Genomic DNA, 257,805 nt, shown 5'->3' on the forward strand with positions numbered 1-257,805 from the left:
CCCACTGGGACTTTGATCTCCATATGCCAGAGTGCAGCAGCTGGAGGAACCCTATATGGAGTGAGCAGGGTGGTTCTTCCCCAGCACAGCCCCTGCATGAAGGAGGCACAGGGCAGGGCCTGGGGTGGGCCTCGGGCCCCTCCTGGAGACACAGCTGAGGAGACGAGAGAGTTTGTTGTGCTTTATTTAGTAAAGTGTTAAAATAAATAAATACAAATCGATCAGGTGCTTTGTACCCCCTCACCCCCCCCCTTCTCCCCCAGTTTAATTTGCTAAAATCTAAACACATTTGTACCAAAACTGAACCCAGCGAGGACCTGAAGGCGACAAAGAGCCTGCAGGTCACTGTCAGAGTCAGGATTTACAAATAAAAAGGTATCTAAAAATCACCATCCAGCTCCTGTGTGGGCGCTCTCATGTGAGAACAGCTGGGCGCTGCCTGGGGTGCTGTGCAGGAGGGCTGCAGTGACAGGAGCCTGACGGGGCTGTTCCCAGGCTGGGTGAGTGAGCGAAGGGCCGCAGAGCGGAGCTGGGTGTCCCAGCAGGGTTGTGCACCTGGGGCTGTGCCCTGAAGCTGGGGCTGAATGAAGCTCATGGTCCTGGGGCTGAGCCTGGGGCCGGCGTGGAGCAGAGCTCTTAGAGGAAGCCCTGTCTGCCATCACAGCAGTGACGCGGGCAGCGTGCCCAATGGAAGGAGGGCTGATGGGTGAGGCACTGCTCCCGGCTCTAGAGGCAGCCACTGCTTTGATACCAGCGGTAATTAAAGGAAAGAACTACACGAGACTATGATTAGAAGTTGCGCACCATCCTAGAACAAGCAGAAACACGCAGCCTGCTGCTGCTACCGCCCCTATTCAGCACTGCCTGCAGCCCAAGAGAAGTGGTGCTTGACATGGCCATCGGCTGCTGCACAGCAGGGAAAACGAGGCATGGATGGGTCCTTTCCTTCTTGTAAGTAAATGCTCCCCTTCCTCCCTCTTGGCGTGCCCTCACTTATAGCGGCACAGCCTCTTCCTCCTGGCAATGAGGGTCCAAACCTGAGGCTGGGTGGGAGCTGCCAATGCCCTGTTTTGTTCCCCAGTGGCACCCAGAAGGGCTCTCCCAAAGTTCAGGCATTTCTATCCCAGTGACAGAAGGGAGAAGGCAGGCAACACAAGGGTTGGATTCCGTGTGTCCTGGTGTAGGTGCAGGAACAAGAAAGAAGATGCAAACCACTACAGCCCTATAGCTCTTGCTGCTCCCTGCTGCCACCTTTCCCTGCCATCTCAAGGCCAGAGCTCAGCAAGCTTCTGAGCTAAGAGATCCTGTCACTGAGTAGAAAGGTCCTTTAGCCCTTCTTCCTCCTTATGCGTGGGCTGGACTGAGTTCTGGGTGTTTGACACGTGCCTGGGTATGACTGAAGAACAGCACCAGAGCCTGTAGCCCTCCTGCCACCTGCCTGCAAGCAGCTCTCCGGGCTCAGCCCTTGCAGTTATGTCACCACACTGCTCGACCGCCCCTCCACAGGGGGATATAAGGAAACTGGGTGCAGAACAGCAGCAGAGCTGAGGTGGTGTGGTGCCTGTTTCCTTCTTCTGCAGCCTAAAAAGCTTTTCTCCCACTGCACGCTGTCTTTTTACAGTACAGATCAACCCACGCCACACACCAAGGTAGGACAAAGAGCCCTTTTGTTCCAGTCCTTCTATTGAACTCACAAACCTTGTAGCTATGGGGACACCTGTCTCTCCTCTTTCCCTCCTGGATCTTTCCTGCCTTCACCTTCCCTGCTTCTCACGTGTTCCCGTGTCTTCCCTCTGCTCTCCCTTACCCCATGTACCCCTCCTCTCAGCTCCTCCTGCCTCCTCTCATCCTTCCCTGTCTCCACATCCTTTCTCTGATCTCTGCAGCACCCACCGCTGGCACAGGGTGACAAGAGACCCCAGAGACCCCATCCTCATGCTGTGATCTGCATGATAGCCACTGCCCCACACACAGGCCCTTGGCTGGGCCGTTCTCTGCTTGCTCCTCATGTAGCTGAGTCGCACTGTCAGGATGCTGGCAGGCCCTCACACAGGTAAGGTCTTGGTCTTCTGAAACAAGGCCACCTCTTAAATCAACAGCCAGCAGATGTTGGGTTTTCATGGCTCTGTAATTACCAAGCTTACCAGCGCATGGTATAAATAATTCTCTTTATTGGCAAGTTTCAACTATGTGCTCAGCCTATACAAGACACAACGATGCAGAAAGTTCTTGTCCCAGATGAAAGGTGAACATTGGGAAATGGGAGCTAAAGGTAAAGGATAATGAGAGTCATATTTTCAAGTATTACATTCCATTCTGTAGGTGTTACAAACAAGACTGAGGCTCAAAGAAGGATCTGAGTTAAGATGGCAATAACCTGGAGACAAGACGGCTGCAGCTCTTGTGTTTTCCTGATCCCACCTGATTTTTAGGGCATTCCCTGGCCCAGGTCTGATCAATGAAAGCAAATGTTTGATAATGCGCTGCTAATAAGGCTCGCTCGCACGCATTCAGAGGCCAGCACCCAGCCGGCTGCTTGCAAGGCTTCTTTGGAGACATTTTGCCTTCTGAATGACGGAAACTACAGAATCCACGTGGTGCTCGGGAATGGCCTTTGCTGAGGTAGTTTGTTGGCCAGGCAAGCCTCAGTGCCAAATGAATCAGCTGCACGACACAACGGCATCGTCTTTCTCCAGGTTCCTGACTCTTCAGCAGAGCTTCTACAAACGCGTCTGTCAGAAAACTCTGCAGTTACCCAGCAAGGCTAACCTTGCCCTGCATCTTCAGAATCCCGAAGGAGGACAAAATGGAGGCGGAGAAGGGTCAGAACAGTTCTGAAAAGACACGACAAAATCTGCCCAAAGGGGCACGGTCCACCAGGAAGCGTAACATCAGTATCGGAGTGGTTATCTGAGCAGCTGGCAGAGGGAAGCCCCCAGTGAAAGAGTGGATTTGGTTTGGCATCTGGATATGACCTTCTCAAAACACATTTCGTTAAAAAAACCCACATACTCGTCACCAGTGCTTCAGAAGCAAAGAGGGCAGGGGCTGCACCCAGCTGGGAAACAAAAGGAAAGAGAAATGTGCACTGCAAAGTCACAGGTATTTTCCACTGCATCCGCATGAGATGTCGGAGTTTACTCCCTCTATTGTGGGTTGCCACAGCACGGTGTGACCAAGAGGGAGACTTCACACTGGGTTGACTATATTGCTTTTTGGGACTGGCTCTGCATCCGTCCAAGGAAGAAGATGATTTTGAAGCCAGGGAGGCCAGAATTGGGGTGTATGCACCTAGACAGATTTGCTCTCTCAAGCCTGGTCAGTTGGGAAGGATAAAACACCAGGTCATTTTCTCCTGCCATCAAAACAACCAATGCTCTGCCCGTAAAATTATCACCTCTTTAATTTCTAGGCAGGCGCCTGCTAACTCGTGTCCCTGCTGACAGAAATTCACTTGTTCAAAGGACAAAGTCCTTGTTCTGTCCGCACAAACTGTTGGTTCATCCTACTGCCAAGGTGACTCCTGGCTAACAAAGACCCATCCGCACCGCTCACCCCTGGAAGGATTGCCTTCATCGCCTTTTGCACAGTGCTAAAAGCTCTGCTGGCACTAAACAAAGATAAAGAGGATCCTAATGGTAGCACTAATTCTTCTGGCCAGATCACACGCTCGTTTTCAGGCTTTGACCACACCGTCCTTTTCCAGCTGTTTAAAGAACAGATTGCGAGGAGAAGCGAGAAACTGCTTCTGCAATTCTTACTCTATTTCTGAGCAGTTAAAGCAGCAGGATGACTTCTGAAAGCCCTTAGCACTGGGCTGAGCGCCAGGAACATCTCTGAGAGGAGCTTCCTCTGTGGTCTCCTCTTCCTTTACCACCGAGATTTAAAAGCCACTTATTTCCCACTAATGACAAGCGATGACATAAGGATCAGTTGTTACCTTTATGGCGGTTTGGAAATACAGAAATGCCAGTCATTATGACAGCTCCTTGAAGGCGGGTTCTAATACCAACTGAGCCCGTCTCAAACGCTACATGAGAGAAGAAAAAATAACCCAAAAAAAACCAACCCACCCAACAAAGCCAAAAGAAAAGCTTGAAATTCAAAGTTGGCAATAAGTTTGAATCTCACCCTTCACTGGAAGCTCTGTCTTCTACCTGCTCTCAAAGCATTGCTCTCTGTATTTAGCAAACACCATTTCCCCTTCTACCTCACTGCTGCTAATTGGGCTGAAATTTACTCATGCCAATGTACCGACATCGTTGCCAGTGTCAGCACAGCCCTGGGAATGCTCTTTGCCTGTTGACTGATACTGCTGCAGAGCCAGGAGGGAAAGTGCTCAAACAGGATCAGGGAGCAGAAACTACCCAGCAGCACTGAAAAGTCTAAGGCAAGGTCATTTCTCTGCCAGGCAATGATTAACTAAAGGTGTCCTTTGACAGTCTGGAACACAACGCTGTAAGAAAAAAGGAGATATAAGACTGTACTTATCTACTCAGTTTCTAAAGACAAGCAGATGCCTTGAAAAAGCAGGAACAGCTGTTTTAACATCTCCTGGCTGGGTAACTGTGCTCAGATTTAAATGCAGCTACCAGTGAATTTCATTCCCATCCCTTCCTGAACCAGCAAAGCAAACAGAAGGGCTCTCAAGTCTTCCAGCAGCTTTCTGCATCCAAGGAGTGCAGCGCTCCCAGCAGAGCTCAGAAAATAACACCAGAAAGAAGAACATGAGAACATGAAGAGACAGTCTCTTACTGGGAACGCACTTCATGGTTCAGAAGAAAGGGAGTTCCACCCAAGCAACCAACTAGAGAAGAACCTGGCCAGGCTGCCCGATGGTAATGACTTCATTTGGTGATTGGGTTGATGCAAGTAGGACATTTTCAGTTTGATCGGTTTGATCCTACAGCTCTGCTAGCAAATATCCAAACCGTGAGTTGAGGTTATCACAGGTTTAGCTGGGAAGTGCACGTAAGAGTCATTTTCCCAAGCTACAGACAAATGTGAGAACTCAGGATATCAGTTCTGAGCTCAGTTCTGAAAATAGCACACAGTCCTAGGAGAAGTCCTTAAAGGTCAGGAGGGTGAGCAGAGGAAAGGGAAGACAGCAGTGCCAAGAATCCTGCAGAAGCATGCTTGGCTGTGGCAGCAAGGAGACTCTTTCAGGCTATGTAGTGGTTGGAGCGTTTGCTACTTCTTGCTCAGAAATGCAGCCCCGAAATGCAAGGCTTTCTCTGTTCCAGAAGGATCAGGGCTGCCCAGTGCACACTCTGGAGGGCACCACAGCGGGGACCTGGCCTCATGCCGTCTGGGGAGAGGCTCAGCTCTGCTCCCACTCGGAGCAATGGGAGTTTTGCCAGCAATTCCAGTGAAACCAGAGTTTGTGCAAGTATTTTGCTGCAGCAGTGAAACCGGGCAGCTCTGTGACATAACCCTAAGTGACGTGAGACAGTACTCTATGCTGAGACAGACCCCACCGTAACAGGAGCGCAAGGAAAGCTTTGCTACCTACAGCAAAAAGGTTATGCGCAAGAGATGAACTTCTAAAATAAAGGATTTAGTGAAAGGTGACTTCGGTCCAACAAACTCATTCTCAAGCTCTAATCAGTCCATATCACAAAAGCATTAAAGCCTTAAACGAGTGCACGGCCAGTGCTTTTCTCTGGGTTACACACACGTCAAGGAAGGAGGGAGATACGGTAACAGCAGAGACAAGCTAGGCAGATCCTCCACGTGGGGTGAGATCCAGCGCTGTGGATTTGATTCACTTTAGGGTTTAGCCAGTAGCATGTATGGTATAATCTAGGGAAACTGTCCCGTTGGATCTTAAAACACAAACACAGCAGAATGTCATCATAAATAAGCAAAGTCTGTGTTAAAAAATTCTAAGTACACAGCATTTTCTCCAGTTCTGACACCTTTTTAATAGAAATCACTTGTTTAGGAAACAAATAGCACTTTTGTAATTTTTTTTTTTGTTTTTTTTTTTATACAATGTTTCTTACCTTGATCTTATTTTAAGTAACACTAGGAAGACCTCAATAGCTTTTATTTTCCTTTTTAATTTAAAAAAGTTGTTTGTTTGTTTGTTTTTCCCCCAGATACAAAGATTTTGCCCTTGCATAAAAAAACAGTGCCCAAAACGATGACACAAGGACTCACAAAGACTCACTGTATCTCACTGACACTATTACTTCTAATCTATACCATGCAAGGTCCCATCTACCTCTTTAATTAGACTGTCAGCCTGAAAAACAGCTTTTCTATTCCTTATTTAGTTCTTGTTACCAAAAGAAGAGAAAAGAAGTGAAAGAAAAGGACATTTCTCTGTTCAGTTCACACATCTGGGTCATGTGCTACTTTGTTCAGGACAGTTTTGCTGTTTATAAATATAGAAAAGGGTTGGAATCTCATTTTCAAGTAATCGATGCACATTTTTCTCTTGGGACACCTCCATCCAACGCTCCAAGCTGACCCTGGATTCTGGCCCTCTATTCTCCCATTCCCAACATAGGCTTTCTGGATGAGTGTGAAGATTTGAATCGGTTCTGCAAAGCGTGTATTTCTCTGATGTGAAAAGGTACAATTTGACCCAAAGCTGTTGGGACAGTAGATCTTCAGACTGTACATGTGCTGGTTACTCAGTGAAAAGTCCATCTCCTTTCCTTTTGTACATCTCCTGTCTAAACAATAGTCAATACTGCTTATTTGATAGACTTGTCCCTTCTGGGCACTGGGATTTGATAATTTATATTTCTGGTTCTTTTTGGTTTAATAGTACTGAGAGTTTAGAAACAGGAAAAGCCCACAGGCTCTTTGGACTTGTTTTTGTTTTCCCCTAGCTAAACAAACTGTTCTGCAAATAAGGATTTGAAACCTGCTCTCCTCCCTTATCCCTGCTCCTCACCCCAAACAAAAATAAAACAAACCTATAGTGGCTGTGGAGGCTGCTGCAGGCACACACTGGTGTAAAATATAGAGAGAGTAAATATATTATTTCACTTGGCATGGTGCTGGCAAAGAACCCCCAGCTGGCACTATTCATGTAACGTGATCCAAACTTTGCATGTACACACAGAATAAGAAGGATCAATTGGCAAACTCCGGTGCCGCCTGGCACAAGCATCTTCACGCTCTCTCTGGAACCAAAGAACTAAAGAATTCTGCACTTTCCAGAAGAAATCCGGTTTTGCTTTTCTAGAGTTTTGTTATTTTGCTTCTCCTCCTCGCCGCCACCTCCCTTGGCTCCTTCTGAACTTCACTGTGTTATTTAGTCTCATCGCCCTTGTTACAGTTCACCATGCAGCTCTGGGAAGGGGAGGGGGCTAAGGTGGAGGTGGCAGCATTAGTATTGTTAGTGGAGTCCATGCCATTGGAGATGGCTACTGAATTGACCTCAGAGTTTATGGGTTTTGAAAGGTCGATGCCTTGGATGAGGCGGATCAGCTGTTTTACCTTCTCCAAGGAGCTGTGCATCTCCTTCTGTTTTGCAAGGATGGTATTCTTCATTTCCATGCATTTCTGCAGCAAAACAGAAAAGCAATACTAAGTAAGTTCAAGCTTTACCCTTGTATGGGTGGAAGAAGGTAAGAGAAGGAATTCAGCGTTAGCAGATCTAAATGTACGTGCTCAGAAAAGACTGCAGCTGTAACGTCACCTATAATTTCAGACTAGAAGAAAACACAGCTCAGAGATGCATTCACAGAATTCCTATTTGCAAGCTGAGCAACCTCACTGCCTGTACATAGCTGCCCCCCAGTAAGGTCCTTTCATCCCAAGGTGCCTGGCAAACCAACACGGACAGTTCCATCCTCTCGGGTTCCTTTTGAAAGGAAGCTTCCAAGTATGTGTTCTTATTATTTCCCTGTTAGCACCACATTGCTGAAATTCTGTAGCTCAGATATGCAAACTCAGGCATCCTATCACAGCTGACTGCATGTGTGCACGCCATCAATGGGATACAGTCCTTGCTTTCACATACACTTTAACAGGAACATCATTTCCTCTTCTTACTAAATAAAGGGACACTTGAAATGAAAAACAAGCCTTCCTTCACTTGAAAACCTTATTTTGTGGCCACTTCATTCTCTTGGAAGCAGTAGTAACCTAGGTAGCTCATAAGATAAGAGTCGGAGGAAGATAACTTAAATGAATGTCCACAAATGATGTTTCAAGAGTGAAAAACTGCTTATATCTATATTTGAAACCCTCAGAAAGAAGGAGATGGTAGCTATTTTGCACCTATAACTTTCAGGATCTTACACAGAGATGAGATAGCAACCTTGTTATATTTTTCAAGTCTTTTATTCACACTGATCTCTGGACAGTTATTTTCAGCTATACTGTTTTCACGTGCAGCTCTTGGCATCACAAGAACATTACAAAATTTAGATCTAATGTGTCTTTGATGGTTTGAATTAGAGCATAAACAATGGCTTCATCATGGAAAAGACACCATTCTCATTACCTACTTTCAATCCTTGTTAAGGCTTGCTTCTGCTTCTCTGTATATGACTGAGAAACAGCTCTAGTGCTGCTCAGTTTATGTGCAGCCACTGCTAACCAGAAGATGACAGACTCCAGAACTGCCAGCCAGCACCTCTTACCACTTGCTCACAATTGTTTTAATTGCATCATTAGCATTTAGAGGCCTTTAAACAAGGGATGTTTACTTTTTGTCTAAGAGGTAAAGGCACACAGACCAGACAGTGCATCTACATTGGAAAAAAAACAAGTCTGTGCTTACATACCCAGCCTTACACAAGCTGCCACATAGATGTTAGTTTTTTTCATTTTGTGGTACTGGCTTAGGCCATGCTAAGTGAGGGGCTGAAACTTTGCACTGGCAACTCAAGAGCCCAATTTGCATATTAAGAGCAAATTAATATGTATGGCTCAATTACTGACATAAATTAAGGAGAACACTAGTGCTACTGGTCAGAAGAATGACACTGTTCAATTAATAATGTGTGGAGGCTTGCTGACTGTCTAGCAAGCATGTCAAGAGCCCAAGTGACAGCTGCAAGAAAATAGTCACTTTTGTACTAGGAATGTCTGAAGAGAGCACCAAGTAACTCTTACTACACACAGAGGCCCAATCATTCAAACTTAAGTGAGGCACTAGAGAACTAGAATTTATCTGCTGCCCACAGACAATAGTGCCATAGGTCATGTTTGTCACCTGCTGATATTATAGGTCGCTGCATGTCTACAGTATATGGTCAGGAGGGATCATGTACGAGTGTCTCAAAGTATATGTCGCTTGTATTTCATTCCTGCTCCCAAAAGTCCTAAAAAAGCCCGTTCAATCCTCAGTAAAACCAGCGGAAGGTAAGTCTAGCACGTGGGCTCTGCAGTTTTCTATCTGCATTCTGACACCAGAACGCAGGTGCAGATTTATCTGAGAGGGTGATACTCACCGTTATAGAATTGCTGAGCTGTTTGACCTTCTGCTCTAGTTGTTCTCTTTCCTGTTTTAAATCTGAACTCCATTTAAGTAGTTTCTGTTTTTCTTCTTCTTTTGCTGCAAAACAGAATATTAATCACCTCCAGAAATAATATTTAAAGTCCTTCTGTTCCCGTTGCAAATAGAAGCTCTAAATTGTATCATTTAAAGAGTGTTACTGAAGTAAATTCAACCCCTTTTGCAATAAATCACAAACAGAATTTCCCCGGCACACACAAGCATCATAAAAAGTGTAAAAGTTTAGACTGCCATTATCACTTCACTAATGATTAAGTTCTTCCTCTTTAATTTCTACTTGTAAAGGAAGTATCATGCTGTCCCACTCCCTCAATAACATTTTCCAGTTTCCAAACCGATAAAAAAACATTGTTCCCCATTTTCCTACCTGCTTTATACGCAATATATGAATGAACAATTGCTAAAGTTCCTGGCCATGGGATTGCTTCTTCTTTCTTTAACATCTGAAAGAAAAATGTGTAGAGATTTAGATGGTAAACAATCTATCCCTAACAAAAGGAAAAGAAGAAGGGGAAACGCAATGGATTTTCTCCATGGCTATCATTAATCTGAGTCCTGTTAACATGAAGCCTTGCAGACCTGTTCTGAGATTTAACAGAGGGAATTATTCACAACTGTATTGTAGCTCCCACAAAGGAGGCCTGTTTCTTACAAATGTCAGCATATTCTCAGATTCCCTCCATAGCCACAAATAAACTCTACTAATGAAACAGAAAAACTTAAAAGAGGAATGAAAAGATAATGCGCCTGAACTGAAACTTGCCAGGAGACATAAACATTATTGCATGGTTTGGACAAACTGCTGATCTCAGTTGTTCCGAGGAAAAACTTTTCGTGTCACAGAGCAACTTTTACACCACACACTTAAACAATGCACTTCTGGGCTAATAACACATTACTGTCCTATGTGCCCTTTGCATCAGAATCATCTGAGTAGAATCGTCAAGCCCTCTTTATACGAGGATAAAAAGCATTTATGTATTTAAGTGCCTTCCTCACATATTCCTTCCTAAAGGGCTTTAATTTGAGAAGAAAAATGTATTGTGCCTTTTTAGTAAGTGAAGCAGAGGGATGTCTCAGGAGATAGAGGACCTGGTCACTTTTCAGCAAAATAACTCAGTTTTTTCTCAGAACTCTGTGGGAATGTATTACAGTAATACCAAGAGGAAGGATATGTGATGGTACACAGGAGCGGGAATAGAAATGCGGCAGTACTCCCTCCTCATTTGCAATTACTAAATCACTTGAATTTTGCATTGCTGTTCCTCTGAGCAGCACATAATAGGCCACGTTGTATTCTTACCTTACCATCTGCCCATGTGAGTGACTAAGCGATATGCTAAACCAAATAGAACACTAACAGCTTCAGGCTGCTGATTAACAGCAATCCTTTGCAACTTCTGAAGAACCACATAAGGGTTATGAATACCCCGGTTCACTTCTCTGTCTTGTCATTTCAATGCAATTATAAACAAAATATTAAAATATTATCTGTTCGCTTCACTTGTATACTTTTACAGAAGCATCTGGAAGAAGGAAGACCCAAGGTAATTGCCCATCCTCATTATGCTGATGCTTGACAGTATTATTAGAGAGATCATTGAAGACTAAGTCTCCGATGCTTGATTTATATAAGAAAAGAGAGGTTTATATTTTCTGTGTCTGTTGAGGCAGGTTTGTACAAACATTTTACTTATTTATCCAGAAGAACATACCAGTAACTTTTGAAGGAACAAGCTTAGATGAACAGGAACATTTCTATGGGAAATAAAGAACCTTTCCCAAGAGTCTGCATGCTTTGGCCCAGCAAAAGATGGAAAACACATAGATAACAAATAAGGATCCCAGGTCCAGGAGTAAGACATAGGTAATGAGATCAAATTCACACAACCCTTATTGCAGATCAGATAGATTGGTTCAGCATCAGGCTACCTTGATATAAGTAAACCAAGTGACATGGTCATGTTCTTTAACTTGGAAAAATCTTTACAGTGCACTGTGTATAGCCCTCTCTGTCTGTTAAACAGTACCTGGTCTTGACACTTGGGACAGATCCACATGCCCTTGGGAATGGTTTTCAGAGGCGGGTCCAGACAGTCCAAGTGATAAACACGTGAACATGTGTCACACATCAGCAACTGTCCACTTTTTCTGCAAACACTGCAAAAATCCTCATGGATATCGCCCTATAAAAATTGAGGGGGAGGGGTGAGGGTGAGAGAAAGAGACAGAGAAGGCAAAAAGTGAATTTTGACCTTTGACATCTACATCCTTGTTAAATGTAAAGCTTACAACACAACTATTTCCAAGGGGATTCCAAATGATCAAGCCCTTTTTAGGAAAATCAGGCAGGATATCAGAAATGCTAACATCAGTCATCCCAAACAGTACCGTCCCAAGGTAAGGTCATAGCAAACACTTATCACCATAGTTTCTCTTAATACCCAGTAAGCCATGGCCTGTCTTATTTTAGATTCTTCTGCCCCTTACCCTGCTTGTTTTTGCCTAAAATGATGAGCTACCCACTTTCTTAACCCTTCTCATTTCTGGATGTAAGCACAACCTCAGTTTGGGAATGCTGATGAGGCGGTCTCTTGCCAGTAATTGTATGTAAGAAACCCCAACGGAGTGACTTAAAAGAACACTGTCAAATATTCAGGTCACCTTTAAAAATGAAAGTAGAAGGAAAAGGTGCTCTGCTTGTAAATAAAAAAGAACAAAACAAATTACACTCTGGAGACAATTCTTTTTACTTCATAGAGGCTACCAACAAAAGCCATGACTCAAAATTTTCTCATTTTCTATGGGCAGTGGTTTATGTTTCATTGCTAACGTAGGCTGAGAGCCAAGATGAAGAAATACCAAGAGAGATTTTCCTGGAGTTTTCTTTTTCAGAAAGAGCTGAAAACATTACTGACAACATCTCTTGGCAAAATCTAGCCTGACTTACTACTGTATCACTATCAGAGATATTTTTTTTTCTACAGGCATCAACTCCCCAGAAAGAAAGGTCTAATTTTTGTCACTTTTTCCTCTCCCTCTCTCCTCCTGTTACTCCATCTTATGCTTGGGTTGGTAGTTGTGGTGGTGTTTGTTTTCACTTTGTTCTTTGGATAAAAATACAAAGAAACATGGAAGAAAAATGGGTTAGCATCCATAGAATAGGAAAGAGGCATCTGAACTCTCTTCTCTCTCACTGTGGCTTGTTCCAACAATGTGACATACTCTAGGCCCTGTCTGGAGTCTGAAATATGCATTTCTCACTGACTTTAGTCAAAACTTTCACACACACAACATCGTCAAGACTGTAATCTTAAAACGTGTGTGCTGAGTCTAACTGTGCACATTCTCTCCCTCTGTATATAGGCTTTATCAGTGCATGCAATGCTTCATTTTGAGCTGTACAGTCTTTTCAAGCGTGTAAGTTCCATTATCTTGGACTGATACTGGACTTGGCCATGCACTTACACATTAAGTTGCCAGACAAGAAAAATGATGCTAACCTCTACTATGGATAAAATATTAAACATACTAGAAGAATGAGACGCAGGCAATCTGCTAAGGCTCCTACTTCCTGACTCTGTTGCTGATGAGGCCTTTCTTTGAAGGGAATGCTATGCTTCTCTTAATTCCCAAGGTTAGCATTGATGCCGTGTTTTGTAAAAGAATGACCTTCAGTGAATTATCAGAGCCATTTTTTGGTTATGTAACTCGCAGGGATCACTGGCAGCTGGGTTATGGTATTATTTCATACTTTAACACCGCTGTGCTCTTCAGTGTTAACAGAAGAATGAAATGAGTGACATTTCATCCCTCCTCTGAAGCGATCTGCGTAACCAGGCTGGGAAGAGCTTCTTTTCCTACATTATTCATTCTGTGAACACAAGTCAGGAAAGGAAGGCAGGCAGCAGGTGCCAGAGAAGCTAAACCAAAATCCTCTGCAACCTAAGGAAAACTCGCACATTTTAGAAGAAAATGTTCATTCTAGAGAATTATATGTGTTGTTAAGTTGCCTCTGGCTGCCACTGATTACAAACGGCATTTGGTACCTGGCCTAGGTGTCTAACTAGTGCTGATAGAAACCCCAAACAGACACATCTAATATCTTGCAGAAAAGGACCTACACAACAAATGCGTATTGTTGCTTCTTGAAGAGGTGACATGAAGAAATTTAGACCCAAAGCCTTCTAAATTCAACAGAACATCATAAAACCAGATGTGATACACTGGTCGGTGTGTGGTGTTTCTGAATGCCTCACAACGGCAACACTCATGCACAAAATCCATAATCCTACTGTTGGTTCCTCAAAACAATAATGCAAATTTCCTGGTATTTCCTCAAAATTTATAAATGGACATAAAAAAAAATCCCAGCCAGTGCTTGAATCCAAAGAAACATCCCAGATTTTATGGACAGTTAATACTATATGCATGAAGGGAATTGGATTTGATGTGGTGACGTGCACCCCACTAATCTCAGCTTCTGGCCCTGCTCCCTGAAGGCTGTATGCAGCCAACTTATGTTAGAGCAGAGCTTGCTGACGATGCTCTAACATATGTTATAGGCAGAAGTGATCGAAGAATAATTTCAAAACAGTGTGAATGTAAAAGGTGATTTGAGGTCACTATTCGCTCTATTTCCTCTCTACCAAGAGAATGGGAAAGCAAATGTAGATGTGCTTTCTGCACATCTAACAATTTATTTTATTTTTATACAGTACGTACAGCAATAATACCTGGCTTTCGGCAATACAGCACAACAATACAATATTAAATCCACAGTATGTGTGTGTAGTTTATGTTTTCGAATGAGAAATATATATGTATATGTAAGTTTCACTTCAATAACACTGTAAAACTAAATATTTTGAAACAAGAATTGTGCAAGACCACATTAATAAAGATTAGCATAATAGGTATGTGTGCTGTAAGAGAATTTAGTTATCACAAGCAATACCAATCTAGGCATTTCCTAATGTTTATGAGCTTGACTTTGCAGCCTGAATGTTCTCCAACGCTCTGCTCAACTGTAACACTTATTAATTCACTAATAAAAAGGCATTTTGTGACCACAGACTTGAACCATCACTAGAATAGAGATTTTTAGACAGAGAACAGTTTTGCATTATTCTTGCTGCTGAGTAATTGACTATCAAGGGCAATTTCTATCTCCCAGGTGAATATGCTATTGCGTGAGGGAGAATCACCCATAACCAAGGGCTTCACAGCCAACTTCAAGACAGATTTGTTATTAATGAATATTGAAACAATCCATCAGCTAGGTCCGAATCCTATCCAAACTGAGAAAATTCAGGGCATTCAGAACTAGATTAGAATGCTTCAAGAATTCTCTGTTCTTGATTTAGCCTGCTGTCACCAGGCACTGCAAGAAAACAGGACAGCAACACAATATACTGTTTTGAGAGCTCTTATACAGTAGGAAATGACCACACAGAAGTCAGAGATGCAGAAGATCTAACACATTAACCAATCCTTCTCATGGGGCCATTATAAAAAAAAACAAAAAACAAAGCTCTCTCCAGCATGTTTTCTTGTCAATTTTACTGCTTTCTTTTAGAAGTCCCCAGAGATGGAGCTGGCACACCCTCCCTCTGGGGGGCTGTTCCACAGCCTCTTTCATCTGACTGTCAGGAAAGGGTTTTTATAGCTGAGTGCTATTCTGCTCTCAAAAGTGACTACATAAAAGTGCACCTTCTAATTTCACATACATATTCCCTGTGTATCAGAACTGCATCTATTTATTTCTATGACTCAGACACACTTCCACTATTTCTATTTCTGTTACCTCTACAGAACAAATACCATCCCTCAGTCTATGCTCTCTAAAGGCTGAAAATGCACAGGTGAAAATAAAGCCTCCCAACTCAACTCTCCCTTAAAATCCATTTCAAGTTGCTGGCTCTCAGTTATACATGATATTACATAAAAAAAGCAACACACAAGCATACAAACAAAGAAAGAAACCTAGATGAATAAATAAGCTGGTGCCTTTTCATTTGCAAACTGTTCCCATTAATTAGTAGCTACTAAAAGGCAAGCACTTTACTGGAAGTATGCTACAACTCCTGACAATTTTGTACAATGAATTGCTTCACTCTTACAGGACAGAGTCACTGTACACTTCTGGACAAACCATACTGTCCATTCATTACGCTGTGTCAGACCTACACAGTAACTCAGGTCAACTTTCCCTGTTATTTGTTTTCTGAAGCTTATGCACAGCCTTTAATTTTTTTCTTAATGCTATCAGCAAGAAATAGAAACAATGAAATAACGGGGTCGTCCTCAGCAACTTTAAAAGAGGCTGCGCATAGAGGGGCAAAACTTGGTTTTTAACTTAAAAAAAGGATACTGGCTTCTTCACAAATTGCAACAAAATGACCAGATTTCATTTGAGATTCTGTGATCTGATCACATGGCAACGTATTCAGCTACTAACATAGCTGAACTGCCACAGCCAGTGTTGGGAACACTGCTCCTGGCTGTCTAGGGTGATCCAAGATGTTTTCCTTCTCTCATTACTGAAACATCACAACTTTTTGTTATTATGGTCTGTAAGTAATATTTTCCATTCTCCCCTTTCCCCTTTATCATGGATGACAGATTCAATTCAGTCAGACAAGATCTCAAACATGGCACAAAGGAAATGAGCTCATCTAGCATGCCTAGTGCCTCCCAGTGTTTCAAGGTGCAGGAGGAAAAAGGAAGGGTGTTAAAAGGATACTAGCCGGTTTCACAGCACTGAACCAGGACAAAGGATGAGTGAGACTAAAGAAACAAAATCTGCAATGATTTTCCTTGTGACTGTGCTTCCGTGTATCATTCCAAAAGTCACCTCCCTCCCCAAGAATTACTTACGTCTGTGGAGCTGGGGCTAGGCAGGGACACAGGCTGAACAGCCGCGGGAAAAGTAAATGTGGTCTCTGTCTTTTCATTTTCAGGGGAGTCAGGATAACTGGACAGAGGGGACGTGGGCGTCAAAGCCCCAAGCCCCAGCACCGTGTTGTACTTAGGTGGACGACCTACATATTAACAAGAGGGAACAAACAAACAAACAAACAAACAAAATCTTACATACCTTTGGCCAGTGGTCCTCATTGGCTAGCATGAAAAAGGAAATGATGTAGCACAGAGAGGAAGTTAATATAAAAGTTACAAGTGGGAGGACAGAAGCAAAGATTTAAACAATTTTTTTAGAAATATTCAAGTAGAATTTTGCAAGGAAAGAACATTTATAAGATGTATTTCAGAAAGAAATAGAAATAAGTTCTGTGAGAAGGTCAAAGTACTGCTCCCTCAAAAGCAGTCTGGGGACTCCTTGAAACAAGGCTACTCTGTTTTTAGGGAAAATATGTTGGCACCAAGGCTAGACAGAAGCCACAATAACTACTACGAAATCCTTTCTACTGTTATCCCACACATTCCTATCTTTCTACTGCCAGCATAAATCTACTCAAAGGTTAAATCCTTTATCAAAGGCCAACACTCACCGTTCCAACCCCCTCCTTTTCTTCTCATTTTTTTAAACCCACTCACCCACAGATCAGCACTTTCTACTTTACTGGTACATCTTTTAAATTAGGGTGCCTCAAGAGCAGTCCTGTTGTGTGACTCATAACCCCAGCACTACCAGCTGTAATCTATCGCTAGTCTTAAAATGTAGCTCTCCTCAGATTCTGTGTGTTTTCTTAACCTTCCTCAGTCTAGTATGTTTGACTATGCACAGCTCCTATATGCTCCTTCAGATTAGCAGAAGTGCAAAATGTGTTTGTAACTATTTTTGCTAAATTACGTATGCAAAGTAAGACAGGAAAAAACAATATGTAACCATCATTTCCGCCTCCCTTCTCCACAGTAATTTATGGATATGTAAACATAAAAGACTTAGGATCTAGAAATAATTCCCCAGATCTTATGTTTACAGATCGTTAGTCCATATCTATTAACACGCTAAACCTTGCATTTAAGGTCTGGATATGTTCCAGAACTGAGTATGTCCTTGGAAATGGATTTCTGATAGCTATGTCCATGGCTGAAATTTCTGACATGCTCAGCACCAGCTAAAGCTCTCAAGGGCACACATGCTTGCATAAGCCTTACAACTAATATGTAGCTATCCTAAATCATAAAATAAAGGTATAAACCCAAATCTTCTATCAATTAAAAATGCATGCTACTAATTTGGTGCTAATGGAAGGTGCAGACACACAACAGTGTGTGAGAAAAAAAAAAGACAGTAAAACAGCAGTCAGCATGCATAAACAGGCTAAGAGAATATCAAGCACAAAAGCCCGCAATCCCTTTCATCGATGCAATAATTGTTCACAGTGACTTACAAAACAGAATCAAGGAATCACTATTAGAAGTAGGAACATTTATTTATCCACAGAGCAAATGCAAAACTCTCTCTCTGTAAAATTCATACCATATTATTAGAAAAAAAGTCTTTTTTTAATGTGACTAGAGGATAGCGGTGGATACCGATGTGCTTTACTCAAAACAGCACAAGGGTAGGCTCTGTCACATTGCCTTTATCGACTGATGAGATTTGTCAAAGAAAGTACACATCAAATGAATGTTTGACACTGCAGCAAAAAAAATAAATCATAATTGAACTGGTATATTCTGTACTGCACAAGTTCTTAAAAACTGCAGAAAATCATAAAAATCGGGAAAAATTGTTATATATGTGTGGTGGTCATTGCCTTGTATGAAAACCAGTATGAAGTTCTCTGCTATGTTGTGCTGACTCATGTCTTTCATCATAACATAAGTATTAAAATTTCAACTATTTTTACAGAAGAATTTGGACTGAAAAATACTGCATACCTATGCAAAAGATCCTATTCCACTCCTGGACAGAGTGGCACCCTGCTCACAATAAAGTGTTCAGAATGAGCAAGAAAGTCTTTCTCAAGACAAATTCTTTCCAAGGACCCATCCCTGCTCCCACTGGGGAACAAGGTTTCCTCACACTAAGTTTCCTCTCCTACTCAGGGCACAGACACTTCTTCCACAACCACCTTCTACTTCTTCCACAACCACCTTCTTCCCGACAGTGGCAATACAATTTAGTTATTAAAAAGAGAATCTCGACAGCAGCTTTATACCTCTAAATGATGTTCAGGCGTGTCACCTTTCACTTTGCTCTATTTTTGTGGGAGAAGGTGAAACTGAAATGAAACACTGAGCTGCTTAATAAAACCTGCTATGCTAATCCCTAGAAGTCAAGATCTGTGTCTACCATGGAAATTTACTAGACAAATGAAGTACTGTAAAGTCCTTCTTTGTTTTGTCCTTCAAATCAACAAGGGGAATGCAAACACAAGGTGGAGGAAGAGGCACAGAGCAGGAAGACATGTCTAAGTATACCTCACCTCTTTTACGCGTTCCAGGATGCATTGTGCTGTTCAGGTACGTGACTGCACTCTTCTTGCGCTGCAGGGGAAAACATGACCATTTTAGCTGGCTAACACTTTTGGTAGCAACTATATAAAATAGCTGATAAACAGCAAGGTAACATTACATATGATTACCAGCTGTTCTGTTTTCTGGAGCATAGCTTCAGAGAAGTTAGCTTTTTTTACACTAATTATGACCTCCAGACTGCTTCAGTCCAATATGCAAACTGACCTGATGGTTAAGACTAACACACACTGCCATTTAATTTCAGTTTTTCATGGGGGAAGGCAGAAAAGGACATAAATGTTATAAGAACACCCCAGTGTGCCTCCTGATTAAAAATCTAAGGCTCATATCATTGGAATATCATATCAACTGAATTACAAACAACGGCTTCCCTGTCTTTGTCAGAAACAAGATGGCTAAGGTAGCAATGTGGCAAAAAACCACACAAGCTCAGAATGAAAGGACCAGCTTCCCCCAGCAAGAGATCAATACCTCAGGCTCAAAAACAGCTCCACTGTATACCGGATTTGCTGTTGTTCTTCTTTTCCTCTCTTGTCGCTTACTTTGGATTTCTTGAAAAACAAAGCAGTCAGGTTAGAAAACAACAGGTCCTAGAAATTATGAGATCCTAAGAATGCAGTTTGCACATGAAGATTTCTACAGAACACCATTCATGCTCAACAGAGGAAACTTTACCATGCTTCTATTTTCTGTAGGTTTGGAACTAAGAGCCAACAAAGAATACAAGTATAGTGCTCAACTAATTCACAAAATGACCGTCATCTTCTGTCTAAATAAGAGTACTTCAGGACTAAGACTTTTTATACAGGCAGCCACTGTAATTGTGAGCTAAAACTAGAAGCCTCTGATAACCTTGTCAGTACCTAAAAATAAACACAGTACAGAAATACTCAAGCTGTTGCAATGTTAGGCTGTTCTTCAATGTATAAAATTAGGAAAACAAATTATAATCTATTAATTCATTTCCTTTACAGATTACAATCCAATGAAATCCTGAAATAAATAAGAAATCCAGATGTGGATTACTGTAAAATTATCCACGGTACAACTCCGCAGATACAGAAGCAGTTCAGAATGCAAAGGTATTGTCACAAATTTCTTTCCTATCATCAAAGCATATGCTTTCTTTCCAAACTCTGATCCTTCTGGTCTCAGCTGCATAAGCAACTGCTTTGCTTCCGTGTAATAAGGAGAGTAAAGGACGTGCAAGAGAGACCAGTTAGATCAAGAGTACAGACACCCAAAAGCACATTTGTGCAAGAAAATACTACACTGAATACAGAAATATGTTAGACTTGTAATTCCCATTCAGAATGACTATGAAACAAAGAGCTCAAGAACCAGCTTAAGACATTTTTTTACCTTCCAGATGGTCATGAGTAACTAGTCCTAGAGATACCATGAAGGCAAGTTTCTGTGAGAGGGAAGAAAGAGAAAAATATTGAGATCATGACAATTCCAATTGTTTGGATAAGCTATTTTATTTAGGCCCTTTAAAATCAGTTGACAGGTAACTAAGCACCAAAAATGTTACTAATAATGCTTTGCTTTTATAAATCACTTTTCATTTATATATGTTAATTTGGGAACCTAGGCTGAGACATAGGGAAATGTCAATTGCTTATGATCACCGAGTTGGCAGAGCTAGGAAGAAGAAAGCAGTTTCTTTACTTCCCATACACTGAGATAACTACGTGATTGGTTCTTAGTAAATGCCAACACAGCTTGCTTGCCAGTAAAATATTACTGGCTGCAGAACACCATCTTCATATTATTGCAGACTATACGAAGCAAGTCTGTTACGGTTTGATTAAGGCTATGGCTTTCTCAAGGGATTCTAATTTTAATGAAAGAAATGCGCAGACATCTAAAATCAGAATTTGTACTGACAATAGCTAATGCTCACATTACAAGTAGCCAGCTTGAATCTATTTAAAAAAACACATTTAGTTGCGATCAGTTCCAGATCTCAACATGGTAGAAAGGCTCTTAGAAATAGCCATTTTGGTTTTTCTATCCCCCCAAGACTAATGGGACCTAAACTGGAATAAAATCTAGGCAGAATGTTTACATAAATGGCTCTTTCCACCCTGCTAATCAGAACAGTAGTCTTTTATAAGGGAAAAAAAAAGAAATAAAGGCAGTTTTCCAACAGTCTAAAAGCTCAAAGGAATGGAAATCAACACTGTAATCTAAGCCTCCTGGCTGAAGGAAGTGTCAGGGAAATTACAAACTTCTAATTTAACAAAAGACCAGGATGAAAAATGCAAATGCATTATATCTATTTAGATTTCTTATTTTGTAGACCTGCAAGGTCTACAGTCATAGACTGACAGTTACTGCTACCCAATAGAATATACGGAATGTTAAACTTTAGGAATCTTAAGGGAAGAGGGCGGGAAAAAGTGTTTTCTGAAGGACAAAGAATTCCTTCCATCCAGAAAACTCTGGATGTGTTCTGATACCTGTGGATTTTCTTCTCGTTTTGGCTTCGGTGCAGCAGGTGGAGTAACTGTACGATTTTCTGTTTGCTTCTCTTCTGCTTCCACATGGGGTTTAATAGTCTGGGGAAAAAAAAAGCACTTCTCTCATTCTCTGATAAGGAGGCCTATTTTATTTTGACTAATAAAGCAAAACAAATACTTTAGCAGATACAAAGAAAAACACTTTAATGTTGGCAGTGTATTAACGAAGAATCGGACTGAGAGGAATGTTAAATACTGTTTTGCTTTAACAAAGGATGAAGCAGCCTCACAACCATTCCATTAACCCAAGCAGCCATGCAAGCAGTAAAAGTCATCACAAGAGTTAACTCCATTACAGAAGTCGCTACGCTGCACGGGATGGAAAACTTCAGGTAAAACCATTCTGCATGGCTACATGGATTTTATACTTCTGACTCCTTAATCTTCTTGAAGAATTATGAATGGCTCAAAAACTCTCGCTCTGACTCCTAAGACCTCATCTTTTTCTGCACTTTTTTTCTTAAGTTAGATTCTTCTTCAATGATACCACAAAACTCTGCATGACAATCCCCAACCCATAGCATAGCTGTTGATCCTACAAACAGAGGTAATCTCTACAAAGACACAAACTGTTCCCCTCTACCATATGGGGAAAACATACTGAAAAGTTAATATATTATTAAACCACCAACATTTTTCTGTATGTTTTTCAACAGTTCCTTGATTTTCCAGTAATTATTTGAAGAGCAAATGAATATTGCTGACATCAAAAGGAATAGGCATCAAAAGTATAGTATGGTAGAAGTACAACTTCAAATCATATGAAAAGTGTACGCACTGCTGAATAACTTGTAGAACTGCCTTGAGGTACACAAGAACCTACTCATGTGAATTCATAGGGAGAACAGAACACAAGCATATCTTTCATGCACTAGATTATCTCAGTCTCTATAGGTGACTTCAAACGTGGAAGATAACTTCAAGGCACTTTAGTCTACGAAAGATTTGTAAGTAAAATGTGTAGTAATATATGCATAATTACATGAATACGTGTTGTATGTTATAGACAATGCATTATATTTTGTATAATGGTATAATATTACTAATGTGTAATAAATAAAAGAACTAAAAGTGAAATAGAAGATTGCTTCATTTCAACCAAATGGCAAGGATGCAGCCGCTGCAAACCGTGCTTAAGTAAAAACTTAAAGAAAGTCTTCAGTGGAGAGAGACTTTAAAACTAATGATCTGGAATGCTGTTTCTGAGGGTCTCCCTTCTGCTCATTTAACCCTATGTAGACATAGTAAACTACAAGTCCTCTAAAGATGAGTGAGGCTATTTTTGTCTCCAGTTATAAGACAACGAGACTGCAAGAACAAGGAAGAAACTGCTGTACTGCTTGGATTAGATACTTCTGTGACTTTGCATCCTTTTACTTTTTTTTTTTTCCCCCCCCATTTCTCAGGTTGACACCACCTGAAAAACAAAAACACTGAAAATATTTTTCCAGTGCTTCTTAAGGGCTTCATGTGAACATGGATTTCAGTTCGAACACGGCCTCCAAGAAATTAGTACAGCCTTGGAATATAGCTTGCTTGTAAACAACTGAAGCTGAACAGTAGAGAGGAATAAAACTCCTAAAGTATGAAGAAAACAAGTTAAAGGAGAAAGGTTATTTCTACCCCAAGAGTCAAAAGTGATTTCATAATTTGTACTATTGTTGGAACTTGGATATTTCCAGCAACCAATGAAAGCTTCCCCATTTCTTATCCTCTCCAGAACAGACACCGTAAAGCAATAAATCCAGTATGTTAATCCAGTAGACATTTTCTTATCTATACCTGTTTTTCAACGTTTGGTTTGCTGATCTGTACAGTCTGAGGTCCAGCAAGCCTGGTACCCGGTGCTGCTATCACGATGCTGGTGAGCTGTGCCATAGGGAAAGTTTTGGCTATGGTTGCTGTCTGCCCGTTAACTACGCGAACTGGATGTATGGAGTTCTGAGAGTTGGGTAAAGAGGTGGGTGTGAACTTTGTTGTCAACATCACAGGCCTCTGAATAAGCTGAGGAGCTGCAAGCATTGGAGGAGGTGCTGGGGCAATAGGAATGTTATTTTGGGCAACTGGTTTAGGTCGAACCTATGGAAAAAGTAAAAAAGAAGAGAGATATTCATATATCAATACTGCAGAAAAACATATTTACTAAGTCTTAGAATTCAGACTGTATAATCCATGCAAGGTTGATTCCTTACAGAATCAATTTTTAGCATAGTGCCATAAGTATGATAGGAAAAAGAAAAAGCCACATTTTCAAACCTACTTGCATAAGATCCATCTATAAAACATTTGCATAAGCAGTCACAGTCCCTGAAATGGTATTTGGATGCATGGATATTTATATTACATGTATATTGCCAAGTGCCTCATATATGTCTAAATCAACATGCTGCTCTTGCAAGCCAAAAATTAATGCAATATTTACAGGCACTGCTGAGACTTTCATGTTAGAAGTGCGTCTCAGGGCTTCGTACTGAGTCTCCAACAATTTTTCAGAACATCCTTGTTATCACTGTTATCATATCACTCTGTACATGTCTAAGTAGACACCTGCACATCCACCTTGCTAAATACGTAACATTTTCACAATCATACACTAATCTCCCATCTGTAAATGCTGAAGGGTACAGGTAAAGGCAGTTAGTAACATTTTTTCTTCCATGAGCCATAAAAATTCTTCAATACTCCACTACAAATACTTGTTTTTTGTCTTGCCCATTGTTTTTACTTACCACTTGATTACAATGTGCAGAAACAGAATAAATTACTCTGAAAATGAAGTCTTCTTCACTATTTAATTTCTGTTGTCCTATCCACATTTAGTACTCCACACTGGATTTTATCATTGAAAACAAGGTGACGTTCCAACAGATTTCACCATCCCTCAGTTTTAATCAGATTCCAACCTATACTTTCCTTTTTTTCTTTTGAAACACATTAAGGCTTCTAGTCAGTGCCGAATGTACCTTGCAAACGAAATAGTTCCTCCAAGATTTTTTCTTTTAATGAGAAAAGAATCAGTGTCTTTTCCAACTTGTGAAAAAATTTGTTCTCTACAAGTTTTGCTGCTCAGCTGTGAACAGAAATCACTGTCTGTATTGTTCTCTGTTGCAATACAGAAATACTTGGGAACAACACAGAGACGTCTTGTTTTTCCTTCTTGCTCATGAGCAGCAAACAGTAATTACAGCAATATAAGGCCTTGGGTGATGCATCAATTTTTGCTGACACCAGTTCAGCAATAATTCACCATTCCTTTTGACGCAAATACATTCATAAATGATCACTATATGTTAATCTCATAATCATAGATGCACTGGGCAGGAGGAAGCTCAGGATAGTTCTATAATCCCATCTCCCTCTCAGAGCAAGGCCAACACTAAATGCAAACCAAGATGCTTCAGGGCTTTGTCCAGACGGGTCTTGCAAACCCCTAAGGCTGAAGATTCCACCACTCCTCTGGGCAGCCTATTCGACTCCTAAATATCCCCACAGTGCGAAATTCCTTCCTGACTGGATATTAGGAAAGCTTTTGTTACTGTGAAGGTGGTCAAACACTGAAACAGGCTTCCTATAGAGGTGGTTGTTGCCTTGTGCTTGTCAGTATTCTAAGAGGCATTTGGATAATGAACTGCTCAGGCAGCTGGACTGGATGATCTTTGAAGATTCTTTCCAACAGAACCACTCTGTTCTGTTCTATTGTACATCCAGTCCTTCCCATGAAGATGAACTGTCTCCTCAAGCAGGTCAGCAATAAAGACTGACAGGCATGATGTTCACAGAAAATTTCCCCTATTTATGCTATAATCAAGGTCCTTCTTCAATTGCTTGCTCTCTATACACTTACCTGTGGAAGAAAATTTGGACGAGGTGTGAGTCTGGGAGGAGGGATGAACTGCGGCACTTTTATGGGCTGGGGTGTAGCCTGAACCTGCTGTAAGAATATAAGAGATAGTTCAATCAGAGGAAAATAGCTTTGATGTTGTTCACAAAAATCAACACCCTGAATGTATTTTCAGACTTGATGTTCCCGGCTTTTCACTCCATAGTTTTTCACTGTGACAGCTTCTTCATTACAAATGTACTGAAAATTGAAGTACCCCTACTTTCCAGTGCCTGTATACCTTTGTTCACAAACAGAAGGTGCACCTATACTAACTAATGTGGTCTGTGATCCAAAATCACTTCATCTGGAGATAATGAAACTCTGATTTGTTTTAATAGTTCATAAATAGCATGATAACTGACAGAAAGTAACTTCAGGCTTTGATGTCCAGCTATACTATCCTATCATACTCAATGGCATCCAGGAGGACAAAAGATTATCTCACACAAATGAGAAAATTTGGAAAGTTAGAACTCTTCTATTTCTAGCAATATTAGTGACACTCTGAGGGGCTGTAAATACACAGCCTAAAATTCGAAAGTAAGCCAAATGAAGCAATTAAGCTCTGATTTTAAGGAGGATACTTCTCTTTCTACCTGAAATCAATTGGAGTTGCCAAATAATTAATCTGATTAGTGCTACTAACTACCTTACTTGAGTATTCAATGAGATTCTTTGAGATTAATGTCCATGTTAGTTTCCACCCTTCTCTACTTCTGTCCATACACATAAGATTGCGACTTACTTCCAAAAGGTGTCATACTGATTAATTAAAGCTTAGGAAAATATTCTGAGATTTTTTTTTATGAAATGTGCTACCAAAACCTAAATCACGTGTAAGTATAATAGCACTATCACCTGCACAGCCTAAGTAGGTAATTCAGCAAAGAGATTAAGCAGAAGCATGAAAGTCAGATGACAGGGGGGCAACAGATGACTCTGGAAAAGGGAATAGTAGAAAAACCTCCAAACTCTCTATCCTGCTTACAATGATCCTCTATTAGGAGGTAAAATTACTTTAATTTACATTATTAAAGTGTATTTTTAAATAAAGATAAATAAAGATTTGTATTTAATGAAGTTTTAATCTTTAATTCAAAAGTGGAATTTCCCTGTCATGATCCCATATAATTCCTAATTTCTAGTCCAAGGAGGTTATATAATCCAATTCTACAACATTTCTTCTTGTATCTCCAGGTGTCTGACTAATTGTTCAGCAAGTTAACTACTCTGGGGAAGACTGTATGGTAACATCAAAGCACTTTCCAAAATACATGGCTAAAGAAACAAGATCTGTGTATGAAAAAGTGGTGAGTGAAGACGCAGTAGTGAGCAGAATTAAGTGCTATGTCTAACATGAGAGACTTTATCACACAAAGTGAACAGGAAAGATTGAATCAGAAAATGAAAGACAAAACCCCAAAATGATCAAACCATGAAATTCTGACAGCACCTTCACCAAACAAAAGAGCTGAAATTTTGCAGAACACAGCCCATAGACTACGCAGGAGCAAAACAACTGCTGCTTCCCCATGACTAACAGCTACTACACAGAGGTGATGAAAGCACTGATTTAGTAGAAAGTAAATATTTTTCTCCTGGTCTTTTAGTTTAGCAGTGTCAACCTACGAAGTCTCATAACAAGTCCCTACTTTTCTCTTTTCTGGTAGAAAAATCTGATTTTTTTTTTTCCCCCTATAGCTCTCTTGCAAACTAAACCACACATACTTGCAGGGCAAACACATGAAATGCTTACCAAAGTGACTGTGTTTTTCGCCACTATTTGGACTGTCTCAGCTCCTGGCCCAGTGACCTTATTTGTTGTCTGGAGGTTGACCGGTGCATTCTGTGCATCAGTGCTGAGGACTGCTTTCTGGTTGTTGTTGATAGCAGTAACCATGGCAATGGTAGGTCTCTGACCCACAACGGAGGCAGGCATGGTCGCAGTTGCTGCTTTCAAGACGAGAGGTAGTGTCTTAGTGGTGATCATAGAAGCTGTAGTTACCGTTTTCTAGAGGAAACAGAAAAAACACTGTAAGAGACAGAGACACTTGGTATCAGACAGGATGTGGGCTGGTTTGTCAGAAACAATAGACAGCAGAAGAAAAGGCAGCACTAAGTCTACCTGCCTACTGTTCAGACATGCATATGATTTTACGCTTCTGAAAACTGGGTAGCTAGAAAGAAACCTCATTTGGGGCACCTGTTGGGAACATTTTCATCACTTGCAGAATTACAGATCGATTCAAAAACAGTTTCTGAGAATATGACAAGCAAGCGTTAGCGGAGGCATATATGTTTTTTGATCTTTTAGTTTCATACTACTTCCAAATGTGTACTGTCAACATCAAACCTATATGCTGGAAGTTTATGAAACAAACCAGCAAACGAGCTTCTCATCAATTAACATACAAAATTTCAAATGGAAACTTTACTTACAGAGATCGTAATCAGAGAAAGAGGGAAAAAAGCAACCCCTCATAACCTCATTTGTTTCTTTAAGAACAAAAAATAGATTTTGATTCCGGCTAGTCCGAATTTCAGTTTTAGACATACATACAGCAATTTAGCCCTTCACGTTCTTCCCTAAGAATACCAGCAGGGCTATCCTGGAGTTATGAGCTGGCTGTGAGCCTGTCCAGCTGCAGGCAATTAATTTTAACTTCACTGGAATGGGGGAGTGGGGGTGGTTTTGGTGCATGCACATGATTCCAGATTGCTCTCAGCCTGTTTTAAAGAGAGTGGTTCTGAATCACTTAATGTCAGCATTTATTTGAAATGCATTGATGCACTATGCTCCCAAATTAAGTGTATTCCAAAATTAAACAATTACAATTCCCTAATTTTGTTTTAAAATGTCCCGTCTCCTAAGATACCGAGGAAAACAGAAAAGATCAATCTCATTCAAAAATTAACAAGGCAGGAAAATCTCCATAAAAAAATCAGAACACAATGTGCACAGAAAGAATGGTGATGAATGGCACTCAACAGAATGGCAAGTGAACTTATTCCTTCTCTCTTTGGTGTAAAAAATCTGGTGTATTAATGACCCTGCATCTTCAAAACAGTTACTGGCTTCATTAAATGCTTTTAGAATGAAGTAAGAGCCATTCCCTCTCAACAATGGTGCTAGACTTTAGAACAGGAAAAAATGGATAACCAGGGGTCAAGGCAGCCTTTGTCATGTTCCGAACATGACTGATTCAGATTTCTCCATTATGATCACAGAAGACCTTTCTTTTCATTATAATAAAGTAATATATTTCCAGTTGGTTTCTTCAGTATTTTCTCTGATATTATTTCCTTAAGCTAAAATGCATTTTGCTTTCACACCACCATTTTTTTACGGCTTAAACTATACCTCCTAACTGTTAATTACACTGAAGTGTAAAAAAAAAATATATAAAAAAAATCACTGTATAATGCCAAATCAAAGAATAATTCGTGCTACATTTTAGTACATTTATATATATAATCCAGTCATAATCATTTTTTCATTGTCTCAACATGAACAATTCCCTTAACTTTCTATTTTAGGTTTAAGAGCTTCTCATTGACCCCTCCTGCGCTGTCTCCAAAGCAAGAGGCTCCTTTCCCCTGAAGCAGTAATACTATTCAAGCTTTTCCAATAAGATGTAACACCGTATCATGTTCACAAGAATACATTCATCTATAAACATGTTAAAGAAAAGTGTAATCCATCGTGTAGTACAAGACTGGGAGACTTTCAAGGGTTTCTGGTAAGTGTGAAAGTACTGAGAGCAGAGTTTCAGGCAGCAGATCACAGAGCCTGAATTTCTCTGTTACTCTACTGAGTGTTAATTGCTTCAGTTATTCTAAAAAGTTTTCAATGCATGAATTCATACTGAAGTACCATTCACAGCAAGTTTGCTTTATTTCACATAATAACATTGTAGTAATACTATCTTTTTGAAAAAATATCCCTCTGACTGGATTACGCTAAGTATGTTACGGTGTCACTATTAGGGCAGTATATATAACTTTATTCCTACGTTGAATTACTCTGAAAATAACAATTGAAAACATTCTCTTTACTAGAAAATGTGTTGTTACAAAAGTTGGCAGCAATAACCTTTACACAGAGACAAAATATTTGACTTTCCTTTATGTGTTTCTTATATCTTTGTTGAAAGAGAAGACACAGTTTTATTGAGGGGCAAGAGGATAGAGAATCTGTACGTAGATTCCACCTACAGAAGCAAGAGCTGATACTTTAGGGTTCTAACAGCATAAATAATAACAGATAACTAAAGGGTATGAGCTGGCTTTTTTTATTCAGATGAGAGGAAGACCTGCCTTTCAGTTCCTGATTACTTTCTGAGTGCAACAGCATCAATGAGTCTGAAGGGTGTAGCAGTTTTGTGGCTGTTTCACTAGAGGGCTCTTTAACTTTAAACAAAACCTCAGTTTTTGCAACCCAGAAGATGACCTGGAAGTTAATGCACGAATGCAAAGTGTGGAACAAGGAGAAAAATCTAAGACTGCTTTTGCAGTTGTGTTTCCTGACTGAAAAGCAGAAACCAATGATACAGCAAAGGGAGATTCACCATTTTACCACACATCAGTACACACTTCTTTGTTCTGTCTTAGATTCAGTGTAGACGTTTGTGCTCAAGACCATCTTTTTCTTAGTTAAGTCTGCTCCAGTTCTTCAATATTTTTTTAGAAGTACCTAAGCCTCACAAAGGTATTTTTAGAGAGCATTCAAAACAACTTGTTCAGTTAATGAGTTAACTAAGATCTCAACCATTTCTTCCTCCTCTATTTTCAGGTAAAGAGAAGACAAGAATCATTACCAGTCAAAGTTACGGATGCAACTCCATGCAATATCCATGAAGCAAATGGTGAATTCTGCCATCAGCCTATCCAAGTACATGTGAGCTGCTGAGATGGCAACAATGGGTAAAAAAAGTCACACGCACCCCCCTTACTACAAAATACGCCCCTGCCTTTCTAGCTGTTTTATTAGCAGACTTTTGAGATTCTAAATATTTGAACAGTAGAGACTTGGAATTAGCTTGCAGTTTCCTTCTCAGCAAAGTGGTCTGCTTTCCCTGGTGAGTTCAGGGATTACATCCCTAATCCTGCATTGTAATGAAATTCAGTGTGCCTTCCCAATAAATACACTACTTTCTAAAATTTAAACTTCGTAACTACCATTGTGTCCTTTTAAATTAATGTGTGCAGACTCAGGTAAGAATTATTAGATATGAGTTATGACTGTTTAGAAAGAGCCAGGCAGAAGGATAAGGGAACTGCTTCCTTACATTTTGCTCACAAAGACCGTGAGTCTTTTAAAAATAAATGACTTTAATCATACACTACATACAGTACAAGCAAAGTCTTTACTGTTTCTTGAGACCTGTTGGCTATGGGTAATCATTACCTGTGATCCAATCACATTTGGAGAGGGTGCAGTAGACTGCTGCTGCTGTTGATGGTGGTGTTGCTGTAGCTGTTGTAGTGGTTGTGGCTGTGGCGTCTGTAGTTTGTTTTCTGACTGTGCCAATGGCTGTATTTGAAACTTACTGTCCGGCTGTTCCTGCTTCACTATCAAATTCTTTCGAAGCTGTTCCACCACTCTTTTCTACCAGATAAACAAAAACATAAATAGATACATTTACAGTTATTTTGTTGCATAAGTTAGAGAAGATAATAATACCTAAAGCATTTAATGTCAATAAAGAACTATACAAAAGTGTAATAGTTCCTTTTCAGAAATTTAAACACTGGTGTTAACTAGCAGACTGAATTCCAGAATAGTTATATGCTGTCCAGTAGGATGACCTTGTCGTCCTCGTGGAAACTCACCCCGCTCCAGGCTATTCACAAACCACTGCAAGACCTTATTAGCATATATTCACTTGAGACTTGTTGGCATTTCGATTCCAAAGTCTCCGTCTCCTTCTGACATGCACTCTTGGGCACAGAAAATGACCGTCAAGAGAGCCACACTGTGTGCAAAGTGGGGAATAGGAAGGGCAGTCATTCAGTCCAATATTACTGGCAACTGAATGAAAATCAGATAAGGCTACCTACAGCAGGAAGGAAAGACATAGACTTATTTCTCCAAGCTTAAATGCTTCCTGTTATATTACAGCTTTCATGAAAATTTGAGATTATTTCAAAGAGAAGTTTCTTTTCCTGGTAGCTACTGGGTATCCTTAGATGATAAAAGATCTAACACCAGACCAGGTGACTTATGGGATAAGATGCCATGCCGCTGCATGGGTAATAAGGGCTCGCATTTTATGTATGTTAATGTGCTTTAGCACAGGGGGTGCATACACCACAATACTTTTGTTGTGCACACGATAGGAAACAAGCATCTTTTCCAATACTCTAGCCACCACCAATCGAGGGTGGCTTTAAAAAGATTCAGATGTGTACTCCAGCATTGTTACACTGCATGGCTGGATGTGGAGGAGTACACTGAAATGTGACTGGACATGCCAGGGCCCAGCCTGAGGAAACTTTACCAAAACCCCTCATGGTCAGACCAGCTCAGTCAGAGCTTGGCACTAGCAAAAGGGGCTGCCTGAAGCAGTTCCACTTACATGAAAAGAAAAAAACTTTCTGCCAATATCAAGAGTTTTGATTTTTCTTTTGAAGCATTTCTTTTAGGGTATAGTACAAAAGAGAGAAAGAATGGGGAAAAAAAGATAGTCTGGGTACACGCAACCAACTGAAACAATATTTCCCTCTTTTTTATCTTTATTTATTTATTTATTTTTCCCATGCAGGATTATGGAACTCTGAAATAGTGAAGTATCTGTTCTTTATGTAGTTCCCACTTGCGTACTTCAAGCTTACTTCTGAATGTGTTGCTTATCATGGGTTAAGGCTGTACCATGCCTAACATGCTAACCTTGCACCTAGAAAACAGAAAAGTTGCAGGGTTCCAAACAGGCACTTTTTGAGAACCAGAACTTTAAAAAGCAAAAGAGAACATGCAATCAACCTGAACAAGCAAACAAACAAACAAATGAATAATCCTGTTTCATGGGGTTGAAAAGTATGAATTCAAAGCACTGATGTTTTTGCAAAAGGCTGAATTCAGCAGCTACAAAGTGTACATGAGGAAGACCACCCAGCTTCTAAAACCTGCCCGGAGTTGTGGTGATGGTCCTGCCAGGGATACACATCAGACTCCAAAGGCAACAGAAACACTGGCTCGATCTAACCGAAAATTCAAGGAGCTTGTAGTAGGCAGGAATGCAAAGTAAGTATCCCACACTGCACCTAGAAGAATGCTAAAAGATGTCAAAACCTAAACTGGAAACTGTTCCCACCTAGGACAAAGAGAACATACTAAGGGTATAGAAAGCATTTTTCAAATTCAGATGTTTTACATAGTTTTGAGTGGCCTGTGTCTATCAGTTCATTCAAACACAGAATAGCTGAACAATCATTTAAAACTGCTTTCTGAGAAGATCAACCATGCTAACCCACAAACTGAAGTGCTGCATCAGCAAGCAGAAGAGCTGAAAAACATTTCCAAAGAGCAACCCAAGGGGGAGGAGAGGAGAAAGGAGCAGAGCAGGAGATGAAATACTGCAACATGTCTATGTAAAACATGCCAAAAATATACTGTACAGGAGTCTGAAGAATTACAGTACCAACTCAGGACAAGAGGCAATAGGACAACCTTGCCCTGCTTTGCCAACAGGATAGAATGACGGTGCTGATGGGGAGAGAGCTGCTGCGAGCCACCTGGCAGCAGCATATCCTGCCATCCACATCCATTATGCAGATATTAAATTGGAAGAAACATCTAATGCTTTTAAGATTCAAAGCGGTACAAGTGAAGTTTGCAGAGAATGCCAATTGCTGACGCAGTTTATTAAGCTTCCTCTACCAACTGTCAGTAAAAATACCACAGTGCCACAGAAATCGTTATACTATCTGGAAGGCTGCAGGGATTACGTGCTTGCTAGAAGTTATCAAGAGCAGCTCTGAACAATGTATTCTGAAATTACTTAGCTTAATTACTCAAACCAGCTTGGGCTGCCCCGACACAGGCACCAAGCCCAGGCCATGCCCGCTCATAGCACCTCAGTGCTGCATCCTCCCAGCACCAATGCCAGCTCGGGCCAGGATAACAAGAATGTCTTGTCTACTGTGAAGCTTCATACTATTAAAGCAGTGTTTTAAAATGGTTCTTGTGGGTTATTTGGCTGTTCTTAATCAATCCTGAATGCAGTTTGTAACTCAGAACGCACAGTCTGAATAACTGAAATTTGCCAGTGTTGGTGTAAAGTCCCGGCTGCACACCTGGTAAAGCCAGGGAGACTGAGGTGATCTAGAAGGACCACAGAATTCTTAACAAGTATTCCCAATATTTGCCATTTCCCCAACTCCGTTTTTATTTGAAGAATATTTAAATACTGCATTCTTACCAACAACTTCAGAATTTTCAGCTGAGAATAACTCAGTTGTAAACACATAAATGTAACAGAGCAGCTTTCTGAGTGTCAGAAAGCCCTCAAACCCACCTATATTTCTAAGGTAGTTTCTTTTTCCTCAGTACTACAAACGTGTGAAAAGCGTTTGTCTTTCAAGTTAACTGAATTTTCCTCAAAGCCTCTGTTTACATCCAGAATGTGAAAGAAGTTAATAATCACATCCTTTCATCCGAGCTGTATCCTACCCAAAAAATAATTGCTTGTGCTCTGCAATGGTTATGGTCAGGCTGCTACAAAATCTATTTGCCGAGCTGTGCCCCGTAAGCATACTGCATAATTTAATAGCTCTTGCTGTCTTGACATCTTCATTGCTAACTTCATCAAGAACTCTTCACACCACTGAGTTCACAGAGCCCTACACACCTTGTATGACCCCTTCTTACAAGTAATAAATGTAATCAATACTGTGACATTTAGTGATAGCACTTTCCCGTTCATGCCACAGGCCAGATCAAACAGAGCATCAGATTATTTTGGTTTGATTAAGCAGAAAATCCACCTCTTCATCTCACTGTGCCTCAGTGAGACAAGAAAAGATGTCTTCTCTGTGCTCTTATCAAACTTTCTTTTGCAGCAAGATTATTGTGATAAAGTCCTTGATAACACTTTAAGCACAACATTATTAGCCAAGAATTATTTCCACTAAATCACTCAATCAATGAAATAGTGGTACTGTGTGTACAGCATGTTTTAAAATACTAGATCCCCCATTACAGTTGGTGTCACATTTTCTCTTTTATCCAAGCAACGTTCCAAAAAAAACAAAACAACCCCACACTTATCTAAAGTGGGTCTGCTTTTAAACTTCAAAAATCTATAAAAGAGTTAAACATTAAAATCTCCTTAAAAAAGAGAGAAAGACGTAAAGTACCAAGCAGCCTCACAGTGCATACCTTCAGTATCACAAAACCAGAGCTGTTGTGCTTTGAATTTACCAAGTGCGTGCCAGTGACCTGTTTTCCTGCTCCACCGACTCCAGTAGTAAACTATTAAGTATACCCTGTTCTCTGCTCCCTGCAACGAGCAAGAAATGTTCTCTGGGATTTAGAAGTCGCCAGCTGCTGAGAATGAAATGGTAAGAGAGGATTGGGAGTGGGAAGGCTGGAGGGAATTTCCCTGCCCTGCAATCTCCTTTTCCTGCCTCCTTCCCTCGCATTGCCACTACCCAATGAGAAATCAAAGACCTCTGCTTCTACACAGAATTTAAAGTTATTCTTTAAACTGGCAGGGGTGTGCGTTTTGAGAGTGGAATTTGGGAGTGGAAACATTGCCAGCAAGGACAGTAATTGGATACTCATCTGCTGATGGTATCAGAAAGTTAAAATATGAGAATCCAATGATAGAAATCCATGATGCCGTATTTCACAACTGTGAGGAAAGAAATCTATTGTATAATAAAACTGGATTTTAATTCTATTGACAGATTGCAGAGAGGGCTACAGAAATATGTTCATATCTTTAACAGTGACCCTGTATTTGTATGGAACTTTGCACCCCATTTGTGCTTGACTCACATTCAAGATTGTTTTATGAACAAAACAATCTAAATGGGCTACATTAGAAAAAAAATTATTCCCCCCCCCCAAAAAAAAAACACGGTCAACTTTTCTGCTTCTTAAAGTTGTCCAATTGTACATTTGAGTTGAAACAGCCTCCCCTGGGAGAGTGGGGAATGGATCTCCTGTGCTCTGTATGGGCACACAGCCACCATCACCAGCAGTGGGACTGAGACTGCCAATGCCCTATTGCTGGGCACAAGTATTGAAATGTGCAGTATTTCTTTCTACACTTTACTAACCTAACTCATTTTTTCCCAAGGGTTTTTTGTTTGTTTCTTTGTATGCTCAATTAAGCACAGACAGCTTAACCCTACCTACCCCAGTGAATGGCTGCACCACCAACACACCAGTAAGCATCCCAAAGAGTATGTGCTCCACACAGCCCATGTAAAACATGTCTAAAAGCACTACAAAGACATAAAGATGTATTCTGCATGTCTACGTGCCTACCTATTTTGAATGTGAGATTTTTCCATTAGGATAGAAAAACACTTCTCAAAGTTGCTAGAAATAATCCAGAAATGGCTTATGTATGTTCTGAAAATAATGTTAGCTCCTTCATTCCTAATGGGGGAGAATGCTTATCAACTTTTCTATTTTATTTAAAATTATAGCTAGATTTATAAATGAAAATGACTGAAAATAGCTGCTGTGCCATTCCGTTTTACGCGAGTTCTTGATTGCTTTATTTTCGGTACTGTGTCTTTTACCATTTGCAGCAACACAAGACCAATTAATTTTTGGAAGGGAATGCTGTACCGTGAAATGCCTTATGCATCACTGTCTTCTCATTTTAGAATCTCTCCTACTTGCCGCACAAAGTAGGCAACAGACACTGAACTAGCAGGAGCGCTACATACGCTACGCTTTCCTTCAGTTTATACTTTAAATAAATACAATATCTCTGCTTCCTTGCCCCAATACATTTGTTAACTGAAAGAAACCTGCAAGAACAGCTACAATATTTAAACAGAGAAGCAATTAATGAACGAAGAATTAAATATATGACAACAGGCAAAACAGAACAAGAAAAACAGTTAAGTGCAGTATTTGTAATGTAATTAAGGAGAAATGAAATGCAAGGACAAAGCTTGACAAGGTTTTTTTTTTACTTTGCTTTAGGTTGTTTTACTTCTCAGAAATACTTCTGAGCACAAACACAGACTGGTAAAAGGATGTGGGGATCACCTCCACATGAAGTGGTCAGGGAATTGAAACAATTACACTGCTGACTACCACATTAAAGGTGATAATTTTTATTCCATCTTGCCCATCTCCATACTGACTTCCCCAATTCATCTATTTCAAGACAAAAGATTCTCCTTAGGAAAAAAACTAAAACAAGCTAGATGGGGAAGGAATGCAACAAAGGTTCTTTTGAACTTTAATGTAAAGTATGTTTCTCTATCTGACCAAACTGGTCTTCTAGAAGTCTGTAATTTGGACTCATAAGATGTCATGGACTAAAACTTGTTGTATAAAACCACAGCACAAAAACTACTGTAGGAAAACACATGAGAATGATCTCCTTGGGCAAGTGGCTCACAGCTCTGCCTGGCAGCCAGCAGTTTCAACAAAGCACCTCTAACAGGGAAATACCGCTGCCTCTCTCCTCTTACCTATCTCCTAATGTGACATCATCTTCTAAAGCTTAAATTCATCTTTCCAATCTGCTACCTCCTAATATTTTTTAATAGCCCAAACAGAAAGGAGAGACGCCAAATAGTTTTACAGCATGCTCCTGCACAGGAAAACAGTCCCTAGAAGGAAAAATGAATCAGTTTCAGCAGGATTCATGTGCATCCCACTGCTGTTCCCGTGACTGCATCAAACCTCCTCTCCTCCTCGTGACAGTAAACACATTCGGACCAGGCTCACACACCATCAGAAGTACCAAGCAAGATGACTAACTTTAGGTAAGAACAGAATGTAAACCTCTCTTCTACGAAGAGGAACGAACATTTGCATGCGGAGACTATACTGCAGGAGAACCTGTTGATTACCTTGATGTTGTCAACAGCATCCAATATTTCATTTCCACAGTTTCTTTACAGAGATCATAAACTAACTGCAGAACTTAGAAACACTAAAAGAAGGAATAAATACAGAGAGAATTGATACAGAATGAAGTAGATGCTTGTACTAATCCTTTCCAGTACTAGAAAATACAGAAAATATTCAGCAAATATGAATGTTAACAATATGAAACATGTAGACGTAGTTTTATTCACTTCACTTTGCATGTAGCATAATCAACCAGATCACCTAGCTAAGGGTGAATCTTAAGGCAGTCCTTAATAGGTAGAATGAGCTACCAGAGCAAAAAGCTGTAGTTTCACCTCACTCGAGTGAGAGGTTTTTTTTTCTATTTCCTACACTTAAACAGCATGTCAAACAGAGGTGTTCTGCCCAGCCAAACACACCTGCTGTACTCTTCTCTTTAGTTAACCAAGCATGATCAAAATGAAGAAAAATGCCTGCTTCACAGAAAATACATGAAATTAAATTAGCACTGCAGACCCAAATCGTTGGCCTTTCATTGTATAAAGGTTTGCGGATCAGTCAACAGTGACTCTACTCTCTGTGGGGCGGGAGGGGAACAAGAAAAAAAGGAAAGGTTCTTGCTTAGCTGCCCAATTTAAATGGAAAAGGGAAGGAGAACTTTGCCCCTGTGTTTATCTCAGTGCAAATAATATCTCCCTAAGTATGGCTAAAAGTACTCAAAAACTGCAGATGTAGTGAACTACTATCTCTTTTAGAAACATCCAGAACTTCAGTTTTTGCAGAGCTTCTGGTGAGAGTCCAAAGGAAAATCACAGATGCAGCTGAGGACCCAACAAACAACACTGCGCAACACGAGGCTTCCTGTGGCTCAGCACATCCTGCCCATGACATAGAAGGCTGAGAGGAGACTTCTGACTGGGTTGAGATTCTTATATACCAAGAAGACTTCTGAGGATTGGGGATGGGGGGCAGGCTTTGAATTTCTCTGAGAAATGTAAAGTGGTAATTCCATGACTGAAGGTAGACAAATTCAACCTTGAAGTAAGATGCAAAGATGGGTCAGTGCTGGAAGAGCCTGCTATGAGATACGATGGCGCATCATGGTTTGACATTTTCAGGACAGGATTTTACAGCTTTCCAAAGGAAATGCTTAATTTAACTCTTAGAGATTATGTAGTACGTGTGTGAGTCTCTGAATCCTGGGAAGCCTTTGCTCATGCCCTGACTTGATGGGCCACAGGGACAGCACAAGTGCCAGCATTGTTCTCAGTCTGGCAGTGGCCTCACCTCCCTGGAACTGAGAAGTCACATATACACAGTCTTCCCCTTTAGAGTACAAATGTCTCCAGATATACTCAGGGCTGATTTTCCACCCTCTTCTATAAGAAGCTGGTCAGAAATGGAGAAAAGATGTTGAGCAACACAAGCTAACCATCTTCCTTTGATGCCTTTCATTGTATGCCTTGCTTACACATTCATGTTCTTATTGATTCCAGTCTTAAAATGGGAAAAAAAAAATCCAGGTGAGAATTGCTGGGATGTTATTTTTCCCCTCCACTGCAAAGTAGAGTGCGGACTGCCTACTAGGATTAACTGGGCAAATTTCCCCACATCAACCTGCTGACATTGCAACAGCCTTCAGAATAACTGGCAGCCCAATCTATCACCTGCTCTCTGGCCGTGGAACACAAAAACTTTGTATCCTGATAACGAAACCATCCTAGCTACGCTGAAGTCAGGAGATGTCACACAGGAGTGCTGAGGTAAAATATAATGGCTTCTAATCACAGGAAGTTGAAGTCGTTCATCCCTTTTGGTTTTATGTGTGGCATCTCTTCTCTACTCCCTACCTAAGAAAGAAGTCTTTCTTAAAAAGTCTGCCTGCTAGATGAAAGACAAAAAAGTGCCTGACAGGCACAGTTGTTTTTAACAGATGTGCATAGTATCTAACTTAACTAACAGGAATCTAAATACATATATAATTTGGTATTAATCTAAAATTTTGGTCAGTTTCTACAGCATAAATCTCAGTAACTGCTCTTGCTGCCCTCAGAACTCTTTTCTATAAAAGTTTTATCCTCTGGGATCGAAATGCCTTAGGAAGGTGCCATTACTCCATCAAGCAGTGTAACGGTACTGTGAGGAGCATAAACAAAGAAGCCACGTGTGGAACACAAAGATCTTTCTGGCTTTGATGGACACCTCACAGGAAGATGCATTTGAGATATGATATATCAATATGGACAATAAACAGCAAGAAAGAAAGTACTAACAGAGACCACAGAAGGGAACATAAACATTTCTGTCTGTAAGTTCACACCACTTCGTCACAGTGTGCTTGCTTGTTTGACAGTTATACTGTCATCATTTTAGACGGTTAAACCTCTGCTCTAGGGTTTATAAAAGATCAGAGCACTTGTCACTCTCAGTGCAGGTAGAGGGAGATAGAGTGGTTGAGCAGTTCATTTTTCTTTATAATTACACTCCATTAACCTTCCACATGAGAGCTCCCCCGCGCTTTCATACCAGCAGCACCAACTGGCTGTGTTTGATAAGGCTCAACAGAGTCTGCAAGACCAGCATGTGGAACAAAAGGAAGACTTCAGCACTGCAGACTTAGCAGAAGCTGGGCTGAAGCCCTGCTAGTGACACAAAAACATTCAGCTACATGACACACAGGTGGATGGACACCAGCTTCACCCCACCTGCTTCCCTACTACCGCACTCCAGAACTCCATAGGTGCATGAGCTAGTATTTGAATGCCAAATGCAAAGCCAGGGAATTATTCACGATAGAGAACTGAATATTTACCATGCTTTCACCTCACTGCAGAGATCTGCCAAGAGAAACGCATTTGGAGTATTAAAGCATGCAGGGCAATATAAAAGAAGTTGTCATTACATTATAATTAGATCATGTTGGAGTAAGCAAGCAGAGTACAGGGAAGGAAAATTACTTTTGAAATTTATTTTTTTTATACACTTCCAGTATCTAGGGTTGCTTGTTGTAAGCTTTGAAGACCACACCGGTTAACGAACAGCATTACATTCATCTGTAACCCTCTCGATGGTGACCACATAAATGATAGGCTCTTCTAAAAAGAGAGACTTCGATTAATAATGTATTCCATGAGAGTTTTAGATTCAGTGCCAGGAAAGCTATTTTCCATGTGCATTAAGGTAGATTAGCATTTGTGTATACTGAGCAATGGTCTCAGCACATGCTTACGCAGATAAAAGGGAAACAAATTTGGAAGGAGGGATTGTAAACAATCTGGAACGGGATCCAAATTAGTTAAAAAATAAATGGAACCTTATAAAATCCGCACTTTCAAATGCCATTCTATATTATCTACTGGAATTTTTAACCATTTCAAATGTCTTTATAACATAAAGCTGCATACAGAACTGGCCTGTAGAAGTGAGTGATTATGATATTCTTTTTGCTATTTAGCTTCATTATCCTTTCACAACCCTTTTCTGGTGTTAAACACACTGTGATACTGGCATCTGCATGCACCTCCATAAATAAATATAACTTACTTCTTTCCCACCGTACGTTTCCCAACCTTCAGCTAATATTTTGAAACAATGTGTCATTTTCCGTGTCTTGGTAACTTTGAAGTGTCTGAAACAAAATCTGTTTACGCTGCAAACCAAACCAAGCTTTGAATCCAGCACTGTCCTTGTTCAGAACAGGACAGGAATTTTATCTCTGAGCTCTGGTGAATGTTGCCACAGATCCCCATCAGTACAAAGGAAACAGAAGTGATACTTCTCTTAGGAATTTTAACACTCTTACTGACAGCTCTTAACATAAATCCTACTTTCAACCTCATAGTAAGTTTTGTTTGTTTGTTTAAGATTTTGGGCCTCCTTCCCCAAATTTTCTTTACCCAAAGACACCTATTTGATCCGTAATGAAATTTAACTTGTGCCACCTAACATCACTTAATACATGATGTTAATTCAGAATTAATGGACGTGACTGAGCACAGTGATTCCAATACTGGCAAGCTGCTGTGGCTGCCTCAGGAAAACAGACGAGTCAGAGGACAGTTACTTCTCTCCAAGACAGACTCATTCAAAGTGGGAACCAAAGTACTTTTGTAATATTTATTTCTTGGATGAACAATGAAAGCTGTGTCTCAGATGCATTTGGTATCAACTAAGAGGCAAGATTAATTTTGTCAGATGTAATTTCTCTACTAAAGGTGATGCTTCCTCTCCAACTTAATAGATCTGAAATAACGTAATTAGGACATTAAATAAAATTCTATAAAGCATCCATACCTCTTGTTTCTTCTGGTGTATGTTTTGGAAGCACTGAGGACCGAGACTGTTCTTAGAACAAAGCACTGTGGAGGTGCTTCTGCTCTGCTCAGCCTGTCAGCCATCAGAGCTACCACCATTTGGAATATTCTCCTTGGATAAGTGGACCAACCTCACCACCAAAGAACACAATATTGCAGCTCATGGGACCTCTTCTTCTCAGTAATCGAAAAACCAAATCAACACAACTCTTGACCTGCAAAATGTGCCTCTTCAGAACTTTTCAGCAATATTTGATATTTTCCCCAATGCCTTTTAGACCACATTTCAGTAGGAAATATTTTGCTCTACAGTGACTCATCCTTCTCTTTTCACAGGAAACCTGCCAAAAACAATGGAAGTTTTGTTGTTTTGTTATGTCAGTGAAGGAGAACTTGAGGGCTTTGAGGAGGACAGATCATTTATCTGCACATACACAGAAATATGCAGGCCAGTGTAGGACTCCTAGAAAAGAATTACTGAGGCTTGTGGTACTGTTCATGTAATAATCTTTGGAAGACTTAAGGACTGATGTGATCATAAATGTAAATGTGAGAAATCCTTGTTAAACTTTGGAAGAGAATCTCAGTCCGGGAGGCTCAAATTCTGCAGGTTGGTGGGGGTTGGAGTATTTCTGTTATTGTGTTCAAACTTTACAAAGAGCCCACGAGCACTACAGATTTAAAACGAACACTAACTAAGCCTTTGATGAATTTCTCTCAAAATTCCCCAAGGAGTTTTCTGTCAAAGAACGGTAAGAAATAGCAAGTAAGCCCTCTTATAATTCTTCTTTATGTGATACAAATATATAATAAGTGTGTATTTAGGGAGAGAACAAGACTACTTCTTTGCCTCTGCAGGCCCATAGTACATTTAAAAGGCAAATTAACTTTTTTTTCCTTTTAATGTTGATGGCAAGGATTAAACAAATACTATGTATATTTGCACACGATGAAGAGTAAGTGTATTTTGAGAGCCTATGCCTGACGTGATATTTATTGCAGAGAGCACGCAATGTACTGCTGGATGAAGACAGCCTTTACTCCAAACCAGTCTGACCAGCTGAACCTGCACTCAGAGGTACCAGAGAGCTGCAGCAAAACTCAGAAATATTACCTCATCAGCCCTAACTCAGCGTTTCTTGCAAGGCAGTATTTCTGAATGCATTTGCCAGCACTAGCTCACAACACAGGCCCTCCAAAAGCAGCCTTAGCAGGTCTCTCCTGGGTATTTCCACAGATACCTCACACATTGGTCTGGAGGAGCTGTAAATCACAGAACAGGAGTTTTCCTCCCCGTGGTTTTGCACTGATGGATTTTTTTTCCTCTTGCTTTTTTTTCCTTTTTCTTTCTTTTTTTTCTTTAAAAGAAACACATGTTGCACTGTTGAGAAAGGCTGAAAGATTACAGCAACCTAGCAACTAAAAGACAGGCAGTTGGGGTGAGCCATCTTGCTTTGTGTTCTCAGCACTGAAAGCTTACCTTGTAACGGGGTCTCAGGCTTCGTTATTAACCCAGCGAACAAACCTGAAGCAGCACTGGCTTTGGCATCAGAGCCTAATTAAAGTTTCATACACATAACGGGTACTCCTCTTAAACTAAATAAAACTAAGCCCTCACAAAACCCACTTTCTCAGATAACCTTTGTAATATGTGGGGCAGGAGGGGAGCTTCAGCATTAGACTGAAACCTAATGCTTCTGGTGAGGTGGGCTACGGGGTAGGGGGCCACTGAAGAGAAGAAGCTGAGCACACATTTTCCTTCACCTTACTTCTCAATATAGCAAACCAGTGCTGAAATGCAGGGATGTTGTGGGGAAAAAGAGCCTCTGGGTTTTTTCTGTTTTCTAACAAATGCTACTGGGCACCTGTGTGAGAAAATACAGCAACTTTACTTGCTCGTTTTGATAAAACTATCCTCAGCTGTATTTCATCTCGAGTTGGGGCAGGATGAGAGTAGAGGAAAGAGGCTTTAAAAATATCTATCTCACACACCCCCACACATAGAGCAGTAAATACATACAAGGGCATGTGAGGAACTAGTGATCTAACGTTACTTTAAAAAGAGAAACACCAAGAGCAAAGTCTGAGAAAAACATTAAGCAGTGGTAATAAGGATGTCAGTAAGTGATAGGTGTTGGAGAAACACAAAAAATAAAGATGTAAAAATGAAATGTGCAAATGGCATTACTTGACTTGGCACCATGCAGGCAGTGGAGTAGGATTTTCACGATAACTGCTTGGAGGACCATATATACATACACTCATATCAAAAACATGTTCAATGCAAACCACATGTGTCAGCCTGCCCTGGAAGATAGTCACACTGCTGCTGATTGCTGGGAAACTCGGATGCAAAAAAAAATAATAATAAAACAAGTTCCAAAAAAAATCAGGAAACACAGAACAGGGTAAGAAAAAACAGGTTGTCACAAGCAAAACACAAAGCTGAGCTGAAAAGCGGTGAAGTCTAGCAAGCAAAAATGACTCTTTTTGCACTGACAGGCAAAGCTTGCAGGGGAAGCACTACACCTTGTCAGGTTGCCTTGAACAAAGGGCACACAAACCCCTTGTAAGGTCCCTTCTCACTGCAGGCCTACATCCTCTGGGATGTCTGAGGCAGCACAAGGAGTGCTGAGAATACTCATTCAAGATTTTTAGCAAAGTCTCAGACAGAAAGAACTACTCAATGAAAAAAGAAAGTCTGTACTTCATATACACATATGCAAAAACTGATCAAGAACACTTGTGAATTAACCCTGCAAACCCTCCACAATTTGATCATATGCTATGCAGGGCAAAAAAGCTGTCTGCAAAAATCTTCTGAAATATTTAACACGTGATAGTGCTATGCAAATAGCAACAATAACTCAACGGCTTTATCCTGTTCTGTATATTTATTATGAGCTGCATTCTGCCTCCACATCCCTTGTCTTTCTCTTGCAGTTCACCCGAGCTATGATGCAATGAGAGTTTTTGCTCTGAGCCTTTAAGGCATTCAGCACAGACCCTCACACCAAGCAGCTCCCTGAACCGCAACATCCATCTTCACCATGAGCCAGCAACTGACTTCCCCCACCAATTTACAGCGGCTCGGAAGCTTGCCCAGAGACCCGCATTGGTTGAGAAGCTGCATAAGCAGCGGAGGCACGGAGGCAGCTGCTTTTAGGCCTGCAGCAGCACGCTCAGTATGAACAGCCTGTACGAAGGTTTCTCTCCCACACATAAAATCAAACTGTTCTGTGCCCCTTTGTGCTGACTGAGCCTATCTCTCAGCTGATGAGCAAGTTGCAATTTACAAAATGCTTTCTCCAGCCCTTTTTGGGAACTCGCAGTCATTGATAACTGGCTGGGCTGGTTGGCACCCAGTGGCCCTGCACAGCTGCTGAGAACACAGCTGGAGTGCCCGGGGATGGGCACCGTGTGCTATCGCTAAACCCATTCCATTCATTCAGTTGGAATGATTGCTTGGCAATGCTGCCGTTCTGCTAGTGACAACTTCTAGCATGTTTGCCAGAATTATTTCACCATTTTTTTCTTTAAGAGGCCAGAGGATCAGCGAAGAGAAATGGCCAGCCCCGTACACATGCTCCACAATTGGTTCTTTCAGCCACTTGCAGCACAAACGATTTGCAGCAACACACTCCACACCTCCTCATGAGTTACCAGCCCAATCCAAGACAAACGCATCAAGAAAAGAAAAAGCCGGGGACAAGATTAACCGTGCAAGCTTGTCTTTTTCACGACACTCACATTTTTTCTATTACCCTGTCGCCAGATATTCAAGAAAAAACAAGAGTGTACTCTAACTACTGCTCTGACAAGTCATGAGAACAAACCCAGTAAGAAACCTTTCTGTTTGGCTCTTCACAGGCCTCTCTTGCACTCAGAAAACAACACTTTGATGCCCTGTTTGCATGCCATTTCCAACAACAAGGAGGAGGATGGAGGTCTCCGGTTTCTATGACTACCCAGATGGGCCACAATACAAGATATTTACCAGCGTTGGACTGCAGGGATGCCAGAGAAAATTAAGATAGAGTTTACATTACTTCACAGAAACTAAAAAGAAAGAAGAAACCCAAACAAAATGGGACCATCAAAGAAGGATGATATTTCCTCAGCGCACTCCAAAAGATTTCTGAAAGTAGATGATGAAGAAAGGAGAGATATTTCTCTACAAAAATAAAGAATAACATCAACACAAAGAAACTGAAACCCTAATTTACATGAGTAAATGTTTTCATTAAAACTAGACTACTGGAAAATTACCATCATAACATCAAAAGCAAAAAATAGGTCCCCAAAAATAACATGATTTTATTAATTTACTGAACTCGTGAATGGGTACATTAGTCATCCCAGCATTTTGCAGTGCCTGTTGAGCTCCATGAGCTGCACTTCATAATACAACTTGGTTTTCTGCTGCTTACCTCTGCTTTGGCTTTGTACCAAACTTTGTCAAAGGCAAAATACGCTGTATTCTAATAAGAGAAGGTAGTAACAGCAATATACTTCACCAACACTAGCAAAACTGCAGAAGAATGTAATGCATGTTCTTCGTAACTTCCTTGGTCAGCTAGTAGAAAGGTGGACTTAGCATGTTTCTCAAAGGCAGCAGCTTCCCAAGTGCACACCCCCTCAGTAGTCTCAGAAGGCAAGTGACTGCGATGGGTCTAGACAGCGTGAGTAAAATGCTTTCTGGAGAAATAGCCTGTTAAAGCTATTAGTAAGCTTTTGGGGTATGACATACGTAGATGTGGCCTCCTGTAACAAGCCAAGCTAAAGAATTTCTTAAATATGTATTTCAAGGCTTGCTATTTTGAAAATGTGTGTATTTTAATCCTCTGACACAAGCTAGGTATTAGTCACTGTCCTCTTTCAAGTTACTTTCTTTCTTTCAATCTAACCACAAGGCAGCTAATAGCCTTCATTAAATATGTGATATGTGCAAGGCTCATTGTAAGATGTCTCACTGTGGACTTCTAGAGGCTTATGTTCTTTGGGTGAGGCAAACGAGGACAGAAAGGCTTAGCAGCTGTACCTCGTCAAAATAATCCAAAATTAGAGGGACTGTAACATCTCAAATTGGAACAGGGAGCTTTAAAAGCTTTATTGAAAACTGCGGGTACTTGCTCTTCACAAATCACTGTCCTTTTCTGCACCACTAACCAGGACCTTTCACACAGGGCTGGTCAGCCTGCTCTGAACCACAGGCTGATCACCCAGAACAGCCAGTGCTCCATACCCGGACACTGTGCCTCTGTCTGGGCAACTGAGCCTCTTGTCATACCCAGCATCAGAGCCAGCATCTCTCACCAGCACCTTGGTGACAGAATGAATACCAGACACTGAAGTGTCTAGAGCTCCTGCAGAACTTGGAGCAGAAGCACTGAGGTAGCTTAGTGCAGCTGAGGAGCAAAGGATCAAAATTACGTATTGGTAATAAAAAGATTTGGCAACTCTGCTCAGCTAGTGGGAATTAGCTGGAAGTAACTAATTAGCATGGAGGAGGGCAGGTAAGGGATACGGCTGGGCATAACTTCCTTTAAGCCTGAACTACATGGAGGAGACTGTGGTCACATCTTGCAACTGCTCCTTGTGCTTATCACATAAAGACAGGGGATGGCACAATGAAAAAGAAAGCTTCCAACATGCTAATGCATCCTGGAACTGCATCAGTTTAATGGGAAGAACAGAGCAAACTGGGAGTAAAGGCAAGGAGGAGCTTCGCTTCACTGCAAGGATGGGAGTACAGCAGCAAAGGCAGTACTTGGTGTCATGTGGTTAAAGCTACTGTAGTTGTAATTTGGTATAAGTATCAGGAGACTGGGACAGACATCTAGGCCAGTGGGTTGCTCTCTCAGACCCTACTGCCAATTGCATACCCTGGACAAAAGCAAAGCACAAGCTTCCACTCTGTAGTGATACTATGTGGAAGTTGTGCTTGGAAATTGCAAGGCACCTGCTATTCCACAGGGTCTTTCAGCTGTCAGTTACAAACAGTTACAACAATGGAACTGATTGCTGACCCCTGCAAGGAAATAGCTCTTAATAAAAACTGAAAAGAACATGGATAAACACAGAAGTTCTACAGAAACTCAGCAATAAGAATCTGTATTAATGTGGAGTGAAACTGCCTGGTGAAACTTTGTGCTCTTCCCTACTGCCAAATTTAGTGAAATTCAAGTATATGAAATGAAGAAAGTGCTTAGGGCACACATCCCACCTGCAATATTTTGTGCTCTTGGAACGATGCTCCAAATACCATCAACACTAAATTCATGGTGTGGTGTTATTTTAGAGGTAGGAGGGAATGTACCTGCAGTCTTTCAGTACCTGAGCTAACCATAGCACAGGTATTTTCACAAAAAGCCATTCACCTACATCATTATTCATCTCTTCCAGTAATGCAATTTAAAAATAAATCATCGCTTGCCTCCACATACAGTCAACAGAAACAGTCAGATAGATGCCTGAATCAGTGATGCTCGGCATGCACCCTATCTTCACAAATCCCAGGCAGGCTTCAGATGACTTTTCTGCAAAGTCAGAATTAGAAACCCCTGGGTGACTGCCGAGACAGAACATCTCACCTTTCTCAGACCTACAGACCCCTCTTTTTCTGCCCCATTGGTTGGATGTATATACCACTGCTGGATCCGATAACTTCATTTGTCCATCATTAAAACAGCAACTACGCCCATCTTCCATGCTGCCGCTGACAGCAGCAATCTGTCACAGACATGTACCTGATGCTAACACAGGCAATACAAAGCAGCACCTCTCCCCTCGCTGACATTCACTCTGCTCACAACCACCACTCACCTTTTCCTCTCTTTTCAATTAAAATCAGAGAGACTGTTCTCTTCTTGGTTTAATCTTGTTTCCGTTTTGCAGCTACAAAAGGCTCACGTTCCCGACTGGATGCCATTTCTTTGAATCAAAGATATCACCACTACTTACATACTTGGCCACGGTGAAATGATTTGCAACCCATCTGCTTGGATATTTATGCATCCCCACTAGTTGGTCATTGACTTCCAGGGGGAAAAGCTTTCAAGAAAGCAGGTAATCTCTCCTTTATTGTAAGACTGAAAATCACCTACAAGGAGCACTGTACTTGCAGCTTTTCTTCACTTCATGACAGCACTGAAATACAACAAAAATCAGCCGCATGAGAAATTAAAGGAGAATCCTATCAGTCCTGAAAAGTGGGTCAGTTCTATCTGTCTTGAAGATGCACAAACAATAAGGTAAATAAGAAGATCTCTGCTAAATTAACACCCAGTAAAAAACGCATCAAATACATCAGTATGCTGAATAGGATGAAGCTGATGAAAAACAGATAACTTTCTCAGTGCTAACAGACTGCTTACAAAAGCAGAGAAAGCAAAGGCATCCACATCTATAAAACCAAAAGCAGTTAAAAGCAAGCTTTTCCACATCCAAACATTTAAGTGACTGTATCTGCAAAATGTCTTTTGGACTTAACGCGTTTCAGAGGTCTCAAATTGATGCTCACGTTCTACTTATGTGAAGTATTGGTAATGTGAAGCGTGCAAACCTTCCTGTTCACACAGCTAAGTGCCGCTGCCGGATTTGCTCCAAACCCAGCTGTAGTAGTAGCAAACTCTTGCCTAGCTTCTCTGCTTCCTTGCTGCTCCCCAGCACCACTGCATGCCGCTGTGCAAACGGGAGGTTTGGCGAGCGGTCGCCACCTAGCGGAGCCCGCTCGAGTCCGGCGCAGCTCTGCTGCTGCTCTTCACGGCTTTGCTCACTTCTAATTCAACCCGTAAGGGTCATAAAGCAGATTGCACAGAGCTATTTATGAAAACAAACAAACAACAACAAAAAAAAAACAACACAGACACGAAACCCGGTTCTAGTACAACAGAAAAAAGACCCGCCCATTCCATCCCTTCAGACGACGTGACAAATCCACACGTTTGATGTGAAGCCCTCAAGACAGGATGTGATTCCAAGAAATCCAAAGCACATGCCAATACTCCTTAAAAATAGCCACGTTTGGGGGAAAAATACCCAGTTTCTTTTGTTACTTCTCCCACTGTCCCATTAACTCAGTCAAGAGAGAGCTGTGCTGAGCACTGAGCTGAGATCCTTGCTTCAAACCCTTGTAGTCCCCTGGCATTACAACTGAAAGTAACGCCCTTAACACTGCAGACAAGAGCAGAATCTTTTCTTTTCCTCACGTTCTTTCATAAATACCCGATTTAATTCATCCGAATACTTTCATCCAAAAGGCATCATTGAAAAAAATATATAGCATAACCGATTAAGGACACACAGCAGAAGACAGGTGCTGGGTATTGCAGTCCCTTCCCACGTGTTGTGATTGCGTCCCACACACCGTATGCTGCGCAGTGTGGAGGCTGACGTTGCCCCGCGCTGTACCCGCAGCTCTCTGGGAGCAGAAGCCCGAGGGGCTGCTGGGTCAGCAGGAATTCCCACCATAGGGAACACACATTAACTTCACCGCTCTGAGACGAATCTGTGCTCCCCAAACTTTACAGAAGAGTGGTTAAACGCACCCCCTCTCTTTGAGAAATGCTCCAGGACTTCATTTTAAGCAGGTGTTCTGGCTGCTCACGTTGATAAGCAAAAATAAGCTTTTACAGGCTGGAAGAGCTGAGCTACACTGAAATCAGAGCACACCAAGTTTAATAATCTTTTCAGTCTTTTTGCATACGCCAGTTTGGCTTTGAACCCTTGAGGAGGAATCTGCTACTAAAACACCTCGACAAAATCAGAGTCACGTGAAGAGGAAATTTAAATAAGGAAAGCGCAAGGAGGAACTTAACTAAAAATAATACTGTAGTAATTAAAGAAAGACGTACCAGAGCACGTGGAATCAAAGGGAAATGTAACAACTTCTCTGTCTCATCTTCAGTCAAGGACATCTCTCTGCTTAGAAGCACTTTATTTTTTTTTCTTTAAAAGAAAGGATGGGGAATCAGAAAGAACAGTGCTTTAAAAATGGGACAGCCGGATGTCACACGTAATGTTCTGCTCTATTGTTTTCCTGGATACTGTCAGAAATCACTGATTGAGGAACCACGTCCCATCTTGTTTCAGGAAGCCATTGGTTTCGTTCCAGTGCATTACTGGCTGTCTGAGGAGTTATTAATAATTAAACTTAAAAAATTCTTCATTAGTGTTAACTTTACCTGAAATCTTCCTGGTGACGCATAATGTTAAAGGAAATTAAACAGCAGCAATCCGCTAACGACAACCATTACATCAAAGAAAGCGTTTCATTTGAAAAGGAAGTTACTTCTTGTAAATTCACTTCCTTCGATTCCTGCTCTGTAGGAATGACACTACACAAAAAAAAGGATTTCAGCTGTCACTTTTTACACCTACGAGAAGCTGAAAAGCAATGGCACTTTACCTACTCCATCTCCCTTCTTTGTGCTTCTTTAGATTCCTCTGAGCTAATAAAATACAAAGAAAAGCAAATAACGTCTCGCAGGTGAAATCACCATATATAAGCATCAGAAACTTAGCAGGTTGGCTACGTCTGACAGCTCCGCAGCTCCCAGCACCTCATCCTGGACCAGTGACCAGACCGGGACATCTCTATTCCTTATGCAGAGCTTAGCAATAGCTAATGCAATGGAGATTTACATCACCTAGAGTAAAGGGACAGACCAATTACGCCTAAGAAAGCTCTTATGAGGAAGAATGCCTGAAACGCCACTTGTTTTGCAGGCGTATGCATCTACCCACATTACTGCAGCAGTGCTCGGCTGCACATGTCCTTGTAGTTGGAGTACTTGCCCAAAAAGTGACAGCTGACATCCATTTCCCTTCTCAGCTGGAGGTAATACAGAAGTATGTCTCCTTTTCCCAAGGCCTGGTTATACAGGAAGCTGGGCCAAAGACACTTTGTATCTCCCCTTCTTAGCAGCAACACAGAAAAGAAGCCAAGCTGTACCAGGATGGAGTGAGAAAGCAAGAGGCAGCTGGAAGATGAGGCAGTCCCCTTGAGAGACAACTGGTCTCTGCACCAGCAGCTGCTTATTCCAACTTGGCTGATGCTGCCAGCAGATTTCCTACACACAAAGCACTACCATACAGGTTGCCTCCACTCCTCCTCACACAAACAGCCACATTCCTACTCCTGGCATCATTTGGTCAACACATCTTCTCCCTGGGAGCAGCAGAGCCCACACGACACCCCAGGACATGCTGACATCCCAGTGCCAGACAGCTGCACACCAGGAATGCACCTTTATGGGAGGGCTGCACCCTGAGCCTCTGCCTGCAGGAGATAGATGTTAGCTACAGGTTCTGTCTGCTTCGTTAGAAGAACTGATTAAGTCAATATTATTCCTAGCTCTTGTTTGGATTCATTTATTAACTTCTGCATCAAATATTTCTGGCATGTTTATTTTACTTTCCTCCTGAAACACTGTATACAAAGTAATGAAAAAAAACAAGTGTACAGAGTGTACCGAAAAGAACTGGGTTCTTCTCTAACATCCTAACCCCCTAATTCTGTACCCACTCTCTGTGAACTACAGGCAGAGAATGACTTTGTAGCAATACATGCAGCATTACATCATTTAAAGCTGCTCAAATCAGTCTCAGCCTTTCTTCTTAAAATCATCTCCTACTCTCAGTTGCCTCAGAAAAACGATAGGGAGATTGTTGTTTGGGTATAGCTATATCCTACTTCTTCAAAACCTTTTTTTTACCATTTTTTAAGAAGAGGAAATAATGCTTCTAGACACTGTCACTTGAGGCAAGAGGGGGTAAATCATGCATCATGGCCTTCAGTTGCAGCAGAGATGGCTACAGCTCCCTGAACAATGGCAATGAATGCACATTGACGCAGATGTTCTGTGTAACTTCGTGCAGACAACATGGAAGCAACACAGAAGGATATCATCCACAACGGCATGATAATGTACCACTTTCCTTTTCTCCTTCTCAAATAACTTGCAGGAATCCAAGCCAGCTTCTCACACATATGACAGATCCCAGTAACGGAGCTCAGCAAAAGTCACTGGCAGAAGTTACAAGACTTTTAGTGACATCAGCAAAACTGGCGTGTATCACCTGTACCTATAGCAAAAGCTCACCTTCACCATACGGGAAGCACAGTTAAAGCTACACAAGCATGGGGAGAATATGGAGTATTTCCAGAAGAAAGTGGGATCCCTATTTGAAAGTTTGCTCCTAGAGGAGCATAGAGATGCTTTGAAAGTTAGCAAGGTATTGTGACGGTTCCTGAAGTTTCACCTGGGTACAATCACCCCATATATTAAAGTACCAGTTCTCAAAATTCTTCACAAAGTAGTAACTATGTCCTTAATGATTAAAAAGTAATACATTTGCATGGAATGAAGACTACGAGATACAGATCATACTGTCAGGGGGTATGTAATTTCTCATTTTAAATAGCTGGCTTTTCCTTTAACTTCCTGTTTATAATAAGAAAAGCTACTTTTCATGTTTTCTATAGTGCTGTAAAGCATTTCTAGTGTCAGCATTCTCATTTACCATGAGAAGCTCTTTCTGATGAGCTCAGGACTTCAGCTTAAAATCAAGTTACATCAAAATGAGCTCAACTGAATGCTAATTAGGGTACCATACACAAACAGGTGTGACAAAAGCACGTTGTGACTAAAATGCAAAATTCTAATTCACATCAAGCCCCCACAAGTGTCTTCATTAAAGTCCGTCCATTAAAAAAAAAGAAGACACACACAAAAACCTGCCAAACATACTGTAATGACAGATTCGTTCACTAGAAAAAAAATCACAAGCTGCACAATTATCCTCTTGAAAAATCAAACAACAAAACGTCAACTATCAGGTCAATTTAATTCACATATGGAGTAACACATCTGGATGCTGATGGCAAGGCTATGCTTACACGCTGCTATTATACACTATTACGCTACTGATGACTTTAACCTTTCTGAAGGCTACTCTTTTCTTCAGCCTGCTGATTCAACTGCGCCTTGAATAAAACACACGTGGTGCGGGGCAGGAGAGGAGGGAATCTAACAACCAACTGAATAGTAGCAAGAAACCGCTACCTACGATGCTGCAGCAGAAGTGTGATGCTGTTGACCTTTGCTTCTAACATACCTCTCTCTCCAGGTATGCACACAAGAAAGCGAACATCCACTAGTGACATTATAAACAAAACAGGGTGTACGGACACAAAGACGACGACTCAACACATTGCTAATGTACTCTGTGAGTCCAAACACAAAGATCCGTAGGCACCCTACATTATCAAGAGCGTTGAACGCATTAAAATCTAAGGGTTCGTTTCATCTGTCAGGGCTCACAGGGAAATGAGCTGTTTAAAATCCCCCAAACTATTTGTTAGTTACATCACCAAACAGGAAAATCTTCATTTAAACAGCCACGGTTTAAGCTTTTTGTAAATTTTTACTTCTTTTTAACTTTTTAGAAAAAATAATAGTAATAAAAGCTGTTCTCACTGGCAGTGAAGCTATGAAACGATATAAAAGAATAGTCTCTAAAAGTAAGTAGCTCTGATCAATATAATTTTAAAGTAAAAATATGCCTAAGCACCTAAGCATACATTCATTCAAATTATTCACATATAAATTACTACGTTAGAAAAATCATTATTTCATTTTGCTCAATTTCATTCTTTTACTCTCTTAACAATAATTTGTGAGGAGATAAACTTAAATACTACACCAGAACACAGCGTACATATTTTAAGAAAAACCAGTACATTTAATGAAGGAAAGATCAGTGTATTTAATGTGCTGTGTATCTGAGGGGGAAGGGTGTCTACGCATGATTTGCATTTAAAACAGACAAATTAAATAGAGAAGGGCCACCCGATAAGACAGAATTGAACTGTTTTTAGCAAATATGCCCTTCAATATTTTAGAACTAGTAGATGTTGTCCTTCCTCATCTGTGTTTTACTTATAGATTACAACAGAAAACAGTTTCTCTGTTGTTTTTCAGTTCTTTACGAAGTAATTATACAACTGAATTAACTGAATAAGCATAAATGAGGAAATATGCTCCTTACCTGCAGAAGGGACTACCACTATCATAATTCAACTTAACACATATGCACTAATTCCAGCAGCATACTAAGTGAATTCTACGAGGTTGTTCATTCGAGCTCCTTTAAAATGTCAGAAACAACCTTGTGTTGCTTAACACTATTAAAATTAGAATTATTCAAATTGAAACAGGGCATGACATTGATTTGCAATAATTTTAAGTGTGTACTTCTTAAAAAAGAAGAAGCAATCAAAATTAACAATACTTTTTTTTCACGTTTAAACTAACAACTACTCGTCTCTGAATATCACACCTATATTTACCTATAGGATGAATCATGGAAATACCTAATAAAACACAGCAACGCTGCTAGCAATATTTGGGCCTTTATATAATGTTTACGAGCATAATTAATCTTCACAATAACCTTGCAATGTTGGTGGAGAGTAAAGTATTCATTTATTCTTTAACTTCACATATGGGAAAACGGAAACAGAGAGACTAATTTAAAAAAAAATAAAAATCAAAAGCCAAACAAATGTAGATCTCCCAAATGCAAAGGCGGGTCCTAAGAGGGGAAAAAAAAAAAGACTAATTCTAAAGGCACTAAAATCAATAAAAGCAGATGGAGCTCTGCTCCTGTGAAAACCAGTTTTCCTCAGGATTATAACATTAGACTTTTGACAGTCTGGGCTAGCATTCTAATTGTATATTATTAAAAAAAAACACAAACACAACAACTTGTAGCATTATTTTCCACAATTAATGAAACAAGAGTCCAGTTCTGCAGCAAGATTGGCCCATTCTCGTTTCTCAGTTTTCCTGTTGCAGCTTCTAGCACGTGATCTTACCTTTTTGTGATTACAGCTTTCAACTACGAGCACCTGACAGTGCTCCGAATACACTGATACTCTGAGGCCTTTATTCAGTACAAGGCAGGATGAAGAACGATATGCTCAGTCAGTGCCACTTCTGTGGCATTGGGGCAGCCAGGTGCTAACCCAGGCATACTTTTGCTCTGACTGCAAGCTGATCAGGACAAAGGTGGCTCCAAACACGCACTGAATGAACACCTCCACGCATGCTTTATGTCATACAGAAGGCTGCTGGTGTTGTGTATTCTGGTTATTCACAGCAGGACATTTATGCTATGTTATATCTGTTCAGGCTAGTTGACTTCTTAGCAGTACACTGTTGCTCTTACTTTGCCTTCAGTTCCACTGAGGGCATGTATTCCCCCCCAACCCCACTATAATTCTTAACCCATGAACAGAATTTCTCTCAGCTGACATCTGACACAATTGGCTTTTTGGAACAAAGCCTCGTGATATCCCTTCAGGTCAGCACTTTTGCTGAGATAGACTACTTAGCTCCCCCTCCCTCCCTTAAACAAAGAGTTCATGAAAACACTGACAAAAGAAGCACTTCACCATAGGTGCTAATTGCAGAGTGGTGAGAGGAAATCTATTCCTACATGCCTTTGGCATGTGTGAGCATGTGTGAATGAAAAATACTTGCACACTTCTGGAGCTGGTCTGGCCTTTGTTCCTAGGCTGGAAGAGATCCATTCCAGCATCACAAAACCCAACCAGAAAGCTCCTGCAGTAGCAGAAAGAGGACACAGGGTGGTGATCAGTGAAGCACGAAGGAGGAGGCAGCGCAGGAAGCCTGACTGGAGGAGGCCACAGAATGGGGGTGCTGGCTCACACTGCCGTGCCGGGGAGGCTCTAATGGAACTCGTCCCTTTGAATCTCAGCCAAATACTTAAAAGTGTTACCACAGCTGCCTGCACTGTACTACCTTGAGTCTGAGCAGGAGAAGAAAAAAATCCGGAGCTACACCCCTGGCTCAGCTCACAGGCTCCGCCAGTTCCCCTGCTTAGGCCCAGGAGCTCCTGCAAACCGCCAGCACATCTCACTAGGCTCATACACACACACAATGTGTGCAAATACAACCCACGAAGCAGCAAAGGAACCAGGAACAAAGCAGGAAAACATCTGGGAGAAGGCACACCTGCAGTTCTGAACACTCGCCGCTAATGTAATACTTCAGAGAAATGATGTGGGTTGGAAGGCTTTACAAATAAAGCAGGGAAACTAAAACCTCTGTGCTTACCAAAAAGCCTTTTACTAAATGGAAGAGACTCACAGACAGCATAAAAAAACCTTGAAAAAGCACACAGAATAGGAAGGAAAAAAAAAAAGGGGGGGGGGGGGGGGAAGGGGAGGAGAAATAACCCAATGTCATTAATGGTGTGATTTAAGATGTTATTAGTGGCAAACATGTATCCTTCAAAAGATGGAAATTCACCCCTAGCAAACTGCTATCAGGAAGTATCAATTATGACAGGTGAAACGAAAGATGGAAATAAGGAGACATGAGAGGAAATCTGAACAGCAAACAGAGCTCTGACACCAGCACCGAGGCAGACCTAAGATGCAGCAATGCAGGAAGCCACCCAGCTGCTGGAGGACAGGCGGGCAAGGAAGGTCACTCAATCGCAGAGGAAACAAAAGGACTTCTTTGTAGCAGGCCTTCATCATAGGAGATGGACGCATGCCTACAACTTTACTTTTCATATAAATGATATGATAACCGAAATGCCAAGATGATGTTGGGATCAGATAGAATTGCAGGATAAACAAAACAGTCACTGGGAAAAATAGATCAAATATCAGTAATTATGAAAGAATTTTAAAATGTAGTATTATAGCAACCAACAGAAATAGGTGCTTTATATTCATCAGATTAAACTGTTAGCATTGTAACTACCTTAAAGACACAAAAAGCAATCCTAGACAATACAGCTGAACCAGCCTTACTTTGCTACCAGGCACTTTGAATGCTTACCACAGACAACGCGGTCAGCAATGACAGAGCAAAACCAATCAATAAATGTACCTGAAAGTAAAAATCTTGGATGTTTCCCTCAGAAGCTCAGATTTACATGAGGTGAAAAAATCATTTTTAGAAAGGTAAATCAAAGAAGATGTAACATTATATAAATTAACAGTGGGCCCAGGAGCCTGAATATGTATTTTCCTTAAGTGTGTCCCCAGAAACAACCAAGGTATTATTAATTCAGGAACAGGCAACACAGATAAATCAAAGGCTTAGAAAGATTTCCATGTGAGAGGAAAACAAATATATATATAGGATTATATAATTGATTCAGACAAAGGGAGTGAAGAAATGCTACAGAGAAAGCAAACTCCTTACTCCTCTTAAAAACCTAAGAAAAAAGCATTACAAAAATGAGAAGTTAAAAAAAAAATGGAGAAAAATGAGTTTTGTTTAATAAATAACTTCTAGAACTCACAACCATAGGACACCACAGTGAAGACTTTATGTTCACTTTTACTTTGGTAAGACATACTTATGTATAATACAGAAAATCTAGTTTTTCTCCAGGTTTGAGGTACGACATCACTTACGGTCTCACAGCGCATGTTAAAAACGAAGGAAAGCTAACTACATAATCTTAATACTTAAAAAAATATTTTAGCTATCTCCTTGCCAGGAGTTTGACAAGCAGCAGATCAAATCAAGATGCAGTTCTATACCAGCCCACTTATAAAACCATCGCTAATGCAAAAATTAAACATTTCTTTAAGAATGCTAAAGTTTGCCAGACGCGTGGAATAAAGGAGCAGTGGAGGGTTCCCATAAGGGTGAGAGGTGTCAGGGAGCTGAACCTTACTGCTGTACCTTACAAACCAACCACCTGGTGCAAGTATTGCAGCAGAATTCAAATGGAGAACCCAACCACGTGGACCCCAGTGCCCTTGGGTGTAACTTGGACTTCCAGCCAGAAATGTCCACAGATGGAACAGGTGCCTGCCCTACTCCTTTCACCTGTGTCTCACCAATGGAACTGCCCTAATGGTTCAGAAGTTGAAATAAAGCTTAAGGTAATACCACAGCATGTGCTTAAATATCCATTAAAAAAGAAAAACAAAAACCAAACCCCACAAAAAACAGGCTACACAAAATTTGTGCAACGTTCCATCTCACATGGTACTCTCATTAGAAATGGTACTCAGTACATACAAACAAGCACTACTACCTTACCATGCTTGATACGTGTAAAAAATCTATAATGAACCCCTAAGTATAGTGGATTCCTGATCCACTACATAGTTCAAAACTACTCAAAAACCTGAAGATTAGGTTTGGTCCATTTATTTATTTTCTTTTTTGTGCGTGAAAAATCTTGCATGGCTTTAAATCAGAAATGCTCAGCATCTATGTACAAAGCATCACCACTAGTATCTGATGTGTCACAGCCCAGCACAGAAATCCAGCTTCCAGCCTGTCCGATTATAAATAGGCTGCCAATCCGGGCAGCAGCAGCAGCTGCCTCTCATCACTTTGCTTTCCCCCTCCCTTCCTATTAGATTTCTAACATGATACGGTGATTTCCGCATGTTTGCTCCACGCTCTGTAATAGGTGTGACAGGCACAAGCACAAATACGTTTGTTTTTAAGATTAGTCACAACGCACGCAATTCTGTATTAGCCTGTGATGTTTACTTGATTTATATATACGTACAGGCTAACTGCCCTGCACACTTGTATGCCTGTTATAAATTAAACGGTTTGTCTTATAATTAATCTGTCTATAGAAAATCAGCTAAGCTGCCTTTCCCACCAGACTCTGGGAAATCACACGTGCACCTGAGCACTAGAGCCTGCAGCACCAGCAAGCAAGACACAGCCCAGCACAGCCCATCCAGCTCACTGAGGTGCTTACTCATACACCGACGTAATGAAAAGCGTGCCCAGAAGTATGCCAGCTCATTTTTGGACTACATACAGTCCTAAGCTCAAAATTACAATCAAAACCACTTTACTTCTCATGTTATTCACAGAAGCACCACAAAAATACTTCGCCATCATTAGTATTTTGAAATGACTATTATAAAGGATGACTCCCAGAGCATAATTCTTCTTATTAAAATTACAGCAAGTGACCTCTGCATTTATATTTACAATGCTTTAAGTTTTGATTCTGGTCCTGCTTGAACACTTTTGCTTCCTATAACTTTTCTTGGAATGGAGAAATCATTGGGTCAGATGAGCATTAGATTTATCTCATCCTGTCAGCAGAGCTGTGTGTTGAGATACCATTATACCAACAAGATCATTACAACTGGTAGTGGTGTTTTTAAGACAAAGTACGTAAGTGAAAATGTTCTCAAAGGGCTGTTAATGGGTACAGCACTCCAAGAAATTAGGAATGCATTCGTGGTTCTTCTACGTTCTCACTGGCCATAAAGTTCCAAGTCCACTCAGTTTAGAGGCTATTTCCAGCAAAGGCACATCATCTCATCTCAATACACACATATTTTAGTACACAATCCGTATTTGAGAATTTTCAGAGGGATCAATTAAAGATGACCTTTCCTTCTGCATGGAATATCCACACCTACAACGCACATACTGGTGCCCAGCGTCAAGTTCAAGAAAGCTGAAGCAAAGGCTCTCAGTAAAACACAGCAAGTTACAGAACGCTGCCACTGATCAAGGTTAATCTTAAGCTTCCTTCTTTTCAAAGCAATACAAATCCAATCTGTTTGCTTCCAGTTTTTCTAGACAGGATACTACACCTACAGCCAAAACAGTGTACTGATGGAAATAAGTTAAGAAGCCAAGATTGGTGATCTGACCGCGTGCTTTTAGCACAGTGCTGACAAGATCGTGCTCAGCTAAAATTCTCAAGAGATGCCTACATTTTACTGAATGCACTGTCAATACAAGTGCCACACACACATAAAAACCAAACAAACAAAACAACCAACAACAAACCTAACAACAAAAAAATAAACAGCTTTTCATTTATCCTTCTAGTTTTGACAATTTTGGCTTGTAAAGATTCCCACTGCCCAGGCATTTACTAACATAGTAACTAGTGAGTAACCTTTGCAAGAGCAGCTTAAGCCCTGAAGTTATCCTTGCTGAAACCCATTGGATAGCACTGACACAAACACACCAGCTGCTTCCACGTAGCTTGGGCTCCATAAGATATCATCTTGCAAGTCTGTCCAAGACCATTATAGAAGTTACTGTTCTCCACACTTAGTTTTATGCTCTCCTCTGCAGTGGAAACTTGAGGCTGCTTTGCTCCAAGCTTTGTCACCATCAGCTTGTAAAACATCTGAAGCATTTGATTAGCTGAGGTGCAAAACACATAACCGCAGCTGCAGCATCTTAAATTATTCTAGATATTTTTGCAAAAGGGTATCTATCTAGGCACTTAAATGGAGCTGGTAATATGAGCAGTGTACAGTTCATAGATACAGCACCAGGAGTTACAGAAAGAGGAATAATAAACAGGAAAGATTATGTTTTAAAAATACGGCCCAACTCGGCTCCATAAAAGCAATGAAGAAATGTTCTTTTGAATGAGACTTATATATGGACAAGTTCAGCACCACCACAGAAAAGTCCTGGGAGGTCAAACGCTGCATAGATGGCAACATGGAAGATGACACGGAAGCAACTGCTTGAGAAGTGACAGATGGATGTGTGGGAACATTAAAGAAGTGGAGCGGGTGGGGGAGAGACAGGAAACTCTGTGAGGGAACATAAGTAAGGAAGGGCAGAATTATGTGGAACTCTGACAGTACCGAAAGGAGCTCAAATCTGATGCAAATATGAATGGTGAACAGTAGGGGGAATACAAAAATAAGAGCGACAAATCAGCAAGCAGGAAGGATTATTTTAACAGCTACATGTTAGGAAGTGAAATAAGCCTCTATTCCTTCTGTCATAATAGACATGTCTAGAACAGAGCTGAAGAACCTGCAGTGGTTGTGGTAGGGTACGGAACAAGGATTGCCTGTAGGGATACAAAACAAAAGACCCATATCTTAGGATGCTAAGAATGTAAGCACCAGATTTGTTACTGACCTAGATGACTGCAACCAGTGGAGTGAACAAACTAAAAAAAACTAAAAATTGCACACCTGCATAAAGCAGATTGCAATGTCTGTAGTAAAAAAGACAGAAAACAAAGAAGCTGGGCCAGAAAGATGGCACGAGATGAAACTTTGGCCCCACTGAAATAAATAGCAAAGTGTACACCAGCTTCAGTGGCATCGGGATTTTACAAAAGGGGTGATTTTTCACCATTTTAAAACAGATGACGTGGTATCTGACAAACATCTTATGAAAGACTGCCTCATACTGGAAAATGGATCTGGAGATAATATGGAGAAGCAGAATAAAATGTCGCTTCTGAAGGGGGAGATTCGAGAGGTAATGGAAAGAGCTAAAAAAATCTTCCACTTTCCATTAGCTGAGTATCAAACCTCAGACAACCTTCACCATTCACATCCTGATTTAAAGCACAGTTCTTAAGCCTTAATCAACCAGTTTTAACAATGTTTGGGAGCAAACAGAACTGCTTTTATATAAACCTCAAAAAAGACCCAAGTATTTTGCAAACAGTCTGCACTATATTCTGCTCCAAAAAAACTCTGGCGATTTGCTATAATTTCACATATCACACCATTCCGCCCGCCGCAATCTTTAAAAATTAGAAGTTAAAGAAGACAAATTTTACACAATGGTCCAAATGACTACAAAGTCTGTTCTCCGTTTGCAGAAGGTGAGTAGGCACTTTGAAGTCTGTACCTTCACCAAAGTCAGCCAATCCTAATTTTGGATATTCATTCCATGTCTCCTCATATATAATAAACGGACAAAGTCAAGCTGACTACAAATAAAATGAATGTTACAGAGAACTGAGATGTACAAAAAACAAGAGTAGCAACTGTTCCCACAATTGAAAAACAAAACCCCTCTATTGCAAGCAGTTTGTTTTGGGGAGCAAGTCCTATGCTTTCAACACACACGATGTAGATAAGGATGAGGAGCTACAAGTTGTGGTTTAGTAGCTTGCAGTAGCAACAGTAATGGGAGGACAGTTGGACTGGATGATCTTGTAGGTCCTTTCCAACCTTATGATTCTATAATTCTATGATTCTGTGATAACTGAATCAGTAAGGTTGATCAGAAGTAAAAATTATCTTCACACAACTAGGATGTAATAAAGAACTTGGGGAAAAAAAATACAACAAGTTATGTCATTTTATAACTTATCTGGTTTAACTGCTTCTAGGGCTGTTGTTAACGGTGTGCTTCAAGGATTTTTCTTTCTCCATTTTTCCTATGGGTTAAGCCCCTGAGTTACTTTCTTGTTTTCAATTCACAATATTCTAAGACAATTTCGCACCAACTGCAGCAGATATTTGGCCTAACAAGCACTTCAAGCATTTTCTATATTTCCTGACATTTTTCCAAACACACTTTCAAATAGGTGAAAATTGAGAGCAGGCCCAATGAAACAGCTGAAGACTACCCCTTCTTCCTTTATGAGTCCGTATGTTTGTATTAACAAAAGAACCACGCTATGCAGTTACTCATGCCTTTGAATTGTAATTCAAAACTATTTGTAACATTCTCTGGTTAGCACAGCGATTAGGAGAGTTGTGAGCCCTGCCATCTTCCTACCAGTCAGTGTCTTGGCGAGCCAGCTGTCCACACAGCTCTCTATATGGGCACAAGCCTGCCTAGGGCTGCAGCACCTTCCTGATTTCTCACCTCTGCCCAGTTTCCATTCCAAGGGCTACTCCTTCATTTTCCATGACAATAGAGGTAAACTTGCTATTTAAAACACGAAGGGAGACCTGGGGTCCAATTATTCTTTGACTTAGAGATAGCACGTATTGATATTCAGAAAATACAAGAATTTTCCTTGAGAGGCTTGATTCTGTACCAGCTCAAGTGAACAGAAAGAAACATTCATTTTAACTGATGAGAATCAAGTCTAAAAAGGGGTTTGAGTATGCTGCACATTGTACAGCAATATCCATGCATAGACGCTTTGCAAGATTGATAGACACATTAGCTACAGACGACTACAACATGTAATATTCTGGCCCACTCTGCAGATGTGACTTCTGCTGCAAGTTTTGTTAACTCTTATAATTAACTGCTACTGAACATATCCATGCAGAAGCTATCTGATCAAAATTATGCATTTCAGCTTCATTTCAAGTAAAATTCAAACAAACATCGAAAGACATTGTTCAATAATTTTGATCTATTTTTTTTTTACCTTCTGTCATTTTACATGTCCTGCTTTTAAAAGCAGGACAACATTTGCCCTGACAACATTTTACCTTTTTGGCCCTGCACTTGTCCCAAACTGAAATTAAGACAGCTGCTTCTAAACAACCAGAAAAAATAGTGTCTGTCCTTTTGCAAAATGAGCTGAGCTCAGTTTGTGCAGTGGTTGTACGGAAAGCCACCCTCACAGCTGATTGGAAGGAAATGTTCAATAGCTACCAATGACACAAGGCCAGTAGATGGAGCGTACTACAATGGTGCTTGTGGCAACTAGCCTTTTTTTCCCCTGTATATATTGTGACACATGTATAATATACTTAGCCTGCTTGTCAGATACAGCACCATGTAAACAAGTCACTTTTAATTAAAAAAAAGAAAAAGCAAACATTGTTTTCCATGGCATTTTTATTGTGATGTCCACTAGTAGTCTGAAATGCACTGATATTTCCTGAATGAAAAATGTAAACCGATGTGCAAGTTACTATTCTACGCACAGCCCTTACATACCTATTATTTATCCTAATTTCATGCCACTCTTCTTCCTGATTCTGTCCTTCCAGCATACAAAATGATGAGAATACACTCTCACTACCAAATAATTGAAATCTATAATTAAATTTCCATCATCTTCTAATTTCTAAAAGCAAATAAGAACAATCACTAAAGGGAAATGGAGAAATAAAAAAATCAAGAGCCACTGGAAAATATCACAATCTGTTGCTTTCTAAATTGTTGAAGCCCCTCCCCAAAGAAGCTCAAAACTTTTAAACTAAGATTAAGAAAACATCAGTGGGAGGATTACCTTCAGCAGATCTGACTCTATTTTCTTCCCTTCTGCATTCATTTCCAGAGTGTGGAAGTTTGTTGCAGGTTCACGTATGAAATACTAAACACTGAGACCTTGTCCAAAACAGGCACTTACATTTGTAGGCTCTCCTAAGCAGCCAGTTCTCCCACCTACACACATCTAGGTGATGTCCAGCCACCGAACAGTCACCTTGGCATTATACTACGACTACATTAAAGCAGATCTTGCCCTTGCTCACGTATGACAACCAAAGAAGGTTATAGCACTATTATATCCCTATTGCTTATGAGGCAATTTAACACTTCAAAACACCACACAAACATTAACAAATTAATCTGTACGGTCTTTTATAAGGTATTCTACAGAAGTAAATTCTACAAAGTAGAAATTCTACATTCTGCAGCTCTACACCTTGGAACAATTTTTGTGCTTTCATTTCATGCACTGGGGAATAGAATCTTCATTTACGTGACTTCCAGCATAATTACTTCTGAATTAATTAAAGTGAATAAGAAAACAGCAGAACAAGGTGAATGATGTCCATATCACAATACTTCCTTTTTTCCCCATTTGCATCCTTCCTCAACTGGGCTTTTAGAGAAATCCCGCTCTTTAATGCCAAAAAGATTTTAGAATTTCTGAAGAGGCGTAATAATCTCTGTGGTTATACATTCTAACTCCTGGATACCTATCTCATCCCACTTTATTACCATTGGGAAATACAATGAGAATTTAAACGTCTTAAAATTCAAAGAGAGTATGAGCTCCAATGTAGATGGATCCCTGCAACGAAAACACTGCTAGTCCTTTACCTCCTGAACTCTTGTTGAGTACTGGGTAAGCCCTGTTACAGCCACTGATTTTATGACACCGCAAAAGATGCGGTCCTTCAGATAAACCAGACCCAGAGCTCCACATCCTCACAGTACCATATGGAATTCTCTTTCCAGGCTCTTCTCTCCTGACATACTTGCTGACGGAACAGAACAAGGCCAGACCCACAGCAGTTCTCCACTTGCATGTAAAAGAGAACGGAGAAGTATAAAGCAGAAGGTTTCATGTACTCCTGTTCCAGACTGAAGTCTCTACTTAGTTCAAAAGGAGTCAGTCCGGTTCCATATTTGAAAGCTTTTTATAAATCACTGTTACACTGCTGAAATTCTGAAAACAAGTCCTCTCCTCTCTGCGTGAGGACTGTCAAAGTATCTGAGGTTCAGCTGAATACATCGACAGACAAACGGTACCGTATAACTCCCCAGTTTTGATGTAGCATTAGATGCTCACAATGAAAACTGCCAAAAGGTTCATACTTAAGGAAAGCGACCCAGTTTCAAAAACCAGCAGTTTTTGTTCCGGGTGGAATGTGAATATTTATATTTTAAAATGATGACACCAGAAGCAAACTTTCTGGACAGGAGTACTGATGTGAACAGTTCACTCAGGCACCCTGAAGAACAATCCTCTATTAATTTTACCAGTCTTCAGAATACAACTTGTAGGTGGAGCGGCTATTTGAGAGGAAAAGAATGAAAAATTCATCTCTTCTAGAACCTTAAAATATACATTGAATGATTTATATCAGACCATTTAAAAATTTAATTTACAGTAAATTATGGGAACTGGGGAAGTTTGGGTTTGTGGTTAACAGTTTTAAACCCGTATCCACTCTTGCCTTACATTCCTAAAGCTTTCTCACTGAGCAGTATGTCTCAGGCTGGCACAGACTTATCACAACAAGGCTGAAATCCACCTGAGATCAGGTGCATAAAGACAGAGTGATCATAACAACTCTCAATACAGCTGTATTTTCAGAAAATAAACTGAGAAGCATTACATCCAACCCTGTCCAAATCTGCACCAAAACACCATCCTATATCAAGTAATTTTATCTAGACTGTGCCTTCCTTAAATTCAGAAGAAAATAAGACTACTTGCCTGCTTGTAGTCTTTGATCAGCCTTCTTTGAACTGATCATCCTATTGTAACTAGCTTCACCTGAGCTCAAAAACCTTAGCAAAATACTAAGGCGTGCTTGTTTGGGAAATATGTACTGTTAAACTGCTACATCCTACAGAGTTTAGGTTTACAATTAGCTGAGAATTGATTCTAACTGTTTTTGTGGGGAGAGGAGTAGGTGCCCTTTAGAAGCTCTCTTTCTTCCTTTCCTTAAATATGCTATTTAAGAGACGCTACTCCTCAGCACTTGAACAAACATTACTGGCTAATGAAAAAGCTTTTATTGCCTTGCCTGTATTTTCCCCTGTAAGACTGAAAACAACAAAACATATCCAAAAGTTTTTTCAACATATGGGATGGATTTAAAGAATGCCATCTTTAAAAGAAATCTTTGTGAAAGATTAGAAAAGGTTTTGGGGCAATGTCCCTACATAGCTGTATGGGCAGCAGGGGGATTCTGTATCCATTCCAATGTGCGTTAGATCAGATTTCTTATATTTAATAGTAATGTAGTTCTCCCCATCATCTTGGTAGTCTGCAAACAAGAATGAATGTATCTGAGTGACTCAATCACTTGAAACACTCTGAACCATGCTTAATTGATCAGGAACCCATCACAGAGAAGCAAAAAGCTTTTGTAAGTTTATCCAGTGAATGGCAGGAAAGTACAAATTAGAATTCAGAGCAGTTTCTAACTAGCAGACTATGACTTTTTTTGCTTGCTTACTGAGCAGAACATGCTGCAAAAGTGTTTTGTGAAGAGAGAATATGGTGAAATAGTAAGGGGAAACTCAGGCAGTAAACATCTTTTGTTTTCCTGTTCTAATGCATTTCACAATGTAGACTATCAAAGCTGTAGTTCCCTCTTCCCCCCTTGCTCTCAGCAGCACCCTCTCAGCTCTTCCCTCCTCCCAAGAAGCTGCAAATCACCCTGAGAGCAGCTGAGCTGCTTTAGGGCAAACAGTAGAGATCAGTGTATTGTAAGTGCTATTAAATTTTAAACCAGCCTTTTGAGGACCCCAGTTAAACAGAAAACTCACTATTTCCCCCTCTATATTTATCATTTCAACAGCTGCAGAAGCCAGATTTTTGCATGCAAGGCTCTCAGTTGTGGAGGCTGCCTGCATTTCAGAGCAGGTGCCCACTCTGCACTGCTGCTGGTACTCCGATCACAACACCAGTGGATACACCCCAGCTCTTTGTTCCAAAACTCTTTTGAGTCAGTCAGCTATGTGAAATGTGGAAGAATCTGAAGATGGGCTAAAGAAGCACGTAAGTTGCATGAAAATACTGCTGCTTATCGTGCATGGAGAATACAAGCGGGCATCTGCCAGTTAAATGCAATTCACCTTTTAATCTGCATCCACAGCGAGTAACCTAGTGTGGAATTAAATAATGTCACATAAGATATATATACGTAGATGTAATGGGACTCAGACTACACTTCTAAGTCCAAGGGGCAATACACCCCAAGTCACAGCAGGATGGTGCTTCAGTCAAAGGCACACACAGAGGAGCTTAGCAAAAAAAATGATCACACAAGTCCCTCTATTGACACAACGGGAACCAGAGGGGAGGCTTCTGGTGGGAGCCTGACGGAATGCCAAACCTGCAGCTAGACATAAGGAGGGCTTCCGTTTCCATGCCACCTTGGAGCTGTGATAAAGTACTTCCCTATCTCACTTTAAAGCATCTTTCTAGAACTGGCAGCCAGATTCAGGACAGTACACAAGCAGGGACACTACAACTAGATCCCAGTAGCCTCTCTTCTCAGACTTAATAAACTACATCAAGGCTGCTTTTGTACTGCATAAATTAAATGGTTTAAAACTTACCTACTCTGCTGAATACATGAAGGACACTATAAAAAGTCATTAGAAAACTACCACAGTGATAGAATTATTACTCAGAAGTGGACTGATTACAAGGATAAGTGTAAAAGGATCCCAGCCATGCAGTGGCAAAAGTGAGCTTCAAGCCACACTAACTGCAGTGGCAAATGTGGTGTGTGCTCTTGTCTTTATAGAGAAAGAAGAGCACAATGAATGAGAACAAGACAGTTTAATTCTGTAATAAAAATACACATTAAAGCACCATTTTTTCTTTCTCTTTCATTAAATTTTAGAGGCAGTCTTGCCATTGTGAAGTTTGATTCCCCTTGTCTTTTTTTTTGGACCACATGCACCTACGTGCGAGGAGCACAAGCTGTTTAGCAGTTATTTGTATAATGTTACACAGCTGAGTAGGGATTTTGAAATGCTTCAGATTCCAAGGAATCATATTTCTAACTTATTGATCCTTCGAATCATGGAATAGAATCACCAAGGTTGGAAATGCCCCCCAAGATCATGTAGTCCAACCATTTACCTACCACCAGTATTTCCCCACTAAGCCACGACCTTCAGTACCACCACATCATCTATTGTGCTTAGTTTGTCAAGGTAAACTTTTTCTCTTTAAGAACTATCGAATTGCTATGGGACAGTGGTAAGCTCTGCCTTCCAGTAGTTATCTGTTGTAAACAAAAATCTCCGGTTTCTACAAGCTTTATCCAGCATTCATCAAGACAGATTATAAAGCTGCATGCTACTCTATAGCATTTTTCTGTGCTTCTTGGAGGCTTTTTCTCCCTCTGCACACGCCTGCATAGGAGTGTGCGTTCTTCAGTCAATTCTCACACATCATTGAGCAGCAAGAACAAACGTCCATGCCCGCAGCAGGGGGGTTAATTAACTGTACAAGCAGCAAAGCCAGCTCTAGAACTCTCTTTTACAATGGATACAGAGAATCCACAGAGCTAACGTTTAAGAGAGAATACAGTAAATTTTGTACATCTCAGTCATTCATAAAACATTAATTAAAACAAAACAAAAAAAACCCCATGCTTAGCAGCAGCTCAGGACTAAACTTGTTGAAGACAGACCTCATGGCAAGCACCACCACTGGCACACTCAGTTTAAGTCTCCTTTTTAGACTGGAATAAGACCTTGCAGATGGACAAATGAAAACATTCATCTCCTTGTCATAGGGTCCGCTCACATATCCTGCAGTTAACTGTGGTTGGATGCACAGGAGAATGGCTTTCTTTCACATTAAGTCAACACAGTAACAAAGACTGTTTGCATACAGCACTATTTCTCCTGCAGGTAATGCCAACAGAGCTACAGCAGTGCTAACACACAAGTTTCAGACAAACAACAGCACAGCATTTAGGAAGATGCTTTGAAAACAATGGATGGAGTTTTCCAGCCCAGGAAAATAAATTGTCAAGTACATGAGCAAAGATATTAAGACTGATGGCACGTGCACCGAGTTCAGACAGGGATACTAAGTAATACAAATGGGAATACAACCGTTACTCTTTTATTCAAATAACGCAAGCCCAGGCCATCAATCCCTTTTGGGAGAGCAGGATCACTCTGTATTCATGAAGTACATATGCGCTTTGAGCAGGAGGTTGGACTGGATGACCCCTGGAGGTCCCTTTGTACCTTAAGTTTTCCATTTACCATACTCCATCAAAACACCAATTATGGAATCAACCCTGAATGCACAAAAATAAAACTTGCATTATATGCTCTTGAGGGTACCCCTAAGCCTGAACTTCTCAATCTTTTCTACTTTCCTATGTCATAATCTTATTTCTCATCACTGGGGCATAACTCACTCCTGAGAAGCATCCTGCACTAGTAGGTTCAGTTCCAGAGATCCAGACTATCTGCTCTATTAACAGTGCACTTCATGGGGGAAGTAATATAATAAATATAAGCTAGGGTCAAAGGGTGTTCCCCGCTTCCTCCTTGTGAAGGCATGAGCATCTCAGAGCTTCATTCTTTGGACTCCAAAGATCTTGGACAAAGACAGGAGGAGACTTTTCCTAGGATTTCTTTTTTCATTCTATTGGTTTTAGTAGCTTGGTGGGGGAGGGGGGAGGTTTTTGTTTGCTTTTAAGCTCTGTTGTGTTAGTCTTTGTCATTTACAATTCCTTTCTGGCTGACCTGGCTGCTGGTTTGTCTAGAAAGAACCTGACTGCATCAGCACACCAGTGAAAAATTACTGAGCACCATCTTAGTTTCACAGATGTCTTTCCTCCCAGACACACTAACCCATCACCCTACTACCAAGCAAAACGGTGCTGATAGCAAACCGGGAAGGGGGAGGGAAAGCAGAAAAAAAATAGAGGCTGGCCTGCTTGAAAAAGGCAGAGAGAGTAAAAAATAATAATAAAAAATCCTCATAGAAGTGCCTGCCACAATTGGTAATGTGCATATAGGTAAATATTTATATGCCATGTTTAAATATTTTTATGCTTTCTGTTTTTTAGTAACCAACTAAATCTGAATTTCCATATTATTTTCACTTGCTGCTATGAAAAGTACTAAAAACTCAACTATATCATTTATCGCTTGATAATTCCTATGTACTTATCCAAAACATAGCTACCTTACAGCATTAGACTAAAGGCACCCTCTAGAGTCTCTGATTCCAAAAATGTCTTACTGCTAGTTTCTGCTAAAGTTTCAGCGACGCTTTGAAACATGAGTACAAAGTCACCTTCATTAATACCTTGATCCTGTACACATTTTGAGTCTAAGACCAAACAAAAAAACATCTTTTCAAATAAATACAAGAGCTACTATATATTTTTGTTGAATCGACTCTACAGGACCCAGGTTTTCTTCCTTGCTGCCATTCAGGTACATTTACCATAGATGCACCCCTGCAAGAGGAGACTCTAAAACCACAGATGGTTCAAAGCTGCGGTCGTGCAGCTCTTTTTGCCACGAATAAATTCTGACAGCTGTCAAAGCAAACTTGTTTCACCCTTTATTTCAGTCCTTCTTTTCCACCACTTCCTGTATGCCAGAAGCAACACTGATTCAGCTGCACACAAGCAAAGGGAGCAAACTGGACTGTGCACAAAAACCAGAACATCTGAGTAAGTTTTCAGGCAGACAATCTGTTGATTCCACTTACAGCGAAGCAACAGAGACATCGGCTCTGGCACAAGAGCAGGGCAGCAATAAGCAGTTAGACCAAGCAAGAAGGCAGGACACTATATTCAGCAGTAGTTTTAATGTGATGCTTAATCAAAGCAGCCATATAATCACAACCCATGAAAGCACAAAGTAAGGGACTCTAGCTCAGTTTCGGCTATGAAACGTGGTAAATTTGACATCTTGGAAGCACAGCAAACATTCCAGAAGAAGATAAAATACATCAGTGCAGCCCAACTTCTCCAGCTCCTGTGCAGGGCCTCTGTAATTCCAGAGAATGATACTATGAAGAGTCATCGTGAGCACAACCACAGGATACTCCTAAGGAGATATTTCTGCAATAACTTGCTTATGGTCTAACAAGGACTAGTAGGAAAAGACATAGAAAATAGCTTTAAATAGGCAGGTTTTAGGGGCAAGGAGTCTGAGCAAGGGTAAAGTGCAGGTAACAGGCACAGCACAGACAAGCTGCTCTCTCTTCTCACAGGCAGGTATGGAAGAAGTGAATGCTGGACACTGAGCAAATCCGGATGAGGTGAGCAACATCCATCTTGCTATGAGAATCCCCTCAAGACCGGCTGCTAACAAGATCTCCCCTGGGTCCACTTGCTTACTTTCGGTTCAAGATGAACTATCCCTGGTCTGGTCAAAGTTAATTGCATTCACCTTTCAGTCTGACACAGCAGCAATAATCCCCAGTCTTAGTAGAGTTTTCATCAAAGGAGCATAAGATTACTACAGCACCCAGCATTTCCATCTGGCCTTAGAATTTGCTGCCGTTATTAGATACTGGTAGAGGAAAAAATAACTTTATTAGGGAAATGTGCATAACTAATTTCCAAAATATTAGTGGGGGATGGATGAGAACAGGGCTCTGTTTTCACAGATGGTCTGGCTGCCCCACCAAGTCCAAGAGAGCACAGATATTGCTCTATCCTGTGGGTTGTAGAACAGCAGTAAGAAATAAAACATCAACAAAAACACCTCCATCTTTTGCATGCCTCAGCTTGGGGTTAAATGCAAGTCCACAACCCATTTCTCCTGTCATGCAGAAACTGAGGAGAGATTATGTCATCAATTAGTCAAACCTTGTCCTTTCAAAGAACAGACTTCTGCTTGGGAGGTCTCAGAATATTTAATGTGCCATGAGACATGTAACTAAACAGAGAGAAACCCCAAGTACCAGGAGCGGCAAAACAAACTTTTTGTCTCAGCATTTTTGAGTCTTAATCAGCATATTGCAACAGCAAATCATTAATATTTCAGAGGCAAATAAAGGATGTAATGAAATTTTGGAGACATCTGACCCACTAAGATATTTTTGAAAGCTAAGGTTCAGAATGACTATTATATGTGTCAGTTAAGTGGGTCTCCTGCTAACTGAAGCCAGAAGGGAAGCTCACTATTAAACCACGTTCCTGAAAAGAGAAGTTGCATATGCTTTTAATGCTGGCAGAACAGCCACCTTTTAAAGATGTAAACAAGCCTACGAAGCTGAAGAAAGATTTTTATCATTATCAAGGCTTTGAATAATTGGCAATATTCACTGAAGCAACTTTTGAATAACATGGAACCCACAGAACAGTTCTGACAAGAATTACATCACAATTAATCCCATGCATCTGAGTATGTCCGATGTAAAACCTACTAGGAAATTATGGGATAAAAAGCATTTGCATCAGCGTTAATAAAACAAAAGGATAAGCAATAGCATAAACAACTTACCCTTTACCTACTAGAAGTACTACACAGGTTACTAAATTCATACTGTACATTAGTGCCAATGCTTTGATATCATGCTCAATTATTTTAGAACAGGTACAAGCTTAATAAATAATACTTTTTATGAACGGGTTATGCTTTTAAAATAGTATTTATATTCCAACTACAATAAAAATGGTGAAATATTTCAAGTTCTAAGCTCTTTTTGAAAAAAATAAATAAATATAAAAGGATGGTAACTTCCTTACTAATCAAATATAAAAACCTTTGTGTTCTACATGGAGCAGTGCTGCCACACTGCAGACAATCAGCTGTTACCACAGAAAAGCAAGCAGGTACAATCCACTGGCGTCCCATGCAGTTCTACTCTCCTGCTTCTTTGGGGCCATCCTTAGTAAACACTGACTACTGCCCACGTTCTCACCAGAGGAAACAAGTTTTACGGATATTGAAATTGACATTTACATCACCACAATGCATCTTCCTAATGCAAAAGATGGAAGCAGTGCTTTTGGATTTACTGGCCAAAAAACATGCCTGCATGTTTTGTTTTTGTCTGGGTGATTGAGGAAAAACACATTCTAAACCATCAATCTGTACACTACACCCAGCTAGTACAGCCAAATATTTTTAGAAACATCCATTTATTTCCTCCCTTTTAAGCACTCACTTTTGTGATTGACATTACATCTAGCAATTCTTGGTGACATCAGGAAAACACTTTTGCCTGGCAGACCCTCCTGCCTTTCTGCTGTGGGTGCCATCTTCACTTCTTGCAGCACCCGGAGACGTTTGCGTTCCAGGCATCGATTTTTATGGGTTCATGAATTTTTATTTATTTATTTTTTAATCTGACATGATACACATTCATAACAAATCCTAATGAGGCAACTTCAGTTCATAACATGCTCAAAACGATCTCTCCATCAAGAGATCAAGATTCGATTTGTAGTATCTCTATTTCCCATGCGAGATTTTTTTTTGGCTTAAAAATTAAGATCTTTGCAGAAACTTCATTCTTCACTACTGAAACAACATCAGACAAAAGATACGCAGCTACTTGAATGCATTTAAAAGTAATTTGGGAGGAATTATCAAGTCTCTCACCAGTCTTCCTTAAAGAAAACCATCATAAACTCCAAAACTGTTTTGTAATAATTAAATCTAAGGGAATATTTAAAGGAAATTAATATACACATAGTCACAGTTACAGACAAAATCTTTCAAATCATTTTTACCTGTATATATAAACACAAATTAGTCTCATTTGCTTCTGATATCAGCTCAATATCTGATCAAAATGAATCTTCTTCACTGTGTACTGTACACCAAAATGCTTTACACGGAAACTAGTGAAGTCCTTAATGCTATGGTAAAAGCAGAACTACAGCTAATGTTTGTGCACAGTTTGAATGCACTAAAGAATCCCAACAGCTCATTCCTGAAGTCTTACTGTATGGAAGAAGCCTCTATCAAACCAGCTTCCAGCTGCAGGACTCCAGCATCTTACAGAAGACAGTAAGCTGAGAAATTGGTTCTCTGTATGGCAGATAGAACAGAATCTTCACCACAGAACCATTTTCATCTGAAAAACCTAATGTAACTGAAAAGCCTCTTCTATTTTCAAGTTTGAGAGAACACTGTACCTTTAAGCCACACAATTTTAACAGCCCAGCAGATAGACATTAGGAGCTTAGCATCCTGGGTTCCCCCAAATGATTCACTCTGATAACAGGACTGTTTCTGTCTCTTGAGATTGATGACAAAACTTGGAGTGAGATGGAGAACCTATAAATGCAGAGTTATATGAGCTGATTGCTAAGGCATTTGCTACAAGCCCCAAGGTGTGCATGGAACTTCCAAGGCCAGAAAGCTGCTAACAATAGCCAGGCACATCCCCACTGCCCTTGGCTGGCTGCAGATCTCAAGCGCAAAGCACTGAAAATCTGCCATACCTAAATGAAATGATCCGCGGACAGTGTGGAACTGGAACAAGGCTCTTTAGGCCCAAGGACTGCTAAGTACTCACATTTCTAAAAACCTACAATAAAAAGATTTTATAACATATTTGAAAAGTTCATATCACATATTAGAGCTTATTTTTCTCTACGTATTTTTTCTCTATGTATTTTTCAAAGAAAACAAATAAGGTAAATGTGTTCTGCCCACTATAACAAGCATGACACACTTCTTTCCCCTTAGCAAATGCCATTACTAAGGTTTTTACTTACAAGGCAAATTAAAAGCTAGTTCATTTCTTCTTGCAGCCCAGCTCCAACCATTTTACATACCAGTGACCACTAACGTGGACACCCTGTCAACATTTTATCAGTGCAAACTTAAGAAGAAAAATCGTAAGCACTTCACTATTCCTAACAAAGGCAACAGAAAAGGAAGAATTAGGTTCTCTTGTCTGAACTGGCTACTGGGAAGTTCTCCCTGACTCACTATTCATCCCCTGGCATCCCCTGATATCAGGTTTAGCCTTTGTCAGCACCTTTCTCTACCTCCTGACACAACTTAATTCAAGATCAGTTCCACCAAAACATCCAGAGTTTTACACCTGCCTTTACCTGAAATTTACCTGTAATATCGCAATTAGGGGAAATCTGAGAAAGATGAAGCACCTTGTACACCAACATTAGCTTTCACTGACTTAGGAGGAAACAAACAGTAAAATTCACACTGGCTTGACTCATCTTTGAAGAAAATAAAATATCCTCATTATTTCTACTGACAGAAAATAAGCACTGGTCCAGCATCCACCACAACAAACATCCTGTGTGCTTATAAACTGATTGCAAACCAACAATATGAAAGCAATGCAAGACATCACATTTATATCAGAGCATTTCAAAAAGAAGCACGAGAGTTTAACTGAATGTTTCCACAATGCGCTGAGAGGTTGTAATACATAACTGGTATGTTGAAAAATACTGCCTGAGGCTAACTACCCTTGTCAGTTTTGTTTTGTCCTTGGCATAATACCATTAAATAAGCTGATTTTTGCTAATAAAAATATTTTAGCCTGTAACTACAGTGTTTTCTCTGACTTACTGTGCAACAATAAAAAGCACAGTTTCAGGAAGTGGCTTCTTTTCAAATCAACTAACTTGGTGTAGCAATTGGACAGATCAGTACAATGGGAAAGGTGTTACAACAAAGGTGTTATAAAGGAAGAGGACTGCTCACCCATATCAGAAGATTTGAGGTTCACAGCTGAAAGCTTCACCAAGGAGGGATCTCCAGAAAGAGATCCTTTCACAGCAGCAGCCCTTAAATGAGGTCTAAGAGAGGCACAGCCAGGCTCTACCCCTTCTGGTCACACAGCTTAATTGCCTACATCTGTGCTCCCAGGGTCTGTGCTGACCAGACCCTTTCCCCAGGCACTCAACCAGTGGTTCAGGCCATGACTCAGCAGTTACCATACACTTGGGCAGCAGAGAACAAATAGCAAACAATTTCTTGCATCAATTCTAAATGTTTGACACGCTGTCTCTCTTATCCATTCCAAAATTCAACCTAGATGGGGAGCAAACAGCTGCAATAAAAGCCAAAAATACATAAGGTTTCTGAGAAGCAGATCCCTGGATTTGATTCCCCTTCTAACACTTAGACTCAGTCAAAATACTGTTTCTTCAGCCATGGAGTTCCTTTGCTAAGGCATGTAGAACAAAACATGGTAAGTCAAATCCACAGGTCCTAACAGCTGGTCTGGCAAGTTATGCTGTCTATTCAAAAGTAAATCCAATTATTTTCACAGATCAACACACTCAAGTGATTTATTGTACTCTTCAATGACTGAAGGCGTTAGTATGAGAATTACGAGAATGCAGTTAAGTTTCCAGTTTTGTGGCTGACTGACATAGTCACACTTCTGTCTTGCATCCTTCTCCCACTCTAAACATCAGCCATGTTTAAGAAAGACATTTCAGCATAAAACAAAAAGAGACTGCTGCTCATCCAGCCACGCTCCATTACTTGCATTTGCACCAGACTCATTTCTCCTGTAGGGTTGGCCATCTCTCTGGACATCACACCTCTCTTACACAGCGGATCCAAGACACATCTTTAACTACTGTAAGGTGGAATGATACAAAGATGATAACAGATATTCAAAAGGTTATTTATAACTCACCGCCATGGATGCCTTCGCTGGGAAATGCTGAGGCAATCTCCACCAGGGAGCAATCTCCAAGAGAGATGCTGCCTTAGTGGTGGTCAGCTCTTAAATGAGGTCTAGAGGAGGTGGAGTCAAGCTCCACCCCTTCCAGGAGCACAGCTAAATTACTCTCACCTGTGCTCCCACAGGTGACCCAACACTTGCCTCAGCTGATTAATCAGAGGTTCAGGCTGTGATTACCAATTTCCTACATACAACTACTATCAAGTATTCCCATTAAAAAAAATTAATTTATCTGGAGCCGAGGGTTCCCACAAAAGGGTTGCATCCTAGCACAGTGAGATTTTGATTTTACTTGGAATGTCTACTACAACAATATTATCTTCCAATTTCCTTTTCTAAATTGTGCATTTTGCTTAACAGAATGGGTTACTTTAACTGTTCCTGCTTACAAAAAGAAATCTTTAGATTTAATCCCTTTCCCTGAGCACCCAATGAAGACACTTTAAAAGATGTTATATAAAACATCCTAAATCCCAGTCATCACAGCCTTTCTCCCATTCTTCTTTCAGGTATAAACAGGCATTAAAATAACTACCCATGTGTGAGGTTACTCAGCAAGGCAAAATATACAGGAGCAACTAATAAGCAGCTCTCACCATCAGTAGGGGATTTTCAACAAAATACTGTAGTTTAACTGCTTATTTTCTATCCACAAGGTCGCTTTCCAAACAAAGCAGGCATTTTTGGAGATATAAGCCAAGGCAAGTAAAGATTAAAAAGATGCATCCAACGAGTCTCAATTCAAGAAGTTCTGCAGCTGCATCCAAATCTGACTTAAATAATGTATGAATTCAAGAACTAAAAGTTGAGTAAAAAAATTATTGCTAAAGCATGGGTGGCAGATGGAGGGCGTGGAGGTCTTCAGTTTGTTTCTTCCCCCCCCCCCTTTTCTTTTTAATGATATACTGAAGTGGTTGTTTGTGATTCCTAAATTAAGTTATTAGATATTCAAAAATGAATTTCAGAAACTATCAGCAAGAAACCTAAATGGACTTATTTTAGGAGAATGGGAAATCCACACTTGGATGCTAGCGTGGGTTTAATAAAGATTTAGCGTTACAAGAGGCCTGACAAAGCATAGCAATATTTCAGTCAGCCTATGAAAACGATTACAACATCAATTTTGCAAAAGAGTTTGGGGCAAAAGATGCATCGGGGAGAGCTGCATGCACTTTGCCTATCTAAAGTCATATGTACAACATTCATGATTTGTTTCAGGCAGTACATCTTGAGAATATGAAGATGGTAACTTGATAAGAAATCATTATATTCACATTTTCACAATATTTGGATACAAATTAAATGTCAAAGATTAAAATAGTAAGCTCACACAGATCTCTCAGACAGTCTAAACAAGTGCTGCTCACCCTGATCAGAAGGTTCTAAAGGTTCCTATGACTCACAGAGGCTGTCAGCTGGACATAAGGAAGAGCATGCTTTGATGAGAAAAACTGAGCGACTACTTCAAACTACCTGAGAAGGAAATCTACAAATACTCAACTCCGGAAAGGCACAAAATTGCTTTCGTATATTTTAAGACTGCTTTATAAACAGTTGGCATAAATGGATGCTACAGTTACATGGAAATTAGAATATCTATCATTCATGCCATTTACTTAAAAATAGATAGGTGTTCAGTAATGTGGATAGGTCAGATAAACAACTGGAACCAAAATTAAGCATCACTTGCCTCAAGTTATTAGTTACTATACATTCAGATAGCGTATTTGCACAGTGCCTCCATTACTGACAGAACTGGCATTTTAATGTGCCCTTGATGGAGCTTGGGGAAAGGAGAGATTAGGAACTCCAGGCAAAACTGACAGAATTGAGCAACTTCATTGTTTATTTATTTCCATAGTTTACATACTAATACCCTCAAAGCCTTCTCTGGGTATACCTAAAACAAAGGCATATCTCACCCACCTTTTTATGAACAATGCAAATACATTTTTAAGCGCTCTTCCCTCCCTGCTAACTGTATTGCTTCCCTCCCACTCCCTCGTCGTCTTACACTTACTTTCCACTCACCAAAGCACAGCAGCATTTCACACTTACAGAATATGACTGAACATGTTTTGGGTACAATTTGCTGATAATGTGTTCAAAAAGGCTCCATGAAAATTCACCTTTTCTATGAATAACAAGCACGCAAGAAGAGCAGGCTCATAGGAGGCATTTGTGCACATTACCAATCCTTTTAGTTCTCGGTTATGGAATGTGGAATAAATAGAGCAATGTTAATCCCATTCCTGACCATTTTTAAAGAACAACTTTCCTCATCCAGTCTAAACCTCATGTTTACATTTATACAAGCATATAAAACCAAAGGCTAGATTACAGTACCGTTCCTAAAATCCCTCCAAAACCTCCTTTCCTTTCACTTGTTACTTAGTGACAAGGTTAAAAGGAGTCTTACCCAGAACACACGGGATTTGAAGTAATCTAAACTACTTCAATTTGCTCTAAAGCTTTAAACACAAGCAGAAGTTAGTAGATTCATGCATAACATCTATTGATAATGAGAATCTTGTTTTCCAATGTGCACTTTACCTGGTGAGATTCTAGTTTCAAACGTTCTCCTCAGTAAAGTATGCTAAACTTCATCCAGTACCCTGCTCCAAAAAATATAAACAAGTATCCCCATGCTAAAACTATTTAAAAATACTTTTCCACATCACTTCAATTTCAAAGAACTGTATACACTTACAAAGATATCTATGATTCTATGATAGTTTATTTTTTCAGCATCAGAGGAAATGCATTAGAATATGAGTCTGGTTTTCACAAGATTGTTTTCTTGAAGATTAAATTAATTGCTCTGCAACTAACTATAGCAAGGCACTTCCAATTTATTTTCAGAAAGAGAGAAAGGAGTACGGCATTTCTTTAGCATATAGTAAAAAAGGTGATGGTGATAGGCATAAGGTCAGAAGATTGCGGTGTCTGGCTGGAGGCCTGTGACTAGTGGTGTCCCCCAGGGGTCTGTGCTGGGTCCAGTCTTGTTCAACATCTTCATCAACGACCTTGATGAGGGGATAGTGGCCACCCTCAGCAAGTTTGCTGATGACACGAAGCTGGGAGGATTGGCTGACACGCCTGAAGGCTGTGCAGCCATTCAGAGAGACCTGGACAGACTGGAGAGCTGGGCAGTAAGAAACCGGATGAGGTTTAACATAAGCAAGTGTAGAGTCTTGCATCTCGGTAGAAATAATTGCATACACCAGTACAGGTTGGGGGAAGACCTGCTGGAGAGGAGCTCTGCTGAGAGGGACCTGGGCGTCCTGGTGGACGACAGGTTGGCCATGAGCCAGCAGTGTGCCCTTGTAGCCAAAAAGGCCAATGGCATTCTGGGGTGCATTAAAAAGAGCGTAGCCAGCAGGTCAAGGGAGGTGATCCTCCCCCTCTACTCTGCCCTGGTGAGGCCTCATCTGGAATACTGTGTCCAGTTCTGGGCTCCCCAGTACAAAAAAGACAGGGATCTCTTGGAAAGAGTCCAGCGGAGGGCCACAAAGATGGTGAAGGGCCTGGACCATCTCCCCTACGAGGAGAGACTTAGGGAACTGGGTCTGTTTAGCCTTGAGAAAAGAAGGCTGAGAGGGGACTTGATCCAGGTTTATAAATACCTGAGGTGTGGGAGCTATAGTGGCGAGGCTGGTCTCTTTTCAGTAGTGCGTGGGGACAGGACTAGGGGCAATGGGCTGAAACTCCAGCATAGGAAGTTCCGCACGAATGTGCGCAAGAACTTCTTTACAGTGAGGGTGACGGAGCACTGGAACAGGCTGCCCAGGGAGGTGGTGGAGTCTCCTTCTCTGGAGATATTCAAGACTCGCCTGGACGCCTACCTGTGCGACGTGGTGTAGGGAGCCTGCTTTGGCAGGGGGGTTGGACTCGATGATCTCTAGAGGTCCCTTCCAACCCCTATAATTCTGTGATTCTGTGATTCTGTGATTCTATTCCTGTAAGCTTTCTTTCACACTTCAGACAGAATGTTGCTACAACTTTTCTTAGAAAGTATGACAAGCAGATGTAGAAACTGCTCCATATTTGACATGATGCTGGTAAAAAGCATTTGTTTCCTGCCCTCTTCTTCCTATACATTTCCTCAGTCAAATAAGTCTGACCTTTTTCATGCCACTGGAAAGTACTGTGGTGATATGAATCAAGTGATGCCACATGTGAAAATGCATCTTATTTCTTAATTAACAATATAAGAAAAGCAGCAGGAAAAAAGGTGCTACTTAACAGGTGAACTTGGGATGTAACCTTACATCAGTCCTGTTCCATAACAACTTTTCACTGATGTCACAGATAGTAATTCCAACTCAAATTCCCAGAAGGAAGAAAAAAAAAGTACGTGTTACTAAACATCCTCCTGGAAAAATTCAAGAACACATTCTTTATGTTTTTACTGTAAAGGACACATTTAACACAAACAAAAGCTGAGCGGTGTACAGGCAATCATAGGTAAACCCCTACTAAACAATGCCAAGGAAAGGCACTATTCAAGAACACAAAGGGAAGAGCACTGAAGATTCTATTACTTTCTTACATGTGAAAATAACGTTGTTTTTAAAAGCATAATAAAAAAAGAACTATGCAGCAGTAGAACTAGCTCCAATTTAAAACCCACGCTTAGATTTGGGAATTAAAACTTCTGATAGAAGTCACTCCTGATTTTGCTTTATTAAAAGAGATGGGTAAGGGTAGGTTAGGGGAGCAAGAAGGAAATCAGTTTTAAGAGCAATGCAGTCTCAACTGTAACACTGACATTAATAGCTGAGGAGCAAGACTATTAAACTGAATTCACCTTAATGCCCCAAGTTTAGAAAAGCAAGGTAAACCCAGCTTAGAACGCCATGATAATAACGGAGAGACTAGGAGGAGAAAATAAGTGTCAGTATCATTCATTTTTACTGCCCTCTAAATGCAAATTATGTTCAAGAAAGTTGTTTTTTTGTGTGTGTTGTTGTTTTGTTTTTCTTTAAGTCTGTCTTCCATATAATAACACAATCAGCAGACATTGCTCCATCATCTTCTAGATGAAATCAAAGCACTTATTTTCACCATCTCCAAACTTTCAATGACCATATGTGTACTTGCCACACCTTGTGCTGGAAAAGTTTCAACCTGTATCAAGTAACATATTTCTGTAGGTTTAAGCCTAAACACAACATAGCCTACTTGCTTTCTTTTCCCACTTTGCCAGAACTCTTCCGTGTCACAAACTTCTGAACAGAACTATCATCATTAAATCTCAGTAAGAGATATAAGCCACTACGAATCACTGCAATGACTGCGCCAATGTCAGCACTACTCTCACAGTGCTTCAGAAATTGAAAGGGATCCTAAAGCAACTGAAAGCTTTTAGCTCCACAACTACTGACTTGCTTCTTGCGCTACGCGTCCTCATACAACTTCATTAGATGAAAGTGCAAAGAGAAAAGGCACATTAAGTTTGCATAACATTTCACAAGCCAGAAAAAAGTCAGTATTCCACTTGTATAGCTTCATGGTCTCAACTCCACTCCATAGCCTCAGAGCAGGGACATCACACTGGCTGGAGCTTTAATATTTCACACTTCATTAGAAGCTGATCAAATAGTGACAATTAGGCCTCCCATAACTGTCCATAGAGCAAGCGTTAGGCCCTCAGAGCTTATTCATTGGATATTATATATCAAGAGTACTTGGCTCTAAACAACATTACAGATAACAAATCTACTTTACCATCTTCCTCATGCACTGGACAACATAAAGAAATTATTTATTACACAAAACTGCACATCTCTCCATCCTGTGAAAATTAAACTATTGGATAATATTCTCCCCATAAAACAACTGATAACAATTCATTTCTTATTCTGAGAGAAACAAAGTGAAAACAGAGATAAAGGCTTTGTTGCAGCCTGTAAAATGCTATTTTAACTCCTCATATTTACTGCATTCTCTGGTGTAAGTACAATCAGAAACCTGCTTTTCAGAATCTTTTGGAAACATATCCCATGTTAATCTCCATGAACAAATGTGCTTCAGCACTCTGAGCTGCAATTTTCAGCTGTGTATGAAAGTACATATAGCTGTAGTTTTGGAGGTAAATAATTTAAAGCATTGTATATACTAATACGTATTTGACAATGCGAGTTTAAAAGTTATAAAGCAGTTTAAAAGTTTCAATAAGATGTGCATCTTACTTATCTTCCACTGTCTCACTGCCCAGCCCTGCTGATCATGTGAACTGGTAGTCAATATAAGTTGCTTCGTGGCATCAAGGCAAGCTAATTTTGAAATTATCACGGGCTCCCAGAGCTTCCTAGAGAATTCTGAAGCTGCTGTGAAACACAGCCACATGCAGAGGCTCATGCTGGTTTTAGAGAATAAATCATCTTCAAGAGAGGCAATGCCATCACAACAGCAAAACCTCAGTTTTTGTTGAATTAGAATTCTCATTAAAAAATCATTTGCTTTATTATCCTTACATGTTCTTTGCTAGACTTATTGTTCCAGTACCAAAACATACAATGTTTTTTAGTAAACAATGTTTCTAGACAAATGTTTATCACTATCTACTCCTTTTCTTAGGAGAGGCAGTTATTGAAGACTGAAAAACAGGGATTCTTAAAGCAGGCCAGATAATGACGGATGTATGTAGGTATCTAGATGTGACACTGACATAACTATATATATATATATAACTATGTATATATATATATATTAACCTATTTACACATTTTAAAATGCCTCTCATCTTCAAAAGGTGTAAGCTATTGACCCCAGCAGCCAACCTAATTCAGTTTAGTTACTCACACAATAGCAATAAGAGTCAGGGACCGCTAAGTCAATTTAATTTGGGGGCAACTTCTGTACATGAATGTTTTTCTGTTGTTAAACACAAAAGAGAACAAATTTCCAGAGGTATCAGTGTTATTTACTTTTCTTCTAGTTACCCACAAGACGCATCTTCCAGTTCTAAAGTGTTGCTATAAAGTATACAGTCGTAATTATTACTAATACATAAAACCTGTAGAGAACTACTAAATGGCAAATATAAGACAATCATGACGCAATTTATCATGGTAAAAGGAAGCAACAAGTCTCCAAGTTGTCTATTAGGTATCTATAACTGACACACATTTACTTGGTCTTGACACAAGGAAATACTCCAGAATACTCATTTAAGTGCACAGTCTAATCCAAGGAAAACAGAACCTGAAGATTTGCCTAAAGCAGGATGTTTTGGTTTTGTTAAAGTTTCAAAATAACTATATAATAAGTGACAAAATTATTTCATTTTCCCAGCTCCCTTAACGACAAAGCAATAGTTTCAACATTAAGAAAAAATTCATAGCTTTCACTGATTACACTAATTGCTTTCGTGATGGACTTGTAATACTCATCGTGTCTTTCACTGAGAGAAATCAAATACAATCCAAAGCACCTGTTTCCCTATTCTTATTTTCTCCACTTCAGCAACTTCAGCAGTTATCACAGAAGCTGGGAGAAGATGCATCTTTAGAAGAGAGTGTTAAAAATACATCTCCCTACCTGTTTCTCACTCAGAGCTGTGATTTTGGCTTGAAGTTCATGAAGCTGTTTCTTCAAATCAGCATTCTGATTAGAAAGAAAAAATATCTGTGAGAAAGATATTCCATTTGTTAACACAGAGTAGTAGCAGGAAGGCTTTTTTTTTTTTTTCATATTATTCTACAAATGCAGCACCACTGGATGTACAGCCAATTAAATTCAAGAGGCTCAACAAAGCCTTACTTAAGTTACTGAGTGCAAAAAAACATCAGCAGACCTTTGTAGCACTCAAAGAGAGACAGTTCAGTTTGGAACTCAGATTTCATTAAAACATCCATTAGTGCTCACCACAACATAAAGCACATTTTCACATTCCATCAAGTTTACAAATTAAACAAGAAAAGTTTGTCAGTATATAATATGACAGTGTCATATTGTATGCAATAGTACATCATCTACAGCATGCTCATCTATGCTATTTATGCAAAGACATACATTTGACTACGTTGAACAACAGTAACCATATCTATTAAATCTTAACTGCCACACATGCCAAATGAAGGCTAACATACCTAAGTCTTCATTTCCATATATTTTTATGCCTTAGGCTATATTTAAGAGAATTACATCTGCCTTAACACATCATTCATATCGGCACTTTGCTTACAATAGCATTTTAAGATTTGAAAGCAATAAACACCACTATAAAAATGCAGTCAGAAAACAATTTTTACCAGGACTGTTTCTTTTCTACTAAAATAATTTTTAAAACCCCAAACAATAATGCACTCAGTGTAAAACCTGTGAAGCTCTGAAGAAGTGTGACAAGGAAGCAAACCTCCCTGCAATTTTATTCCCCCCCTCCCCTAATTTATGTTGTAAACTCTTTACACTAGATTATGTGGGCTTGCTGTACTACACAACACTAAAACCTAAGACTAATATTGTTACAGCAACTTCATGCTCAAGACAACTTCCCTGTTTTTATATTCACCTACAATTTTGAAATGCATTACAATCCCAACTCAGTTATTTGTAGATAGCTTTGTCTAACATAAACACAGCCTCAGCAAAACAGGATATTGACTAATCATTCTCCCTTTCTCTAGATTCTACTTTATACATTTTTATCCTGGAATATTAAGAACTCTGAAGCAGTGAACATATTTACTCTTAATGATTCCATGAACTTTGCATAGCTGTTTGCAGCCCTGACATCTCTCACTAGACATGAAAAGAAAACCAACTACTCTGTAGGCTAATCACTAGCAGACTTGTCTAGAAAGGAGGAGCAGCAAATTGCTAGCAAGTAGATTTTCCAATAATATTTTACTATGGGGACGGAAACTCTTACCAGCAAGCCTGAAGTAACTCCCCATTTAGCAAACATGAGTGCTCAATTGCTGTGCAGGATAAACCAAGTCTCTTAACATAGACACTGAGAAAGAGGCAGCTTTTGCTGTCTATACAATGATCCTAATTATCCAGCTTTGGTAGCTCTGAAACACCACAAGACCAAATGACCACGCTTCAGAGAATACATTGCCGAAGCTGGATAATTAAGATAGGCAATCTGAATGCAGTCTTAAGCAATGTTCTTCATTCGGACAGTTTCTTAGAAGGAGGATCCTCTTTCTGCTTGTATAATAGTGTTTTTCTTGTCTGAACTATATCTAGAACTTGCAGATTTGGTGAAGAGACGTTTCCAGAAGAACCAGAAACTTAATACTTGAGTTGCATTATTGCCCACAATGGTCCCATGATTTAAAATACTAAGAATGAGACAAAAGGCTCCAAAAAGTTTTGTTGGATTTTCCTTTGTTTGTTGGTGTGTACTTTAAAAGAACAATGAAGTCATTTGTTTAAAGATTCATTCTTAATGGTTTTCTTCTAAAAAATGTGTTAACGTGGATCAGCATGATGAAATATCTAAAATTCTCAAGCTTCACGCACTGTTGTTCTCTCTGTTTTAAAGATAAATATAACAACACAAGATAGATAGTTACCTGCGGATCTTGCTTCATTTGGGCAACCAGTTTCTAGAAAGAAAGAGATGCAAAGAAAAAATAAAGACTTATTAAACATGCCACTGAGCAATTCAAAACCAACATTTTTGGAGAATCTTCATAAGAAAGAAACCAAAATACACATTTTATAATATTCAGTTGCTAGACCTAATCCATAAGGAATCCAAAATATATGGTTTCTAAACCCATTCTTATTACCATAGTAAGATTATTGCATTAAGTCATCACTTCTCCTCCAAAACAGTTCTTGAAAAAGCAATGCCTTTTTAGGACACTTTAAGCCATCTGAAGAAACTAATCTTACAGCCACATCTTCTCTAGAACTTCAGCCGCCTTTGCTTGCAGTCACAAGAAACATGAATCACAGAGAATCACTGCAAACACAAAAGCTGGTTGTACACTCAGACACAGAACATTTCAAATACCAAGGGACCGCCTGTGTGTTGGCTTGGTTGGCACTACATGGAAGATCCGTGTTCAGAAGTATCTTTGCCACTTTTCTCCCTCAGTCAAAGAGATTGATATCACTACAGAAAAGATGCCCTCTGCATCCAAGGGAAAGTGAATAGATTACCATTCACTATTCTTTCTCCTTTGCTTCCTTCAAGCAGCTGCAGGAGGATGTTGCCTGTTGATAAGCAGGGAAGCTATCAGGCTGTCACTGAAGACACCTAGAGCCCAGAATGAATAGGCAATGAACCACCCTCACCCCTACTCCCAGAACAGATCTTCTTGGTTACAGATACATTTCATCACATTACGTTGTTCCTAGACAGTAAAAGAGGAACACAGCAAAAGCTGTACTACTTCTCCAGTACCAGGAAAAGGAGCGAGGAAGAGAAAGCAAACAAGAAAAATGTTTATTTCCACCTGCATTAATATTACTCAGACAACTCAGACTTGGCCAGTGCATTTTTTTTGAAGTGTATTCCATTTCACAGCCTAGATGTGATGTTAATCAGAAAAAGCATAATGCACACATCTGCCCCAATAGTAGCCAAGAACAAACATGGTCATTAATTGAAGTACTGCACAAGCATAATGTTCACTCCCAACTTTCAGAAATTTACAGCTTGGATGACCTCAGTGAAAGATATCTTAGGCTCAACAGATAGTAATAAACTTTTCTTCTGTTAATCTGTTCTAATTACTTTCTGAATTAAAGAAAACACTCCAAATTCTTTAACAAGATGTTTCAAAGTTAAACTAGAATATTCCAATGTAAAAGGACCTCCTTCTTTTGAACCTGCTTCCAGTTAATGAACACATGAGAGTAACTGAAATTATGGAAAGCCAGTCTCGACTGTTTCTCTACTCATTTTCATACCACATCTATTCACACCTTTCATATTTCAGATTGAGAGTCTCCCCATGCCCCAATCATCCTACTGCTTTGCTCATTTTTAGCACTGTTCCCTGTACTTCTTTCATTCTTCTACATCACTTATAAAGAAAGGGATTAGAACTCCATACAACATTCAAGCACTCTGTACTGCAAGAACTGCCTGCTAATAGCTAATTCAGTCAGTTATTGCAGATGTAAGACAAACGGCTTTTCCTAGATGCATCACTTTGGCATTTATCTACACTCAACATTATTGTTTCATCACTCAGTGTTATGGGAAGTTGAGGTGCTACACTAGCCTTGCACTCACATACTTAACTCAGTTTTCCTCAGCGCGTTCCATATTATAGTCCATTCCATAATAGAGTTTGACAAACAAAACTGTTAGTTTTTTGTTGTTTGTTTGTTTATACACACAAAGTTACTGTACAGTCTCAATCAAGACATTACACTCAGAGGCTGTAAACAGTTTTTAAACATATTCATGGACCATGTAGTACTGCATTATCCCAACTGCAAGAAAAACATGTTAAAATCAAGTATTTTAAAAACACACAAATCTTTTTGCTAAGAAATGAAAAGGGAAAGGATGCTTTTGCTTCTTTTTGCTCATCAGCTCAAAGACCCATCCATGAAGCCCATCCCATCTGTGAGAATAGCTAAATATAGCTCCTCTAACACCTCTTGTGATCAAAACTACAAAGAGCAGAGTGTTTCAAAATAACCTTAATTAAGTCAACGCAGTAGCAGAATGAACTACTTAGAGTTGATGCATCTTCTCAGGACAAGTAGCACAGCTGGTCATGGAAGGCATCTTAATATTAAAGTTATACCCTGATATAGCAAGTGACCTGGACAGACTACCCTTAAGGACCTTCTGCTAAAGAACTAAACACCTAATTTGGTAGCTTAAGATGCGCTCTGCCAAATAGGGAGCATCAAAGTATCAGAGTTCTGAAGGTGAACTGGAATAGGCAGGAAATAAGAAGCAATTCTACAAACAAAAATGCAGTCATACCAAGCATCACTTTCTACAGCTGCGTAAGCAGTCATGACAAGTGACATGCTGCATCAAGGAGAAAAAGCTGGGAGGCTTTGTTCACACAGTGAAGAGCTGAGCTCCATCACAGACGCCTGCCCACCACGTACAAGAGGAGGACAAAAATGTGACTACATTTGTCTTCCAAGCGCCCTTGGAAAAAAAAATTAGATAAGTAAAAGAAGACAAGGAAGACAATTGTGCAGAACTTCTGTAGCACTGCCAAAAGAAAGGATATATTGTACTTCTAAATTAAAGAATTGAAATGTATACAACACATTAAAACATTTCATTTTGAGATTTTTTTTTTGTTTGTGCCAAAAGGGAGTTAACATTTATGTTGGTGGCCATTTGAGCAGCAGAGCTGCAACCACTTGTACGCAGTTCAAAAAGAGTTTATGAAGCACCGACATGTTGCTGTAAGCGTTATTTCTCATTGTAAATGCTTAGACTTGTTTAACCCTAGTAACTGGAATCTACACAGTCGTTAAGAGATAAACAATCTTCAGTCTCACCTTCTGAAAGAAAATTTAACTGAAGTTGATTTAAGTGAAGATCTCACTTTTCATGAGGGCTGGGCACAGCAAAAGCAAGTGACACCAAAATATCCTTCATGTCATCCAAAAAAAAAAAAGTAGCCTTCAACTTTTTCTGACCTTCATTCCTTTTCATCATTATTATGAAATAATAAGATATGAAATCTTATTAAAATTGTGTGCTCTTTTTTTTCATTAACTTAGGAGTAAAGGGAAATAAAGATAACATGTGAGTGGTAAATGCTGTTATAACAACACAAGCATGACTACCATTCTGCTCGCCATACAGCAGACAACATCCAAAGGTTACTTATTGGCCTTAACTATTTTAATGCCTGCATCAATGCCATGAGTAATTTCTGAATTCTATTACCTCCATAAGAGGTTGTTTTTGAAGCTTTGAAGGCCTTGGAGTTTAAGGAGAGCAAAACACTTGTCCTTAGTTCGGAAGTTAACCTATAGTTATTTTGAACGTTTTTCTCCTCAGCTGCAAGTTTTATCTTCGTTAAAGCAGACATAACTTCATTTAACTAACTCATCCACCCACTCAAGTTCTTGCTCTATGCTCATCACCGCAACAATTAGTGAACAAGTCATCTGATGACTTGTCCAAACAAGTGTTCTCGGTAACCTGGAAATATTTTCCAAAATTTGTACAACTGTAACTTCCTTTTATCCATTGTGTAACAGCTGCGAGTTTCACAGGTCTGAAAGAAATACTTGAGAAACAACTAGAGAACTGTCTTTAGAAAAAGATTCACTGATAAATCTAATGTTACCCTGGGTTTACAGGGTATAACAATTCCGCTTCAATCATTTTTGAATTATTTAAAATGCTCATGCCTTCTTACATTTGCTTGAAAAGTTCCCTTCGCAACATAACATTGGAACTGGCTTTAGAACATCAGAAAATCCTTCCAGACAGAAGTAACTGAACAAGGAATGTTTTTTTTTTAATCACTGCTAAGATATATCCCAAAAAATCCCCACCCACAGCCTGACATGTACATTTTTCTACATCTGCTAACAACAACAGGTGGTGGGTCAAAAAACAGAAAACTACGAAATCCTAAAGCAATTTCAAGCTTACAAAACAATTACTATCATAGCTGTCATGGTATTACCTATTAATGCCATTAGTTGTAGAGCTATCAGAGATACTGATGTTGCTATTACTTAAAAATATAAAGCAAGAAAGAATACAAATTACCTGGTGAACCTGAATTTCCACTTTCAGAGCCTCCTGTAGAGTCTGCAGCTCCATTCTCTACCTTCTCCACTTTCTCTAGATATGTCTTTGCTGATTCCAGTGCCTTTAGTTCCTGGTTTCCTCTCCTCACCAGTGCTATAGAAACAAAAAAAAAAAAGTTTTGCTTTAGTTAGTAAAAGACAGAAGTCAACTTGAAAAACAGGAAAGAAAAAAAACAGGAATTCAGTGAACTATATTAAACTACAGCTTCCTACCCTAAACACATGGAATCTTCCAAACACAAGAAGTTTAACTAAGAGTTGTATAGAGCACCTTCCTTGGTGTAGTTTAGCCAGATGCACTGCTTCTCACATACCCCAGAGTTGACATCCTTGTCCTTTATTTTAGTTTGCAGACAACTGTTTCCTTCCAACATTTCACTGCAGTTGCATATTAAATTAGAAAACTACTAAGAATATTTTTAAAAAATAAAGATCTGCATAAACAAGACAATACATTTGTAATCCAAATGACAATAAAATGTTAAATGGTATGTATAGCATTAACATACTTCCACAATACTTTAGAGCTGTTTAGATGGGATGGTCTGCGTGCTATCTGACACAACAACATAACATATTAATAAGGCAGTGCATAAAGTTTGTGCTGAGTTAGTCACCTTCTATTTTGAAGGAACAGAAGATAGAAAACACATTGTATTGAAAAACATTAAGCATTAAATCCTCTGCTGTTTCTAGGTAGAATTCCAGTAAGTATAAGTTTACCATCTTTATTTGTACTTCAAAAAAAAAAATGATTCCCCCCAACCTCTGAGGTGGAAGAACACTATAATCAGTACTTCTAAAAGCCTCTAAAGCTGGACAAGAGATTTCTGTCCAGAAATACATTTAAAGTAGGAGATTCTAAAGCAGGATCAAGATTCCCATCTTTATCCAATATGCTCAAAACTCAATGGAACTTGTATAAAAATTGGACTAAAGATACCTGTATTGCAATGTATTCATATACATAAGCATAAAATGCATCAGAAAATACCACACAGTAATCTTTCCATACAGACATCGCACATGAAAGAACTGTTGGAGTGTTAAAGTACTTCTAAATTTTCATCTTTGGAAAACTGCTCACAATTACCACACAGGTACTGTCAGCTCAGATCTTGATAATGGGACTTCAAACTGTCAAAAGTCTACTGACAACTTAGATTAGGCACTTAGACTACGAGAAGAGAGTAATTCTTTAAGTTAAGAATTTTCTTTTGATGTTGCCCATGCACAGTGAATACCAAAGTGTTGGAAGAGTCCAAGTACCTGAAAATAAAGTCGGAGTTTTTTTCCTGTTTGGGCAGTTTTTAAGCCAGCCTTGCTTCTCTTTGCAAACAGCATCGTATTACTAAGGAAGACTACTGAGGGTTTTACAAAAGCATTATATTCCAACTCATTCTTTCTCCACGCCACTTGCTGGCACCTTAAATTTACTTACTTAAAGGCCTGATCAGACTTTCAAGACAACACTTGGAATGACCTTCGGCAAGGATCTCTCCCACGTGTGGCCCAGAAGAGCTAAAACGGCTGCCTTCGCAGCACCGCTCTCCATAAAATTGTAATTTGTACCAAGGGATACATGCAAACTACATATAGTTCCCCATTCTATTACCACAAACCTTAATGAGAAAACAGAATCCTGGATTAGTACCTCCAGTCACAGGCAAGAACTATACAGCATGCATTAAGTCCCCATCACTGCAGTTTCAAAAGAAATAACGCTAAAGAAAACCACGTGGGAGAGTGACTAATGAAAACTGGAGCCCACTGCTGAGGCAAAAAGTATTTCATAAGCCCTGGAAATTCCATTTTGAGGTAAAGGTTCAGGCAGGCATGAACAAAGTCTCTCTCAGTGTGTCTCCCATGCATGAGATAGCACTCGTGATAAACAGTGAGTATCATTCTACAGCTACATGCTAACTCTAAACAGAGGAAAAAGTCATCTCAGGGAACATCAGAAACGTACGTTATTTTAACACACGCTTGTATAGCCCAGTACAATTACGTGGTACTTCCTCCACAGCACACGAAGCTTGAGCAACTACCATTAATTCATAAATAATAATGCAACTTCATTTCATAGACACCTTGAGCAGCTGGAAACATTTTTCACGTCTAATTTGTAAGAAGTTTGAGCAAAAAGCAGCAGTGCTTTGCAGAAGCAGGAGGCTGCTCAGCCCATCCTTGTTCACACAGTGAAGCCAGGAATAAGTGTCATTCACTGCAGTACTGAGGAACAAGCAATCAAAAACCAAAGCAATGCCAATAAAACATCCATTGGTGACTAGCTCCATCCCAAACTTTCTGTTACAATTTCAGATATTTCTTTTATTATATTATTCTTTTTATACGTTTAAAGTTAACAGATTTTAAGATTCCTCAGCCGCAACATTTTCTAAAAGTATATAAACTGGAAATACTCGTTACGCTACCAAAAAATGCTGCGCAATTCCAGTAAATATGACTGAAGCCTCTAATAAAAGGCAAGATTAAAAACAGACACGTGACTTTTTTTTCTAATTAAAGTTTTTGTTGTTGTTCTTTAAAACACTCTTGGCTCTCTGTCTACTTCCCGGAGAAGTTGTGGTTTGTTCCTCCCTGGAGGTGTTCAAGACCAGGTTGGATGGGGCTTTGAGCAACCTGGTCTAGTGGAAGGTGTCATAGAATCATAGAACAGCAAGGCTGGAAAGGACCTATTAAGGTCATCTAGTCCAACCATCCACCCATTACCATAGCTACAGCAAACCACTAAGCCATATCTCATAGCTCCTCATCCAGACGCCTCTTGAACACTGACAAGGACAGCAACTCCACCACCTCCCTGGGCAGCCACTCCAGCACCTGACCACTCTCTGAGAAAAAAAGTTCCTTCTTATGTCCAGTCTAAACCTCTTCTGGTATAACTTGCATCCATTTTCTCGGGTCCTGTTTGTTGCCTGGGAGAAGAGGCCAAGACCCTCCTCATCACAACCTCCCTTCAAGAAGTTGTAGAGTGCAACGAGGTCTCCCCTGAGCCTCCTCTTCTCCAGGCTAAACAATCCCAGCTCCCTGAGCCGCTCCTCATAAGAACTGTGCTCCAGACCCCTCACCAGTTTCCTTGCCCTTCTCTGGACACATTCCAGGGCCTCATTGTCTTTCTTGTAGTGAGGGACCCAAAACTGCACACAATACTCGAGGTGCAGCCTCACCAGAGCCAAGTACAGAGGGATGATCACCTCTCTGCTCCTGCTGGCCATACTGTTTCTTATACAGGCCAGAATACCATTGGCTTTCTTGGCCACCTGAACACTCTGTCAGCTCATGTTCAGCTAAGCATCGACCAACACCCCCAGGTCCCTTTCCTCTTCACAGTCATCCAGACACTCAGCCCCAAACCTATAGCGCTGCATGGGGTTATTTTGGCCAAAGTGCAGGACCTGGCACTTGGCCTTGCTGAACCTTGTTTCCTTGCCCATAGCAGGAGGTTGGAACTACATGACCTCTAAGGTCCCTTTCAACCCAAACCATTTTATGAATCCCCTCATCCAGTGCTCTCATTACAGACTCAAAGCAACTCGTTTTTGCAGTATCATTTACTTCCAGTTACCTTCTGCAGGCAAGGTTGCGCTGAAGGACATATTAAGCATAGGGAACAACCTTCTCTCTTCAAAAACCAGGTGCTCCATATGGAAAGAGGAGAAACTAACAGTGCTTCATCAGCAAAGGCTGCGCAGTAAGGAATGGTCTGGTGCCATCACCTTCTCTGCCAGCTGCTGCAGTTGTCACCAGCAGCACCACTGTCCTCCTTTGTAAAAAAAGGCCCAGGATTGGCAATTACTGGGAACTGCGCTCAATCACAGACAAGATACCACATATTTGGAACGGCATCCAAGCTGAGGCACGCATCACCATCACCTCAAATGTGAGGAAACAGGCAAAGGGTAATGAAGAATTTATTAGGAGGTTCTGAAGCATCCTGAGCATCCAAACCATTACAGGTGGGAGGGAGTGTGGAGAACACATTAAATAAGATATAAGATGATCATTTCTAAAAATCGGTCTAGTTGCCAATTTATAAAAAGGAAGTGTATGCAGTTGCATAAAGCACTGTAAAACACACACTTGCAGCCTTCCCCTAACTAACAACCAAGTTATCCCTGGCTGAAATTCCCCTGAAGCACCTGAACATTTTGTCAGTGTTAATTTAAAACAAACAAACAAACAAAAAAAAAAACAACAAAACAGTGATCATTCTTTATATTTGGCAAATCCTAGATAGCTTTTTTTGTTGTTGTTTATGTAGAATAACATCTAGAGGGCAGCTGGCTAACTACTACCTGCGCTTCTTTCAAAAGCAGGTGCAGATCTACCCAGACAAGTGGTCACATATTCCTAAGAGCAAAGATCCTCAATATCCTTGAGCTTTTATTCCTTCAGACTCAGCTTCCAGGGGAGATGTAATAGCTCATGACCAGCAGCATTATGAACTACCTACAATATCACTTTCTAAAATGTATAAAATTATCCCTGGATTAATGATAAAATGTATTCCATTTTCCACTTTACTCTTCTGATGGCAAAATTATTATTTTAATTAAAATTCTTGTCGGTGATTGAAATTGCATGGACTGGTTGGTCTGCAAACAGCCTTCATCCCGTTCATTTCTAAAACATGCAAATGCCTCGTTAGTGCTAGAAGCAGGGAGTTCCAAAGGGAAAACAGAGGACTGAGGAGTACTTGCATCTCTTACACATCCAGACACACTTTCAAGCCTCAACCAGGAAGAACACTGACAGCAAGACATAAATTTGACACTCCTTGGATTAATTTCAACTTTGGAGACAGCGGTCCTCCAGTCAGTTTCTCGCTGGCACAAATTTGTCATAAACCTGTATTTCAGATGTGATCACCTCAATTTCATACAGATAAAGTGCCACTGTTCACCTCAGTTAAAGCAGCTTGGAGGTTGCATGTTTATACAGAAACATTCAGAAATTGAATGAATCTTGAGTCATGTAAGTGTATTAGCGCCTCTCTATTATTATCTCAATTAAAAAAGAAAAATAGAACCCGCTGCAAAAACCCTAAAATATCATCAAGATATTTAAACTATGGCTATTTTGGAAAGTACAATGTGACTTATGTGCATATGTGTATATGTTAAAATATAAAAGACACGCACAAAAGCTATTAATTACTGCCCTGCATATGGAGGGAAACTAAATAATTCAGGATTTTAAGCAAAAGTCTTTCTGCACTCAAAATCCCTTCAGATAAATTTATTTTTCACATTGCACAGAAAAAATATATATTTTTGGATAGCTAAAGTTAAATGTCTATTGTACTTACAGACTCTCAGGTCCAAATCTCAGCCCTGCAGTGAATTTATTTATAGGACTGAGGCTTCCATCAGTAACATTTACTTTTTAAGATCTAATTTCTCAATATAAGAATAGATAGGATTTCAGTTTCAGTAAGCATCAAACTTTTCCATGCCAGGAATGGATGCCAGCTCTTTATATCGGCTATTCTTAGGTAAACCATCCCAGCTCAGGAAAGAAGTACTTACCAGTTTTGAGGAAGTTATTCCCTTCAGCTTTCTACCCCGTCCTACAAAAGAGGAAAAAGAAAATAAAAAATGATATGACCAACACGTTTGAAACTGAAAAAGAAAATTCAAAGACTTGGAAAATTTGGGGTCTTTGGGGTTTTTTTCTGTTTTTATTGATGCAGAAAATAAGTATAAAATAACTCTTGGAAAGACAATTTCTTTCTCATAGTGGGGAAAGCCAAGGAGACCTCTGGTTCTAATACGGATTAAAATATGACTGATCACTATCATTAGGCAAATAAAAGATCACAGGTACAATCTTCCCTAGTTCTGTGCAAGGTCTGTGTGCCTTCCCTGCAGGAAACAACTCTTCTCCATCACTGGAAGATCCAAGCCACAAGCCCTGCCAGCTGTCGTAGCTCACTGTGATAAGGTTGCCAACCTCAGGCACGTGCCCACCTCCTGATCAAGGTTCCAGTAGCATGAACACAGCAAACCAGGTGGTGTGACAGCCCAGCCACCAGAGCTCAAAGCCCAGAGCATGAGCTTAAACCAAAATCAATGACAGTTTAAGCTAACACGCTGGGTCATGAACTGCAGAGGCCGAGAAGACGCACTACCCGATATGCTGCCTGTGGATGGGAAGAGCATTTAGCAGCACAGAGAGGTTGGGTACTACTTAAATCATCCTCATATGAATCATAAAAACTTGAGTCAGACTCCTAAAAAGATAGCTAAAATATAAACGATACCTCATTTGCTCAATTTCTTTGCCTGATGCTAAAAAAGCCCTCCAAAATACTCCCATTTTTTAGTAAAATACTAGAATATCTGTCTATTTTAAGCTCTGACCCCACAGTCAGCAAGATCTTTATAGCAAGGTCTCCATCCGCACACATCACCGCAGTGCTGGGCTGAAACCCCAGCCACGTAAAAAGCAACAGCCACAGCCCATGCTCTGAAAATACAAAACCTTCTAATTCCGCCCTCATGCAAGTACTGGGTTTTTCCTGGCACCTCTGCTTCATTTAGAAGAGAGGATCAACTTAAAGAATAAAGTATCTGTTGAACAAATTCAGTCTCAGTTTGCATGGGTTTCTCATTTAACATCTAAGCTCTACAGCAAATTAAAAATGGGTTTCCTCATAAGTAGTACACTAATGGGAGCTGTATAAAAGCTTATGCTGATACCAGTGAGTTTTCCTAAACAGAGAAACGAAGAGCAAATATTCCTGCCTGCTAATCCTAAGCATCTTGAACAGACTTTCCATTGCTCTTCATATTTTTATAGCATCCTATGCACTAGCCCTTACAATAACCTGTTAAGTGGTTCAATCTCTATCACCTCCCATGTAGAGACATGGAGACTTCTCAAAAGTGAGGTGGGATGCCACCTTCTTTGGTTTTGATCCTAGGTCCTCAATAGCATAAATATCTCTGCACGGTAGTTGAACCCCTATAAGTCCTGCATTGAAACAACTCTACCATCCATGCCAGTTAAACTTCTTTTTCTTGAAAAGGAAGAACAAGAAAAGGGTAAATTAATTAGAAAACCCCTAATTTCTCACATTTGCCTGTCTGATACAAACAATCTCCAGATAACAAAGTTTAGTAATTTTTAAGGCAGCAGATGTAGCGATAATGCCACTTTTGTCTATTCAAAAGTGACAGCAAGTAGAGATGAAAATATGGTCAAGACAAATGTTCTCTACAGGGCATCATTATCTACCTTGAAGGCACAACTGTCTCTAGCAATAGTAAGCGCTGAGCATAACCTTTAATTTCCTCTTAATAAATACATTCATGTATCCTTAAGTCTGCCACACGGCTCAGGAAGGCTCTAACTCAATACAGCTGAGGGCTATTCCACAAAGAGATTCCAGCCCTCAGGGGATAGAGCTTCCATAGCTAACAGACTTGCACTTGGCAACAGAGAACCCAAGTAGCAATACCAAAGGTGTCAAGCACAGCTTGCACGTTCCTAATAGCAGTCACTGCTTTGAAATAAAGGACCTGTCAGTCCAATGGCTTATTTCAAAAGTAGAATTCAACTGTGTCTCACAAAGCCCTAATGAGTCAGTGGAGCATGAAAATTCAAAACCCAAAATCAAAAACTTGCCAAAAAACAGTTTGTGACCAACTAAATCCATATAGCCTCGGTTCTCAACAAGACTATCTGCAGCAACTGGAAGCCAACCCAGAAGAGCATTAATGGAAAAGGTACCAGATAGAATCTGCTTCTATTGAGCAAATTAGATTATTTCTCATTCACAGCAAGAAGACATACACAAGTTGGCACCGTCTCTTAACTCTCACTACAAAACACACTAGAGAATTAAAATTAAACAGCTCGCAATCACTCGTATTAATAAAGAAGATGGTTTTCTAGCTGTTACTTTAATTAAACTGCACCCAACTGGTCCAAATATCTTAATAAAAAGTAGCAAGTCACATTTTTAAGTCAGTAAACGAGATTTTTGAGACTTGATTGCATGTGACCCTCAGCAATCCGAGGTAACTATGAGCCTGGCCCTGCTCTGAGCTACAGGGTACAACCAAGTAACCTCCGAGGTCCCTTCCAACCTGAATTATTCTGAGTTTGTAATCTAATACAAAAAGATGCATAATTTTTGCAGCTCCTTTTCCTACACGATGGCTCTGGTATGATTTCCAGAAAACGCTTCACTTGTAGCCAAACAAATTTTGATACGCATATATACACACGCTTGAAGTAATCAAAAGATTAAAATAAAGGCTTTTAACCTTTTCAACATTTCTAGACAACATATGTAAGGGAAAATACACTACTGTTACCAAAACAAACATATTCTGCAGATCAGCTTTAATCTGTTTGAAACCTGTGAATAAAGAGAGAAGTTAAAACACAAAACTCCTGCGTTCAAGGCTTGGTAGCCCCTGAGGATTTCAAAAGAGCTACACATGATGGTTAAATGCTTTTGTAAACAGCACCTGTAGATCTAAGAATAGTTAAATGCTAAGTATCTGTACATTAAAATGTTTGGTCACATCAGTCAGACACTGGTCTTTAAGTTATACAATAATGCTTATGCTACTGTAACCAGAGACTCATTTGGGAAAAAGAAATAAGACATGAACAAATACTTCTAGCCCTTTCCAGTTAGAATCTTTCCTAACTCTGAAAACCAGCACAGGGTACTGTTATACCATGGATACATAAAGTTCCTGATCAAAGTTACATACCACACTGATATTTAATCCCATCATTTCTTTTTTCTTTGCCAACAGGACCTCTGACTTGTTCAGAGCACAGGACGGACTCTGATGTAAAAGGACTGGCTGCTGTACAAAGGAAATTGTGACATCTTCTCACGATTCAGAGCATTGCTTCATAATATTAAGCTTAAATCTTCCCACCCTTCCCAAAAAACACACTGCATAGAGAATGTTTCATCTTCTCTGACCCTCCTCTGTCTTTAGATGCAAACTCTTCCAAGCAACTGTATATTTTTTTACTTTAGTAGAAAGGATTCCCATATACAGAGAATGCTATCAGTATATTCTAGAGTAACAAGTCATAAATGATACTTCACAGTGATTTTCAAGTTAAAAACAGAAAAACTTCATGTTCCTTAAAAGGACAGGATCTCAACAGCCTCAAGGAAAAGACAGACCAAGTGCAGCACAGATGGGGTACACAAGCTCTTTTAAATGACTTAATAATTGAGTGTTCACATTTCAAATATCCCAGTAGTTACATAGGTGCTGCCACTTCCATGACAAAAACCAAACCTCCTGCCCCAGCAGCATGGACCAGGCAGGCAGGCGGCACGGCCCTAAATCCAAGCTCTCTGTCCATACCATGGAACAGGCACAACTTGGAGTTTAAGACACCAAAAGCCTATTTTGTTGGGGGATAGATTGACTTGCTTTCTCTAAAACAGTTTGGAAAACCACTGAGTGGAGCAGATCCATAAACTACGTGGCTTTGCAACATTTAACCCTCACACAAATACACAACACCCTCTTCTTCAAACACTTGGTGTATTTCTCAAATCAGAGATGCATCTTCTAAAGCCACTTGAAAGAGAACAAAGCATAGATTCATTCATCAAGGATCAACCATTTAACCTACCTTTAAAATAAAACACTCAGCCTCCCACTTTTTGCTCACATCTACATTCCCCCTTTACAGGTAAAATGTTACCATCTAAAAAACAAAACAAATCCAAAAGCACTGAATCTCCTGCATTAGTACATCCTTCCATACAATAAATAAGGCTTCCGTGATTTTGATTTTAAGAGGAAAAAAAAAAAACAAACTACATAAAACTAAACTAGAGAATTACAGAAAGTCCTCCTGACCTATGACAACAGGTAAGCATGGTAAAAGTTCTTCCTGAACAGCTACCAAGGGCCCCATGTATTTCCCATATAATACTTCCTAACATTCAAGAAGTTATCACGAGTACAGTTCTTGTTTTTGTGCCCACGGCAATACTACCAAGAACATGAAGCCTCCCTCTGCTCAGTGAATCACTGCTTCCAGCTGAACACAAAACCACCTTCAGTGCAGCACGGCTGAATTCCTGCTCACATAAAGTTGCATTACCCCAACTTCTATGTTGGTAAACTTCTTTGCTGCTCAAGAGGCATCGTTTATCTACATACACATCAAAAGGAGGCCACACTTCTAATTAAGACTAAATTTCTGGTTATCAGCAGTGAAAAACCAACGTTCTCATTGATTAAGCCAGTAGTTATGGAATTTTACTTTACTTTCCCAAAAATGAAGATGCAAATCTTAAAGACGACTTTGGGGTCAGATTCTAGGTATTTTTGCTTCACTCTACAAAATCCCATCAAGTTGGAATCAGGCATTTTTGCTCATTTTAAATACAGCTTATCAATTAAACTGTCTTCACCCTTAAAATAACATTTTCTGTAGTCTCAGAACTTGATTTATTTATTTTATTTTTTAATTTTCAAACCTTTGCTGAGTATCCATCTTTTTCCTCCTTCAGATGTATGGAAGGTAAACCCAAATTAGAAGGATCTACCTTCCTGGCTGTACAGCCCACAGTTTTGTTTCAACGTTTAAGAACAATTCCAGAGGGACCTTATTTGGAGTCATCTTGTTTGACTGGTTTTGTAGATAACATGTCTAGAAAAATCAGTTCGCTATCATCTGATTTTCTCAAGGTGTGTTATAAAATTATCATTCCCCTGGTGGAGAGGTTTCTGTCTTCCTTTAATAGTCCTGTGTCTGAAGCCTGCTTGGGAAAAGGATATGAATAGGCAAAGGTATTGTGAAGAGGAGAGAAAACTATTCTCTTGGAAGAACAGAGTTTGATACCGGTTAAACAGAAAGGAAATCCAAGTAATTGCTTTAATAACTGAAGATACAGCAAGGAGAAAAATTAAGAAAACTGCTCCAGTTCTTATTGTAGTGTTTTTCTCTCCAATTCCATTAAGAATGGAGGGATCTCCAACTTCCCATTTTATTCACTGAAACATGACGGAAAAATTTCACACTGAGTGCCAGCCTTTTTCCTTTTCTAGCAACCCACTTTATCTTGGAGAGAACTGGCTTGCAGGAATTACATATTAGTGAGGCAGAAGAGTTTTGGGAGAGGTCCAGAGTACAACGGGAGCTGATCCAGGGAGCGCTTGCAGGGCTGCGGGCAGGAAACAAAACTGGCAGCATCTCAGCTACCGCTGGCAGCGCTGAGCGCTTCTCAGGGGGCAGCTGGGGGTGCGTGTAGCCCCTGCCTGGGGGAGCTGCTCCTTGAGTCCTGTTGGCCTCCTGGGGGTCATCAGGGGAAAAAGCAGAATCAAGCAATAACAACAACCACCAGAAAAACAGCTCGCAGCTCAACCACAAAAAAGGGCTGTTCAAGGACTCCGGTCTGCCATTTCCACGGCACACAGTGCTGTTAGCTCCATCTGCCACCAGGGGGAAATGCCAAACAAGTGAAAAAAGTTAGAGCAGAATAATAATGATGAGGAATAAAATTGGAGGGGGGGGGGGGGGGAGTTGGGGGGGGGGAAAAAAGACAAGAAGAAGAAATAATCCTCCCTCTACCCTCTTCCCCCTCACACTACATGTTCCCACAGCAGTTCAGGGGAGGAAAAAACTCTGCTCAGCAGCACAGCTTTTAGGGAAGCAGCGGCGAAAGTGCTAAAACATAAAACAAGCATTAACCAGCAGTACCAGCTAACTTTCAGTTTCAGTGTCAGCACAGTGACTGCAAATCAATTAAAGTTTTCTTAGAGCTGGCATTCTGATGAAGAGCAAAGTTTCGAGATTACAAAACTTAGAGAACAGAGATAAAAGAACATGAATTTTTAAAGGACCATTCAACAGGAACATGTGAATTAATTTATTTAAAGTGAATACATATTTTATAGAAAAAATCACTCCGCTTTTCAGAAGACTTATTACATTTATACGGAATCCCAGGAGCCTGGACTTTTTTTGTTGCCGTCAAAGAGATTTCAGAACAGCAGGGGTCCCATTAGACACCCTGTTTTTCTTCTACCTTATAAATATCTCCTGTACACCATTTCCATGGTTACAAAGTATAGTGAAAACTACTTACAGGGGATATCAGTTATAGGAATAGATCGGTATTAAGCATATTTTGATAAACGGCAACTTGCATGCGACAGGAAACAGGCAATTATACGTGGCATTTTAAAATTAAGGAACAGCGAATTGGAATGGGAAAACGTGCTCAACAAAGAAGTTTAGCACACATTTACAGGGTAAGAAAGAGATGAGCTCTGCTATCACAAGGATTTGGAGTTTAAAGCATCACAGGGTGAGAATCACAAGGAGCAACAGGGAGACACTCAGCGGCAGATGGATGGAGATTAGCTACACAAGCTTCCACTGATGTTACCCTACCACAAATATCAGACAGTAGCTAGGTACATAAGTTATAAGAAGCAAACAGTCAAAATTCAGATGCATTGTGATTAGTGATTATATGGCAGGGTACCTCACAGCAACAGATAATCTCTTATACTTCTATATTTATGGAACGGTTTCAAAAATCAGATACTGTACTTTCAGTAAAGCTCCTCTCAGTGTGCCCCTGAAGCCTGCTAACAGACTGATTCTTCAAGCATGCATGAAGAAAGATTAAACCTCTTGATGTACTGTTAGTCTAAGTAAATCCCAGCCCTACTTAGAGTTTATGGGCCGTCCTTCAGTTTCTCCACTTTCATTTCGCTTACCCTGCAGCTGGCACACTCCCCCACGCAACTGATCTATCTGCCCGGCTCTCCCTCCCTCACACTGTTCCAGTGGCAAAATTCGGGGCAGGGAGGGCGTCACACTGCAGGAAGCAGAACAAGTCACCGACAGGTCTGGGGAGCACCAGCACAAGCTGAAGCACTGAGTGAGAGGCAGAAATGAGCCCACCTCCTTCCTTCAGCAGTCGCAACTCCAATCCTGTGTACACCAAGAAGCCACACCCTGTTGCTTTTGCTTTTGTTTTAAACTGCTGCAATCAGAAGTCATCTTTCACTTTCACCACCTTGTCACAAGTATGGCTGGCAAGTTCATTTTTGATCATCCAGTGACATAAACCTGTTCTTTTCACTTTGAGCCCAGATGATCTACAGGATGACTCAGAAAAGAGGTATCTGAATCTTGCTATGTCACTGAGCCATCATCGCTATCATCACTAGAGCACTAAAGACAACAGTTCTGTCGTTGTTTACTTTCTGCTAACAGACTGGGTAAGAGGGTCATTGAGAAAACAAATCATTTTAGATACATTTGCATGCAACCTGTAAAGTTTTTGCCATGGGTCAACTTTCAAATCAATATGCTGGAGCGAGTATATGTCCAGACATCCTGTCTGCCACAGTTCTTAAGAGAAGTTGACCTCTTCAGCTTAACTGTTAGCTTATTTTTAATGCATATACTGAAACAATTTCACATACATATAGAATAAATTTGAAATTTTGCTCCTAATGTACATTTGCATGATCTATATTTAATGACATTGCAAAGTACTTAAAAGAATACAGAAGCTCTCTTTCTCTTTTGTAGAACTTGTGCCTTAACAGCTCAAACTAAGAAGCTACACACGAACTCTTACCTTAAGCCACAGATCACTCTGGATCTAGAATGTCACAGGCATCTGAATAATTATCACAAGACAATATGAAAATGATTTGTTAGCGAACAGATGTTCGCATGACAAAAATATCTGTTTGAGGGGACTGTTAACAGGGAACTGTTTGTTCCCTGTTCTCAAAGTCTGAAGACAGATCAAGATGAGAAAAGGTAATGCTTCTCACCTTCTAGATTTTTTTTTTCCCCTAGAAGGGGTATCACAAATTCACTTTCACACAGTTCTCCACTAAAAGCCTCAGACTTCTGTTGGGCGCTCCAAGCTCTGTGAAAGGCAGCAAGGACCCCCTGCTGTTATCAGAAAGTTCTATTTCCCCTATTTTTGAATAAATAAAACACCTGTTCTAAGCACAGCCAACTAATATTTACTAAAACCCATTCTCATTCTGCATCTCATTTTGATGTGCTTTTTAATTCAGGCTCGTTTTATTTCAGCAGCCGTTCTTTCATTATAACATGTTATCATGCTGATATTCCTGATGTCTTGAGCACAGAGACTCGCTGTGAAAAAAACTAGCTAAAGACCCTCCCACAACAAATGAGATACGCTCTGTGTACATATTAGAGGAAGAAAATAAACAGTATTAAGCTTTTCATAAGTTTCTGGTTTTGCGCACTGAGAAATTATTACCGAGCACTTAAAGACATCACCTTTCAGAAAACAAAGAGCAGCACGTCTTATAAGCCTAAATAAAACAACAGTAAACAGAACCAGGCCAAACAAGCTTGTTTCTGGCTCTGAGCTGAAGGCAATATGGAAAGCTCCTTTCTCTCCCCTTCCATCCCAAAATAATAGCGTGAGTGAGAAGGGCAGTTACTGCATTCTTGGAGCTGCTGCTTGGACTCGGCACACAGGGAGAAAACAAGCACTGCCTTCCTGTGGCCTCCAACACAGCTGTCACTGGGCCTACAGCCACTGGGCCTGCACTGCTACCTGCAGGCCCCAGGCTGCCCCTTTGCCCTGCTATCCTCCCAGGCTATTCCAGCATCAGTGCTTCTGTTCCAGTTCCTTGAACTATAGTGCCCACAGTGGAAATAAATAAATAAAAAGAGGGAATTAGCTGTTTACTGTGCGAGGCTTGGCCCTCACTCTTGCTCTTTACCACAGCTGCTTCCCGCAGCTCGTGAGCCACCGATGGCTGCTGCTGTTTGATCCCTGAGCGCACCAGGACCACCTGATGGGCTGCCTTGCTGCTCCTGCAGCACTCCTCTGCGGGGAGAAATCCCCTCTGCCAGCTCCATTCCTGCCCGCCTCCCAGCGCTCACATTTCCCCATTCTCTACAGATGCCCAACACAGGCTCAGGGCCGCTTTAATATCCACAGACTTCTCTCTCCTCCAACACCAATTCCTCACCCTCCTGTTTATTTTCCTACAAAGCGATTAAATGAAAAGTGCAATTAAGTGGTGGCCCGAGTACCTCAAGTGTTCTCTTACAGAGAACTCAATTTCTCTGTCAGGTTAATCCCATTCTGACAACTACTTTAAGCCTTTTACTTCCCCTAATTCATCATTTTTCTTCTCCTAGGATTCCTTATCTATCTTTAGCTCGGCAAAGCCCAGGTTTGGGTGGGGAGAGTTTTGTCTCTACACTATGCGAACTTTTCTCATCCAGGAAAGACTGAGATTAGAAAAGCATTTTCCTAATATCTCTACCCCGAATGACATTTTGGGTAAAGCACCGGATTCAGCAGTCTCACAAGACTCACACAAGGCTACTGAGGAAACACAGCAGCATAAGCCAAGGCACAGATCAAGCCTTATGATTCAGCTTCAACAGGTAACATCCTGGAGGTTAGGCAGACACTGGCATCAATGGAAAAACCTTCAGCACAATTGAAGAACACTGAGATTTGGAGGTAAATGCAGAAATATACGTTTCATCTGAGTACTGGAGATTTAAACAAAAATGGTTTCTCACTGCACTTTTTCTTCCCCCAAAAAACCAAACAAGCAAAACAAAGCAGACCAGAAAATAAACATACAATCACACACCAACTTGTCTCTTCCAGGGAACAACCCACAACAGTCCAAAAAGAAGTAACAAAAACCCAAAGGTTTCCCAGGCAGTCCAGAGTACACACAACTTTTTTATATATAAAATTATTTGAACAGTGATTTACTCACTCAGCGCAACAGAAACCTTGACATATTTAACGCACAGAACATTTATATTAGTCCTCCTAAAGAGCTCATAAGTAAACAGAGCGTAACACAAAAAAAGATGGAGAAGCAAAAACAAGTTATCTACACACCTTGGGAAAGCCTATTCTTTCTTTCTCCTTGGAAGTTTGTCATCTGACCTCAAAGTCCAGGCAGCTCTTTCCTCCCTCAGTCTTGCACAATATACCTGGACTGTACTATAAGGTCTGCTTCATCCCTCTTCTTCCAAGAAACACCTGTCCTAGAAGGAAGGAGAGCACGAAGACATCACTTTCCATGCCCTTTTTTCTGCCCCTTATGTTGCATGAAAAATATGCATCCTTGTAGCAGGCAGGAGGTGTGTAAGTTCCCACAACAAACACAGCATTTTTAAGAACTCTAAAACAAGAAGCAATTAACGTCTTGGAAGTCGCTCCTGGAGAGTAATAGTCCCTATTGCCATTTTAACCTGTGCTAAATGGCATATTTTTGTATCATCTACAGGAGAAACATTAAGAATTCCAATTATTTCAGCCCTTTCTATTTCCTCTAGTTGCATTAAGCAGCACAGAATATCTGGCACTGGTTCTGTGGGGGAAGTGGCTTGTATGTCATCCTTTCATACACACTTCAGGCTCCAGCCCTGGAAGAAGGCAAGAAGTACTTCTTTTTCCCTTCCCCTTAAAGAGACTAGGATGTTTTTTTTTCAGTGAACAGACTCTGTCTCAGCAGTAGCACGTGTTGCTAGTTTCAGTACCCAGTTCATTAAAACAACCTCTGTGGAGATGCTTACAGCATTTCATCTTCCAAATAGAAACACTCTATTAATAATAATACCTGGTTTACAATAACAGAAGGATTAATTCCCGGTGCCGTATGTTTCTAGCAGCGTCTAAATAAAGTTCACTAGTACAACAAATAATAGTTCGCTGAGGCAGAAACTCAAGCAAGCTTCAGCTGCTTAGATTGCATGCGCTACAAAAACAACAGGAAAACATCACTTAGGTTTCCCATTCACAAACACCTAAAATCACAAGTTCTGCTATTTCAGAACTTGCATACAAGTTCTTGCACAAGCAGGCAAGATACCAACCAATTTTACGAACTGAACTTTCTGCAGCTATTAGCTTCCCACTGCAGTCACACAGCACTCTACAGACTGTTCAGATTCCACAGCAGATTAATACTAACCTACCAAAAAAATAAATAAATCTTCCCCCAAGTTGCCAAGCATTGCAAGTATGCATCCACACAACAGCACAAACTGCTACGAGCTTCTGACTATAACAACCTAAAATTGCAATTCAAATTACTAAATGCACAAACTGAAAGGAGTTGAGAGAGGGTTGACTCCCCCAGCAATAATCTAATAAACCACTTGGATGTCTACAAACGTGTACAGTGCTGTGGGACTGTAAGCTAGGCTGAAGGATGCAATTTTCCTGCAGCGGAGAAAGTGTTACAGTGTGGATGTCGCATCTGCATGTTCATACACGAAGCATCAGTCATCTTGCCCTCCAGGCTAACAGTCTTCTGGACAGAAGTGTCTGTCGCAGCCCTTCTTCCTGCTCTCCAGACGCGGTAAGAAAGGACACACATCCTACACTGTCAACCTAACTACTTCATCCCCAGCCAATTCCTACAGCAGCAGGAGGAAAGTACATTCACATTTAGAAACACAGTAATCAAAGAAGCATTACTTTCCAGCAATATTTCTTCTCTAAAAATGTCTGCTCACGCACTTCACAAACATTTGACTCCTTAACACAAAAACACTCCCAGAAATTAAACTGGGGGGTTTTAGTTAAACAAGGATTGAACCTATGAGATTTCACCTGACAGCCAAACTGCTTTAAATCCAATGATATTATTCCCTATTTGAGATCAGTGTTGAGCAAGAGAGAAGTTTTGGCTTTAAAAAAAATAATCAGAGTTTCAGATAAAGTTACAAAAACCCTACTGAGATAACAATAGGAGAGACAGGCAGTGGATTCTTGATGCTTATTCAAAAACTAAACTTACAGCTGGTCATAACAGAAACGTGACAGACTGAGTTAAAAATATAAGATAATGAAGTGTCAGAAGAGGAAAGGACTGAAAAAGAGATGCAGGGATGATGCTACCTACAGGAAGTGATGCAAGTCATAATACTAAGCTTACAAAGCAATGGCCATTAAAACTATGATGCAAAGAAATCTCATCTCTAATGAATGCTGTCTCCTAGGTGTTGGTTGGAGAATATAGCAGGCTACAGACTTAATGATACAAAGCTCCTGGATATCCAACATCAAAGCAAAGGAAAAGGGGCACTGCAATACATAGATCTGGACCAGTGGAAAGTTCATACACCGCATGATGCATCTAAAAGAGAAAGGTGAACCAATCTGTACATTCCACATCACCTTAAAGCAAAATCCATGAGGGTACCTTCTCCTCCTAAAGAATATACTAGAAGACCGAAAATGGAACACTGAACAGTCATACAGTAGGGAAGGTACCATAGCAAGGATCGCACTAAGCCTGCAAGCATATTTGTGACTAATCTGGCAAAAGCAGAGGGTGAGGGCATTATGACAATACCCATTACTGCACAAAGTGAGAATGAAAGAAGAACTTCAGAGTTACAGTGGATCTGATGATACCAAACAATTTATTTTGTCATTTTATTATCTTGCATTGACAAGTACAGAGTAACAGAGGGAAAAAATAACCTTAGCTATAAATACGCAAGGAGCCTAAACTACACACTACTACTCAGGAGAAAGATCTTGAGATTATTGCAAGCAAAAGTTCAACTCCCAGCAGCAGAAAGTCATGGAAAAAAAATAAAAATCTCAGCAGTTATGAGAAAAACAGCTAAGAACAAAAAGGGGAACAATTCACTGCGATGCCTGCTATCTGTTGCTCTGGACACTCCCCCTCAAAAAGGAGTTACAATAGCATGGAGAAGAAAGACAACTGGAGAGCACGATGGCGAGCGGGGCTGGTTCGCTCACATCAACCAATGCCACACACAGGAAACGTGGTAAAACTGCCTGGAGCTTGCTGCTGTGGAGTACTGGGAGCAACAAATAGAAATGAGTTCAAAAAGCCATCAAGTTCACCTATAATTAGTTTGAAGTTGCTGTTCTCACTGTAGCAGCCCAAGCACAGTTTCCATCTCAGGCAGTGGCTGAACAAGTGTCTGTCACAAATTTACTCCGTTAATATTTCAGCAGCTGACAGCCTTCCCCCGTTTCCTATGCTGTTCAGTCAGCTGCTGCTGCTGGCCGCTGATAAAGGCAAGATGCTGGATGAGATGGACATTTGGTCCTCTGCAGCGTGTTAGTTCTTACATATAATCACATTGAGCAGCCTTACCAGCATGTCTTGGGTAGCTTTGGAGGTTGGTTCTTTTGGTAAATAAACCAGGCTATAATTCAAGCACGTAACATTAAAAACAGAAATTGCAACCTCTGAAGCAGAAACCAAACTGTTTTATGCCTAGTGCGTGATATAATGCATCAGTAAAAGACATAAAAAAGCCACATCCTTGAATATATATATATATATTATTATTTTTTATTACACAGTCCATTTTACTGATAAATCTCCTAGAAATCCCTCACCAACCAGGATGTCAGCCCAAGGAGATTCAGGCAGTTAGTCCCTTAACGAAGGAAGGCCCAGAAAGCCAGAACACAGCACTAAACAAACCATAGACGCTTGCTGGAAAAATTGCCAGGACCCATTTAAGGCTGGCAGCGATTTGGCCTCTTCCCAGCTGACTGAAGATCTCCTGAACCAATGGATTCCAAGGGAACATGTAGATGAATGCCTGACTCCTCTCCAAGAAAACGAAAGTTGCCGAAGTCATCAGTCCTGCCTGACCCTGGAACAGGACTGGATGCTCTCTTTCTTAATACGGAAATCCAGCTAAAGGAAATGCATCACCCCAAGCTGAGGCCCGGAACTAATACTGAATAGAATTCTGTTAGAAAGTACTGCAAATTCTGCTAGAAAGCACTGCCTAAACAATTTGGGGAACGTCTGCCTTCTCATCACTGTCAGCCTCCTCCTCTTCCGACAGATGAGCTTTAGAAGATAGCCAAGCTGAGAGCCGTGCAGGATAAACAAGCAGGTCTCAGTCTGCAAATCTTGCCACAGAACTTCCATTTTCTAGAGCCCAAATTACTAAGGGTCTGGAAAACAAAGCAAGTGTCCCATATATGCCACCTCTGAGTATTGCTGCAGGCAGCAAGATGAAGATGGATGTGCCCAATAAGCTTATCATCTTTATCCGGAACAAGCAAGTATCACATAAGAAAAAAGCACATCAGAAAAAACAGAAGCTTTGCAATCAGTTTCACAAAGACACAAACAATGCCTCAATAACATTACTGCTCAGCTACGCCAGGGAGAAAGCTGATCATGATCCAGTTTACGTGAAAGATTTCTTTAGGTCATACAAAGCGATAAAATAAAAGCTGCTCTACGTTGTGCTTTTGTTTTACGTGGTGGGTAGTACCATTTTATTTAAATAACCTTCTGCTAATGGACCACAAGTTGGTGGGGGTTTTTTGTTTGTTTCCATTTGGTTTTGCTTTTTGTTTGTTTTCTTCTGAGAGCGAGGGTTGTTACCTCAGCCAGTAATGGCACCGGAGCTGGTCCTGCTGTGAAGGAGGAACCATCAAAATAATGCCCTTGTCATCCCAAAGATCATTTGCGCCAACTACACAGGCAACAAGCAGCACTACAAACCAACAACTCAAAGAAATTGCCTCTCTTATTTGTAGTTGGGAACCTCAGATTTACTAGATGTTCTTGTACTTTGCATTGTCATAGGCTGAACATTTCAAGTCGAATTTCTGGCATTCCCCAAGAGAACTGAAGGGGGATTTAATCATAGAACGTGTTTGTACTGAATTTATTCACATTTTGGTACTTTTGCAGATAATTCACGAGACAAAATCTTTCTTCTCCAACCCACCAGTAATGCCTGTCACAGGTGCATGATCTGTCTTCCAGATGCAGAACTGGGATGAGTAACTTTTCTTCTGAATTACCCCATCCCTCACTGAGCACTGAGAAAGGTGTAAGAGTTCCCAGTAGCATCGAGCAAACTCCCAAATGCCCTGAATAATAAAAACAAACACTTATCCTCTAGCTCTCCTCCTAAGTTCAAGGTCAGGTGATACTACTTCAACTGAGATTTAGGAATATCCAGCTGATTCTGATCCACTCCAAAATACAGGTGGTGATTTTAAGGCATCTTGTCTTCCCACATTAGGCTGTTTGGAGACATAGGTAGAAGTGCACAACTGTACAGATGCCGCCAGATTTACGTCCATGTGCTGCTATTCCAAGCAATTGGTCCTAGCCATGATGCAAACTGACCTTCCCACCATTACACTGTTCTCATATTCTACTTCACGTTTCTCTGAGGCACGCACACAAAGCGGGCTGCTTTCTTGGGCAACACTGAGAATAAGAATTCAAAGCTTTCTCTCCGTAAAAATGCAGTACCAGCTAACACAAACCCTTCAGATCTCAGGCCTTTAATGTCAAGGCAATATCACTGAAGATTATTTTAGAAACATTATTTCATTAAGCGGTGCTGATGTCAATGGGATTAACTGCACATAAATTAACTGAAGCAGCGTGCCAGTCACTAAACTGTTAACGTAAGAAGATACTCTGAGAAGTTTCAATCTACAACTCAAGAGATCAGCAAAAACAAAGAATTTACTTCACAGAATTCACACTGTACAGTAATGAATGAGATGCAGCAGTTACTCAAGTTGCCTTGTATTTGGCCTTGAAACTGTCTCCACAGTTACAGAGTTGAGATGTCACAACATAAAAACACTTCAGTAAGAGACTACTAGAACAGTTTACGGCTGAACGTCAACCCAAGGCTTACGCAGAACCAGTGCCTCAAAATACAAACTACTAACAAAGCATTAGAAGAGCACACATCAGAGTTCCTATGCTCTAGAAATACCATAAGACGCTGACACATACCACAAGCAATACGGTTTATATGAAATTTCAATGCTTCAGAATAAGAGACACACATTTGAATGATCATTACTCAACACCACACCAGGACCTAATGCTACGGATGGTCACTGAATCAATCCCATGAAGTTTGAAACACCAGACTCGCACCTTCCAGTGGGCTGTTTTACACCAGGCACTCAGGTATATAGCAATAAGGAAGCCAGATCTCTCAAGTTTGCATTGGAATATGATTTCTCTGAGCAGTACCAGAAGAGTCAGTGGAAGCAGTGCTGCACCCAGCAGCTGGGATAAATGCTGAAATCTGAGCATTGACGATGCTGCTGATTCTCCACTTGGAAAACGGGGTTGTCCGGATTCACAGAGCAAGATACCTGACCCCGAGCAGCACTCACATGGGACAGCTGGAGAATTCTGTTCACATCAGCTGCATACAGAATAGTTTTAACAAGTGTTAACATTTCAATACTGATGAAACTGGTTATTTTTGCTGCGCATTGAACTGCTTCATGCAACTGACTACATGAAGTTCTTTGTCGCAGACTCATAAAATATGATACAGAAACATAGTGATATTATTATGCACCAGAGATACGGGAAGCATTCACGCACTGATCATAGACAAAGTGCATTCTGGAGATGTTTCAGTTCAGTAAATGTAAGCACTAACCTTAACTCTGACCCTCTGGGCACATTAAGAATATGTAACAGTATCTGTAAAAACATAACCATACTTGCATGGTAATTTGCATGTTTTTTGTACTAATTCTACTATCGCATAAAGGAGACAGAAAGGGGGACCAACAAGTAAATAAATGAAAACCCAAGAGAAACAGCCACCACCACCTTTTGGCACTTTTTCAAGCCCTGCACAACTTAACTCTGGTCTCTTTCTGGGCAGCGGACCTCATCTATGCAACTCCACACTCCCATGGGATTTCAAATTCTCATCTATTAATCATAATCACCCCTATGTACCATAAGGTCTCCAGTTCTTACTCAAACAACTACTTTTCCTTCAATCCAAGATAACCTAATAATATATCCCAAACTTCAAAAACAAAAGTACCTTCCACATGCTGTATGATCTGTTTTATGAGAGTCTCACCTCCTCTGGGGCAAGCACTGCTTATTTGTACACCACCCATACACGATCAGTAAACCGCTTTTAAGCTTGCTTCTCTTTATACTGCAGCAACAGCCAGGACTTGAAGGAAGTGGGCAGTTTCCTGAATTAAACACAAGAAGGAAGGCCTTTGCTTCTGGGCTAAAGCCTTCAACAAACTCATAGCAAAGCGGAATAAATGAACTTATTACTGCCTCAATTTCTAATCTGAAATGGTAATATTCACCAGATTGACCCATTATCTGTTAAGTGAAGCAGATTCTCAACTAGCGACAGGCACACCTATACTCCAGTGAATAAACTGCGCTGATTCACAACAGTGGATTGCCTGGGCCAAATTCCATGCAGTATTAACAAGTCAACAGGAAGCACTCCAAAATTATTACACTGATGTGCTCTCAACTTCCTTCCCCTACATTCCAGTCAGCTGACACTCTTGCTGCTCCCTGTAGATATACAGGCACAGGTATCAGTCTCAAATCTTGCCTCCCCTTACCCTTTGACGTTCTCCATTCTCACCCCCTTAAAAGCCTTCTGTTTTTATTTCCCCTCATAAGCTCACAAATGGGAACTGTAGCATTTGGAGAATGGTATTTGTAACTGGGGTAGTCACACTCAGTGTGGGAGTACTGATGGTAGTCACTAATCTGAAAGGAAGAATTCAAGTCACCATACACTTAATAGAAGTTCTTTTCTTCTCAAAACCATGATTACTCAATACAAGTAAAAAGATTTACACATTAGATCACGTAAACATGGCACAGACTCACTGCCAATCTCACATGGGATCACTTAAGTACAAAATTAGTGTTTAATGCAAGAAAAGCTGAGTACAAGACTCCCATAGAGTGAAAGTAGACTTCTGCTACACAAAAAACAGTGTCCAAGATACAGCTTTCCTCTTAATCACATTGACTGCCACAGATTCTTAACTGATTGTTTCCTTGGAGTAGGAATGCTATAATGCAGTTATATCCATTTTTATAGATAAATCCCAATGCTGATAGAGAGTGAAAGCGTTTCACAGCACATGGCATGATTCCACCTTCTCAGCAAAAGGATCAGCAGTCTGAAGCAGTCCATCAGCCGTCTTCTCCCTCATGTGACTTTTGCTCCCATGGAGCTAGGACCCATCCCCGCAGGGTTTCACCCAGGGCAGAAGGCAGTAACGCCCTGCTGAGGGACATCCCTCTTTCAGATCCCTTCATATCAGTACCTCTACAACCCTAACCCCCTCTCCTGGCACCTTCCAGTTCCACAGACACGAGAGCCCACTGCAACGCTGTCCTAGAAGACGGGAGACAGCAGCCACATGGCAAGAGGGCAGGCAGCCAGATGAGGCTGAACAGCACAGGGTACTGAGCTAATGCTGCATGTACCACAGCAGCACCAAGAGCCTACAACTGTGCTGTCAGTGCGGTGACCATTCTTTCTGCAACTTGTTTGAACTAATTCTTTTCTATAAAATTTAATGCCCAAGTTTTTAATGGTCCTATTGCTGCGCTAGAAAAGATGTTTAAACACACTTGTCTCCACACACAAAAATTCTTATGTGCTCTATTCATTACCTCATCCTCATCTAGTCCTCTTCCTGCTGTTCTAAGGACTTTTCTTGTTAAATCCCATGGGGAAAAAAAACAAAAACCCTCAGAAGCTCAGCTTCTCTCTATTTAGGCTCTGGTCATTACACGATGTGGGGGGGAGTGTGGAAGCCATATGAGGACCAGAAACATATGTGAAAGCTTATAACGTGACATCAAGCCCCTTTTAACACAATCTCTGAACCTCAAGAAGACCATATCAGTCCAGACAACCAAAGCATCAAAAGCAACACAGAAAAAGGAATGAAATACAACACAAGGGAGGTTTCATAGCTTAAAACATATTTCACGTGCAAAGCAGCAAAAATGTAGGGAAAAGTGCATATTTTACCACCTTCCCCATATTATGGGAGAATTCCTGAGGACGTCACAGGAGTCTGACAGACCTGCGAGAAAATAAAGCCCTGCCTCATATGTAATACTTTTCACACACACAAAGCAGGGATTTAACAGATACCTGTCAACTTCCTTAGCAAAAGTTTTCGAAAGCTTTTCAGCAAGTCAGCTTACAGGAACAATGCTGTAATCACACATTATATCAAAAATTTACTCAGCATACAGAAAACCAATAGTTTGGGACAAAACCAAGAGGCAAAGGAGGCAGATTAAGTTAGAAAAGAGAAAACAGAAAGGAGGTCCGAAGTTCTAAGGAATCAGACATGCTGATCTTACACCAGGGAGGAGCAAATCTAAGATCAATCTTCCCACTCAGGCAGCTCTGTAGCAATGACAACAGCAATCCAAAACAGCAACTTGCGGTGCTTGCATTAATTAGCGCAGGTACTGAACTAATCAACACCTCAGCTGAGGGTATACTGCTTTTCTAGTCAGGGACCAGCCCAGAGCATGCATTTAGATGCAACAGACCAACAGCATCACATTTTGACTGGCTGCAAAATTTGCAGCTCATCATCACAGGAACAGACACGTGATTCAGTTAAACACAGCACAACCTATTAGAGCTCTGCACCAACAGCCAGGCAGCCAAGTATCATTCCCACAAGCAGTAAGCTGGAAGAAAACACCGCAAGTACATTGCAAGCTTGAAGTCTAGAAGAAATTGCCATCCGGTGTTAAGAATTCACAATAATTATGAGAAGGGGGAGATTTCCACGTGTACTTAAAGCCCAAAGTTCAAAGGAAAAGCAAAGCTGGTGAAACATATCAAAGCAGGCAGGCAATGGAAACAGACTGATTCTGAAATAAGTCTCGTGGTGATAAATCCAGCCATTTCAGCAGGATTTTCTGATAATGCAGAGTAAGAGGTATGATGGGATTCACCTTTGGGAGAGGGAAAAGAATTGCAGCTGGCTCAAGGAGAGCTATCGCGTGCCCAGAAACAGCAAAAACCATTCTAGTCCTTCCCAGAGTATCCCTGACCAGAACAGAATCAGAAAGGGTAGAGAAGGAAGCTCAGGTTGCCACATCCTTTCCACTCAGAGTCACTGACAAGAGCATCCTTAACACAGCAAATTCCTAGTGCACACACAACAAGATTTACATGATAGAGAGTTTATCAGAGGCAATTACTGCAAGCTAAGCCCTGATCCAAACTAGCAAAAGTTTCACCATTAGCACAGGCCATCTTAGTCCTTCTACAAAGTTATGAAACAGGTTTCTTAGAGGTGTGGGGTTTTATTGTGAGTGCCTTTTGTTGTTCAGTTTTTACTTTTAAAATCCATCGCACATTAGGTGATGCAAATTTTAGACCAGTCACCTCAACTGGAGCAGTTTTTGTCATACTGGCAAAAAAAGAAGAGACAGAGACAAATCCTTGGATGTGTCAAGGACTAATTTCTGGCTTTCATGTAAAATTTGTTGTGTTAGCACATTAAGCAAAAGCCCTGAATAAATACATCCCGCGTTCTTACAAAGCTTTACAGGAGCTCAGTATTGGCCACTTTTTTTTTTTTTAAAGGAACAGCAAAGACACAGGCATGCAAAGTAACTGGTGTGAGATCCAAGGGCCAGCAGCACCATCAGAAACAGAAGCCAGTTTCTTCAAACCCTGTTAAGTGCTACAGCCCTTTAAAACTACCTGCAGGGGAGAAGGGGGGGGTGGAAAGAAGTCACCCGTGGCACTCCTGATCCAAAAGCAGACTTCCCATCAACTTCATCAGGGCCTGAATTTCCTCCCAGACCAGGACCATGTTTGCTCATATGAGATAAGAGATACTTACAGACGAGTTATTCTGTACAGCTATGCACCAAATCCTTTTGTACATCCCTATTACCCACATTCCTTATCTCAAATACCCTGATACAGCAGTGTTACAAGGGGCACTGACACAGGCTCTGCACAGAGGGTACAACGTCCTTGAAGGACAAGATACATCATCGTTCCGCTACATGGGGATTTATCTGTTTCTTCTTCTGCCGGTTGTGTGGTTCCAATTGGTGAAGGGATTTTCATCCTTGCACTGCAACAATAACAACATTCTAATTATGTCAATACACCAATAGTGACTATCTAGCTAACTGCGTGACCTGCCAGCAGCTTGCTCTCCATGGGCTGTGAATCCTTAAAGAAAACTACATTGCCATTAGCAAACACTATTAACTGTCACAGCACACGCAAGGCTTTAGCTATGTATTTCACTTATTTCTATCTGTTTTAAACAGAGGTGTCAGCAAAGTACAGCCCATACAACCCATCAGTGCTGACAAAATAGATCCCCAGCCTCAAGCACCGAAATATGTCACATTTTAAATCTGTACAGGTGAAGGAGAAAACAGCTTTTTTGTTTTTTAAAGTCAACTTCCTTTTTTCGCACTACTACGAAGTAAATATACACTCTAAATTTATACTGCATGGAACTTCATGAGTCTCACAGAACAATTCTGCCACACAGACCTACATATTAGCTAGTTATGGCAGATGCACAGGAGCTACATTCCAGTCGCAGATGTTTGGGGGTCCTGATTGCACTACTACTGATTTAAGCTGTGCATAAGTCTGAATGTCAAAAAGTAAAACATACACAAACTTTTACAGGACTGGAGCTCTTATTAAACTCTTCAAAAACATCAAAAAGGCTCACCTGGTATTGCTTGGCACCTAATGATAAGGCTTTTCTGGTTATTATTTCCCACAAACTTCAGAACTAATAAATTGACCTGATAAACTGGGAACAAGACTTAAAGCGAAGCACTTGTTTACTTAAAAATTAAGACAACTGCAGTATCCAAGACTTGGCACACAAGACTATAGCAAATACTAAACTTGCTACAGGCCTAGCAATTCGAAATCACGTTAACATCCACATTAACTGCAGCAAGTTCCACTCAACATAAGTCAATGTGAAAACAAGTCATTCTTGTGGATACAAAACTACAAGAAAAACAAACAAACCACCTTTCTGAAAGCTCCTGTTCCTCTATCTCCTTTCCAGAAATGGTTTGCTTTCTTTGATGTAAGTTCTACGTGAATCCAGGCACAACGGCCAGAGCTGAAGCACAGTGAGACATGAGCACTGGCCGCTGCTTCTGGCCTCATCTGCCAACACAGGAACCAGGGATTCCGTGTGTCCGTGGTGACAGTAGTGATGTCACTAACCGCCACGGCAGGGAAGTAGCACGCCTCCCTGTGCCCTCATGGTTTCAGTTGAAGCAGCCACACAGTGAAGTCAGGTCTTGGCAGGCAAAGAGCTGCTCACATGCCCTCTCCCCATGGCAGAATTCACTGTAAGCACCAGACAGCACTTCAGGAGGAACAAGGCACCAGTTGCACCACGGGAAGACTCCCCCTGCCACGTTTCCATCCACAACATCACCTTGAAAGATGCAAAATTTCCAGAAGATCAAACACTGTACTTGCAATCACAGATGAGACTCGTGTAATTACTTATATACTCTTCCTATAAAAACACACGTGCAGCTGGAGGACTGATTTCATCACTTGCTTTTCCCTAAAGATACCACTTGACTAGAAGCCGACTCATGGATAAATGTATGTGCTGCTGCACAGCAGTAGCAGCCAGCTGTACTGATAGGGATTGCTCACAACAGCAACGATTCAGTTTCTAGGATTTATAGCATATTTCACCTGTCACCCTAAGCCTCAAGCTCCTGTGTGTGCAAACTACAAGTCCCAGGATGCAACAGTGCAGCACTACACAGACAAGCTTGCAGATAACACTGGAGCATGCCACACTGGGGCCTGTAGTTTGCACAAGCAGTGCTCAGCAGAGAGCCCAGCTGTAGGCCATATTGCACGCCTCTGCGGGCCAGAATGCACGCACTGCACAGGGATGGGAAGCCAGTAGGTAAGCAGGGCAAGCAGCTATTGCTCACAGGCTGGAGCTGTTAAAGAGACAAAGACTTCACTATAAATACATGTCAGCTATCCAACAATTGAGAAATCAGCAGTTTAGCTACTCTCAAGGATGCAGAACAGAGTACGGCTTTTTAATCTCACTGCACGTAAAGATGTTACATTTTTTCCAGGACTGCTATGTTTTTAACACTAAGGCCTGTTTTCAAAGAGTGCTCTTCTGAATATCAATAGGAAAAGTACATTCGGTGAGGGGCACATTCTCCCTGTCCAGAATTTAGTGAGCTGGAAAGAGATGCTCTCTTCCTCCATTTCTGAGCCGTGCTGAAGCAGAAGCTCACGTCTCTTCCAAGAAGCAGCCGAGCTTAGCTGAACGCTAAATAGCTGCATCTCAGCGTAGGCCTCAGAGAAGAATACGCTGTACTTCAGCAAAGGGAAGGGCAGCTCCCCCTACCAGTCTGCTCTAAGAAGGTTTTAGTGAGGAAGGAAACAACCAGTGATCAAAATGAATAAGTCTCCCTTGTTGTTTTCTTCCTCCTTCTCCTCCCAAGCTCAGGATTTTTCTTACTGTTAAAAAACAGGAACATGCCCATGTAATTCCACCTCTAAGGACCAGCACATTTCACCAGCCTTTGTGGAAGAGCAGTCCGTGCGGCGCTGCCAGCTACTGAACGACAGCACAGCACCCAGGGAAACACGCAGAGGGCCTTGTGCTGCAGAGAGGGCAAGGCGTCATCCCCATCACCTGACGGACGTCCTACCGCATCGCCCCCATAGGCAAAAGGCCTCAGAAGTATCTGAGGGTTTTGTCAATACGGTGATACTGTCCATAGGCCAAAGACAGCTGTTGCCATAGTTACTATCAGTCAGCTTAACAGAAAATAATTATTGCGATTACTCAGAAGTTTTGCTAAAACAATCTGAATCTTCACTCGGATACCACTGGATCTCTCCTGCTAACTACCTGCAGCCTCCGGGACACGCACAGTTACCTGTGGTAGGACGGCAGGCTTGGAGGAGAATGTGGGAAGGGAGGGACATTCCCTTGCACTGACAGTGAGCATCACACAGGCACAGATGCAGCCAGCAGACCAACCACAGCCCCCTGCTAGGTGCGAGTCCCCCTCCTGCAGGCCCAAGGCCAGCCGGGCTCAGGCCACCTCAGAGGCCCCAACCTGCCCTCGAGTGCACTCCCCTCCACTTCTCCATGCTCCCATTCAAAAAAAAAAACCAAAAAGCAAAAAACCTGACGCTGGCTGTGTTTCAAAACATATTTCTAATTACACACACAACAGTACAGCCCGTCATTTTAAGAGGCAACCGGCACAATTTCTGCAGCAAGTGAACTTGCTAACACCGCCTTTTGTCCTAGGAGCACGGTGCTGTCAGGGAAGGGCAGCAGCCGGAAGACGCGCGTTTTAAGGCATCAGACATTAAAATAGAAGCGGCGTGAACACGGCCTACGAGACAGCTCACGCTAAGCAGAGCCTCACTCCTTATGTACCACATAGAAATGCATTCCGCCGCTAACAACAAGCATCAGACTGGGGGGCTCTTTGCTTTCTGGTGGGGTTTTTTTGGTTTTTTTCATCTTTTTTTTTTCTTTTTTTTTGCAGGATGCTCTGAGCACACAATCTGTAATCAAAGAGCGAGCGTTTGCAGCGACAATGAATAAGAAACCTCAGGTAAGGAGGAGCGTTCAATAGGTCAAACCACCTCGGCACAGAGCTTTTAAGGCACAGGGTACTTGATAATTCCTATGGAGATATTAAAGTGATGTAAACAGCACAATACCAAATAAATTCTGCAGAGAAAACCATACCAAGGAGCGCATTTTCTTCCCCCTCAAAAGCTTGGGACGATCAAAGTGTTAAAACAAAAGGGTCGGCGGCAAAGTTGTGGCTTTGTTAGGGAGCCGGCACAGCGCTCAGCCCAGTCCAAAGGAAGGGATCTTTCTGAGCTCTCTACAGATTTAAAGATTATTTGGAAAACAGGTGAATGCAACTATAAAGCCTGATTGTTACACAAGCGCGCCTTTCCGCAGCGCTAAATACGCTTCTAAAAATAACTGACTTCTTTGTACATTTTGCGGCCATCTATATCTACACTTGGCACTTCACTTCTGGGAGGCTTTAACATAAAAGTAGAGTCAAGCAACTTAAAAAACGTACTCGACCAATTTTAAGAGTAAGGAAGGTGCAGGAGCCATACATTATTTGCAACTCAGAAACATACAGGTTTAGTGCTTCTTTTGGGGTTTTTTTCCCCCCTTTTGCAATGAGACTGTATTTGTTATAAGAAAAGAAAAACACAAAGTTTCCTCCCAGCTGTAAATAAACTTCTTTTCTTTTGCCCGCATAACACATCTCTCTATCACCAGCACAAGCCAGACATTGGCGCTGTGCTGAACATGAAATATTAATGTAGGATACCTATAAAAACTACCCTTCAGCTCACCCTCTACTTGCAGGGTATATCCCTTACCCCTTTCACCAGCAGCACCCCACACCCCCTGCTCACTGCCCCACCTTCCCAGTACACAGCTTGCTCCCAAGTAACCTTTGTGTAGTTAAAATACATCAGAAGCAGGATGTGAGCTGCTTTCTGGCACAGAGTAATTGAACAAGGGCAATTCACGAACATGCAGAAGCCAGGCCTTTGTGGAGCCTTACACTTCCAGCACACAGCCACGCATGTGACCGCACAGTTGTGAGCATAAAGGGTGAAGGGGACAGTAAAGAAATACTGTTACAAGCTTGATAATAGGTTTCTAGCACTGCCCTTCTGGATGAGGAGCCTCTTTTACAGGCCAGGCTGTAGAACAGCTTGCATAGCCCACACAGTGCCCCTTCAAAAAGCAAAGCCCAGCCAGGCCGTGAAGGCCTTTCTGGATGATTTTAAACAAAACCAAGAAGCAACAAAAGCGAAACAACAGTAAAAAGGTTAAGGCACCAACATATGTTCCTCACGTGATGCTCATCTTGAGTTTCTGCACCACACGCCAAGTGCCCCTAAAGTAAGAAACAAGATAGTCCTTCAAGGTCCGTACAGACGGTGTGGAGCTGAAAGAGAAATCTCCCTTATAAGCAAATCCCAACAGGATTGGTCCACTTCACTGCCTAAGCTTCACCCTGCCTCTACAAAGTGCTAAGGAACTGAGAGGCTATGTCACGTTCACATGCAATTATGACCATTACAAACACACTGAACCAACAGCCTTGGCCATAGCCGCACTCACTATTCCAGCCACACTCCCAATTTCTGAAGCACTACTAAAATAACTTACTTTCCCAGGAGAGAAAGAAAATCACAAAAAATTCTTATCAGCTGCACAGATCCAGTCAGAGGATTTTTTTTTATTAGAATTCCTACAGCAAAGTTGAACAGGCGCACACGCAAAAGCTCATCTCTAAAAACAGAGCCAAGTTGAAGTAAGAACTCTCTAGGCCCAATGAGTTAAAGCACAGCTGAAGCTGAGCGGCCTCGGGTGAAGAGAGCTTCACAAAACCTAAACCAAAGGCAGAGATCTTACTGCTGGAGCCGGAAAACACATCCGTATTTTACTTTGAACTGCAGAAAATTCACAGCTCCCTTCTTCTCCTCTATTTAAGTTCTCTGAAGGGAAGTTTTCTATTTTCATTCCCTAAAGGAAGAAAACAACCCTCCCCCTCTGATGCCTCCTCCCACCTCACAACAAATCCAGACCACGACGCACAAAAAGAGCAGAGATTAAAAGCTTTCAGATAGAAATCTTCAGATGAATAATAGCAACATAATCCCAAAGAAAAATAATACATATATTCCTTGATGCAGCACTCTGAATTACAGCCCACGGGCACTGCTGAGCCCCCTCCCCAACCTGACCCCGGTTCCAAGCTGCCTGGCTCAGCACAGCCAGACACCAGGGGCAGGGTGGACAGCACGGGCAGCAGGTGCTGAGTGAGCACCTTCCTGCTGCTGGGCAAGCAGCTCTCCAGGCTCCAAGGGACGTCCCATACACATCACAGCACAGCAGCCAGGCATCACTTAATGCTCACTCTATACCAGCCCAAACTTCTGGATGACAAGAACTAACAGACTCCAATCTAATCTCTCTACCACAGTTAGGCTGAAAGGTTTAGAAACATATAGAAGCACCATCTATTTTTCCCCCCTAAACACAGATTTAAAGGTTCATTTACTGAGCGACAGAATTCCTTATTAAAAACAGTAACTTTAAAAAAAAAAAAGCCCTCAAAAAAACCAGTTCCATTGAACTATCATGCAACATGCCAGATGTAAACAGAGTCCCCAAACCCTGTGATCTTTACACTAACACACCGTAACTAACTTCTTCAACTAACATGGGTGGTTCTAAGTATTTCTTGATTGTTTGGAGAGCCTGTTCTTACTAGTAACTTAGTGTCAATGTTTGAATACAAACTATGAAGTTATATACACGGCCATCAACAAATTTAACATAGAAGTTTCAGTGTTACATGTTAACTGGGTAGAAGGCATCGGAGTCCTAGTTTTCCATGGCTTTCGGAACGCTACTACCCTCACCAATTAAGTTTCAACCAAGCGTCTTTCTATCAAAGCCCAGCACTTCCCTGCTCCATAGCACACCCAGCCTCACCGGGCAGGAACAGAGGAACCCAATGACAGAAGCGAGATTACTCAGGCGTCCTCCTTGTTACAGGCAAGCACAGCCACGAGAGAGAAACAAAAAGTAAACAGAGAGCTCCGGCCCTTATTTCTGACACCTGAGGACGCACAGCTAAGGATGACAAGCCCCAGTAATCTCCAGCGGTGCACGCTGGTGTCCGCCCCCTGCCCTGACGGCAGCAGCAGGTTTAGCAAAGAGAACACCACGGGCCCAGGTGGGTGCCTGTCCCTGTCTGGCATCCTGTGAGGCCCCCCGGCATTCAGGTGCTGTGCCAGGGGCCTGTCCACGCAGCCCCCCCCCACAGCAAAGAAAAGTTGATGGCAGAGCTGGCACTCGGGCCCAAACAGCACACAGAGGACAGGAGGGGAGCAGGGAGGAACGCACGCCTCTCCGCAGGTCTGCAGGCAGTCACCGTTACATGCAATTAAAAAGTGGGAACAGGTGTAGCAGATACCATACTTTGATAGCCGAACAAAGAATATTACAGCACGTGACCGAAATGTGATGACATTTGTTCACCAATCGAAAACAAAAGCCACTCTCCAATGGCACTCTTTCCTCCACCCCCAAGAATTAGGAACTTGGAAACCTCTCCATATTGAAGCTCATCTTCTCCCGGCCTCGTTTTTTGACACTCGAGAAGAAGTTGAAGGGAGAGCCACACGCACCCGGCCACCCCAAACCCACCCAGAGCCCAGGTGCGCCGTCCCGCCCCAGCACCACGAAACTGCAGCCGCGAAGCGGCTCGCACGACAGCAGAGCTCCGAATAATAGAGAGAAAGGGAGGAAAAACAACAGCAAGGAAAAAGGAAAACACCACCACGGAGACGAGCGAAGAAAGGAGCATGCACACGAGCAGCACACCAAATGGCAGAGTCCCACACAGGGCCGCTCCACCTACGCACGGAGGAGGGCAGGGACGGCGGCGAGGAGGACGGGGGCACGGACGGGCCGGGAGCGGAGTGCCGCTGCGGGCGGCCCGGGGCGGGGGCAGCGGCCGGCGGAGCACAACTTGCAGAAGAAGCGGAATTTTCCCGGCGCTGCTCGGGCCACAAAGACGAATGAAAGGAAGGAGGAGGAAGGAAGGAATAAAAATTAAAAAAAAAAAAATAAAAAAAAAATAAAAAAATTAAAAACCTGCGGCAGCGGATTTACTACTAATGATCAATCACCGAGAGCGAGCGGCATCGTCCCCCAGCCCGGCACACAAACTTCCCCGGCAGCATCGCGGCGCTGGGCCCGGCCGGAGGGAGCGGGCCCGCAGCCCCCGTCCCCGCGGGGGCCCGGCGCGGTGTCATCCCGGCCCGCTCCTCCCCCCGCCCGGCCGCCACCTCCCTCGGCCCCGCGTCCCCCTCCTCCTCCTCGCCCCGCCCGCAAACTTCTGGCGGGGCCCCGGGGGCCGCGGCGCCCCGGGACGCTACAACCCCCCCCATCCCCCCCACAGCACACACGTACACATACACACATAAGCGCACACACACACCGACACACACACACACACCTCCCCGGGGAGGGGCCGGGGGCGGCGGCGAAGTTGCGGCGCAAGTTGGGCGCGGGGCGGGGGGCGGCGGGGTCGGGGAGGGGGGGGGGCAGGGAGGAGGAGGAGGAGGAGAGGAGGAAGGCGGGATACTACACCCTGCTGGCGGCGGTGCGGCGGCGGCGGGCCCCCTGGCAGGACCTGGCTGCGAGGGGGAGGACTCTTCTTCATAGGGGGAGGGTGCTGGGGCCGCCGCTCCTCCGGGCCTCCCTGTGCCCCTCTTCCGGGCGCCTCTCTCTCTCTCCTCCTCTCACTTTCTTTAAGCTAAGCGGGGAGTGGAAGATGGTAGGTTGCTCCCTTCTCCTCCTCCTCCTCCTCTTCGCTCGCTCTCGCCTCCGTGGGGTCCTGTTCCTTCCCCCTGTCCGCGGGGGGCTCCTCCTGCGGCGGGGAGGAGGGGGCGGGCGGGGCGGGAGGCACGAAGCCGGCGAGGCGCAGGAGGAGAGAAACTGTGACACAAAAACAAGCCGCGAAGCTGAACTCTTCTTCAATCCCATTCACCCGGCCCGGCCGCAGCACCGCGCCGACGGATCCCTCCGCCGACGGCCTCCCTGCCTGCCTGACGCGCGCTCCCGACGCGCCGCCGAGCGCGCCCCCGCCCGCCCCCGCCCCGCGGCGGGGGGGGTCCGGCCCGCCGCCCTCGGATCCCCCCCGCCGCTCCCGGAGCGCCCCCGCCGCCCTCTCGCCTCCATGCCGGCGGGGGAGGCCGCGCCGCCTCCTCCCGAGGGGGACTACTTGACGCGTCGGTGCGGCGAATTTATTTCCCTTTGCCTAAGGAACGGGCTGTGCTGCGGCACCCATTGCCTAGGGAAAAAGCCCGGATGTGAAGTGAGTGAAACTAAAGTAGAGTGAAGTAGGGCACCAAACTCTGCCGGAGCCGCGCAGCCCGCGCGCCGCCTCCCTCGGCCGCCCCCCGATCGACGGCGGCCGCCGCCACCGCTTGGGGGGCGGCCGAGGGAGGCGGCGCGGCGCGGGGCCGTTACCCGTCTCCCCCTCCCCCCCTCCCGGCCGGCCGGCGCGCGGGGCTCGGCGCGGGGGCGCGCACGGCGGGGCCGCGCGCAGGAAGCTGGGTCGCGGGCGGGAGGAGCCGCGCGCGCGGGGCCCCGCCGCGAGGGGCTCCTCACAGGAAGTTGATGCAACAGGGCCGCGTCCGAGCCGCCGCCGTCACGCCGAAATAGCCAAATAATATTCAACGGCGAAACACGGCGCGCCGAGCCGCGCTTGCTTTTAATTACCGCTTTCCCGTCAAAGTTCTTGGGGGGGGCCGCCGCGTAACTTTACGGCTTTCTTAAAGAGGCAGTTCCTGGGCTCCCGTATTTACGTAAGGAACTTAAGCTGCCCCCCCACCCCACCTCCAGAATGAAATTAAGTTGTTAGTTTGTAGACACGAGCTTGAAAACACAAACCTTAAAGGTATAGAACCAAAATGGAGTCACCCAATTGGACCTCTCCTCACATCGCTCACCTTTCTCTGGGCCAGTCGCTCCCCTCACCCTTTTCCCCCATAGCGTGGCTCCACGACACCATTCTGCTGTACTGCTCCTGATGCTGTCACCCATTTTTAACCTGCCCTCTGCTCTGTGCTGGTTAGACCTCACCTGGAGTACCACATTCAGATGTGGAGTCCTCAGCACAGAAATGGGCACGGATCAGATGGAGCATCGTGTCCAGAGGAAGGCCACAAAAATGATCCAAGGCACGGACCACCTCCTTCGTGAGCTGACAGAGCTGAGGCTGTTCAGCCTGGAGAAGAGAAGGTTCCAGGAGACTTGAGAGTGGCCTTTCCGTGTCTAAAAGGTGCTGTAAGAAAGGACAGGTCCTTAGCAGGATTTATTGCGATAGGACAGCAAGAAATTGTTCCAGACTAGAGGAGAGTAGATTTAGATTGGATATAAGGAGTAAGTTTTTTTACGACAAGGGTGGTGAGGCACTGAAACAGGCTACCCAGAGAGGTGGTAGATGCCGCATCCCTGGGGTCATTCAAGGTCAGGCTGGACTGGGCTCTGAGCATTCTCATCCAACTGTAGGTGTCCCTGTTCATTGCAGAGAAGTTGGACTGGATGGCTTTTAAAGGTCCCTTCCAGCTCATATAATTGCACAAATCAATGACTCTATGAAAGAGCCCAACATCTCAGGTGTCCTCCACATCACTGCTCACTGGGGGTCAAATGTTGCAACCTAGTCACCAATCCAGGGTTTGGTTTTCCCTTCTGCGATAGTTGGAGGCGTTTGGCTACAGTCAGCTGCCCACAGCACAATCCGGAGCTGAGTTTGTCCTTCAGAGTGTTCGACAGACGCACCACAAATGTAAATACTGAGCCCATTTATTTCACTGTTTTCTATCTTTCTCATTAAGGAACTAGTTAAAAGAAGTTAGAACCAGTGATTGAGCGTTACAGATTCAGTGTGTTTATTCTGTTGAGGAGTCAATATGTGCAGTTTGACTAAAGTTTGTTTTAGAGATGAACTTTGTCCAAAGTTCAAAGCAAAAAAATATCACCCACTATTACAGCAGATGCACAAAGAAATTGTACGTCATTCCTCCCAGAATTCAGGCCGTGGTAAGTGCTGCACCACACTGCCCTTATTAGGTGCACACTGCCCACAGAGATCTGTGGGTCACAGATGGGCGGCTCAGCCTGTCTCACACCGACCTCAGCAATTTAACCCATAGGTTCTGATCAGACATGCTGGAAGTGCGTTAATAACAGCATACATACTCTGCTCCTTTTCTTCAGGCTCACAATGACAAAGAAGCGCAGTCCCAGCCTCTGCACTACTTCTGGCTTCATTACCACATCAGCAAAAAGGGCTTCCACAGGTATGTGTGTAACATATGGCTTCTGGTAGCATTAGAAGTGAACTCATATATGAGATTGGAAGCAACAGCACTATCAAACACACAGCTAACTGCTTGAATAAACTGGCTGTCATTGTTTGTTGGCTTCATACGGATATCCAGCATGCTTCCATTGCAGGAAAAGCAAAGCCTTGCTAGAAGCAAATTTCCTTCTTTGCCTTCAGAGTGTTTGCCCACAAAGTTGCCCTCCACATCTCCGCCTCCTAACGTGGCATTCTTGCTTTTCACTAGAAGTCAGCCTTCAGCTTGCACAAATTTTCCACTGTCTGCTTGATCACATCACCCCATCCCCTTCTCCAAGTTTATTTCCAAAAGCACAATTCCAAGCCAACTCCAAAGCTTTTCCAAAGTTAGTGGAAAACTTGCAAAAATCAACAGGCTTTCAATGAGGATTTGCAGGTGTCTGCTTAGTGATGCTGTTTCTTACTGAGTGAAATGTGGGAGCATTTCAAGAGCCTTTGCTTATAATTTTCATAAGAAATGTTCAGAATAACAACTTCTGTTTCTACATGCCAGTTCTGTTACGTCCAGCCCATTTTACAGTGCCATTTGCTGAGAATGCTTAAAGCAAAATCCAAGACTATGTTCTTTATCATGCAGAAGCATTTTCATGGCAAGCAGCAAGTGCGAAAGCTCATAACCTCCAGGTCAAAGATGGAGCCAATAGAGCCAGGTAGCCACATGGTATTTTCCCTTTCCTGTTTCCAGCAGCAAAACTACCTCAAAAATAAACTAAAAGTTTGTTTCTTGCCTATTACTGTTTTCTGCCGTGCTGACACCATGAATGCTAGATGACTGCATATAGGAGGGGGGTAGCCTGTGTAGTTGTGCTTGAAAGAGAAAGTCACAGACCACTTCAGGCAAGACAGGCCCCTGCCTGACAGAACAGCTGGGTATTGAGCATGGGTCTCTCTCTCCAGTAGAGAGCTCCCTGCAAGCACATATCTTCCTCCTTCCAGGCTTAGGGAAGAGTAGGGCATAGCTGACTTCTAGATGATACGGAAAATCAAGCAAATACTTTAGGCTACTGGCTGGAGCTAGAGCCTGAGAACACAACACACACAAGGGGCTTACCATTAATAACAACAACCTAACTGCAAACCGCACTGCTTAGCAGAATGACTCTGACTTCAGCCATAGCTTATTGCCTTACATAGGGCCCATTGAGTACAGCAGCTGATGAAGCAGACCCCCGCTTGCTCTGGCCCATCCAAAAGACCTGCTTACTCAGCAGTTGCCAGCTGGTCTCAGCTGGGGGTGGTGCAGCTTCAGATTTGCTCTTCTGATGTTCTACTGGCACAGTTCAGGCTGGGGGAGTTTCTTGGTGCAGTGGGCTGCAAGTGGGTGAGGAGTGCATTGCTTGGGAACTGTATTCTGGGAACAGTGATTCAACCTTTGCCCCTTTCCCAGTGCAAAGCTCATGTTCCCCACATTGTCCCAGTGGCACAGGCAGCATAACACCAAGTTACCTGTGTCTCTAGTGGCTTTGCACTGGGGATAGATGTGATTTCACAGTTAACCATGGGAGCACAATTTTATCTTACTGTCTGTTCCCCCATCATAGAACATTTCACTTGCAGGAGATACCTTTCATTAAGTACAGAAGTCATAGGATCATCAAATACACTGGGCTGGGAGGCACCTCTAAAGATCATCTAGTCTACCATGCCACAGAGCACACAGGAGAAAGCATAAGGCTGTTTGGCCAAAGAGAGTAAGTCTGCAGCTGGTCGATCACACAGGGAACAGGGGAACCTGTGAGGACCACCATGGTCTCTGACCTCCCAACAGCTCCCAGACATGCTCGTCCTTGGCTCTTGCACAAGCTTGCGCAGGTTTTGGCTATGTTAAGGTTTTAATATGTCAAGTCAGGAAGGCTGGCTGCTTCTTATCTAATCTGACTTTCAGCACAATGCAGGCTATTTAACCAGTAAATCCATCTCAGATCTTCAATTTAGGTAGGCCAGCACATACCTTACCCTTCACAAGCTTTTGTTCTCAGCTTCTGGGGATGCATTAGCCCTCAGAGAGATGAGTGGCACTGGATGCTTCCAGACAGAACGAAAATCTGAGCAGTGATACTGTCTCCAGCAATCGAGAGGAATGGGTTTCCTTACTTTTTTCTTTTTTTTCTTTTTTCTTTTCTTTTTTTTGTATCTTTTCTCTTTAAGTAGATGTGAGCAGTCATAAAGGGGACATTGCTTACGGCTCTCAGGTGGCTGGCCAGGCTGACTAAGCACGCTTACCAATCCCGCACACTGTTTAGAATCACAATGAGCTGGAAACTGCGTGCCAAGATGTGAGTGGTCCAGGGAGCAGTTACTCATTTTTAAGCCAGCAGTATGAACTATCCCATGAGCAATTGCAGCTCCATTATCAGGTAAAAGAAGCTCTTTTTGGCTCACTGCCCTTTTTGTTAGGCAACATCATGCCCCCTCATTCAGGCTGATTTGTTGTAATATTGTCACCCCATAAAATTTTTCAGCTGTAGCTTGTTGGCCCACTAGTGGTTTCATCCATTTCCAAATCCATATGCCCTTTTCCAGATACCTTCAGCAGAACCATCTCACTTTTATTTCCTAAGAGCTCAGAGAGAACACTCAGAGTCAGAAAACTGTGGATGGAAATGAAACCATTAAGTATTCAGGGACTCAAAGAAAGGAAATGGCAACCTATACCAGAGCATTTCCATGTGTCACTAGCCTGATAAGCAAATAGAAGTCCACTTGGAGCAGTAAACCAAGGGTGCAAGCCACAGGCAATGACAGCAGCCACCAGGTTTTAACACAGGCACATGGACATATCAGCTGGTAGGTTGCACAGAAATCAGACACCATGGGCTAACAGCGTCTACAGAAAAATGCCCATTCCAATAAACAATACAACCAGTAGACAGAACACCATTAACACTTAAAGTGTTAATGATCATTTTGGCACCTAGTTTAGGGGAGACCTGATACAAAAGAGCCTATCCTGAGGAACACATGATGTAAAAGGTCATTATGTGGGAGGGGAAGGGGGAACAAAGATACACCAGGAAAAGTAAGTGGTGATAATAATTTCAGGATGCTAGCTACTTCAAATGTAGATACTGATTGCAGTTCTCAAAAATCTTTGCATAAAATTGGTCCCTGAATCTTATATATGTAAAGATCCTGGGTTTTAAGGGGATGGAGAACCTAAAAAGCAATTCTATTTCCTTCAAGTGTTTAACTACACATATATTTGAGCTCAGATTACCAGCTGAGCACTAAGTTCGCACTGTTAATTTCAATTTTAATCTCAGTATCGTCTTTTGTTGAATGATGTAGTACGAATAACATCAGTGTTTCAAGCAGTGCAGAAGTAGTGAACTTTGGGAAGTATTAAATCACTGAAACCCCTGTATTTATCTCATGTTGCCCTGGCTGATCATTGTGCTGACAAGTAGGCCAGCTGTGAAACAACAGTTATTAAGGAGCAGTTGGGAAAGGCAGTGCCAGAGCAGAGCTGTGCATGGCTTTGCATGCAAGAATAGGAGTTAACTATGACTCAGTAGACAGAGGTGGGTGACAGTGCAAGGATTCAGAGTGGGCTTTCATGGCCTAACAATAAGCAGTGTTAGTTAATGGCAGATTATCAGGAATTAAGTATGCTGTGGGTGCTGCTACCCCCAGGCTTGGTTTTTGTTGGGTTTCTGCACTGGCCTCCTAGTCTCATCCTGCCTCTTTCTCAAGTCAAGGAGCTGCACTTGGAACTGAGTGAGAAGGGGCAAAGGGAAGGTCAAAAAGAGTCCATAAGTTCAGGTTCTATGGAATGCAGCTGTAAAGCATCCCCTTTACTTAATTTTGGCTTACATTAGAGGTACAGCATAATATATTTCCATCATACAGTTGCAGTTGGGTTGGAAGAGACCTTAAAGCTCATCCAGTTCCAGCCCCCCTACCATGAACAGGAATGCCTACACAATAGATCAGTTTGCCCACAGCCAGATCCAACCTGGCCTTGAACATCTCCACATGTTGCTTCTCTGAGCAACACGGTCCAGAGCCTCATTGCCCTTGCAATGAAAAATTCCTTCCTAATATCTAATCTAAATCTATGTACTCATCCTACAACTACACTATTTGATAAAGTCCCTCACCCACCTTCCTGTAGGCACCCTTTACTCCCTGAAGTCCACGACAAGGCCTACCCAGAGCCTTCTCTTCTCCAACTCGAACAAGCCCAGCTCCCTCAGTCTGTCTCCACAGGAGAAGTGCTCCAGCCCTCCAGTCATCTTTGTGTGGCCCTTCTCCAGACCTGCTCCAACTGCTTCACAACCTTCTTATGCTGCAGGCCCCACTGCTGAGCACAATACTCCATGTAAAAAGAAGCCTACAGTGCTACTTTTATTTATAATTGATTTTAATTTCTTCCCCTCAAGCCTTCCAGTTCCTGTGTGACAAGCAAGTTGTGAAATATATCACTCAAAAGTTAGGGAATTCAACAATAAAGCCTGTTTGTTACATTCTTTGATTTAAAATTGATTAATAACAATAAGATGCACCAATGTTATACTTTGCAGATAAAAGACAGATAGTATCAGTACATTCACAAACCTCATTGGCATAGCTCCACTATTGGAATAGTACATGTAAACACAAACTGGGAATGACTGCATAAAGAAACAGTTTCTTTCTGAATTCTGTTAGGCAACTGAGCGGACACACGACATAATTTAGTTAGTTGCTCTTGCAGTGCACTTGGATAAACACAAGTGAATTAGAATGAAAGTCTCAGGTAGTTTCAAAACACCGCGAAGTTCCTGCTTATCTCAGTTGCTGAAAGCATTAATACATTGCTTGCCATTGGCCAAGGAAGAATTGAATGAGAAGCTGCAAGCTCCCTGAAGAAGGTGAAGTGAAATGGGAGCTTGTGTTGTTCCCCTTCATGGGGACATTTTGTGCCCACCCCTTGAGGCAGCTGGAGGACTCACTGCCTGTCTCAAGAGAGTTGCATTGGAATTGGAAAGGCAGCTCCTGGGATATGAGATCATTTGCATAAAAATGCATGTGTTGGGGCTTTTCAGCTTAAAAAAAAATAAGTAAAGCAGAGAGGGAGCATGAAAGACCTGCTAGGTGAGGAACAACATGAGGAAGGGGGTGAGGGAGCAATCAGTCACCACTTTTCATTATGCAAGAAAAAACAGCAATAAGTGATGTGATCAGACAGTGCTTAGAACAAACAAAAAGCAATACCTTCTCACCCAGCTCATAATCACATTTGGAACTCCTTGCTGCATGATGTGGAGCCTGACAGGATAGACGTGCTCAGAAGGTCATGAAACAAACCTGCGGAAGGATGCACTGCCAGACTTTCACCACTGACTGCCAGCAGCCTTCAGGCCCCATTTCATACAGCCCTCCCAAAGCACTTGAGGTGGGACATTATCAGGGAAAGGGTAGGCTACATGAGGCCTTTGGTCTCTTCAGTATTGTTTGTAATAATCCAAAAACACAATGTTCTGGAACAGCAACACAGCAGAGGTAATAACAAAAAGACTAGTGCAAATGGAAAGGTGTTACAAAGAGAAAGGAAAAGCGCTCACCTGTATCTGAACATCTAGGCTCACAGGGAAAACTCGAGGCAGATGGGAAGATGGGGAGGGAAGATGAGGAGGGAGGAGGGGGAAGGATCTCCAACCAGAAATCCCACCCCTGTGACAGTCAGCCCTTAAATGAGGTCTAAGAGAGGCGGAGACAGGTTCCACCCCTTCTGGTTCCACGGCGTAACTGCCTTCACCTGTGCTCCTAGGGCTGACTGGGTCCTTTTCCCCAGCACTCAATCACTGGTTCAGGCCATGACTCAACAGTTACCATAGATTGTCACAGGTACAAGTTCAGGAACAAAAGATGTTAGTTTTTTTGTTTGTTCGTTTGTTTGTTATTTTAAGAGAGGAAATCATTGCAAGAGACCTCTCTCTTCACATGTGCCCATGGTACGCAGACTTGGTGTGCCTTCTGCTCTGTTTCAGTAGAACGAAACTTCTCGTACTGTGGTTTGTTTTGTTTTTATTTCACAAACCTCTGAGAATGAAAATGGTCCTTAAATCGCCACTCGTATTTATTGGAATAGGAAACAATTTATCTTTTAATAAAGAATAGATTGTTTTAACAGGACTTGTGCAAGGGGGCTGCTTGAGGGCCAGGGAGGCAATGTATCACTCCTCCTTACTCACCAAAATAGCATCCTGACGCTCGTCTGCTCAAAGGACCATTTGGGCATTTGCATGGAAAGAACGTGGCAAATTCGTATGAAGTATGAACCAAGGTATTCCTGTTGGTGCACGCAATAGAAAAGGGAGAGCCACTGGGAGCAACAGGGCCTGGTTTAATTCTACCTCAGAGAGACTGAGAAGTCCACCCTCTATGGAAAATATGTTCTCTGCAACATATAAATCTATATTTAACACAAAGTTTGCTTCTTCCACTTTGGACCTGAAGAAAGGCTTGTGTACCTAAAAGTCCACTTGTGTTTCCCAGTGATAACAGTATATACTACCTTCATGATTTGCTCTTCTACAACCTCAGTCTACAACAACTACAGCACTGCTAAATATATTGAGGCTCAGAAAATGAATTTTTATCTCCCTAGTTTCACACGAACCATGTCTTTCCTTACTTGCACGGGGTGCTTGCTTCCTTCTAGCAAAACTGAACTTACAGTGTCTGGGAATAATTATATCAATGGATATTTCTGGGGAATTCATTCAAAAGTTTTAAATTCCTCAAGGAATCCTTTCTGGCAGAGATGAGAAGACTGTATTAGGAACATTAACCTTAATGGATAAAACGAGAGACCTCAAACAGTGCCTGTCCTCGTGGAGAAGAAATGCCTCCTGTACAGATTTAGTGAGGAATTCAAGGAAAAATGTCCGAAGGTGCTAAAGCACTATTTTCAGCCTACCCTGGCCTTCAGCAATTCTTCTTTTGCCCCAGACTGAAATAAATTAATTATCTCCCAGAAACAAACGTTTCTCTGCTATTTGTGAAGAGCTGAGGGATGGGAAGTTACACCCCTTCTACCGTGGTGTCCTTGGAGGGGATCAAATAGCTGCTGTTTATTTATCTTTACTAGCATAACCGGCTGTCAGCGGATTATCTCCTTCTGGCATCGAGATGGCTCCTTTTCACCATCAGGCAGCTGCAGAAGCAGCAGAGATTTTTTTGCTGATTTTTGGCTTCCCAATTCATTGTGCCCCTTCCTTTGGCTGTCGGCATGAACTGCGTGGTGGGAAATCTGCCTGCCAGGCCAGCCTGTCCTGATCCTCTGATACACACTGGAAAAGTTTAGAGGCTCCTTCTTTGTTTTGGTATTGAGAATAAAGCTCAAGGTCCAGCTGCCCCCCAAATGTGCTTTGTGATGATGGAGGCACACACACTCATGATGGGAAGCAGGGGATCCTCACCTTTGCAGAATTGTTCCAGACATAGGATGTTTGCCATGGGACAGCAGCACCAGCATCTGATTGAAATAAGAGCCACATTTACGGGCACTGTGCAAACAGACTGAGTATTTTCATTCCTAAAATCATAATATACAGCACTGGCATTAACAAACTTCATCTCTTATCCCCATGAGAATACAACCCCTTTGCCAGTACCTGTCTCACCCCTATTGCCACTCCTAACCCTGGGCTCCACAATGTGCAAAGGGGTTACACCAGTGACAGAAGAAAGCATGCAGCGCTAGGATTATTCAGATATGGTCCTTATCTTCATCTGGAAGAAAAATCTGAATGCAGTAATGAAGACTCCTCTACAAGTGCCATCTGCTTTCTCCCATGTTATTATTTCACAGCACACAAAAAAAACTCTTTACTGCTGACTTCAGCTAGGGGCATTTCAAGATGAGTCACTTGAGGGACACTCCAGGTGGTGTGGGTTTAGGAGGGTCCCTGTGACTCCTTTACCTATGGGATCAAGGATATCTTAAGAGTGTATGGGCTAGGACAGACTGGTAGCTGGGTGGGTGCCAACATCTGCAGTCCAGGGTGCTGCCTGTTCTGAGGAATTGAGAAATTTGAAGGCTCTTTATGGTGAGGATTGGTCACACTGATTACAAGGCCACCAAGACGCCTCCTCAGTCCCACGGCTGTGGATGAGACCTCAGACTGCCACAGATCGAAAGTATCCTTTAAGCCTTCATTTGGTCTATGTGAGACATATCAGTTTGGCATGGACAGGACACCTCATGGTTGTCCTGCAGTGCACTGATTTTCTGAGTGGCATGCAGGGTAGGCATGGCATTCAGGGAGATCTCCAGACCTCAGTCCATTGGCCTCAATAACATCGTAGAATCATTAAGGTCGGAAAAGACCACTAAGATCATCTAGTCCAACCTGCACTTTCTTTTTTTTTAAACTTCAGATCAAATACCTGGATCAGAAGAGAAGGTCAAATAAACAAAGCAAAGAAGAAGAGAGACCATGAGATCAAATGAAAGTAAATAGAAAATAGACATGTAATAGGTGTGTTTGTGATAGAGGTGGATATTCCTTCCTACTGGTGCTCAAAGGCAAACTACACAGTTCGCCTTTTATGAAAAGGAACGTGACATTGGAGCTACCCTGGGAAGTTATGCACCCAGTCCTGGTGATACAGGCAGTTCACATGCTCTGGTCAAGGCAGGTCAGGGATGGCATATAGAGGTTATCACCTGGAATGCAAAGGGGCGGCACAGACAATGAAGGAACCCCTGGAGGGCATCAGTAGAGGGTGGGTGACAGGTAGCAAGGAAAATATAACCAGAAACTGAGTAAGTTGCTTGAGAACAGCAGGCAGAAAGTGAAATTGGGCTGAAAAACGTGAAAGGGGAAGATAAAAGGAAAACAACAGAACCAGGGAGAAAGAGAGAACAAAGAGAGAAAACCAGACTGTGAAATCCACCTGAAAAGATAAGTGAGTTCCTCGCTCTGTATCTCTCACTGCAGCGAATATTTGGAGGATTCGACTTGCTGCCTAAGGCAAATTATGTTAAGTAATGGGGAGGATAATGGGGTTTACACATGGAGGGATCTTCTTTCCTCCCTGCTGCTGGTTCAGTAACAAGTGTGTGGCTTTACATGATGTCCTTTTTATAGAGAAGGGCTCCACAGTACATCAGGGATTTTATAGAGAATGTTAAGGGCCACAAGGGCTTGGTCCAGAAAAGGTAGCTGAATGCATTCAAAAACATTTCAATGTTTAAAAAAGTTGTGTGTTCCTACTGTTGTTTGAATTTTTATTTTTTAAATAAAGATTCTGTTTGGATCTGTTTTAGAGATGAATTCTGATATATTCCAAGGCTACTCTCCCCCCTCCTTTAATTCTTTCTTTCCATCACAATTCATACAGTCATCCCTTTTCCTCATGCTGTATTTCAGATTAGTGCTCTCTTTTGTTGATTTCTCTCCTACTTTCTAGCTCATAGGATTTTCTTTTCTTTTTCCCCTTCCTTCCTTTACTCTCTTCTTTTCACTTTGCTTATCTATTTCCCTTCCTCTCTGCTCCTTTGTTTCTTCTTTTTCTCATGAAATCTCCCTGATCCACACGAGGATTTGATTTTTTACCTTTATCCCTCCTTCTCCCTCTTTCTTTCTCTTCATCCCTAAGTGCTTTCCTCAATGCCAAGCACAATTCCACCTTTAATTATTACCCTCTATAAAATCTTCTCTCCTGCCTCCTAATGCATAACATCTCAAATCATCCTACTTCCCCTCATAATCTTGTGTTCACCCCTCTCTAAGTTGCCTTCTTTCCCCTTTGTCTTTTCTTGGCATTTTCTTTCCTCTCTTTGTCCCTGCCTGTGTCCCTGTGAGTGTCCCTCCTGCCTTCACCTGCCTCCATTCTCTTCCCTGTTTACTTCCAGCTTTGCTCTCAGCTTTCCCTTTCTCCAGTGCCCCCCTCCAGCCAGTATGTCTCTGCCTGTTTTCCCTCCCTTGCTTCTCCCCTTTCCCCTGCCCTGCTAGCTGGTTCTCCCCTGCTTCTTCCTCCCATGCAGTCCCAATAAACCATGATCTCCCTCCCCTCTGGTGGGAATAAGGAGTGATGGAAGGCTTGGGACCAGGAGGATGGCAAGAGCCACTTGGAGGGTGTTGTAGGGGAAGAGAGAGACAACAACCAGAAAACAGCTGAAAAATGCACTAGAAAAAGTAAGGATGTTCCTAGCCACCCATTGCTGTGATAATGAGCCAGAATCACTGCATTGCTGGTCTTCTATTCAAATGTAAACCAACATTTATTCATCTGTCCTGCAGAGGTGCCCAAAGGGTGCCAATCAACCCACAACATGGCAGCATTATTCTCACACTAGAGGACTTGCAACACTGGCAGCTTTTTCTTTTGCTTGAAGGCAAAGACCAGGGGGAAGAGTACAGCATGTGTACAAAGTTGTCAGGCAAGCATTAGGCAGGGGGATTCACAGCTGCATGATATTTCTTCATTTTCCACCAACCCTGAAACACACCGAGATGCTTGCTCACGGGAGAGCCAGGTTGACATCTCTGCCATGAAGTCATGCTCAGCAGCTAGATATTCTCCTCCTCCCTCCACTGCTTCCCGTAACTGAATGCCACACACTCAGTAACAATCACCCCACATATTCAGGAAAGTCTAACCCCTGGTTTAGATACATGAACTGGGCAGAAGGGAAGTAAGGCCAGATAGACCTTAATTAGAGACTATCATATTCTCACACAGTGAAGTCTTAAGATATGCCCATTTTGCCATTCCCTTTGAGCCTAGAGCCACAGAAAAACAAATAACTAGAATAAAGAGTGACTGACTGCCTTTTCTAGGTACACCTCCTGGCCACGTATCAATGTGAGCCTGCTGTACCCTTTGCTGTATGTTTGTCAGGAGAAGCTAAGTAAAGGTTGTATTCACTGCTATTTGCCCTGGTCCTGTGATATGCAGCTAGTGTGAAATTCAAAGACAACTTAGAACGCTACTGCCAATCCTACTAATGACATTTTCCCCTCCCTTCATTTAGTACAAAGCAAATCATACCTCAGGTGCTTAATTTTCTTCTAAAAAAATTAATAAATTAAGACATTAAACATATTTGCTTTTTGGCTCCCGAATTATCCATCTCTGATGTGGTGGTTCTGACTTCCTAGCGACTGCCTGTCTAGAAATATTTGAGAAAGCAGCCCTCCGCACAGACATACCTTTAGGATCCAGTTTTAGTGAGTACTTCCTGTGCTGCAAATTGGTCGTGAAGCAGAAGGATCGCTGAGTAGACTTTGGTCCTTACAATTGCAATTGCTTTCTAAAGAGCAGGAAGTTTCCTCAGGCGGCAAAAATATGTTAGCTTCATCAGCAAGACAGCACAGATTGAGGCTGCTGGCACTTAATACATGTTCATTGACAGGAATCCCAAGTTATCCATCCAAACTAGCTCTTCTGAAAGCAACACTCTGTATACCCTGCCTCTCTCAAACCTTCCACAAGTCTTGACCAACTCCTGTAGCACCAGGCTACTTGTGGAACAAACTGGTGAAGCAATGACAGAGGCTTTTGCGATGCTGTATTTCAAAGACATAGTAAAGAAAAGGAAAACAACACGAAGTAAAGCGACCTATGCTGTCTTTTCTAGTGCCTTGCTTGAGTGATAGCCGAATCACTGGATTTCTCTGCCTACTCTTCCTTATGCAAACAAGGGGAAGTGATACTTAGTCATTATTATAATATCTAGGGATGCAAATTACTGTGTCAATGATTACTGTTTGTTCTCAAAATACATTCCATTTCCCTTTATCCCATTTACAACACGGGATTAGTCACTTCCAGTGTTACAGAATCATAACCATTCATTCCTTGAGATGATGTATTAGTTTCCCTAAAAAGAAAAGCATCTCTTAGAGGTAGGCCATTGTTCAATGGTAGGGCATACAGGATCAAGTTGCTTAGATACTAGGGTGATGCAGCCTGTTAAGGACAGAGGTGACCAATAAACAGCACTAAAAACTGCATAATATATTGAGGATACAGCAAATGCTTGTCTAACGTAACATCTGATGGCTAATGAGGATTCATAACTCATTTGTAAGAACAGCTTTATTTTTTGCAATGATACTGATTGCATCAGAAATTTCATACTACTACAGAATAGTACATAAATTAAAATCATACACAACTATTAGCACACATTAGTGTGCTTCCTTGAATGGGAATTCTACAAAGTGAGGAAACATCTTCAAGAATCAACCTACATTGACGTGTTTTTGCAAAGGAGTTTATCACAGCTATATGGGTATTAGACAGTGCCAACATCTCCCTCGCTGAATCTGGGATGGTAAAAAGTCTTTGATTTCTGTCTACACGCTGCCTTAGCAAGGAAAGAAACTGTTTTCTTAAAATTTGGCTGAATATCGAATGAGCTTTAATTACTGAGATACAGAAGACAGTTACTGAGGTTTTGGTTACACACGAAATTGCAGAGATTGAAATGAAGACTGAAAACTGATAGAATTGTTCAACCCTATATTTGTCTTAGACCAGGTTCCATCTGCACTTCTTCCTAGGTAAGAGGTAAACAGTGGCTATATGTCTTGACTCTTACATGGTTTTCACACCATTCCACATGATGTTCTCCTTAGCAAACAAAGACAAGGCAGTTAAGATGAAATCCTGAAAAAGTAGGTGCATGACTCATTATGAACATACCTTTAGAAACATTTATCAATTGCTCCTTGTCATGCCGAGAGGAATTTTCAAACGGGGTCCTCCCAACGTCTGTGTAGAATCCATTTTATGCAGTATTTTCATTAACAACCTGTGACGAGAGAATAAAGAGTAGTCATCAAATCTGCAGACATCATCTAGCTGGGAGAGGATGCAAACAGTTTGGTGGATGGGCTGAGAATTCAAAACCATCTCGCTAAATTGGAGAAAATCAGAGACTCGGTAAAGAAAAGTACAAAGTGCTACACTTAAGAGAAGGAAATCAAAAGCACAAAGAGAAAATGGGGAATAAATGGCCAGACAGCAGAAAGGCAGATCAGGGTGTGAGCCATGGACTGAATAGGAATCAACAGTACGATGGTGTTCCAAAAAAAAAGGCAAAGCTAATGCTGGTTGTTGGGTGTGCGACACATCAGGTAACTGTTTTGCTCCTCCTTGCATGGGAGGGCTGTACACAGATCAAAGATTTCACAGCTGAGCATCAAATCTGAGAAGAGGTTTTGAAAGCATGTCCTGTGAAGAAAGATTCAGAATGGTTTAAGAAAGGCGAGGCTATAGAATAGCACGGTCATTGTTGGCTTATCAAAGTGAAATGCTTACGCTGACCACTGGGAGCAGGAGAAGAAAACATTTCTGCTTAAGGTCAAAAATATAGTTATGCATGAAAACTGCTGCTGTTTCGAATCATAGAATCACAAGGTTGGAAAGGACCTGCAAGATCATCTAGTCCAACCGTCCTCCCATCACCGTAGCTACAACAAAACACTTTAGTTTAGTTACAGTGTCGCTCAACATGTTGCGATAAACTTCATCAGGGATACTGCAGGTTTGCTCAGGCCTGCCAGTCGGCAGCTAATGTAGCATGAAGATGGAAACAAGCCCAAGGCATATGTCCAGGGTGGCCACAATTGAATTGCGCCACCCCAGGAATGAAAACAAGATGATTTATTTTGTTACAAAGCCTGAAGATGGCAATATTTAGTTTGACAGGGAGGGCAGAGCAACTTCCTTCTATCTACCAAATTAGAGAGAAACCCTGTGGCAGCTGGTGCAAAAAGGCCATGAATTAAGTCCCCAGCCTCTTCTGAAGCTGTTTCTGAACATCTTGGTGAGGAGATCCCAGGAGGTTTCCAGGGAACAATAAAAAGTGCCTAAGCTCTCACCAGTGCAGAGAGTCTCTGCTTTTATTCTCTTGTGCCTTGCCTACATCCATGTGGACATATTGTGTTTCCGTAGCCACCAGTCTGTTGTGATTTAACTGGAAATAAAAATTGACAAATTTTTCCTCCACTTTTTCAGTTCTCCCTAGAGCTGTCTGCAGTTTCTTTGAATACTGGAGCTTTGAATTTCATTAAGGAAACAAAAACAATCAAAAACACAGAACAGTTTTGGAACCCACTGAGTGTTTTACCATATCTCAACTTGGAGAAGGAAAGTATAGTCAATGCTGAGTGGTAAACAAGGTTCTGCTATCCTCCATTGGCCACATTTAGATAGTAATGTGCCCTTTCTTCTAGATGACGTGGGAGTAGAAGATATATATTTGTCTTTTAAAACAATCAAGAAACATAAGGTGCTAGTAAAAGTTGTCAATCTGGGATGCTTTACAGAACTCCATTATCGCTTAGGAAGCAGCATCCTCTGTAACAGACCTGTAGCTGGAAGGATGCAACAAGCCTGAATTATGCTCTTTGCTGTGGAATAAGGAAGACAAGTGAAATACTGCAGCAGAGGAGTGAATGGTTCAGTGGGCCAGGGACTTCACTGGGCATGTAGCAGGAACTGGAACTTATTGCACGTGCCATGTAAAATCATAATGATTGGAAAAGACATCGGGAATCATCTAGTTCAACTATCAGCCCATCCCCACCGTGCCCACTGACCACATCCCTCAGTGCCACGACTGCACATTTCTGAGGCCTCCAGGGACGATGACTCCACCACCCCCCTGGGCAGCCTGTGCCAACACCTCACCACTCTTCCTAAGAAACTTCTCCTAATATCCAACCTGAACCTCCCCTGGCACAACTTACAGCCTGACACTGTGGGGAAATCATTCCACCTGGCCCTGTGTCACAGCATCTCCAGCTATAAAATGAGATCACAATCCTGGCTTTTCCTTATGAATAACTTTAACTTTCCTTATAAATAACATAGAGATCTAAAAGATGATAACTACCTGATGGGAGGTAAAACATGCTCTGTGGCCCTTTTCTGTTTTTGTAACGAACACATTTCAGAACTCCAATAGTTAGGTAAAACAGTTACAGGTGCTATTATTCCTAAGGGAATAAGCGCTTCAAAGTGTGCTGCTAGAGCAAAAAAAGAAGCAATTCATTCCATTGACTTAACCACATTAATTAGCATCTAACCTGTAGTAATTTAATTGCAAAAATTGCAAAATTAAAAGTTAGCAAAGCAGCCATCGGTGTTCATGACACTGCATCTCTTTCATACAGAAAATGATCGGATCTGAAGCACCCCTCAGAATTAACAAAGCACTCGCTAACTGGAAACAGGTTTTTTTCAGACCGTGTGGATTAGAGTTAACTTCATCCATTAGCAGCAGTGTGACTGCTTGCTAAGGCCACAAACCAGTCCACACCAGCACTCACTAGACTGAAAGGATTTGCTATAGCCCAACAAAGCAGAGATCCCCTAAGTGACAGTGACTGACGCGTCCAAGAGGTGTCTCATGATCACAGTTCAAGGGAGTGCACCTTCCAACAGTTGAGCACTTTGATACATAAGCAGAGAAGCAATGCAAGACCATAGATGGAGCTGTTTCATGCAGGGACCTGATTCTCAGTGCACACAGCACTTTTGAGATTCCCCTGCAATTAATTGGCTTCTCATATTGTGACGCTGCCCTTCCACTCGCAGGCTCATTCACCAGCCCCGACATGCTGCCACGTGTTGAAGAAGATAACAAATATTGATCTGTTTTACTCTCTTTCTGCAAATGCCCACACGATTGTGTTTAGCCAAAGGAACATTTGAATTGCGGTGGAGATCCAGTACCTTTGTGGCTGGGTTGCTTTTTTTGTTTTCCTGAGATTGGCTGGAGCCTAAGAAACAATGTTCCTTTTCTAGCTCTGGGCCTTTGTTCCCATCATCTTCCAAGAATCGTTTTTCCATTCTAAGAATTATCGAGTGCTGAGCTGGTTTCTGGTAGAGATGGCAGAGTAGATGAACTTGACCTGGAACATACTGATCCTGTTGAATATTTCTGATGAAGTATCCAGTTGTTTTATTTCAGTTAGGAACAAGAAACTTCATCTCTTCAAGGTGAAAATGTCTCATTTAAATCATCCTAAGAATACAACCGCGAAGCTCTGCTCTTTAGATTTGTCAGAATAAGCCCACACCGGCCTGCTGGCACTACCCTCCCTAATAACACCATTTCTCTGTGCAGGCAGTTGTTTGCGAAACTCAGCTTAGTCCTTTCACAGCACCCTCTTAGCACTTTCCAAAAGCCATTTAGCACTTAGCACAGTAAGCAATATGTGGCCAAGAAGATGGGAATATAAGAGGGATGTATTAGGGACTACTGCTGTTTGAGGGAATTTGTGTGTTAAAGCAGATGATAATATCAGAAACAGTAATTAGGTACTGTGGCAGACAGCAAAGAATAGGGCTAAGTATCTCCAGACTCCAGTTTTGACACCTTTCTAACCAAATCAAAATCAGCAGTCACCAGAGCTCAGTGGGATCTTTGTATTTATTCTGAGCACAATTGGTTTGAGCTTAGTATCTTCCAAAGAACCGGTTGGTCATCCAGTTATTTCCCCCTTAAAATAAGTACGAGCTACACGGCAGTAAAAAAGTGCCCGTGAAACAAATATCTGTTAAAAGGGATATCATGTAACCCACCCATTAAAAGCTTCCTGGTTCATTCTATAACACAGTGATTTTGCATGCCCATGATAAGGACTTCAGCCCGTGTTGTCCTTAACAATCCCGTGTATTTCTGTCCTTCATATTTCAGTTCACAGACTGTTTTCTGTTTAGCTTCCACCAAATGCAATACACAAACTTAGCCCACTCAGCTCTGCTGGCACATTTTGAACCCCTTCTCCTCATGATCTTTCACAACTTAGCTCTAGCATACCACTGATCTTCTCTGCTCCTGTTTCTGTAGTACTTGCTCCCTCTCTATGATCCGGAGACAAATTGTCAGCCCAAGGCACCCTAAAGGGCGCCTTCAGTGTAGAAACAGCAAATCCAAGCAGGTGGTGAGCCCACATCAAAGACAAAACATTAAAGATACAGACAATACATTGGCACTGGTGACCAGCTCTCGTGCAGATGAAGAACCTGTGCGGACATCCTTGTGCACCTCCTTCTTCCCTCCGTACAACTCAAATGATCTCCTACTGCACACAAGGCCTTGCCAGCTGTGTATGTGTTAGCCAGTTCAGTCTGCCTCCACCAAGAACATTAATGTCTGCAAAAGCTTCCTACTTACCTATACAAGGTTGATCACTTCTGGAATATAGAGATTTCCTCTTGCTCAGGTCCTACAACCCTCCTATAAATCCTGCTTTTCACAACGGTGGGGAACAAACCTGCGGAAACTGGATTAACTCCACGCTTATCTTTTATTTCCAAGCCCTGCTTAGATTTCGGTTTAAAAGAGTAGGTGGTATTGCAAAAGATAGCTGTTCGATACGATTCAGAACATGACTCAAAAGACTACAGAAGTGGAAAGAATGAATTCGTCGCTTATCCCATCCTCCAGCACTGCAGCCCTAGGCTCCTGCAGGGAACAGATGACATGACACCATCAACATAATGGTGCACAGTGAGCAGGAGTGCTTCTCACTGCATGGCCACGTTGCTGTTGGAGCATTGGAGATGTACCAGAGCCAGCTGCCAGCGAGGAGCTCCTACTGGTACGGCCATGGCTACTGGGGCTCAGCGCCCGGGCCTTTCCCCAGTCCCTTGGCAAATCTGTAGCTGCTCTTTCTACACCTGCTAGTATCCAAGCTGCCAACTAAAGCTAGCTCTGCACTGTGAACCTCTGCTACAGCTGGTGAAACCAGTGTGCGGACTGGGGTTACCAGCTTTCCCAGGTAACAAATTAAAACCTCATGGAGAGCTAATTGGGATCCTCAGTTATCTGTTCCTTCAAGCTTTTCTTCCACGTTTACATCTGCTTCTGTATCCAGCAGGGTTTGGGTACTACCTGGGGCAGCTCTACTCAGCTGGCTTTTGTTGGCATTGATCTTTAAGTACAAGGGTAAGGTTCATAGTCACAGAACCACAGGCCGGCTTGGGTTGGAGGGACCTTAAATCCCACATAGTCCCACCCCATGCTGCAGGCTGAGCTGACCCCAACCAGCTCAGCTGCCCAGGGCCCCAGCCAACCCAGCCACGAGAACCTGCAGGGATGGAGCACCCACAGCTCTCTGGGCAGCTGCGCCAGCGCCTCACCGCCCTCTGGAGAAGAACCTTTTCCTAACACCCAGCCTGGCCCTTCCCAGGCGCATCTCCACGCCATACTCTCGGGTCCTGCTGCTGCCACCAGAGAGCACGGACCCCCGCCCAGACCCGAGCCGCGATGATGGCGGCGCACCCAGCCCCGCCTTCCGCCCGGTCGCCATCTCCATGGCCGGGCCGGTGGCGCCTCCTGGCGGCGGCGAGGCGGAGCCGTCCCGCACGAGGCCCAGAGCGATGCAGTAGCGACCTCCGGCCGCCAGGGGGCGCCGCCTCCCCGGGCTGTGCCTTCGCTCGACTGCGTCTCGTCCGCGTCACCGCCCCACGGCGAGTGGAGCGCTCCAAGATGGCTGCTGCTGTGACCCGTGGTGCGTGGGAGTGCTGCTCTGCGCGCTCGCTGTTTTCGCTACGACGGAGAGCACGGGGACAGGTTTCAAAGCAGAGCAGCCTGTCAGCCCTGCACAGCGAGCTCTGTGGTTTTGATGAAGAGATGCCGTTTTGCTGTGAAAATACAAAGGAGGAAGAGAAGCAGCCCTTCAGTGGATAAAGGCTAAGGTGCCATCCTGATTTCTGAGCAGGCTTTACCTCCACGGCTCAAATTAATCACGAAGGCGAGATGAAAACCTGAGTGCTGAGGCAGCCAGGCCGTGTGGCAGAGCCCCATGCTGCTCTGCTTCCGTAGAGCCAGAGGAAGACACAGTAGGATGGGGAGCTGAATGCCTCGTCCTCCTCTCACCTCTCACAAGCCTTTAGAGCTGACAGATGTTTCCTCCGGGCCTGTTATTTCAGACACCTCCACCATTTATATATCCAGGCGAGCCGCGTGGGTGGAATCGGATGTCACAGACAGGCTGAAAATAACTCAGGCTGTGATACCTACTGGCCTGTGTGGAAACTCTCGGAGATGAGATTGAATCACGTTCCACGCGGCTGGCAAATGCACCGAGATGCACAGATGGAGCAATGGTGGGTTAAAGCGAGGTTGAGACGTTCCGTGGCGAGTGCCAGCAAGGACTCTGCGGCAACGCCGCGCTCAGCAGAACCAGCCTGGCTCAGCTTTGCGTGGCTGCTTTGTCAACACCCAAAGTAGCACGTGGAGGAACAACACTATTTAGAAGGATGTGTCGTTTCCTATACGATCATCATTAGAACCGGACAGAGCGGGCCAAGATGTGTACTCAGGTGAACTCAGAGTTCTCTGCTTTGTTCCAAATACAGAGCCCAGAGGGTTTCACCCCATTGCTTGGTCATTTCCCTGAGCGCCAGCTGGTTTCCTTTGGGCACATCTTAGAACCTGCGCTCACTGTGAGATGTTAATATTTTCCAAGGCTGTCCTGTTTGTCCATGCCAGCCTCTAGAGGATAGGGAGAAGCAATGGGACAAGGGCCCGGGCACGCTCAGCCCCACCCTGTGTCTACCAGCACGACATCCATAGCTGCCAATGTAAACGGCGTGAGCAGGCGCCTCGATTCACAGTCCTGGAGCAGCAGCCATCAGTGAAGAGCAGCAGAGCTTTAGTGGCTTGCAATGAGCTAAAAACAAGGCTTTGATGGAAGACTCAAACTCCTGGAGCATATTCCTATGTTGAGGGAGAAGATATCCACGATTCCTGTCAGATCCTGTAGCACAGCTTTGGCACATCATATCTGCTTTAAAAGCCTTTTGTTTTTCCTAAAAGTTACCCTCTAGGGTTTGTTTTCTCTTACCTTAGTTCCTTCCAAACATTGGTCTCAACTTCACCGCTCTCTTAAAACACTTACAAAGGCTTCAGCCAAAGGTTTTCATTTTAGGACGTTGAACAAATAATTTAGCCAGGACTCAAAACCTTTGTGCTGGTAATGGTGCCGTGTCCTAAGGGAATTCATTTGCCTACCTCACACTGTGGGACTTCCCTGCTCCCAGATGCCTCAGTCCAGACTTCCCATGTCTCAGCCTCCTCCTCTCGCAGGACTAAAATGCTGCTGCTCTGAAAAACATGGGTGAAATTGTAAGCAGCACAGCAAGAATAAAACCCAAAGCCTTGAGCTGGTTTGCTCTCAGGCAGCTCATTCCAAACTTGACCGTCCAGAAGTTTGAATTAGGTTAGTGCAATAATGCACCCTCCATTTGCTCTGGGAAGGTGTTAGGTCCATTGGTTCTCACAATGTCCTGATGTGCTTGTGCAGCTCCTCTGATCCTGGACGAGCCTTTTTGCTGTAGTGGAAAAAATAACACGTGATGTAACTGTTGTTTGGTGGTGCATTCGGTAGGTTTTCTGTCTTGCTTTAAAAACAGGCCTCCCTATTGCCCCGCCACCGCTTTCCAGGAAACTTGGTGTTTATTAAGCACTCTGTAAATTTGCAACTCTCTCTAAATGAATAATCAATAGCAATGATAACAGCAGCAAAGTGCTTAGCCCAGCTCTGCTAATAACTCATGGCTGCTAACTTCTTGATAAGGTCACTTGCATACACACGTGCCTCTTCTCCATACGAGAGCATGGGGAGCAGAACAGAAGATATTTGTCTTACCAGCAAGAAATGAAACACCGAGAACATATTCCTTCCAGCAGGTAACAATGCTGGACAACAACCTGAAGAGCTCTCAAAAATCTATCATGGAGCCTTAACCCCAACACTGAGCTCTGCAAAGCACTTCTAAGAAGTTAGAATCTTTGCAAGCATCTCCTTGATAAGAGTATCCTTTTGTTCATCTCTTCTCACAAACACACGAGAAAGGGGGAATTCCCAGTGGGTTAAAGCACAGAGAGAGGAGCTGGTGCAGCTGTGACTGGTGATAGTGCCATCATTGAGCTGCAGTTAACAGGGCACAGCCTGGGTTGCACAGCACTCCAGGCTGTGTTAGGACCCCACTTACTGCAGCTCTCCTACTTAGAATGCCCCACAGCTCTTCAGGCAGGTAGGTAGAAGGGCTTTAGGATTTTTACAGTGATGCCACTGGCAGTAACCAAACCTATGCCATTTAAAAATAGCTCGTGTGCAACCAATGGCTAAATATCAGCTCACCACCCCCCACCTTCCAGCAAAGCGGTTCCCTTCGTGGTGGAGCTGTGGCAGACAGCTGAGGTTGGCTCCATGCAGTCTGCTTCTCTTCCACCGCGTCCCTTTAATCCTGGTTTAGGGTTCGCAAATGGTTTATGCCATCCGCCTGGCCTCCACTGTGACCTCTCCAAGGAGTTCACTGAGAGACGGGAGGCTGAAGACATCATCTCTTCCCTACCCTTCTCCATCAGGAAGCCCCACTTTACGGTCACCTTTGGGCTTTTTCTTTGCCTCACTTCTGCAGTAAATCAAGTCCATCTGCACATCAGTTCCTTCCTGTCAGCTTCTTCCCCCACCTCTGCCCACTACCTATCCTTAGATCCAGCAATCTTCAGCACGAGTGTCCCACCGTTAAATAATAATCACGCAGAACTAATCACTGGGGGCTGGCAGGGACTTGAAGTCTTTAAAGCCATCTTCCCTCCCATCCCGAGGTGGAGTCACCCAGACAGAGCAAAGCTGTGCTGCTCCGGACCGGGATGCTCAGCCTCCCCAGCAGCCCCCTGCGACCCAGCAGACCTTCCCGGGAAGAAAGCGCTTCCCTGAGTGCACCCTTTTCTCCTGCAGATTAGGGCAATTACTGCTTGTCCTTCTCCTAGAGGACCTGGAGAACAATCGATCATATTCTGCTTTGTAGCAACCTTTTATATAATAACAAGCAAGACAGCTTTTAGAGTAACTGAAAAAGAGGCGTTTGCTCACTTGCAAAGTCAGGACATTCCCTGCCAATGAACATTCTTTGTTGAAGATCCTTTGCCAGCATAGGCTGAGCACTAAGCCCCACAATCTGCATTTTCCTTTTGAATGACTCCCGCAAAATAAACCAAATATCACATCCAAAGAGATTTATTACATCCCTTCCGAGGGCGAAACATTCCTCAGCTACATTCCACTTCTGTCTTTTGTGCTTAGGAAAGGGGAAAAAAAAAAGAAAAAGTCTCTCTGTGATGCCTCTGGATCCCACCCCTCCAGGGCTTCTGTCATTAATAAAGGCGTGCAGCCGGAGCCAGATTTCAGGCTACTTCTGAATGGCTGGCGCGGGGCTCCCGGGGAGAAATCCTGCCTCTGCGAGAGGGAGAAGGAATCGTGGCACCGCGCTTCTCACTGCCGACACCTTTTGTTGCTCTGAGTGACGCCCTGTCCCTGTGGCACAGCTGCCAGAATGGATCTTCTCACTTCCCAGCTGCTCCGGCTTCCCCTGCTTCTGCATGATGCAAGAGTTTGCAATGGTTTTTGGGAGCTCGGACGTGCTCTCAGGGACGCAGCTTGAAGCGATGGCTCTCCCAGCTTTGCAATGAAGCTTTTACCCAGATGTGTAAAGGAGGATACACACAGACAGAGGGCAAGGGGGGGGTGAAACCTCTGTTATGTTATCTGAGCTTAATTAAGCTTCTCCCTGGGCAGTCACTAATTGACTGACCCCAGGACTACAAAAGGGAGCAAATTTGCCAGAGCTCATTATAAGAGCAAAGACAGGAATTGTATTTCTTTTTCATTTCAGAGATGAATATATCTCTGGCTGCTGCCTTGCAGTAAGTAACCAGCAAAACCAAGACCTCTCAACAAATGCTGGTAGGTGGATTTGGCTGCTTAAAGCCAAATGAGAGAAGAGTTGCATCCTCACATGCCCTTTTACCATCACTGTGTGCCACCATTCAAAGGTATTGCCAACTTAAAGCCCTGATACTCCTTTCTGCTCCAGTCTAGGCTGTGCTAACTGACCTGTAAGCAGCCCCAGTGGGCACCAAACCCCTTTTGATTTCACGTTTCTTAAAAATGACTAAAAACAAACAAACAAAAAAACCCAAAGCAAAAATCTGTTACCTGCTGTGAGCTGTGGCCATTGCAGCTGGTAGATCTACAGCAACACTGGGGATCACACACCATGTTATTCAAAAAGCAAAAGATACCGTGCCTGCAGGAAGCAGCAGATGAAAGGAGCAACTCTTCATGAAGCATCCCCCCGTCCTAAGCCTCCTACCTTACAAAAGACCTCTGAGATCGTTCCAGTTCAACAGCATCCAAATCCACCTTCTGCCACTCAGCCTCACCCAGAACCTCAACAGCACAAAGCAGAACTTGCCCTGAGCAGCAGGTCCCATTATAAACACCTGCAGCTCAGGGCACTGCTTGCAGGCTTCCTCCACGAGCACTGACTTCAGCTCCTTGTTGGTGACGTGTGACCCTAATGAGCTGCTGGCTAGGTGACAGAACGTAGCTGAAGGCCAACCTTCTAAACCAGCCTGGCCAAAGTCTTTCGTGCTCCTTATCTTTCACAGTGGTTCTAATGAGACTTAAGCCAGTTCAGCTGGGCATTTAAGGTGTGGAGGGAAAGCCCCGGCACACAGCAACCTGTGGGAGCTGCACAGGTGTTCTGGTTGTGAGGAACTGTCACAACCAGAAACTCCTGTCAGCTGCTTCCCCTTTTTCTTCCATCACTGCAGCAGGCTGTTGTCTTATTCCCTCATGCTCTCCACACCTGAACAAGATGCTCCTGTCTCCCTCCTGAAGATGTTTCTGTGCATTCTGAGAAGCTTTGCAGACAGTTTAGTAGAACATTCAGCTATGGGTGACTGACATCAGTCCTGCATGGTGAGCACCGCTTTGCAGTCGTGGCTGCCTCTCCCCATCTGTGTTTGTCTTCAGGACCCTGAGTGCTTTGGAGTTGCTGGCCTATTCCATTATGTTCAACACCAGTCTACAGACTAACGCCGCATCCAAAGGATGCTGCTTTGATTATCTGGGGTTATGCCACAGCTGCAAGGGTGAGTCTCAAGGTGTACCTATGAGGAATAGAGACCACTATGAGATGGTGTTGGTCATCGAGGAAACCTGACCCTGCAGATGTTACTGAGGGAGGAGGTGAAGCCTTGTGTCTCCTCTCTGGAGCGTGTGGGCTTCTCCATGCTAAGACCCTCACGGCCCTCCCCCTCCTGCCTGCTCTGGAAGCTTTCTGTTCTCTGTCCTCAACCACACCCACTATTTAACCATTTAGACATAAAAATACAAAATAAAAAACCACCCAACCCACTAGACAGAGGGTTTGCTCCAGAGGGGTAATTTTAAAAGTAAGTGTTTGAGGTCAGCGGGTAATTGTAACATTGGGACTACGTGAGCCAAGACAAAAATAATCTGCTGGGTATCTGGTCAAGGAGCAGCGGATGGCAGCCTGCTGTGAGGGAGGGACGACTCCCATGGGTGGGTACCCGTATTTCCTCTGGTGCCATGTAAGGGCAGAAATGAGTCTCCTAAGTGCCCGGCTCTGCTGTGTGCTGCGCCTGAGGGAGCAATGCAGGGGGTAGGGGGGACCTTTGTCCTGTTTGCTTGGTTTGTCATTCTGGCATCCCCATCACCTGGAACTAACGATGCTAACCATAAGGTGAGGCAAAGCACCAGAAGCCCACAGAAAACTGTGATTTTCCTGGCTCTGGAGGTGGCATGGATAGAACACTAGGCACTTTCCCATCTCTGCAATTCCAAGGACTGAGTTGCTCTCACATTTGCTCTCAGATAAATGTATTGTAAAAACCAGGCTTGTTTTACTGTGAAAAAGTTGTATATAAAAGGAGGGAGCACACCTGTACATGTGTGCTGGTGACCAGAGCTATAGAGCTGTACCCGAATCAATGCCACTCGTGCTTGCCTTGCAGGACACCCAGCCAAAAAATTCTCTTAAGTTTTCACTGCCGCTCAGTATTTCCCCTTCCCAAACCACTGTCTGGCCATGAAAGGGATTTATTTTTAATCGGAGTCCAGCGGTGGCTGCAGGGGTCTTTACTTTGTGACCTTCAATTCTGCTTCTAGGAGGAGACAGTGGGTTTCGGTACCTTCTTGCTGTGGCCACCCTGGGTCAGCCCTTCCCAGAACAAATACCACTGCTGCAGGAGGGCTCGCTGCCTCCCCTTTATTTAAGTGCTGGTTACGCAGCTCCTCCAGAATCTGTTGCAGTCGTAAACCGTGCTCTAGGGATGAACAATTTAGGGTTTGGAGTCATCACGGGCCAGCCCTGGAGACCTCATGCAATTGTTTTTCATCTTACACCCACAGTTTTCCTAGACAAGAGCTGCAGCAGAACCCAAAGAGTTTCTGACTTGAATTTGAGTTGGGAAAGACACACAAAAGAAAGGAATTTGTGTCGTAAATTAGATTGCTCAAATTTCAGTGATTTGTCATGGAAATGTGGTTCAATCTTTGCAGTCATAAAAAGTCTCACATGTTCCAACCCTTCTCACGTTATTAGCTTCCCCGATGTGACACGGTGCAGTGACTGCAGGAGGCGAGGTTACTTTCAAACCAGCTGTGGCAGCAAACAAACCCAGCACCCCAGCCGGAGAAGTGTTAAACCTGCACAACGAGGATTAACCTAACAAATGTTCTCTGATCCTACTGATCTGTGTTAGGAGATGGGATGCTTGGCTTGAGGTGTATTCTGTCCCTTCTGAAGGCTCCAGTGGAACGTGAGCCTTTGCTGCTTCCATCTGCCACAGGCTGCTCTCCCTGCGATTGCTGCTCTGCCAGCTGGAAGCTGAAACACTGGTGTGACCATACCTCAATGTGGGGGCTGAATGCTTCCCTGCAGTGTGCCCCCAAAGGGAAACCTGTCATCCATGGCTCAGGCGCTGGGGGTGGTCTAAAAATAACAGGGTTGAAATCAGCGAGCAGTGGTTTCTTGTGCCTGCATCGTGGCCAGCAGAACGCTGCCAGCCTGTCCTCTGCCACCACCAGAAGTCACCCAAGGAGAGCACAGGGAAGGCGAGGATCCCCCACATTCCCAGCATCCCAGGACACTGCAACGTAGGAAATATCCTGGATGTCCCGTGATGCCTGGAGAAGGAAATGGATCTGGGGATGCTGTTATCCCTATCTGCCATTCAACCCCGAAGCTCCCATTCCTGGAGATGCTGGAGGTGTGGGCAGCGTGCACCTGACCCCCTGAGGAGGCTCTCCCCAGCAGGCACACTCTGCTCCTGTATGGGCCCTTCAGGGCAGGCAGAAGCGGGGCAGGGGAGCTGGCTGCGTAGAGACGTTTCTGCATCTGTTGCTATGGCAATGCGTGCTTGAGGCTGAGCAGCACAGCATCTCCCCAAAGTTGTGAGCCGAGCTTGGCTTTATTTATTTAAAGCCGACCATAACAAGCGATAGAGAGAGAGAGGCACGTTCCAGGTCCCCGCGCAGGCCGTCGCCAAATGAGTCAGAGGCACCGCAGGCTGTAATCAGCCCACCTGACGTCAAAGCGCTCCATCAGAGAAAACTGCCGCCTGGAAATGTCAACATGCCCAAGTGGAAAGGCCGGGAGGTAAATCTCTTCCTGTGCTCGCTCACCGAGAGGGAAGGAACAATTAACATTCGGTCCCCAGATGCATCCTAACAGCAATCAGACCGAAGGCTTTCCGTCTCCTCTCCCTCTCATCCTGCAGTTAACTATGTGGGGGCAGAGCCTTGCAGCCTAAAGGACCTTCCTGATGCAAGCCCCAGGTCCCGTGGAAACGAGGTGCCACCTCCAGCAGCAGGAGCAGGCTCTGGGTTCCCTGCTGGGACCCGCTCCACGTGCGCACCCTTGTGCCACCACCTGTGGCCATGAGACTTGCCTGAGGAGGATGGGAGGAAGGAAGGAGAGAAGGAAGGAAGGGATGTAAACCACAGCACTTCAAACCAGGGCAGCTTGCCAGCTCCTCCAGAGCGCTCCCCAAGCCTGGCAGCCAGTGCTGTGAGGTTCTGATCTTCCCAAATCGCTTAACACTTCTCCCCCTTTTATTTTTGTGCTAAATGGAAGCATTTTGCTTTGGTGGTCGATCCTGGCGGCGTGCCCCAGACATTACGCCGGGCGCACTTTTGCTCCGGGAGATAAGCCTGTAATGAAGGCTTCCTCCACCGTATCCCTCATTCCCCATTTGTGAAAGTCTGTAATTACCACTGAGGGGCGAGGCAGACAGGACTGAAACAATGTCATTTGAACTGGAGTGAGATGTGCCTGAATTGCTGGGTTGTGCTTTTCTCCTCTGTGGGCTGCTCCCGGATCTGGAGCTCGCTGTTAACCTCTGGTGGGGTGGAGATGCTTTCCCTGCTCCCAGCACAGCCCCACTGCTGATTGTGATTGGGGCCGATCCTGTTCCACACGGCCATGGTGTGAGCACCCACAGCCATCCATGTGACCCAACTGTCTCCTGTTGCCTGTCCCCTGGCCCTGACCTTCCAGTCCCCACCTGGCTCAGTTGGCAGGCTGGGATCTCTCTGAGGGCCTCAAGTTCACCCCTGGAAGGATAACTGCAGCACCAAGGTTTGCAGCATCCCTGTCATTCCCTGTGTAGCGCCAGGGTGCTCACAGAGACCACAGCAGTCATGGATTCCCTACCATATGCAGACACAGCATTAGTAAGCTCTTCATCTTCCCCTGCACTTCCTCGCAACAGGGTCATGGACACCCTTTCCCTGTTGCAGATGACTGTGCTGGGTGTGATTCCTATCAGCAGCAGCAGCAGTGTGCGGGTGCCTGGCTAGGGCTCTGAGCAGCTGCAGGATGCTGTGCTGGGACCCACTGCTGGAAAGGAACCCAAATAGAGCTGGATCTCCCGGCTGAGGTGGGGCTGTGAGGTGGAGATCAAGGAGAGGCTCCAGCACCCACAAATCCTTCCTCAGCTGTTACCTCCTGCTAGAAGGGGACTTTTCCAGACTCCACGTCCTGCCATCGCTTCTTCACAGGTTTTAAATTGTTCCCACTGAAACTAAATGAAGAAATCACAGCCTGAGCGCTGGGTCTGGAGCTGCCGTGTCCTGCAGGGCTGCCTGTGACTGCTGTGCCTCATCTTGGATGGGATCAGGTCCTGTTCCCAACCTCACCACTCACTCTGTGAGAACACCAGCCAGAACCCCTCCTGCAGCAAAGCTCTGTGCATGCAGCAAAGCAAAAACCACTGACGTATACAGTTAGCCCCATATTCCACAAGAAACTCAAATCTGTGAATTTGTGAAACCTCCTGGCTTGCTCTAGGGGAAGCAACAGCTTTGGCTTTGCAGGCTGAGCAGTGCCCAGGCCGCAGCAAGGCAAGGAGCACAGGAGAGTGGATGCTTTTGTTTTGGGAACTGGGTTGATCGCTCTCTTATCAGCAATGATAAGGCTATCTTGGTCATTCACGTGCATCTGCAGCACCAAATGCCTTACAGCCAGGAAGGCTTATCTGCTGTTGGTTTGAGACTCTATCAGTCAAAGCGCACCCAGTTGCTGCTTCAGTTTCCTGCTGAAATCAGATTGCAACTAAATCTAAGTATAAAATCAGAGGCAATGGGGCTGAAAAGGAGCCTGAGTCACTGCATGGTGAGACCTCTACCCTGGGCTGCCTCTGGATCAGCTCCACCTATGGGCAAGAGGCAGATGCAAGATGTGCTCATAAAGGGTACCCTGACAAGGGATGCGTTGCTGCATCCCACCACATCATCCCTCCTCGGGAGTGTTTTCCTGTGACCTGAAGTTTTCTTGCTGAGGAGCAAGCCTGCTACCATTTTTCCCCACCGTATGGCAATGGAGAGATGATGGTGGTCATCCTGCAGCTGCCTGAACGGCCCAGAGATGCTGGTACATGCTCTTCTCCTTAGACCACAGCAGCCTGATCCCTCTGTCATTTGAAGAGAGCCTTCCCATCTTTGCTCAGTTGAGAAACAGTGGTGACAGAGGTGATACCTATGTTTAGTTCAGGACAGGAGGTGGGAGCATCAACCTCAAAGCCACAATGACTGCAGCAAATAGCCCTCATGGGAGAGCTCCCGGTGTCTGTTCTGTGTAGATGGGTTCCAAACATCATTCCTCCTTCATATACAAAAGAATATGTATTGTGGGAAGAGCAGCACAGCCCCATCCTGGCTGAATTTATGTATTTGATCCCTTTCACCCAGAGGCTCTTCACACTTGACTGAAACATAAGGTAAAAGTAAATGCAACTGAAAGAACCCATTGTGTGTGTGGGCATAAAGGCCTTTGTGTGCAGGAGCAGCATGTGGCCAACGCTACAAGGAGCAGCCAAGATGTGCCCAGGGCTGCGCATGGGGACACAGAGCCTGTGATGGTTGTGTGTGAGGAACACTGGGGCCTGGCCAGGCCTGCGTGTGTGCACTGTGACATTTCCCAATGGGTCTCTACCAGCAGCACAGCACGGCTGCCTGACTTCTCCCTCCACACACCACAGCTAAGAAGCAGCGGGACCCAACGTGTGGAGCCACAGAAGCAGGGGAAGATCAACGAAACACCAAGGCTTCTGCACGATCATTCTAAGTGGTTTTCCTGAGTATTGGTTGGAGTAAGGATCAGAGAGAATGGGGATCCATAATCCCATTTATCCGAAGCCACATAATCTTCCCGAAGCTCCTTAATGGTGCCCAGCTCCTTAGTTACTGAGCGGCCGGCACAGCCGGGCCCACCGGGGGCACCGCACCGCACCGAACCGCGCCGCCCCAGGGACTCTCGGACCCCTCTCTGCGGGTCTGCCCGGACCGAAGGAAGGAGCGCGCTGCCCGCCGCCGCCGCGCTGCCTTAAGGGGTGTGGGCCCGCGAAGTCCCGCCCGCGGTTCCCCAGCACGGGGCGGGGGCGTGCCGCTACCGGCCGCCGGCGCTGCCCGCCCGGCCCCAGCGCAGCGGGGCACTGACAGCTGCCCCGAGCGGGCACCGGCGCGGCGCTCCCCGGCGCTCCCCTGCCCGCGGGCGGCCCGCTCCCACCCCGGCCCCGCCGCCCCATCCATGGACCGCCGCCGACGGCCGTTGGGCGGCGGGACAGTGCCGCCGCTGTGAGCCCGGCCGGGGAGCGGCGGAGCCCCGAGCCGCGGGCACCATGGACAGTATCCTGGAGCCCTTCGCCGCCGAGCGGCTCTTCCCCGCCGCCGGCCCCGGCTTCCTCGACCTGGGCGACTTCAGCGAGGCGGATTTCCTCAGCAATGTGGTAAGGGGCGCTGCCCGACGGCGGCCAGCCCGGGATGCCCGTCCCGATTGCCCGCCGCCAGCCCGCGGCTCTCGTTCGGCTTGTTTTTTTTTCCGCCTTATTTGCCCTGGCTGCGCGCTCAGGCCTCGGGAAGAAGCGTGCGGGGCGGGGCGGTGGGAGCGCGGCCGGGGGGGGCTCCGCTCGGGCAGCGCTGGAGCACGGCCGGTCAACGGGGCGCGGGGCTGCGAGCCCTCACTACCGGACAGCGGGACGCGGGGTGCCCCCTCCTGTCTGTTTCCCACTTCTTGGGCAGAGCAGAGTCGGGGAGACAAGGCATACCCGTCCGGCGTTAGGGCTGGGATGGTTTGCTTTAGAGTGCAGGGCGAGAGGAAGAGTGACTTAGGAGGAAGAACTGCTGCCAGTTCCAAGGAACCAGAGAAGCACTGTTCACCTCTAAGGAAGCTGCCTGGCCGCCCCGAGGAGCCCTGCGAGCTCCGAACCCCCCAGCTCCCTCCATCACTGACCTGCCTGAGCTACGGGAGCAGGAGAGGAAGAGCCCCAGTGCTCGGGTGGTCAGGATGAGATGGGGAGCACCCTCCCTTATTCCTGTACACATCTGAGCATCCCTGAGGACATCCCGATAAGGGACGCCAGCACCACTGCAGGAGGCAGGGAGGGGAGGGCTGTAGCCCTTGGGTAACTCTGCTTCTGCTCTGCTGCACATAAGATAGCCAAAGACTTTTGCTCTGGCTCCGACGTGGAGAAGAAAGTAGAGGTGCAGAATTTGCATAGATGTGAAGTGCAGCACACTCGGGGTGTGGAGATGCGTTGGGTCTGGGAAAGAGATTACACGGGCAGCCTCGTCTCCCAGGGGCCTCACCAGCTCCTACTGCAAGGCAGTGCCGTGCCTGGGAGTGGCAGCAGTGGAGCTGTGCAAGGCCCTGTCTGCTCCAAGCAGGTCAGAACTTCATGCTTCCCCTATTCACTGTACACCCCTTGTGGGCGCAGCTGTGCTGAGCCTGGAGTGCTTTGTGCTGGGACTGCTTATTCTCTTACCTCCTTGATAATACTCTGTCTTGGCACCAGTCCTTTGACCTCTGTGCAACACAGACTGCAAGCAGAAGGCAGGAAAACCCTTACCCGTGTAGACGGTCCCTCCTTGTAGTTCAAACACAACTTGTGCCTGCAAACAGAGCATGAGAAAAAGAAGCCTTTTGTAAGAGTGCCATCTGGTGCCACCTGCCAGGACAGTGTGCTTACCGTGTGCCGTGACCACGGGCAGGCAGCAGCCAGTGTGGCAGCTCTGCCGCTGCTGTCCTCAGCTCACAGTTAGAAAAAGGAACGCTGTGTGGATCTCTCGCCTGCTGCCAGCACCACTAACTTCTGCCGCAGTGTCCAGCAGATGCCTTCCCTTCCCAGATAAGCAGGGGAGATTCCTTAGCTGCTACCCACCTAATGAATCTGTAGCTGATACGTGCACCAGAACATAGTGCATCAGCCTCCTTGTTCCCCTGCTGCATGACAACATGGGAGGGACAAATACACTGACATTTTTCTGTTAAGTCCAGCAAGCTTCCCAGGATCTGGAGATGTGCTGAGTTCTTTTCACACTGAGCTGTGCAGAGCATCACCGTGCACAATAGCTCTCAGAGTTGCCAGTGCCTTTGCTTCATAGATGGGCAAATCTTCCACATATTGTTCAGCAAGTATTTTTCTTAGAAGAGCCAGGAATTTTGGCCATAAAATGCCTGTATGAGGCTTGTTCTAGGGCTGATTCCTTCTGTTCAGAACAGAAGCAGAAAGTAAGGATGAGTGATGCACAGTGCAGAGGTTGTGCTCCTTGGCACATGGATTACATGGCCTTGAGCCACTCACCTCTGTTGAGCCCTCTCTCTCCTAATAAGTCACCTCATTTCTTTAGAAATGGTTCTCTGCATCGTTCATCTGAAATCGTGACTGTAATAAGGATGGAAGTAAGGAAGGAGTAAGGACAGTACCTCCGTACATCTGTACCTCAAAGATTGCTGTGTGCTTGAAACAGAGAACTAAGTCTAAACTAAGGGGGTTGGCATTCAGAGGAAGCAGGCAGGTTGTAGGGATGGCTCGGCAGGAGCTTCGGGACAGGTAGCAAAGCAATACCAACTGCTGCTCCTAGGATGGACCTGATCCTGCAGTGAGACAGGCTGGCACACACAGGCTGAGAGGAGGGAAGAAGTGCTGAGGGTCCTGGGCGGCCCTGAGCCAGCAGAGTGCATAGGGGGCTGCTAGCTACAGTAGGAGTGTGATGGAGCTCAGACACAGATGTGGGGCTGCAGTGGGACCCAGCAGTAGCCTGCTGGCCCTGTGAGGAGCTTGCTGAGAAGCTGGAGCCAGGTTCTTTACATAAGTGCATGGCAGTGCTCGTAAATCAGAACAGGGAAGGTTTAGACTGAGTATAAGGAAACAATGTATCACTGTGAGGACACAGGAGAGGAAGAGGCTGCCCAGAGGTGTGGTGGAATCTCCAGCCCTGGAGGTTTCCGAGACCCATCTGGACAAAGCAAACCGCTCTACATATAGTGTTGGCCCCGTTCCGAGGAGGGGGTTGAATTAGAATTGTCCTGAGCTCCCTCCCAACCTGTGTGAGGCTGTGATTATGTGATGGTTTGGTTTGGTCTGGTTTGGAAAATCCTAAGGAGAGTGGTGTCTGCTTCATATGTGGAGGGGACATCTCCAAAGGACAAGCAATGTGTTTATTTTCACTTCACCTAGCTAACCAGACCCACATACAATGACTGCTGCCTGCACTATCAGCCTCTGCTTGCTCAAAAGGCTGCCACCTGCTCTTGGACTGAAAGAACTTTATTCATTCTTTTCCACCAGACGGGACCTGCCATAAAGGAAGCTCATCTGTCATGCAGTGTTTGCTTATCAATTCCACCTGCCTGTCCCCTGTCCAGTCCAGCATTTCTGGTTGTTCCTGCTGGGACCCATCCATTCATTTACAGTCTTATGGCCACACTCAAAGAGCTCTTACTATTCCAGATCTTACCGAGGTTGTGAAACTCTTCAAAAGGTTATCTTTGAGTCAGATCCACCGCTGTGTTCCACTGGGCTTGGGACACCGGTGGCACAATGAAGCCATAATAAACCAACAGAATGGGAGGCACTTGTTTCTTTTAACCTAGTACCGCAGAGGGTTTGTTTCTTCCTTCTGCTGCTGAGTTTTATGGTTTGAAAGATACCCTCAAAGATGACTTTGGAGGTTGGATGTTCATGTAAACAAAGCTCCATTTCGACTCCGTGCTTTTCAGATTATATTCTGTGTCTTTCCAAAAGGGAGGCATCAAGGCAAAAATGTCACCTACCTAGTTGAGGTCTCACAGTTGTTAGAAGCTGCAAAATGGCAATTCACCCAGCTGCTCTGGGCAATTGCAGTAATGTGCTCCTTCGTAGTGTGATCTGAGCTTGCTGGGCAAGCTGACAGACGTACCTGCTGGGAGAAGAGCCACTTGTCCCTCTGAGTTGCTCCTTGAGCACACACTGTGTTTTGTGCCTACTGTCTACTCTTTTCTGCAGTATTGCCATGGCCCCAGAAAGGAGGGAAGCAGAAGGACTGTGAGGAGTGAGCAGGACGAGAGCAGTGCTGTGCAACTCAAAGTGGAGCATAATTTGGAAATAAACCCAGGCTGTTCACCAGGGATGACTGTCACTCTTGTGAGGACTCTTCTGTTCCTCTTATGCCTGCTACAGGCACTTAAATAGCACTTAAGTGGTGCTTAGTGTTGGACTGATCTTTGTCCTGAGTGAGTTTCATGCTGGGTGAGCTCCCTCCCACCACCTCAGCACACAGCAAGGACAGAGAGCTCAGCAGATGCGGTCATCCATCTCACACTCCTTCCCGTTGCTAGTGAAGGGACCTTGCTGTAACAGAGGCTGGGCCTCTGGGACCGATGTAGTCCTACATAGGAACACACGCAGAATGAATGTTGGCCCCTTGTCCCCTGCGCATGGTAAGATTTGGTCAAGATTTGGCTGACAAGCCAAGTACTGGGCAAGGCAGGGCTTTTTAAAGTTTTGCTTGGAACATGCTGGTCAGAGTTTCCTGTGGGATCTGGAGCACAGATACAGAGAGGCCTGGCGGGGGCTATCAGACCTGGCCTGATGGAAATGAATCTCAAAGTAATTGTTCCCAGATTTTCCTTATTTCATTAGTTTCTTTGGATCTATCTCACAGTTCCCCCACTTCATGCCCATGCTGCTCCTTGCTGTCATGCAGTTGGATTTACACCTGCAGGAGTACTTGCAGCAGGGTGAAACCACAATTGGACACAACCATTCACAGGCTTCTGAACCTGCAGCATCATCACTGCAGTCATCACCAGCAAATCTAGTGACAAAGAGAGGAAGAGATTTGAACTTCCTTTGGAAGACCAGGTGAATACTTCCTCCACAGAGACTGCGGGAATTATCTGTGTGTCCTTCCATGCCAGAAAGAAACAGAGACATCTGAGATGCTCTTCCAGAAGAAAACATGTTTATCTGTAGGACAGCTGGCAGCACATGCTGGGGATCCGCGGGCCAGAACATTCATCTCTGCCAAAATGGGAGAAGCCTTTAACTGAACAGCCAGGCCAGAGCTAGGAGAGACCTAGCTCAGAGTGCGGGAGGTGTGTATCCACAACAGGGCTAATCCATGGGGACAGAGCTGTTGTCCTGGTGGAGAAAAGCAGAAAGGACTATGGAGAAGTGCTTGCAGAGCAAACAAAGGGAGTGCTGGCAGGGAGTGGGAGCACATCTGTGCTTACTATGCTTCCACTTAGGGTTGTTGTCAGTGACACCAGCTGGGAGGTGCTGAGCCAGTCACAGCTCCAACCATGTCTCCCCAGTGATCCTAGTCCCCACAGGCATTAGGCAGTCATTCAGATTCCACTTTTGGAGATGAGGAAATTGAGACTCAGTCTGTATGGACCAGACTCTAGCAAGCCTCTGAGATGATCTTCTGGCTCGTTGGATCTCCCACTGGAACCAGTACAAGTGTCTAAGCATGGCTGGATTTAACTGGGGTGACTGGAGTACACCTTTCAGTGATGCCTGCCCCTACCACTCTTCAAGAGCACAGCAAAGTGGAGAGGGGCCAGGCTTGTGGCCACATAAGAGTAAAGAAGAGATTTTTCTGAAGCAGCTCCTTAAAGGGCAATACTGGAAAGAGTGACTTCATAGCTACCAGTGCAGTGCAGTCCCACTACTCAAAATGCAGAGTTGACACCTCTCTGGTGTTCTCCACTGTTGCTTCAGAGGAAGTCCCAGCCCTGAGCTCACTCTGTTTTTTCTCAGCACTTCCCTGTAAGTTTTAAGACTGTAGCATTTAGTCAACATTTAGTACATTACTTATTTTAACAAATTATCAGTGTTAAAGGAAGGGAACGGAAGCATTCCACTCTCTGAAGCTGACTCTATGGTGGCCACATGGTAGGCTCTCTTCTCATAGCCACAGGGTTAGGACTGTGTTTGGTATGAGGATGTGATTCCCGAGACAGACTCGTACTGCTCATGTCAGGGAAGGGATGAGTCAACCTGCTGAGGTTCTCGTGCTCCTTCTCCTCTTGTGGACACTGCACTGCAGCAAACCAAATAGGACACAGAAGCCAGTTGGTGATCTCCTTGCTACAGTTAGAGGGGAATGGAAAGAAGTGAGGGATCAAGTGGACCAGTACAGCTCAACTAAGAAATGGCCAGCAGCTTGGCAGTGGGTGCTTGCGTGGAGCTCTTCCCTTCCTCTTTCCTTCCTTTGAGCCCAATTTGTGCTGTGAGTAGCTCCCTGTTTCCTTGGGTTGGTGTCTGCAGGTTAGCATTGCTCCTCAGAAGAAACAGTGGGAAGTGTGTGAAGAGCCAAGGGGAAGGCTGGAGCAGCAGGGAGCTGTGGCTAGCATGCTGAAAGGCAGGCTCTATCTGTCCACATCAGCTGTGCAATGTTTACACCTGTTTGACTCTCAGCTGCTCAGGAGAACAATTTTTTTCTTCTGTTTTCCTGAAGGGTCACATATTTTAAGGTTTTCCTTTTCAGAAGTCCCCTCAGCATACTCAAACACCCCAGCCCTTCCCCTCTAACCCATCCCTTTTTGGCTCCTTTATCCACCTTTTCTTCTGTATCTCTGCATGTCTCCTGTTACTCCTTTTTCTTAAATCTCTCCAGGGCTGTCTGCCCTTGGAGCTGCTCTGCTCAGTGTCCAAGTGCTAGCTGCTTGACATCAATCTTGTCATGTTCTTCAGCCAGAATGAGGTCCCCTGAAGGCTGTAACTGTGCACATCCACATGCTCTTTCACACCTTCCTTTCTGTGCACATCCTATTTCATCTTCTCACTTTCTAGGACTGCAAAACTTCTTTGGACAGGATGGAAGCAACGTGCATGGCTATTCTCACTGGAACTAGTACGTAATTTAAACCAGCAGTGCATTTAGTAGCGTCTTTGGGGATCTAAGGTGATGCTTTATATGAGGTAATTCATTGTGATTGCCGTCCAGCCTGTTTCAGAGGAAACTCACCCTTGACTACCTCAGCAGAGTTGCTCTTGGCTTCTTCACACTGTGACTTTGTCTTGATCAGGGAAAATGTTTGTTTAGGTTGGTCAGGCTGACCCAAGCTAGCGAAACCTGCTCCAAACTCCGTTATCAGCGTTCCCAGAATAGCTACGAAGTAACATGTTCACTCAGCTAGCTGTGTCAGGAGTTCCCATGCAACAAGAACATCGGGTCTCCCCAGGGAAAAATCTGGCAGCCCAAGTTGGAGGAGAAATACAGTTTGGGCCAGCTACCAAATACGTTACGCAGGAGGGAGCTGGATGCAACACGCACTTTGGGCACCGGTGGTTGGACCGTCTGCATCCCCCCTGCAGGTGAGTTTCCTCAATCCAGTGCCCAGAGGAACTGCCCTCATGCTGCACTTTCCTGCCCCGCTATCACAGGGCCACCAGCTTCTTCCAAGTCTTCTGCCAAGTCCAGGTGGAAGCACTACAGACCAAGGACGTGTCTCTGTATCACAGAGTGGGGTTCTACCCTGTGAACTTATTAACTGCTGTGTGCCAGGATAGCTTAATGCTAAGTGAGTGCCATTGGTTGGTGGCAGCTGAAAGAAGGAGATAGGCAGGTGCTTTTGGCTGAGCCTGCTGCTGCCCCAGGGAGGGACTGCAAGCCAGGCAGCCTGGGGAGGAGGAAACTAGTGCTGACATTTGTTAAAGGCTGTTGATGGAAGGTTTCTTTCAAAGCCCTTTCAGTCTCTCGATCTGAGAGCTCGTTGCCCAGGAGTGCTGGAAATCTGGCTCTTCTTTCCAAGCAAATGTGCAGACTCTGAGTTGATGAGGTGCCGCTGAGCCACAAATAGTGAATTGCCAATCGAATGATGCTGGGTTTGTTCTTGGGTTTGTTTTTTTTCCCCTTGCGGATAGTGGTGCAGTGACTGGGTGTATTGGTTGTTAATATACAGATGGTAGCAAATGTACAGAAGGAATAAGTAAAGGAAAACTCACCAATGGTGGTGCCTTGGCTGAAGAAGCTCGGTCAGTCCTCACTGGTGAGCAATCTCCAAGAGACACTGCCTCAGTGGGAGTCAGCCCTTAAATGAGGTCTCAGAGGGGATGGAGTCGAGCTCCACCCCTTCCGGGAGCACAGCTACATCACTCTCACCTGTGCTCCCACAGCTGACCCCACACTTGCCTCAGCTGATTAATCAGAGGTTCAGGCTGTGATTACCTATCTCCCATACACTGGGACATGAGGTTGTCAGGAATGGGAGAGTGTTAGTCCCAGCCCTGCCAGTTGCTTTGTGTGAGATCTTTAGGGTGTTATTTATTGCAGCGTAGCTTCTGCTGCCTAGAAAGTAAGGCACATCCTTATTCCTGCTAGCACAGTGCAGTGCCATCAGCGGGTGACACAAGTTAATGACAAGCTGGACTGTGACGGGAAGCTGCTAGCAGATACCTGCCAGGAAAGGTCTGTGGGAGCTACTGCTTTGCTTCCTCGGTCAGTCCCTTTGAGTTACTTTGCAGCCAGTGGTGTTTGCAACATTTTCAGTTTGGCAGCTCCCAGCTGTCCTTCTCCCTTTTCCTTTTCATTTCCCCTATGGGCTGTGCATGGCTGATTTTGACCTCAGATACTTCAGGTTAATCCAGAGTAATCTTTCTGTGTCAGTGTGGATGACTAAGTTAGTCAGCATCAGGATTAAACTGAAGTACTTGGCCAATGCTGTTGCTGGCCTGGCCTCTTTGGGCCATATTGAAAACCAAACAGTTTGTGCTTTATAAATCCAGTGAATGGGCTGTACTCATAGTTCATCCTCCACTGAACAACTAGATCCTGGCTCAGCTGCAAAATCCAACTTCCCCCTGGGGTTGGTGCAGCTTGCTGAGAGTGCTCTGTTACAGCCCTGCCTGAAGCTGCAGCTTGTCAGGACTGTGCTGAGTCCCCACACTCCTAGTAGTTGGGTGGTGGTCTGTTTCTAAGGAGGTGACCAAATGAGATCATCAGAGTGCCATGGCTTTATCAGTCCACCAGCAGGGCACTGAAGACCCATGGCAGTCTCTCTCAGTCCCTCCTGCTGCTCAGTGCATAGTTCTGTGCTTTCCCTTTCTCCTTTTCCCAACACTAAGTCTGCCTGAGCTGCCTAAAGCTGGGGTCGGCATTGTTCACTTGGAAGAGGGATGCAAAAGGTTGTTCTCCTGTTCTCTGATGCCTCTCTGGCTCTTCAGGATTTGTCAAAGACACCTGGCAACAGCCCAGCCACTGGATTAGCATTAAATAATGAGCAAATGGCCCGCAGCCCTTTTCAGTCCTTGCAAAGAACACACCTTTAATTCTTTCCTCACATGTCTTCTAACCCTGTTCTTATCACACTGGTAGACAGCCGAGGAGCAGATGCTGGCCTGGTCAGCTCTGGCAATAGAGCAGAGGGTGCTGCACTTGCTTCTTTGTCACTAATTAGTAGCAGGGTGGCAGCTAGCGGCCGTGAGCTGTGACAGCTGCCCCCGTCAGTGCAGTCAGTAGTGGCTGCATGCAGCTGGGACACACAGCAGTAGAGCAGCAGCGAGGCCCATTGCTTAGTGTTCCTGTGTGCATCAGGCTCCAGAGGAGCATGGGGAGGTTGCCCAGCAGCCCAGGTACCTGTGGATGCAGAGACCGTGAGCTGAGTAGTGCCCATCCTCTGGTCTCAGATGCCTTTCTGACATGCAAAGAAATTGGATTCTGTGGAGTTGCCAGAGCATTTATTTATTTATCCTGGGAAAGGGAAGAGGGAAAGAGGCCAGAAGGGATGGAGAATAGGGAAAGAGAAAGGGAAGAAAAAGCAAAGACAAGAGAGAGGTAGCTATGCAGTTAGCATTCCTGAGCCATCTGGGCCTGTTGGCATGGCCCCAGCTGGATGGGCTGGCAGGTTTATCCACAGCATGATGTAATCTCCATTGCCCAGCATTTGATTATTCTCCTTGTTCTGGATGGCCTCATATCGGGTGCAAGTCTGGAGCGGGCATTTTGATTTCCTGTTGCTATTTGTGGACTTTTCCTGGCCAATCCTCAAGAGCAGCTCAGGCAGTTTTCATTCCTCCAGCTGAAAGAGTGGTGCCACCCAGCTGGTGTAGTGCAGAGCCAGTCCCAGCCAGCCCGTCAGCTGGAGACAGACAGCCCTGCAGAGAGGCCCAGCTGTGCTTCACACTGTGCCACAGCTGGAGAGAAGGGGACACCCCTGCCTTTGTTCTTGGGCAGCTGCAGCTCAGCATGGGAGTTGTCTCAGCCTTCAGCATCACAGGGAGATGGCTGCAGGAGAGGCTATCGGGCCACCCTTTCACAGCTGCTCATTGGTTTCCCTGGTCTGCTTGGTCTTGCAGTGGGATGGGGTGCAAGGAGAATTCTATTTGGCCCAAGACTTATTCTTTCCTTTGCTTCATGGGAGCGAAAAACAACAGACGATGTCAGTCCCTCTTCTCTGCCTTCACAAATGGAGTGACCCCCTAGTCCTGCGTGGCAGGAAAGGGTAGTGACATGCAGAGGGTGAAGGTGAGACTTCTCTATTTAGAGTGCACCCACGCTGCTAGGAAACCTCAAACCTAGCTATGAAAGGGACCTGTGCAGAGTACGCTGTTCCCCGCTCTGACTCAAGGATGTGGGTAGCTGCACGATGAGCCATTAGGCAATAGTTGACAACTGCAGACAGTATTCCCTCCCTCATGATGCCTCATCCTGCCCACATGCCTTACTTAGCTTTGTCTCTCCAGGGCCTCGGGGATGGAGAAGCTGAGAGTAGTGACCCCAGGGGACAGAACTCTGTTCGATGGAGAATCCCACTGCTTGTCTCAGAAGCTGCTCTGGTTGCACCCAGAGGGAGCAGGGTTCTGCTCTCAGTCATGCCCCGGGGACAGCCAAGGGCTGGGATGGACTCACTGGAACCGCAGCGCTGAGCTTTTCCACCCAACTCAGCTGTGCTGAGCGAGAGAGTAGCTGAGGAAAACGATGGCCTCTTTATAAACCAACTGGCAAAACTCTTGCATCTCTCCTGGGAGCAGGCCAGGGATTCTGAGTCACCGCTCGAGCTGGTTGCAGCCAAGGTAGTCTTACCCCAAGACGTTAAGAGAGAGAGGAGAGATCCACCCAGGAATGCCAGCAGAAAGCAAAATAGTCATAACCATAATTAATAATAATAATATCATGATGAAAAGATTCAAAAAATGTGCTGCCCTCTCCAAAAATAAAGTTTGAGGACCATTCAAATGCTGGGAAGAAAAGAGGAGAGGAAAGAGTCGAGAAAGGCCGCCAAAGTCTGCATGTCAGCTGCAATGCAAGGAGTCCCATCCAGCTGGCCAGAGTTCAAAGAGCTCCTATTGTCCAACAGCATTTCCAAAACACCATTCAAAACTTTCAGAAAACGAGCCCAAGATGCAGGGTGAGATTTATCACACAGCAAAGGCAATCCAGATGTGTGCACACTTGCAGAGAGAGGAGATGGGAGGAAGGTGATGGAGGAGCATGAGGGAAGTGGGTTGCACGAAGTCTGGTGCTGTGAGTATGAAGGCAGGAGTAGGGGCTGGGTGTGTCTGTGCTGGAATACATGCCGGGCACTTATGGGGGATTTCAGAGATATGGAGAACTCCGTGCTTAGGGAAAGTCTCTTGGCACTGGGATTAAGGGACAGAAGGGTAAGATTTCACTGAAGCATTTTCTTTTTTGTTGCACATAGAATATTGTTGCACATGGATACTAAGAGCCTATTGTTGCTTCTGGTCCCGGATCATATATATTCATAATAAGGCCAAATCTGAAGCCAAACCACTGTAGATTTTATCTTGGTTCTCTCACAGCCTGTGTTATTGCTTTGCAGTACAAGCCACCGTGGCAGTGCTGTAGCCTCTTTTGCAACAGGAAACACTCACTTCCACCTGTGCTTTGATTATGTTAAAATCTGGCAATTAATTATACTGGAGGACAGTTTCATCTTTGAATCTGCTGCTAACATGCACTTCTACAGCTACAAACTGCTGTCACTGAGTATCCAGATTCTCCCTGCTTGCAGTGAGACCGGTGCTGCTCCTGCTGCCTGCAGAACAATCCGGTAGGGTGACCACATGTGTCACACTCCCTAGATTAAGGAGTGACTTGGTAGCTTTCAGAAGGACCTCTGGTAGGAAGGGCTTGTTCATTTAGCAGCAAAAAGCCTGAGAAAACAATTTGTCTGAATGCTTAAGCTAGGGAGTCAGTATTTTAAGTGACTCATCTGTTTAGTGAATGTAGTTAGCTTTAAGTTGTGCTTTTTTTAGAAAGAGGTAGATTTCTCTGAAGCCTTCTGGCTTAGACTAGATGTTTCTTTCTATGAAGCTCAGTTACAGATGATGAGCTTGAAGCAGGAAGCATGAATATAGCCCCTGCACTCAGCTGGGTAATGACCCAAGCTCGATTACCAGAATGCTTCTTTCAGGCTATAAAACCTGTGAAGTCTCTGATCAGCAACTTGTGTCACTCCAGATGTGTCCAGGGAGCAGGTTCCCAAATCCACAAGTTTCTGCAGGCTTTGGGACCAGAGTGCAGACGCCTGACCTGATCCTGCACATAGGAGCTTTCGGACAGTCTTTCAGGGCACTATAGGTTCACTGCCTTGAAAGGAACATAGTGCTTTTTCTTCCCAGATGTTTCTGACTTTACTTGAGCACTGCTCCCAGGCTTCTTCAGGTTTCTAGGACTTCTTCAACAAGTCCTGCTAGGAAAGGGCTGGCAGTGGCTGCCCTTCTTCAGACTTAAATTTCATCTCATGGCTGAAGCATCTGCATTGTCTCCAACCAGTCAGATCTCCAACCTCGTCTTAGGACTCTGACCCCATGCTACATTATCCTCTGGGATGATGTTAATGCAGGGTGCCCCACTAGTAAGGAGTGGCCTGAGAGGTGTTACTACCCTTCCTGGTGAAGGAAGGATTTCCCCATTCTCTGGAGATTTCTGTTTCTGCAGCTCTACCTCTGAGGTGAAAATGATACCTTCAGGACTGAAGCTGAAGTTTAATTTCCTATCTGCTGCTCAGGGCACAGTTTTTCCACTGGAATATTGGCATCAGGTCAGAAATCTGCATTCCAAGCCGAATTGCTTTGAAAACAGTCCCGATGCCCAGAAGCAGGAACGTCTCCCATGTGCACGCGCACAGAGTAGGAGTCCCCCGTCCCAACCCAGCTCACGCTGAGCTCCTCAGGCTCCAGGATGCCTGTGCATATCGCATTCCCAGAGACAGCAAACACCGCAGCAGCTGATGGGATCCCACTCAACATGCTGGTTGCAAAACCCAGCTCTTGACCAGCTTTGCCACTGAAGATCCCAGATTTCTATCTCTCGATCAAGAATTTTGGATGAACAACTCTCACAAAGCATCTGCTCTGGCTTACTTGCTCTATGACTGTCCTTTACAAAGACCCAAGGAATGAAAGCCACCAGTAATGTTTGGTATTAGCTGCATGTCTCAGCTTTTGGACCTGAACAGAGAGTACTGCTATCTTCCTCTTCCAAGGCATTTCTTTACGGTCCTACTGGGACCTGACAAGGGACAAAATGTGAATTATCTCCGATTTTGTTCTCTGAGTATTAAAGTGAAACAGTTGCGATGAGACAAATGAAGCTGACTGTAAAGATAATACAAATTCTTCCTCCTGCTGCTCCAGTTAACTCCCCAAGCAGATTTCCTCTGTCTCTCAGAGCACCTTTCCCCATTGTTTTCATTGCCTTTCTTAAAGATTCAGAAAAAGGCCCAAAATAACATGAGGTTGAAGAGCAGTGTAAGAGCAGAGATTTGCCAGCTCTCTTGACTCCAACCCAGTACTGGACAGTGTCAGAAGCTTCCAAGAAGGTTGGAAGAAGTGGTGGAGTGATGTTTATTCAAGAGAATTTCAGTTACAAAATAAACTTCCCCATTCCCCTGACTAGTGACTGGCCTGAGCAGTCGTACCCCTCCAACTTATTTTTAATTGCATTGTTCATTTGTGCTGTATTTTGTGTCTTTTGGGATGCTGTGATCTCATCTTCCCCTCAGCACAGAAGTACAGGTTGGAATTGCACAGAGTAAAGCAGCATTTTCTTGCACTTGCCCTGCTTACTGCCTTTAATTGCACCACGTGTACCTGTCTGTTGGAACCATAGCGAGGCACAAACAGGCACGGCCAAGGGTTTGCTTTAGAGCCCTTCTGAACCTCAGATTCCTCCTAGTGTCCTGCAGCAGCTCCATCCTTCCTGTGCAGACCTCCTGGACCTCTGCTTATTTGAGCTGGTGCTCTTTGTGCCTCTGTGACCAGGAGGGAATCCAGATGGAGCCCTACCATAGCATGGCATAGCCTTACACACAGTATTTTTTCTGTCTTGCCTCTTGCACATTCTATCCTACTGTTTGCTATTTTTCTTTGCATCAAGATTTTTTCCTTACACTGTCCAGGCAGATCTGTCACACACAATTAAAAATGCACGGGCTTTCTCATGGTAATTTTGCCTCTAGGTTTGCAGAGCTGGGTCTGAGCTGCACTTCTAGGTAGCGCAGGGGTGCTGCATGCCAATGAGCTTGGCTGCCAAAACCCAGTTGTCTTCTGGCTCTGCTGGTGCTGAGAAGGGATGTGTGCTTGGGTTTTGCAAAGGGCAAATCTGCATAGAAGATCGAGAAGGAAGGGCTTTCTCAAAGATTTATTTTCACACGTGGAGAGGTAAAGTACACATTAACCCCCTCCTCCACACACTACAGCAACTAGAAGACTGCTGGACCCATCCCTGTGCAGCAGGGTACGTTTAGGTGCGTCGAGCACACTCAGCAGACGCTGCCCATTCACCACCAATGAGTAAAGCTGCAGGCAATGGGGCAGAGATAACAGCACAGCTTCTTTCTCTCAGCACTGTCTTTTTGGGAAGGAGCTAAGAGGGACAGAGCCTGGACAGCACTACTGCCTTCCAGTGAAGGATGGCCCCATTTGAGTGCTGCCCACCTGCCACCTCAGTGGCTCGGAAATCCAGGCTGCTTGTTGTGGAGTAGGTGGGCATCCTTGGGTCTCAGGGCTCAAAAAAGCCCCAACTTTGTATTTACCTGACAGACTCCTAGAAATAGCACCCCATCTTCTGCCAAGTGAGAGTTAGGAGCAGCTGATGTGAACACCTCATCCTGAGGGAGCTGTAGCCACTTCTGTGCGTGGTTTAAATCCTGCTCTAATTATTTTTGACCCGAGCCGGCTGCGAGCTGTAAGCCAAGGGAAATTTGGGCCGCTCGCAGCATTTGTACCGTGCACGCAGCGCAAGTGAGCTGGAAGGCAGAGGCATTCCTCAGATCTCCAGGGTGCTGCTGCTGGGAGGAGAGCTGCTCCCGTCTCTGCCGGCCGCGTAGTCCCGTGCAGGGGGCAGAGCAGCGCCTGCGCCGGCAGGGCCTACACGGAGCCGCGGGGCACATCACCCTCTCGGGGCGGCTCCGGACGCCAACGGGGCCAACTCACGGGGCAGTGACTGGCATCCTCCGGTCGCTGCCGGGGTGCTCGGTGGGCGGCCCAGCGGCGGGCATCCCGTGGCGATGGAGGGGCAGGGCAGGGCATGGCATGGCAGTGCAGTGCAGAGCAGGGCATGGCATGGCATGGCAGTGCAGGGCAGGGCAGTGCAGTGCAGGGCAGGGCAGGGCAGTGCAGGGCATGGCATGGCATGGCATGGCAGTGCAGGGCAGGGCAGTGCAGTGCAGTGCAGGGCAGGCCGCCCCGCGAGGCGAGGCGAAGCGCCGCGGGTGGCGGCGGGCCGCGGTCCGCTCCGTCCTAACCCTGCACTCCTCCCGCCCGCCCCGCCGCCGCCCGCTCCTGGCAGCCTCCACCCATTGGCCTCCGCCTCGGCGCCGCCGGCCAATGAGCTGCCGCCGCCGCCGGCCGTTGGAAGCGTGCACGGCCGCCGTTCCCCGCCGGCGCGGCGGGCGCGGGGCTCGCTCCCTGCACCTGCCGCCCCCTCGGCCGCCGGGCTCCCAGCTCGGGCCGGAGCGGCGGAGAGGCGGCCGCGGGTCAGCCGGGGCTCGGGAGGACGTCGGCAGCCCCGCTGCTCCCTCGCTTCGGGGCCCGGGGCAGCGCCTCGCGTTGGCGCCGCTCCCCGCATCGCCTTCTCGCGATTGTGTCCCGAGCCTCCGTCGTCTCTCGCAGGTCTTGTGGCGCCTAGCGCTGCAAATGGTAAATCCAGGCCCTTGGCACAGCCGTGCGGTGGAAGGAGGTTTCCACGAGGAGCTGCTCCGGGACTCCGCGAGGCACGGGGGGGGATGTGGCTGCGGCCGCACCTTCGCTCCGAGGGGCAGCGTGCCCTGCTGGAGGGAGCCGATGGCACGGCAGAGTCGAGGCGAAGCGGGTCCCCTGCCTTGCTGTCAGTGATGCGGCCCTCCCCCCCCTCTCCTTTCGCTGTCACTCCGCATTATTCTACAGAAGGCAGTAAATTCTGGGCCCGATTCCAGATCCGGCTGAGCCAAGCCCTCTGCCTCTTGGAGGCTGGGTGTCAGGGAGGCGTCTGGTTAGCTGCACAGCCTGAGCCCGGGATGCTGAAAATCACCCTGGGCTCCCTGGGATCTGAGAAAGATGGAGGAGTACTGCCGGTGGGGCTGAGCTTGGGATGGTGGAGGGGAATAGTGCTGGAGTTTGAAGATGACTCGGACTGAATTGCTTCAGCATTGCCACGCAGAGATGCAGGAAGAGCGGGGAGTGAGACTGCCCAGGCAGAATGCGGGTCTGGACAGAGCTTGAGTGGCAAAGCAGTGAGCTGCAGTCCTTGATGGTCTTTGGTGTCCCCTCTCACCCGTGTAGGTCAGGGTAGAAGGGCATCAGAGGGGTTAGAGAGAGCCAAGAGGTAGTGGATGATCACTTGTGCCCCACGGGGAGCAGTTGCACTGACTAGACGGTGAGATGAAGTGCACACAGCAGCTGTCTGTCCCGCATGGACCCCATTAATGCTGTCAAGACCTCCACTTTCATAGGCTCTAAAATTCACTGCATTTTTTTAAGCAAGCAGAAGGACTGTCTGGAGTGTATGGGCTCTTCTTTCCTGGAATGTAAAGGAAACCTCGGTTGTGAAGCTGGAGTGCAGGGGGCTTCATTCCTTAGTGAAAGCAGAGAAGGGAAATGCAGATGTCACAGCTGGGACAGGAGATTTATCTTGGCAAGCAAAGAGGAAAAATACTTTCAAAAAGAAAAGAGAAAAGTCAGAAGATTCCCCTCCCCATCTGCTCCGCCTGCCAGCACGAGCAGAACCTCCAACCTGCAAAGGCCCTTAGTCTCCTGGGCCTGGGCTCCCACCCAGCTGGATTAGCCCCTTGCTGCTTTCTCCTTGGAGCCAGACCATCGTAGTGGGAGCAAGGAGGCTGTGAGAACTAAACTGATCCTTGAGGGAGACTGCTTCCAAACAGCTCCACTGGAGGTGGGGAAGGGAAAGTCACAGTCAGAGGATGGATACGTGAAAGGGAAAGGGAGGGACAGATGTATCCAAAGTGATTGCAGCGGAGAAGTGGATGCAAGGAGAGGAAACGGTTTCCTTCCCGGCCATGCGGAGCCACTGGGTAGGAGCACCTCAAGGTGCACCATGTACACAGCTGGACAGCGGAATAAGCTTAGTGCCTCGATCTCTTCCTGGGGCCCTCCAGAGGTCTAACTCCAGCTCTGGGTGGGGGCAAATAGAAAGCTTGCATTTGGATGTCTGGATGCCTTACATTAACTCCCAGGATAACTGCTGTACAACAGGAAGGGCTGTTCAAATGAGAAGTACACGCACGCACACACAGTTTGCTATTTAGACAACCCTAAGCATGAGGTCAGGGTGAAAACATGTGGTGGAAATATGTTTGGAAGAGTCAGTGCCTATGTCGGTCACCACGAGTGAGAGAGAGCAGGAGCCAGCAGCTGACAGATTCGCACTCTCCCTGTGGCTGAGGTGGCCTTAGCCTGAGCAGATTCTCCTGTGGCATGAGACCAGATTCAGGCTGCCTGGAGATGAGGAGATCGTTGTCATCCCTGTGCCTGCACACCCCAGTTTGTTCCCCTTGGGCACTGCCTCCCTGTCCTCCCAGAGGTGCAGTGGGGGGATGGGTGGCTAGAAATCAGGCTTGGATCAGGAAATCTAGCACATCCTCACCATTGCATTTCTGTCCCTTGGCTGCCCCCTCCCTGACCGCTCACTGGTAATACAGCTTTGGAAACACATCTCGTGCTATTTCTTGGCTTTGGAACATAGTTAGAAGAAGGAAGGAGGGTGTGAAAGGGAGGGGGGAGATAGCAGGAGGGAATAATGCAAAATGAGACTGTGCTGGGAGCTTTGTAACCCATCTGGAAGCCGTTTCCCCCAGCACGCTTCACGCCTGCTCCCTCTGGCCCAGGATGGTAAAGAATCACGTTCCCCAGTTGACTGGTTCTCCTTGCCCAAGCCAGGCCCGTGAAAGTTACTTGAGATATTGTGAAGGAGAATCTCAGCAGACTTGCAGGTTCCTTCATTGTCACAACTAGAGATACTTTGCCAGTTCCCCAAGGAGCAAGAGCTGGCTGGAAGGCGCTCTTAAAGAGTTTAGACCTTGGAGAGTGTGAGGTGAAGAGCCTTCTCTGCTTGTGCATCTCCACACATTCCACCATTCCCATCCAACACCTGTGCGCTCTTGGACCTTATGTTTAAGGTGCTTCTAGTCCGCTGTGGTGTTGGGAAGAGTCTCTCCGAGGCCCAGCCCAGTCCTTTCATTCAGTGGCAGAACATGGTGGCCTTTGGCTGTGCTTGCTCCAGCCTAGGTGGGAAGGTAGGGCAGGTACAGCACCTCTACTGGTGTATCAGCTCAAAGCCTCATGGAACACATTTGGTTGAGTAATTAGCCTGCCTCTGTTATCACTTAGAAACTGGCAGCACTGGCCACCATGATGTGTTATGAGCCACGCAGCCCTGACACACTGTACCCTGGGAAATGCAGTTACCCAGAGCCTTCTCTCTCACATGTGTTAAGGAGGAGGGTGGCTGAAGCCTTCATTGAGTTTTACCAGATAAGTACAGCTCTCCCACTGGGGCTGAGTGGCAGAGTTGGCATATTCTGGGCTGTTAGGGTTGATCTGGGCTAACTAGCAGTGGTTTTGAAACAAGCACTGGTCTTTGCTACAGTATGCCCATCACAGTTGGATCTGGACAAGGAGATACTTTCTTGTTACTGTGTGGCTGCATCTACGAACATTGTTGCTAATCACTGTTACATTGACACCTATCCTAAAGCTAACACTTCCTGATGGCATCGAAGGAACAAAGCCCGTGAAAGCAGCACGGCAGTCTCCTCAGGACTTGGTGGCTTAGCTTCTTGCTTATTTTGTTGTGGGTTTAGGTGGCTGCAAAGCCATATCATTATTTGCTTTGCCCTTCTTTCCTTTGCCTTTTGCTTTCTTCTCTGAATAAAAGCAATCTCCAGCTCTGTGTGGATGCTCTTTCTGTCCAGTCCCTGGTGCCACCTTTGGTAATAACCACAGTTACTCCCAGTCTCATATGCTAGGTAGCCCCCTTAAGCACTGCTGCCTTCTCTCCACCATCACACTCATATGGTTGGAGAGAGAAGAAAAGGTGCTACTTTGTATCTGCCTCTTGGTTTCAAAGTAAACCTAGAGGCATAGCTTCCCTCCAGGTAGGTTTGTCCTAATCCTTGTTTTAAGCATGAGTGTTAAAGGATAGTGAGTGGAACTAATGCATAACTGCATCTTCTCCCTGGCTGGTCTCCAGCCCCACCTTTGTTAACGCAAGAAATTTGAAGCACGTGGCAGTCACAGATGATTCTTCCTGCAGCTGACCATCCATTACTGCTCCTCTTTGAGAGTTACACATTCACTCTAGTTTTTATGGCTATGGGTGTACTTACGCAGTTTGGATGCCTCCTGTCAGATCCCGGCTCTGTGTGCTCTGGTGTTACAATGGCAGCCAAAACTCTGAATCCTTTTACTTTCCTATGATTGGTCACATTCTCATCCTTACCACAAGGCTATCATGTTCATGTCCTGTTTGCTTGTGTTGTTTGGAGAAAGCAAGACAAAGAGCAGCTGTTACACGAGCAGGCGCTCTCTGGGGTTAATGCTCAGGACTCCATACTCTCCTACCCCTCTGTGTTGTAGGACAGGACAAAACATGGTTTTCCGGTGCTTTTTAAATAACCCAATTCCATCTGCTGACTCAGCGTCCTTAGAAGAACAGTGCAGATGGGAGGTGTTTGCTGTCACTTGGTTCGAGTGCAGTTTAGGCAGCTTGAAAATGGCTGAGTAGCCGCCTTGCCTCCATGCTGCCAGTATGGGAGCAAGTGGAGAGATCTTCATCCCAGACTTCCCTGGGAGGGCCTTCTCACTGGGAGAGAAACCTCGTGTCAGGTAGAATGCAGACAGCAGGGACTTCTGCCCATTTCCTGCATGCTCTGCGGGCATTTGATTTTTAAATCGTGTTGGAAGGGGAAGGTTACTGCAATGATAGAAGCTGCAACAGCTTACCATTTCCCTCCCCCACTTGGTGGGAAGTGCAAGTCTGCTCAGCTGGAGCCTATTTCATTCCCCAGCCTCACCCTACACTTGGGCAGCCCAAGTACTGTTGACAGAGTGATACTGTGCTCAGGTAAAGCAAATATACCTTCCTGTCGGAACAGGAACCTGCACAGTCCAGCATCCGGGGTCCTCTGGCCAACTCCTTCCTCAGTGTTACAGGTGGGGAAAGAACTGCACGCACCCCCAGCTCTTCTAGGAACTGGCTCTCCCAGAAATTTTCACTGGCATTCGTGCCTCTTCTGTAGGACCTGTGAGCTCTCTCGCACTTTCTCCTGTCCATACCCTTTTGCTTCCTGGTATTTCAATATGCTGCTTTCAACACTCTTCTGCCCACCCAGATGCTTTTACAGTCGGGCGGGTGGGGGCAGTCTGACTCGGCTGAGCTCTCTCCAGTTCATTTAAGTTACACAGTTCCGTCTGTGTAATACAGTCACTTGAATGTAGCTGTCTTTTCTTTCCTCTCCATGAGCCAAAAGCGTCAATCTGCCAACGAATGGGATGATTTTTCAGCTGGTGTTTGGCAATCATCATTTTTCTCCCTGCTCAACCGGCGCTTTGTTGTAGCAAATGGAAAAGTTAGCAATCTGATTTCTGAATAGGGGGATATGCCTCAAAAGAAGCAGGTTTCCTGTGGCATCAGGAGCCCGGATCCCCAACTGCACCAGCCAGATTTACTGGCTGTTACTAGAATGATTAGTGGCATGATTGTTTGTTGTTAACAGCCCATCTGTAGTGTTTAAACTTCATCGGGGAGCAGAATTTCACAGTCATTATCTGGCTGGAGGACAGCTTCATATGGTCCACAGAGGGGCTGTGAAATCCCAGAGGAAATTAAATATAACAGGGGGTCTTCCTGTTATGTGGATCCAATTGATTTTTTTTTTCCTCTGATAGAAATCAGCAGCTGATTTGATGTTCTCTGGGCCATCAGAGTGCCTATCGCTGCTGGCAGAGATCATGAGAGAGTGTCTGTCACCACAGGCACCACAGGTGTGAAGACCATGATTTTCTGCCACACTTACTTCTTGTCATCATGGGGATTTCTTGCCTTGTGCTCTGCTTGGCTAGATGTCATAGTGAGATGATGCTGGCAAGCTGAAGATAGGTACCCGCAGAGGAAGGAGGAGATGTGAGAATATAGAAGAGTTTCCTGAGTGTTCACAGCATAGATAAATAGGCAGAGAATCTATAAAGCACCTCAGCTTTTTCTGTCTAAAGTCCTGGTGTCTTTATCACACTGATGCAAAGAAGGGGTAGCAACTGCTCTTTCCCATCCAGAAAGTGCTTTTGCTGAGGTTTGGCTGTCAGCACAGGAGAAAGCTCAGATTCCTCTTGGAGTTGACACTAATATTCTGTCTCCCTTGGATTTTCCTCAGCATTTCTCTGAGAACCTGGATCACTTCTCTGACAACATGGAGGATTTCTCCAACGACCTCTTCAGCAGTTTCTTCGATGACCCAGTTCTGGCTGAAAAGAACCCGCTGCTGGACATGGACCTGGACCCACCCACTCCAGGCATCCAGGCAGAGCACAGCTACTCCCTCAGTGGAGACTCAGCTCCCCAGAGCCCCCTCATGCCTGTCAAGACTGAAGATAACGCTAACGGTGAGCATGAGACACGCACACCGCACAGAGTCAGACACATCTGTTAGCAGCGGCTCTGGCTGTCTTCCGCATAGGACGACAAACTGGCTAACCCTTGAGCTTGCGCATGGCTAATCCAGGGAAGAATTTGATCCGCCATTGTTAAATACAGCCCACATTTTTTCCTTCAGCTTGTGCTCTCACAATCACATTGCTCCTTTTCCGGGCTAGCTGTTATTTACGAGGATAATAATTGGCTGTGGTTCTGTGCGCTGCCAGCTACTGGCAAGCAATAGGCAAAAGTCATTTTAGGATCCTTCAAGCCTGGGTGTGGATGCCCTAGATCCAGGTCTGTTTTGGCATCCGTCAACAGGGTTTTGGCTTGAATATAGGAAGCATGAGTCTCTGGCTGCAACCAGTGCTGGTACATGTGGAAAGCTAAGTGGCTTCTTTACCAGCAGATCTTTTAGCAGGAGACAGAAAGGAACAGTCATTTCAAAATCTATTTTTAAAACAATTCATTTCAGGATAATTTATGATGGCTGGATATTTTTAGAGCAGTCCTTGCAGAGAGTCCTGTAATTTGCGGCACTGTGTGGGTGTCCCAACAGCTGATGGACAACCAGGCTGCCTGAAAAAGCAGTGGCACAGGCTCAGTATACACAGAAGAAAGCCATTCCTTTAAGTGAGAGTGAGACTCAAGACAGAGGCTTCCCTATCATGGCCAGGAAGGATCCCAGCTCTGTGGTACAAAGGCAGAAGTGAAACTGGCCTTCACTGCCTCTTTGGTCCCTGCAAAATTGCAGCCACTGCTACCATGTTCCCTAGGAGCCCCTTAGGAAAGTATCTGGAAGACAATCCTAAGCAACTCAAGCCAAGCAAGCACTGTCTTAAAATCACAAAAGCTTTCCCATCTGCACAATTCTTTTTTTCCATCTTTAACCCCAACATAGTCTTGGAGGGCACTTGTTCCAAACAGTCAATCAGGCAAAAAAGAAAGCAGCATTAAGTGCACAGACACATGGTTATTCTGTCTCTGCAAATGAACATGAGGAGGGTGCGCCTTGGGAATGAGAGAAACAAGAAGCATGAGTTGTGAAATGCAGTGAAACACTCCTTGAAGCCTGGCTACATGAAGCTACCATAGGGATTCAGCTCTAGGGTACCTGTCACTTCTCCTCTCCTCTGCATCTGGACATATCCCAGCCTCAGTTGCATTCTCTCCAGGGCAAGTCCATGAGTCTCCTGAATGCAGTGCAACATTCCTCCTTGGGCAGAGGCTGGTACAGTGTGAGCACATAACTCAGGAGAGGCTGAGATGGATTCTGGAGCTTGCTCTCTAAGAGCCCAGGCTAGCTCTGTGCTGGGAGTAAGGTCTGATATTAGTGTGGCAAGTATAGGGGTATCTATGCCGCAAGTCCTGCAGTGGAATAATTCAGCCCATCTTTCCAGGGCTATCTTGGCTTGTAATGGGATGTGAGTCATATTCTAGTGAAGCCCTGAGTCAGGTCCAGTATTTGTAACACTGTGCAGTCCTTTTGGCACAGCTCCATCCAGTCTCAGTCCTTTTAGACATTCACTTCAAATTAATTACCAGGAGTGGCTTTTCTTTAACATTAACCAAGAACTGCTTGGTCTGCAGAGCTCCCTAGGAATGCCTGGGCTCTGTCTAGGCTTGGAGCTGGCTGAGGCTTGCTGCTTATCAGCTTTCTCCCAGCTTTTCTGCAGATCTTCAGCACTTCCAGATCCTGCCCCTTCCCACATGGTTCCCACTAACACGAGTCAGCCAGGGCAAGCCGCTGGGTGCGTTGTGACCCTGTTTATCCATGGAGTCTGCTTCCCAGATGGTTTGCACACAGACTGGCTGCTTCAATTCACAGTATGAGCCCTCCATTCTGCAGGCTGGGATTTGATGCCAGGAGCAAGGGGAGCCAGGATCATGCACAACAGTGGGTGCAGAACCAGCCTCAAGGCTAGTGATCGAATTCCTGTCCAGGTCCTGCTTCCCTGTTGCTCTTTGACTTACCACCTTTCCAACCCAGGGCAGCTATGGACATCTCACAGCCATATTTCTTCCTATGATATACAGGGGACCCGCAGCAGAGCATAAGATTCTTGGCATCCCTTAACATACAGTGGATTCTGCTGTGGGTACATAATGGACATACCTCTGAAATGCCCTCTCATGCAGCAAAACATGGATGTGTCCACACAAAAAGCTTCTTCCTCAGTCCATCGTTGACCCTCTGATGGCTTATGTGTTTGAGAGTCTGCAACCCAGTCATTCCCTAGATAAATCTCCAAGGGTGGGAAACAGAGCTGGGTCAGAACACAGACAGGAAATGGGAGGACAACATGTATAGTTATTTGGGTGTCTGCTCCTCGGACTGTCTGGACTGACAGCTCTGGGGGCTGCTGTCTTGCTGAGTCAAGCCTTAATGGGGAAAACTGTTGGTGGTCTGCTCTCCCTTGCCTGATAACTGGCTTCAGCAACAGGCCTCTCAGATGGAGGATGCCTTGTGCTTCTGAGAAAAAGAGAAGCATAGGGTTCTGCAGCACAATGGAAGGATGGGAGAGTGAGGACTAAAATCACAACAAAGGAACATCAGATTAGTCAGTAGGCACAACTTTCCTATTGTGGGTATAGAGAAACCCTGAAAAAGATCTAGTGTGCAGCCTGATCTGTGCACTAGTGGAGGTTGGTAGCCCTGCCTGTGGCAGGGAGTTGGAGATTCATGATCCTTGAGGTCCCTTCCAACCTGGGCCATTCTGTGATTCTGTGAATGCTGTGGACTGTTAATTGCTTTGCAGAGGGATGAGATTAAATTGTACAATTCTCTGTCAGGCCTGACACAGGTTCAGCTGAACTTGTCTAGAGTTGGGACACTGAGCACCTCTCAAGATCTCTCACCTCTGTAACAGACTGTGGTCAGACAGAAGAAGTTAGTCCAAGCTCTCTGTATGCAAATACTTGTGGCTAACACCTTGCCTCCAACCACAAGAAAGGGCTCGCTTGCATACCAGGGGCAACTGGGACTTCATTACCAGCTGTGGGTTTGGTGTCCTTCACAGGTCAGCGACAATGCAGTTCAGTCTGTATCTGCTCAGCAGCCCCTCAGTTATCACAGCTGTGCAGTGCACCCCTGCCTGCCTGAGATGCTCCTTGATGATGCTGGCCCTGCGACATTCTGGAAGCTCTAGGAAGTGATCCAGCAGCACTGGGAGGAGCACACTGAGCTGGTATATGCATGGAGTAGCCACAGCATCTTGTGTCTGTACTTGAAGATTTCCAGCCACACAGAGAGCTGGAAAGAATGGGCCTCAGCTAGAAAGACTTCTCCAGGCAGTAAAATAAGGGGTGCCAAGCCAAAGACAGGAAGACAACATACCACAGGCAAAGCTGATGTAATTTCTGCTCAAGCTTTGAGACCACTGTGTCTCAGGGTTCCACCCTTTCCTCTCCTGTGGGCAACAAAACCTGAGTTGGGCAAAGATGGATTTACAGTACTTTTAACTTTGGTTCACATGGCAGCTTCCTCATGGCAAGTTGCTCTTTCATGCCCTTCTTTGCATAGACTTTTCTGGAGCTGAGAAGGACCTTTCACCTCCTCTCTTCCTGCCAGGACATCTTCTGGATTGAGGCAGTATTACGGAGCTGCTTTGGGCAGCAAACAGCTGGGCAACCCCCCTGGCTCTGGGAGCACAATGTGCAGACAGTGATGTGCAGGGGCTGGAGAGTGAGCCTGAATGTTGCCTTACGTTGAGCCAACTGGGGCACTGTCTGGTGACATACTTAGAAATAGTCTGTCCTTTGTCAAGATAAATGAGTTTCTATTTGTCAGATAAAAAGAGGAAGGGATGAGGATTAGAGTGAGTGGTGGATGCAGGCTCCAGGCCAGCTTGGAGTAACTTTTTGGCAGGCTGAAGTATTTGAAGAGCAATAAGGGGACCAAAGCTTCAGAACAGAGCCTAGGCCGCTCTCCTGCCCGGCAACTTTTTCCCTCCATGTGAGATGTAACCACTCCTGGAATCTCTGCTTCCAGTGGTGAGCCTGGCTTACACCACATGCATGGTACAGAGCAGGCAGAGTCCAAGGGAACATCCCTTGGACCCTGCTTCATTCAGTGCTCTTCAGTGCTGCTGTTCCCGCCACTGTCAGCAATGGCAGCTTGGCACAGCAGCTCACAGCAGCCCCCAAGCAATGCAGGTCAGCAGAGGTAAGACTGAGGACAGCATCCCCACAAGCAGAGTGCCACACCAGGCTTCTTCCCATCATCTCCTCCTGTCCTGTGACCAAGCTGTGGTACTCGACACAGCATCAGCGGGAGGCCAAAGAGCATGGATGGACCCCCAGCAGCCTCTCACTGCCTTTGCGCTCACCAGCTCTCTAGCACAAAGGCAGTGCTATTCTTGGTAAAACACCTGGCAGCTCTGTGATGCTGGCCATGCTGCCTGCGGAGCCCAGCCCAGCATCCTCCTTACACTGAGTACCGTGTATAAATAAACTCCAGAGAATGAGACTGAAACATCAATGAGGGAAGAAACCCCACGGCTGTCTTTGAGCACATTGGCTGCACAGGGAGAGCAGAGCAGAGCGGAGACACGATCCCTCTAGCTCTGTCCTGTCTGCTCTCTGCACACTGGGGGTTTGTTCCCTTTTGTTCCCTCTGTTGTGGGCCCGCACATGTTTGTGTGGTGACAGTGCTAAACTTGGAAAGGCAGCCTCCCCAGATGGGGGGAAGCTGTCTGCATAGATTTGGTTTTTTTTTTTGTCCTGTTCTTACTAGAGTTTGACTCTCACGTTGTACATGTTTCAGAGCTGGAGAATGGAGTGTGGTCTCTGGGGCCCAAGCTCTGCTCCATCATGGTGAAGCAGGAACAGAACCTGGCTCTAGACCCGCCTGAGTCCCAGCTGGCTGCCAGCTCCAGACCGGTGCTGAACCTCAACCCTCTGCAGAGACTGCCAGTCCCCGAGGAGGTGAGCCCATTGAAGGTCCATCGGGAGTTTGGGTTCTCACACAGTGGCACTCCTGTGACGTGGACCCTGCTGTGTGACTGCAGAGTCCTGCTGGGTGATTAAGCTGCTGGGCAGACAGAGAAAGGTGATGCAAAGCCCAAATATTGCATCATTTTTCATTCCCCTCTTGAAATAGCGGTCAGAGCAGCACCAAACCTTAGGCTAGCTAGAATTGTCTTCTTCATTCCTGCAGTGAAGCTGCTGGACAGCTTATCCTCCCAGAAAAAATGATGGTAGGAAGGTTTTCTCTGGCACAGGAGGTTTTACAATCTGGGTTAAATACAAGCATATTTTCTTGGCACAAAACCCAAAGGCTTTTAAGCTTGCACATGCTGGAGGCCTCTCACGTCCAATCTGCCAGTATTTCCGTAGCCACTCTTTTGCTTATTTTCATTGACTTGTGATTACATTTTTCTCAGAGAACAGTGTCAGTTAATGCTACGCCAGTGACCCAGTTACCCTTGAGTACAGACCCCTGCCCTGCCACTGTCTTCTTCATTGCCTTGGGCTTATCATATGGCCTTTCACTTTACTCAGTTGCTTATTGGAAATGGAAGCCCTAGTCCAGCTCCTCCTTGCACTTTCCTATGAGGCAATGGGAATTATTATTTTTAAGGAAAAAGAGGCCAAGTCTTTTGGTCATATCTAAATTCTTAGGAAGTCTGTTTGTCTGAAGGAGGCTTACTTATACTACTAGTATGTGGGAGGGAGCTGGGGGCTTGGTTTGGCTGTTCCTGAGTCCAGCCGTGTTGGACAGGAAGGTCCAACCGGTCTCACACAGATCTCAGCTATCTTGTAGCAGCTCCGTAGATAACAAGAGAGCCTCCCTGGGGTTCACTTCCTTCATTCACTCATGCTGAGCATCTTCCCACTTCAACAGCCATCCAAAACAAATGGGTACTTCCAGCCAAAACTGTGCACAAACTTCCTCTACTATTTACAAAGCTTGAACTTGCTGTGCCCTCAAAGCTCTGCTGTGTGTGCTCGGCAGCCTTACCATGGTGCTCTCTCAGCTGTGTTTACAGTCTGGAGGAGTTTGCAATGTGTCTGTTCAGTGTAAAAACTCCCCCAGCCTGTGGTGACCTGGGGGCTGGTAAGTCAGGGAGCTGAGGGGCAGCACAGCCCAGATGGAAGAAAAATACTCTCTATTTAACTCCCAATCCCCTCCAATTGGAAACAGCTGCCCAGTGGTCCTGGTGAAAATCATGTGAGCAGGATGGGGTTTTGTTCTGTTTTCTTTTTCTGCACAATATCTATACTCCCATTTCTAATGAAGACAGATCAAAGGGGGCCTTCCCATGGTAACACGGAGGTTGGTTTAAATTGCATTGTCTGTGTCTAGCAAGGGAAGAATTGCCAAGGATGAAAGTCATCTCCCTTTTGGAGGTACTCAATGCACTGCTTGACAGCATATCCATCTGCCACTGCTGATTCTCCTGCAAACATGTGCTTGCTCTCTGTCTGCCCAGCAACACAAACTTCAGGGGGCTATGTTTGAATTCCTGGTTGTTGTTGTGCATTGTGAGAGGCCGTCTGGGGGCAGAGCTTTGATATGGAGTGGAAATGGTTGTGAACAGAACTGGTGGGAGCACTCTGGGCAAGGGAAGTGATGGCATCCAAAAACTCTTTCTGCTTCTTTTCCACAGACTCCCATTGAAATGACTCCAGCACCTGTGATCAAAGCTGAACCCAAAGAAGTGAACCAGTTTCTAAACGTACCTGCAGGTAAGCAGGCAGATTTTGCTGGTAAACATACATCCTTCTAAATTACTCAGATACAGATCGTTACTATTACTATCATTACTTGAGATCAGAGCCATATATGTGAGACAGTACCGGGGTACAGACCAATAGATGAGGGGGAGCATTGTACTCACATCAGCATCTGGACCAACAGCCACAGGGACTCCCAGGCAAAACAGGCAACCACAGAGTTGGAGATATGCAAGACAGCCTTTGAAGTCCTCAGAGTGACTGTAATGTTGTCCAAAAATAACCATTTGAAAGTCAGGAAATTCAGGATCCAGTTTAATTTGAAAAAAAAAAAATACCCAAGTATCTGAAAATCCACCGATACACAAATGTAAGCTCCATGGGAACTTCCACTTTGCCTCAGAGAAACACTTCTTATGCGAATTCTCGCCTCCATCAAGGCCCCCAGGGCTCTCCAGTACAAAGTGGGGACAGTTTTCAAGTGCTTGGCAACCAGCTGAGTAACCAGACTCGCTTTTGAACAAGTGTGCTGTCAAGTGTGTGAGCCTTATGGTGCTTTTGGAAGAACTCTTCTACAGAGCTTCCTGCACATGTGAACAGGTTATGGAGCAAAACATCATGGGCACTTTACTCCATTTTGATTGTCACGAGGTAATCTTAATGCTTTGTAAATACCACCAGTGTCTTGGCAAACCACCTGTCAGTACTCTCCTGCAGTTCCTAGTTTAGCACATTTGAGGTCAGTCTCATCTCTGTCTTGGGCAGAGCTCAGTCCAGCCTTGCTCTTAGGCATACCCCGTATAATGAGACTTATCGCTTTCTTCTTTCAGACCTGTTTTACAGCAGTGCCTTTTCTTGCTGCTACTTGGCATCTATGCCTGTCCCAACAGGCTGACATGACAGCCATTGACTTGATATCCTTATTTCTTAGTAGATGACCTGGTGCAGATGCCTCCAACTCCGCCCAGCAGCCACGGCAGTGACAGTGATGGGTCCCAGAGCCCTCGGTCCCTGCCTCCCTCCAGCCCAGCCCGACCTGCTGCTCGCTCTTCTACTGCCATCTCCTCCTCGCCTCTCCTCACAGCTCCACACGTAAGGATATGCAGGATGTCATAGCGATGCAGGGCTTCTTGGTGCTCAGAGGGGACTGGGAGCTTTCTGAGACTTGCAGGGTGGATTTGGTCGTTGTTAAGGAGCAGGACTCCTTGCTGTTGCTGACAGCTGCTTTGTGTGTGTTTCAGAAATTACAAGGGACCTCTGGCCCGCTGCTCTTGACTGAAGAGGAGAAACGCACCTTGATTGCTGAGGGCTACCCCATTCCTACCAAGCTGCCCCTCACCAAAGCAGAGGAGAAAGCACTGAAGAGGGTCAGGAGGAAAATAAAGAACAAGGTGACTGCAAAAAAACAAACCATGCAGATTCTGTGATCCCAGAGCCTCAGCTGACCAGCACTATAGTTATCCTTGCAGCACAGCTCAGAAGAGGTGGGATCCTGCCTTTGATGCACTGGCACAAGCCTCCCAGCCTACAGTGGTGCTGTGGATCATCTGTATGCATTCTGTACATACAGCTATAGCTGGAGAGTGTGGCTTCTAGCCCATCTCCTGTGAGTGCCAGCGATGGGGCCCACAAACTAAGGCATCTGACCAACTGTCCTGGTCAGGTCTTGTTGTGGGGGCAGGGAAGCAAGAACCACGGCATGGTGTAGGACATGAGTGGTGCACAGAGATCATTAGCCAGGCAGAAGCTATCAGACTTTAGACTGATTGGAAAGCATCTTGTGGGAGAAATAACAAGACCCTGAATTAGTCACCCAGTGACTCAGAAGTGGTCTGGGGCAGAATCTGCCCAGATGGCCACAGCACGTACCATGTGAGTCAGAGGAGTTCAGAGCAACCAAAAGATGCTCTCAGCAGCAAGGGGGGGTCAGGCACACTGCAACAAATATTTGTGGTCTATAGGCCGAATAAGTCTGCATGTCTGCAGCATCCATTCCTCCCAGTTTTGGCCTGGGGACCAGTAGGAATGGCAGACTGGAAGATGACATCCCCATTTACCTGAGTGTGCTGTGTGTGCAGAGAGCAGACAAGATGAGGGGGTTACAAAGACATGTCTAGATGCTTATGGTACTGACGGCTCTCTAACGGCTGCCCCTCTCACAGATCTCTGCTCAGGAGAGTCGCAGAAAGAAGAAGGAATATGTGGAATGTCTAGAGAAAAAGTAAGTTTCTTCTTCTCTGCCTTACCTTTGACAAGGGAGCCCTGTTCCTTCACAGCCCCTCTTTCTAGTGCTTTTGGCTCTGATAGCCCATGTGATCCCATACGTATGTAGTTATGCTTCCTCACAGCACCTGAGCTCAAAGGTGACTGAACCTGGGTCAGGGGTCTCTCCTGTTACTTCCATTATGGCATAAGGGTAGTCACTGTCACTCTACCCAGCAGTGACACTGTGGTCAGTTGGCTCTTTGAACCTCTCCTTACCAAGATGGTAAAGTTTAAAATGCCAGAAGAGCATCAGGGATTTCTATTGTGTTCCTATGAGAGAGACTCAGTACTCACCTCTACCCTGGGGTGACCTATTTGACAGTGGGAAGTATTCAGCAGTCACTGGACTTGCAGTGGGACTGTAAAAAAAAGAAGCATATTTTCAACTTAGAAAACTACTGACTTGCTCAAAAAGTACAATTCCTTGCAAGACTGGCTGCACTGAAGTTTGGTTTGGGATCTTGCCCCTACTCCCCTCCCTCCTAGAAATCCTCTTGCAGGATGGAGAATGCTCTAGAAATCTAGTGTTTCCAGCTGCTTAGTTTGGCCGCTTCTCCGCAGAACACGGGCCATTTTGGCTGCCCACAAGGTGGGATTTGGGATGAGAGTCATGTTTCCCCACTAGAACTGCTCCTATTCTGTCGGTCCCATAAGGAGTATGTCCTCCTAGGGTACTGAATACAGCTTTTCCCCTTCTCCCCATGAAGAGGACACACAGGCATTTGATAAGAAGGAAAACAGTGCACCATTATTAACCACACCCTTTTCCCTTCCCATCCCCCTTTTTGTACATAGGCTTTGTTTTTCTTCTTATTACTCTCAGGTCCTGAATATGTGACAGGCCTAAGCCTAAGGTGACATCACATGGCAATGGCATATGTCAATGAGGGCTGAAAACAACTCCTGGGGTCCTGATCCTGTGGTCTTCTCTGTACTAGCATTCCCAATGGGCATTCCCAGGCAAAGCAGAATGCTGGGATCCAGCTGCAAGCTCACATTTCTATTTATATACTATCTTTTCCCTGTTATTAACACCACCTGAGATCAGCAAAATGGGGAGAAAAAAAAAAACACCAAAAAAAACCCAAACCCAACCTTAATTAACTCTTCCTGCTGCTGCTGTTTGTTTATCTTGTGTAAGTGTGCAGAAATGCTAAATGAAAACAGATGACTCAAGGCCCCTTCAAATTCTCATGCCCTTTCACAAGCGGTGCCTCGGGGTTCATGCTAGTGTCCCACACGGACACCCACATCCCTCAGGATGGCGCTGGGGAGGTGCTGCCCTTGGTCGAGTAGCAGGGCCACAGCAATCAATCTGTGCTGGGGCCTCTTCCCCAGACGTGTATGTACTCAGTGCTTTGTTACGCTAGTGCATTGCTGGGACAGATGGCTTTCAAACAATGCCAGGTTTAAATGTGAACCAAAAGGAACACTCGATGATGTTTTTTTATATAATTATTATTATTATTATTTAATGTATCAAGTCTTTGGTCAGCTTGGCTTTCTGCATGAGCTGGTTTGTCAACATCTGTGCTTGAGCCCTTCACCATCCAGCACGACACTTTTAGCTGCAAGCTCGGTTTTTGCACGGAACGTCAGGTTTGGAGGTAGAGCTGGAAAGCCCAACATCAGCAGGCTGTTTCCCTGCCCTGGAGATATTCCCCTTCCCCTGTCCCAAGTGCAACACAGCGCCTTTCCTCTCGGGAGCACCGGGAGCAGCACGCAGGCTCTCTGCTGCCCTCAAGTGCCCACAATAAGAGCTGGCCCAGCATTTGTGCAGAGCTGCCTGGTTCCTGCTGCAAAGCACCCAGACTGGAAGACTTTTGGTCCCAGTGGGAGAGGTGTGAATTTATAACCCTCCTCCCCTCCTCTGGCATGCTCCTTAGGGGAGCTGGTTGAACATTTGGCTCCAGAACCACATGTGGAGGCAATGGATGTGGCCACTGAACCTGAGCCTTTTCAGTGCAAGAGAGGCAGGGGCTGTATCTGCCTCCTCTGTCCCACCTGTGTAACTAACTGGTCACGGGTCTTATTCCCACAGGGTTGAGACATACACGACAGAAAATAATGAACTCTGGAAAAAAGTGGAGACCTTAGAAAGTGCAAACAGGTAAGGGGAGATAAATTTGACCTCTCTGTGGGGTATGCAGTGGAAGGGAGGCTGACAGTGCACTGGGAAGTAAGAAGTCAGCCCTCTGGCTGCTGGTGTGGTGGGTGCGCTCAATGAGGCACTGGTCTGGGGCCCATGGCAGCAGCAAGGCAGCTGGGTTTGCTTAGTGAGCCTGGAATGTTTGTGTTGGGACGGCCAGGCCACCCCATAGCAAAGGGAGGGAGGGAAGAAGTTCTCTCCCATCTCCTTCTTGCAGCCCTTTGAGCTTACAGTGCTTTCTTGTAGCCCTCCAGGGATCTGATTGTCTTCAAGGCAGGTGTTCTGAAGGAGGCCATGTGCACCAGGCCCTCAAACTCACTCCTTCTTTTCTTGGGTTCTTTAGAAGCCCTGGGCTTTATGCAGCTGTTTCAGGTTTCTATCGAGAAACAGCTGAACAGCCTAGATGGGTAAGCCATTTCCTCTAATAAAGGCAGGGATCCCAACTCCCACCTCATCCATGGCAACTCCCTGTGTGTATGGCATTGGTGGGAACTGTGTGGCTCAGCCCCACAGCCCTTGTTTGCCTTGCCTCACCCACTTGTTCAGATAGGCTAGAGGAACTCCCCGCAAGCCTGGAGGATCTGCTCCCATCTGCTGCTGCTCCTGCTGCCTGCCTGAGAGGAACAAGATGCTCCTGCAGCCCCAGAGCAGGCCCCTGGCTCCTTTGAGACTCTGGTGAACACTTATGCTTATAACAAGCAGAGCCAGTCAAGAGATCACCAGAGGATTTTTCTTCCTTGGAAGCAGATAAGGAAGATTCATGCCCTTACTGTGGGGATGAGCAGCAGGAGGAGAGCCCAGCCCTGCTTCCACCTCCTAAGTACAGTTAGGTGTAAGTAAGGACAGGGCTGGTAAGAGAACAGTTCATTTCTGTACCGCTACAGTATGTAGGGATGTGAAGCGCTCCTTAAGGCTCTGCCATTCTCTTCTCATCCATAACACTAAAGCTATGCTCCCAGCTTCCACGCCAGCCACAGCTGCTGGGACTGGGGAACACCATGGACCCAGCTGAGGTGACACGATTGCCAGGCCACAGTCACCCACAGGGCACAGATTGATTCCCAGCCTCCCTGGGAGCACAGGTAGCCTCTGGTGTTGAAAAAGCATGAGCCCCACCCTCCAGAATCAGGAGATTAGCCTAAAAGCTGAAGGACTATTTTTCCTTTTTTTCTTGCCCCCCCTCATAAAACACACTGTTCTTTCTAATTGGGTTTGGTTTTCAAGCACTGCCAGGGGGACGCTCTGTGTCTCTTTCCACATGCACAAGGAACAGAGGAGGATTTGGAAAGAGATAAATCTGGGATTCTCCTGCAACCTCCTGGCTCCAGGATTTGGCATTTTATGAAAGCTCACACATATTTATGTCAAACAGCCAGCAGTCCCAAGGGGAAATGCTCAGTAGTGCATATTTCAGTAATTTGGAGCCCTTGCTGACTGCATGCTCTGCAGTTAGGCTCCATGCCTTCAGATTTCTTCATCAGCCCAGTGAAGATTTTGGTGGCTCTTCATACCACACCTACCACTGTTCTGTGTTTGTGTGCTGATGCCTGCATTCAGTTAAGCGGGGCAGAGAGACCTCAATACATGTTCCCATTGGAGCAGCCAGAGAATGAATTAATCATTGAGCTCTACATTTGGCTTTGCCCACGTCCCTCTGCAGTTTGCCAAAACTGAAGAAGCTGGAGGGGATCAAAATGTTTTTTTGTTTCTCCCTCCACCATATGGTTCAGGCCACAGGTCGAGCTACAGAGCATGTGTCTATGAGTGAAGTAGGAACAGACGGGCCTCTTCTCAAGGTCTGAGGCAGCTACAGTGTTCAGCCTCCAAATCAGAGCTTGATTTCCATGGTAGCCCAGCACTACAAGGCTTTGAGAGACGACTGGCTGGAGCCCTGACTGAATGGGATGCTCATGACTGAGGGCAGTTGTAGTGAAGATTCTGTTGGATCTAAGCATGAGCAGAGGGCTCTTCAACCTAATGGCACCTTGGGGCATTCCTCCCACAGTTCCTGCAACACTTCATGTCTCAAACCCTTCTTTGTTTTGTGCTTCCTTAGCCTGTCTGGTTGAATAACTTGGGCAAGCTATGGCAACAAGGAGAGATTTGTTTTTACAAGAAAGGAAAAATCAGGGTAAATTACAAAGGGAGTAGTGGAAGCTTTCCATCACTCACTGGCTGTTGCCTCTTTATCAAGTTCTGATTTGGGTTGTTTCCTGTCCCAGGACTCTGCTCCAGCAGTTACAGAAGCTGCAGGCTCTGGTAGCTGGGAAAGTCTCCAGACCTTACAAAATGGCTTCCACACAGACTGGGACCTGCTTAATGGTATGAGTGTCATTTTCATCATTCCTTTTAGCCATACTTCCCCAGACTCTTCATCAATCCCCATTCCTGCTCTCTTTTGTACTGCCCAGCTCTGCTGCTAGTATACTTGCTTTCTCCTCATGTGTTAACAGTACCAGAACTGGACCATGTCGCACACACATCAGTAGTGTCAGTTCTTTATACAACAGTATGAGGATAATTCCTGTGTTTTCACTGTCGCATTTTGTGCCAAACAGTACTTTGTTTGCTTTTCATTAGCTATTGGACATTCAGTTAAAAAAAAGTCCCCAGTAAACTTCTATCACAATAGACTTTTTGTTTTTTGCTGAGTCAGTAATACTTAACGTTTAACTCAGCAGGGTGCACAGCATTCCTACCAGTGGGCATTACCTTGTACCTATCAGCAAGAAATGACATCTGCTCTTGCTATGCCCATATATCAGACTCTGTTAGAGCTAGAATCCTTCTAATTTGCCCTTTAGATAACCAAAATTATTTGCCCCATTTTCTCACCATGCTCTGTGGCCTGAGAAGTTGGTTCTTTCCCCCCCCCCCCCCCCCCTTGTTCAGTTTCTCCTTTCAAAATCTGCTCAAACTTTTGCTACATTCTTTGCCACCTCCATATCAGATCAAATTTTAATGACAGATTTTTCTTCTCTGTTCTCTGCTTTGTTGCTTCATTCCCAAGTTCTTTCCACAGTTTTGGGTGTGACCCCACAGGACCCAGTGACTCATTGCTCCTTAATGCAACAGCTCATCAGAGCATCGCTGGCTCCAGCAATTCTTCATTGCTACTACCTGAAATGAGCAAGTCCAGGAGAAGTGCCTTCCAGACATCCCCAGCACCATAAAAGCTGATAAAATACCTTATTTAGGTTCCCAGCAATGTCTTATCTCTCCTTACTGCTCCCTTCATTCCACAGCATCCCAGCCCACACACCAACTCTCTCAGACTTCGGAGCTTTGAAGCATTTCAAGAATTTGTAATTTGCTTTTCTATCTTTGGCCATTTCCTCTCATCGGCCTCCTAGTTCCCATTTTCCATTAAGTCTCCAAATAGAGCACTCCTTATCAAGGCAGATATGTAGAATAATCACGCCTAGCAGCACGGGAGGGCAGCAGAAGACCCTTCTCTTCTCACTGCGTGCCTTTCCTGCTGGATATTTGTCTAGCTAATTCCTGAGGGCTCCAGCTGTGAGCAGCCCTCAGCTCCCCTAGGCAAACTATTACAGTGCCTTGTTATCTTTCCCAGATAAAGCTTTTGGATATCCTCTAAATCTTCCTCGCAATAGCTGAAGTTTATTGCAACTTACTGTGGGTACACTGTAAGCAAGATCTATTTATCTTTTTTGCAGCTGTGCTTCACGTATTTGAAAACTGCTGTTTATGTCACTTCCTTTGGTCCACTCTGCTAAATCACCAGTTTCTTCTACCTTTCCTCATAAGCTGAGTTGCTGAATCACTGCTTATACTCAAAGACCCCCCCTTCCAGGCTTTTTCTAGCTGCCCCATATCTTTTTGGAATGAAGGGGCCCAAAGCTGGGCAGAGTAGCACCTGATTATCCATACAGAATCTATGAGCCATTCCAAAACCCTGTTCATCCACTGAAGCTGAGATTTGCCCTCCACAAAGTGACACTGACTTACACCCACCTTGTGCTTCATCTTCACTCCCAGACTTGCCTCTGTAGAACAGCTGCCTGCTCACTTACTTGGTGCTGTGTTTCTTCTGCTAATCACTCCTGCCACCTCGCTGGTCTCAGTGTTTGTCTGCATGCATCTCCCTGCTGTTCTCTTGGAACACTTCTACCCGGTGGTCAAGATCACTCTGAACCTGAATGGTGATCAAAAGCCAGTCTGCTTGTGATCTCTCCCATCTGTAGATTTGACACTGACATCTCAGTCAAGCTTTAAAAGTTGTATCCTGAAAGAACCACAACAGATACCTTTGCCACTCCATCTTCTGTGCCCTCCCTCCTTAACAATGAACTATTCAGCAACTTTTTCTGAAGACACTTTTATAAACAAATCTTTTCATTCACCTTTCCAACTAATTTCATAGTGGTTTCCTCTAGCCTAGTTTTCCTCATTTTTAAGAGGTCAGAATGGTGAGGTGTTCAGAATCAGGGACATTAATGGTACCGAGACTCAAATCAAGAGTTATTGTTATTAAATGGTTTAGAGCTTGAACTGAACCAGAAAACCAGAGTTAAACTGAAAAGACCAAAACGATGCTGCTCTGCAAAGCCCCATCTAAACGCCTTGTTAAAGCAAGTTGTTAAGTATACTGCTCTCTTCCTAACATAAATCTTCTTCTGTTTTAGAAGAGAAACAGCCTTCACAGGGCTAGCTGCCCTTTATGAGTACTGTGCAGTTGGCTGTAATAAATCCAAGCAATACCTACTCAGCTGACTTTTTTTTTAACCTTGATTTTGTGGAATAGGGAATCTGAATGCCCTGAATAACCAATATGATGTGTTTAGCATCTATGTTGTCCATAGCTGGTTTCCTTACTTCAAAATCAGTCATGGAGAAACTGAAAAACTAAATTCCCCTTTACATTGTATAGTATCCGTGTGCTATCATTTAATCTTCTACGTACTCCAGAATCCACTGGTGGTCCATATTACCTTGAAGTACCAGCTTCTGTGTGTTACTTAGACTTGGCCATTCCAAAAAGCAGTCAAGAAATGGCTGACTGTCCCAGCATATGTCCCATGGGTGACACCTAGCTGATTCGTATGCATGCTGTAGAAATCATCAGCTGATGCACTGCCTCTTTAGATTTGCTCAAGCTAATCACTGCACTGGAGGCAGCTATTATTATAGCACCCTGTGGGTGGTATATTAATGTGGGTATCCATAGTATTCAGGTAATAAGTATTTGGCTCTTTCTAACTTCCCATTTGCTCTGTACTGTTAGCTCCCTAAATTAAATGGAGTCCCTTTCCATCATGACAGAACTTACGGACAGGTGCAGAACTACCAGAGGGGAATTTCCAAGGAGCTTTCATCTGCCTCTCTCCTTTTATTGCTGTCCAGTAGCTCTGAATATTCTGCCCACAGCCAGAAGACACATGGCCCAGAATATGTGCATGCCAAGCATAAGTTTAACTCCTTCCTTGAACTCTGTCTATATTGTCAGAATTTGGGCTGCTGCAGTTCTGCTGCTCTTCTTTCCTAGGATGGAGAGTAACTTACTTCCCTTTGTTATCTGCTGTGGTATCTTATAGATGTCTCTCAATGAGCTTGTTTACTTGCAGCCCCTACTGTGCTAATGGCCAGGTTCCCTGTGATCAAGGCAAACTTCATCTCTTTGCTTGTGCACCCTTCCTTCCCAAATCGTTCCCTAGCTGTGAGCATCTCTCCTCAGGCAAGTTCTCACCATGGAACTGTAAATACTTCAGAAAAAGAGCAACACTAGGAAGCTTCAGAGTTCCCCGTCTTAGATTTCCAGTAGAGATTAGCAGAGCAGGTCCTTCCCTCCCTGGGGGTCTGCAGTGACCCTGTAGCCAGCCTGAACACACACTCTCACACATATGCCTGCGTGCTGAGGAGGAGCTTCCCTGTTGCTAGTGGCACTGACTGCATGTTGATATCTCTTCACTAGGTGCTGGTGCTCTGCTTCGTTCTCATCCTGGGATCCCTGATGCCCTGTCTCCCAGAGTTCTCTACATCATCACAGACAGTGAAAGCAACACCAGCGCCAGACATTTACACAACTAGTAAGAGTGAGTCTAATGTAGTACCTCCCTTTAATCCCAAACTATTTCCAACTTTTCTCCTGCCACATCTGTTTCAAGGGGTAGCACTGACCCTCCAGAGCCTATCCCATAGGCTCTTGCTCAGTGGGATTCCTGACCTGTTGGCAGTATGATAGCAGCACATTGTTTAGGCCCGTGTTCATTTTCTTCTAGCCATTTGCCCAAATAGAAAAGGCTGCAATATGAGGAAAAAGCCACAGGTCAGATTGCCTTCTGGAGAGGTGATGTGTCCCAGGTACCATTTGCCTCATGAAGCTCATAGGAATGGGATATCTTTCAGAGCAGGACAAGGCTATGGCTGGGTGGGCATGTGCTAGCCAACACTATCACCCTTTATGAGAGACCTTAACTGCATAATTAACTCACGCTCTCTTTGTTTGCAGTTCAGTCACGGAGCCTCTTGTTCTATGATGAGGGTGCTGGCTCCTTAGAAGAGAGCTATAGCTCCTTCCTAACCATGGACCATCCTGAGGGGTGGGAGGCTGAAAAAGGGCAGTCTGACAAGCCAAGGCCTCATCTGGCAAGGACACACGAGACAGCCATATATATGAGCAAATCCCATCTGGAGAATCCTGACCAGAACCAAACTGACCCAACTCTACCCCACTTCAAAGAGCAATTTCATGAGAGGTAAGCAGGTGGGGACCACAGTCTGGGCCCCAAACCACAGCATGACACCTTGGAGAAAGAAGCAAGCATGTCCCCTTCACTGCAGGCTTACAGCAGCCAAGCTCCCTAGGGCAGGCAATTAGATGAGAAACAGCAGCTGCAGGAGACCAGTGCTGGCAGAGAGCATAAGACCAAATTTGTTTTAAAGAGCAAAAATTTGGAACTCCATAATCAGTGTCCCACTGCTCTAAACACAAGCAGGATGGGATGACTCAGGTGATCCCGTGTTTGCTGGTCATCCAGTGGCCCAGGGGAGAGCTCCATCCTGGTTAGAGCAAAACAGCTGGGTAAAGAGGTACATTTATCTAGGAAACTGCAAAAAGCCTTGACTGATGCCTTGTCTTTTTTTTTTTTCCTCCTCAGGGAAACAAGCTCCAGTGAGACAGCTGAATACTTGTAGCAGCTGCTGGACCTCAAGGCCTCATCTGTCTGATTGCAGGATTCCCTCCTCACTGAGCAACTGAGGGGACTCAGCAGGAGAGGATGCTGCATTCAGACACTCCTAAACTGGCCTTGAGTTCAGCTCCTTCCCATCCCCATGTCCCCCTTTGGTACTGATTCTTTTGAGAGGAGTCACAGGACTGCCAGAACTGGTAATAAACCTCTGACGAAGTCCTGAGACATCCTCTTCCCTGGCCTTATCTCCTGCTTGAATGAGCACTACCCTGTGGGTGTGGGCTCACTACAGAATGGAGGGAGGTCAAGAGGAGGCCCTCAAACTGTTCAGCTCACTCCCCAAAGCCTCCATGGGTGGCTGTCCCTAGGCACGTACCCCTTGCCTACATCAGATGCACATGAAAGAGTTTTACTGTTCTGCCTAAGGGACATAGCAGTGGGTGATACTGGGGCTGGAGAGATGACTCTGGAGAGTTTGAGCTCATTCCTTCCCTTCCATCTGTTAGTATACCTATGCCTCCATCAAGAGAAAAACTAGCTCTTGCTTGCTCTAGTTTTCTCTCGTTGGATGTACCTACATAACTTTCACACCAACTATCTGCATAGATCTGCACACAAACGGAGTGGGGGAGACAGATCCCAAATCAAGATAAACCACCATGAAAATTAACTGGTAGCTTCTGGTCAGCCAGAACTCTAAAACAGGGAGAAGTTTCTCCCCACAGCCCAATTCTCCCCACCCTCAGCATCTCCTCTTTGGCAGAGGTGCTTTTATTCCTTTTTGTTCCCAGCTTGGGCCCTACAGCGTGGTGCTAATCAGGTCAGTGCTTTCCCACTTCCCATTCTACACACCCCCTGCAATGAGAGTGAGAGAAATCCACTTCCATCACCCTATCACAACTGTCCATCCCCCCTCACATCCTGATGTCGCTGTTGGTGTCTAGTAGAGTTGTGAACACCACTAAGGACATGCTGGCATCTCAGGAGACTATTCCTTCTGCCAGGAAAGAGGTAGCATGTTTGAATTGGTCAGAGTCACCAAAAACTATTTTAGATCTCCTCCTTCTAAGTGCTAGCACCAAAGGTAGCAGCCTCTCCCATACCACCTATCAGGCCAGACTTTCCAAGCTTGGTGCTTATTACACTATAATGTGATAGAAAGTACCACAATATAGGACAGCAAAGGCTTCGGCTGCAGCAGATGAGGACAAACCCAAATGCAGCAACTGCAGAAATGAAGGAGAAAGAAAGAAAAAAAAAAAAAAAAAAGCAGCCTACCTTTGGAAAGCCTCCAGCAATCAAGAATCTCTATCAACACTTGCTCACCTCCACTGCCAGCCCTTAAATGAGGTCTAGGAAGGGGTGGATCCTAGTTCCACCCATTCCAGTCACTCAGGAGCATTGCATGCAGCTGAGCTCCCCTGGGTTGGCCCTGCCTTCCACCAGGTGCTCAATCACTGCTTCAGGCCCTGACTTAGCATGTCCACTGCAATGCTGAAATGACTTCATCTCAAAAGTGTTCCGTTCTCTTTAGTATCCAAACATCCACTTCTGACCCTTTCCCTGCCCCAGTATCTTCTCACTCTGTACCTTCAGCTGTCCTTTGCTAGAAGGACAATGTGGGACTTGAATTTCTACGATCTGGGATGCAGCAGATTGCACATGAGATTCTCTGTGTGCTCCACTTGGTTTCACAGCAGAAAACCTTGAAGCTTGTTTTGCTTCAGGTGCCCTGTACTCAGATTATGCTGCTCCAGCCTCTCCACCAGTCTCACCCCCCTGCTCAAGAACTGGAAGAATTAAGAGAATGGCTCTCACACCCCTCTTTTGGAAACTGTTTTTGCCCCGGAAGCCACTTAGGACAAATTTGGGCATAGCTAGCTGCAACCACACATGCTTGGCCAGTGGGGTGAGGAGGAAGAAGGCCTTCAGCACAGCTCTTCTCAAGGTTCACACAGGATCTGCTTCTCAACAGATACCAGAGCACTCCCGACCCTCTGCCTCCACCCCAGCACAGAGAACCACTGCCGGGTCCAAGCACACCCTCCTCCTCCACCCCAGCACCTCCACCGTGCATGTCCCCACGCCTCCCACTCCCACCGTTGTACAGAGACCAAGAGCAGAACTCGTTTGTACATAATGAACCTTATTTTGTATTATTGCCGATCCCTTAAGATATTGTATTTTGGAGACTCTCAGATCCTATTTTCAGTATTGTATTTTATTAAGAATTAGTGCGGGCTTAGCACCTATGAACTCCTTTCTTGTTAGCAGCTCACTTTGTCCTTATACTCCAGTAGCTGCCTTTTCCCTCCTGTTTTTTGTTTTGTTTTGTCTTGTTTACTTGTTTTTTTTTTTCAAGCCACCTTTTCTCTTTCTTCCATCCCTTGCTCTGCATTTGCTTAGACAAGCAAAATAAAAATAAAATAAAAAGATGCAGCATCAATCCTGGGTTGATGGATCCCTTCATTCCAGCATGGTTGTCACAGCTTCTGACCTCTTGCTCACCAGATATCCCGTTTGTTGTCTGCATGTGGAATTGGTTCAGCACTGGGAGCTCACGCTCAGTGTTTGGGTTAGAAGTAAACTTGCATGTTTTAGGTCAGTAACTTGGGACCTGTTAGCCTGCAGCAGTCCATTTACATCTGTGAAAACTGGTGTGAAACACACGGCAACAGGAGGTCTAGAAAATTAAGTTTCATTCTAGAGATCTCCTGGTGGGTTTGTTAGGATTTGGACATTGAAATGACCACTAATGGCCCAGGCAGGAGTCATCTGGACTTTGGAGATGCTTGAAGAAAGCTCCTAAAAGGATAAATTCTCCAGCATTGATCCTTTTAACACTGACACAGTTGGAGAAAGCAGAACCCCCTCCATCGGGAGCAAATCTCCCTTCATCTAGACAAATCCTCTCTATTCTGCAGTTTGCCGGATTGCATTCTGAGCCGCTCAAAATAGGCACATCCTTGAAGTGCCTCCCAAAATGCAGCCAGCCAATCACACCTCCCGGTTTGGCTACAGCAAGTAATTAGAGCAGAACAAGGGAATTAGCAAAGTGAGAGGATACCTTCTTTGAAGTCACCTTCAGCCTTGCTCAGTTACACTCAGTGCGTTTCAAACACACTGCCATGCCATGCCAGGTCAGGCTCTTTCCCATCTGGGATCGTGTTGCTGATGAGCCTGTGCACTGCCAACGTGTACAAGCCCAGCACAAAAGAGTACTGATGGAACACAGTCTTCATTTTGCAGAGATGAGTTATTCCTAGCCATTCTCTGTTACCAGGCCAACTCAGAAAAAAACCACAATTGCCTTTGCAGCTCACCACTGCAGAGCAGGCCACAAGCGGTCCATGGGAACATCAATGCCTTACAATAGGATGTATGCTATTGGAGCTTTCGGTAGAGCATCCCTGCTTTCTAGGTACAGCATGTTCCCTCTGGGTGTCACTGCTTGGGGCTGTACCTGACCGTACTTCTCGTGCAGATCTATTGTGAGATGTGCAGGCTTTGTTCCTACTCCTTGGCAAGGAGCTTTGGGTGCCTCTGCGGGAACAGGGTGATCAAGCCTCCTCACAGCCCCATGCTGAGTGTCAGAGCTGGCACCTTGTTCTGCGTGTGTTTTCTTACCTGCTGAAGCTCTCTGCCTTGTGCCCGATGAAATCGTCCATCAAAGGTGAAGGTAGCACTTTGCACCTTGGTGTGACCCATGCAGGGGCCACTCAGCCTGCAAGCAGGAGGCACCAAGCTCACCCAGGTTTCTGCGGGAGGGCCAGCCCCCATCTCACAGCTGCAGAGGGGAACAAAGCCCCTGTGGAGGCTGAGTCACGCTGCAGGAGGGAATGGGCTCTCCACGACTCACGACTGCACGAGAGAGCAGCTGTGGCAGAGGCTGGGGCTGCACCATAGGTCTGGGAGGCACACGGGTCCTCTGGGCTGGGAGGCAGCTGCTACAGACCCGCAACATCCTTTTCCCCATGCACCGCAGGTTGATGTTCAGTGTGTGATAAGTCTGGGGCAAAGCAAATCCAAAGCAAGGTGCCAGACACATGCGGGAGCTCTGCAGGGTCCCTCAGCCCAGCTGACATGACTAGGACCGAGGTTACCAAGTGCAGCCCCAGCCCAGCACAGACAGATTGTGCAGTTCTTCTGCTGGGTATCCTTGCCCAAAGCTGGGGAGCCCTGCTCCAGGCAGATCTCACCTTGTGGCATAAGAATCCAGAGCTGCAGGTCCTTCACACTTTGGGGTGCCTGCTGCACACAACTGCTTAGGGTAAGCAGCCTTGGCTGTGAGAGACCAGGGCTGGGGATGCCGCCACACTCCTCTGCCTCCCAGACTCCAAAGGGTTAAGTGCCAGTTTCAAGTGTCTCTAAGGTGACTCTGCACTCCCCGCAGCCCCCCTCCCCACGCACACGCTCACGCTCCTTATCTGCTTTGTCTTCTGAGTGCTGCTGCAGGATCGGTGCACAGGCACCTGCTTGCCTGCCTGCCTGTGCTGCTGCTGCAGGGGACAGCAATAGACACACTGGGCCCTGGCCCTTCAGGCTCCTTCCTACGACCCGACACGCTCTCTCCTCATCCCCTTTTTCCTGCACCTCCAAGCAGCAGTACTGACGTCTTTAAATCTCCGTCTGCTATTCCTCCACTCCGCTGTGTCAGGGCAGAGGAGGCAGGCAGAGGCTGATCCGCTGTGCCTGAGCCCTGCAAACTGATGTCGAGAGGCCGATAGACAGCACTGCAAAAAGTTGGGCTGCTGCTCCACTGCTTTCCCTGCAACTGTGCTCCCGGAGAAGCAGAGCCCTGCCAGCATCCTCCCAAGACCCACAGGCAGCCAAGCAGAGCGGGACTCAGCCAGGATCAGCACCTCATTCCACATGGCTGAGGGGCCCAGCTGGAGAGAGCTCACCACGAGCAGCAGGGACAACGAGGGAGCCCGGGGAGCCTCGGGGATCATCCCAGGAACTATGGATGTAGAAAGTGCTGGAAGAGAGCAAAGCTTGGGTCTCCGTGGTGCAGAGCCAGTGTGGGACAAGGTGAGAGGGGCGACGGCAGCAGTGGAGGTGGAAGAGCAGTTCCTGCACTTGGCCATCAGGAAGCAGGTGTCCTACAGGTAGGAGCCCCGGGCTGTGCGCAGGGGTGCTGAAAGGGCCTGGGCTGGGTGTAATGGATGGCTCTTCCCTCTGTCAGGGTTGTCACTGGGGTCATGCATGAATGCCCTTCCCAGAGCTAGGTGCTGCTCATCCCTGCATTCTTTCCTTCAGCCCTGTCCTTGCACAGGAAAAAAGGGAGCTCCCAGCAGGGAGAAGGAGCGGTGATGCTGAGGTAAGGAGCTGAGCCTGGAAAGCTTCTGAGGCTGGCTGCAGCAGCAGGAACATCTGTTCTTGCTCTGGGCTCCTCTGCTGGTGTCACTGAGCCCAGCAAACCACTACATAAAACTGTGTCCTGTAGCACTCAAGAGTGCCTGCTGTGGGGATGTGAGGCCCTGGTGTGAAGCTCTGCCCTGGGGAAGATGACCTACACTTTGGGATGCACAGGCTCACCTCTTGGTTCAGTGCCCATGTGAGCAGCAGCCCTTCTCCCCCTTTGAGAAGGCTGTGAAGCAAACTAGGAGCAAATTGCTCTCTAATCCTGCAGTAATGGGAACTAATGGGAACTAATGGGAAACCGAATTAGTGACTGTAGAGCAGGAGGGCCCTGGGCTGACTCATCCTGAGCATTCATTACTCTTGTGGTGGGTGGCAAGCAGGGGCTGCGTGGCAGTGTCCTGTCTGAATTAGCACCCAGCTGTGAGCTGGGGCCGTGGCAGTGCTCCTGGCACAGCCTGGCCTGGGGGCTGTATAGCAGTGGGATGCTCCCACCACTGACACCAGGGATAGCTACACCAAGTGCAAGAGCAGAGCGGGCTTTTCTTCCCTTAGCTGTCTTCTTTCAGATGTGTGCATTGAGCGGATTAGCCAGCTGCAATTACCCAGCCTCCACCGGGGAGGAAGGGAGCGTATTGCAGTCTAATTTGATCAGCCTGAATTCTCTCTAGAGCTGTCCAATATCACAGGGGAATGTTTGCATCCTGCTCTCTGCTCCATGTGCACCCAGGAGTTGGGAGGATCTGGCAAGGAGTCCCATAGAAACCCCCTCACCACACTAACACGTGGGTCCAGGGGCACTTCCCAAGCCCCACTTTGGAGTTTGGAGGCCCCCTTCCACGGGCTGTTGCCCATCACCAGAGTCCTCAATGTCACATGGAGGTGGAGGCCACGGTGCTCCTGCTGCTGAGCCGCCCGCTCCTGCTGGGGCTCATTAGTCATCAGGAGGGGCAAGCGGCAGGAGCCGCTATATAAAGGCTTTGAAATGAGCAGAAATGATATGAAGCCTATGGAAATAAAGCTCTTTCCATAAATAGCTGCCATGGTGTACAGAGGCGCCTCGGGCGGGAGGATAGATCTCAGTGCTCAGGTTATATGTAGGGCTTTGAGTAGCAGTTCCATGCCAAGCTTATTAATGATGCTGGCTTGGGCCATGGCTCTGCAGATTCTGGGACACTTTCACTGCAGGGAGATAGTGCTAGGAGAGCCCCTGCTACCCGGCACCACAGCAGACCCTGAACAAGTGCAGGGCCTTTGTACCTAATTGCTGGCGTTGTTCAGCCAACGAGTGTGCCTCATGTCACATTAGCTCCTGCTCTGGTGTGCAGCAGCAGGGTAGGAGCAGTGTGCCGAGCAGTGACACAGCACCAGTGCTGCCGGGGATCACTGGGGCAGGATGATTCTCAGCAGCACCCTGCAGCTAGGCACTTGCATGGAACATTTGCTCATCTTGGGTGCTTTCTTGTCTGCTTTTGGACTGAGACTAGCAGCAGTGACCTTCTGTCACCACCACCACTCCTGGTAGCGCAGCTCGCAGGAGTGTTCATCGAGAGAGGAAACCACACTGCAGGAGTGCTTGTTGCTCAGGCTTGAATGCACGATAAAGGATATGCTGGGAGCTGGACCTCCACTCCTGTGCTCCCACCCCTATGGGGCGGCAGCACCTGGCATGGACACTGTGGTAGTCAAAAGAGCATCTCCTGAGCCCCCTGCTTGGCCTTGTCTCCACAGAGCCAAGCAGGAATCCGGGGGCCCAGCTGCTCGGCATAGTCCCTGGGTGACAGATAGGATGCAGGCAGTGGGTAGGATGTGCTGAGCATCTCACACGCTGTTCTGTCCTGAGCTAAATATAACCCAGAGTGGAGCAGAGGGGCTTTGTTGTGGAAATAGCAAAGGAGGACATGCTGGGTCACTGCAGCAGAGCAGAGGGGAGGGGAGGGTGGGCTTGTTCCAGCCACTGCACTGAGATACCAGGAATGGGGATCTCTGTACACTCCAGGGGCAGAGAGTATGCAGCCCTCCCATCCCATCTGGGTAGTGCAGGAACTGGGAGAGAGCATGAGCTGTGCTGGAGGAGCAGCAGTAGGGCAGCCAGCCTGGCTCCTGCCTGCCATCCCACTAATCGTGTTAGCCAGGCAGTGCCGAGCAGCATCATTGAATTGCCATCCATCCCCACTGCACTGAGCCTGCTCTGCCAGCACAGACATCTGTCTCTGTGCCCCCGCATAGCTGGAAGGAGGTGTCTGGTACCATGCAGGGCTTGGGTAGCTTGACCCAGCAGGTGGCCTTGGCTGGGGGGCACATGGATAACCCCTCAGACTTTGTGTACAACCCCTGCAGTTTCACATGGAGAGAAGGACTCGCTTGCTGGGCCTTTCTGAGAACTGCGGGACATCATGAGGCTTGGGAGTGTGTGGCAAAGGGAGGGATACTGGGCTGGGTGCTGCAGGGCAGGGCATGAAACTTGACAGAGAAATGACCACAGTAGGGTAGGGCACACCGAGCTGCCCTCGTGCACACAGCGGCAACGAGGCCATCACATGCTGGTGCTCGTGCTTCACTCAGGTGCTTCCCCAGGGCCCTCCACGGAGCCCAGGATGGGACAAGCACACAGCCAGCCCAGGCCACGTGAGGAGAGCTGGCTCAGGCGCAGGCTGCGGGAGGAAGAGCGTGGTGGCGCCGGCCACAATGACAGCCGCCCTCGCACTTCCAGGAAGTGCGGAGAGAGGAACCAGGTGGAGGGTGCAAACAAAGCGGGGCCCACACCACCACCACATCAGCATCGGCCGCACAGCCCTGCCAGGCTCTGCCCTTGGGATGACTCCGGAAAGCGGCTGCCGGGGGAGGAAGAACGAGAGCGAGCCCCGGGCTGTCTGAGCAGCAGCCGCCTGTGCTGCAGCAGATGTGGAGGCACCGCTCGTGGGATGTCCCCCAGAGCCCCGCAGGGACTGCAGTGATGAGGTACCGCTGGGATGGGCTCTGTGCTGCGCTGGGGCTGAGTGCTGGTGGCCCCGCTGCGCTGCAGGGTGGGGGGAAGGATCCTCCATGGTTTCCTGTGCTTTCCCAGCTCCTCACCCACAGTTTTCTCCTCTATCCTGGTGCCATCGGGTGTGCACGGCCTCACCATTTGGGATGCTGGAGGGTCGCACTGCTGCGGGGCACATAGGACTCCCCCTTGGCCGGCAGCTTGAAGCCCCCGTCTGCACCCATCAAGGCACCGGCTTGAGGGGCAGACAGGCACTGCGCGTGTGGCTGCCCCCAGGGCCAGCTGTGGGGGTGGCCCTGCTCCCTTTGCAAGGTGACGCTTGTGTGTGGCTCATTTGCCATGCAAAGAAGGCTGCCATGCTCCCACCGCCCCGAGGAGCTGCAGGGCGGCAGTGACGCAGCCGGGCTGTGAGACGCAGCACCAGTGCCAGGGCGAACAATGGGAGGACGAGGGAGGCCCCGCTGCTGTCGCCGATCCTCTTCCTGAGTGCGGGGGCGACAGCAGGGCTGACAGCTTCCTGAGCCCTCAGCACCGGGCCATGGCTGCTGGGGCCTGGCTGCAGCACCCATGTTCGGTGACACTGGGACTGGGTGACACCGGGACTGGGTGACACCGGGACTGGGTGACACCGGGACTTGGTGACACCGAGCCTCAGTGACACTGGGAGCGGGTGACGCTGGAGGTTGGTGACACGGGGCTAGGTGACACCGAGTCTGGGCTCTGTCCCCTCGCTGCAGCCCCCACTGGAACGGGGGCAGACCCGGCCCAGGACGGCAGTCCGCGAACCCGCGATGCGAGCAGGGCTCGGGGCAGCAGGTGCCCCGTGCGCGGCGCCGGCCGACGACAGGAGGCGCTGTCGGGCCGGTTCGGCCTCCGGGCCCGCCGGTGCGCGGCCGCACTTCCTGCCCGGCCGCCGGGCTCGGGGGGGCGGGTGCCCGCGCCGCCTCTCGCCCGTCCCCCTCGGTCCCTCCTCTCGCATGGAGCCGAAGCGCGGGGCGGCGAACCGGTAGCGGCGACGCCGAGCCCCCCCAGCCCGGCCATGGAGGCGGCAGAGCCTCCGCCGCCCGGCGGCTCGCCCTCGTCCTCCTCGTCCTCCTCCTCTTCCTCCGCCGCCGCCGGCGCCGTCTCCGGGCCGTCGGGCGGCGCCGATCCCGAGCGGGGGCCGCCGCCGGGCCGCCGGCACAGCAACAAGCGCTTCACCGGCCTCAGGCTCTTCGGGCGCAGGTGAGCAGCGGCAGGGACGCGGCTCCGCGCTTCTCCCGCCGCGCCCCGGGGCCTGCGCGGTGCGGGGGGACGGCGGGCAGAGCACGCCCCGCGTGTCCGAGATCGGAGCGGTGGAGCCGCGCTGCCCACCGCCGGGCCCGCCGCCGGGTCTGCTCGCCGTCGGTCCGGCTTTTTCCATCCCGTCGTGTGCCTGTGGCCGGGGGCCGTGCCTTGGGGCATCCGTCGAGTCGCCTGGAGCATCCGACGCGGCGCTCACCTGGAGGACTGGGTGCCGCCGGGCAGCCTCCCCCAGCCTGCCAGCTGTCAGCCCCGGCTTCGACCCGTAGCGCTGGCGCTGGGCACTGGAGAGGGTGTTGACCCCACTTACATAAAACATGGAATCAGCTGAGATGAGATGCCAAAGGGACGTGGCGTGCTGATAGAGGGAGATGAGATTGCGCTCTCCTCCTTTAATGTATAATGGAAGTATAATGGGAAGTTGGATATCGTGGCCCTCGCTGACCCCAGCCTTCTCCCCATATTAGTCAGAGTCCCATGTCTGGAAGTTTGTTTCCATGTGCCCAGCACCGCATGTCCCCATCCCCACGTTCACACTTCATGCTTCAGCTGCAGTTTCAGCAGGCTGTCAGCAATGGGGCTGTGCAAGCTCCGCGCTGCTCCCAGGGAGCCCCGGAACCACACTCTGGGCTTGCCTTACTGAGTGTTCTCCAAGTGCTTTGTCCTCAGGTTCGTGGCACTCACTTGATTTTTGGGATGCTCAACCCATGTAAGCCAAGAGGTGACTACACCATCCAGAGATGTGTAAAAATGACAGTAGGTCAGTTCTGAAGGGACTTCTGGGGTGACCGTCTGGCCCAAACTGCCTCATCCTTCCTGATGTCGCTCTGCTGACCATGAGCTTTTAAGCATCCTTCTTGTACAGGGGGGACAAAGCGGTATGCAGGGCTCCCAGTGTGGTTTCACTAGTGCTAAATAAAGGGGAAGGGCCCCACTTTCAGCCCCCACAGCACACCCTGTGAAGTCACGCAGGAGCTGGGAGCGAAGGGCTTGCAAGGTCGCTCCACCCTGTGCGAGAGCTGCTCTCTGCTCTGGTTTCACAGCTGGTGGCGGTGGCCATGAGGAGCTCCTTAACAGTCTTTGTCCTTTCCCTCATATTAGTGGGTATTTCTGGCCCCTGGAGGGTCCTGCTTCTTTGTGTAAGCCGTTATTGCAGAGCATGGTGGAGCATACAGAGGGCAGTTTCTCCTTGTACAGAGGGTTTGTGCAGTGCAGGTGCATGCAGTGCAGGAAACGCAGATCTGGGCCATGCAGCACATTCTGCAGCATGGGTTGAGATGCCTGTCACATTGTTTGGTGTTTGGATGCTTTTCTTCCTCTGCTTCCTCTGACAGAGGGACTTGGTTTCCCCCCTGGATGACAAATCCATCTTTCAGAGCTGCGAAAAGCTGTAGGGGTGTATGAAGAGATTTGCAAGGAGCATGAGGGAGGGAGAAGTCCCCACGCACACCTCTGAGTGGAGAAAGCGTGCTGAAGGTGCGGAGGAGGATTGGCTGTGGGCTGCTGAGAGCTGCCGAATTTGTGCCCACCTGAACAGAGGAGCTGAACGTAGCTCCGAGTTCCAGTTCACTAGAAGGAACTGCAGGGTTAAGAGGTTATTCTCCTTTGTTTTGGAGAAGCATAGTCAGTCCCTATCCCCAAAATGCTTTTGAACAGCGATTGCTGAAAAAATTTGCACCTCCTTGGATTTTGGAGTTTAGCCAGAGTGTATTTGGCTGAAGTAAGTGGAGAGGAAACTTTGCACTGGGAGATGAAGCCTTGCTCTGGGGAGCCCCAGCTGCAAGGAAAAGTCTCCTGAGCTGGGGACATGCCGCTCAGCCCTGCCTACACGTTCTGTCAAGACCACTGCTTGCTTGGGCCACAGCAGCAGAAGATACAGCTTGCTGAGTGCAGCCCACTGAGTGGCAGACTCAAGAAACAGGAGATCACATCAGTACTGGACACTGCTTGTCTTGTTGGAAACCCATGGTACCTGTTTGTCCCCAGGTTGGCACCCAGTGCATCACAGACATCTCACTGCAGGTGAATCCTGAGGGGTTTTTAAGCAATAGGAGATGAGACCCTGAGTTCTGCCTGCAGCACATTAGCCTGCTGTTTTGCAAGCAGACTTATTTCTGTACCTGATAATTGCCTTAAAGGAGGGTGGAGTAATTGGCTCCAGAGCTGACAGAGACAAGTGCACAATACATGCATCCGGGCCACAGATGGGTAATTCTTCTAATTGGGCTGATAAAGAGATTGGAGCCAATCAGATAATAGGTGGTTGGGATTAAATTTCCTTCCTAGGTGCCCTGTTTCTTCTGGTGTAAGTGAACAGCACGGTTTACCCCTTCCAGCTGGGAAGGAAGCACCATGCTGGGGACACAGCCCACCTCCTGCAGTTCCCAGTGCCAGAGTGGTGAGCTGCTGATGTGAGTCTCTGAGTGGGGCTCGGGGTCTTTACCACATGCCCCCCACTGGGTACTCATATGTGATGGTGAGTCTGGTGTGGCAAGGCCATCGGCAGCACAGCCTGGAGAGCATGGGATGGTGGCTGAAAGCCCTGTTGGGCCTGCCCCCAGCCTGGGGGCTGTGCGCCATTGCCCTGGGAAGGTCTGTGGGTGGCACAGCATGTGGGTAAACGGCACTCGAGAAACAGAGCTGAGCACCCGCCTACACTTCTCTGGGACGATGCTCGTCTTTCTGCTTGATGCTGACGACATGTGAGAGCCAGGGGAGAAGCACCTGTGGGAGCGTTGGCTGCTGCCTGGCCTTCCCCCCAGTGCTGTGCTGGTGGCACTACCGTGTATTCTTGAACTTGTCATCCCTTTGCCCGACTGGCCCAAACCCAAGAGCTGGACACAGGGCTGAGAACCTGCTTTGCTTTCACACAGGGGTGGTAGATATGCTCTGCTATGGGGTAAATTGCAGGTGCTTCAATGGCAAAGCAGGCAACTGTGGCAGCAGTGAGGATCCTGAGCTGTAAAATCAGCACACTGTCAGAGCCGGAGCAAACCTTACCTCAGGACAGGCTTTTTCACAAAGCACCTCGCTGCCAGCTTGCCGTTGAGCAATTGAGAGGATGCCTCCTCCTCCTCCACACATGCAGATTTGGATTTGGCTGGCAAACCTCTCACTCTCAGCTCTGCCAGCCTCATGCTCTGCTCCACTTGCAGGAGGCAGAGGGCAGGCAGAGGGCTAGCTCTGGCTAGCAGCCCTGTGAGAGCCCCAGCTGCTCCAGCTGAAGCCACCTGTGTTTGCAGAGTGCGTTGCTGCACTGCTGGCAGGGGCTGGATCCTCATGGCTCTCTCCATCCTGGCTCTTCTCCTTCCCCTGTCTGACATCAGGGCACAAACCAGCCGCCTGCTGGAGAGTAGAGCTGGAGAAAGGGGCAGAACTTCTCATGTGATTCATAGCTGGAGTGTCCCTTCCAGGGATGTGTCACTTCAGAAAAGGGCTGAGACAAATAACAGTGATCCTCTCTGTTCCGGAGGATGAAATGATGGGAAGAGGGATAAGCAAAGGAGGAGCTGGGGGGCAATGCGGGTCTTTGCAGGGAGGAAACGTTTGGAGCTGCAGGTAGTACAAGGGAGAGAAGTTGGGGCTGTGTGGTTGCCTGGGTCCTGCTGGGCTGTTGGAACAGCAGGTGCTCGTGGGGCAAGAACAGGCTCTGGGCAAGCAGAGATGCTCTTAGAAATGCATCCTGAGCCCTGGCAGGCAGTTAGGGCTGCAGCGTGGGATTTCTTTCTGTCATCAAGCTGCCATGCCCAGGGAGCAGACAGTCTCTCTGAAGACTTGGCAGAGCCTCTGAGGATAACTTCCAACTCTGCTCTCCTCGCAGCCCTGGCTTCTTTTTCCCAGGTGACTTGGTGAACTGAAGCATGAGAGTTGCTCTCAGCCACACGCTTGCTTCTTTGCATAACTGGGTGCTGAGCTCAGAAGCAGATTTAGGGCTCAGATTCCTTGGGGCCACAAGCCATCCTTCTCGAGAGAGCCTGGGGGGGCTTGCAGGAGGTGAGGTGCTTCTCCCCAGAGCCTTCTGGATGTAAGGCTCGGATGCAAGGCCTGCTTGGGGTCATGGACAGGGTGTGGAAACATCAAAACCTGTCCTGCTAGTTCTGGAGCTGGCACTTGGCTCTGAAGGAATAAGTGCCTCTGTTTTGGTGATCTTGAGCCCAGGAACTTTCCCCAGGCCAGCTCTCCAGTGTTGCAAAAACACAGTCCCCTTTCCTCGTGTTTCTGTTGAAACTTGCGGGCATGGCAGCAGCTTTATTCGCTCTGAGAGCTGTGAACGCTTTTCCCTCCTCCGCGTCAGGACGTTGAGTAGGTGGTGAAACTGCACAAGCACATGTGACGAGGCTGCGCCAGGCGGGCAGAGGGGATGGAGTCCCCCGCTCCACGTCAGATGCACGTGTTGCATCCAGCAGTGTTCTCCTCCTGCCCACGATCTGGGCATTGCTGCCTGAGGGGGTTGATCTGTAGTGAGCTCTGAGCTCTGGCTGACTTGTCACATGTGTGTCCTGCTAACCCAGAGGACCTCCTCTGCTCCCCAACGTTCTTGTCTGCCTGGGCCTCCTGCTCAGCCCTGCCCACTGGCAGGTCATGCTGTCTGGGTGAGGCTGACTGCAGCTCATCTCTGTGGGGCAGGAGCACTCTCAGGCTCCAAAATATGCTGTGGCTTTGCAGAAAGTCACGCGGTCCCACTGGTTTTCTGTCCCAGGAAGTCAGAGAAGCTAACAAAAAGGCTCGTTACAAAGGGTTTTCCCCTCATTTTGGCGCAGCTCGTCTCCCACAGGAAATGTGGGTGCCGATGTGGCCCATCTCTCATTTGCCGTTGGCAGCCAGGTGTGGGGCTGCGGCAGAGGCCGCACTCCCCAGCAGTGTGGGGAAGATGGGGAACCACAGGGCAGGAGCACCTTAAACTGCCGGGGATCTGATCTTGCCTCACAGTCAGGCCCTGGGGCTGGGGCGCAGCCACATGCAGCCCCTCCGTGTGAAAGTTCCCTCTCCATCAGATTATCTGTATCTCGTCCTGCCTTGCCGTCCTGGCCCAGCTGGGATTCAGTGTTAAGCCTCTTACCACACAGACGCGAGGTCACCGTGCAAGGGAACATCGCGTGGGGCACGCTGAAACGTGGTAGGGTTGTTTTCTGCAGGGATTTTGATCCCAATGGAGGCTGGCAGATGGCAGGATTAAGTGGCAGATCTGCTGGCAGGGCTCTGTGTGCCTGCCTGCCGCTGCACACGGGAGAGGGTCCCGTCCCATGGCACGGTCTGAAGAAAGTCCTGCCCCCCCACGCTGGGTCATGCAGCGCTTTATTCCTGGCCAGTGCTGCTCACTGCTCCTTCTGTGCCCACTAGCAGGGTTGTCTGCACACAGGTTTGGGGCGGGCAGGCCACCCTGCCCTGCCCTGCTCAAACAATGCTCCTTCATGTGAGGTCTGTCAAGTGCCTTCATAATTTATTTGAAATTCAAATCCTTGCCCAGGGCTGGCGGCTGGTGCAAAAGCTGCCAGTAACCCAGCTGGTGCGGGGCATAGGAGGAAGAGGAATGAGGCACGGCTGCCTCCTGCTGCAGGTGTGGCCATGGTCCCCTAGCTGCGCTTCCTCTGCCCTCAGCCATGGGCCTGGGGGTATCAGAAGCTGAAGCGGTGAGTGTGGGTGCCGGGAGTACCTGGGCTCTGGCTGTCCCACTGCCCGCAGCAGCTCCCTGGCAGCAGGCTGTGTGTGGCTCTTGTGGTGTTTGTTTTGGCCCTGGGGTTGAGGTGACTGGCCTGGGTTTGTGCCCCAGCAGCGGGAGCGTGGTGCTAGGCAAGGCCTCTCCTCTCCAGCAGGGTACTGCACCCTCCCCCAGGAATGCCTGTGAGACCCCACGGCTGGCAGCTGGGGAGGTGATACAGGTGCTGCTACCTCGGCTGCACTCTGAGGCTTGTGGGGAGAGCATGCAGGGATGAGGGACGTTGCCAGGGCAACTGTGCGCTGGGTGGCTGGAGGCATGGATGGGAGGGCGTGCTGACCACTCTCTTTGTGTCCCCAGACTCCACCTGCCCCACAAAGGTGTCCTCCCTTGTCTCCTTGGCAGCCAGCCCGGCCGATGGGGATCCCGAAGGATAAGGCACCGGCCAGCCGTGTATAAGTACGTGGCATTTTATTGGCTTGCACAGGCTGTGCAGTTCCAGCAGCTGCTGCAGAGAGAGAGCTCTCCTCCCTTCCACCCACGTCTCACCCCACGTCACCCTCCTGTTCCTGCGCTAACCAAGGCCACCGAAAGCCAGGCTGCTGCCTGCTGCCTGCTGTGTGTGTCACTAACCTTGTACCCGAGGGCAGCTCGCTGCCGGACTTCCCTCTGCTAATGTGACAGTCCCGTCCTGCTGGTGGTCCAGTGAAGGCATGCTGAGGGTTTCTTCCTCCATCTTCTGGCTGTCATGGGCATGAGGGCTGTAGCACCAGGCCCTATGCTAGCTGAGCACTTGAATGACCTGAGTTTGGCTTACCTGGATGGCCAAGCAGCCAAGTTCAGTGAGCTGAGCATGCCAGCTGGGGTGGGAAACCAGGCCTGGGAGGTAACTGTGACTGCTGCTGTGTGGTTGCTGTGTGGGAGCCAGCACTGAAACTAACCATGGAGGGGGCTTGTGAGTGTTCTTAGGGAGGCGAGGGGATGGGGCGGGTTTCTTTGCTCCCTGTGCCCTCGTGGCCTGTGGCACGTTGGCCTGTTAAAGGTTTGTTTACCATTTCTGGCTTCTGAACATCCTGCGTGTCACCAGCATGCTGCCTCTGATCACAGAGTGTCCAGCTCTCCCAGCCCTTAGGCACAGCAGTGCTGTATTCCTGCAGGTGGAGATTTGGTAGTGGCACCAGTCTGGCCACTCTGTTCCTGCACACTGATGTTAGTGGGGTTTGGAGAGGCCCAAAGCACTGTGGGTTGAACACCAGAGGGCATGGTTGCTCTTCTGTGCTCTGTACTGGAGGGCTGCTACAGAGGGAAGAGCTTTTAAGGATCTTTTCGTGGCACTTGCTTGGTCTGAGTACTGTGGGATGGCCCTTCTGCAGGCCCTCGTGGGCCTTTGCTGCATTTTTTGTCCTCTCCTCTGCAAGGGGAGCACCCAGTGCTCTGGGATTAGGCAGACAAAGGTGGCAGAGCAGTGACCAGCAGCTGGGCCTTCATGGCAAGGGCTCTTCATGCCCCATGTGGCTCCTGGGTGGGAGCATCTGTTGCGCAACCCATGCTTTTTGAAGCAGTAAGGTTGGTGCTGGGGATTGTTGGCAGCAGTGAAACAGAGTGAGCAGAGCCAGGTGGCCCTGTGATTACCACCCTGCAGGGCGCCAGCCCACATCCCAAAGGCAATCTGCGCTGCCCCAGCGGTGATGTTTCACCTGGGGTCTCCTTCACTGTGCAAGTGCCCATCAGAGGGTGTGAGGCAAGTGAGCAAGAGGATATGGGGATGAGGGAGAGAGGAGGAAACACGTGAGGGCAGACATGCGGAAGGCAATCACAGAAAAAAGGGTGGAGGAAAAAATCAACTTCTCTTCCTGCCCTACCATTTGTAACGGGGACAAGCTGACCTTTTGCAAAACCAAGAAGTGATGGGTTTAGCATTGCTGAGTTATTTCAGTCTGTACATGGGATGGGCAGAAAAAGGCTGAATAACACTGCTACATGGTAAAAGTGATGCTGCAGATGGGACTAGATACCAGCAACAGGGTCACAGTTAAGCCAACAAGTGCCTTTTGGGCCCATGAGTTGGAACTTAGTCATGGGGTTTTAGTGGAGGCTGGGGACATGGGGACAGAAGATGCCTTCCTGCCCCAGGCTCAGTGTGGGCTCCTGGCCTCTCAGAGCGCTGAGCCTTCCCCCAGTTCTCTGGCTCTGCTCCTTTCTTGCAGGGCCTGGCCATGGCTGCTGCTTGCTGTGCAGTTTGGGTGCATCTCCCCAGCGGGAAGTTGGGCTTAGGGCTATGGGCAGCTCAATGCTTGTTAACAGGGACAGGACAGCTAGTCACATCGTGATTTTGATTTCCTCTGTGGTAAATGCAATGGGAAAGCACTTCGTTAAGCCCCAGCAAGCAGATCTCAACAGGGACATCTCAGGACTCTGCTCCAGGGGCTTTTGTTGCAGCCTGCACCGCAGCTACTGGGTCAGCTGAGGCACAGGTGCCTGCCGGGGGCAGCTGTCCCTCTGCCTGCTGCTGCCGTGGGGTCAGGGCAGAGCTGGAATCTGGCCCTGGGGAGGGAGGAGGAAGGAAGCTGCCTGGTGCCAGGAGCTGCTGGATCTGAGCAGAGGGAGGACAGAGCTGGTCTCAGCGAGCAGACACTTCCTGCCGCCTGCACGGGTGTCTCCGGCTGCCAACAGCACAAGAGCAGGGCTGAAAACAGTCCGACAGCAGCGCTGACATTTGCTAATGTGAACTCTCCCACCGCTTTGCAAAGGCCGCGTGCTCCACCTGCGTGACAGAGCTGTGGCGGAACCCTCAGGCCTAGCTCCCTTCTGATTAATGGTTTCCTGTGATACCCATCGGCAGCACAGCCACAGGAGGACGGCTGGCCCTGCCCGCCTTTGCCGCTCTGGCAGCGATTTCTGTTGACGTTTTGTTATTGTCGTTTTACTGTCTTCTCTCCCCGGTCCCCAAAGAGCGCTGGGCACGGTCCAAGCACACTCAGGCTCGCACGCCCGCGCGGAGAAAGAGCTCTCTGGCTCTAATTTTAGCCATGACATGTATGCAGGGAGCGAGCAGCCGGGAGGAGGCAGGGTGTGAAGGGACGAGGAGGTCCCAGCTGCAGGGCCGCTGTGACTCACCCTCACTGGTCACCAGCACTCGCTGCTTTGGGGTCTGGGGCTCCTTCCTTGTGGGTGTCTCAGAGCCATTTGGCCACTGGCATGGCCCTTGCCACAGCACGGGGAGGGAATGGACTCCTGCCAGCTCCTGGGGCTACACAAAGGATGCTCTAAGGGGAAGGGAGGGAATGGCTTCTGGGGAAACTGTTGCATCCCATTTTCACAGAAAGGGTTTGGTTGTGAAACATCACCTTAGGGTGTCACCTCCAAGTGCCTGTGCCAGAGGGAAGCCCCGTGCTTCCACACTCACCCAGCACTGCATGTTCTGCAGGGGCAAACCAGGGTTTCAGATCCGAGGGGACAAGCAGCTGGGTGCCGGGGATCCCTTCTCTTTCTGGGCCCCCATTTCTTGTGTGTCCTTCACCGGGGGTGAGTCTTGACTGGGGCTGTGCGCAGAGGAAGTGCAGTTGGTTATTTTAATGAGCGCTGTCAGGGTTTGCAGAGCAGGGAGGAGGCGGAGGGAGCAGTGAAGCACTCACTCGCCAAACTAGGACTTGGTCGGGGAGGGCTGGCCCGCCGCTGCTCCGCAGCTACTGCTGCCCTGTCGTCACCTGCGGGGACTTCAGCGCCATTCTGGATCAGGTCACAGAGGCTTTACCTCATGCTCTGCCCTTCTTTCCTGCTCCTCATTCCTGCACCTCACTGCTTTTGGCTGTGCTTGCTGGGAGAAGGGGGGGCTGGGAGAGCTAGCCTGGAACTGGTGGGTTCAGTCTGAACGGGCAGCATGTCCTAATGTACAATGTAGGAGAAGCAGGGGGGGCAGACTCCTGAGCCATCAGCTGTGTTCTTGATCAGTCGTGCTGGTTTCCAGAGGCTGGGGTGATCTGCAGCTGTTTTGTGGGCTGAGGGGGTTGGCAGAGGGGCTCCGTGAAACCCAACTCTGTGGCATTTAGTGGCTGCTGCTCTCCCTGCCAGAAGTGGGTTTCCAGCTGCTCATGTAAGGCACGGGCTATATCCCACCAGCATGCGGAAGAGGCAGGCAGTAGGAAACCTGCCTATTCCCCAATGGAATGGGGAGTCAGCCTGTGCCCTGCCGGGCTGTCCCTACCCAGCCACTTGTCCCCAGAATAGTCTGAGGAGGGCACAACAGACTTCAGGGCTTCTGACATCTGTCCTGGTGCTGGTGACACCCTGTGCTTTCACTGGGGGCAATATGACACCCTTCTGCTCCTCTGCTGCAGGTGTGCAGCCTCATCTCCACATTATCAGTGCCTATAGCTGAGAGTCTGAGTCTCTCCTTGGCTTTGCTCCATGCCTTTGGGAGGTCTGTGCAGCCTCCCCCCCTCCCAACCTGGGAGCTGCATATCTGCTTTTGCTCTGTGTCCCTCGCTCTGGAGCTTTTTCCCTGTGCTTGTTTCATCCTGCTTCCCTCAGGCTGCTGTGCAGTCCCCTGCTTGGACACCATGCTGGGGAGCTTCCCCCTGGCTTCCCACATGTAGGGGGAACTGAGAAGTGCCAGTTGGACTGCGGGACTTGGCTTCCCTTTAAGCAGGGAGGCATGGAGCTGTGAGCATCTGCTACAGAAACAGATGGCCCAACCAAATTGCCAAGGCTGGCCTGAGCCGCTGCTGCTTTGCTGTTCTGCAAAAGGAGCTCTGAGAGATAGGGAACTTTTTATTGCCCTGGGCCACGGGCAATGCTGATGAAACCAAAATAGAAACTGTGCGAACTGCTGCTGCCCCATCTCCTGCTCTTGCGTGACCCTTGCTCTCTGATGTTTGCTCGCCCTCTGCACTTCATTAAGGATAATTCACCTTCCCAGGCTGTCACTGTGGCTGGTTGGCTTTCAGAATAGAAACCAAACAGCAGCGGCTTCTTTAAATCAGTGCTGCCCAATTTCTGGATAACCAGGAGGCAGATTATTTAGTGCAGTGGCAAATAAACTTCATAATGTTATGATGGTGGAAAGTTGTCAAGGGATATGAATGTGCAGGCTCAGCCCAGGAGCCTCCAAGGAGACAGCTTTAGTTTAAATGAAGACAAAACTTCATCTTCCATAGGCTCTGGGAAGGAAATCACATTGCTGTAATGGGAAGATTACTCTGAGCTTTAGGGCTGGCAAACTCTTGACTTTATGAAGCACAAGTGGAGGGGCTGAGCTAGCCTGGCAGGTATTCCTTAAAGCAGGCCTGCGGCACATCAAACCTGGCAGTGGGACTGGGCAGGGTGCCGTGCTCTGAACCCCCCTCCCTGAGGCCCCAACCTCGAGGTACTGCCTGGGATCTGGGACAGGAGGAGCAGGGAAGGTGTGGGTCATGTTGGGCGCCATATGGCTACAAAGGAGTGGTGGGGTCAGAGCATGGAGAGAGGCAGGATGGAGCTGCCACCAGCAGGAGGTGGGATTATGCCAAGAAGTGTATTAAAAAACAACAACAACAAAAAAGAAGCCTCAGACTCTTCTGCTCCCATCCCCTGTTCTTCTCAGCAAGCCTGACCTCGGGAACACTTGGTTGTGCATCTTGTGAAGGGCTTGCCAGGAGGTGGGACAGCTGGTCCCTTTTGCCTTATTTTGGTCAAGGCACGGCCAAGCGCTGGGGACTGCACTCAAATCGCTGTGTGGGCTTGGGTGGCTCCTTCAGTACTGCTTTGCTCCTTGGATGAGCTTCCCATGAGAAACTGCAAAGCTGCATTTCCTTTCTCCCGCTTGCCTCTGAGCCCTGCACAAGGCAGCTGCAAGCATCCTGTTGCTGCCTCTATCCCTCCTGCTCTGGTTGTTTGGGGAAAAGGGATTTTGCAACAGCTCCTAATTAAAATGTCAGTGAAGATGCTTCCAGGCAGTGCCTTTTGTCCTCTGGGGACAAGCTGTCAGTGTGGAGGGACAGGGGCTGCAGTATGACAGATGGGTGTCATCTTTTCTTTGACAGGCTGGAAGGAAGCAGTGAGGGTCCTGCTTTAACCCGCTTGCTCATGGCATCCCCAGCTCCTGGTGGAGCACCCAGAAAGGCTGAAACTGGCAAGGAGTTATGGTTAGCAGTGGCTACCTGTAAAGCTTGGTCACGTCCTTAGTGTGGTCATCTGCCACAGGCACTGGCCATCAGGAAGGTGCTGACCCCATGCCCTCTCACCAAGTCCTTGCTACCAGCTGGGTGCCAGGTTGTGCTGCAGAATTATTGTCCCCTGAAAGAGAGCACGTGAGTGAGTTTTCCCTCTGGCCGTTGTCTGCAGGGATCCCATTACCATTCATTGTATGGAACGTGTCAGACCTTGCGGGTTCTTGGATCAGGTCCCTATGCTGGCACTGTTGCAAGGTGGCCTGTATGTGTGCAGCAGGAGGCTGCAGGTTTTGCTTTCGTTGTGCCTCATTCTCTGGATGAGCGGTTGTGCTGGGTCTGCGCCCTGGTGCTCCCTTCTGTCTGTGCTGCAGTGTCACAGGCTGTCACAGAGACTTCATGGCACACACAGGCTGAGCTGATATTGCTGCCTTCAGGTGATGACACAACTGAAGGTGTCCTTGGCCATGGTTTGCCACGGGTGTGCGCTGGTAAGCATGACCCACAGATCACACTTCGCTGTTAAAGGCTTGTGGTTTGAACGGATGTGTTTCTGGTCATCTCAGTCCTGCAAGCAGAATAGAATTACTCACTCATCAGCTGCAGTGATGAATCGGAAGGCAGAGGGGCTGACAGTGCTGGGAAACAAGCTGTTGTCCCCACTGTGACAGCTGTCAATGGCTCATGCAGCCCACAGGCAGTCACTGCTGCTGTCCTGCTCCATGCTAGCGAGGGTTGTCTGCACCCTCACTTCTGGTCTGAGAGCTGATGTGCCTGTGCCTTGACTATTCTCAGACCTTTCTGCCTTGGAGCTCTCATTCTCATAGCCCTGCCCCTTGTGCAGCTTCTGCCACTGGATTGTGATGTAGGACAGATTACAGCTGGAGTGGAAATTTTGGGTAGAAACCATCTATGCAGAGTTTGGGAACTTGCTCACCTCTCTGCAACCACAGCCCTGAAGGCTGCACCATGTCTTGACCAGCACGTTCCCTTCCCAGTCCAGCAAAGGCACTTCCTCTGCAGCATGCAAGCTGGGGATGGGAAGCAAGGCTTCATGGAGCTCAGGAGATTTTGGCATCACACGCAGGTGACTGTTAGTAACACTTCCTCCCAGGATTGAGCTGTGCAAGTCACTGTCATTGCTGGGGAGGACAGCTTGTAAACTGAGACAGGCTCTTGTCTGCGTGATGCCAGCTCTGGTGCCACAGCACCCACCCAGCTGCCACAGCAAGTACTGCTTCGCAGACTCAGCCAGGATAGAGTCTCGTCATGGAGAAGGGTGAAACACAGGCTCATTTCCCTCACTGTAGCCCCATGGTTGGAAAAAAATGCTTTCCAATCAACTAACAAGAGGCTTGCTGAAAGGTCTGGAGGAGCTGATGGTTTTTTCAAGTCTAGACTTTCTCTAGGCTTTGAGGCTTGTTTGGCTGGCATCCATTTTCTTCTGGGCACTGGCAGGAGAACACCGGACCGCTGGAGGGATGGGGGGAACAATGGCACAGTCAAGAGGACCAAGCAGTGTGTTGCACTGCATCCTTCTGTGTGAGGACACACAGGGCATGGTCAGCACAGTACCCAGAGATTTGCCTGAGGCTGCTGGAGCAAAGCGAAGTAATGGAGCTGAATATCAAGAAACTCTCTGTGATGTGGGTAGAGCTTAGAGCTTATGCCTTGAGGGACACGGTGTGGTCAGGTGTAGAAATCAACCTGATTTTGTTGCTGTCACCACCAGGGGAGTGATAGCTGCTGGGTGGTCAGGGTGCCCATATCAGCCGATCCATGAGCTCTGTGTCCACTGATGTCACAAGATGCAAGTTCTCCCTCTTTGGTCACTGCTTGGCTTTCCAAGGGCATTTAGATCCTGCCTCTGAGGTTAGGTCTGTCCTTAGAGCACAGGGCTGCATCTTTCTCTGAGAGCCCAGGGAGTTCCCGCAGCACCTTCCTCCACCCCAGCTCTGCAAGGCAGCACACACCGGGTTACGTTCCTGCTTCAGCAAGTTCTCAGCCCACCAGCGCGAGGCAGGGAGCACAACAGGCTGAGGAGCTCTGAGGGGTCTAATTCAAAAAAATTCTACCAAAAGCTCCATCTGCAGATCACAAGCTGACTCCTTCCTTATTCACAGAAGGAGATTGAAATGATAGTGTAGAGCTGCATGCAAGTGGTGTTGATGTCCTAGTGCGTGCAACAGTATTTCCTTTTCCTCCTACCCTGCAGATGCCAGGCTGCCTCCAGCCAGCCCCCCGAGCTAACAGCCCAGTGATGCAGCCTGTAGAGAAGCAATGAGCTGTTCTCTGTTGTGACTCAACTACCAACAGTCTTTTCACAGAAGCATGGAGGTCACAGAAATGTCAGTAGTGTTAGGCCAGGGGCTGCCAGGACACAGCTCTCCTTCAGCAGAGAGCTTCCTGGTGTGTGGTTCCCCAACCACTCTGCACGCAGCTCAGATGGTGCGCATCAGTGCTGGGCACTCCAGTCAGTCAATCTGCACTGTCAGCAGCAGCTCTCAGTGCCTGCACTGTACCATTTTGAGCTCGGATTGGAAGTCAGTTGCAAGCAATGGGGATATCTTCACCATCAGATCTGAGCTGCTGCCACGTGGTGCTGTTATGGGTTGTCAGATGATTACCCAGCAGTAACCTTCACTGCTGATGTCTGGAGCGTGAGTCCATGTGCCACTTTCTGACAGCTCTGGAGATAAAAAAGACCGTAATCAGCCAGTAACCAAACGTAAATGTCAAGCCAAGGGTGTTCTAGCAGGTTTCCTCATGAGAATGTGGTGTGAGAAGGAAGGAAGCTGTGTTGAGAGATCTTCCTGCCCAATGCAGCAACTCAGCAAGCACTGCACTCGCTTCATGCTGGTGGAATATCTGGGACAGAAAGAAGCACCTTACCCATTCAGCTCACTCAGGGCACAGGTGGACAATTGTGTCTCTCCCAGCAGCTTGAGCTGGCCAAGCTTGCCACACTCAGGCAGTTCTCTCTCTCGTGGTTTTGTTTTGGTTTTTAACATGTTTTATTTGTTCATGTCATTTTTAACACCTGTTGGTGATGATGCAATTCATTGCAGTATCCCACTGATGTTGGGGAGAAAGGGACAGGAATGGGGTGCTGCGGTGACAGGGACAGGCTGGAAGCTGGCTGGTCAACAAGACATGCTTAAGTCCTCTGGAAAAGCCGTGTGGGCCTTGGTGGTGTGATGGATAACTTGCTAGACACTGGGTGGGGATGGGTGTACATGCATTACTCGCTGTGATGGAACTTGAGAGATCCCTCCGAGGAGGTGGTACTTCATTTTTGCTTTCAGTTCAGCAAGGCTGTAACTCCCCTAATGCTGCTCTCTGAACTGCACATACTACTGGAGAGCATCACTATTTTTTTCCCTCCTTGTTCAATATTACTGAGTACAGATATGGCAGTGAGACTAGAGACTTCCTTGCATAACCAGGCCAGAGGCAGAACCAAGCCCTACCTTTCCACCTCCTACCTTTGTAGTAATTGAAGATCCAGAATTTGCTTTTACCGTGCTCTATAGAGCCCTGATACAGTGGCTGGAAGAGAAGCACTAGCTCTGGAGAATGGGAGTGCTGGTGCTAGTCAGTCGGCCCCTTCCGCTCCGACCTTAGCATGCTAAGCTGAGAGCGCTGAAACCGCTGCTGCTGCAGCTTCCATCTGTGGCCCTGTGCTTTTCACAGACAGCTGCAACGTCCTGGCAACACACTGAGCTTTGAGGGAAAGGTCAAGAGACCCGTTAAAGCTCTTTCCAAAACGAGAGGGAAGTTTTGAGCAGGACAGATAGGACAATTTTCCTAGTTCTCCTTCGCTCCAACTTTCTCAGCCAGGCTCCACTAAATGTGCCTGCCCTGCTTTGACGTGCCTGATTGTTTTTCTTCTTTAGTGCTTAGTTTCCATTTGCCACAAATTCTGTGGGCCTGCTGCTGCTTGTGCGGAACTGTTACAGCTGCAACACGAGGAGTGCCAGCACCAGTGGAGCAGATAGCATGGGGCAGCGAGTAGGGATGGCCTTGCCAGGGCAGGAGCTCATCCGTGGAGTGATCTCTCATGTGATTCTGAGGGTGTTTTCCTCAGGCTAAGTTGTGAGAAGAAGCATAGGCTGCCTTAAAGAAGAGCTTTGCTTTGAACTAGAGGGGCCCAGATGCTCCCAGTGGGTCTCAGGGGCTGGACCCAACACAATAGGACCCAGCTCTCAGCTCAGCTACTCTGGCTGCTTTGCAGACGTGGGGGCCATCGCCAGCTCCACAGATCTGTGGGCAGCCTATTTAACTCCTGCTTTCTGTGTCAACAGCCAGCACCCCACCACCAGGCATAATGGAAACGTTTTTTAAGAGGCACTTTGGGAAGAAGGGGCTGCCAGGCCCACGGCGTACCAGTGTGCCGGCAGTGCCCACGGGCAAGGCCCGCCGCCGCTCCCAGGCTGGGCTGCCCTCTGCTTCACTTGCCCAGCGCCGTCGCGGCTCGGGGGCCCCGCTGCCAGCCCTGTCCTGTTTGCCCCTGCCCCGCCGCCATGCTCCCCGCCGTCGCTCCAGCACCACACCGCCGTGCCTCAGCCCCCGCTTCGCTGTGCAGCAGCAGCAGCGCGGGGGCTGCCCGCCAGCCATCAGTGCCACAATGCTGGGACCCTCCGTGCTGCTGGCCGGCCTCCTCCCCACCGGGCAGGAGGGTGCCGGGGATGCCACCAACTCCTGGTCTACAGAGGATGGCGATGGCAGGTTGGATCGCGGCAGGTGGTGGGCCGAGGAGAGCTGGCTGAGCGTGTTGCCGCGGCTGCGGCCACTGCAGGCCAGGCTGCTGACAAGGGGCCCTCGCTGCCTGCGCCGCGCATTCTCCCACCGCCTGCCCACCGACGTCGGCTGCAGCCGGGCTCCCCATGGCCTGCCGGGCCGCTACCGTCGCCTCAGCCAGCGCCGCCGCTCCAGTGATGTCCTCTGGCCCGGGCTGCTGGCCACCACTCGCACGCGGTGGCTGGCCCAGCAGTGCACAGGGGCTGCCTTCCCCGAGTGCTTGGGACCAGAATCAGCCTGCTGCCCCGACGGCTGGAGCCCCAGGCTGCTGTATGTATGGCGGTGCGCAGGAGGCGATGCTGTGGGAAGGGAGGCTGTGGTGGGCAGGGAGGGATGGGCAGGGCTATGTGTACCAGGAAAGGCTTCTTCAGGCTCCACAACAATTCTGAGGAAGCACCCTGGGGCTCTTACCTGGCAGCCCGGTGGGCTTTGACACGCCATTCTTCCTCCCCTGAGCTAACAGCTGGCCTTCCCGTGTTTTCTAGGAAAGCTATTGCCAAGTCCAGCCTCCAGCACATGGTAGCCCAGCCAAACCCCGCACTAGCCCTGAGGAACGAGTCAGAGAGGCAGATACGCAGCACTGTGGACTGGACCGTAAGTGGTGGTGTGTGTTGCTGGGCGTTGCGTGGGACAGGCTCCTGGCCAGGATGCAGTGGGCTTCCCAAGTGACTTCGGCTTTGACACTTCTATGGCCTCCACTGTTCCTCCAGCTGGTGCCACTGTCTGTGCTGCTGGCAGCACCCTTTGGTGCTGCAAGGAGAGGCATAGGCAGCTCCCCGGGAGGGTGGCGCAGCTGTTCCTCCTCCAACTCTGCTCCTGGCAGTGGAGGTCTGTTGGTGGCTGGGGCTGAATATCAGGACAAGCCCCTGCTCCTCCATGGGCAAGGCCAGGCAGGCTGTAAGCTGTGCTGTTAGGTCACAGGGTGGAAATTGTTTTTCGTGTGGTGAACTTTCCCCAGATTCTCCTCTCAGGTGTTGGAAGCAGCACCTCTGTGCAGGACATTTTGCAGCTGGGCTGGAGATCTTTGCTACGGGATCTGAACAAGGGGAGAGTTGGTTTCCTGGGACAGTCTTATTTCCAGGGGGTGGGCAGCAGCTCTGTGAGGTTTCATCTGTGCATATGTTGGCCCTGGTTTCGCAGTGAATCTTGATGCCTTGCCAACACCCAGCTCCACTTCTTTCCCACCTCATCACATAACTTGTCCCTGGCACAAAGCAGTTTAGGGACGGGGTGATCATTTGAGGATGCTCAGAGGAACACGTTGTCTTGTGTCTTTCAGGAGACTGCAGTCTATGGGGAGCACATCTGGTTTGAGACCAATGTCTCTGGGGATTTCTGCTATGTTGGGGAGCAGAACTGCATGGCCAAGCTGCTGGTAAGTCGCCTGGGGTCAGCTGCATCCCCTGCGTGCTCCTCAGCTGCGTGCTGTGCTGCCACCCAGCGGAGAGACCAAGAATGCCCTGGTGCTGGGAGAAGTGAGGACCTGGGGAGCTGGCAAGACGTGTTCCTCCCGTCTCTGTGTGCTGCAGCGCTGCATGCCCAGTGTCTACCAGTGCTGCCATTCAGTTTGCAGCAGGTGCCCAGTGCAGGGCTGCACGCAGCTGCAGGTCACTGCAGGGAGAGGTTGGAATCACACATGCTTAGTGGAAGAATCTGAATTTAGCTTCTCTGGAAAAACCTTACAACAGAGGGGAAGAATGAGTGGAGACACAGGCCTGCTGTCTCCTGTCCCTGCATGCTGTACTGGAGCCCCAACAGGCCTTGCAGCAGCATAGCTGCACTTCTCTCTCCCTGCTTGCAGACTCAATCCTGCTCATGGTGCTGGATGTGCAGCACTGATGCCACCGTATGCCTGCCCCCTAGCCTCATACTGACACTGGATGAGCCAAAGCACTGGGCCAGACCACAAACGTGCTTCCCAAACATCCTGTGTTGTTCTCTGGCAGTGTCAGAAGAGGCCGAGGTCTGCTTTGTCAGTGGGAGAGCACTTCCCTGTTGTGCTGCAGACTCAAGAGCATCTGCTCTAGGCACATGCTTAAATCCTGTAACTAGCAAGGTGTCTAGATTGTATGAAACTCCTGTAGGATTTGTTTTTTACATCCTGAAATGTATGAAGGAAGTGTGAGAAGTGGTTGAGTTTCTGGCCTCCTTACCCTGCTGTTCACATGCATGTTTTTCCTCCCATTTTCTCATCCTCCAGCAAAAACCTCTCTCCAGGCGTAAGTGTGCAGCATGCAAGATCATAGTGCATACACCCTGCATAGAACAGCTGGAGAAAGTGAGTAAAACCTGTTAAGCCTCTCTGTGGCTTGCAAAGCTCTGACAGTCTGATACTGGCCATTCCTCTCTCTTACTTGACTGGGACTCCTGGCCCCATTTTGTTTAGTGACAGAGGTGGTGGGTTTTGCAGTGAAGCACTGAACATTGCCAGAGGTTCTGCTATAGTAAAATAAACTCCAGTAGGTTTCCTCTTGCTGGTGATTTTACTGATTCCTATCATATGTATTCAATCCACAGATAAATTTCCGCTGCAAACCTTCCTTCAGGGAGTCAGGATCTCGGAATGTACGGGAGGTGAGACATGAGCCTTGGATGCTGCCTATGGCTGAGCTGTTGCCTTTACAGTTTGGTTGCAAAGGGATCAGCTGCTGCCAGCGTGCTGCCTGTCAAAGTGCTGGCATTGCACTGCCTTCTGGCTCCAGAGGGGAGGTGCAGTAAAGAATGCTTCCTTGCCAAGCAGCAGTACAGTCTGAGTGTAAGAAGAGGGAAGATTGCAAGCAAAAGACAAAGCATCTGCTGCTTTGCATGTTATATAGCTCCTGTATCTGCATGGGAGGAACATGCAAACAGCTTTTCCTGAGTGGGACAAAGGACCTTTCCTTTCTGATGTCCAAGTCAATAGAGGAGGCTGTTGCAAGCAGCAGTTCCCCAAGTTTCCCATGGTTTGGCAGGGGGCAGTGCAGGCTCAGTTCTTGCTTTGTCACTCAGCTTTGCCCTGGATGCTACCGGTGCTCCGTACAGCAATGGAAGGTGCCCATGGTGGTGCTGTTGGACCTGTTTTGTCTGCACTGTAATGTAGTGGGTGCAAGCTGAGGCCTGGGAACTGTCTGCTGAGCTGCACTGGTGAAGCACCTGCCAGCCTTTGTGGCTCATCCTCCAGCCTCTTTCCAATACTCCTCAGTTTATTTAGGGGCTTCCCATTTCCATAGAAAAGCATTCTTACAGAATTTTGGCTGCTTGGGTCAGTCCCCCTACAATACTCAAAGACCACACTGTGAGGTATCCCTGCTTCTACCATCAGTGAGGCCGTGGGCAGGGAGAAGGTACCCATGAGCAACTCTGTTCCTCTCCTTGCAGCAGGTCAGCAGGATTTTATATGGGGAGAAGAGCAGGGTGATTTGGGCATGGGGGCTTTGGGGCTGCTTCTTTCCTTGAACAATACTGTTGTTAGGAACAGGCAGTTGACTTGGCTGCAGGCACTCCCATCATCTTGCTGTGTGCAGAAACTGTGTCTCACTGGGGATTTTCACTTTGCACTGGCATCTTTTTTACCCTTCACTTCATGTTATCTGGTCAGAGATATTAAGAGATAAAGATGTGATTTATGGCCAAAGTAACATTATAGTGTACTGCTTACCCACTCTGTTGTTTGCTTTCTGTGATTTTATCTTCAATTTCTGATGCTTCCTTTCTGATTTGGTTCTTTGTTTTATCTTGTTTTGATTTAATTTCCTCTTCTGTGAGCACCACAATTTGGTCTTGTGCCCCTAAGTTCTTTGGCTTTGCCTTCGTAGAGGTTAGGTGCTGCTGCAGATGGGCAGCAGGCTTGCTGCAAGAGCAAAGGTTCTGTCTGGCCTGTGTCTGTTCCTCTTGCCTGTTCCTGTGTCCTTGTATGTGTCAGGACTTTCACTTTTTTTTTTTTCTTTATATTCTCCCTTTAGCCCATAGTTGTCCGGCATCACTGGGTGCATCGGAGGCGACAGGAAGGGAAATGCCGGCAGTGTGGCAAGGTGAGAGGCTTCTTGGTGTGTTTTTCCTCAGCCTGAAGGGGAGCTAAGATCAAACAAGGAGCAGTAGCAGGACTGGGAAGTAAAAGAATTCCTGCCTAACATACTGCTATTCCTGCTAGGCAGGAGCAGCCTATGGATAAACCAAGACTCATGGCCTGTTTCACACAGTGAAGCACTACATAAGTGCTACTCATACAAAGTTGTTCTCTCCCTGGGCCCCATCAGTCCTAGAGGGGACTCACCATTCCTCCTGACTCACCATTCCTAGGCAATATAGATGCTCCTGCAAAGAGCACAGCAACCCCCCTGGTGCTGTAGTGTGTTGGGGTTATCTGACAGGGATCTAGAGGGCTCCAGCTGCAGGCATGTTCTCTTTGTTTATGTATCTTGGAAAGTTCTTTTGGATGGTAGAAAGCTGTAAGGGAATTCCCTAAGCCTCTTATCCTTCTCTCCGCAGGGTTTCCAGCAGAAGTTTGCCTTCCACAGTAAGGAGATTGTAGCCATCAGCTGTTCTTGGTGCAAGCAAGCGGTGAGCAAAGCCCCATTGAACATCTGCTCTAATGACCTCTGCTTTTTGCTGGGACCCCCCAGGCTTATCCTCTGCAGCCTGCCACTACAGCTACTCTCACCAAGATAGCTGGGAGCTGCTATGGGAAGCTTTCTTAGTGCCTTCTAGGAGGCACTTTTCCATTACAAAACTCCTGCATCATTTCCTGCAGCTCTCCTTTCACTGGCACAGGGCAGCTGGAAGGAGAAATGGAGTAGGCTGAGTTTTCTCTGTTTCTCTGCTTCTCCAGTATCACAGCAAAGTGTCATGTTTCATGCTGCAACACATCGAAGAGCCCTGCTCACTAGGGGCTCATGCTGCTGTCGTTGTTCCTCCCACATGGATTTTGCGGGTCCGACGGCCCCAGGTAAGGCATAGCAGTTCATGTGTTTTTGCATAGCTCCTGTTTACCCAGCAGTTCCTCATAGAATGTTTGGGTTTCTTTTTTTTCAGAATCCAATGAAATCCAGTAAGAAAAAGAAGAGGACATCATTCAAGCGAAAATCCAGCAAAAAGGGTGCTGAGGTAAGAGATAAGAGGGGATGGGGGTGACCTTGTGTTGGAAAGGTAGAGGTGCTGGGCTGTGAGGAGCAGAACTGGGAAATAAGAGCACTTTTCAGGGTCTGCACTGAGGTACAAGGTAGAGGAGAAGGGGTCTGGGGCAAAGAGTGTTTTGGGAGTGGATGAAGATCTCATAGGTTGTCACAGAGATGAGAAAGGCTGGGAGGTGAGTTATGTTTGCTGGCAGGGCACATCTTAGCTATTAGGTTTATGGAGTGGTGGGGATATTCTCTACCTTCCACTCCTGACCTATGTGATGTTAGGGCTCAGCTGGAGGTAGGAGTTTGCATTTCACTAGGTCTCTTAATGGGCCTGTGGTGTCTCTTGCAGGAAGGGAGATGGAAACCTTTTGTCATCAAACCCATGCCAGCTCCTCTCATGAAGCCCTTGCTGGTGTTTGTGAACCCCAAGAGTGGTGGGAATCAGGTATGGCCTTGCCCATCATCTCCCTGAGAAGGCAGCTCTTTGCCATTTGGCTACTGAGAGCTCAGAACAGTTTTGGTAATGTGTAGCTGCAAAAGGGAAAAGAAACCTTTGCTGTCTGTTTGCTTCCAATGTTGTCCTCTTAACCTAGACTTTGCCTGAGTATCCCAGAACACCTCTGTATTGACTTGTCACCAGGCTTTCTTCCCGCTGTTCGCTGAGAACTGCCTGTTACCTGAAATCTTTCTTATCCCCCTAGGGAGCCAAGATCATCCAGTCCTTCATGTGGTATCTCAACCCACGGCAAGTTTTTGACCTCAGCCAGGGCGGTCCCAAGGAGGCGTGAGTACTGTTTGCTGTACTTCATTTTACCCCTGCAGTAACACCTTTTCCTGGCTGCAGTCACAGTGTCTGTGCCCTCCCCTCCTGACCCTCCTTGCTTTCCACAGGCTGGAGTTGTACCGCAAGGTCCACAACCTACGGATCCTGGCATGTGGGGGAGATGGCACAGTGAGTCCCCCAGCCCCTTCACACCCACACTACCCTTTGCAATACCCTTTTGGCAGCTCTTCTCACTGTAGTTCAGAACAAGGCAAAGCATACACATTGTGTCTGTGATACGGCTGGTAGCACCAGGTACTGTGGATCCCCTCATGCACAGCTCCCAGGTGGTCTAGTCGTGTGGAGTGTCTGCATTTGTGGGAACAGTGTCCCTGTTGGGGCTTCTGATATCTCCTGACGCACCCATTTGAAGTATTAAAGAATGTGAATAGCCTCAGTAGTGGCAAGGGAAACCTGTCTCTGCCTCTCTGGCTATGGCTAGTGCTCCACATCACCTTCACCTGCCTCTTGTTCTCTGAAATAACCAAATATTCCTCTTCACCCTCTTTCACAGGTGGGCTGGATACTCTCCATTCTAGACCAGCTGCGCCTCAACCCACCTCCTCCTGTGGCCATCCTGCCACTGGGGACAGGCAATGACTTGGCCAGGACACTGAACTGGGGTGGGGTAAGTGACTGGCAAAAGAGCCAACCGTGGCCAGGGGTGGAGGTGGACAGAGTACTTTGGTGCATTCGCACCAACTTTTCCTAAAGGCAGACCAATAAATAAGTGCCTTTTGGACATGACTGTTCTGACATACAAATTATTCTGAATTAGATTATAATATATTAGGACATTAATAAAGGCAATAATTTTTTCAAACTTTTAGGAGATTTCTAGAATGAAGATGCATTGTTTTTAAATGTAGAGTCCCATTTGGATGTTGTGCATTCAAGTAGAAACTCTTTTTCACATACTGTCCTCTGAGATGTTTTCCGCAGTCCACTGTCTCTGAGATGCCCCTGAGAGGCAGATAGAAGACTCACCGGATTCTCTTCTTCACTAGGGTTACACAGATGAGCCTCTGTCCAAGATCTTGTCACATGTGGAAGATGGGAACATTGTGCAGCTTGATCGCTGGAACCTCCATGTGGAAGCAAACCCTGAAGCAAACCCTGAGGAAAAGGATGAGGCAGCTACTGACAAGGTAGAACGTCTCCTCTCTGCCTTAGTCCCCTGTTCCACAGGAGTATCTGCTACTCTTATGCAGGGCAGCGGGTGGGCTGGGTGCTGCCATAAGCCCATGCGACTCCTGTGCCTGGACACTGCCTGTCCTGCCTTGAGGCCTGTGCCAGTGCCATGAGGCCACTGAGAACAGAACAGCAGAAAAGAGCTGGCCCACCACCTCAGACTGGTCACCTCTGTGGTGTCCTGCAGGGATGACTAGTCCCCACTCACCCTCATGAGCACAGTGTATGACTGCCTTGTCTTTGCAGTGACCACACACTGGCAGCCTCATTCTGCCAGCATGAGGATTTCCAACCTTGTTCCTCCCTTCCATTTCAGCTTCCCTTGGATGTCTTTAATAACTACTTTAGCCTTGGTTTTGACGCACGGGTGACACTGGAATTTCATGAATCCAGAGGTACGTGGCATCAGGGTGCAGTAAGGCTGCAGTGTGTATGCAGTCAGGACACCTCTGAGACACATTATAAATGCTCCTCAGAAAAGTAGACAAGAGAACTGATACCAGAACAGAGTTGAAATCAGAGGGATGAGAAGAATTGTTGAGGGAAAGAGGGATGTGTGCAATGGCAGTGAGCTGGGAACTGTCCTGGCCAAGGCTGGCTGGAGAGCCATGTTTGGGGAGAGCAAGCGAGAAAAATATTTACATGTTCAGGCCAATAACTTGGATTTTTTTCTCTCCTTTCCTTAGAGGCCAATCCAGAGAAGTTCAACAGTCGGTTTCGGAATAAAATGTTCTATGCTGGGGTGAGTGCATGAGGGTATCTAGGCATGCCCGTGTAGATTCAGCTGGAACATAGGCATGGCCCCAGCTCCTGTCCATTACCTCACTTCGCTCCTCTGAATGACTGTGTCTTTTGCATACACCTAAGCTGAGCCCTGTGCCTGAAGCTGGAGAGGTGCTGGAGAAGGTTTGCAGCACTGGGAGTTGCAGCTCTGCCTGGCTGCAGACACTGCTGGTGCTACAGCTTTCTCTCTGGCCTGTGGTACAGTTGCTCCCTTGATCTCCTGCCACTATTGTTCTCAGGCTGCGGGAAGGCAGGCTGGCCCTCCTGCAGGGAAGGATGAAGCCATTCTATAGAGTCCTCAGACTACTTTGGTCTTTTATTTTTTTAAACCTCGAGCCATTTGCAGCTCCCTGGCTAATTATGCCTTCCAGAGCATCTTGTTGTCTTATTTATTTGTCTGTCCCCTCACCCACAGTATACCTTCCTACCCAAGTGGTGGGGTGACTGGTGATTTAGCAGTACTGAAGGCCAAGTGCTGCTCTGCACCATCTCACATCTCCCACCTATCTCCCCTGTCCTGTTATCTATAAATAGTCATATCGGTATTATGCTTGAAACTGAAATTGTCTCCGGTAACCCAAGTGTCTCAGTAGAGAAAACCCACCTTCCCTAAAGCCAGAACTGGGCTGGCAAGGAATGCTTGGGTGTGTTACTGAAGCTGTGAGGTGCCCCAAGGTTTTTGGTAGGCAAAATGGCAAGAGGAATGCATCAGGTTGTTTTGGGAGGGTGAGAGAAGAGGGCTTCTGCCAGTCAACGGGGAGAGGGTTTACTCCTCTCAGCAGCTGGGGTTTGAAGTTGGGTATCAGGCTTCCTGGCTGCCCATTTCAGTGAATGTCTGGGCACTAACTCTGTCTCTTGCCTTGACAGACGGCCTTCTCCGACTTCCTCACAGGGAGCTCCAAAGATTTAGCGAAGCACGTCAAGTTGGTTGTGAGTGTGCAGCAGTGCTCTGGGCCAGGGAGGGGGGCAAACTGTGTAGGGAGTGAGGGGCAGCTGCTCTAAGCACACTGAGTGTCTTAGGGCTGGGGGAGAGGGTGTGTTCCTTGGGGCACCACCTTCCCTTGACTTGGAGGATGGTCGCTTTGAGGAGCAGAGGGGGAGGCTATTTCACCCTGGATAGCTAGGGTGGGCCAGACTCCTTCCTTATAGCAACCTAAGTGCCCCTGTGTTTGTCTCCAGTGTGATGGCACGGACCTGACTCCCAAGATCCAGGACCTGAAGCCCCAGTGTTTGGTCTTCCTGAACATCCCCAGGTGAGCAGTCCCAGGACCTTCCCTCGTGCGCTGGGCTACTGACTGCCATCCAACAGATCTGTGCCCAGGTTTGGGGATGCCTGTCCATTTGTGGTTCACTGTTCCTTCACAGATACTGTGCAGGCACAATGCCCTGGGGCAACCCTGGAGAGCACCATGACTTTGAGCCGCAGCGCCATGATGATGGCTGCATTGAAGTCATTGGCTTCACCATGACATCCCTGGTGAGTTTGTTGGTGCTGGTGGTAGCTCGCAACCAGGGGACTGACTAGTCCTTTTGCCCAGGAATGTCAGCCCCACTGCTTCTCAGTTCCTCTCCTGTGCATTTGTGGTGTTGGCTTGTGTGACATTATCTTTTCCCTCAGATTTAGGCAGGATACTAAATCTCTGTGGATTCCTTCCCACTGAGATCATGCCCCAAACCTTCAGAACTCAGTTCACCATCTGGCTGACAGGGGATGTTTGCCCCATCCATCTCTCAGTCTGTGCTCTGCTCTCACTCTGGACTCTTTCACAGGCTGCTTTGCAGGTGGGTGGCCATGGAGAGAGGCTGTGCCAGTGCCGGCAGGTGGTTCTCACCACGTCAAAGGCCATCCCCATGCAGGTAGATGGGGAGCCCTGCAAGCTGGCAGCTTCCTGCATCCACATCTCCCTGCGCAACCAAGCCAACATGGTGCAGAAGACCAAGCGGCGCAATTCCATGCCTCTGCTCAACGAGTAGGTTCCTCAGATCAGTCATCTCCTGTCCAAAGCAGAAGGGGTGGATGGAGAAGGGGAGGGACTGATCTATCACTTCCAGAAGCAATTTGGTCCTCTCTAGGCAGAGCTGGGAAGGGCCCTGGCTGCAGGAGGGTGGCTAGAGCCTCATACTGGAGAAGCTGGTCTTTTGCCTGTATTGGAAGAGTAAGGTGCATAAGGAGAAAGTGGGTTAACACCTTCTGATCCCTTTTCTTTTCCCTCCCCATTGCATGCAGCCAGCAGCCAGTGCCTGAGCGGCTGCGAATCCGAGTGAGCCGAATCAGCATGCGAGACTACGAGGCACTGCACTACGACAAGGAAAAGCTGAAGGAAGCCTGTGAGTGACCAGCTGAGTAGCAGAGGGGTGGGAACTGCACTCCGAGTCCAGCAGTGCCTGCAGCTGAGCTGTGTGAGGTACTGGGGATCAGGCACAGTCTGCTCTCTGAGTTGTATATGTGTCCCATTTTGTGCAGCTGTGCCGCTGGGGATCATCGTGGTTCCAGGTGACAGTGACCTGGAGTTGTGCCGGACTCAAATTGAGAGGCTGCAGGAGGTGAGGCTCTGTGTGGGAAGGGGTTCTGGTTGTGTGCTGAGTTTGGAGGGAATTAGAAGAAGGATTTCTAGGCTGCCTTGACCTGCCTGCATCAACACACACACTCCTGCTTCTGGTAGAAGCTCACGATTTGTTTTCACTACATGTTGGAGGCAGGTTCCTGAGCTGAATGGCATGATTCTCCCTGCTGTCCAGCAGCTTATTTCTCTGCATTGCTCTTTCTGACCTCGTTCTCCAGTCACTGGCCCAAAGAGATTCTGTGTGGAAAAAGCCAGCACAGGGCCTGCCTCGTCCTAGGTGTCTGGGGAGGCTTTTCCTATGTCCAATTGTTTGCTACACTGTGTGTTCCTCTGACCTCCTTTCAGCTTTTGACAGGTTCTGCATTTCTGGGCACAACTCCGCTTCTCCCTTGGTGTCTGGATTTAGGTTGTTTTCCCCCTCCCAATACTCTTTATTTGCAGTGCTCCTGCCAGTGTGCTAATATGTACCCCCAACCTGTATACAGGCTGCATAATCTTTGCTCCTGACGAGCAATGCCATTTGAGTCCACAGTGTGGCACCTGGTGTTTTACTGCACAGTCCATTTTTCTCCCACTTTACAGAACCTTGCTCACTCCACAGTGAGCTGGCACTTGCAGCCTAGGGCATCTCAAATAGGAGGCTAGGAGACTCCTAAACTCAGAGGATACCACTTTCCCACATCACCAACCTGGTGGCTGCCTCCAAAGCTGTGCTGATGTTCCTTGGTCACCTGATGTTTTCCCTCTTTTCTCTTCTTGAGCTCAGTTGTATTTTCTGGTTTTGGATCAGGGCAGAGACTTTGGCCTGGCAATATGTAAAGCTGCTTGCCATATCTGCAGTAGGGCGACAGTGCAAACCTCTGTGGGACCAGAGAAGGGGTAGGGGGCTGCCCAGGCAAACACTGTAACAGCACACTTTGCCTTTCTGCAGGATTTCTCTCCACAGCCCTCTGCTTTGCAGCGCCTGCTCTTTCAGGTGTGTAAGGCATCTCACCATCCCTCAAGCCCATCTGTCATGTGCATCATGCTTGTCTTGTGGGCTCATCTTCTGGCACTTCTCCAGTGAGCTGGTATGTCAGCTCTGCTCTGTCCCATGCTGCTCTCCATCACTGTGTTTGAAGTTCCCATTTCTGTCCAAGTACCTGCAGCCCTCCATTCTGCAGGGACCTCCCAAAGCAGGAGGGACATAGTGGGGAGAGAACAGAGGGGCCAAGAGACATCATTGTATTCTCTTTTTTCTGTGCAGGAAGGAGATGGAACCAAACCGAAGACACTGTCATCTCAGAAGCTGTCGCCAAAATGGTGCTTCCTGGACTGTGAGTATCATCATCTGCTGGGAGTGCTTTGTGCATAAATCTGGAGTATGACAAGACAGACCTTTAGTGTCAAGCCACTGAGAGCCACATGGGTCTTGAGCTCAACTCAAGGATGCTGGGATCCTTGCAGCCAAGTTCAGCAGTTCTTTGCCGAGGCTGTGCCTCTGGCAGCTACCCAGGAGTAGAGTGAAGAGCCTGCCAGGCAAGGGCTATCTGCTGCTTTCCAGCCCCGGAGTTGAGCATGGCCCTGCAGGGTATGTTTAGTGTTCTCAGGACTGGTGGGGTTGCTCTTCTGTGGTGTGCAGGCAGAGGGCCCCCATACTCTAGCAAGCTGGGAGTGAGACATCACCTTGTGTATCCTGAAGGTATGGGAACAGTTTCCCCACTGGTTTACAGCTTTTTTCTCCCCATTCTGGAAACAACTTTCTTCTCTTCCTGTGCCTTCACTGACCCAGAGGTCAGAGCTCTCCATATCTCTGTATCTGGAAGCTGGCTGAGATAAGTGACTACCACTGACTCTTCATCTCCCTGACTTGCAAGAGGAGTTTCTAACTGCCAGCAGCAGGGTTTAGGACAGAGCCCTGCTCTGTACTCAGGACAGCACCTCCTCTGTACTCAGGACAGCACACAACTGCTTAGCCCTACATGCAGGAGATCTTAGCAAGGGCCAGGGAAGAAAGCCAAGGGCAAGAGCCAGCCCTAGCCTAGATTGGGAAGAACAGACCAGTATCCAGAGCTGGCAGTCACTACTAATCAGGTAAAGGATATAAGGCAGATGTTTCAAAGGTCCTGGGAGGTCACCTGGGAAAATTGTCCTTCTTGTTGGAGATGCTGCTGTATTTCCCCTGAGATCTCAGATCTCCAGTGTGTGTGTTGGTCCCTCACACCCTTCAAGGGACATCGGGTACAGCCAGAGGCTGCAACATGGGCTTGGGAAACCTCATACTAGGCTTAAAAGATGTTGCTTTTCCCTTGGGCCTTCAGACCCTTTGCGAGGGGCTGCTGGGATGGCTGCTCCCAGGTGTCCCTCTTAGGACTGCTTTCCCTCCTCCAGCCAGTCTCCCAGCAGCAGGTTCAGAGCTCAGGAAAATGTGTCAGGAAAGGAGCCAGCGCCTCATTCAAGACAGCACAGGCTTGTTAAAGCAGCTGAATTACAGGCCTTCAGCAGCAGCTCCATGGCTGTAAATCTTCAGCCAGGACAGAATAGATGGAGTTCTTTCACTCCTCTAATCCGATCTGGGCAGTCCCCACTCAGTTTTCAAAGAAAATTCCCTGGGCCCCCAAGAGTCCCACTGCAGCAAGCTTGCCTGAGCAGCCAAGAATCACTCTGTCTGGTTCTATCCCTGTCTTGCAGCAACCACAGCAGATCGATTCTACAGGATAGATCGCGCTCAGGTGAGTGTGGGAAAAACAGCCTGAAACATAAACTCAGGTGGGGGAGATTCAAGGGTCACTGAAAGCGACTTCGATTGCTTGAGGCTGGGATGCCTCCAGGCATCACCCGGGGTGCACTTTGGGCTGAAGCAGAAATCCTGTGAAGGTCAGAGGTCCTCTTGAAAAGAGATGGGGTTTGTGCCAGCTTGGGGTGAGGACTGAGGGAAACAAGGCAGGAAAAGCATGTCTGACCATAGCCTCAGGCACTGGTGATGACAAGCTTCACAGGAGTAGACAAGGTAGGATGCAGCTCCCTTCTTTTCTCCGTGTCTGACTCCTTGAGGCTCCACGCAGTGCCTTTTCCTCTCAGCTTCAGTCAGCTATAGTCCTGTGGGATGCAAGGTGTGGGGTTTGAGGGTATGAGAGATGAAGCTATACAGATGTAGGTCTTGCTTCTGATGAAGAGGATGACTTTTGCATTCCAGGAGCACCTCAACTATGTGACAGAGATCTCTCAGGATGAGCTCTACGTGCTGGACCCAGAGCTGGTGATCACCCAGACCGTAGGCACATCTCCTGCCATGCCCGATCTTGTTGACTCATCTGCCACACCTCCTGGGCACCATTTTGCTTTCCCTTCCTCTTCCTCCTCTCCACCCTGCTCTCCTGCCCCCGGGTGAGTCTGCAGTGGGAGGAAATGGGGTGCTGGGCCTCAGGAATCAGGGATCCCAGGAACTGAATAAGAATCCACTGCCAAATTAGACCAGGTGTGTGGGATGCTGTCCTGCCATCCCTGCTTCAGTGCTGGCTGTGCACTGAAGGCAGTGGAGCGTCACAGTGTGAGTCAGCCATGGGGCCAAGCTCCAGCACCTGGTCTGTGGACACTGGTCGGGCCAGGCTCATGTGTGATGTGCTGAGAGCAGCAATGGAAATGGGAGTGGGGATGGGGAAGAACCCAGCTCAGGGAAGATGCAGATGGCATGGTCAGAAGGTAGCTGATCCTTTGGCCTGCTTCTCCTGCTGGCTGGAGGTGTGCCACAGGTAGGCACCTCCACAGCTGTCCCTCTACTCGCCACATGCACCTTTCAGGCAATGTGCTGCCCGGGCTGGCAGGGTTACTTACACCTTCTCTTCTTCTCTTCCAGTGCTGATGCTGAGCTCTGCCTCCCGCACAAAGGTGAGTTCGTCTGTCCTCGCTGCAGGCGCCAAGCAGGGCCCTCAATCTGTCCTGCCTCCTCTCAGTTTGAACTATTTTGGGTTCCTGCCATTGCTTTCTGGCCCGTCCTTTCTCTGAAGTGCAGCCAGGAGCCCTGCAGCTAATGTGCTAGGTGGGGGAGGGTGACCCCGGAGACAGGCAGCAGAGACCTGATGATGATTTGTGGAGTGGTCTGGCCAGGTGCTCCCCCGGCTGCTGAGGGCAGGAAATGGCATGGCAGAGGGGTAAATCGCCAACCTGCAGAGCTGTGTGCTGTTGGCTGGGTTGGGGGCTGTTTCTGCCAGGCCGCAGCAGGAGCTCGGGAGGTGGGAGCACAAGGTCAGGGGCCTTGCTGAACTGAGCAAATGGAAAGAGTTTCCTGGAGCTTGAGCAGAGCTCAGAGCCTGGACGTGTGAGTGACTCACGGTGAGAGGCATTCTGGCTGCTGGCTGACACCCAGACCTGCTCCTCGCTTCCATCGCAATTCATCCTGCCCATGGGCAGAGTCCCTTGCTTCCATGCACACATCTCACTGGGGCCAAGCTCCGGCTGCACCCCCAGGTACATACCTCTCTTCCCTCACATTCCCGAGGGTGCAGGAATCATGTAAAATCAACCTGGCTGTTGTTCACCCTGAGAACAAAGGGCTGGCACCTGGAGGAACTCAGCTGACAGCTTTGGGTCTCTGGTGCCCAACTCTTGGTTCCCCAGGTAGATAAATAGCATCACGGATGGAGTTTTCTGATCCCAACCCACCTCTCTTTGCAGATGACCTGATAGAAGCTGCGAAGACTGGTAACTTCAGCAAGGTAGGCACTTTAGCTTCGTGCTCTGACATGCCACTGCCCTTCAGTGGCTCCTGGTGAGGCCTTTCCTCTATGCAGTGCCCAAGCAGGAGCAGAGGGTGCAAGCCAGGCAGACTCCTGGCAAGGAGCCTTGGTCCTCAAAGCTCCCCTCCAGAAACAACCTACTGGACACCCCCAGGGATGCGGTGCCAGGGCTTGGGGGGTTACAGATGAGAAATGAAACTCATCTGGACCTCTCTGGCAATCCCACAGTTCCAAGAGCTGCACCGGGCTGGAAGGGACCTGATGGTGCGAGACTCCTCTGGCCGAACTGTCCTCCACCACGCCGTCTTATCAGGAAGCAAGGACATCGTCAAATACATCATTGAGAATGGTGAGCCGGGCTGGTTCACTGTGGCCAGAATGCTACCCTTAGCAAAGCAGGCTGGAAGCCAACAACACCCAACCCTCTGCTTAGAGGGAGTGCCCCTGGGTGCAGGGCCCCATCCCGTCAGATTTGCTATATCCTCCCACCGTGACACGGGCTTTCCTGAGCAACTGTCTGCCAGCGCTGGGTGCCCCGGGCTGTTAGCCCATCCTTGCTGTGACCATCATGTCTCTGGGAAACATCTCCTAGTGTTGTGCTTCTACTTTCATGGGAGCTGACCTGTTGTTCTTGGCAGCTCCCACTGAAATGCAAGCTGATTTATTTTTATTTGGCTATTTCTCTATAATGAATCCAGAAGCAACTCGTCTTCCCTAATCTCAGCTGGGGTCAGATGCTGTTGCTGGCCTGAGGGTTTTGGAGCCAGGCCCTTTGTGAGCGGTACAGATAGCAGCCCCTACAGCAGGGTGCGGGGTGCAACTGGGGAGCTGGTAGGCCCACCCCTGCCTTGTGGCCAGGTCTCACTTGCCTTGCACTCTTTCTCTCTGCAGCCCCTTCAGAAATCCTCGATGCCACAGAGGAAGAAAAGTAAGTTGTTCCTGACATTTTTTACCTGTTGGCCATGGTTTCCAGTCCCCAAACAGCATCCCTTGGGCTGACCTTGGGACAAGCATCTTCTGCAGCGAGGGGGATGCCTTCCATGTGCAGCACTTGTCCCTTCTTGGCATCTTTAGGGGGCACACCTCACATCTTCTTTCTTCCCCATAGCGGCGAAACCAGCTTGCACCAGGCTGCAGCTCTGCGCCACCGCACTATCTGCCACTACATCGTGGAGGCTGGGGCATCACTCATGAAGACTGACCTGCAGGTGATGGTGGGAGGGCTGGGAAGGGTCTTGTGGGGCTGGCAGGAGCTGAGCCACATTGGGATGTCTGAAGAGCAGCTCAGGAGCTGGAGCTTTTGCCAGCGTGCCGCCTGTACATGCAGAAGGCAGCAGGGCTGGAAAGAGGAGCTGTTTAGGGTCCCCAGGGAGCCGCTCAGCCCACTCCTAGCAGCAGAGGGGTTAAATTCCCCCCATCCTTTCACTTCTCTCTGTGTTGTTTTATTAAATTAGGAGCGAGGCGCTGGAATGTCTCATCCCTGTCTCCCCCTTTCCACCCTGTGGGGTCACAGCGAGGACAGTCTCGCTGCCGAGCTCCCTCCCAGCCGCAGGGCTCCCCCCGCGGAGCCAGGATGGAGCAGTGGGGCTCCTCGGGTGAAGCAGAGTGTCAGCAGGCGGGCGAGGAGCTCTCGTTCACATACCACATTAATTGAGATGTGTCTTGATGCCAGAAGTTGCTGCCAGCCCCCGCAGAGCAGTTGCAGGAGGGGGACTGAGGCGGTGTTTTGGTCGGCGAGGTTCCTGACATTGCAGCAGGGAGACGTAGTTGTGTTTGTCTGGCAAAGGAGGAACAGGTTGAGAAGGTGCAGTCCGTGGGTCTGGGACAAGGACCCCAACCAGGGCTGCAGGCTTGCAGGGGCTCGTGGAGCTTAGGGGCCGCCTCAGACAATGAGCAGCCCCGTGCCAGCTGCTGGGGAGATGCTGTATACACAATCTCTGGCTCCTGGTCACTGCTTCTTGTTCACATGGTGCCCAGAGGGGTGGCCTGGCAGGATACCTGGCAGGCAGCCACAGGACAAGGTGATTACCAATGAGGGGAGAGCCAGGAGAAGGCAACTGGGGTGGCACGCACGGCCCTTCTCTGCCCTTTGGGCAGGGCTGTGGGATGCTCCGCCTGATGAACAGCCTCAACCTGCCAGCACAAAAAGAAGCCCAGCTCAGGAATGACAGCCTGCCCCAGGGAATGGGGCTTGCATGTGCCTGTGTGAGTGCATGCCTGGCTTTGTAGCTCTCGGGGGACCCACCTGCTCGTGGCTCTGACCTTGTTTAGCCCCAGGTTACAGCCTGCCTGCACAGGCAAGAACCAGCCTCCTTTTCTGCAGGACCTTCAATGTAGCACAGCTGGAGGCAGCCTGGTCCTGCACTCACGACCCTGAGGTAGGCTGGCCCTTATCAGGTAGCACACATCAGCCCGTCTGTGCAGAGGGGCCCTGGCAGCTCTAGTTTCAGGCTGTGGATCCAGGCAGGCGGTGGTGCCGCACCAAAGCTACTGCAGGGGATGAGAAAGAAACTCTATTCCTCCCTTTTCTTCCCCCCTTTGTTCGATGCCTGCTTAGATTCAGTGGCTGCAGAGCGGAGGCCCCTGAGGAGAGCCGAGCAGTGAGGCATACAGCAGCCTCCGGCCCCCTGCATGCTCAGCACTTCGTGGCATGCCCTAGTGTGTATGCATGATAGGTTTCTTGGTGGCTGCATGCCTGGCTGCAAGCACTGGGGTGTCCCAGGAGCTTCTCTGCGAGTGTGTGAGAGAGAATTGTGCCTTTGCCGTCGCACTCTAGAGCATCTTTGCGGTGGGATGTGCTCAAACTTTTGTCCACAGCCATACCCACACACAGTGGAGGCTCCTAGAGCCTGACCATTGTTCTCAGAGAAGAAATCTGTCTGTGGGTTGTCACGGGGGCCCCTGCACCCCACTCCGTCACCGTGGTCCTGCTGTGTGCCATGAGATGAGCTGGGCAGCAGCACTTCCCTTCGGGGGCCGCTTTTCAATGGCAGAGGCAGAGTGCCAGGTTTCCGTGGCCTTTCTCAGCAGAGGGTTTGTTCGGCACTGTGGAGCCCAGGCATTAATGAGAAGGAGCGAGGGGCAGGCAGAGGGAGGGGGAGAGGAGACGTAGCGGCGAGCTGTTAACAGATTTGCTTTTTATGGAGTGCGGGAGTTCATTAGTGGACATAGTCCAGATGGCTGCAATAAGCTGGTGAAATGCGATCCTCCTGAGGGAGCAGGAGCGCTGGTGAGGCTGCAAGAGGGAAGGGGGGTTGGTATTCCCGGGCATTCCCCAGACATACCCCTCATTCCTCACCCTCTCCCCTCCTGCCTCGACAGCGCCGGGAAATAGCATGTCATAGAGAGCAGCCTTTGTCTCCTCCGGTGCTCAGCGTGCTGACGTGTTGCCTTCCCTTTGCAGGGAGACACCCCTAAGCACAGGGCCGAGAAGGCCAACGACCCCGACCTGGCTGCCTACCTCGAGAACCGACAGCACTACCAGATGATCCAGCGGGAGGACCAGGAGACAGCTGTGTAGCGCTCAGCGTGCCTTAGCCCGACCAGCTTGGGCAGGACGAGAAGAGGATGGCACCTGGCAGAGCTGTGAGTCTGGACCAGCCCTCCCTGCGTGTCAGCCCAGTCCCTGGAGGAGATGGAGACAGCAGGGCTGTGCCCCAGGTTGGGCTGGGACTCTGTTTATGAGGACAGGGGGTATTTGGGACTTGAAGCCCTGCTCTTTGTGTGTCCCCCTTTGCCTCTCATCCACCATGTTCCCCGCTCCAGATGGGCTCTATCGCAGAGCCCCACTGGGGCAGGCAGGGATGTAGCAATCCGTCACCCTCACGCAGGGGAGCAGTGGGAGCGCCCCCAGCAAGTTCTTACCTATGACCCATGCAGGACACCACTGCTCGCTCCTCTGCCTGCTAGTGGTATCGCTCCATTAGGCACTTCACCTTGTCCAGAAGAAGCACCATGACGTACTGCCTCTGAGTCCTGTTCTCTCTTGTCGGCCCGGGACTGCCCTTGGTCTCTGTGGCAGAAGACAAGTCCCTTGTGTTAGGAAACGTGCACCCACCCGTTCCTCAGAGCATCTGGGACTGGCACAGCTGCTTTCAGTGCTGTGTCTGTGCTGCTCTCAGGGATCTCCCCATGCTCCTCCCAACCTATGTGACCGCTGCATTCGGCTTCTGCCATCCCCACAAATCAGACTCAGGGTTTTGCAGGGAAACCTGGGAGGTCCCCCAGCCCAGGCACAAGCTCCCTGGACAGGCTGCCAGCACACCTCCACAGGTTTTAGCAGAAAGAGGGATTGGGATGCATAGGAAGCACCAGGATCCCCGGCCCTGAGTCATGCGTGTGACAGGATGGCACTTGGGGCACCACCTGCCCTGGCACACGAGGCGCCATCTGCCCTGCAGAGGCCATGAGTGCTGAGGTAGCACAGCAGCCCTTGTGCACGCACTTTTGCAGAGCAGCAGTCCCCGGCTGCAGGGTGCCGGCAGAGGAGGAGGGCAGACAACAGTTGGCATTGTGCGTTCAAGTGTGAGGTGTGTGCAAAGCAGGTCTGGGTTGCAGCATACAGGTGGGGTCCCAGGAGAGGAAGCTGGGGTGTCCCCGATGTGCCCTCACACCCAACTGAGGCCGTGCTGGGTGACACTGCTCACATCCCCCCACAACGCAAATACTGAAGGAAAAAAACATATCACGACACCACAAAGAACCACAATGCTGATCAGGCTTTGGGCTGGGGCAGAGGTACCTTTGAGGCTATGGGGCAGCTGCACCAGAGCAGCACATAAAGCTGGTGCTGGGGTTGAGTGATGAATACCATCGCTGTCCCGACGGCGATGCTCCAGCAGCACCAGGAGTTCCCATCAGCGCTGCTCATTTGTGGACAAACGCTGTCATCTTCCCAAAGGTGCCAACTGCTGGCCCGCCTAGAGGCCCAGCTCCCCCTTCTCCCCTGTTTGTACGTCCTCATTTTTGTACAGGTAGTTCAGAGACACACTGTCCCCCTCCCCGCCGGGCCCCTCGCGTGAGCTGAGTTGCTGTGCAATTCCAAGCCTGGCTGCTGTGTAGGCAGAGGCAGGAGGGTGTTGGTAGCCCTGCCTGCATGGGGTTCTGTGCAATACCCGGTTCGGTGTTCCCAGGCGCTGTGGTAGGACTGTATTTTTGTAACTCTGTGAGTGCTGGCCCTAGCAGGCCCTGGGCCTGGTGTGAGCCCGCGCTGCCCTCGCTTTTTGACTTTTGACTGTTTGGATGTTGTTGTTTCTTGCCATTGAAATAAAAAAAATAAGATAAAAAAGGATGCTTAAATTCCTTCATGCTGCGCTGGGCGTGAGGTGGGTGACACCTGGCTGGGGTGAGCCAGCTTGGGCTTCAGCCTCTGGGGCAGTGCGGGGCGGTGGGACCAGCCGCAGCAGGAGGGCTGCTGCCCACTTACAAGAGCGAAGGATGAGGAAGGCTGCTGCCTCTTGGGATGCGTGCACCAGCACCATCCCTCCTGCAGAGCCTCCTTCAGAGGGCAGTTGTGACTTCGTGACTGCATGACTGCGTGTTTGTCACACTCATGCTCCCTCTTTTCCCTCCTTTCTTCAGTGCGAGGCCCCTTCCTGCAAACAGCCCCCTGTTGCTGGTTGGTGCCACGGGAGGCATCTCCTGCTCCACGCATCCCCGTAGCACCCAGGTCTCTGTTCTGGGCCCTTCCTCACCCCCGGCTGCCTGCGCTTTGCGATTCCTGGCTTTGAAGCAGCTCCCACAAGCCCGCAGCCCACTCCCAGCCGCCTTCCTTCTGGGGAAGGGGCACAAAATGGCTCTGCTGCCCACCTCAGCCTCTTCTTCCGGCCGCCGTGGCCGGGGGGCTGGAGGAGAAGCCTCGCGTTAGCCCTGCTCGCCCGTGGGGAGAGGTGCTGGTGGGTCCGTCCATGAGGGCAGAGAGCGAAGGAGGCACCGACGGGGCTGTGCCCGCGGTCCGCGGAGCCTCGGGGCTCAGCGCCAAAGAACTCTCGGAGCCCTGGACCGCTCCGTAGCACATCGCGGAAAGAGGGACGCAAGGACGCCCCTCGCAGGGGCTCGAGCCCCCGACAGCCGAGCCGAGCCGCTCGGCCCCTCCCCGCTGAGCAGCTCCCCCAGCCCCCGGGGCCGCCCCTCGGCCCGCCGCCCGCCTTTGTGGCTGGTCGTGCAGCCGGGGGGCAGAGGAGGGGCTTGCACGGGGACTTTGGGCTCCGACCACCTCGGGCTGCCGGCGGGGCCCGACGTCAGGGGCCGCTGTGCTGCGCTGCGCTGCGCGGGGCTCCGCACGCGGCCGCCACACAAAGGCAACGGCGCCGCTCCGCGCCGCAGGTGAGTGGGGGGGGATGGGGGCACGCGGAGCTCCGCAGCCGCACCCCACGCCCCGCCTCAGACCCCCGACCCCACGCCGTTCGTAGGGGCTCGTGGTGGGGCAGGGTTCCCGCGGGGCAGGGTGGGGGCCAGCACCTCTCGGCCCCCGGAGGGAGCGGGGCGCATCCTGAGGACGGGGAGGATGTGCGGGAGCGCTTCTGGGAGCGGGGGGCTGCGCTGCGCGGGGCGCGCGGCGAGGGGCGGCGGTGGGATGGGTGCGGAAAGGCCCTCTGCAGCCCCAGCACTGGGGGAGACGGAGGGGGCCGGGAGCCCCCGGTGCGCTCGGCCAGGCCCAGGGGTGCCGGGAGGGCGAGAGCGGGCAGGGACCTGAGCTCCTCTTTCAAGGCATCACCTGGCGCGTCCCTCGGCTCTGATCCGGGGTCAGTCCGCGCGGGGCAGCGAGGAGGGATGGGGACGGGGACGGGGCGGGGGGGACGGGCCGTGGAAGGCTGCTCTCCGTGCGGCGGGACGCACGGGAGCGCCGCGGGACGGGCGCGGTGTCCCCGAGCCGGGCCGGGCAGTTCGGCTCCCAGCCAGGGGGGCAGCGCTCAGCGCGCAGAGCTGTGTGCACGCGCGTGCACATGTATGAGCGCTGACTCGTGCACACGCACTCACCCGCCCGGCGCTCGCACGAAGATGCGCTGGGAGCCGCGGTGCCGGCAGTGGGCGCCGTTCTCCCGTTAAATCGCTCCTCGGGCTCCCACGCTGCATGTGCCCGTCCGTGCGAACTCCGCTGGCTCCGCTCCCGGCCCCTCGCGGCGGGGGGTTCGCTTTCCATGGGTTTTTCTCCCCCTCCGCCCCCCGGATTCCGCGGGGGCCGGGCCGAGGCACCATGGCAGCCCCTAGTCTCCTGGGGCCGGGGCGGTGCTCATCCCTCCCTCCCCCGCCCCAGGCAGGATGCAGCCCCGGAGCCTCCTCCTCCTCCTGGCCCTACTGCTGCTGGCGGCCACCGCCGAGGCTGCCAAAGCCAAGAAAGGTGAGCGGGAGTCCGGGTGGGCACGGGGGGGGGGGGTCTGGGTGTGCCGCCCCGTCTCCCAGCTGCCGCCTCCCTTGCAGAGAAGGCGAAGAAGGAGGGTTCCGAGTGCCAGGACTGGCGCTGGGGACCCTGCGTCCCCAACAGCAAGGACTGCGGCCTGGGCTACCGCGAGGGCACCTGCGGCGATGAGAGCAGGAAGCTCAAGTGCAAGATCCCCTGCAACTGGAAGAAGAAGTTTGGAGGTGCGGAGATGGCCGTGGGGGGGACCGGGGCTGCGTTGGGGCTGCACGTTCCTAACTCCTCTCCCTTCCTGCAGCTGACTGCAAGTACAAGTTTGAGAGCTGGGGAGGGTGCAGCGCACAGACGGGTGTGAAAACACGCTCGGGCATCCTGAAGAAAGCGCTGTACAATGCCCAGTGTGAGGAGGTGGTCTATGTGAGCAAGCCCTGTGCCGCCAAGATGAAGGCCAAGGCCAAAGGTGAGTCCTCGCCTCCACCAGGCAGCGCTTAAGGCCAGAGCTGGGCGGAGAGTGCTGCTGGCTGCAATAACGCTAACACATCTTCCATGGTCATTGGGTGCAGCAAAGAAGGGCAAGGGGAAGGACTAGAGCGGGACGGATGGCATCCTCAGCCCCGGACACATGTGCCTCTCCCACCACAGTGAGCCACACTCCAGCCTTCCTCTTATCCTTCTCCTCCTCTTCTTCCTCCTCTCCCCACCTCCTCTGCCACGGAGATGCCTTGTTTAATTGCTAGTTTTATTGAGAGCAGACCCACTGGCCCTGGGAAGCTGCTGCCACTACCCTGGTGGCTGCCGCAGCCACACTGACCATTGTGATGGAGTGGTGCCGAATGGGTGCTCTCACCTCTTTGGGGAAATGGGTTTTGGTTTCTTTTCCAATAAAAATCTTTTTAGAAAAACACAGATGTGTCAGACCCTGCCTGCCATCCTGCAGCGCTGCGGGGCTGGGACCCCAGGAGAGGAAGGGGATCTGGCCCTGCACCTTCATGTCTGTCTCTGCTCAGAGTGATGCTGCGGGAGGGGGGCAGTACCAGCATGGGGTTCGTGGCACCGCCAGAGTGTCTGCCAGTCCCCTGGGACCGGAGGGAGCAGAGCAGTCACTGTGCCTGGGGACAGCATCCTGGGTGCCACCCACATCAGCCCCCCAGCAGTTCCTCATCTCGGCAGCACTTTGGGCTGCTGCCCTCTTGCTGCTCCCACCCCTGCCCTACGGTGGGTGACAAAGGCACGCACAGGGATGTCCCCATGGACCGTCTGCATCTGCACTCACTGTCTCTGTCAGGGCCTGTGGGATGCTGAGGACAACTCGGTGACACCATATGGACTCCTCAACCCGTGGCCTTTGGTTTCTGGTCCGAGGTCTTTATTTGCTGGGGGTCTGCTGTAGCTGTAACACTTCTTCAAAACCCCCAACCAACCCGCCAGGCAATGTGGGTAACGCTATGTCGGGATCCTAAAGGCAGCGGCAGTGAGGGGGCAGGGCAGCCCTTCTCCAGGTCTCATGGCATTGCCCTGGCATGGAGTGAAACAGACAAACAGACATGGCAGTGCCCCCACATTTCAGCAGAGCCCCAGCCTTGGCAGAAGTGAGGCAACAGCACGATGGGGCCTGGGCTGCACGCATGGGGCCAGGAGGGGCTGGTGGGACCCCGCATGCTGAGGACTCCGCGACAGCAGTGGCCGTGAGGTTACGTCCATTTACAAAGCTCAGCAGTCATCTCCTGTGTCCTCCCCGGGGCCACCACGGTGGGACAGGTGTCCCACACTGTCCCCGCTGGTCTCTAGGCCAGGAGGTGACACTGAGGTGAGGAGGGAGCCCACCACTGCTGCTTGGGCACAGCCCCAACCTCCTTATGACTGGACAGTCCAAGAGGGCCTTCTGTGCACACACCCAAGCCAGCCTGGTCCAAAGTGGCTGGCAAGAGTTGGGCCCCCCGTTTCTTTTCATTTTGGGTAGTAAATGGTCTACAAGGCTATTGAAAACACCCGGCTTTAGGCTGTTTGTGTGCAAACAAGCTCTGACAGCTGGGAGATGGTCAGCCACAGGGAGAAGAGGCGGCCAGTCTGATGAGGAGTGCTGATGGCTGTCGGCCAACACATCCAGGGCAGGGAGCTGGGAGGGCTCCTGGTTTGCACTTGTGGCCTCAGCTCACCTTCCTCCCCAGACCCTCAGCGAGTCCCTGGGCCCAGAGTGGCTGGAGGAGCTGTAGCTCAGAGGTGCCGTGGACTTTTGTCAGCATACAAGGGCATCACCTGCCAGCATTTCGCAGTCCGTGCTTCTGTGAGAGGGAGCAGAGGACCCCTCCAGGTGAAGGAGGCGAAGGGGAGGACTGCCGGAACGTTGCTGAAGTGGTCCCTGAGCACCAGCTTACCTGGCCGTGCCAATGTTCCTGTACTGGCACATGAGGAGGTGCTTAAAGGTTTTCTTGAACGTGGCATTGCAGAGGGCATAGCAGGCTGGGTTGATGGTGCTGTTGACATAGCAGAGCCAGTAGCCGATGGACCACACGGTTTCAGGAACGCAGGTCTCGCAGAAGGTGTTAATGAGGACCATGACATTGTACGGAGTCCATGTGAGTATGAAGGCTAGCAGGATGGCAAATATGGTCCGGGTGACCTTCTTCTCCCGGGCTGCCATCTGGCGCTTCTTCCGCACTTGGCTCCTGGCGATGCTGGCAAACTTCCTGGCGACATTGGCAGGGCGGCTGTTGGACAGGGAGTTGTGGTCAGAGGCTCCTGCCTTAGCTGGGACGATCTCGATGGCGGTGACGCATTCGGTCCCAGTCTGCTTGGTGACGATTTTGATCTTGGACCACTTGGAAGTTGGGTTCACCCGAGGATGGGCTGGGCTCTGTCCTTGTCCCGCTGGCAAGATTTCCGTTGTGGGCTTGTCTTTGGTGGTCTGGGTCATGCTGACCGTGCTGGACTCATTGGAGGTCTCCTTCTCCTCTTGCTGGCCAGTGGCCTCTGTCTGAGCTGAGGGCTGATCATCCACTTTCCCATTCCTCACCTCCTCCTTCACCTCCACGGCCCTCTTGGGGGAGTTGTTGTTGTTCTGTTTGACTGGGGGAGCCTTGAAGAAGCTGAGGGACTTGCCTTTCCTCTCCTTCCTGCTTTCGGGCTTGTGTCTCCTCACCCTGCTCCTGCTGGCCAGAGAGATGTGGATGTACAGCACCGTCATGATGACCACGGGCAGGTAGAAAGCAGCAATGGCCGTGCCGAAGGTCACCGCCGGGTTGGAGAGGAACTGGATGTAGCACTCCCTCTCGTGGACTGTCCTCTTGCCCACAATGAACTGCCAGAACAAGATGGCAGGGGCCCAGAGAATGAAGGACAATATCCATGCGGCTGCGATCATGAGCCCCGCCATCTTGGTGGTCCTCCTGGCCGGGTACGTCAGGGGCTTAGTGACACAGAAGTACCGGTCAAAGCTGATGATGAGTAAGTTCATGACCGAGGCGTTGCTCACCACGTAGTCCAGGGCCAGCCACAGGTCGCACACCACGGCCCCCAGTGGCCAGTAGCCTTTGATAATGTAGACTGTGTAGAGGTTCATGGAGAAGACCCCGATGATGAGGTCGGCACAGGCCAGGCTGAAGAGGAAGTAGTTGTTGACAGTCTGGAGCTGGCGGTTCACCTTGATGGACAGCATCACCAGGATGTTCCCCACCACAGTGACAAGGCTGAGCGAGCCAGTGACCGTAGCGATGAAAACCAGCTCCACAGTCTTGTAGTTGGTGGGGGGCTGGATGGCCACCTCGGAGCGGTTGCTGAGGGTGACGTTGTCGTAGGTCAGGTTGGCCATCTTCGCCTGCCAGGGCTGCGCGGAGAGGTTGTGCATGGGGTCTGCAAGGAGAACAGAGACAGAAAGGAAGTACGTCACACCTAGTGGTCCGTGCATCTGTCCAGCCATGGCTGTGAGCCCTGGGAAAGGGCCGTGCTGTAGCTCTTAGTTCTCACCTGTGTCTCTGGCAGCAAACAGCTCCTTCTGGAAGAGGAAATCTGGGACAGGGAAGACAGCAAATTTTGTTACAGCTTCAGCCCAAAGACATCCGTGTGAATCCCACAGCATCTTACTGGGCACCCATCTGGCCTGTCTCCCAGCTGGGCTGAGGCCCAGGGCCCAACCAGGCGTCAGTTTCAGGGTAATTGGCCTCAGATGGGTTCACAGCCCGGCCTTGGCAGGTGTGGGAGATAATGGGCAGACAGTCTGCCTTCATGGAAACCAAGGTGTCTGTGGCTGACCCCCGTGGTGATGAGTGGGAGGAGAGTGGTCTTAAAAATAATCAGTGGACCAAAATTGGGATGAGGGAGCATTTCCCAGAAGGGGAAAGAAATGGAATTGCTGGGTGGGCAGGGCAGAGAAACTCATCTTCCTCTCCTGTACCGCTCCAGCCCCTAAACCTGCTTTGAAAAACAAACAAAACAAAAAACCAAACCAAACCCGTCTTTCTTTTCTACTAAGATACAGTTCCTGCGTTTGTTTTTGTTTGTTTGTTTTGTTTCCGCTTAAGTTAATAGACCCGCATCCCCGTCTAAGTGCGTTTAATGGCATGGCGGAGGCTTGCACTCTTAGTTGCCCATTGTAAGATGGAAGCGCAGCTCATCCCCCCGCACAGCTCGCGAGGAGGGGACAGGAGAGGCTCGATCCAAATGTCCGTGGATGCCACCCAGAGGTCAGGCTGCAAACTTCTGGGTTGAAAAAGGAAGAAACCGGATCCTCGGGATGGCTGACTGTAACCCGCTTATTGAAAGCGGCAGTTGGCTCTTTTCAGCCATACCCGGCCCGTCGGCCAGAGCCTGGGGGATATCTCACGGCGATTCCCGATGCTGATGCCCACACAGCCCCAGACACCGGCCGGATCCCGGCGCTGCACACTATCCTTTGCCCACAGCACTCAGCCCCATCCCACTCTCGCCATCTGCTGCAGCTGCCGGCCTTGGCCCTCCCCGAGACTCCCAGCACTCCTCCTTCCCGCAGCGCTCGGGATACACAGGGCTTTCAGCAGAGCCTGGGACACAGCTACACTGCTGCTGCCTACTGCATGTGTGCTACCTGCCTTAACGGGATGCTCTTGGTCTAATGTGGCCCTGGTCTGGAGCTCTGACAGCAGCCAGGTGCAGATACAGTGGGGAAAGGGGAAGGGGCTGAGAGCAACAGATGTCTGCCCACAGCAGCTGCACCCTCCTTGTGTCTGGGATCAGACACCTGTGGGAGAGACAGGGATTGGGGGAGAGAGCAGCAAGAGCAGCTTGGAACTGAGACCAAGTCAGCTGTGGGGGAGCAGGGATCGCAGCTGCCCTGTGTGCTGCTTTCAGCCCTGCCCTGGACAGACTCCACAAGGCACTTGTCCCATCCCTCTCATCCCATCCTGCTCCATCCCATCCCTTCCCGTCCCAGCGGCCCCGCTCCCAGCCGAGGAGGCATGGGGAGGCTCAGGGTCCAGGCGCCGAGCTGCCACTCGGGATCCGCCCTGTGACCTGGACATGGACGTCGTGTTTGCACAAAGTGATGTTTTCCGCCCTTGGCGTTGCACAACTGAAACCTCAGAGTTTCCCACAGCCCGATTAGCCCAGCACTGCTGGACCCAGACCAAGGCAGCGTTAACCCTTAGCGCTGCAGGAACAGTCAGCTTTTGCCCTCTGAGGTGCACCAGAGGTGATTTCTATACCCAGCCTCACGCTTGGACCCCACTCTCCTCCAGGCACATGTAGCTCAGCACCATGCGGTTCCACTACTGCCATGCCCGGATGGCACTCAGGCAGTGCCAATGCCTGCTGCTATTGTGCCCTTTAGGGGTCACAAAATGCATTAAGGCCGTAGTGGCAGCAGAAGGGCCGCCTTTCTGGATCTCCAGCATTTGGCTTCCAGGCACTGCCCACTCTGCCTGCAGCACTCAGCAGCACTGGGGCAGCCTGCCCACTGCGCAGGGCTCTGCCTTTAAAGGCCAGGCTTCTGCTGCCCCTCCTGCCGGCTGACCGATGGAGCTCCTCTGCTGAGCTCTTGAGGCTGAGCAAACAGCTGCCACGGCTCCTGCATTCCCCTGGCCCCTCTGCGTCATGGCAGCAGTGCAGGGCCAAGGCGGCTCTGCTTGGAATGCCAACCCCAGGCAGGCTCCAGTGAGCCCACAAATGCCAATGTGAAGGAGTTCCAGCGGTGCTCAGGTGTTGAGCATCCCCATTGCTTGGGGCAGGCGCTGATGCTGGTGCAGGCTGAGGAGCGGGGATGGAGGTGGGAGGGGAAGAAAACAGGAATGGCTCAGTGCAAAATCCCTCTGTCTCACTGCCCCAGAGCACACCTTGTGGCTTCCAAAGCTGTCCTTTAAGTGCGCAGTTCAAGAGCCAGCACGGATGGATGCTGAAACATAAAAAATCTCCCTTGGTTTGATGGAGAACAAGAGCAGCACATCCCCATGGCCAACAGAGGACAGGCAGTGCCCTTTAATGCCTCCGTTTGGAGCATCAAGGGGCAGCGGGGCTGTTTGGGCTCTGAACCTCATGCCACGTTTGTGTGTACATGGGCAGGCAAGCCGTGTTGGTGCCAAAGGCGGCACCCGCTGCAAACAGCTCCCATTTCCCTCTCTCTGCTGCCACTCTCCCCCCACCCCCCAGCCCTGCAGTGCCCACTTGTCCTTGGCACTGCTGGCTGTGTCTCAGCATGTCAGGGGACAGCAGCTCCAGGGCCGAGGCCTGCTGGGCACCGCCGCTACTCAGCTCGTTATTTTTATTACCCGACTTTGTCTGTGTTTTCCTGGGGAGATGTTTGTCATTTCCATTAGAAACAACAAACAAACAAACAAGAATAAAGCAAAAAACCCATAACCGTGACAAAAACTGATATCTATAGGACCCTCGTGGGGACAGTTTAAAGAGAAAAAACATGCTCCTTCTGCAAACTCGGAGTAATTGGATCACGGCATTAATTAATCATTTCAGTTCATTTCTCTTCTATGAAAGAACACAGACCGACCTGCTGCCGTGGGCACGGCGTGTGGCTGAGCACACCGTGCTGATGGTGCCCCTCCTGTGTGTCCCTGCCCAGTGGACGCAGGGCACAACATGGGGCCGTTGTGGTTGTTCCTTGGGCTGCCCGTGAGGGTGACACAGCCGCAGCCCTGGGCTGTGTGGCAGCAACACGGCTGGGGAACGGCAGGTGCCCAAGTGCCAGGCGCTGGGAGTAGCAACGCTCAGAGCATCCCACCGCTGCTCGGGGTCCCAGTAAGAACCCGGAGGTGCGGCTGCTGCTCTGCAGCTGGAAAAGCAATGCTCCAATCACGGTGTCAGCAAGTAGCAGATTGAAATCACGGCCACAGTGAAGCCAGAGGGGTTCAGATTGAGGAAGGACAGAACCGAGCGTTGTGCTGATTTGAGAACATGCCAGGGGCCGTCCCTCGATTTGAAGCCAATGTCATTATTTTGGGAACGAGGTGTGTGCGGCTGCCCGACCCATCGGCCGCGTGAAGCTATATGCGGTGCACGGCCCGGGGCTCTGCGCAGCGCTGCGCGTCCCGGGTAGGGAGGGACAAAGTAGCCTAAAGAAAGGGCATCCCGACCCAAAACCAGAGGGGAAGCAAAGGCAAAACGCACGTAGCGTCCTGCCCGGGAGACAAATCTCCGTCCAAGAGGAGTTACCGGGGAAGAGAACGATCCCGAAGCCGCGGGACGGGGCACGGTGGGTACGGTCCTCGGAGCGGCGCTGCCGGGACAGAGCCGCCGCCGGGTGCAGCCCCGCACCTCTTCGCTTCCCCCGGGGCCGGGAAGCGACGGCGGTTTCTGCTGCGGAAGGGCCCCTTCGTGGACACCCAGGAAAGTTGGAAGAGAGCCCCCACGACTCCCGAGCGCTCCCCCGCACGGCACCGCGCACCCCGACACATACCCCATCATCTTCCCAGACCCCAGCGGAGAGACCCTCGGCACCCCCCGGCCCCGCGGCACTCACCGGGCAGCCCCCAGGGCGCGCCGTCGCCCGCGGCCGAGCTGTTCTCAGCGGCCATGGTGCAGCGCCGAGAGCTCCGCCGCGCCGTCGGGGGCTCCGGCACGCATGGCCCCGGCCGGCACCCGGCTCCCGGCGGCGCCGAGCGGCGGAGGGCGGGGAGGGGCGGGGGGAGGGGGAGGACCCGGCTCTGCCGGCCCGGCCCGGTCCCCCCCACCCAACATCTCCTCCCCGCCCCCTCCCTCTCCCGCCCCCAGATGTGCCTCCCCCAGATGTGTCGTCGTCCCCCCCCAACCCCATAAACGCCGGGGGAAAGCTTTGGATACGGAGGGGGAGCACAACGTCACGGTGCCGCGGCCAATCCCCGCGCCGCCGCCCCCCCCCCAAACATCAAGAAACCCGCTTGTGCCCCCTCCTTTCCCCAGATGTGCTCTCCCCCCTCCCAGGGCAGATGTGCCACGGCCCCCCCCGGCACCCCTCACCAGGGCGGGCAGCCCTGCAGCACCGCGGACAGCGGCGGGCAGCGGGCACCGAGCGTGGCACCGCGGGTGGGGAGGGCGCGGCGGCAGCGCCCGAAGGCAGAGCCGGGCCGTTTGCGGTCACGGGGGAGCTGCGAGAAAGTGCCTTGGATGCCGCGGCCCAAAGCCCTGACCTCAGGCACACCCCACCCTTTCCTCTTCCTTCTTGCCTCCCGAAGAAAATCAGTGTCAGGGAAACTGCCGCACTCTGGGTGCACCCATTTGGCTGAGCGCTCCCAAGCCAATGGGGCTGCGCGGGCATTGGGCTGCTTGATGGGCTCCAGCTGTCGAGGGTAGGCACTCCAGGCCTCTCCTATCACACACAGCTCCCCCAGTACGTCCTGGACACCTCCCCCCCTGCACACCCCTGCCTCCAGCAGTTACCCCCCCAAACCCAGTGCTACCATCCACACACTTTAATATTCATCAAATACAGGCCTGGTCTAAAGAAAATGTGCCTGATGATGGAACTCTTTACATTGCAAATCACTTCTAATAACCCTCCAGTAGTCAGCCTGGTGATAAATGCTAATCCATCTACCAGCCTACACCCCTCCCCCCCCCCAAAAAAAAAAAAGAAAAAAAGAAAGAAAAAGTAATAATAATAATACAAGCAACTCAGAACCCACAAGAGGGAACAAGCAGGCAGGGATGGGGCTCAGCCCTGTGCAGCAGCACTGAAGCATCAGCGCAGGGAGCATTGCCAGTGCTGCTCCCCCCAGCACGGACCCTGGGGACTCTCCTGAAGGAAAGGGAAGAGCTGGGGGTAGGGCCGGGACCCCGAATCTGGGCAGAGCCAAAGGATGGCACTGACACCGCACCGCTCAGCAGCATCTGCCTTCTGTGCTTTCAGAGATCACTGCTGCTATTTTAAGGTTGCACTCAATTTTGTCACATTTGCCATATAAGCACGACTTGGAATATTTCAATATAATTGTTGTGTTGCAGTCCCCATTCTTGCAGTGCTTATTTGCTTTCTGGGTAATGGAAGGGGTAAAGTGCTTTTGAATCACTTCTTCTATACCCATTATCCAGAAAAAAAAAAAAAGAAAAAGGGAAAAAAAAAAAAAGAAAGAAAAGGGAAAAGAATCAAGTTGAAATGCAGGTGTGAGCTGTTTCCAAGCTAAGGAACTGGGTGCTCTGTTGGGCCCTTCTACCCAGCCCTATCAAGCTGTCCCCCTTTGCTCAGTGCAGTGGCCGGTGCTGCTGGGGCACAGGGCACACCGGGCAGCTCAGCAGCACCACCACCCCAGGGCAGGGTGGGCTGGGTAGGGCCCCTCATCCCTGCATGCTGCAGGGACCGTGCTGAGGCTTTGGGCACTGCCTGGGGCTCACGACAGAGCTGAGGGTGGAGGAGGCTCAAGGCTGCAGCAGGAGAGAGCTCTGTGCTCCACCGGCCAGGCTAATAACCTTGTATTAAATTATGGGCCCAGGCTTGTGGCTTGTTTGTTTTTATTTTTTTCATAAGCTGTCTGTTTAGATTTATCACCGCAATTCCTGATAGTGCCTTGTCGGGGAT

General features: G+C 46.8%; 5 protein-coding genes and 1 long non-coding RNA gene across 24 annotated transcripts; 3 read left to right on the top strand and 3 right to left on the bottom strand.

The window, feature by feature from the left end:
- Nucleotides 1-5,903: 5,903 nt before the first annotated feature.
- On the bottom strand, nucleotides 5,904-126,774 carry PHF21A (PHD finger protein 21A). Of its 9 annotated transcripts, XM_072337776.1 has the most exons (19): nucleotides 126,348-126,774; nucleotides 107,178-107,326; nucleotides 96,814-96,854; nucleotides 91,221-91,355; nucleotides 87,070-87,102; nucleotides 85,085-85,150; nucleotides 30,750-30,950; nucleotides 27,099-27,353; nucleotides 25,304-25,390; nucleotides 23,242-23,538; nucleotides 21,400-21,498; nucleotides 20,297-20,348; nucleotides 19,406-19,485; nucleotides 18,883-18,943; nucleotides 16,364-16,527; nucleotides 11,515-11,670; nucleotides 9,852-9,927; nucleotides 9,420-9,523; nucleotides 5,990-7,521 (listed from the first exon to the last, which is right to left on the bottom strand). In XM_072337776.1, exons 4-19 carry the CDS (start codon nucleotides 91,272-91,274, stop codon nucleotides 7,267-7,269), a joined length of 2,040 nt encoding a protein of 679 aa, XP_072193877.1. In that variant the 5' UTR covers nucleotides 91,275-91,355; nucleotides 96,814-96,854; nucleotides 107,178-107,326; nucleotides 126,348-126,774; the 3' UTR covers nucleotides 5,990-7,266. The 9 variants fall into 9 exon arrangements, with proteins under 9 accessions (XP_072193878.1, XP_072193877.1, XP_072193875.1 ...); XM_072337777.1 differs by lacking the exons at nucleotides 16,364-16,527; nucleotides 107,178-107,326 and adding an exon at nucleotides 16,584-16,606 and having other exon boundaries at nucleotides 5,904-7,521; nucleotides 85,085-85,171; nucleotides 126,348-126,771; XM_072337774.1 differs by lacking the exon at nucleotides 107,178-107,326 and having other exon boundaries at nucleotides 126,348-126,771.
- A 4,435-nt stretch (nucleotides 126,775-131,209) lies between these two features.
- LOC140253215 (uncharacterized) lies at nucleotides 131,210-134,761 on the bottom strand. Its single transcript, XR_011903796.1, has 3 exons — nucleotides 134,676-134,761; nucleotides 134,326-134,379; nucleotides 131,210-131,692 (listed from the first exon to the last, which is right to left on the bottom strand). It is a non-coding gene; the product is annotated as an uncharacterized lncRNA (long non-coding RNA).
- Nucleotides 134,762-158,878: 24,117 nt separating this feature from the next.
- Nucleotides 158,879-201,482, top strand: CREB3L1 (cAMP responsive element binding protein 3 like 1). Of its 3 annotated transcripts, none has more exons than XM_072339095.1 (12): nucleotides 158,879-159,196; nucleotides 180,568-180,796; nucleotides 185,593-185,753; nucleotides 187,439-187,517; nucleotides 188,437-188,597; nucleotides 188,747-188,896; nucleotides 189,668-189,726; nucleotides 191,812-191,880; nucleotides 194,142-194,241; nucleotides 197,852-197,972; nucleotides 198,389-198,635; nucleotides 199,038-201,482. In XM_072339095.1, exons 1-12 carry the CDS (start codon nucleotides 159,089-159,091, stop codon nucleotides 199,072-199,074), a joined length of 1,521 nt encoding a protein of 506 aa, XP_072195196.1. In that variant the 5' UTR covers nucleotides 158,879-159,088; the 3' UTR covers nucleotides 199,075-201,482. The 3 variants fall into 3 exon arrangements, with proteins under 3 accessions (XP_072195196.1, XP_072195195.1, XP_072195194.1); XM_072339094.1 differs by having other exon boundaries at nucleotides 158,960-159,196; nucleotides 197,852-197,966; XM_072339093.1 differs by having other exon boundaries at nucleotides 158,960-159,196; nucleotides 188,440-188,597.
- Nucleotides 201,483-203,511: 2,029 nt separating this feature from the next.
- DGKZ (diacylglycerol kinase zeta) lies at nucleotides 203,512-245,738 on the top strand. Of its 6 annotated transcripts, none has more exons than XM_072337211.1 (32): nucleotides 203,512-204,178; nucleotides 225,786-225,894; nucleotides 226,580-226,675; nucleotides 227,501-227,578; nucleotides 227,818-227,874; nucleotides 229,242-229,310; nucleotides 229,768-229,839; nucleotides 230,108-230,224; nucleotides 230,311-230,382; nucleotides 230,749-230,844; nucleotides 231,101-231,183; nucleotides 231,291-231,351; nucleotides 231,737-231,850; nucleotides 232,230-232,370; nucleotides 232,730-232,808; nucleotides 233,100-233,155; nucleotides 234,064-234,126; nucleotides 234,376-234,449; nucleotides 234,562-234,673; nucleotides 234,967-235,166; nucleotides 235,424-235,524; nucleotides 235,661-235,740; nucleotides 236,692-236,736; nucleotides 237,007-237,076; nucleotides 238,431-238,471; nucleotides 238,936-239,126; nucleotides 239,596-239,627; nucleotides 240,414-240,454; nucleotides 240,704-240,824; nucleotides 241,367-241,403; nucleotides 241,584-241,683; nucleotides 243,879-245,738. In XM_072337211.1, the coding sequence occupies exons 1-32, from the start codon at nucleotides 203,943-203,945 to the stop codon at nucleotides 243,993-243,995; spliced, it is 2,961 nt and encodes a 986-aa protein (XP_072193312.1). In that variant the 5' UTR covers nucleotides 203,512-203,942; the 3' UTR covers nucleotides 243,996-245,738. The 6 variants fall into 6 exon arrangements, with proteins under 6 accessions (XP_072193312.1, XP_072193313.1, XP_072193316.1 ...); XM_072337215.1 differs by lacking the exon at nucleotides 203,512-204,178 and adding an exon at nucleotides 207,200-207,392; XM_072337213.1 differs by lacking the exon at nucleotides 203,512-204,178 and adding an exon at nucleotides 208,337-208,641.
- An 885-nt stretch (nucleotides 245,739-246,623) lies between these two features.
- On the top strand, nucleotides 246,624-248,727 carry MDK (midkine). 2 transcript variants are annotated; one of them, XM_072338339.1, is made up of 5 exons: nucleotides 246,624-246,799; nucleotides 247,735-247,814; nucleotides 247,895-248,056; nucleotides 248,131-248,292; nucleotides 248,396-248,727. In XM_072338339.1, the coding sequence occupies exons 2-5, from the start codon at nucleotides 247,736-247,738 to the stop codon at nucleotides 248,419-248,421; spliced, it is 429 nt and encodes a 142-aa protein (XP_072194440.1). In that variant the 5' UTR covers nucleotides 246,624-246,799; nucleotide 247,735; the 3' UTR covers nucleotides 248,422-248,727. The 2 variants fall into 2 exon arrangements, with proteins under 2 accessions (XP_072194440.1, XP_072194439.1); XM_072338338.1 differs by having other exon boundaries at nucleotides 246,667-246,799; nucleotides 247,731-247,814.
- Nucleotides 248,728-249,179: 452 nt separating this feature from the next.
- On the bottom strand, nucleotides 249,180-255,995 carry CHRM4 (cholinergic receptor muscarinic 4). 3 transcript variants are annotated; one of them, XM_072338688.1, is made up of 3 exons: nucleotides 255,775-255,995; nucleotides 251,796-251,837; nucleotides 249,180-251,681 (listed from the first exon to the last, which is right to left on the bottom strand). In XM_072338688.1, exons 1-3 carry the CDS (start codon nucleotides 255,827-255,829, stop codon nucleotides 250,204-250,206), a joined length of 1,575 nt encoding a protein of 524 aa, XP_072194789.1. In that variant the 5' UTR covers nucleotides 255,830-255,995; the 3' UTR covers nucleotides 249,180-250,203. The 3 variants fall into 3 exon arrangements, with proteins under 3 accessions (XP_072194789.1, XP_072194787.1, XP_072194786.1); XM_072338686.1 differs by lacking the exon at nucleotides 251,796-251,837 and having other exon boundaries at nucleotides 255,775-255,945; XM_072338685.1 differs by lacking the exon at nucleotides 255,775-255,995 and having other exon boundaries at nucleotides 251,796-251,995.
- Between the last annotated feature and the right edge of the window lie 1,810 nt (nucleotides 255,996-257,805).

This window comes from Excalfactoria chinensis, chromosome 5 (genome assembly GCF_039878825.1).
Source record: "Excalfactoria chinensis isolate bCotChi1 chromosome 5, bCotChi1.hap2, whole genome shotgun sequence".
NCBI lineage: Eukaryota > Metazoa > Chordata > Aves > Galliformes > Phasianidae > Excalfactoria > Excalfactoria chinensis.

Coding starts and splice junctions, on each gene's coding strand:
- PHF21A (XM_072337769.1), bottom strand. CDS start 91,274: ATGGAGCTGCAGACTCTACAGGAGGCTCTGAAAGTGGAAATTCAGGTT. Junction 87,103..91,220: donor TGGAAATTCAGGTTCACCAG/GTAATTTGTATT, acceptor CTTTCTTTCTAG/AAACTGGTTGCCCAAATGAA. Junction 11,671..16,363: donor CTAGCCCCAGCTCCACAGAC/GTAAGTAATTCT, acceptor CAATTTTTATAG/GGCGATATCCATGAGGATTT.
- MDK (XM_072338339.1), top strand. CDS start 247,736: ATGCAGCCCCGGAGCCTCCTCCTCCTCCTGGCCCTACTGCTGCTGGCG. Junction 247,815..247,894: donor GGCTGCCAAAGCCAAGAAAG/GTGAGCGGGAGT, acceptor CCTCCCTTGCAG/AGAAGGCGAAGAAGGAGGGT. Junction 248,293..248,395: donor GATGAAGGCCAAGGCCAAAG/GTGAGTCCTCGC, acceptor CATTGGGTGCAG/CAAAGAAGGGCAAGGGGAAG.
- CREB3L1 (XM_072339095.1), top strand. CDS start 159,089: ATGGACAGTATCCTGGAGCCCTTCGCCGCCGAGCGGCTCTTCCCCGCC. Junction 185,754..187,438: donor GACTGCCAGTCCCCGAGGAG/GTGAGCCCATTG, acceptor TCTTTTCCACAG/ACTCCCATTGAAATGACTCC. Junction 187,518..188,436: donor GTTTCTAAACGTACCTGCAG/GTAAGCAGGCAG, acceptor CTTATTTCTTAG/TAGATGACCTGGTGCAGATG.
- DGKZ (XM_072337211.1), top strand. CDS start 203,943: ATGGCTGAGGGGCCCAGCTGGAGAGAGCTCACCACGAGCAGCAGGGAC. Junction 240,455..240,703: donor AGACTGGTAACTTCAGCAAG/GTAGGCACTTTA, acceptor GCAATCCCACAG/TTCCAAGAGCTGCACCGGGC. Junction 240,825..241,366: donor CAAATACATCATTGAGAATG/GTGAGCCGGGCT, acceptor TTCTCTCTGCAG/CCCCTTCAGAAATCCTCGAT.
- CHRM4 (XM_072338685.1), bottom strand. CDS start 251,907: ATGCTGTGGGATTCACACGGATGTCTTTGGGCTGAAGCTGTAACAAAA. Junction 251,682..251,795: donor GTTTGCTGCCAGAGACACAG/GTGAGAACTAAG, acceptor TTCTCCTTGCAG/ACCCCATGCACAACCTCTCC.